The sequence below is a fragment of the Nipponia nippon genome, unplaced genomic scaffold, assembly GCF_047370975.1.
Source record: "Nipponia nippon isolate SJK-2023a ecotype South Korea unplaced genomic scaffold, ASM4737097v1 scaffold_8, whole genome shotgun sequence".
NCBI classification, from domain to species: Eukaryota; Metazoa; Chordata; class Aves; order Pelecaniformes; family Threskiornithidae; genus Nipponia; species Nipponia nippon.
Window position 1 is genome coordinate 47,842,936 of NW_028262402.1, and position 222,853 is coordinate 48,065,788.

General features: G+C 41.7%; 3 protein-coding genes and 1 long non-coding RNA gene across 17 annotated transcripts in view; 1 reads left to right on the forward strand and 3 right to left on the reverse strand.

The window, feature by feature from the left end:
* KANK1 (KN motif and ankyrin repeat domains 1) overlaps window positions 1-63,367 on the reverse strand; it is a 132,248-nt gene extending 68,881 nt beyond the window's left edge. The window contains exons 1-2 of one of the 3 annotated variants that reach the window (XM_087742153.1): window positions 63,260-63,367; window positions 30,258-30,391 (exon numbers count right to left, since the gene is read on the reverse strand). The gene's annotated coding sequence lies outside the window, so the exon portion shown is untranslated. Of the gene's footprint in view, window positions 1-30,257; window positions 30,392-39,267; window positions 39,334-59,124; window positions 59,144-63,259 lie in introns of those variants that run through there. The other 2 variants (XM_087742154.1, XM_087742152.1) reach the window with 2 other exon arrangements.
* Window positions 63,368-75,793: 12,426 nt separating this feature from the next.
* DOCK8 (dedicator of cytokinesis 8) lies at window positions 75,794-170,238 on the reverse strand. 5 transcript variants are annotated; one of them, XM_087741483.1, is made up of 48 exons: window positions 169,954-170,237; window positions 150,842-150,944; window positions 146,449-146,624; window positions 143,327-143,398; window positions 139,732-139,855; window positions 139,300-139,512; window positions 138,674-138,759; window positions 138,054-138,120; window positions 137,652-137,801; window positions 136,939-137,019; window positions 135,251-135,410; window positions 134,516-134,655; window positions 134,190-134,283; window positions 132,871-133,033; window positions 123,762-123,879; window positions 122,004-122,074; window positions 121,171-121,309; window positions 119,592-119,693; window positions 118,740-118,835; window positions 117,403-117,637; window positions 116,288-116,452; window positions 114,371-114,546; window positions 112,498-112,593; window positions 111,079-111,174; window positions 110,127-110,276; window positions 107,448-107,561; window positions 106,255-106,410; window positions 103,336-103,475; window positions 102,572-102,741; window positions 100,799-100,944; window positions 99,891-100,073; window positions 99,072-99,207; window positions 98,378-98,465; window positions 95,665-95,761; window positions 94,254-94,388; window positions 92,241-92,393; window positions 90,990-91,148; window positions 90,099-90,199; window positions 89,453-89,645; window positions 84,655-84,798; window positions 83,656-83,787; window positions 82,746-82,880; window positions 82,145-82,234; window positions 81,477-81,713; window positions 80,704-80,847; window positions 79,570-79,676; window positions 78,562-78,729; window positions 75,794-77,907 (listed from the first exon to the last, which is right to left on the reverse strand). In XM_087741483.1, exons 1-48 carry the CDS (start codon window positions 170,004-170,006, stop codon window positions 77,844-77,846), a joined length of 6,318 nt encoding a protein of 2,105 aa, XP_087597609.1. In that variant the 5' UTR covers window positions 170,007-170,237; the 3' UTR covers window positions 75,794-77,843. The 5 variants fall into 5 exon arrangements, with proteins under 5 accessions (XP_087597609.1, XP_087597610.1, XP_087597612.1 ...); XM_087741484.1 differs by having other exon boundaries at window positions 150,842-150,967; XM_087741486.1 differs by lacking the exon at window positions 150,842-150,944.
* A 698-nt stretch (window positions 170,239-170,936) lies between these two features.
* LOC148050609 (uncharacterized) lies at window positions 170,937-178,425 on the reverse strand. Its single transcript, XR_015700991.1, has 4 exons — window positions 178,207-178,425; window positions 177,986-178,107; window positions 171,274-171,398; window positions 170,937-171,190 (listed from the first exon to the last, which is right to left on the reverse strand). It is a non-coding gene; the product is annotated as an uncharacterized LOC148050609 (long non-coding RNA).
* A 70-nt stretch (window positions 178,426-178,495) lies between these two features.
* On the forward strand, window positions 178,496-207,810 carry ZNG1A (Zn regulated GTPase metalloprotein activator 1A). Of its 8 annotated transcripts, XM_087741375.1 has the most exons (16): window positions 178,496-178,626; window positions 178,780-178,935; window positions 180,145-180,231; window positions 181,127-181,223; window positions 182,445-182,536; window positions 185,969-186,028; window positions 187,101-187,138; window positions 190,423-190,469; window positions 191,244-191,330; window positions 192,042-192,086; window positions 196,064-196,120; window positions 197,458-197,509; window positions 204,440-204,508; window positions 204,608-204,673; window positions 206,441-206,570; window positions 207,279-207,810. In XM_087741375.1, the coding sequence occupies exons 2-16, from the start codon at window positions 178,824-178,826 to the stop codon at window positions 207,350-207,352; spliced, it is 1,113 nt and encodes a 370-aa protein (XP_087597501.1). In that variant the 5' UTR covers window positions 178,496-178,626; window positions 178,780-178,823; the 3' UTR covers window positions 207,353-207,810. The 8 variants fall into 8 exon arrangements, 5 of the variants coding, with proteins under 5 accessions (XP_087597501.1, XP_087597505.1, XP_087597502.1 ...); XR_015700924.1 differs by lacking the exon at window positions 207,279-207,810 and adding an exon at window positions 205,484-205,705 and having other exon boundaries at window positions 178,511-178,935; window positions 206,441-206,571; XR_015700925.1 differs by lacking the exon at window positions 207,279-207,810 and adding an exon at window positions 205,484-205,705 and having other exon boundaries at window positions 178,511-178,935; window positions 206,425-206,560.
* Window positions 207,811-222,853: the final 15,043 nt, after the last annotated feature.

The following is a 222,853-nucleotide window of genomic DNA, read 5'->3' on the forward strand; positions in this document are numbered from 1 at the left end:
CAGCAGCTTTAAGAAATTCCACTTTGTTTTATTGACTTGCAGCAATGAACAGTGGCAGAAGGAACGTGACTGCTGGGAGAACATTTGGTTCTCAACAGCACACAGGCTGCTGAGGCAAGGTGGCACAGAACTGCAGAAATCGCTTCCTATACTCTCTAGACCTGTGAAGACAGCAGCCAGCCCCTCCCAGAAGCTGCAAGATTAGTGGGTATTTACATTGCTGCAATAATAAAACAGCGTTCAAAAACAATGAAGATAATACACTTTAAAAAAAAAAATCTCTAGGGATCACAGCTACTCTATGCATATGAATATTATCTGTAAATACAAATTTCATCTTATTAAAAAGTGTTGATAAATACTGCAAGTTAATGTTGACTTATGATGGAAAGAGTCAGCTACTGTCTAAAAACCTAATTAATTTCTCCCTGTGAATAACTTTGAAGGCCTTAGTTATATTAAAAATAAATATTGCAGACTGAGTTTTGTAGTTAATTAGAAATTATACGTTAATCAGTTTGCCTGTTTCTGAAGGAAGGACAAAATAAAATCAGAGAGACAACAAGCAGCACAAAGGACACTCCTTCAGAAACATTATTAGTTTCATCCATTCATCCTGCAGAGTGAAATACCGTAGAAAAACATGTTCCACGAGCCACTGTGCTCATCCGTGTTATCACGCGCTATGAGGACGACAGATGCTGGAGCTCCTTCGTCTGCAGCACTGAGAAGCGCTTGTTTCACCAATGCAAACTGCTGCACTGCTGAGTACTGACTAGAGCTCATCTTAACAAAATCTGGTCAAGGCTACCGAACGCCATCCTCTCTCCAAAAACAGGACAGACTCACTCTCCACAATGCACTTGCAATTCTATGTGGTATCACTGAGTGGTAGCTGTACCGTTTGTCTATGTATAAACGAGCTTTGAAAAACCTGACTGCAATGAAAAATAGCATCTCAGAGTAAGATTTCGTAATAATACCCAAACAGAGTATTTCAGAACAAAACAAGATAGTTCCCACAAGAACAAAAGTTGCGTCCCGTGCACACAATGGTGATCACATTCTCTACAAAAATTAGCTTTTTTTTTTTTTTAAACAAACTTTCTTAATTCCAGAAAGCAACCTCATTAAAAAGCTTATGGTATCATCCTCTTCAGTGTCCAAACACTGGTTAACGGCAATAAAAATTCACTTTTAACATTCAAACCACAACACTTAAAACCCATTTGTAGGGCACTGTGAAGGAATTTCCTTTTTCAGCTTCTGGTGTCAAGGCAGGTGGCTTTTGATCACCATCAGGTGGAACCTACACAATTTATTCCCAAATTTGCCAGAATCTATCAGTGGGCATAGCAATGCGTACCTCTACAGAGCAGCCATTAAGGGGAGCTGGGGGGGAACAGACGTCAGACTTCTCAATATCCCTTAGGGCCAGCTGTGTTTTGCACCAGCTCCTAGTTACAGCATGGGTGGAAATTTGCATTAGTTGGAAGTAGGAGGAATAAATAACAGGAATAAAAGATAAACAAATCTCCCAGTGAATGCGTTTGAATTATTTCCTGCCAACTCTCTCACACCAACCTCTAATCCTAGATGAGATTATTCATTAATTGTATTGATTTATTGTCTTTTTTCTGTATGTCCTAATCAGTCCTATTCTTGACCTTACGAGATCTGCTGATTAAATGAAGGTTATTTAAGCATATTACAAAATCAAAGTGTATCCCATTGACCTGTGGCAGACTTGGGCTAGTTTTAACAAACTTCCTTCACAAAATTTCTGAGTCTCTATATGGGAGTTAGCAGGCAAATACCTCTGCTCTTGGCAAGACTATAGCTCCTGCCCCTACACCACAGGTGCTGCAGTAGACTGCCTCATATTCCCAGCCAACGCAATTCGAAGTAAAACAGGGAGATCTGTTGCAAGCTAAGAGGCATGCTGTTTTTGCCAGGAATATTTTCTACATGAATCTGGAGACTCCTCAGCTAATGAGGGGCAGATTTAAAGGAATTATGAGGACCCTGTTTGATTTTCAAAAGGCAGGAATCCACTAGAGCAGTTGCAGCCTATACAGAAAGTGATCGTAGAGAGTTAGGCTAGTAACATGCTAGGTATGCACCTTTACACTCCTAAAAGCCTCTGAATTTTGACCCAAGTACCTGCAAGATCTGTAAGCCTCCCCTGGCTTTAGGGTGGAGAGTTTCACAGGAGATGGTAAAGGGACATTGCAAGTTGCCATCACCAAGACCAGCCCCACTTCCAGCCTTCCCAGCTGGCCGCTCCCATGCAGCTTGCTGGTGGCCTGCACTGCTACTAGTTTGCACTACCTTGCCTTTGCTCCTGCAAGATCGTAAGATCCCACAGCAGGCCCATTCAAAGAGTGAAAACAGCAGAAAAAAACCCCACAAAGACACACTACTAATTTAGTAATTGAGTAATTTAGTTCCCCAACCAGCCTGCAGCACTGGGACCTGACGAAGGCAGCATGCACAGTGCTGCTCGCTCCGCATACGCCCCCAAACCGAAGCCTGGGCTGCCTTGTCCTGCCCTCCTCCCCTCCAGCCCAGCCATTTCTTTTAGCTTAAGCCAGCGGGTACTGGGAGCTGATAAACTAAAAGCTAACAGCAAGCGCCGAGGTATTATTCCCACCTATTTCACAGAATGTCGTGGGGAATATTAACAATAGGTAAGTACAGGATGCACAAACACCCAACTTTCCCAGGCATTACTGGTAAAAATGTGCAAGCAGTGACCTATGCCAACTGATAAGCAGCTGTTTCAGGAAATTCACAGCAGAGGCGAGCCCAGGTTCAGAGCAGTTGCTGCGCACACACTCTGCTGAGATCAGAGCTCTCACATGAATAGCGTGGCTGACCTCACATGGGTCCATTTCTCGGCGTGTAACCCACTCTGAAAATATTTTAACCGCCCAAAAATTCACTGATTGATTGAACTCCATTAAGCGAGGCCAAAACTTTCAGACAAAATTTCTCTCAGCTGGAGAAGCCCGCAAAGTTGTAAACCCTGACTTTGCTACTCACTTCCTGAGCTTGGTCAGCCCCTCTGGGCAAAGCATTCACAGTGATGACCAACCCGTCCAGCTGCAGGTGCCTCTGATATTTTGCAAGGTGTGACCATTTTCCACTGAGCAGTCTGAGTCTCAGTACTTACAAAAATAAGAGGATACACACACACACACACACATATATGTATATATTCTCTGATCAGCCTGGAAAATAGTTTTTCAGCACAATTTCAACTACTGAGGGCAAAACTGGCTAAGGCAGTGTAAAGACTGGCAGTAATACCAATTTTATTTACTGCAAAAGAGTGAATAATCAACAGATAGGTTAAAGGACCACAACTCTCATTTCCAGCATTGTAGCTACTGCTTCAGGAAACTATGCTCCTCTCAGTTCAAAATAATTCAACCAGTATCAAATCAAGACAATTTCCTAAAAATCTGTGCTGAGATTCTGGGCAGAATTTTCTTTGGAATAACGCAGTCTTTTGCTACAGAGGCTTCACTTCTGCAGGAGACAGCATATCAGTGAGACACAGCTGCACAAATCAAGCTTCCTTTTGCCCCTGGTCAAAGCACTGGTCCTCCTCTCTTACTCACAGAAATACACTTGACTTTGAGCACACTCAGCCCAGTGGTTACAGCATAACGTAAACCAGTTATTACCCAATTTTCTGTAACTTTTATATTATAGCATGTATGTATTTCCATTTATCTTTGGTAGACCACAACCTTTTCATTGGCACTGCTAGCGCTCTTTAAGGTCATCTGTCACTCTAAATTGGGAGGAGGGGTTGAGGTTTCTGTTTGTTTGTTTAGTACCGCAGTGTGAAACAAATAGCAATGATTCTTAATGAGCACCCCTAGGGAACCAGTTTTCCAAAAATATTCCCCTATAATGGTTACAGTACAAATAATGTACTGGTGGAGGAGAACATGAAGAAATAGAGCAGAAAGGGGGGAGGGAGGGATTCCCCCCCCCCCCCCTTTTTTAAAAAAACTTAAAAAGGGGAGGAGAAAAAGTGAAACATACTAGCTTTGGCACCTTTTTCCAATACAAGACAGGCAAAGAATACAGAAGGTTAGTATGAGGTGAAAACTGAAGCATCCTTTCTCCCCCCCGTTTTTTTTTTTTTTTTTAAACTTGGACATACTGTGTGGTTTATGGACAAACCCAACTGCACTTTCTTTACCCAGAATATCTTTCCTAACTTTTTCTGTGAAACCTGTCACTGCTTATTCCCTTCAGAAGGACAGCTGGACACTTAAATAAATGTACACGAATCTGACCACATAATATATTGTGCCTCTAACCTTGTTATCTGTCTCAGAACAAGATGGTAAGGTTAGAGATTGTTTTGCTCCATATTTAATTAAGCAAAATTCTAGCCATTTAAAAGAAAACGTAGTCTCTTCTCATGATGACCCCTGAATGAACTGTACCTTTGACTAAACCACAACCGCAATTAGTTTAACAGTTTAGCAAAAAGACATTTTGTAACTGGGTGGAAGCCCAATTTTATTAATAGCATGAAGGACAGCAGCTTTCAGAATGGCTGTGAATTGTGGCAGAGACACATTTAAGGGGGGAGCTAAAGCAGGGGGCTGAGTAACCAGGCAGGTACCAGCAGTACCATGGACCAGTATCAACTCTCTGTCCAGCAGCCTGCAGAATTGCCTGACATGTTAGCTGAGGCTGCAATCACAAGCTGTCCTTAGATGTGACATGCTCCTTCAGCAAGAGCCTAATCTTTGCCTATGTTTTCAGTTATCTCCTACTTACAACAAGAGGGCCTTTTTCCAACCACAAAGATTCCCTGGAGTAGCAAGATAAAAGTTTCACGTTCAAGTGGTAATTGTTTTACATAGTCCTCTAGCTTTGCTACTCAGTCAAAGCAGAGCCATTGCATAAAAAGTTTCTTCGTAAAGTCTGTGCTTCTAATTTGCCTGCCGTGTCTTCCCACAGCTATATTTTAAATCACTGCCTATGAGGACAGAGCTGCCAGCATTTTGTAAATTTTCGTTCAAGGCACTGAAATCCAGACCATTTCACAGCAGTGCCCTTTTAAATCGCTTAGAGAATGCACATAAATGTCATCCAATTTGTTCTCTTCACTTGAAAGAAATGTAGTTTTTATCTGCATTTGCATATCTAATCCAGCCTGTATCACACTGCAATTTCTGCCTGATTAAGAAACTTAATATTAAGAAACATAATAAAAAATAGGCAAAGAGCAATAGAGAAATAACTACTCATTCCAATAGCATACATTTTGATAAACACTCAGTTGTATTTAAATGAATGAATAATCCAGTGTGTTAACCAGCAGACATCTGAACAAGACAAACAAAGAGTATGGACCCTGCAAATAGGGAAATTAAGCTTGTTTAGTTAAGCATTCTGACCATTTTATTTCTACTTAACTGGCCTTAAGTATTAAAACATTTTTGCATTAAATACATTGCCCAGGTCAAGAACTTCAATTAAATAATTTTGTTTTTCCCAAACCTGCTTGCTTTCTTCTCAGTATTGTTACAAAAACAAGGTTCATTTTTTTGAAAGCTTTTTTTATATAGATATTTATAACATTAAACGTATTAATTAGCTTTTGCTTAATAGATGTAAGGTCTGGTAGTCTGCAAGCCAAGGTTTATTCCTTCTGTTGATTGTCTGCCTTTTTTTTTTTAATTTTATATTTTATACTTTTATTTCATGCAGCTAGCACAAGTCATGGAAAGTTGCTGTCGTTTCAGTATAAGAGCATCTAGATACTGGCTGCCTCTTTGCAATTAAAAATTTCATAATTCTCTCTCCTACCAACGTAATTAATTGACGTTAAAACCTTCCTTATAATCAGTCTCAAATCACTAATTTATTTGTGTTACGTATGAGAGCTAAAGGACATACCACAAAATACCTGGTGAAAATACACTTTTGCATATCTAAGACAAGTTAAGTTTTCCACAGAGGTGCCTGCACGCTGCTACTTCTACTCAAGCCACTTCTTGTGCATAATTAGAAACAGTTTCTTACGCGTGATAGCAACTTTTATTCCCCTCTAACTCAAGATAAAAATGCAAGTGGATTTGTCATTGATTATCTTAGGTTCCTTTCCAGAAGAACCTCTTCTCTCCCTTGGTAGGCAGGTCTTGCACAAACTCCACCATCTCACAGACAGACATGCTTTGGCATGAATGGCTCAGAACATGGACCTTTACTTTTTCCAGTGTCTAACAGGTTCACGACCATCTACTCAGAAGGGAACTTCAGATACCATGTCACAATTCAGGTCTGCCCTTCAATTTCTTTAAATGTAATGCAGCACTACTGAATTTCAATAAAAGACTGCCAGTGTTCACCAGGATTTTACTCTCATGTTGATGCTCAAGTCCAGGACAAGCATCTTGTTATTTAACTAAGTTTATCTCTTGTGCTTAATATTTTTATATATAGAAGGATGCCATATTTTTCTTAACTACGGCTTAATTTTGATAGGTCCTTCAAGATACCTGCACTTGATACACCTATTTATCCACCGCTAACCCTTGGCCAGGAATGTGTAATCATAGCCAATAATTTTAGCATACTTCTCAATATTTAGCAATTGTCCCTATTCCTTCAGCACAGTCCTGCTCAGGGGTTACGTATGCAGGACAGCAGCAATGTATCCTTAAAAGTCAGTAGATAAACACTCAGCCCTGAAGGACTTTAGCTCTTCTGAGATGTAAGAGGAGGAAATGAAAAGGAGAAAAATGCAATAATTTGCAACATTGAGAATGGGCACCTCCTACCAAAGCTTTTCAGACCTGGAATATCCATTCCTCCTCAGCATGGATGTGTGGCAGACAAGCAGTGAAAGGTGCTTTTGTCATCACTACAGAGTGCTTTTTATGCTGAATACTGTTTACCATCATTCCTATGATTTTTGCAAATAAAACAAGTTTCCCATAGACTATCCACACTGCCATCTAGTGCAAAGAGTTGCTTTTAAAAAAAAAATGAAACTGGAAGTTTTAAGGGAGAAGGTCACCAGTGTGTTTCTCCCATACATAGCAGCAAAAGGAGATAAGAATTGCAAAACCCTCCTCTCCTTTCTTTTCAATGGCCAACACAGATATCTCCTACTGTTGTAACTGCAGACCACAACACCCAACGACGTGAGATGAGGGTTGGGAAGAAAGACTTGTTCACAGACAGAAATGAAAGTTTATTATTAAATCAGGTATCGGGAATAGAAGAGGGTTTTCTGTTCCCTTTTTAATAAGCACACCAATTATACAGAAACCAGGGTGTGTCTGGGAACCTAATGAAATGCATCCAGCAAGTGTCAGCCCACAGGGAAAACACACAGCCTCACCCCATGAGGGTGGCAGATGTTACGACAAAATTATTATTTGCGTGTTACACTAATCATTACACTACGTCTGAAGCCAAAGCACCGCTGGCTGTGGTTGCTGGCAGAAGTAAACCTCACAGGACAAGGCTTACGCAGCTGCTACATGGAAAAACTCAATACCAGGGCTTGGCTGTGGCTGCCTCCCACAGCGGTTTGTGAGCCACCACCACCAAGCGGACAGGGGGACAGGAATAAGCAGCCAAGGCAGTGAGCGGGACCGCGGGCTGGTTTCTGCCCCAGCTTCCTGCCAAGGACAAGGCAGAGCCGAGAGACGCAGCGCTGCTTTCTCAGCACCCCGCTCCCTGGCAGCGGGGTCACTGCAGGATGCTGAGGGGTCCACAGCAGCTATTTGGTCAGCAGGATGAGTAAGGAAATCATATTGCCAATTAGGTATCGAGTCTGTCTGTTTCAGTCATCACTGTCTAGTAGCCAAAAAAGTGCATCTTTTTAGTATGAGCTGTTTCCTAACCAAGGGATTGTCATGCCTCGAACATTTAGCACCCACATACACAGTTAAGCATGGAGGCCTGCCTCTCTCCAGAGGAGGGAGAGATGCAGCTCCTCCCAAGAGCAAGAGTCAAAACTTCGAGTAAATCCTGTAACTTACCCACTGCAGGAGTCTGCCTGCTTCCCCCACCAGCTCATAAAGCGAAAATAATGAAACCCATCTCTTTGATTAACTGCCCAAGTTACATGATGTTACCATGAGGTTTGCATTTCACCTGGGGGAGAGTGGTGCCTCTTCAGGACCCCTGAAGGCATCCAGTTTTTAGCATTTTGAGTTTTTCTAGATGAAAAACAGGAATGTTTGCACACAAAGCGTAACGCCCTCCTGCAGTATGGCATCTGAAAAAGACACCCATAACAGTGGGGGAAAAAAAAAAAAAAATATCCTTAAATCAGCAGACTGCTCACTGTCATTTTTGTTATTTATTATGCCCTGGATTAGTCACCAAAAATTATACCAGAAGATATGGTGTCCAAATAAGCCAATAAGTCTCTCGGGCAGGACACTCACACAGTTACTTTGCTCAGCACCCCTGTGAGAGGAACGAGAGTGGTTTTCCTGCTAGGACAAGAACAGCTCTCCTTAGAGCCAGTCTTGTGCATGCATTTCCTTTCCACCTTGGGGCTAGAGACCTTGAGAGCAGCAATCCAGTGATGCTTGATCTCTCAACAGCATCCCAGAAGAGAATGGAAAGCTCTTTGGTTTTGTTATAAAGAAACAAGGTCCACCAATTTACAAAAAAAAACAAAAAAAACCCAACAACAAAAAAAACAAAGACAGGTGTGGAGTCTAAAGCTTTTTAAAAGAACAAATACTTTGCTACTGGCAGAGTCTAAAGGAAGCTCTGCATTTTGATCAATTGCTAGAGGTTTTCTATGTTGTGTCCTAAAAATCCTTGGAGAGGATCCCATGGAGCCCATGTACATTTGTACACCATGGAAAGTGGTTGATTTCTGTGCCACTTAGCTCACCCGCACTGCTAAACAGCCCTGAGAGGCGAGATCAGCCATCAGTGGACATGCCCCAGTCTGGCACCTTTCTTTCAAGTGGAATTACAAAGCTTTTTTCTTGGTAATAGGAAAGAGTTTGCTTCAGTGGAATGGATGGCACTGCAAAGAAAAGTAAACTAGTCCACAGCACAGACAGCTGCCTGGTAAATTCAGTCACCTTTGTGACCAGCAGACCAAGCCTTGCTGCTTGTGGACAAGGCAGCAGTCACTTCTATCTACCCTTCCTGCTGTCCTTCAGCAACAGAAAAGCTTTGTCTAAAACTGAATATATCCATTACATACAGTTAAGCCTTTATCTAAAAAATCAAAAAACCTCACCTTTCCCAACTCAGCAAAAACTAAGCAGGGCGGGGCTAATGGTCCAGTCTGGAAGACACCACAGTAACATGACAGCAGTAGCCTCCCGAAAGCAGTCACTACCCGTTGTGCCAGCTGTCATCTATTACAGCCTCTCTCAAAGTCACAGTGGTCAGCTGGTACTATGAACTTAGGAGGCATTACCTTTACCTGCACCTCCACTCTGCTGTACCTGGGTCCAGGCTAGCCACAGCCCATCAGTGGCCACCTGGTCACAACCCAGAGGGACAGTACTTGGGCCATTTAGTACCAAGGAGACTCCTCAGTGACATTTTACCCTGCCAACAAGCCCTACTGAAAAGTTGATGAGCCATAAAGCTGGTGGGGAGGGCAACAGCCTTTCGGTCTGGGAGGGAGGAGGACTTGGCAACTCCTTGGCCAGCTCACCCCATTGGCAATTCAGGTCTCACCATCTGGAAGCAGAGCTGATGAGTAGTGACACTGATGATATCATGGCAATTAAGAGACTAAACCTAAGCAGCAAGGAAGGAGAGGAATTTCACTGGCAGAGAGTTATGTTTCCTCCTCTCTCACACTAAAACCATGACTACCAAACGCTCTGAAAAAAAGAAGCAAGTCTTTGTTAAATATGTAAAACCCCTCATCTCTGCTGATGTATGCACAAACAGAACAGGATCTCCTTGATTCCTGCTCTCCTCCTTGTTCAGGGCTAGAAATACTCAAAAGACTTCAAAATGGAAGACAAAAGAAATACATTTAAAAGTTCCATGATCTTATTTTTACCAGTTTAACAACAACCCTCTAGCAACAGCAAGGAAAACCAGTTAATTTTCCCACTATTCAGCTATCAACACAAGAAATTCTATACAATCAATACCAACACCCCCCCTCCTTTTTCAGTATTTTTTTAAAATTTGTATTTCAGTAATTTTTTTAATTATGATTTGGGGTTTTCTACTGGTATATCTGTCTGAGAAAAAAATTGAAACTTTCATTGATAAAAAGGTATATTAAATGTGTGGCTTGAAAACTATGAGCAGGCAACAAATGTTTCCCGAGTTTGCAAAAACTAGGGGATGTCAGGCAGGATAAAAAGAGAAAGTAAAAATGAGGTGCATTCACACAACCTAAGTAACCCGTGAAACTGCTTGCCACAGGATGCTGACTCTGCTAAAAGCCTACAGGTATTTAAAAACCCTGGATAGAAGAAAAATACAACGTATTTGTCCACCAAAGGGCTACTGAAACAAAGAAAGAAACTACCTGTGGCTTGAGAAAGCTCTGGACCACAACTTATTGGAGGCTGGTGGTATATTCAGGGGATGCATTATGTTACATTCCCTGGGCACTTTTCTCTGGTCACTGCCAGAGAACAGACTGAACCTGGTGGACCTTGACCTGATCCAGTACAGCCACACCTGCATAAATAAAACAGAATGAAGTGACACAGGGAAAGCACCACTTCAGATAAGTTCTTCCACTAGTAGCAGCATTAACAGAAGTGGTTTGAAGTGACTGTGTTATTTTTAAGTATTCAACCTCATCTTTTTTATAGACAAATCCATGCTAAACTCTGCAACTCTAGAAAGAGCCTAAGGATAGTGTAGCAAGCTTGCACTTCTCTTAAAGCTTTCCAGACAGCTGGCTTTCTGGTTTTCTTTTTTTAAAATCAACACTTAGCATTTCCAAGTGATTTGGAACGACATTTCAAAGGAGATACAAGGCCTGTATCCTATCTCCACAGACACATGCCAAAACTTATCCAGAATTGCTAACTAAATTTCAAAGGCATGGAAATATTTGACTAGCTCTCCATCAGGTTGTGCGAGAGTGCCCACAGACAGAACTTGTTTGTGAGGGTGTTGTTCATCTACAAATAGGGCATTTTGCTAAGGAACGCCTAATGTAAGCTACACATTTCTTGAGAGAAGCCTAGCAAATCTAGGGATTATCACCAACTAGGAAATAAAGGTCCTTTTCACACCCACAGCATGTTGTGCTGAAAATTTGTTCTTCTCGGAGAGAAGGTTCTGCTCACTGTTCTAATTAGCATGATTTATTTATATACACACCATGTTATGAAAAACAGTGCTTGCAAAGGAGGCCATCCTGTTGAACAGAGAGAGAACATCCTTCGGGGCATACTCATGCAGATTTACAGAGATATTACCTGATAGCTTAGTCCTAAAGCAGCCTGGCTCTTGAGAAAAACAGAGGTGCTTGCTGCCAAACTGCTGTGGCAGCTCACCCTCACGACTGTTACAGAGACTCCTGGGAACCTCTGGAGGTTGCTTTGTTTATTCTTGGCTTTTCTTCCTCACTTTAAGTTGTATATCTTGATTATTACTCCATGCAGCACCTTCTTCTCTGTTGAGCTACCTACTGCACGCACCAGGACTTTTGCCAAGGGAAGGGCAAAGCCCTGAAGGAAAGCCAAGCCTCTGGAGCTGTTTTCTGCCCAGGATATTCTAACATTTAAAAAGCAAAGACTTTAATGTATTTCTTAAAAGACTCTTCATGCAGGTTTACCAGGAGTAACGCATGAGTCCCAAACTGCATCACCTTCCATCCACTGAAACCCCTGTGGCCCCACAGCAAAAGCTGGCTCTGACCAGTGGAGGCTGTCATGCACAGCCCTCCCGGGAGACTTGTCACAAGCCCTTTGGGGACACAGGACTTCTCCCCGTTTCCCACGGGGGCTCCAGAGGCAGCCGTTCAGCTGCCCGCAGTTCAACTCTGCGGGTAGAGGGGCATCAGGCAGCAGACTGATGCGCAGTGGGGGATTCTCACCCCAACATCAGTTGTGTCATTGTCACAAATGCCATGGGCATTGCCATCTGGGTTCCAGTAACTGCACTTATGGTACAAGCTTATGAAACTCAACTACTCACCTTTCTGCCCAGCTTGGCCCTTGTGGTTTCTGTACTAGGAGACGGGGAGACTAGCAGGAGACTTTGATTAATGAGTCACATCCAAATCCTTTGACTACTTCTCTTGCATATGATATTGAAACCAATGCAGAATGATTTGTACAGTATTAACACTGTGCAATACTAACACCTCTTTTTTTTTTTTTTTTTTTTTTACAATTCAGTGCTGACTAGATTAAGAACAATCCTATTTCCACATAAGTCAAAATTCTGGCAGTCTTGCAGGGCATCTGATGGCTAATAGATCAGTTCATGCACAGTATCTTTCTTGGGGGCTGTACTTCTTCCCTAGAGTTGTTCAGCACATTTTGGGAACGCTGACGAGGGATGCTCCACCCTGTAAAAGAGACACTGCTGGGAGGTGTGGGAAACACCAGGGCAACAGAAGGGAGGGTGTGTGGAGCACCCCTGGGGTAACACTGCGTTGAGAGGATGCTGCTGAGCGCCAGCGGCATAGGCTGTGCCCCACTGCCGCCAAAGGAGGCCAGGTGGCCTACGGAGGGACCAGGAACTGCTGCATTCATAAAGACACAGCACCTAACAGAAAGTACTGCACAGTGGTAAGAAAACCCCACGCTTCCTCTTGTTGGGTATCCAGACTTACTCTGCAGGCAAGCACTGAAGGGGACTTAAGGATGACACGGCATTCAAAGTGCCTACCAGCAAATGGCTGTCGTGCTCGCTCAAGGCACGTCTTTGTCCGGAGCTCTGAAGGCACCAGGAATTAGGAGGGGTATTGAAGGGGCATGACGGCACCAGCTCTGCTACAGAGCAGCTGTGCCAGAGAGGGCTTTGTGTAACTCCAGGGATGACTGCAGCAGCAGGCTGGGATCCAGCCCCCTCGGGTGATCCTCGGCTGAGGGGAAGTACCACAGCGTACCTCTGACTTCCTTCTAGTTCCAGGCCGTAAGCCCCAGTGGTCCATAAATGAGTGCCAAGGTCCACCCGCTCCCCTCTTCCCGCTAGCAACAAGATTTTTGGCAGTGTTGATATGGACAGCTCAGAAGCCCTGGGAACCGTCCCACTATATATCATTGCCTTTAATGCTTTCAGCATGAAGTGAACCACACTTCTGAAACCTTACAGCCAAGTTTTGAAACTTGTGACTATTTTGGAAGCAAGTTGTGCTTTTATGCATAAATACCAGGAGCCAATAGAAAGACCGACAGAATTAATCAAGAAGCCAATATACACGCTTGGAGACACTGCTTGGATGCAACTTTTAACCTTCTCATTACTCAAAACTTGGACACACAAATATATGCAAAGCCTAATACCAAAAAAAAAAAGTACAAGGAGATTTCTCTGATACCTGTCATTGCTGTCGTCTAAAACATAGAACAGCACTGCCAAGATAATTCTCTTCATTAAGGACAACGTCTGCAGTAAACACAGAAGAAACCATGAGTTTCAACTCACCCAAGAACATTAAAGCCGCCAAACTGTTTTTCCTGTTTAGACAGAGTTCAGATGAATTTTCCCATTATCACTGTGTGCCTGAGGACTTCTGTTTCCTTCATACATTATATGCATCTGGTGACAGGCTTGTAACAAAGATTTATGAAAACGCTCTCAAGCATGAAGTATAACACTGTTGAGATTAACACTAAATTCTCATAACAAAAGAACATCCCACCAGTGGAACAGTTGTCGATTACTAACCTGCAACGACTGAAGCTGTACAGCAAACTATTATTATACTTCCATGTATCCTATGTAGAGTATCAAATAAGGACAGAGTACACAGGCTGCCTTTCAGAAATTAAACCATTTTGGCAGTGCTACACAGAACGTGCATGTGTATGTACTGTCACAGAAGACACGCGGGGAATCACGTATACCAGATCCGATATAAAATTTTTATGTTTGCTGAAATAGAAACATCAGTTAAGTTTATCTGCATACTGTCTCTTGGTAAGGCACCAAACCCCACAATAAATAACACTGTTCCTTGTAGTTTGTCTCTACTTCGCCACTGATACATGATCAGGATCTCAGGTTCTCTAAAGTTTATGCCCTCCCTTGCAGAAACCCAAGCCAGCAGCCCTACTTTCCTTCAGAAAGACATTTGATACAAACAGCCGAAAAGGAAAAAAGTCCCCGTTTCCTCTGAGAATTCTTCCTTCACTAAGTGCGGCGTGCGCACAGGCATGTGAGTTGCTAGGAAAACCATCATCTCTGCTCCCTGGACAGAGCAGGAGAGCAGAGCAGACAGCAAGGAGTCCCCTTGCAGACAGCCAGCAGCAGTCCTTACACCATGAGTCCTGTAACATGCCTCAGCTGATCTCACCACCAGCTGCTGAAAGGAGAGGTCTTTCCAACCCCACCACTCTGCCCAGATCTGCCTGCTCCCTGGGTGCCTCACTGTAAGCTGATCAGACAGATGAACAGCTAGAAAACGTCGGGTTTTTTATCCTGTAGTGCTGGTTTTATTCCCAGTTAGTCCCCTGACCCAGCTCACACGCAGGCAGATAGACGGGCTGGTGTGTTGACACACTGGGAGGTCAGCGTGCTGCACTCTCTGGGGAGGGTTTCATCCAAATTAAATCCCAGAGGCACAAACAGGGTGCCCCCTCTTCGGCGGTGAGATCTCCCACCTGCTCTTCCTTGTGCCGGCTCTCAAGATGACAACAAGGAACCAGCAGGGAACTTGTACCCTTACCCCCTCCACCGTCCCCCAGAAAAGTTTGTTTGTCCTGCTTGCAAAGCACAGTCCAGGCAAGTCAATGCTTCCAAGGCTTCTCCTCGGGCTCCCACAGATATCCAGTCTGTGGAGGCATCTGTAAGACCTAGAAGGCAAGCCTGTGGCTGTGTCATATTGCTGCAGCCCCAGGGAGCTGGGGACTATCACACACAGCCTTGATCTTATTCCCCTCGTCCGCACATCTTCAGAGCAGCACCTGTGGCAGTAGCCACAGTGTTGTGGCAGGCAGTTTCAGCAGTGTTTGCTTTGCATGGAGGACAGCATCTTGAAATCAGCCTAACCATCATGGACAAACCACGTAACTGTGCATGCGGTAATTATTAGTATTTGAATTGTAATCATTATTCTCCAGGATTAATTGCCCAAGGAACGGAAAGGGACAGATTAGTCCACTTAATGGTTGCTCCAGTATGTCTCCATGTTCAAAGGCGTGAATAGCACCTGCTGCTTGGAACAGGGCTTCCTCATTTCTGTACCAGATTTTAATTTAAAGAGCAAACAAGAAAGCACCTTGAATTTTGCAGCAGCCTTGCTCCACTTAGGAAGGAGTCATAACCCCCATCAGTCCTTTTGTTACCTTTTCAGCTTCTTATGAAAAGGACATTTTTCGTAATGAAACAGCATAATAATTTTCAGTGCCTTGTAACGGACGGTAATGCTATCTCTAATCATCTTACCTCACTTGTAGAGCCTGCAACAGATAACGGTTTATAAAAAACAGAAGCAGAGATAGGTAGTATTTGCAGAGCTGTTCAGGATACCAAAAGCTGCCAGTTTGAGGAAGTCTGAATTTATGTCCTCTTGAATTGTTCCAACTGTGTGACAGGACACAAACATAGCTAATACCTTTTGAAGTTAGCCTGCATGTAGTTTAAAATGTATGTACCATAACCGAGAGCCACCTAATGGACACTGCCTGCTACATACATCTGCCCCAAGTGCAAGTCCTAGCCTCGAAATAATAATCTTCCTTATACAGTAGACATAGGATAACCCCCCTGCTCCTGCAGATCTGTCATGGGGTTCATGACTTTGGGAACTGTGATCTCAAAATCTCCTGAATTCCACAACAATATACCACGTTGGAAAATAGACTCACAGAGATTAAGTGACAAAAGCATACCAATAGCTTGCCGGCAAAAAGTTGATTTTCTTTCTAAACATGCACATTTTTATATGCACAGAGTGTTAGAGTCAAAGAACAAAATAATCTCTTGCTTCCCAAGAGAAGAGGGAAAGCAATCAAGCTTAGGGTATATTAATAGCTATTAATGCCCCAGACAAACACCTGAAAAACCTCTGCAGGGATTCTAACTTTTCCTGATCACACAGGAGGAAAACATGTCACAGGTGTCCAAGATTAACTGTAGTCAGATGAAAACAGCTTTTACTGGTCACAACAAATGAACAAAAGAATGAACCCATGATCTTGGACAAGCCTGAAGGTGTTCTCTCTAAGAGGCTATGTTTATGGACTGAAGCACGAACAACTACTGCCTCCTAAAATGAAATGAATAATTTCACATTTCACTTTCCACTGACTAAGAATTAAACTGACTTTTGCAACTGCACACTGAAACCCAGCATGCAGCATTTTCCTGAATTCCTCTGTGTGAAGAACAAAACAGTGAATGTCAAAACAGAAAACAATTAAGATAAATTACCATTGCCATGCAGTTCTGTCCTATTCCTTACCCAGGTTCTCCCTCTGAGTCTTACTCAATTGATTCATTTCACTAACACAGTAGAAATCTTTCTTTCGTCAGGTTAGTTTTCTGCTGAGCAGCATATTGAATTAGTATTGCTTGCTTTCCAAACCAGACATTTCTCCTGCCCTCCTCGTCTCTCCAGGGCACAACTGTCCAGCCTTGACCCAGACTGGGAAACTTCTCCAGCTGAAGAACCTGCTGAACGAGAGCCTGCTGTATGCAGAATTCACACACACACCTGCCTTCTCTGTTTTCCCTAAAGAAGAGTTTTTTCTAGTATTCCCCTCTTCCTGCAACCCCCCCATGCCCAAGATCTGCTTCTTCCAAAAACATGGTGCAATACAAACACACGTTTCCTGCACTAAAATCCTGCACTTAACAGCAATACCTACTCTGTCCAAAAACACGACTCTAAACATATGCAAAATATTTACAGGGAAAGCAAGGCCATTCTAGTTTTTAAATCCAGTGCTAAAGAAAGCCATATGTTTTATAACCTCGGTAACTGTGAGGTTGTCAGTAGGGTGGGATATACAACTGTTAGGCCTCATTAGGAAGTTTGAGAACACAACACAGCCTTGCAAGGCCATCTGCTAAGGTCCTACTGTCACCCGAGGCCACTCACCCCCCTCCCCACTGAGAGGCTCATAGCCGAGGCTGACCGCCAAGATCAGTGCTGCCCCGTCTTTGCGGCACGCGTGGCTGACGATGCTCAGTCAACACTCGGCACGAAGCTGTGGGGGGACAACGCCACACATGACCACGGTAGCAAAAATTTTACTAAATGCTGATGTCAGGTGATGGCTTAAAATCTGCATCTATTGCTTTCCTGCATCTGTTTTGTGACATGGTGTACTAAGAAAGATAGGGTACTAATACAGCTCTCTGAATGACAGCTCCTTTAACTTACTTGTTAATCCATTTTACAGCTACCGCTTCGCACTGCTGTACAGGGAACTTTGGCAAAATATCATGCTGCAGCGATATTAATAAAATAGAATTATTGAATCAGAAGGCCTTTCCAAAGCACTCAGCAGAGAAAATACAAGGAAGACTGAGAGATTATAGAATATACAGAGAAAACAGAAGAAAAATTTACGGAACATAGAAAAATCTTTTACTTCCCCCTTTTGTTTTTTTTAAACCTAAATTCTCTCATGAGGAGGCAGGAACTATCTGCAGCAAAACAACAAATAAAATCTGCTGCAAAGTTCTGGTGTTCTCAATGAAGCTTTTTGCCCTTCCAAAGTTATTCATTCCTCTAGTCCAACCAATTGTATTATTGAGGTTTACAAACACAAAAACAGCTGTAGGCTGTACAGATTAACTGAGTATCAACACATTCCCTACTATAGGCTATTTTTAACCACATCATTACTACCAAGAAACTCATAACTTACATTTGGGATTTACAAACTAGTGACAAACTGAATAGGAATAGCTTTCATAATTTTAAACACTTTTTTTCTTTTTTTTTTCAGTTCCTCCCTGGCCTGATCAGAGACAGCCATTCATTGTCTGAGGAGGTATCTTCCCCGCTGCTCGTAACTCACACGAAGACATGGTCATCTCCATTTTGCTATGCTATACTTTGTTGTGGTTTTTGTTGTTGTTTTGTTTTTTTTTAATTTATGGTGAACTGCATACCTCCCCAGTAAAAAATAAATCTGTTTCTCCCCCTTTGTCTGAGAATCGTTCCACAGAGCAAAGAGCAGGGAAAAACCCCATTAAATGAACATTTAGAGAAATGTGGGGAAGCCACCCCCCAGGGACAGACTGATACTGCACCACTAGGAGCTACTTTTGACTTTGTTTTTCCCAAAAAATTACTGGAATGGGAGATTAAGGGACTATGACCTCGGTCATGTTTCTCGGGATTAAAATGCTACATAGATTTTTATCTTTCAGATCCTTAATCTCTTTTTTTTCAGCCTCTTTACAAGCTAGTTGCTGCTGAGATATTCAGTGTATTCAATCTTCTATTTCAAGTACTGTAAGGAAAAAAATAAAAAACGATCCTCAAGCTTCCCAGAGGACTGGTTTTCCTCTGTGATCCATATGCCATCACAAGGCTTACACTGCATCAAAAAAGTCTTCACAGGTGGAACAGTATTGTGGCTTGCTGTCTTCTCTGAAGTCCTGTTATCTCCTATATATCCTTCCTTCATACCTGTCTTCTCTTTTTACAGGCTCTCACGTTGCCTTTTTATGTGGTCCTGCCTGTTTATGCATTAGTCTTACATAAAGGGCACATGCATTTGGAGATGAAGATTCAGAGTGTAGAGTTCTCTGGATAACAACTGCTGTCGTCACTCGTATCTGACTTAAATGAATTATCTGTACCATCACACTCAGAGAGACTTCAGAAGTGCTCTACCCAAGAATAGAAGATGTTGTAGTACTATATTAGGCAACCCTTAATCACCTACACAAGAGGAAGCATGAAAGTCAACCTCTGAAGCTCTTCACAACTGAAATAATGCTTATGATATTCCTTTCAAAATCTGGGCTTTAGAGCTTTTGTTGCTCAATATACTAGCAATCTCAAAATTAAAAAAAAAAACAATTACCCATCTCTAAAGCACATGCACAAATCTTTACATAATTAAATACACTTTACGTGTTCAAAAAATGCTGTGCAGGCAGGTTAGCACCATGGCTAATGCTGGGCTAGTGTGAGTTAAGCAGATACTCTTCTTCTGAGGGGCCAAACCTGATACAGAAGAGGTGCTCAAGGCTGCAGAGTGAAACAGCAGAAGAAAGCTCCTTTTCCTCTCTCAATTCCTTTACACCACAGTTCATTGCCCATGCACATCGCCAAGTTTGCCTGTGTTTGTAAGACTCCTTTGCCTTCAAAATTCCTTGAATTTCTGAGCACTTTTTTTCCTAGGTATCTGAAGAGAAAACCTATTTCCAACACAGCAAACAATTACTCAGTGACCACTGATAGATCATAAATTGTTTCAGATACCTAGCAAAGGACACAATGCCTCAGCAAGCCCACCTTCTTTTTAACATAAAGAAAAATTGCTTGTGCTGTCCAAAAGGAGATTTCAGTTTTAAATAAATTACTAATTCTTATTTGTATAAATTTTCAATTAAAAGCCAAGCCCAGTTAACCCATCTCAGCCAAGCTACACTATCATGCATTTAAACCTATGCTTACCTGCTTATCATAGAATACCAGGTTGGAAGGGACCTCGAGGATCATCTGGTCCAACCTTTGCTTAGTCTGATCTCAGCCATGACTAAACGGAATTTTACAGGCACCTTAAAATGCACAGCCAAAAGTCAAATAAATATAGAGACATAAAATAATGAGATGCATATTTCTGCTGCAAAGTTACACTAAACAAGCCAAACTCCTCCCTGAATAGAAACCCCATCAATTACTGACTTTGAAAGGCAGTCTCCTGGCATCTCTGTTTCTCTTTAAAACATCAAGAATCCTGCTGAAGTACACCTTTTTTTTTTCTCCTTTTAAAGCAGAGGGAAGTTGATACTTAATTTTATACTACAGAATTTGGAGCAAAACTAAGAGAGCAGTTAATTTGAAGTGATGTGACAGAGAAAAAAGTTTGGGATGGTAGCATTACTCACAAATGAGGGGTAACCAGGCAGAAAACACTTCCCTTCTTTCCTACAATTTTTAATTTGGCCAGAGAAATGGCAATAATTCATTTTTTGCTGAAGACAGATTGAAAATGAGATGTCTTTCCACTCTTCTGAATTTGGCATGGGAACTCTTTTACCCTTTGGAAATCATGGACACGTTCTAGCAACTCTGAAAATGTATTTTCCACCAACCCTTTTAAAGTTATTCTGAAGTTTAAAAATTGGTTCATAAAAATAAAAAATGCAATGTTACCTGTTTACCTCGCAGAGAATTAACTTTGAGGTTTTTGAGGAAAATTTCAAGGACACTAGCTATTAGCCTTTCATCAGAGTCAATGACAAACGTTCCTTTTACACCCCGAGGACTGACAGCTACATTCAGCTATAACAACTCCTAAATGCCTGTGCCTAGATCTGCCTCGCACACCCATGACATTGTTAGCACCTGAACCTTCACGCTGATCTTTGGGAAGCAACAGTGTTCATCTTTCTCTTGCATCCTTCTTTATCAGGGAAGATAACTTATCATTGCTGATGCATCTCTACTGAGGCAGCTGCAGTCCCTCATCAGCTGCCGCTGTGTGGAAGTAAAGCAGCAAAAGATGTAAAAACACTTGAGGCCAAGGCAAAGAAAGCAGAGAAAGCTGGAACAAAACCTGCTGAAGTCACTCGTGATTTTACTCCAAAGTAAACCACAGGCTCCATCTCAATGTGGTGACTCCTTAAAAGCAGTATTTACCTCAAAACTATTGAGGGGAAATATTCCTTGGGTATAAGACATGTTAAGCCCTATCATTCATGATGTCCCCTTAAAATGGAGTTCTCCAGCCTATTCTGTATTTTTTAACCTCACCTGCCAGCACCGCCTTTCCTACTGGCGCACTACAGAAAGCTTTCAGGAATATGATTTGTCTAGCACAAAATAAATAAAGCAATACAAACAAAACAATATAAACAAAAGTCTGCATTTTTATAGCACAGTATTCCAGGTGCACAAGAATATCCTGGGTTAAACTAGAAGGAGGAACCTTGAAGAACAGCTTAGGATCATGCTGGATCCAAACCTTATTTACTCCATTTTCCATTTCAAAGCAAACTTCAGCACTAAAAAACAGATGATGCTTCAGATACTTAAAGTTTGCAGTGAGGCAACACATAACTGCTTATTCAATTCTTTTGTAATTAGTCGGAGGCGCAATCATTTTCCCAAACAACATAGCTCAGTTTCTACCTACCCAGCAATTCTTCTGCCATTTCTAACCATGTTTGTTTATACTGCATACAGCTTAGCCATGTTTGCATTGACGCACACTGGGAAAATCTGTGCAGCCATCCCTGAGCACCTCATTAAGAGCAGCATGAAAGGGAGGAGGAACGGGGGAAGAGGAGGAGAACAGGAAAGCACCCTGAGGCTACATGTGCTATACATAGCAGATGGGTATCATGCCTTGGCACACCACATTTCACGGAAACTGCATGAGAGTTGCCAGCCAAAATGGCTGTTGGGAGAAAAAGGGTTAAAAAGTGCTCTGCACTCTGCAAAAAAGGACTCACCAACTTCATTGTGGAAAGATAATCCGTAGAGGCCTCTAGAAGGACAAAACATGATTTGTTATCATGGTTACAGACACTAGGCAAGGACATAGCTCTACTTAAAGCAAGTTTTCCAGAAAATTCATTACTTTTACAGCTGAAAGTTAGTTTGTACTAGGTATCTACTGAATCCATTAGACGATCTCATTAAGAATCAGTTTCTGCCACTGCAGAACCCCTCGGAGCAAATAACAGTATTGTTACGGTAGTTCGCTAAAATCAGCATGTAACTCATTATCCTCCCTATCTATTTCAAATTAGTGGTGGGCAATATAGCGTAACAACAAAAAGGAGAAGAAAAGAGATTTTTGTCCACGTGATGTCCTTGTGATGCACAGGGTGAGTATGTCCTGCAATCTAGCCGGCAGAACCAGTGTTGGTACTGCAGACAGGCTGAACTACGTTCTGCAATAAGCGCTAATCCCACCCAAATCTTTGCCTGGCTGTGTGGCAACAGGCTGCCACGCTGCAGATTTCAACAGTGAGGTAATCAGAGCACAAGGCATCTGCGTTATAACCAAGACAGGTTTTGTAGCAGTGATCAAACCTGGAAGAGGCTGCTGAACTTTGTCCCACCCAAACAACTTTTATACATCTTTTTGTACCAAGAGAAGAGAGAACAGAAAGAACAGGAGTTTTCTTTGCCTTATAATAGGGCATGCTGCAACTTGTCAGAGACAAAGCACTTGGCATTACACCTGGGTGGGGATGGATGCAACCGCACACATTTTACCCTCCTGCCCTATGCTTTCAGAAAGAGAATATTTTAGGCAGTACCTTTCAAAAATAATCGAAGGATGCCCCCCCCCAATTCCTACCCTAGAAGAAAAAAAAAAAAAAAACATCATATTTTAACACAGTAGAAAAGGAACTGGAAATACCACCTTAAAATTGGTTCTTTAAAAATGAAAGGTTGTCAGATAACTTTTGTTCACAAGCCAAGCCCACCTGCCTCACTGCTCCCCTACCACTTTGCATTTATACTGACTGCTAGGAAAAGTCTCTCGTGTTTTCCCTTGGGAAAATGAAATTATTTATTTATTTTTAAATCAGCTACTTTCCGGTCCTTTTGCATCATGGCATTCCTGCAACACCCGAGCTCTATATGATTACAACTAAACATTAATTTTGTTCCATTTCTTTTCCTCATATTTTTAAAAGCCATACTTATATGGGATAGGAAAAAGATTTTGCTGCAGGTGTCCCTGCATTTTGAGTATGGCCTGCAGAGATCAGTCATGTGAAGCTGATTTCTTACCACCTCATCCATCCCACTCTCAAGGCCTCCTCCACAATTGCTTTCCCAAGGGTAAAGAATTTGGGATGGTAGCAAGCAACATTCAGGTCACTTGCACAGTAGATTTTTAATCTAGGTAACTTTCTGAAAGTCACTTGACCTTTTGGGACTACGGCATGTTTTGTTAGCATGAAGAAATTAAGAAATGTCAAATTCGTTAAAGCTCTTTTGTGTTTGCTGGACTACTTCTGATTGACTTCTGGGGGGTAAATGAAGAGGTCGGAGTAACTTCATCCATGCACTGCCTGTGGAGAGTGCACAGATGCAGAGAAGGAGAATCCATCCCCACTGTACTTTGCGATGTTTCCTTATCTTACAGTTTCTCATTACAGCAGCCACTAACAACGTCAGTGAGAGATGCTCTTTTAAACAAAGATCAGGAACAAGGAATTTTCAAAATTGTATTTCTCTACCGAAGTATACTTGTTTCAGAAAAAATTAGACACACACACTCATACTCCAAAACTGTCTGAATAGAAGAAGGTTGTAACAAAGCCAGAATTGTAGTAATATGGCTGAAGTCTGCCCTTCTGTATGAAAACACAAACAGCTGCACACTTGTTCCAAAAACAAAATCACAGGAACGTCAATGTCTAATTGTTTGTATTTTCTGTAAGATAAAATTAAATGTATCCTCTTCAACCAGCACAGAATTTTTAGTTGCCTGTATTACATCTGAATTGGATAAACATTTCAGCTACTGGGAAATTTGCCACTTTGATCAACCAAGTGAATTATCACAGACCTATCAGATGGCCTATAGAAAACCTTCTGTTCCCCTTCCACAACAGCTTTCCATGCATCAAGCGAGCCACAAAATTCATGATGTTGAATATCAAAATAGTCTTCAAGATGTTGAAGCTTTCCTTTAAATCCTCACAGCGCCAAGACCCCTTTAAGATAAATGATTTTATATTAGCAGTGAAGGAGTTAGAGATTTACAAAGTCAGTAAGAATTCATAACTTTCGCATTTTAATCATTCATAGCCACTGTATTTGATTTACCCCACAATTTCCATCAGAAAATGAAAAAGTTTTGAAGAATGAGTTATTTTCAATGTAAATCTCCAGCAAGCCTCTGTCAATCATGTTAGTCCTTTCCGCGTTAGTTTTTCCTGCCTCCTGATTGAAACTACACAACCAGGTTAATTACTTCATTACTTACTTTAAAAGACTGTAAATATATGGAAAGTTAAACTAATACACAGCAATTCTCCATGGAATAGAAGAAACCATTATAAACATCAGTATAGCTCATGAAGATCAACTATATACTTTTCACTACCCTAACACTTTTACAAAGGAAAAAAAAATCTGTAGAGGTCTGGAACGCTCCTACCAAAGGATATGTATGCATACACATAAAAGAGGGAAATAAACAATTCCATGCTCAAATACAATATTTGCTTTCCACAAATTGTATATTCTCTCTGCCTCTAATAGAATAACAACCTGTGGGAAGCTACCATTCCAGAAATTATAGCTTAAAAAGAAGTTTCAGTGTTGGACGTTTGTTGGGAAGACTAAGCCTTTGATAGTTTTGCTGGCAAGTTTTATTTTTTTACTTATTTATTAATTTCCAGTGTTGAGCAACTCATTGTACCTTTGTTCAACTACAGGGAAAGAACCGTTTAGTTTACAGCACAGTTTTATATGCAAATTATATTCAGTAGACTCTCTACTCATCATAAGTGTCAACAGGAGAAAAAAGTATGACAGATTTAAGACTGTTGAGATTTTTTCATAAGCTTTGAAGGAACACTGAAATTACAAAGCACACCTAACTCACTGTAAAGCATTTTCTCTAAGTATATGCTAAATCATGTATATTAAAGGATTTTTTTTTTAAACGTAGTATGACACTTTATGCTCCATTTTCCATTTCTAAATATTTGTGACAACTAAAAGAGTCCTGTCTTCTGCATACAGTCAAACTTACTGTTTGCTTAGCTCTTCCAGAAACGAAGCTTGTTTCTACTCTGTGGAAACATTTCCATTAGATTTAGTAGCACTGGAGAAAAAGCAAGTTTTCTCCCCCACACAAATCAAAATTCAGGAGGAAATTCAGAGTTCAAAATGAAGAGCTATTTTACTGCCAATAGGGGAAAAAAAGTCTTAACAAATCAAGCAGCTGTTGCACTAACAACATCAAATAAAGAAATTGTAGAGCTTATTCTACCCTTTATCAATAATGCATGGCTGCGCACAGACAATTTATAGCTGTTTTCCATCACTGTGTATTGTGTAGTACTAAATTAAGTCTACAAAATTCAAGGACAGTCCACCCACACAGCTACTGTAAGCCAGCCAGGCCACTTTGAATAAACATTTTAAAGGCATAAAGTGAGTTTTATTAGCATGCTGAGCCACAGTTCCTAGTGGACAAAGCATCTCCTTTGAAAAAGTAGAAGTACATTTAGCAGAAGGAGAGATGAGTTACTCTTGTGCCTTACATGTAGAGAAATAGCAAAAAGGAAAAAAAATATATATATACATGCAACAACTCAAAACCCCAGATTTAAGATTAAAACATGAAGCAAGATAATTTATTTTTCTACACTAGAAATTGATTGTCAGTCTCAGAAAATCCTGAGAGGTGCTGAACAGGTCAGGTTCTGGCACCAAAAGAGCTAAAAACCAAAGATGGTTTTGACAGGTTTTGTTTATATTTAGATAGCTCCAAAGATTAACAGACTTATTTTTTAATCCTTCACAAGTCGTATAAATCAGAAAAGCACACATAAGGCTTTCATCAAGATAAAGAACTAGTTATCATACTGAAATCTCCTCAGCAACATTTACAGCACCAGTAAATATGTGAGAGGTGGGGTCCCTTCCACAGGCCAAATTAACGAAGAGGTGGTATGGCACAAGTTGGTCGCTTTCGGTCAGTCCACCTCTTCCTACCACAGCAGTCCCAGCACTTGAATGCCTGGAACACAAGAAAGCATCAAGGAACTTGGAGCACACAAGCTGGCCACCAGCAGCAAAAGGATGCAGATGCCAGGTCTGTGCATCCAACAGTTTTATCCAGGCTCTGCTCTGGCAGTGGCCAACGTGCCACCTGGGTCCTCCACCTGGGTCCTCGCTAGCTGGGTCCTCACTAGCTGGATTTCAGGTGTGGAGTCAGGTGTAACCAGCCACAACATGGATGGCACCACCACCAGGAGGTGGGTTTGGGTCACACTGCAGACTTCTATTGCTGTTCCTTTTACAGTTGCGCTGCCCAGCTTCCCTCTAAAAAAAATATTGGCAAGTATGGGATTTGTGACGGCCTTTTTATAACCAGAGCACCACTTAATGCGGGACCCTCCAGGTCTCTCTGGTAACTGGCACAGACAAGATGACATCCCTGCCTGGAAAAAACTACTTTCATACAATGTGGGAAGGTGGAGGATGTAGCACAGCATGGCTGGGCAGCTTGATAGCTTTGTGGCATATTTAAGCACAACCACAGCTAAGAGCAGGAAGGATGCAAGAGACAGGACTTAAGTCACATCTGCTCTAAGTTGGTCAAGTGGAAATATCTGGCCAAATAAAAAAAATGTGACTGCGTTTATCATGCAGGTGTGGAGAGGAAAAAAACCCACTTGGTATTTGGTATTGGTGGTATTTGGATTTGCAGACACCTTCCATTTTCTAGTTAAGGTGTATACTACTGTATACCAAAGTTTAACTTCACTTAGAACAGGCATGCTTTGTCAAAAATCAGATCCCCTTTGCAGATGCAAGTATCTCATAGACCTCTGAAGCCAACTAATCAGTGTGTAACACTCTGATTTAACTGCTCCAGCAAACCCTGAAAATTCAGAAAGTGAAGAGCCAGACTTGACTAAATCTTCTCACTACATTGCTGTGCCAGAGCAACCAACCCCCAGCCTTTGGTGAAGCTGCTTCGCCCCTGTGAAAGCAGAACCTGTCTGCTCTGTCCTACAGGCAGAAACTATCCCAGATGCAGTTGTACTGAGATCTAGTCATGTTTTCTGTAAAATCTTTTTTAAGATTTTCAAGATAAGCAGAAGCCTAAAAAAACCTATAGCTTAAGGAAAGCAACTGCTGGGTATTTGTATTTTAACCTGTCAGAAGTGCAAGGTTTTATTCAGAGGGTTGGTTGGGGTTTTTTTGCATTTAATAGGTTGAGTTTCTGCTGTGAAAAGTGAAAATGCTGTTTTGAAGTCTGATGATACTGCAGTAAACCCCTTGGCTAAATCAACGCTGCAGGACACAGCTTTGAGAAACCCCAGACAATCCCACTGACGCAACTGTGGCTTTATAAATGGAAATTAATTTTAATAAGTCCGTTGCTCATCTCACATTGCCGAAGTCTGTTATCCAATTAGAAGCTCACTGCTTTCATGACCTGCACAGGGATCACATTTGGTGAAGTTCAGAAGCACACCAAATGCTCTTGGGCCCTCTCCATGGAGCATGTCACTCCAGTGGGATGCTGGCTTTGTAACTCACAGGCAAAAAGCACTGAGGTGGTCACGTTAGTATTTCGAAGTTAGCAGTTATCTGTACAAATGCAAAATGTCTTGAGCACAATGAAATGCTATTGTGTTACATGCAATCATGGGCACACATGATCTTCAAACACTGTATTTTACGAAGAAAAATTGAGCCCACTTCTCCAAAGACTTGCTAAATTAGTAGCCCTAGTGTACCGACATTTAATTTGTAGTACCTCTATATAGTGATGGCTATTGACATTAATGCCTGTACTTTCCTGTCCTCTGTAACACCAAGTTACAGCCCAGCACTACTCTAATATACAGCGGGACAGTTTGCCATGGCACTTGGTGTAAGGATATGCAAAGAAGATATGTATGTGTATATATGTATATATGTATGTATATAACATGAAGAGTACTTAAATTCAGAGCATCTGAGAAGCCCATCTCTTCATCTTGCTCCTCTCCGTAGCCACAGCCTTGTGATGAGCGCTGACATAGGAGCTGCCTTTACTGTCCATTTCTTAGCAACTGTACATGGTGCTCCCATGCTTTCTGAGGAGCCACCAGACAGTCAGCAATCATCACTACTTTGGCTCCCTGACAGCAGTCTGTTCTGCGTTGTCCAGCCTTTCTGCAATTGTACTCTTCCTCTCTGTCCGCATGCGTTTCCTTACAGCCTCCTCCCCTCTTCACCCACCCCGTACCTTGCACAGCCACCCATGCACCCCGCCAGACATCCAGGCCGTGACTACACTAGTTTACTGACACCTGCCGCAGTGCACCGGGCAGTCCAGGTCTGTTGACCTGCAAGGGCAATCTGAGAGTCCCTCTATGCATATATCCACATTTCCTTCACTTAGAAGCCCATGCATGGCTGAGGGTGCACGCTTCTATAGCCAGGACATGGCTGTGGCACACAGCCACACAGGAACTGGGACAAGCCTAGTCACAGTGATAAGTTTCCTTAAGCATTTCTCCTCCCTGCCAGCTACAGCCCTGCCTTGGGGCCCAGAAGCAGCTGTGGCTGCTTTCCCCCAACTCCTGTACAAAGCACTTCTCTGTCACCAGAAAAGACAAAATTCACCTACAAATGCTTTTCCTGGTGAAAAGAAGGAGCTCTAGAAGAGCGAAAGCCCTGGTATGCCCAAGTGAAGAACAGCATCCTGCAAGGAGGGACAGGCACCACTCCACGAGCAGGAGCCCAGGGCCGATTTGAAATGTGCTGGCATGAGGTCTGCAGTGGAAAGTGCAGGCAGGCTTCCCGGTCATGGCAGCTTGCCACAGGTGCATTGCAGCACCCTCTGCCCCCTCTCTGAACTGAGTTTTGCGCAAGAGAGCCAAAGGGAGAGTCAGTGGAGTCTGGGTGCATGCATGTGCACACACACACGCACACACCCCATCTAAATGGCAAGTTCAGAGAGTAATGAAGGAAGGCAGGCAATCTGCTCTTCCACACTTACTGAGTTTTGCAGTTTGGGAAAGACAGCTGGTGCCCCTGCATCTTTGGGATCACTAGATTCAGTAGCCCTCTACCTGTCCCAACAGCTGTCGGTAATTCAAGGCCACGTCTGTAAGCACAAGATTTACTCCGCACTCAAAAGCCAAACAAGATGTCCCCCACCACTTAGTTTCACTCTGATTAAAGCAGTAAAAGCAGCACAAGACAAGTTAATCTGCAGTGAGCTATCCTAAGTAGTCAGAATGACCAAGAGACTAAATCTTTGCTCTTCAAGAGATGAGTTCAGTTTTAGGTGTGTCTTAGCTCTCATCCAAACCTGCAGCACACATAACAAGGTGGGCAGTGACAGCCACCAAAAGTAAATAAAAATAGCAGTCAGCTGCCACTTCAAATAGCAGCTGTCAAACCTGAGGGAATCCAGGAGTCAGCAACAAAGAGAGCATTTACATGGGGATTACCCATGTGGATTTCTTTTATTACAGATTTAATTCAGGCCCTCCCTTTGGTGTTGCTCTTAACCTGATTTGTGTCTTTGTACAGCAACATTTCTATACAGCCCTGCCCGGCTGCGGTGCTTACACCGAGTCCCTGGTCACCGAAATGACTCTGCAGGAAGAGAAGGCCATGGTGTGCACCGAGCATTGCACAAATGTACCCTCTGTTGGCCTGGTCTGTGGCTGGTGTACTGCGCTGCTGAGAAAAAGCAGCAGCAGCACTACAGTGCAGCAGACAATCCAGCTAGGAATCCAAAAGATGGGTACAAAATATAGGTAATTAATTAATTAATGAAAACGACAGCAGTCATCTCTAGTCAAAGCAGAATGGTCACTCTTCCAGCTACAGTTGCATTTAGCTTCTTACCTATATTTTTCCTGGTGAAGAATTTGTCTCAGCCTGACATCCCACAGGGACTGAAGACTAAACCTTTTTACTAGTAAAACATGAATAATACGCAGATGAAGGATTAAGGCATTCTAATGGAAAGGTATACAAGCACTTAAAAGTGTAGAATTGGTGATTTAGAAAAAAAAAAACAAGTTGTTTCTTCATTGCATCAATTTTTACCTTATTGAAGTCAGTGAATTGAGTCATAGCTAACAAATACTGATAGTCGGGTCCAGTCTAAGAGTTCATGTTAGTATGGTTTATTACAGAGCCAGAGGGGGGGGCTGAGACAATCTGTGGGACCACATCTATTCTCTTCCCTCTGCCCCCTGCAAAAGAAGTCACATCTTACCTTAAAACATTGCAACAGAAGTGCCAGTCCTCTACTTCCCTTTAGGCCTTCTTAAACATCAGAAATAATGCAGAGGATTCAGCTAGTTCAATGCTTCAGCATTTGACAGCGCATTCAGGTTCCTGAGAGTCATCCTACAAGAAGAGAAATGAAAAGCGCCAATTAGTCATTGTACATGTTGGGCAACATATGACCTGTTTAAAACAGCTGATGCCTGGTAAAGCCATGGTGCTAAACAATAATGAAATTACCAACAATCACAAATAGGAAAGGCTAAGTTATTTCTTGCTTCCGCGGTGAAATGCAGAAGCAATATTTTGGTTACAGCACCCTGGAAAGAAAGCACGTCTTGCAATAGATATGTCACCCTGCACTGCCTTCCTAGTTGAAATTGTCTGTTCAAACAACAGTCCATGTGAATGCACAGAACCAAAGCTCCAGGCATGTCAGGATACACCAGCCATGCCAGTTACAGAAACACAACAGTAAGCGTTTAAGAAAGGTAACCTGGTACTAGTTTGAACTGGGAAATGCAGTAGAAGCCCACGAGCTAAGCAGTAGCACTGTATAAGCCAGGATGTTGGTGTACATGAAAGACACATAGAAGTATTTTACAGACTGCAGTAAGAGGAGAGAGATCTACAGACTTGTTTGTCTCATTTCCCTCAACAGACTTTTTAAAAAATTCTGATCTTGCGAGGACTCACATATGCTAAACCCTTACTGACTAAAGACACTCCAACTGCAGCTAAGTTCATGCCTGCACCACTACAGCACATAAGACAGGTCTCTTCCTCCACAGCAATTCAGCTAAGATATTCTGTTACCAAGGTTTAGGCACTCGTTTTTCAGTTCCAACTCACTTGGCATGTCTAATCCCCCAAAAGAGCAAGCTTCCCAAAGCCACAGGCACACACATAGAGAGACACCGTTCTTCGCACCAAGACATCCCACCTCACAATCACTCACAGGTACAGTCCAAGTCAGCTACACCCTGAGGCTGTACTGATGTTGAATCATTGCACAACAACGCTGCTGGGACATTAGACAGCTAGGGAGGGATGGGACGGCAGAACGATTTATCTATATCTATCTATCTCTTACTCAAGAGAGTTTTGAAGATTATTTTCAGGGAAAAGACACTTCTTATCATCCAGGTTTTAATTAAGTACTTCCCTAAAGCTTTGGCATGAAAACACGCAGCAATCATTGTCCCAGTCTGTAAAACTAGAGAGTTGTGGGCTTAATGGAGTACAAGGGAATCATTCCAAGTAAGAATTAAAGCGTTTTTCTTAAAAATTAATAAATAAACTGGCACTGAAAGCATGTCTCAGACCAGTATACCTACATATATATATTGTTCTAATCCTACACTGTTTACAAATCCCTAAAACAGCCTCCTAAGGGTTAATTGTCTTGTAAACTAAAATAACAAGTAGCATTTGAAGGGAAAGGACAAGGGGCTGTCTGTGGGAGTAGCAGAGGGGGGATTAAGCAGGAGACCTTACTCACTTGAAAGATAAACCATAAATGTAACATCTGTTACAAGACCTGATATCCAAAAGTCCCAAGCTTAGGTGAGCTTTAAAATAGTACTGAGTACTCTTAGGTTACCCCACAGTAATGGGAGTCAATTTCTTCTCCCCTCTAACACTTCTCCAATACATTTTGTTGTACTTTCAGCTATTCATGTAAAATATGAACTTGTTTACATTGCATGTTAGCTGTTCATGATACCCCAAAAATGCTTTTCTTGCATTTCAATGGGAGTGCATTCCAAGATGATTACAAGTATCCCCGTTTACATAATATTAAAAACTGTAATGCATTAGGAAACTTGAGATGATAGAAAACAAATTATATCCTTGGAGCTATATATTCACAGATAAGAAGTAGTACCACATCCATCATATTTCTATATAACCTCCTGCTCTACACTTCTGTATAAAGCGTTACAGCAGTTTTCTGTAAAAATTCTGAATATTTCAAGACTTCAGCCTTTATCTTCCAAGTTGTTCAGTCGATAGTTACATATCCTGGACCACTGTTCGAGGACATAACAAAACTGACTTTCAAACCCCTACTACCATACCCAGCATGCCATGTCCTCATGACATGGCGTGAAGATCATTCAGGTATTTCTCATGGGTTAATTTTGCTCCAACAGATTTCACCTTTGCACGTTGTCCCACAGCTAGCATAAACTCTACACCAGGTACTCTGTGTAATTCAGCTGAAGGGAGTGTTTATGCCCACACCTGATCCAGATCAGTTTGGAAGCACAGTAACTGTGCAACACCGAAGGCCAGGACTAGGACGCAGCTTGAGCTCCAAGATGAACTAGTGACAACTTTGTGGGAGTTGCTCGTCTTTCTCAAAGAGGACTGAACAAAAGTCAGAAATCCTTTGGGAGCTAAAATTTATCGCATACCTTACCCTTTTCCACACCAGATGGAAAGAATGCTTCAGTTTTGCTTTTTACCCCAAACAAATCACAGTATACAAGCATACACAATCATCTGACTCCTACACATCCAAGCCCAACCAAAACAAAAAACATTATGTTGCACGCCCATTTTTTTCCCTTAAGGTGAGAACAAACCACACCTAACAGGTATTAACAAAAACACCAAACATTAGAAAATATTATGATACAATGGGGATTTAAAAAAATATATGTAACACTAAGCAAAATTTGAATCTGTATAAAATGGATTTACGTATCTCATACCAAAAAGTAATTATTCTTCTAAACTGTCTCACAAATGGCAATCTAAATTGATTCCCAGGCAGAAAACTGACTTGGTGATTAGCAGAGTGCTAAGTATAAGCAAAGAAAAGCAGAAATGAAAACAAATACAGTAAAACAGTTAAGCAGAGATATTACATATACAAAGGGAGCACATTTGCTGATAAAGTTGTCATTTTTACAGGAAGCTTTAACCTTGATAACATTTTATGTTTAAACAAAGCTTGCTATGCAACAGCTATTTCTTAAATTTCCAAAGACATGGTTTCACCAATTTTTCACGGAAAGTCTACATACTTCACAGCGTACTCTAGCTTGACAAGCTCTCCACAGGCGGGTGACACACGTATTCCATCTTCTCCTCTTTTCCATTTTAATATTGTTCAACACCTCCTCCCACACACTCCTCCAACACATGCACCTCCCTCCAGCAGCCAGATTCACTTATCTAAACAGGAATTTATGCTGGCCTGAAAAAACACCAGCCCCTTCAACTGCAAGGACATGCCTGGATAACTTATTGAGATATGCCTCAGATGTCGTGTCAAACATTTCAAAGTCAGTTAAAGATGCACTGCATAGCACCAGAAGGGTAGTTACATTCTTGCTTGGGAAGGAGACATTATTTTAAAATAAATTGGAATTTGAAGGCAACATTTCCAGTGGTAAATACACTATTTCTTGGTGAATATGTTCTAAATTTTTGGATAGAAAGCCTTTAAGTAGTCAAAAGCAATATTCAATCTTGGTACACCTCACTGGCATAAGTTCTTGTAATTGCTAAAGGAAATAACTAAGGCTATGTCTGCATGGCACAAAGCACCATGCTAATTAACCCTGCAGAGACACTAATTAATCTGGGCAGGGTGCCACAGTAACACGACTACTCTGCTACTTCGGGAATCTCCCCATGCCGATGTATCGTGCCATTTGGTCACACACACACAGAGCAGTCTCTTTCACATGAAAGAAGTCTTACACCAAAGATGAACCCCCCATGGAGGGGTGCTTCCTCTCGGAAGCTGTCATACAACTCTTTTATTTAAGCCTGTGACCTACAGCAGACAATACCGAGCTGTACATTGCACTAATTCTTAACAAACAGTCAAATAATCAACCAGTATGACCGAGGATTGTAGGCTGCTAGGAAGAGGAACGTGAGAGGGTGTATGTATGGACAGTCGTCTTGGTCCCACCCAGCAGAGATGGTCCAGGAGAGCATCCCAGAGGACCTATGTGTAGTGATAATGGTGATTGCCTGCCAATCACCTGCAGCAATTCACCCCACAACATCTTAATTTCTCAGCTGGTCTCAAAGCAGAGCAAGGAGAGACCCTGTAGTGCTAGTGTAAATGTTCGCCAGTTAGTAGGTTCTAAATAGCAGATAATGCTGTGGTTGTTAGCACATTAAAAAAAGTTAAATTGTTGCCAAAGCAACTTTCCTTTCAACATTCAGGTGATAAAACAAGTCTTGGGCTAAAGCCAGAACACCTTATCTGCTGTACCTGATGCCACCTCTTGGTACAGAGACCAGCTCTTCACGTACTGCAAATGGACTTTGAGCTTCTTGTGACTTGTTAAAACACGTGCCATAGGGAATAATGTACTCAGCAGTAGCTTGAAGTGCCTGTCCAAATAGGAACTGTTTTTTGAGCAGCCAGAGAGCAAGAGGGAAGGGGAACGTCTGACATGCGATACAACCTGCAGCAGAACGTAGCCTCGTAGCCTGCCCAACAACACAGGATGGGAAGACACAGAAGGGTCATTCGCTGTGGCACAAACAAGCCAAAGTCAGGGAAAAGTGTTCTACTGCCAAGCAGAACAGGCAATTTCAGAGTCTGAACAGCCCCTGTCCAGTCCCCTCTTTTTCCTCCCCAGCAATCCACATCTAAAAATGAGGCATTTTCAAGACAATCCTGTTCGCATGGCCTCTCTCAAGAAATGCAGACCTTCTGCAAAGCACAGCCCCATGAATTTATGCATGAGTTAGCAAGGGGACTCACATTGCTGGTAAATAGGATACAGCAGCTCAGCTAGAACCTGGCGGGCAAGGCTGGCTTCTCACGTTTCAGTCCCTTTGCAGAGGTCAGAGCGCGAGAAAGGGCAGGTTCACCTTGGTCCAGAGTTTGCACTACAGCGGTCAGAAACCAGTGACTGGTTTCAACAAGTAGGCTGTTCATTGCGGCAAAAGCACAGAGACAACTGTTACTCTAGTATGAAGTGCGCTGCACTGAGACTGGGAGAAACCACATGAAATAAGCAGCATCAAAACCCTCTTGAGGCTTTTCAAGACTTCAGCCTTTATCAAAAGCCTTGAAGCATCAAAACCATGCTCCCAGAGTGGACAGGTACTCAAATATGTCTGCCAGGTCCAGCACGGATGAATACAAATCCTACACCACTATAAAAAGCATAATCGTTAATTTATGAGAAATTAAATTGCATTTGATAAGTAGGTGTTAAAGCAGCAGTTCTCACACTTAGACCCAAAGTACATCAGATCATGAAAAATGGAAAGGTGTCATAAAATACACATTTGCTACCTGATCGCTTAAAAAACCAGCAACACTTTTTTCACAGGCACGTGGTGCACATATAAGTTAGAGACTGACTAATAAAAGGCTGTCTCCTTCAAAACATTTAGGTTTGGGGTTTTTTTTGACCCAAAGGCTGAGTGTTTGTGAATTGGACACAGTAAAAGTGACAATCTAGGTAAACACTTCAGTCTCCAACCAACAAAAACTGGCCAAGATTGTGACAAAACAGTAAAACCCAGCAAGCCATACAAACAGATGTGCTGAATCTTAACACTTTTAGCTGTCAGGTCAGGTGAGACTGACTCACCATTCCCTGTGCCCTCAGAGGCCAGATATATGTCCCACTCTGTCCTCCAGCACCCTCCCTATACAAACTGTGGAGTTTGCCATGGGCTTTCTGAGTGGAGATCTTTGCTTGGCAGGACAAACAGTGCTGTGACACAACCACCACTGCAATGGAGATCTTCACCTGACAGACAGCAGTCGAAGCTTTAACCACGCATGGGCAAACTCCTGAAAAGAACCGGCACGAATACCCACTCTGATGACTGACACCGCTGCCAGAGATAAAGATTCACTTGCAGTGCCAGAGCTCACCCAGTGCTGCCTATTATCCCATCCACAGGGAAGTCACTGCTCATGGACTTCATCAACCCTATATAGGGACTCATGTCAGAGAGTAAGAGGAGGGGAAGTCCTTAGCACACCCAAGTTTTGTTTATAGGGATTTTTTACTCTTCTTTTTCACATGTCCCCTTTTGCAGCCAGATCTAATTCTTTGTTCTCTGTCTGCAAGGCTAAGTTACCAAAACTCAGCCCAGATTTAAAAACATAATGTAATTCCTAGGGCTCTAAAGCAGGATGGGCTTTACAAGGCCAGTTTAGCTGAGATATTTGACGTTATGCAACGAATGGAGGGAGAAGGGGGTGTCACAACTGAAGCACTGGTGTGAAGTTACTTAAAAGTGGTTCAAGCAAGAAGGAAAACTGGGAAGACCCTCAGCTACAGATCATCTTCATTTAATCTTTCTCAATACTCAGTTATATCCTGTAATACTTCCTTTATCCACTTATATCCTTTGCTTGTTTATACTATCATATCATGAAACACCTCTCACAAGCAACAACACATGTGATAAATCTGTGCTTGCTTCCTTAAGGAGAGCAGAGATTAGGAAAGGGCATGAAGGTCATCCTTTTGTCTTGCAATGAAAAGGAACTGGGAAGGTGGAGAATGAAACTGAAAGGGACCATAAAACACTATCTTGCTTGCCTGGTTCCTAGGTCAGATGGCCTCTCAACTGCCTGTGGGACACAGGTGCATAGACACAGACTGCTCCTGATGAGAGCCACCTGCTTACTCCTCTGGTCCCATCCAAGCTGGGCAAGCAGAAGAAGGGAGGGAAAGGGGCCTGCCAGCTTTTAAAAGGAAGAAGACACTTCATCAAGCAATCTTCACCTTCAAAATTAAGTTAAAGATACGGAACTGATTGCCATTATCTCCAGAAACAGCAGCTCAGAAACACTACTAACCTTGATGGGCCCCAAAAATTCTTAACTGCTGGATTTCAAGTGACAAAAGCAAACCTCTGTAAAAACTCTGCTCTTTCTTTGTGCTATTTCCCCATCCTCATAGAAAATGAAAACATTCCCCACCTGCCAAGCATCACTACGTATCTTCATGAGTGTAACACAGCTGTAGATAACAACAACAAAATAGGCAGTTGATATGCTCTAGAACCACGCCAAGAACCTGCATCTTAGGGAATCCATATCCATCTCCGTATCTAGGCTGAAGCTCCCATTACTTTGGGACACATGCCGAGGCTTCAAGTTGGAAGGAAAAAGACAACAGGACTCACGTGCTCCTCTGGCACCAAGGCAAAGGTCACTTGGCTTTGCAGTGCAGGCTTTCTATATGCATGGTGCCTAGGTGCCTTTGGGATTTTCAAACAGATCTTACCACCATCTCCCTAGTGATATTCCAGAGCTTATATTCCTAAGGCATAGGATTTTTGGAAGGACTTCTGTAGACCAGCCTCCAAAATCCAGCAGCGTTTGTGAATGACCCTCAACACCCACCACATGCTCCTGTAATAGCTCTGAGAAATTTCTGGTACTGAACCAAGATGAGAATAAGCCGCTATCATATTTTCAGCCTAAAGCTTTGAAAATGCAATGAATTGATGAATCCTAAGCTGCACAGTGCTATTGGGTAGTATGTTCCTCACTACAGCAGGCTATAACAAGAGGAATACTCAGAAGTGTAAACATAGTCACATATAAGTGAGGGCTACTGTCATAGCAATGCTGTTTCCCTTGTGCAAAAGGGAAAAAAAGAAAAAAGTATGACAGCTGTCTCATCAGATGTTCTGAATCTATATCTTGAAAAACAAAAGCTAAAAATAAAGTCATTCTGAATTCACCTCCTGTGAAGCAAACTAATCCAGAATAACCCCTGTATGTCCTTAAACCTTCAAGAGTACCATGTTCTAGACACGGTGATTCATTTTGGACAAGGAGTGGTGGACAAAAATGAGCATTTCCAGGGATTCAGTGACCAGGAAAATAAAGCAAACAAGCATGCGGCCTCCAAAGGGAAGGACAGATTATTCTCCAGAGTCCCACCACTAGCTCTTAAGAGAACAGCTTTCCCCAATTTCATTTCAAGCCCTATCACACTAACACATTTGTCTGTGTCCCTCAGAAATGAAGCAGCAGAGTAGCTGGTCCTAGCCTAAGCGAGAAAGATTAGCAAGGGGAGGACAAGCATGAGACATATGGTGCTGGTCAGGATGATCTTCTCTATTGAAATTGTTATCACAGCTAGCATATTTAGCAAGGTCACAGACTAGAAATTCCACAAAAGAAGGCATACACAAATGGCAATATTCCTGTCCCTTCGGCCAAAAGATAGGCAGGGAGACTGTCATTACAATAATAGTAACATACACACACACGCATACACACGAGTGTTTGTGTATATGTATATATATACACACGCACTATATACATATACACACGAAACACTGGATTTTCAGGCTCCCACTCACAGACATTAAGGTTGTAATCTAACAACATAATCTCTCAAACTAGACTGGGGGAAACATATGTGAACAGGGTGATCTTCAACATATGTTTCCCTCGAACCGCCAAAATAATAATATAAAATTGCAGAAATCCCCTCTACGCACACAGTCCATAAAACATCAAGGTCACAGAGAAAAGCGACCTCAACCGATTCTGCCTGAAAAGTTGCAGACTCTCATTTGCAAGCGCAGCCAGCAGAAGGCGGGGGAGGGAGAGGACAGAGTGGAAAAGCAGATGAAAAAGCCAGCACAAGCTTTGCAACACTGCTTTATCACCTCAGAGCGAAGGCTCAGCCTGCTTGCGGGTACTCAGGGTCACTGCGGATGAAAAATCGCCAACTTAATTGTCGTCCCGCCATGGCTTCTACCTAGCAGATTTTGATTTGTGCAGGACTATCCGCGTTGTTGCAGCAGTTTGCCCACCAGAAAGAGATACCGACGGAGGGATTTCTCACGCACACATATACACACACTCTTCTACTTCCTCGACATTAAAGTACTGACATTCAAAAACAAATCACCACTTCAAGCCACAAGTACTCTCCCATTTAGATATATAACCTGCTCGGTGACACAAACCAGATCAGATTTCACTATTTCATGAAAAAGCCAAAAAAAAAAAAGACTGAACTTACAGGGCTGTTAGTCCACCGTTTCTCTCTAGCACACGTACATCATTGAACTGCAATGCCTGAAACAGTAACTTGACCTCTCTGGGAAGGTGGGCGGTATTATACAAGCTGAAACATTAGAAACATGCATAATTATGCTGGGTATTTGCCACACATTCTTTCATCCGTGAACAAATATGAATGGAAAAGTCACACTGACACTCCAGGCTTAGATTATGTGCAAACCGTCAATTAAGAAAATTTTTCACAAGGCCCTGAGCGAACAAAATTTTTTAGGGCAAGAGACATTTTCTTTGGACTTAAACTGTGCATATCTTACAAAGATACAACGACAGTGCTGCCAGCTCAAAGCCCAGACAACACTGGGCTATACCAGGGGTTTTCAGCTTTCTTCCCCACCACTGACAACATAGTGTCACTTTGTTCTCCCCCGACCCCACGCACCCATTCATGCAGCACTTCTGAGGATGCCTGCCAGGGCACCAGCCGCATCCCGTCACTCATCATCCACCAGTTCCCACATGGTGATGCCTCTCACACACCTGTGCGGTGCCTGCCTGCTCCTCAGCACAACCACGTGCCTCCATCACCCCAAGGAGCTTTAGCATAAGCAGTCCATCCATAGGGCTGGTGAGCTTGAAAACAGCCCTGGAAGGACAAACGGGGCAGATGATTGAAAAGAAGAGGCCATGCTTCCTCCTAGCTCAACCGGCAACCCCAGCTCACATCACAGCTGCTTACGCTTACGGCAATATCCCCTTCGCACCAAGCATACAGAGCGTTCTCTGTATGTAGCCGTTCACCTTTTGAGTTTTGGGTGGCAGAACCAGAAGACAATGAAACACCGCAAGCCAATATTCACAGCTGGAGCCTAGCGGAATACACACCACTTTCAAAACTTTTAAGGCTAGAATACAACACAAAATGCAATTTTTTCGTAACAAGGAGCAAATGTGGTTCCCAAAGACAGAAGAACTGTGTACACATCCCTAACTACAGTCTTCTCCTGTTACATTAAGTTCTCCTATTCCTCAAACTCAAGACCTAGCCACACTCCTGACCAAGTGAGATGCAGCAACATCTATAGTTGCTCACTGTGATCCTAGTTGCCCCTCAACTTATTTTGATACCAACATCCACATGTTACTGTTCTGGGCAACTAACTTGCTTGTCCCCTTTCCAAAATGAAACACTTCCAGCGTTATTGATCCAGCCCATTTCATTCCTGGTGCTTGCCACAAATACATGTGGAACACACAGTATTTATTTCAGCTAATTCCCCATGCACTAGGGACAATGCATGCATCTGGAACACTGATCCAGCAGAGATACATGAAAAATTCTAGAATAGTTCTCCTGGTTTGTACTTCAAGTGGCCCAACTCCCTCCATCTCTTCCCCTTCATTATATATTTTCAAAACCTTTGAATATTGTGGCAATGCATATAGTGAAGTACCTCTCGATACACGTAAGTCAGATTTCGCAGTTTCCGAGTTCTGTGTTTCTCCTTTATGCCAGATAACCATATATGTCAGGGAACCTGAGTTGCCATGATGACCATAGAAAAAAAGTAAAAAGAGCAAACTTTTTCCACATATATCTGAAATCTCAAGATATGAAAATTGGTCAGTGTCAAGTTATTAAGACAATATAATCAGAACTTGCTGGAGATTTTTTTTTTTGTTAGTTTAAACCTGCTTTTACAAATAGTGGTTTATTCAGAGATTAAATCTTGCACACTCTTAGACTTCTGAAAACTGTGGGCATCATTTTGAAGTTCCTCTCCCTCTTCCATATAACCTAAAAATCAATTAAAAGATGACAGAGCAACCCTCTTAAGCCTTACCTAAAGTATCTATTCGGAATATCTGGGCTATGTGATGAAAATACTTTAAGTCAAACAAGAGTGGTTTGTGGTGAAAAGAGAGGAAAATTGATGTGCATTTCAGCACAGAAACTGCTACAGAGCAAAGATCTGAGTTTGCATCAAACCCTGCTTGGAATCATTTAATTGTCACTATGTAAGAGCAGGAATTTCTCAAGTCTTTTCCAGTATTTGCTTTTCCAGTAAACACAAGAGAAGGGAAAAGTCAACACTATAGTTTTAAGATTTCAATTTAGAAGTGGTTTGATAACAACCTTCCCCAAGTCATTATCCTGGGAAAGAGTTTAGAGCACAGAGTTAATTAGGGCTTGTCAGCTAAGCTCTTTCTCCTGCTTTGTTCAGAAAACCTAGACAAATAGCTTATCCCTGGATAGACCTGGGGGCCTTTCACAAATATTTTGTATTCCACTGCAAGCTTAGGCACATCACATAAACATCTGGAGTACCCACTAGCAATGCGAACACCTCCCCCTCTGCCCTACAGTGACTGTCTTCATGACACTTTCATCAACAGTGACATAAAGAAAACAATATTATAGAGGGCTTCCATCCAAAAAAATGCTGTAATCTATAGCTTGTCTATAGATACACGAGGGTTTGGGGGAAGAGGGAGGTGGGGAAATTCAGGTGCATACACAAGTTTTCCAATCCTCCTTATCAGTGCTTAACTTCTGAGAGAAAGGAACAAAGTGCCTTGTATCATTAATAACAAGAGACTGTTTCCAGAAGGATTGGAGACTAGACTGCTCTGGGCAGAAAACAGCAGTGAGAATCAGGTATGTTGATCTTTTCCCTGGAGGTGCAGTCCAGTTTGGAAGTGCACTGAGCACCCAGTACCTCGGACAATGCCAAGCCATCCTGGTGTACTCTGGACACCACCGCAGACCAAGAGCATAAAGAAAACCACAGATACTGTATGAAACACGGGCATCTACAAAAGCTGCCAGCTGTGTTGACCATGCCAGGGCCCATAATTAATAAACCAGTTGCTCACAATGCAGCAGATACTTTCATACCACATTTCACAGCATGGCTGGATTGGAGCCAAGGAGCTACTTGCTGTGTGAGCCAAGTTGTAAGGAGGGAAAGGCTCACAGCTCTCTCTGGGATGCTTTTCCCAAAGTCCTAAAACAGCCATGTCAGCACCTTCAGCTTAGACTGCAAAGAATCCTGCAGAATTGCAACTATGAAGCCTAACCAGTGGGCAATTTTTTAATGTATTTGTTTATTTTTCGAACCTGTAGAGAAGCTGTACCTTACTGTACATTTCAGCAACCGCATAATAGGTGCAGCTTAGTCACCCCAAAACATTCCCTTCACAAAACCAGGAAGACAAAGGCTTCCTCTTCACTGCTACTCCACAGGAGGGCACTGAAAGTGTCTGGTGAGACAAAGGCAGCAGAAGACAACCAGTGCGATAAACTATCATTGACATTTTATTCCAATGAGTAATAATTACGTGGTTTAAAAATAGACAAAATCCATGCATATGTTAAACATGAAAGAAACTGTCCTGAAGAGCTAGATGCTCTGAGATCATGTTTCAAAGCCATGCAGTATCATTCTGTTAATCTTTTGGGAAAACCAGCATGGGTATTCCGCTTCAGTGTGATTACCGCAGGAATTCCAGCCTCTCCATTGTGACCTTCCACAGAAACCTCAGGGGTCAAGAGTAGCAGCTTGTATGTGTCCTGCTACAGTGCTAATATATCTGTACTATCAACAAAAGCCTTCTGCAACAACAGGACCAACAAGTTTCAGGGGAGAAAGGGAGAGTCTATATATACACTCTAAGACTGCCCCAAAACAGTTTCTACACAACTGTAAGTGAAAATTTTTTCTTTTCAAGGTAGTTGCAGAAATTTCATTTTTGCAAGTTTACAGATTTACTTCCATGTTTTAATCTCAAAAAATACCCATACCCTATCAAAACAGTAACAAATAAAAAACTGCTTTCTTAGAGCAATGGTTAATGAACAAAATGAAGCTGAGAGAAAGGCTACTTCTTGCTCCGACAGTGAAGTGCTAGGCAGAGAGGGGGGGGGTTTGGGGGAAAGGTGTTGGGGTTTTTTCCCCTTGAGCCACATGACAGTAAATCCTTGGTGGAACCTGAGGCGCACAAGCAAACCTGAAGCCTGCAGTGACAATGCTGGTTCTTGCTGTTTGTGCCAAAGAGGCCGTGGCCTCCTCCCACAGCGCCTCTCTCTCAGCAGGGTGACCGGCAGGGACTGCTCCAGGGGAAGGGAGATGCCTGGGCAGGCGAGGAGGTGACGGACACTGCCCTGCTCTGCAAAGGCCCTGGGCTCCATGAGAACAGCCAGTGAAAATTTAAACTGAACCCCACTCAGCATGCTTGGCATCAATAGCCTCAGGATGGCCAGGATCAATCCATGAAAAGAGATCATCAGACGAGTTTTTTCTCCTCATTCTTACCCTTTGCAATCTGAGAAGAATGAAAGAGGACACCAGCTAGCAAGAAGTCTGCTAATTAATTCCTCCTCACCCAGGCACTGCAATGCTTATAGCTGCAAAGTGCCTGCTTATCTAGGAACAAGCACTTGATAGCATTTTAAGAAGAGGCTTGATTCATTCTGGAAAATGCCATTAAAACATCTCAAGATCAGTTTGTAACATTTTCCCTATCAGCAGTGAGAAAAGATGAAAGAAAAGCAGCATCACTCTTGCCTACATTATTTTAAGCCTGGTTAATTTTCAGAGCACCAACCTATGTTGCGCAGCAATTTTGATGAGAGGTCAGCATGCCACAGGCATAGATGCTTTCAAAAGGATGACTTTACATGAGGAAGAGTCCTCGCATCATCTCTTAGGTGAACAAGTTTCCCCAAAATAAACTATCTCTGATAAGTTGCAACAGGGTAGAAATGTCTTGGCTCTAAGGGCAGGACCAGAATGCAGAGTGCAGGTGACATGCCAGTTTAAGACACAGGGAGCTAAAGCACTTTAAAGCTAAGGGAGCAGGACCCTGTTGTCTTAGATGCTCAATTAACCTGGATCAAAGGCTAGAAAAAGCTATTTAGAAATAGCACTAAGACAAGAGATGAGTCAGACAGAAGGAATAATGGAAAAACACTAATGGACCCCACAAAGAGATTTCAGCATACTCAAGCTTTCTGCGACCAGCAATAGTCTGTTTGCCTAGCAAGGCTGCTCAGCTAGTACTATCACAATACAAACAAGAGGAGAAGTCCCAACATCAAGAGTTAAACTCCTGGCTGTCAGTAGGCAGATACAGCCGTAAGTCAAGTATCATCTGAAACACCTGCAGCTCAGCTCTAGCCTTTTGGAGTGCCAAAGGGACATCACAATCATTAAAACTTTGAAGAACAAATCCACCTACAGGCACAAAAGCTCAATAATCCAAACAACTTTCATCCTTCTCACTCTATTTATGACTGTGATGTCCCTCATTTTAGCTAGGACACAAAGCATGGAGTTATTTAAATTAGTATTTTGTTTTTTTGATGAGGCAGGACAAGCTATAAACTTGTGCAACACCCAAAGTACCTCTAATCTTATCAATCACCCTTTTCTAGTTACGTTTAAATGCTCCCAACACTATTTCTCTTCACTACCTGCCTCTACCCAGGGCAAAATGGGAGCACCAAGACCACCTCTTCACACTGCATGGGTACAAGTGAGCAACAGGCCAACGGGACAAACACAGACAACGGAAAGGATTTTTTTTACTGTGTTATCACCTCCTGGGCACACAGAGTGCATGCTGAATGCACAGCAGATGTGCGGCCTAGCCAGCTGTGTTTTCTCACATCAGTTTCCCATTCCTTTGTCCCCATCCTGAAACTGCTTTTCTTTCTACCTACCCAGCAATCTCAGCCACATATCTTCCCCTGAAAAAAAGGATTATAGTTTCTGGCCTTACCACAGCACACAAATTTCATTGAAATCTGAGAAGCAAGAATGTTTTACTTGGTTTGAATCTGAAGACACCTGCAGTTCAATCTCAGGTGTGCAATTCAGAGCCAACAGCAAAAGAATGGAAATGTCAAGGACCAGATACTTTCTTAAACATACCAGATTTTGCTCTGGGCAAACAATGGGAATACTGTTTGTTTTGGTTTTTTTTTCTTTTTAAATCAGAAATCCTCCACTGTAGGATACACTACTGTAGGTTAATCAGTTCCCATGTACAAGCTCCTCTCTGACGAACTGACTGGCTTCAAGCCCTTCTTTGGGCAGGTAACCTAGAAGAGGTCAGCCAGAGGACCCTGCCGGTGCAGACAGGCTGGATCAGGAATGCTGGTGGCCAGAACCCAGACTGGGTAAGCAGGAATTACACAGCTATCCTCTGGGTGATTACTGAGCATTTCACACCACTGCTATCAGATCTGAAGAATGGGACAGAGAACAAAATGCATAGGGACACATTTCCTACTAAACCCTGTAACTCCTTCTCAAAAGCAATAAAACGTCCTTTTTCAAGTGTAAAAGCCAGGGCGAGTCCTTCCCTACTCGGAATAACCACACTTGTGCACATTCCTTCCTTTTATACTGTGTACATCTCTACTTGGCATCGAAAGCTGTTTCAGGATGATTCAGTTTGTTACTGATTAACAGCTCAATTCAAGTCTTTTCTGTGTGCCTCAATCCAACTCTGCTCCTATCAGTCAGGCATCCTGACACTATCCACTCCTTACGACTTTGCCCTCAGGTGTACCATACAAATACCAACTCAATAGCCCAGAGTTCACCATGTACCAGCAATCTTCTTCCCCACTCTCCAGAGCACAAACCCCACCTGCTTGCAACTAGGCAGTCCTGGAGCACAAGCCTTTCACATCCCCAAAGGCTCTGCAGGCGGCAGAGCAGGCCTGTGGTCTTGTTGCCATCCCAGATTTCCGTGCATGAAGAGACTAAGCTGCGAGTCAAGAAGAGGTGTCCTCTCAAGGGAAGGTTCTGCCCACTCAGGCACCTGCAGATACCTGATAAATACCGGCAGATGGTAGAGAGCTGGACCACCATGCAGCACATGACCCATCCGCTTCTGGAGAGCGGGGCCTGGCCCTCCTGCCCAGAAAGGGTGTGTGTGCATGTACGGGGATGGGAATTACTTCAGGGTGACTAACAAACACGGTGCTTCAAACAGAGAACAGGGGAAAAACTTCAGTTTTGGGTGTATTTCACCCAAATGAAGTATTTTTTAAAGAAAAAAAAATCACCCTTTTCCTACATATTGAAGACAAGGTGTCAGACCTTCATAAATACTGGGACTGCTGTCTTGAATAGTCATCCAGAGCTATGTCCTGGCATGGACAAAAGGCAGCATCCCCCAGCAAGCTTTGCTCAAACAGCTGCTGAAAGGTGATGTTATCCAGCCAGCACCTCACTGCCTTCCACCCTGACCCCCTGCCACCACCACACCTTCCTCCCAGGCACCAACACAACCTCATTCAGCTTCGTTTGCTCACAGTGCACAGCCTCCAACCACCTCCATCTGTGCCTGCAGCTCACGCTTCTCCCACCAGCACTGCTGCCTGCACGGGCACGTACACACCTGCCCCTACAGCAACACCCCACCTGCCTGCCAGCGAAAGAGAGAATCCCAAGCACAGGATCTCGCCCCTTCTCTCACTTTCTTCCACAGCGTGGTATTTCCAATAAAATATTTACAAACACACACACAAGCTGTGCATGCTGCAAAGTCCTGCCCAAGGGTCTTACCCTACCACATATTTGCATTGTGCAATGAGTGCTCCTAAGCCCTGCCATTGGCACAAGCGTGCCAGAGAGCCATGCAGGGGTGAAGTCATATCTTCACAGCCTCACAAAGCCTCCAAAGGCTGAGGCAGTGCCAAGTGCCATGCAACTGTCTTTCAGAAACAGAGGCAGAAGAGGAGGCAAAGAGACAAGTCACTGCCAACACTGGAAGCTTGTTTCCTGGTTTAAGAGTGGTATCAGGAGATAAGCTAGAAGACCTTCTCCTGCCCATCTGCATGCAACTACTGGCACACCTGGTCTTATTTCCAAACCTGATCCCTAACAGTCAATGCAGGGTGCTCTATGAATTTAACTGTGCCAACCCCAATATGATGGTTGGACAGTTAATTAACAGTTGGACTTGATGATCTTAAAGGTCTTTTCCAACCTAAACGATTCTAGGATTTGGGTGATAGCCAGAAATCACTCCTGTGTCAGGAACACTGGTAGTCCCTATAAAGATCAGACAATATTTACATCTGCGTCAAACCCATGGTTTGGCAAAAAAAGTTAATTCACCCAAGAGCGCTTTGATCCTCTGACAAATCATTTCCTGATTCAAGTTGAAACAGCACAAAGGACTTTGGACACCAACCAGCTGTCGCCCTTGTGTTGTGAGCTGGCACTAAATCCCACACAGCCGGAGAGGAAAGATTTAGGTGGTGGGAGGGGAGCAAATGGTCCATTTGCATTCACAGCATGTGAGAAGTTCCTTCTGGAGAAGCGATGCCTTCGCTTGCTACCTATCTGATGCAAGCTGACAGAACAGGGATCCATCAAAACTCACGAACAGGAAAGCAGCTGCAGGACACTTTGACAGCACCAAAGTACAGCAAAACCTGTTGGATGTACTACAACCAGGGGGGGTGAGAGGAGATGGTTTTTCTTTGCTTTGCTCTCCAAAGGATGCTTAGGCACTGACAGATCTCCAAATGCAATGACCCCCTTGTGACCTTTGGGCCTGAGCTGAGTGAGAGAGAGAAACAAGTGAGCTTAACAAAGATCTGAGACAGCAGCTGGGAAAAGCGAAGGCAGAGCTGAGGTTTAATAGCCATCTCCTTTTGTCCTGTTTAAAAATAAAGCATTCACACACTTACTTGCAACCGAAAAAAAAAAAAAAACCCAAAACCCGACAACCCACAAAAAACCTGATGCTAGCAGACTGCTTTCAACAGCCTCCCTCAGATATTCTCTCAGTACAGATATATTCATATTTTCCTGTGTTTCTATTAGCAAATACAGCACTTGGCAATTAAAAAGAAATGCAGCTTGGGGGGAAGCTGATTAGAAGCATAACTTGCTACATAGTTCTGGTATGATGAACTCTTAATTAAAAAAACATTATTAATTCAAGGTGTTGAAAGAAACAGTCCACAGAACTAAGTAGTTTCTTCCAGTCTCCATTCTCATTTTAACTGATGTGTTTTATTACCAGGCTTTGAGAAACTGATTCTACAATCTTGTTAAATGAACAAGCCATAATACACAAGCCAAAGAGAAGTGACTGACTAACCTCTGAGATGCTCTTTATGTTTATTGTCTTATTTTTACTGCCGGCGGCATAAAACCGAACTCCTGAAACATCTCCCTGTGACAGGCTTGTTACTCTTCTATTATTTCTCATTAAAACAAGTTTTAGTGGCCAGGCAACACTCAGATGTGCTGCTTCACCTGCCACCTGCCTACTTCCAACTGGATCAGCATCTTCCAACTTAGCAGCACAAAGGGATCAACTTGATAGAACTGATGCCTGGCTTTGAACTGCCTAAGCTAGATCCAGAGCTGACATTACTCCAAGTCTCTCATGGGGCTCTGTTGTGATGCAAATAATGTACAATCCCCAGACGCAAAAAAAGTAATTAAATTGGGATTAGGTGTTATAAGTAACTGGCAACTTGAAGGAAAAATCAGGGTTAAAAGGAACACTAAAGAAAGATGTACAAATCAGAAAGTAGGAAATAGCTGTTTACAGTTACGCTTCAGCAAACATAAGGGAACACAGGTACAAGGACAGTACAGCTCTGCAGCAGGCAGCCTCCACCACAGGCTCAGCCTGCTTTCCTTTTCCCAGCGCACGGCGTGCACCCACATCACCCTTCTCCCCCCATAAGCCTGACGGACTTTGCCATCCAGCCCTGCCTGTGGGCTGAGAGCACCGATAGCATTTTAACTTTGCAGCCTCCTGCTAAGCCTGCCAGCCACATTGGTCGGCAGACAAGGCTAACGACAGCAACAAGCCAGCTCTGTGTGCAACCTGGAGCCAAGGCCAAGCCATCTCCAGCCAAGCTCCCAGCAGCTCCCCAGCTGCTGACCAAACAGGGAACTGAGCAAACCAGGCAAGAGCAGAGGAAACTCTCACATGCTATTAGGTCAGGAGTTAAAATATCTCCATGACCCACAACTTCCATCATGAACAAGACTGATGAATGCCAGAGACACACGGAAGAGAAAATCATCTACAAAAAAAACCGTCCAGTGTCTCATGCAATTTCCGTCACTCCAGATAGCCAGCAAGGTGAAAGTAAGAAGGGTCTCTCCCCTTCAGACAAATTAAACCATGACTTAAAATGAAGTTTTCAAAAAACAATCAAGGAAATGGATGGAGATAGTGGAGACTTCCTAGATCAGGGAGAAGCTCAGCATCTCAGTGTAGCAAGACAAATATCCCTTTTTCATGAGAAGAAAGATAATTAGGAGCCTTCTTTGCCTGTAACTCCATCTTCAGCTTCAACATCAGCACTGACCATCGTTCACCTCATCCGACTTCAGTCCCGATCGGGACATCCAAGATGAATTATAAGGCAGTCATGAAGCACAACAGCATTTTTCCTGCAGTAACAAAAACATAATTCGTACAGGAATGTACAACACAAGTTGTGGCTATTCTTCCCCCAGAATGTAAGCAGCCCTGTAACAACCAGCTCTCAATTAACAGGTTAACAGTGAAAGGGAATCAAAAGGTCAGTTAAAAAAAAACATGCATAAATAAGGCTAGAAGAGTGTTCACAGCTAAGAAAATACCAGATTCCTGCAGACAGCTTAAGAGAGCAGCCAGCAGAGCAAGCACATCGTTTGTGCCGCAGGCTCAGCTGGTCACAGCCCCTGGTGAGAGGGGAGGGCAGCGAGGGGGCTGGTACACAGCCCATGCTACCCAGCTACAACAACCTGGACCAGAGACTAGTCACAAAAGTACCTGTGGCACCTCAAAGCATTTGCGTGTTGTGACCCCTGGCCACTATGTGGTTTATCCCAGGTTGGATTCTATTCTATTTCTGAGAAGATGACAAAAATGCAAGTTCTCGGACACACAGAGATAAGACAAGATTCAGGCCAATGTTCCTTGCCAGAAAAAGTTTCCTCTCTGCAAACTGCCATGAAGTAGCATGTGTATCTTTTATTAGATACACATAAATTTTCTTTGCAATGCTGAAGCTTGAGCTTGGTACCAAGAATAGCCCAGTATGTCTTCATTTTTCCATTTCCAAAGTAGAACATCTTGTAAGACTGCAGCAGCCTGAAAAGTCGTGGTAGTTGCCCACTGCTGCTGTGTTACAGTGTGAGGCAGCTATGTCTTTCCCCGCCCCCCCCCCCCCCACTTGCAATGAGGAGAAAAGGAATTGCACAGCTGGCTCATCACTTCTGCTCCTGCAATAACCCCTTGAGACAAAGTTCAAAACTAACAGAAATTTGATGACAGGCTGAAAATGCAAAGGGAAAGACAGATTTTCAAGAACAAGTTTTACTTGTCAGATTAGGCAAAGGAGCCTGAATTCTGTCAGGGACAGCTCTTTCACTTCTCCCTTGTATTTCTTCCATTTACTTCTTGTTAGCCCCTTTTCTGTATCGTCTTAGAGAGTCTGAATAAACAGAGCAAGCATTCAGGGGCAGGGTGAAAGAGAAGGAGCAGGAATGACTTGATGGGCAGCAAACAAAGCGTGTGCTAGATGGAAAAGTTACGGGAAATAAAAGGAGTCCGGAGAGCCGAGACAGAGGAATAGCAAAAGCATGAAAACAGCTGAGATGTGAGATGCTTCACAGACACATCTGGGCAAACTTTCAAGGCCGTGAGGTAAAACTACCAGAAGCCAGGAGTTACATCGTGCTTCTTCGTACTGCAGTAAAAACTACCCTGAACATCTCCCAGGAGGGACCCACAGCAGCTCACAACTTCCACTCCAGCAACGTGTTCAGAGCTGGGAGAAGCTAGTTGTGTTAGATATCCAGGCCTCCCCTAATCCCTCTTAATCAATAGGCGGCTGGTAATCAATGTGGCTTAAGTGGTCAAGATGAGGCGATGGGCACAGATGGGACGATGAACTCACAAGCTTTGTCAGGAGAGTGGTTGGCTGGCATGGACCAGTTAGAGCTGTCCGTTGAGCACATTTAACCTCCAGTATCCAAACCAGTATTTCTAGCAGGGATATTTTAAGAAGCCTCATATCTCCACAGCACAGTCAGAAGCTTCCTGATAACTCTCCAGAATTGTTCTCCTAGTTCTCCAAAACCAGCAGGAAATTTATTTAAATTTTTCTCAGGACACTGTGCTGAAACCCACATCTACATGAGCTATTCAGGCATCCTGCTGTGGGCAGGTACTCTTGCTGAGAGGCAGGCTAAGCAGGTGGTGAGAAGTACCATTTCAGCTATCTAACTTTAATTTACCTCCACATGCAAGTCAAAACCATCTCAGCTAAGACCAATCTCTTTCTAGCAAAAGCTAGGATCCTATACTGCAGTTACATCCTCACCTGCAAGCCACCATTGCTTTAATTAGATTCAGTCAAATCCAGGTCTTTGCAGTCTAGACATGGTTTAGCAAGTGCTTTTATGTGAGTAATTCATTGCAAGAGAACACAATTCTTAAAGGAATTAGAAAGATAACTCATCACATGTGAAGTTTTATGTGGAGCTTACCTCAGTCTTGGCAAAGAAAACCTTCTTGGATTTTAACAGGGCAAAGTCAGCCTACCCTAAGTATTCAAGTATCAGTCCAAGTGAAGATTTTACTTGAGGAAGGAAGGAAAAGAAAATGTTCCTCTTTGAGCCTAAAGCTTTTCCAAAGTTTAGCCAGCCACAAAAGGCTTTCTGTTCACAGCAAGAGCATTAACATCACAATTTCACAACACAGCACAGAAACACGAATCTTGAGGTTAGACAGAATACAGACTTCCATCCCTTACTCTGGCCCCTTCTGTAGCCTCTGTACTACTCTGGGTTTTACGCAAAGGTATGAAGTTTTATACAAAGGAGACAGAAGAGGCACACAGAGTGTACCTACTGCTTCCGACCTACAGTACAGATACACTGGTCACATTTTCAAGGACCTCCCATGCTCACACACCCATTTACAGAAACTTAAGGCAGGAATATCAGGGCAGCTTTGTGGCTTGACAACTTCTGCGTTGAAATCAAAGTGATGAGATGCTCCAGAGCTCCACCAAAGTCAATTTGACTAAGCTTTAATATATATACAAAATGGCTGTCAGATGACAGAAAATCTTAAGTGCCAGCACTATGGTGCTCCTAGCTGTGCATAAAGACATTATTTTACTGCTATGTTTGATTTGCAAAGAATATCTGGCAGAGTGTTAGCAAGACATGGAGAATATCAACCCAGTGTTTCTGAAGACTGGATCGGCAGGGGAAAAGGCCTTACATACCCAGCCAGTTCTTCTCCAGGGCAACACCAGTATCACAGGCCAGCCAGTCCTTCTCCTTGTAATGAGACTCTCAGCACTGGTACAAGAATGGCCATAACTGGACATTGCAGTAATACAGCATTAACCAGTTCAATTAACAGTTGTACTTGAATGCACCAGTAAGCATAAAGCAACTCATAAATCGTCTCATTTTTACTCAAACAGTTGAAGAGATCTTATTTTCTGCAACTTACTAAGGAGACAACCCCGGCTCACTTTTGTGATGCAAATTAGCAAGTTGCTCGGAGGAAGAGGGGAAAAAAGGTCTTTTAACTGAAATGACAATGAAACTTCCTCCCTACACAATAGCCACAGACACCAGCACCCATTGAGACTCCTCCGGGACTCCACCATTCTCCTTCAGACCATGCACAGCCAAACCTCTGGCCTCTTCACTGCACACTCTCCTCCCTGCTACACGCCCCTGTCGCCTCACTCACCTGCAGTCACCAAAAAGGCCTGGAACCACCCAGAACCGGCACCAGATGTGTCACACTGCGCTCGAAACTGAGGGATGTAAACCACTGCCCTTCCATGAAGATGTAGCTATGAGGAAACTCCTTTACCAAGCAGTAACAGCCTGCAAAGCAAAACACCGTCCCAAATGAAATGCCGCTGAGGAATGTGAGCTATGTGGGCAGGGGGGCTCTGATGGATATTGAGGGAGGACAGGAGCAGGCAGGCTACTTTCACAACCGACAGTGGTTTCCCAGCCAGAGCAGAGGACCAGCCTGGCCGCCCTCCCTCGCCCCACACCTGTGCAGGCACAGGCATGCCCGCACAGGTAGAGCCAGGGGACGTGAGCGATGCGGACCTGGGGCTGGGGGTCCTTCGCTGCCTGGCAGAGAGGGATGGGAGCGGGTACCCGGGAAATAACAACACCAAAAGGCAGCTGGGGTTGCTGCAGAGTCGCAGGACTCCCTTTAAGGGGGGGGTCTGTGGAGGGGCCGCAAGGCGTGACTGTGGGCTGCAAACCAGCAAAGGGTCCCTTCTTGTCCCACTCGGCCCGCGCTTGTGGAAACAAAACTGTACGTGCAACTTTGCAATAAACCTGCCTGTCATTGATTTCTACCAGTTGAAACAAACTGCAGGTCCCCCCGTTTTTGGCTAGTTGCTGACATGAAAAACATACCAGCATTAAGAGTAATAAACACATGCACTTAACACTTCCTGAGCCAGAGATCTGATACTCAGCTGTACAAGCACAAGCCGTTTCTCCCCCAGGCTAACAGAGGATGGAATTGCTACGGATAAAACAGACCTGAAACCCTCCCAAGCCTCCTTCAGCCAAAACCAACAATTCCTTACAGCGTGAAGAACATATTCAGTCATCTGCTATTTTTAAGGTTCTTGAAGAACTCCGTTTTATTTCTACCATATTTTCTTGCTCCACAGGTCTCGGTCCAACCAGAGAGTCAGTGAACGAGCACCAGCCGTCTGGCTGGGCTGCAGCCGGGCAGGAGGGGCTCCGGCCAGGGGCCAGCGGCTCCCGCCAGCGCCGGGTGCTGCCAGAGCGAGCACCGAGCGCACCGCCGCAGCGCGCCTGTCGCGCAACTCGTGACAGTCCTCATGTCTGCGCCGGCACAAAGACGGGCTTGTGTTCCTTGAATTTCCCCATCTGAGAGGCTCCCGGCCGCCGCTAGTCTCTTCGTTGACGTGACCGATCTCGCACATTGCTTAAAAACAGGACAGCGGTCACAAGCAGCAGCAGTAATGGGGTGAGAAGCCGCAAGAAAAACGCAAAAGAGATAAAGATCAAGTGATCAATCACAGATGGGATCAGGATCCAGACTAAGGCGACCCCCACTCCACACACAGGCACACATCAGAGCCCTTGTCTACTCCAAAAAAACAGGAGTAAAAAAGCCCACAACACTGCAAGAACAAAGTAAGAAGCATGCTTGAAGTTTGTCAGCCCGGTTAAACGATGCTGACAAGATACATAAACTGCAGCCAATCATGCCTACATCATTTTAAGCACCTCCTGGTTTCAGAGAGATTTAATCCCAGGGTCTTCTTGCAGGTGATTTTATCTCATCTGGGAAAGTTACTGACTTGTCGTGCACAGAAAAGAATCCGAGCAGACTGCTGGTAAAGTACACACGTGGAGAAAATGGTCAGTGACGCCAGAATAAGGCTAGCATTCGTCTGAGGAAAGAAAACTTGTCAAGGTCTTACCATGAGGAAAAAAAAAAAAAGGCAAGTTAAAAATTTAAGAACGAGTTCAACACCACATGTCAGGAAGGAATGGAACCTAAACTAAAAACCTCTTCTTCTGTTGCTTTTTCTAAGTCTTAAGATTAGCCTGGGATAAAGACTGTTGTTTTAAAAGCAAAGTTGTTTATTGAAAAATATGGAGCGTGGTTTCTAAAAAGTACCATGAAGCAGCTTAATTCTAATCCCACTCATGTAAATCCACACTGAACACCTGAAAAGAGCCAGATGACTTTTAATGCCTTTAAAAAAGAAATAAAAAAACCTGACTCCCCTGCTCAAGAACCCTAACATTTTACAGTTTATTCATTGGTTTGGTTTTTTGTTGTTGTTGTTTTTTGTTTTTTTTAAAATACCAAAACTGGCTTTTCAGCAAAACTGCCTGAGAGCTAAAACCATGAGAAATTATAGTAAAAATGGAGACCTTCTGCTTTTTGGTTTGTTTGCAGAAAACTGGAGATTATGAACAGAGTTTAGAGCAACTTCAAAACTTACATTTCTATTAACATCTTTATTGTTAAGTGGTTTCAAAACCAAGTGACAACTGCTCTTCACTCAGCAAGCCATTTCTGGTTGCCAGTCTCTACAAAGACAAGGTGTTACTGCCACATGTTACTGCCAAATGGACAGAAAGCTGGAGAACACAGAGCAGGTTTAAGAGAGCAAGAGAAGGGCTCTGAAAAGCACAGGAGCTATAGGAATTCTAATTCGATATAGCTGTCCCACCTTGGTATAGCTGCATGATATTCCGGAACATCCATATGCAGTTTTGACAACTGTCCTCCACTTTGTTAGGATTTCTCCAGCCATTCTGCATCCATCTTCTACTTCTGCTCTCCCGTGCACTTACACCACACCGAACAAAAAAGCTAAGCCTCGCCTGCCAAATTACTTCTGCTTCCTGTCCCCGTTTGCCCCAGAAACCCAATTACAAAGTTAACTCATGCTAATGGAGCCTGAAGGGATGTGCACTCACACTCAGATACACGACAGGTCACAATGAATGAACCGCCTGATTTTCACCCTGGTTTGGTATCTGAAATGTAAACAATGCACATGGAAGTTATCTATTGCAGAATTGCAGATAAATCTTGGTCTATCTGTGGGTAATTGGAGTGAAAAGTCAGATTCCAATAGATGACTCATTATCCATTAAAGCACTCTGTTAAAAAAAAAAACCAAAAAACACCACACTACAGTAGGATTGACCCCAGTATCAGTTTCTACGCTGAAGAAAGATTCAGCTAAACTAAACATCTTCTCTCAGCAGATATTTTGCTGTGTCTGTTGAGGTACATCCACTCAGAAAAAAAGCAAGGCTTTGCTCTAGTTCACCCCTCCAAAAGCTGGACTGCAGTGGGAAGCAGATTACGTGTTAATATATCGATCTACTAACACTGCAAGGATACTGGAGAGGAGGAGTTGAAACAGTACAACCTGTCTACTAGCAGCTGGGTTAATAACAAAGCACTGGTGAGAAAAAACCCAAAGGCTTAAATTACCTTTGCCAAGCTGCAAAACAGAGAAGACCCATCAGCACTTTTGTTCGAATTTCTCTTCTGCCGGAAACGTGGAAATCGGAGACAAACTCTGCAATATTGTTTCATTTAATAATTATGCATGGGTCATGTCCCCATACTTTTGTCTCATAATCAACATCTTAACTGTCCTTTGTTACTTTTTATACTCTTAATTTTAAAACACTCAAAACCCAAAAATAGAGGGAAAAGCTCTCTAGTATGAATCCAAAGATTCCCACCCACCCCCCAATCACTGCACTTCTTGGCAAATTCTCTCTGGAGAAATACTGAAGAGCCACATAAAACACTCATGTGTCTTTCTTTCTCTGTCCAAACCAGATTAGCCTGGAGTAACTCTTAGAGATCCTCTGCATCACCATATGCTGAGACAGGGATGAAAGGAGCAACATTTGCAGAGAGTTCACTATTGTCTGAGGTCCTTGGGGGTTTTTTGACACAGCTGTTCCAAAACAGCTCAGGAATGAGCCCCATCCTTTTCTCATTTAACAGCTCATGAACTGAATGAAAACACTGTGAGGAAGCCTCACCATGCACAGCCATGTTTATGCACCTAAACAAACACATTCAACCTCTGACATTGTCTCACTCCAGGGGAGACTCCCAGCCGTTAAACTGGGAAAACAGTTGCAGTTAAAAAAAAGGGAGAGAGTCAGAAAAACCCTGGGGAAATCATTGTTTTAAACTAAACTCTTCATCTTTGAAAGGAAGAAGTTGCAGGCCGGTGGCATGCATGAATATGAAATGCAAGGCCAGGAGCTTTCCCAGTCCCACCCACAGCACAGGATGCTTCTGATCATCCTCTGCCAAGACGGTCCTAATGGACCAAATTTTAGAACAAGTCACATTGGTTTCCAACAGTTCACAGGCTCAGGAGGGAATCATAGTACCATGATTTCATGCCTATGAATTTCTGACACAACCCTGTACTGCCGCTGAAAGGCTTCCCACCCTCTCCTGCTATGCTGGCCCAGCGCGTGGGATGCTGTGCACACAGGGAATAGCCTGGGGGGGTATTTTAGCAGGTTTGTTTCCAGCCAGATCAGTGCTCCAATCTGTTTCGTCCCGCAGCCACATAAATATTAGCACCATCACAAAGAAGCTGGCAGCAAAAGCGTAAGAGGAGGGCTCGCTGTTCTCAGCCAGGCACAGATTTACTGCCTACCTGCAGCCCCTCTAAGGCCCCCGTGGCATGGGCAGCTGCAGTCAATGGGAAAGAGCCAGGAGGTGCAGAGATTCATACAGGTGCCAAATAAAACAGAAACAGTTCTGACGCCACTTTAGAAATTAATGGTGCCACATCATCTGGGTCAATCTGGGCAGCATCCTCCCCCTTAACAACGACACTGCAGAACTGGGAAGGGATCAGAAGTATGTAGAAATCATAAAAAAAGGCTTCAAAAAAAACACTTCAGTTTTAATAAACTAAGCAAATATTATTTGGAAGGGGCTCAGGAATTATGTAAAATAACGAAAGGCGCATAAAAGCTAAATCCATTTTTCTCCTTATCTCAAGAACGAGGGATGATCAAGCTATGTAATTAGGAGGCTGAAATGTCTGCGCACACACACTACAGAAGTCATTATCACTGCACAGCAACCATGAAGGCTACCAGCTCAGTGGGATCAAGAGAAGGATTGGACACTTGTGTGGGTAACAGCCCTATCTGGAGCTACACTTAGGAATACTAATTAAAGTCTTCAGGGAAAAAAAAAAAAAAAGTCCAGGGACTTACGGCTTAAAAGTCAATGTCCACTAATTACAGATCCATACAAGACATAAGGTAAGGGACAGATTAGCCCTCATCAGCCTTAAGTGTATGGATACTGCACATTTCTCAGAGTCTCTGGTACAAAACCTCTCAGCACAAAGCACCTTAGCAGGGCTGGTATCTCATCCTATAACCAACGTTTTGACTGCTCTCCCCTCCTCAGAAGACAACAGCGCCAGCACAATCCACTCCTGCCAGGGAGCTACTGCTTCATGTGACTGCACTGGTCACCCTTTGGGCAGAGAAGATGGTAGACCAGTAAGAAAACCCCAGGTGCTTGGGATGAGGCATGGGTACGTTTGTGCAACGAAGAACAGTAATGCCAGCCCTTCAGCTCTGCAAAAGCAGCTTCTCTATTTCCTCAGCACCTCCCACCAACAGCTCAGGGCACCTACAGCCAGGAACGGCATCCTCTACTTCAGAGCATTGGCATATGATGAAGCAGGTTTAGGAGATCACCAAGCCAGGACAGACCAGTGATCCCTCCTGGGAAGTGTGGTGCTATGAACATTTGCCCAAGAGACCCAACGAGGTGTCCCCACTGCCCTCCTGGACATCAGCCACCACCAACGAAGGCAGAGTTGCCTATAGCTCATGGCACACACAGCTGCAGAGAAGATGGAGAAAACCCCCACGTTTTGCATGTAAAAGACTCTTCTCTCACTGCCATTTCTTCCTCCCGGGCTCTGCGTGCCATGCAGCAACACCCCAGTGCTTCAGGCCAGCAGAGACACCTCCCTCTGTGCAAGGAACGGCATGGAGGCCCCATCCCTGAGCCCGGAAACAGACTGGGACACCCCCACTGCCCAACACCCTCCCACCATCACCTTCACCAGAACATTTTCTAGAGATGCCTCATTTCAGGGAAACACAATTACAAGCTCCAACCCATCAGGGCAGATACTCAGGTCTGGTTGTTGCTCCTGTGTGCAACAGGGAACCTGTACACTGAACAAGTATGTGAACAGCAGTTGGGCTTATAAAAAGGCCAGACTGACTTTGACAGATTTGCTTACCCACAATTAAGTTCCAACTGTTCTTGTCAGACTCCTCCATCTTCAGTCTACTCACATCTCTAAAGAATTAAAGGGACATTCAAAACATGCATTCATGACTCATGTTTAATTGTCAGCTGTCCTTCCCCAGTACAGCTCTAATTAGAAATCAGAAACACATTTTTGAGCACAGAAAGACACAAAAAATTGGCATTAACTGCCAAGGGAAGCCTGTGGGAGCATTTTAAGTCTAACAGGATGCCTTCTTCTAAGTTGTGCTTTAGCCAAACTAGTCATTGGGCTTAATACAAAGGTAAGAGCCCAAGGCCTGTGACAGCCTGGAAGCGAGATCAGACGCTCTTGCCATCTAACCTGAATGACAGAAGTCTTTTCATTACTAGCAGAGCTCAGAAAGCATTTTCAGTATTCACTACAGCACCTTAAAAGTAATTTCCTCTTTTCCTCATCACAGACAAGTACGTCTTTAATGCTGAGGAAGTGACTATCGCCATATACATCTTTCTGCTATTTTGCAGAGTTTGCCTGGGAACCTTTGGCAAAGTAAAAATAAAAATATAGCCTAAACCAGTATTCAGATTTAACAAGTCTCAACACTGCTGTCATGATTGCAGACACAGTTTCCCAAAGTAGAATACATGGGCAGTATTTAGAGTTAGAGAATGAGCTAGACATTAGAGCATAATTCACAGTACAACACTGCTAGAAGTGATCTGCATAAAATATATAAACTGCAAGAAAAAAAAAATCAATTATGCTGGTTGTTCATTCTTGATGTGTATTATTACTTCCCTTCAGGTCCCAGTCTTTTGATAGCTGGGAACAACCATATAATTTGAATGTTATTTCCCCTCGATATGTAGCGTCTATAATGGGAGCAAGAGAGAACTGTGGAGTGTCAGAGAGTTGACATGCCTAAGTGGCTTCCCCAGTTTCTCCATGAGATGCCTAAATGCCTTTTTACAGCACTGCCAATTATTCAACCACACAGATACTATTAAGATACTTAAAATGAATCATTTCCCACTAGAACCAAACACATTATAAGTTTGATCATAAATCTGAATCTCTAGTCAAGACAAACATATTTCAGTGCTTACATAAGGTTTATAAAAAGATATTGTGACTTTTATATATTTTTATGTAGCTTGAACAAAAAACTTCTCAAGTAAATCCTGTAAAAAAAATTACAGCTGGTATTTCAAGCCATCCGTAAACTACATTTACAGATTAGGTGGAATCAAAACTTTCTGCAAGTTGTTCATTGCTACTTCATGTTGTAATTCCATATGAACTTCTCATCATCATTATAACACGATAACCTAGTTATTAACTTAACACTTGTCATCTTGCCACAACCCACAAAAATTTAGATAAAATTCATACCCATGCATGTATATACACACCAGCTTTCAAGCCACTTCGCAAGTTCTGTGTTTCTTTCCTTTCTAAAGCACACAGGCAAATTCAGATGGATCTCGAACAGTCCAAGCAGTGACACCTGAAACTTCTCTTATGGCCCATTAGTCAATTCCATTAGCTAAATGACTAGGGAAAAAACCTCCTCCTCCCTGACTTACCACTACAGTAGGTGCTGACACCACAAGAAAATCTGCAACTGTCCTCAATTAACAACTAATGCTTTAGTAACTAAAAGCACGATCAGCTGCCCGTTTCTGACAGCTCTTTGCAGTGGCCTTGCATCATTTGCAAAAGAGACTCTTCATTTAGATGTTTTCATCTCACTTTCAGCATCTATTATTTAGACATACAGGGCACTGCAGAAACTGAGACCGCAAGCTCTACCAGAGGCTTACAAGCCTGAGAAAACTGCCAGAGTGGGAAAAGGCAAACAGATACTGAGGGGGAGAGACTGAACAGACTCATCTCATACAAAAGTCATTTATGGTATGAGAAATACATCCTTTGCCAGTTCTCTGAATGAGGCAGGATTTTCAGAGACCTGCTAAACCGCCACCTAAAACCAATCCACATTCAGTTTTCAATCTAAGGATCGACTTTTATTCTCAGTTTCTGCAAGTGCAATTTTAAAGTAAAGCCTAATCTCAAAAGAAAGCAGGTGTGTACAAATTTAAAAACTAAGGCACTGGGGACTCCTGTATAGACTGGAGTGCTACTGAAGTCGTCACCAAATTACCCAGAGTGGTAATCAGTAATTTATTTGATGAAGGTATCATGTTTGCCAATAGAGAATCATCCACCTCAGTTGATGAATTTCCATCTAGTTAGAGCTCTGGCAATAAAAGGGGAAAAAACCTCACTGTGACATCAGACAAACGAAACACACAGAGTTCAGCATAACATCAAATCACACCAAGCACATAGTTGACAAAGTCACAGATTTTGAGGCGCACAAGAGCCTCTATCCACCTACACTTCTGCCCAAGCCGCTCTCTGGCAGCTGGAGTTGTACTGCTGCTGGGGGCTCCTGCCCCCGCCTTGGCGTGACTGACCCTGCTGTCCCCACACCCAGCGCTGTGCGGGATGCTCACGCAAGGAGCTCCTGCACCCCGGACCCCCCACGCCTGGTGGGCCAGAGCTGCAGCCTCTCTCGCTCAAAGTGGATGGAGGAAGGACCAGGGCTTCCCTGCCATAGGACACCACCTCATCTTCTGTTGGGGAGGCAGTTTTGGGGTAAGATCCCATTTTACCTAGTCACTAGTATGAGGCAGGTGTTCCCAGGCAGAAGAGAGACAAGACTTCAAGGATACCACTTGCAACATGGATTGAGGGCAGCCCCACTGCTGCCCTGCTGGCACCCGCTCCCTTTGGAAAACTGACTCCAGACCTGAAGACCCAAGCAGCCCTCCCAAGGGCTTGAAACCCTACCTGAACAAAAATGTCACGGCTCTCTTTGCACACCTTGGGCACTTAATAAATTAGTTCGGCCTTTCTAAAACTCACATTGACCCAATCAGCCTCCTCTCACTTATCTCATATTTTCCTTTTCACAACATGTACCCACACAACCTTTAATCAGATCCAGTCACCCTGCCAGAAAGGGTGAAATAAAAGGGTAAGATACATCCGATATCTTTAATCAGCAAATTGTCATGGTCACCTTTCTTGGCTAGCCAATATGCCAGGTTGTCAACTAAGCTACAGAACTGCCAGATGGGCTCCGCCACTAATTAAATGTTTGAGAGCTTTGATTTAACAAAAAGCACATTATCCTTGATCTTAATGTCAGTACAAGAAAGTTAAGCTTAGCTTGGTCTTATGTGAAACCCAGGGCTAAAGGAGTCACAAGAAAGTCACTGTCATTACTGAGGCTTGTAATTATGCCTGAATCAGTTTTCACACATAACTGTGTTTCAAGCTATAGAGCCTCACAATGTTCTTTGTTTCAGAAATAATAAGATGGTTTTCAAACACTTCAGGATGTCTTTAAGAGTTTTTTGAGATCCGTGAAGAGCAGCCAAAGTTAAGGCATATTCATAAGCATCAAAGCCCAAGACCTACTCCTGCCCCTCCCCCCCCCCCAAAAAAAAAAGAAATTCTCTATTGTCTTTTTAAAGTGCCAGCTCACAAGTTAGACTGTACCCAAGACAGGCCACTTCAACAAAGCACCGCTGAACACAGCTCCCGCCGCGGCTGCGACCCCCTCCCCACACGCCGGTGCCCGGTCTCAGCGCCGCTCTCCGCCCCGTCCGGCCGCACTTCCATCCCCCGACGATCACGAAGGAGGCAGCCAGCGCTCACGGTCGGGGGGAACTGCCCAAACCTGCGGTGGGCGTACGGCAGCTGCCCCGAGGAGCCCACCGGCCAGACGGGCACGCCGTGAAGGGGCGGGCTACGATGTACCTTTGCTGACCCGAAGTAGAGACGGGATGCAGCGATGCACAGAATGCGCCCCTCCCTGCCCCCCAAGCGAAATCACGGATTTTCACTCAAACCGGGGAGCGGGTACCGGTACCAACAACTCTCCGCCACACCCTCGCATACCGGTCCGCCGGGACGGCCGCATCCCTCCCGGCGGGGCAGGGCGCTGCAGACCGCCCGCTCCCCGCCCCGGACGGACCCAGAGGCTCCCCCGGGGCGGCTGCTCTCCCCGGCGAGAGGGGCAGCGCCGCCGCCGCCGTCCCCCGCCCGCCCCATCCCCATCCTCGTCGCTCACCTCCGGGCCCCGGCGGGGCCCCGCCGCGGCCGCCGGCGGGGGGGGGTGGGGAGGTGGCGGTGGGGCGCTGGGGAGCCCCGCAAAACTCCAGCCCCCCCGCCAGCCCGCACCGCCGGGAGCCCGCAAACTCCTCTCGCAGCCGCTTTGTACCCGCCGGCGGCCCGCACTGCGGCTGCGCGCTGCCCAAAATCAACAAGGCGCGCTTCCAGCCCCCCGCCGGCACCCTCGGTCCTCCCGCCCCCCCCCACCCAGCAGGGCCGTCCCTCCGCTCAGGGCCATCCCTCCACACCCCCAGCAGCGCAAATCCTCCACCACGGCCCCCGAGAGCAAACCCTGTGCCCCGCGACAGCGCAAACCCCGCAGCCCCCGACCGTGCTCCCCGCGGCAGCGCAAACCCTCCCGCACCCGCGGCAGCGCAGCCCCCAGCCCCTCCGCACCTCAGGGCATCCCCCCGTTCAACCGTCCTGCCCCGCCGCGGCGGGGGGTGCTGTGGGGAGGGTTTGGGGGGCGCACGGCGCGGCGTGGGCGGCCGCGGCGCGTTTTCCCCACGCAGCTCCGGCGATGCGCTGGAGGGCGAGGGCCGGCGGCGGCTGCCGAAATGAATTCCCTCGCCGCCATCCAACAGCCCGGGCCAGCGGCCACCGGGACGCGGGAGCTCCCTGCCAGGGAGAGCAGGGCTACCGTCGGGGCTGCGACTGGAAGTACAGCATCCTTGGGAAAACCTGTCTGGGGCTAACCTAGATGAAGTCTTCCCTGTCGTCAGGCTGGAGAGAGTGATTGGAAGCCCGCGAAAAGAGCATTGGTCTCGGCAGGGTTCGGGTCAGATGCGATACCTAGTCAAGGCTGGCGCTGCCCCGTGCCAAGGGAGTGGGATTCCCCACGGGGGGCTGTCATGCGAAATGTTTTTTTCGGTGTCAGAGCCTCGGCAGGACGCGCCCACCCGCTGCCCGCTGTTCTGCTGCGCGGGGCTGGACCCGGGCCTTGGCCAAGGCCTTCAAAGGAGAGCAAAGTGTGCATCAGCTCCCTCTGCATTGCTTTGTAAATCTCAGCTGAGAAGCAATGTTTTTAAACTTGTGCCTTGACCTTTACTGGCCAGAACAGGCTGTCTCTAAAGCCTTTTCAGTTGTGAAAGGATACAGTGATACCTCTTTCGTGACCCTTGATTTTTTTGCTTAACAGTTTGAATATTAGGTATGGGTTGAGGCATGGTTTCTTTCACTCCTCCCACTCTTATCTCAGATGCTATCCCCATTGCCCCGGGGCTCCCAGATCCCCAGGAGCAAATGCCTCAGAGGCTTTGTGGTGGTGCCGGGAAGGGTTTCAGGGCTGGGAGTCGGACGGTTGCTCCCAAACACAGGGAGGTCAGCAAAGGGAATCCACAGGCCAGCAGTAAGCAAGATGCAGGGGACTCAGCAAAGGCAGGAGTGTGACAACACCTGGTGTTCTTTTCCAAATGCGGAGGTGGGACCCTGCAAGGTGATTATTGTGAGTTACTTCACAGCACAAAAGGATGCAACTGAGGTGCATCTCTCCTTGCTTTTTCCTGTTTTCCCTGTAGTGTGCTGTCAAATGCTGGCACCTCCTGACCCTCCCTTCTCATTTCCTTCTTTCTGTGTCGTTCATCTGCTTTTCTTCTGCCTTTCCCTGAGCAATTCTCCTGAAACTCTGCGTATTTCCACTTTTTTTTTTTTGCAGACATGATACCTGAAGCTCATGAATGGAGACCAGCAAAGATTGTCACAATGAATATTGATTCCAGAATAGAGCAAAGAGGATATTAGGGAAATTTGAAAATCTCTCTGTCTGTTTTTCCCAGTGGACCACACTCAAGTGATGGTAGACAGCAAATGGTAGGGTTTTCTTGTTCTATAAAAAGCTAGCAGGCTCGGTGATATTTCTGTCTAAATCATTTCCAGTATTTCTTCTGAAATCTCTGAAGCCATTAAAACGTTTTAGAGATTAAATAACATCAAGTATTTTTGTAAGTAAAGCTACTATGACGTTGATATAAACCATCTCTCAAAACACTAAGCTTTTGTTAAAAAAAAAAGCTTTTATACATTTTAATTCAAGAGCACATATTTTTAGAAATATTTGCCATCCAAATCTGCGACCAGACCCTGCAGCTCTTTAAGACGCTAATAATTATTAATCCTGACTGTGCTAACTTTCCATCCACAGGCTATTTTTTATGGCTGAGGTACCAACCCTAGAAAAAATGGGGGACTGATGAAAGAAATAGTTGAGACAGCAGTGAGCACCACTTACGTTATTTATATTAACAACCAAAAAGAAAGTGTACTCAGGCCAGCAAACAACTCCTTAGCATCAGCTTATTCATCCGAGTAGTTGGGTCAGGACCATGTTGTACCAGAAACTGTACAAACACGGATTGAAAGCACTCCAGACTACGGCAATGAACAGAGCAAGCAGATAGGGCTCTTGCCACTTCTCCCACTTAATCCTTTCTTTCAGGAGTTGCCAGCTCTTGACAGTTTAAACAAATGAAATTAAATAAAGAGGTCAATTGTTGCGTTACCTGCGTAAGAGTGACAGGAAAAGACTTTCAGCGTGGTCATGCAGTGGATGGGGCTTTTTTCTTTGATGGTGTAATTAAAACCACCAGGTCTTTGTTCACCCTTCAGCTCCTTGGGCCTTGTCTGGCACTGCAAAGAGCTTGCGAAGTGCACTAACCCGGAGCCTGGGGATCTGCCAAATGGGGCAGAGGGGGGATATAAGGGAACAGAAAGTGAGGGGGGCCAGTAAGCACCTGCCGCTCTGCTCTGTCCACCCTGGCCTCCCGGGCACACACACATGGGGGAGGCTGGGAGAGGGGTCATAGACCCTCCACAGACTCCCTGTAAAGCACCAAAGAGAGCGACTGGCTTCAGTCTAAACTGACCCAGGCAAAGCCTCAAGGAGAGAGGGGGATGAGGTTGTCAGTGTGTTCCTACCCCTCAACAGGTGGGAGCGGTGAGGAGCGCGGTGCTGCCGCTGGCTGGGGCGCTGTTGCTGGCCATGTCACCCTCGGAGACGCCTGCGCAGCCCCCACCGTCCACCCAGGGCTGTGGGAGTGAGTGAGTTTGCCTTGCTTAGACCAAGTACCAGCGAGAAGCACAGAACAGGGAATAGGTGCTTTTGCAGGGCTTTTCCAGCTCCCTGGGGTGTTTTTCATTTGGGACCTGCGCTGGCAGGTAGGAAGGCTGGACATACCATTAACATTTAGCAAAAGAACCCACTCACCCACCTTCAAAAAAACCCAAACCCACCTATTTCCTTCAAAAAGCCAGATGCCCCATGTCTGTGACTAGGTGATCCTAAGCGGCATGTCCAGAAGTAAGTAAAGGTAGTACTTGAAGAGAGAGAACACATTGTATTTTTCCATGATTTGGACCTAGTCCAGCTTAGTATTGTGTATGCCTTGGCAGAGTTTTCTGTGAGATTTTAGGTTGCACACAGTACAGATAAAGCCTATGCACACATAGCGCATGAGTTAAAAAGGACTTAAGAGAAATCATCCCGCCCAATGTCATTTTTGCTGCATTGAGCAGGAGCTCAGGCAGAATGAGTTCCTGTGGACTCTCAGGCCGCATCCCTCTGGGTTTTAACACTCACCATGCCTGAAACCTGTTTTGTCTTGAACATCCCGCACAGCTCACTCGGGAGCCATGGGGCTGCTAGAGCACGAGGGTCACATCAGCAGCCTCGGAGGCTGGAAGTCCACCTGAGTGCAGGTGGTCTGGGGGCTAAACTTAGAGGCAGATTGCACCGACCCTACTCCCAGCTGTGGCCCGTACCCTGTTTGGAAGTGTGGAAAGGCGGGGGGGATCAGACATCCCCTCTGCTGGTGTATTTGGCAGCAGTTCTTTGGTTAGCTGCAGCCATAGTGGAGCACAAGAGGCCACGCATATCTTAGATGAGTTGCCTGAAGTCTTCCTCTAACTGGGATGGGCATCTACGGCTCCACAGCAAGCAGCTCCTCAGCAGGACAGTGGGTGGAAAAGGCTGAGGCTAACTCACTTTTTGAGCAATGCCCCCCTCTCCTGCCTTCCCCCAGCACACCCAGCATCTGAGTTGCTGCCAGTCCCGCAAGGCTGACAGCTCCAGGGGAGCCCCTGAGGCCACAGCAAGCTTCACCTGATTTGTTGGGATAGTGGAAACAGCTCTACCCTGTAAACAAAACAATCCTATTAAAATTTTATAAACAGAATAATTCTGGTTTTGCCAAAACAAAACATTGGAATGTTCTTTCCACAGGAAATGGCAATGCTTTCCTGTGCCTTGTTTTGTCCATTCTAGAAATACTACTTACCTTGAAAAAAATTCCATATTTGTACCGAAAAGAAGCTTTGGCTTGCAGGAAGTGGTGTTCACAGCACCTGGCTAAGCCTGACCAGAGCACTGTGACCCCCCCGCCCGCCCCCAATTCCTCCCTGCCTTTGTGGGGTCTCACACAGAGAGGGGCTGCGAGGGGGCAGGGCTGCGCTGCTGGGAGCTGCTCCCGTCAGGGGCCTGGGGTGCACTTCTGCCTGTGAAGGACACTTTGAAATGCTGATCACTGCCAAGCAGCTGCAGTTGCCAAAACTGAGTAGCAACTTAAGGAATTAAGTAAAACCTGATTTTAAAAGCACTGGACCTTTGCTGCCCTGAATATTCTGCAAACCGTTGTGAAAAGCAAGGGTAACGCATTGCACTGGTGTGAATGACCCCATGCAGTGGGCATGGCAGCTGAGAGTCAGATTAATCCTCTCCGCTGGCAAGCCTGTAAAAGCCCAGCTTTTTCTCTCTGTGCATCTACTGTTCTGACTTGCTTTTAGGGAAGCAGCGGTTTCAGTAGGTATACACACTGTCACTCTTCTCTCAGCATAGCATATCCCTAGCAAATCACACTGCGTGTCTTCTTTCTGAGCAACATCTGCAAAGGAGAGATGTTACACAAACAAAAGAAGGCAGAGCGTCTTTTCTGCCCTGGTTCAGGAGGACTCACATCAGTGGCAGCCTGGAAATAGTACCACATACTTGCCTGTCAGTCCAAAGTGAAATGAAATGACGCAGCGTGCGGCTGAGCTTCCATCATCTAAGTTTTCAGTGCTGGAGGGTACTGTTGCTGTTCACCACGCATTGTCTTGGATCTCACCATTAGGCCTAGGGATATTTGAGGCACAACAGCGTTCTTGATTTGTGCATGAATACACAGGAATGCAACTCCAGAAATCATTTACTAGATGAAATGTAGCACTTGCCTTTCCCCTTATCTTTAAAGGAGCAGTGTCAAAATACTATACTTTCCAAGGTTTGACCAGCTCTAATAAGACAGAGGAAAAATTTTCCTAACCTTGCCTTCTGGGGTTTACCTGCCTTTTAGCACTGAAATATTGTAAAGAATGCTTGGTTCTCCAGAGCTCCCAGACCTTTATTTTACCTCTGAGCTGGGTGAAGAGGCCACTGCAGTTTAAGTTGAAACAACAGCATCATGCAGTTGTATTACCAAGCTTAGTCTCTGCAAAAAGTTTTACTTGGACTTGACGTCTGTCATGAGTTGTCTGAGAGACTGCTGTAATAATTTCCTTAATGGGTATGTGCATACAGCAGCTGAGGTCTAGAACTACATTGGGGAATCATGCTAAAACCTAAAATTACCACCAAAGATCTATTTGGACACCTGTGCTGGGGGACATGAGCAGGTCCACATGCCAGCTCATGACAAGAAGATTTGGCTTGGATGAGTTCAAGCAACAACTATAGGAAGAAAGCAGGAGATAAAAAGTTTTGGCAATTTCTTGCTGGAACAAGGAATTTGTTAAATGAACTCCCAAAGTTAGGATCAGTTGGCATGATCCTAAATTTGTGCATGTTCACCCCAGGGAATGGCAGAACCAGGAAATTAATGACCCCAGTGTTCCTTTCCCTGATGCGTGGCTCCTTGGGGGAGTTCCTCCCTCATCGCAGATTTTGGCTCCACAGCAGGGAATAGATAGGACCTGAGGGACACTTTGAAGGACCCCTGCATTTTACATATGAGATATTTGGGATTTTATTTCTGTCTTTGTACACTGCAACTTCTGAAATTAAAATGTGCTCTGTGCCAGAATTGGGCTAGCAAGGACCACTCCTATGCACAGACAGATTTATTTACTTTGTATAAATGATGATTTGATTTCTGTCATGATGATTTGATTTCATCAAATGAATTAGTCAATTGTCCACTTAGAATGTAAGTTTCTCAACTTTCATCCTAGTTTCAAATTCACAAGTGGATATTAACTTAGAGGCATGGTACCTTTTTTTAAAAAATGTGATTAGGATATGGAATGCCTTGACTGTAAAACTGCAAGCAAAAAAACTTGATGTACTTGAGCATTTTGTTGAAAAGGGTGATCAAGCTATCTTCTCCTGTTTTTCTCACTTGCTGACTGACTTAACAAATAAGGGCCCATGTAATGGTTATTTAGTGACAACTCTGAACAATAAATGTCTCATCTTGACCAGTGAACAAGCTGAAGAAGAGAACAGGTTCTTCGTTCCTGTTTCGCAGACAGCAGTGCGAGGCTGCTTTGGCAGAGACACGGGAAAGTTTTAGCTGTTCTTGAAATGCATGCCTTGCTGATTAATCTGTGATTTATAGCACTGGAGGTGGGTGTAGATCCTCTCTCATAACTCATGGAGATTCTTTATCCTGCAGCATCTGATATTGGCTGCTGCACGGGCAGGCAACTGGACGAACTGAACGGCATGCCCAGTCTAATAATGCTGTATTTACGTTTCAACAGACTGTGGCCTACCAGTGGAAATGTTCAGCCTTCAAATGTACCTCCTGACAACATGACCTGGCACAGACAGCAAGTACGGATTCTTCCATAAACTAAGCTGACCTATCGCTTTATTTTTGCTAGCCAGAGGCTTCATCTAGGATCTGGCAGTTGTTGTATAGGCACAGGTACCCTTGCACTGTTTCAGACCATCCTAGAACATATGAAGAGTCACTGTTTTTAATGCATGGTGTACAACTCTCCTCTGTGGATCCAGAGAGTGCACTTTGGTATTTTACTGATGCAGAGTGCTGCTGAGCATTCAAAAAAATGCATTAATCCCCAAAGCATTTCTTGGGTTTGGGCAGTTTTCCACCCTCCTTCCAGCAGTGGCGTGGCGTTGAGCAGCTCCCATGGTGGCACATTCCTGCGTGTCCCAGCTCTTCTGTACAGTGCCCTCAGTGCTCTCCTGCAGCCGTGCCTGCAGAGCTGTGAGCCACACCGACACCTTCGTGGCCGCTCCCTCCTACACAGGACTGTCCTACTCAACCCACGCGTAGGTTCACAGTAGTCGGGTATGGGGATCTTGGGCAGGGGGTGAGTTACAGCAGCATCACGGAGAGGAGAGACAGGGACTGTTTGAAAGAGAACTGCTGAAGTTAAACAGAGGATTAAACAAGCTCCAGTTTTGCAACCACGAATACCACGTGTTAAATGCTTTTCCTTACCAGGCTGTGGGAATGATCAGCAGGGAAGCAGGGCTTAGCTGGCCTTTCTAGGAAGATTGTCTCCATCCGTGAAACACTCTGAGTGCCAGGAGGGCAGCTGGTGCAACAGGGTCAGTTCCCCGGTGATGGTGCATGGCTTGTGAGCAGGATCCCAGCAATTGCGAAGCCACTGGTGTGTGCATTTGGGTGCATTCTCCATCGGTGAGTAATACAGAAGATTAACAGTGAACCAAAATTAACAGAAATAACATGACATTCTGCCTTTGCCCTCTGTTTCCTCAAACTATGCCTGTCTATGACTGTATTTCCAAGCTGAATAATTTCCGTCCACAGCATCCCTTTTGTGCGTAGACCATGGAACCAGTGGTCACTCTTGGCACCCATTACTGCAGGAGGTGCGTGTGGCCATGTCGCTGCTCCCAGCCGGCCTGGATCCCACATTGGAAGTAACAATCCTGATGCTTAGTCTGCCTCCTTCAAAGGAGCAATGGGAAAGCACAGTGTGCCTTTTGTTTGTTACTTTTGCAGTGCCCCAGTTCTTGATGGAAGCTAGGAAAGTCTAAGCAGTCAGCATTAAAAAACAAAAAAAACCACCCACAAAATCCACAAAATCCCCCCAAAACCTAAGAAGATTTTTATGAGAAATATTAGAGTTTTCCCTATTTTATTATTATTATTTTTTAATCTTTTGTGAGTACGTTTTGCCTGACAGCTTCCATTAAAGCACAGCAGCCCTCAGTTTGGTGCTGAGTGCCCCACATGGTCTAGAAAGTGAGATGCATTCAGCACTTTAACCTGCCCTTAATTCCATTTCCATGGTACTACTCCCTTTGTTCCCTGCAGTGTGTTGGGTTTTTAATCTTTTGCTCTCTGATTGCTTATTTATTTCTCTATGTATTTCTTTCACTCAGCTGCAGCCTTTGTCCTAGGCTGCAGCAGGCCTTGGGGACAACTGGGTTTCTCTACAACCTGAGCTGAGCAATCCTTTCTGCACAGTCACAGAGGATGGGTTTTATTTTCTTTAACCTGCCACGGATTATGAGTTTTGTTCTTCCTAATTTAATCAATGGTTGAAGTCTGTTACATGAGCCAACTTCTTTGAAATCTTTTAGACTCTGTTGATTTAATATTATTCTCTCAATGTTAAAGGCCGGCAGCATGAAGTTACAGTGAAAACGAGATCCTTCCAGGCTGCTGAGAAACCTCCAACCCCTGAGGCAAGCACTATCAGGTTAGCTTTTGTAAAGTTGTTCTTGCTGGCAGCTCCTTCCCTTCCCTTCCCTTCCCTTCCCTTCCCTTCCCTTCCCTTCCCTTCCCTTCCCTTCCCTTCCCTTCCCTTCCCTTCCCTTCCCTTCCCTTCCCTTCCCTTCCCTTCCCTTCCCTTCCCTTCCCTTCCCTTCCCTTCCCTTCCCTTCCCTTCCCTTCCCTTCCCTTCCCTTCCCTTCCCTTCCCTTCCCTTCCCTTCCCTTCCCTTCCCTTCCCTTCCCTTCCCTTCCCTTCCCTTCCCTTCCCTTCCCTTCCCTTCCCTTCCCTTCCCTTCCCTTCCCTTCCCTTCCCTTCCCTTCCCTTCCCTTCCCTTCCCTTCCCTTCCCTTCCCTTCCCTTCCCTTCCCTTCCCTTCCCTTCCCTTCCCTTCCCTTCCCTTCTTTTCCCATTTGAAAAATACCACCCCAAGGGTTTCGGTTTGAGCCCAGGATTTTACACCTTAACTCAAGAAGGAACACACTCCTTTGGGAACACTTCCAACCTTTCTTTGATACCTGAGAAGGGATTGTTCATTTCTCTTGAAGTTGAGCTGCAAACAAAGGAAAAGATATGGTTTTGTGCCTACTTCCTTTCTTCACTGTTTATTAAGTACAGAAACACTTGTTTGCTTGAGGTTTTGAGATAGCTTTCAGGCCTCTCAAGTTCTAGATGTATCAGCAATGCTAAGCTTGCTTTTTCTGTTTTTTTCAGAGAGCTCTCCTTGGGGAACAGAAATTGGTACAGATGTTTACATTTGGGAAAGTTGGAAATGTGTGGTAGGAAATCTTCCCTTCCAGTTATTTTACAGGTGCTTGTTAAATAGCGCCAGACATAGTCCTCCTGCCATCCTGCTGAAATACCTTGTCCCTTTGGTTATTAGAGTTTAACTTTCTTTGTCATTTGGATTTCACCAGTCCTAGCAGTCATCTAATACATGTTTAGAAATACTCTATGAATAGAGGCAGATAGGGAAAAAACTTATTCCTGTAAAAATAAATACTTCTAAAAGAAGCATTAGATCCACAGATGGACAGAAATAGAAAATCAATTTTATAGCATAGGAAAAAAGTGTATAATGATTTAGAGCATTTACATTTGCATTTAGGTATCTTTTAATTCTGTACATGTGGTATTTAAACAACTACACACCAATTTTTCCTCTCACAATTTTTCCATTGAGAAGGTATATAGCTTATAAGTAGTGCATCTGTATAGTAACTGGGACTAAATGCATGCTTAGCTCTGGATACCACAGCATATGCTGTGTAAATTCAAGGGGAAAAAAACCCAAAACCAAAAAACAGTAGAATTCAACTTTGCATTTTTTTTCCTAAAGGGAAAATTTTGTTTTGACGGGTGCAAAGCAGCAGATTGCTTACAACAGCCAAGTAGAACAAAATGTTACAACTTTCAAGGCTGTCTAAACTAACCCTGGAAAAAATACTATTGAGGGTCTTTGGGTTTTTAGTTTGTTTTTATCAGCTGAGAATTTAATTTTATGTTTTCAGGATTGTTTACTGAGCAATATTGAGTGACTACATTGTTTGCAGAAAACTTCATCAAGGTTAGTTTTTTAATTCTTGAACACTTGGAAAACAGTCAGTTTTTGAAAAAAAATGCTTCATTTAAGCCAATCCCTCACTGAGCATATAAGGAGTCACAGAAACATATTCGATTCACTATGATGTCAAGCACTCAGTCAATGCCAGATTTTACTGTTGCCTTCCCAAACACTAATTGAGCTCTACTGTGAGTGTGCATTGCCTTTATTCATGTAATCAAAAAGGACTTTTTCCACAGGGGCCCCTTCTCCTTTCAGTGCACTGATTAGACCAGAGCATTACCCAACCTGAGATGACTTATCAAGACCTGTTGATTGCTTTTTAATCACTCTGTTTAACCAGTTTAAAAGATGGTTCAACCATAGTCAACTGAGCTACTCCCCAAATTGCCCCACTCCCAATTTCAGCCCTAAGGGGAGCAGCCTGTGAACACTCCTTGTACCTGTTCCTGTCCACCAGAAGGCAGCAACACTGTAGTGCAGTAAAACACAGTAAAACACTGTTACCATGTGCTTCATTTTTGTAACAAGCATTGCTTTGAGAGATCATAACACCTTAAAGACCCTAGCTGGCTTTTTGTCAGGCTGTCTGCTAAGCTTTAATTCTCCTTTCTGTAATATTTGACATGATCGTACTTCAAACAGAAAAGAAGGAAAAACAAAAAAAGGAATTAAAATGTTTACTTTCATTTTTCCAAGTCCTCACATCGATAGTGTCCTGGTTTCAGCTGGGATAGAGTAAATTTTCTTCCTAGTAGCTGGTATAGCGCTGTGCTTTGGATTTAGTATGAGAATAATGTTGATAACACACTGATGTTTTAGTTGTTGCTAAGCAGTGCTTACATTAGGCAAGGACTTTTCAGGTTCCCATGCTCTGCCAGGTGCACAAGAAGCTGGGAGGGGGCACAGCTGACCCCGACTGGCCAAAGGGCTACTCCATACCACATGGCGTCATGTTCAGTATATAAACTGGGGGCAGTTGGCTGGGGGGCAGCGATTGCTGCTCAGGGCATCTCCCTTTTACCCTTCCGATTCTCTCCCCCATCCCACTGCTGGGGGCAGTAAGCGAGCGGCTGCGTGGTGCTTAGTTGCTGGCTGGGGTTAAACCACGACAGGTGGGAAACCTAGCAAGGAAGGATTCAGCTTCCAGAGAGAGGTCGTGGGACTCAGACCTGTCAGTTGTAAGTGACAATGCTGCATTTCTCTTCAGCCGGCACAGGCATGGCTACAGCTACTCACAGTCATGCCTGTTCAGTCCATCACCTGCTGAAGCCTGGAACATGTGATTTTTTTCACGCAGTATGAAAGGTGTGCTCCCTTTCCGGCTGCTGTTCTGCAAACTAGGAAATCTAGTGTTAGAGCGGCCCATGTAGGATCAGTAGTGCTGACCAAAAGCACCCACCTTGACTGTCCAAATGTGCTCAAAACATGCTGACAGGTTAATTTGTACTTCTGGGCACGATTGTTGGTCTTCCCACAGCCAGCATGGACTCCTTACATATGCATGTTGTCTGCATGCTCACAGACGTGCGAGTGTGTGCTCCCACCTGATCTTTGGATCAGCTGTGCTGCGCTGGGCGATGGGCCTGTGTGCAGGCTTGACGTGGCTGGTCACAGCCTGCCGCTGTGCGGTGCAGCGGGACGATGCACGGCTGGGGTAGCGAACAGAGAGATGCTTGTACTGAGCTAAAGAATTCCAGCCCCCAAACCAGCACCATGCTCCTTAAAGCTGGTGCTCGCTGATGGTAAGTGCAAGGAGTAAGTGAGCGATGGTGAATTCCCAGCCGAGACAACTGTGGGAATCTCTGGACCAGAACGGGTGTAGTTCGGTGCCTCACTTGCTGGTTCCCCCGTGACAGTCTCAATAATCTAGCCCTGGACTTAAGTAGTGTGGACACATGCAGCTCTCCCTCATCTTGAATCACCCAGATGGTGTGTCATTCAAGGATCGGGCATGTTTCTGCTCTACATCTACACACTGGAGGAAGAAAGGAGGGCGCTACTGTCACTGAGCTTCCTGCTGCCATTTTTCACGGACGCTGAATGAAAAAAGAAGGTAGGAAGCAAGTTGTTGTCTGTTGCTCCTGCAATGGACACAATTTATCCTAAAGACAGACTGACACCTCCCCTGCCCAAATCTTTGTATTTCTGCTGAATGATGCTTCTACAAGGAAAGGTTGTTCCTACTGTAATTTTCTTTCCAGCTGGATTGTATTGAGGTATAAAGTACAACACAAAGGCACTTCTCAACATGCTGTGAAACAGTCACTTTATTTTTATCTATGAAATTTATTTTATTTATTTATGAAAGAAATGTAAAAACCATGTTTCATTTGTAGAAGGAACAACATGAGCTATAAACTGAGGGCAAGACTGGCCAACTGGTTGAGGGGTGCTCAGCTTGTAAATGTGAGTGAAGAGTCCTTCAGTATTCATATTATCCTGAGTATTGGTTCAGTTCAAGGACCAGACAGCATGAAACACTTCATTACTTTTACGTAGTATATTGTTCACCTGTAGGGTTTTTTTATTTACCTGAGGTTTCTGTTATTTAGGCTGTAAAGAACTGAGCTTTTTATACCATTTGCTTATGTACTTTCGATGTGTTCACTTCAAAATCACAGAGTTCTTATTCCTTATTACTGCATTTAACAATACTGTGAATGAGGAGGGAAATGCTTTCTTACACTCCAAGTGCTGTGTAAGTACAGGGTTTATTTCATGTATTTCCACATTTCGTCTTGTTTGATCATCCCTGTGAATCTTCTACATAGCACATTCAAAATCTGACTCACTCAGATGTCAACAAAGTGCTGGGAAAATTCCTGTTATCAAATGGTAAGGCGGCAGATGACCATAAAAAGCCAAAATGTTTCCACTAAAAGCAGTAGCCTCAATCTCCCTTACACTTTGGGAGCAGAGGCTTTGCATTTAGAAACACGTGGCATCAGCTCTGAGAAGGTTCACTGTAATTTTCTAAAATTAAGTACAAAGGAAAAACTTAATTCCACCGTTTCATTTAATTTTAACATTAAATTCTGTGTGTGGGCAAATGGGATTAGTTACCTTAATCAGCATTAAACTATAATTTCCAAAACCCTGAAAAGGTGGAGGGAAGGAAGTAATATCAGGGGACACTTTCATGGATCTTTGTTTCAAAATACAGACATTACATGCTAAGCATGGTCATAATACAAATTGTGGCTCTGCCACTGCCTGACTAAATGAGTTCCAAAGTCCTAATCTCTCTCTCTCTCCCTCAACATCCTCATCTGCAAAACTGTAATAATATTTCCTTACTTCAGAGAAATGCGGTAAAGATTATTTAGTAAAATGTTTGCTCAGAGTTCAGAAAATACTAAGCATTAGCATTATATTATATTATAAATTATGTGCTAATTTCTCTTAAGCTGCAGTAAAGCCTGAGTGAAGTGCTTTGTACGATATCCTCACTGTGCACTTCTGTAGTTAATTTTGGATAAGGTTATTTACATAAGGGCACTGTATTGTAAAAGAATCACTCATAGCTTAGCATCTTCTTTTTAAACTATTACTTGTTAGCTCTGCTAGCATGACACTGATTATTAAGAAATCCAACTGCATGTCAAGTAGTAGTCCCTATACTTACAAAAACATATAGATTATCTCTAAGAATTATTTATTGCTGCTTTTTGCTTTCCAAACTTTGGTTGAGAAAACTTGTGCAGAACTCTCCCTGCAGTTAAGGACCATGCTAGAAACCGGTGACAGAAACGGAATGAGGAAATTATTATTTCCTACAATTCTAGCTCAGCAAACACTGAGCAGGGGACCATGTCACTCCTCATTAAGACAGAATGTGCTCCATTGCCACAAGCACATGGATAAATGCTGTCTTGGAAAAGGACCATAAATAGACATGATTTGTCAGCGTCCCTTAGACACGTTATTTGGATTCACATAACACCTCAACCAAACCACACAGAGTTCTGTGTCTGTTAGCTAGTGGTGACTGACCTCATGCCACTGACCTCATGCCACTCACCACTCTAATGGTCCACCCCTCTTTATTAAGCGGTTATTTTACAATATATGCAAAAGCATCTAAAAAGCAACCCCCTCCTTCCCAAGCCCTCATGAGATGTGGCTGATTAGCAGTCATCCCCAGTTTTCATTCAGTCATCTTGTGTAAATGCTTTTCTGCATGCTGTCCAGAAAGCACACATGCTGCCTTGTGAGAGATTTCTGATTTCATAGATGTTGAATACCCCATCACTTCTAGCTTGCAGCATGAAGCTCTTCCTTGGCCAAAGCAGCTAGTCCTCAGGTGCTTTGTGAAGAAGTCTGGGCATCATATTTCCTAAAACTGTGGTTACGAAAAGATTCCCTGCAATGAAATGGATCCATAAATAAAGCTGGCAAATGAAAAAGAATCCAAGAAATACCTGCCTTGTGAAAAGGAGCAGCTGACAAATCATCAGCTGAAACATGTTATGTGTTGGCAGGTCAGAGGCATATTCCTTCTTCTGCTCCCACCCCACACTGGACACAGTGGCTTTGTGTGGAAGCGTATATTCATAAGTAAAGGACATAAGTTAAGACTCTTCTGCCTCAGTCATGGGACTAAGCCGGATTATGTTGTCTGGGACTGAAAGGATCACTCTCACTTCATGCTGACTAAGATCACCTGGTGCTTTGTGTTCAAAACAAACATATACCTGTTCTATCTCCTTCCTGGCTTCACATGTTGAAGAAATGGCAAGATGTTTCCAATATCTTTTCATTAGGGTGAGGGGGAAGTCTTCTTTAACAGTGCATTAAGATGACATAAATCCCCCACCCCAGGAATAAGAAGCAGCTTGAGAAACGCAGTTAATACTACATTCAGCTCCAGCGGAAGTCATCAGACTTCTTTAATCAAGTATGAAGTTGGCAGTGTATATTATAGCCTGGTTTTAGCTGCCAGTAGAACTGCCTTTCTTCCTCGCACAAATGGCATCTTTTTATATAGCTACGACAGATTGCCCTGCCCTAACTGTACCTTGTGCTATGGACTTTCACTACAGGTTTGTACAGCTCTGGGATCTTCCTCTCAATCATGGGCCTAAGGTTCTCCTTCAGCTTCCCGTAGTTCTTTCTGAGCTCTTGCTGATATTCCCGCTGGTCAGCAGTAATAAGGCGCTTGTTTTTCTCCACTGCTTCACCACACCTAGGCAAAAGGAAAGAAAAAAAGGCATGACGTGTACCACCTATTTCTGTTAAACTCATTAACTTTGTGTTAGGTAATCTGAATGGCCAAGCATCCAGCTCCTCTGGGCTAGGCATTCCTCTGATAACTTGTGAAGTCCAAAATGATAATGAACTAATAAGAAACCTCTTTCTTTTCCAAGTACACAAATTGAGGTGATATTTTTAAGACAGTAGAAATGCATGAGCTAATAAAAAAGCAAATTTAATGACTGCAGAATACTGAGCTACCTGCCTACTTACTGTAAAGAGATGCAGTGACAACAGCAGAGAGTAGACGCTGTATGTTCTGCATAAGGCTCATTTTTATTTAACTCAAATTTATCCCTCAGCAATTACACTTTGTTTGGACTAAAGAGATGAGTATCTTGTTAAGTGAATATGCTTGTAAAGATTTTTTTAGTGTCTACCACTACCAACGTGTCTGCTGACAGATAGGGTCAAATGTTTTCTTATGAAAACCTTCCTACATAAAAATGCCATTTTATTAAAAACAAAATCAAGGCAATAGTCTGAAATGCTTGATTTCTGTGAAATGTCAAAAGATCAAACAAATGGAAGACCTTAAATTGTACATACTTAGTTTGAAGTGTTAAAATTTGCTCCCATTTGGGATGCAAAGCCTACCAAAGCATTGACCATGAAGTGGAGAAACGAAGTCTGGACCAAGTGTCTAAAGCGTGAGATGCCAGGGTTCATGATGCTAACTTGCATAATTAATTACACAGTAATATTAGCGTTGCATTATTGCGATTATTTGCTTTATTGATGCAATTCAGCATTTCAAGTTTGTTTTACTGACCTCATTATAAACTCTTTGAAGCACAACCTCAGCTTGTTGTGATGTCGATAAAGTTTGGGGTCTGCTGGAATTTCAGCCAGGAACACTTGCGCTACCTCTAGCGGTCCCTTATAGGAATAACATAGGAAAACGTCAAACACACCTGCTTAAACTGAAAACAGACCACATGTTTGATTAAGCTGTTTGTTATTTCATGAGCGGAATTATGAAAGAAAAGAAAACTATGCATAGACACCACAACAGGATGGTTCTTTGCTCCTTTTTCCCCCCCAGTTTTTCCTTCGGCAAGCAGAGTTTTTGCCCATCATATTTCATTCCCTCCTGTTTTTATTTTTCCTCCAGCCCCACAAAAAAGGGAACAGATGAATTCTCCTCAGCAGAGAAGAGCTGGGATAGCTCTACTACCAAACCTGGTTACATGAGAGAAACACAGCTTCCACGTGTGGCATTCCAAAACCCCAAAGGAGTTAAATAAGCCCAGCGCAGAAAAGGACCACTCTTTCCAAAGCTTACAACAATGTGTTACTTCAGACTAGAGGCTTTCATTGATGAAGAGTATTTAGGCATTCAGCAAAGAAACCAAGCTGTGTGAAATTGTGGATAATGCCAAGTTTTCTCTCAGTTATGTCTGCATTCTTTCATTTTAATTTTTTTTAACTGCCTTTTTTTGTTAGCAGACATATTTATGTTATAATTATTGCATCTCAACTTTCCTTTAGGGCACTCAGGTCTTGACTTAATGTATTTTCTGTGAAGCTCTGAGTTTGTGGTGGTCCCACAGCAGAATTGTTATTATTAATCCCATTCCCTAAGGATATACCTGGAGTGGACAAAATGGCTGAGACGGCTAGTGTGCTAGAAATGGAAAATCCTTGGATGCATTCACAAGGCTTCTTGAGTTTCTGCACCTACAACCAAGACAGCACTTCCACAAGCACTTTCACCAAAAGCACACCTAATGAACAGTATACAATGACTAAATATCAAGGGATGAAGTTTAAATGCACATTGTGACTAAATGTGTCTGATTAGATGTACTCTACTTCCAGTGCAAGAGATGAGAGCGACTGAAAAAGAAAGCACAATGAGAGAAGTATGCAGAAACTCTTCATCTCGCTTATTTGGATCCCTTACCTGATTTACAGTGGCTCCAACTGAGCCCTGCAAAACCATCTGGAGCATTTTGGCATCTGGTGGTTCTTGGTTGGTGGCTGCAGTTAGTTCCTGTGTTTTTTTCCGCATATCTTCAATTGCAACTTCAATTGGGGTTAAAATAAACTAATTGTAAGGGAAGAAAAGATGCCTCATTACCTGAATCATGCATGCAGTTGACATGTTCTAAATCTGGCAATACCACTGTCATTCTATCATGCAGTAGTTGTGAAACCCAGGAAGACTGTTCAATCTAAATGTCATCTTGGTAGATGCTGCATCTGATCCAAAGCTCTTTGACATCTTATCTTTTGCAAGAATAGGATGTGGATCTGACTCCTTGTTTGCATAAATTCATTATTATTCTAAGGTACTGACTTCATATCTGAAATGGTTTTGCACTTTCTACCTTCATAAAGCTTCCCTGTCTCTAAACCAGCTCTGAGCCTACTTTAGTTCTTTGACTGTACTTATCAACTAGAAGTACAGCCATAAACAGAGCTCCACACATCCTCCTACACAGCATTACAACCAGGAGGTCAAAAGAAGAATATACACTCACTATCCTCTCTTCTCCATAGTAAATACCCATCTTGCCTTTGTCTACCCATTCTATGCCATTCCTATTTATGAGAGTAATATGTCTGAGAAATTCAGCCTTCTTTTTTTCTGGCAAGCATGGAATCTCAAAATCTTCCCACCCAGAGACTCCTTCAGCACCTGAGAAATTAGATCTATCCTCAAAACCCAATTACCTCTTCTTTTTGGATTACATTAATTCTAGTTTTGATGTAGGGGAAAGCATGCATTGTGGTTAGGATGGTGTTCCTCTTGTATTGCTCGCTAAGCTCTCCTCTGGGGCGCCCATCCATGGTGAAAGGCGTAGTGTACATGAAGCGACAGAGGTTGAAGTTCTTCTCAAAATAGGTTACCCTGTCTTTCATCTCATACTCATCAAAATACGGCTCCACAAAAGTAATTTGTATGTATGCCTGAGAAAAGAGGGAAGAACCATTAGAGTACTTTACAACCGAAGAAGTGTAAAAGGCCTATGTGAAATATTTCATTGTTCACATTGGCTAAGCATGGTCTGGAAGAGCACAGAGCTGCAAATCGTTCAGGGCTCCTTCTCTTCTTCAGAGCTGACAAAACTTGCATCTGGGGATGGCATAGCTTAACCCTGGGGATCAGAGCCAGAGCAGGGACCAGAGATCAGAACTTCTAATTTCCACAGTCTGTGACAAGCTACCAAACTAAGCCTTCCACAGAAGCTTTAAGGATATCCCTGGGCACAGAGTTACAGCCAAGTTGGGTTTTTTTTTTTGGTGCCTTAATGTTCGAGCATAAAAGTTTCAAGGGGATCCCCCTCTTCCTTTCTCTTCTGTGAAAAAGCACTCGACACTCTCAGTAGTACTTGCTCTACCTTATTGGGATCCAGCTTTCTTTTGTCTACAGGAGCAGAGTCCTTAATCACTTCCACAGCATCCTCTCCAAAACACTGGCCATAAAATCCCTGGAAAGGAAATAGAATTATCACGCAGTGTTTTTAGTCCTTAATACAATGAGAGTGATCTGTATGCCTCTCGGAGAAAGGAATGACCATGACAACTTCTGGGCTCTGTCCAGTCAGTATACTGCTTCATGAACCACTGCTGGCCAGGGTAAGGCATCTTCCGACAAAGATCAGTGTGAGCTGCTCACAGAAAAGCAAAACTCGAGGTAAAGCGATCAGAAGGGAATATTGCAGTTCCATGAAAAAGCTGAAAAGATACCAAAGCAAGTATCTGACATGGTCAAATCAAGCCATTCAATATATTACAGGCCTGTCCATAAGAGACATGGCCTCAAAAGAATGGATCACTTTCATCATTATGCTGTAAAAAGAGCTACAATGGAAAGGATATACACAAATGAAATCACCTATGGTACAAATCAGTTTGTTACTGATTTTTATGTAGCAATAATACTATTAGAACTGTGTGGGTTCATTAGAAAGTATAAAATAACATTGGAGATCATATTACCTCTAATCTGTGAGAAATCTCAGGAAGTTTGGTAATTGCAGGCTCCTTATAAACAAATTCCTGTTCATCCAAGTCCCCAAATTTGGATCCATAGAAACCAACACGGAAGTAAGTTCCAAACATACGCTTTTGACCCTAATTGGTAAAAAGAAAGAGGAAATTTATAATTACTTATTTTTTTATATCAACGTTGTAGTATTTGGATGCCTTTTTTCCCAGCTGATGTATAAGAAAACCCACTAATCCTACATTTCGCCTATTTCAGAGCCAGTTCTATGTATCATCATGGATTAGAAGCACATATTCATGAAGGAAAGCATACAAATTAAGGGATATTTGACTGAAATCTAACTTAAAATTTAGGCTAATCATGAATTGACTTTTGCAAAACAAAATAACATTATTCTTTAATTCCACTGGATACACATTAATAAAATTAAAATTTTGCAACGAAGATTAATAAGAATTTGAAACTGACTAGACTCAGAAATAAGATTCTTCTGGAGAAGAAGAAGGAAAGGGGTAGTATGAGTGCTGAGAACTTAGCAAGGCTTTTGTATTTTTTCTGTTTTATAACTGAAAACACTAGTTAATTGACAATAACATTATTTTTCTTAAGTAGATGTGGCCAGGTGAAATCATGCACCTTCTTATTCTAAGTTTGACCTGTTCAGCTATTTTTCTGTAACTCTAACCCACTTTTATATTCATCTCTGCTTTTTCCTGCAGAGAGGATAGAGCCTCTTTTCACTGTAGACTGCCCTTTGTAGGTAGGCCAAAGCAGATGGAAGCTTTTGTTAGAAAAAGGAAATTGATATATTTCACATGAACAGTTTTATTATCACTAGTCTTAAACAAACAGTGCAACCCAGCAATGTGTCTTGCTAGCAGTGCCTTGCCTCATGAGTACCTTATTAATAATGCTGTCAAAGGCCTTCTGTAGCTTGCTGTGTGTCAAGGTGAGCTTCCTGAAGTCTCGATGTGCTTCCAGTATGGGGATGACAATTTTGTACACCTCATTCACAGTTTCATACAATCCCCCCTTGGAAGGAAAAGAAAGAAAAAGGAAAAAAAAAAACAGAAGAAAAGAAATGAGTCCTCATGCACTCTGAAAAGATACCAGATCTCCATTAATGGCCTAGCTGAAAAGGGGATTGATGGGACTTGTCTTTTAATCTGCTGTGTTGCTTGTTTTAGCTTTCTAAAACCTGGTAATTGTAAATGGGTAGTTCTGAGCTGCAAACAACAAACTGGATCTAATTTCAATCTCTGATCTGTTGGGGTGTCAAGCCCAAATTTCTGTGTAAAGCACCTGGTTTCTACTTAGGGGCTAGAAGAGTTAGAAACGCAGGTGAGCAGAAGGAAATGGATTTGTTTAGCACGTATGGTTCAGGGCAACCAGAGCTGCATCTGGACAAAAGGAACCCAAATGCTATCTTCAGAGATGCTAAATCATATACCCTCTTTAGCACTACAGCAATATGATGAGCTACTGGAGTACTAACATCATGACTCTTTACACGGTAAGTGTAGATTATGAGGCTGGTGGCTTTCTAAAATCTATAGTTTAAGCAACATCTTTTTCTTAAATGTACTACCCCATGAAAACACGAACCAAAAGGCTTGATTCATGCCTGGGACAATCACTTTCTGCTGATGCTGCCTGTAGTCTGCACAGTAGAGGTGGATATATGGCTAAGCCAGGCTACCTGAGAAGCCTAGCTTAGCCAACCTGGCTGAGGCAGGGCTGTGCCAGCCATAATATGTGTCTCTGCTTTGTGCTGTTTGCAGATCTGTGGAGCCTGGTTTAGCAGTAAGACTTTGTTTCTTCATGTGCAGGAAAGCAAGCTATGGATATCTGGCCCAGGTAGCTCCACTCCATCTCCCAGTGATTTTGGCCCTCACTCACCGTGCCAAAGAGCTCTGCTGCTTGTTCCAGCAGCCCTACCAGGCCACTTTCTGAGAAATACCTCCCAGAACATATACCATCTTCATCTGGAGACAAAACATCATCTGAAACAGCAGATTCCTCCAGCACATTGGATGAAATGTTCTAAAATACATCAGAGCAGAGAAATGAGAAACCTAGATCAACAGTCTATCATAAAGATCGAGGAAGAAACAGTTTCAACATATTTATATGATGGGAAGAAGAATGAGATTATACAAGTGCAGCCAGGGGATACACAGTTAAATTCCATTTAGAAGTGAATGTAAGATCACAAATCTCTGCAGATGGCTACAAGGATCCTAAACTTTCTTTCTCGCCTCAGGTTTAAAAGGCAGACTCCTGTAGGTTGCTAACTGGCCTCCCTCTGGTGGCTGGATTTCCATGAAGCTGCAATGAGCTCAAATCTCCCGTGCTGCAGGGGTCACACCCAATGTGCCTTCCCACTGCTGGTGCCTGGGGGTGGGAAATTCCAAGCTGCACCCCAGACCTCCTGCCACCTGCTTGAAGAAGCTGAACTTTCAAGTTGTTGATTTGACTTTTGCAAGCAGAGGAGAAGTAGGACATAGACAATATTGCTCTGAAAACTGCAATAATTGAATGCTGCTTCTCGTTTCAGCCTCTGCCGTATTGCACCTTGATCCTGCAGAATTTACTCAGTTTCGTGTTAAAGTTAGTGATCTTATTGTGTGTTTAAATAAAACTAGATAAAGTACAGTGTCAGTCACTCTTTGAGATTCTAGACCATGAAATAACATGTCTACAGTTCTTCAGGATCCCTTTGAATAAATGACACTGGGTAGAGTCAACATTAAAAATTTTATAATACATCGAAATACATGTAAACGAACATTAAAATATGTGTATATACAGTATGGAACCAGCATATGTAACTTTCAACAGCAGCAGAAATGCTAAGCTTCAATTTGCTAGTAATTAAAAGGAGTTAAGTTAGTGTCATAGTGTCTCACTTCAGCAAAAACCGGCAACGACAATCTGTCTGAGTGCAGGATAGATGCCAGCTGGCTAGCTAGCCGAGTCCTTAAAGACATCTTTATAAAATGGCAGAGGCACTGAGGGCTGTTACTACTGATCAGATTTCAGCATTGGCACCACACATCACTAGCAACATGGGACTTTCCCCCTCAGGTTTTGTGGATGTATTTATTTCTCCATGGGTGAAATTTGCTCCAACCATGCTGCCATCACAGTGCCTAGTCTGCATATCACATAAGTTCCACTGGAAGGGTGAGCATGAAGCTCAGGACAGCATTTGCAGGAGTTAAGAATATGTCTGAATTTCAGCCAGAGGGAAAACTGACGCACGTTTTAGCACACCCATGCCACTTTTTACCTACCAGTCTCATTGAAGATAGTGACTTCAACCAGAGTTAGCCTCCCTGGCACATACTTAGGGCAACTCATACAACCCATGCTGCAGCTCAGTTTCTGGTTTTCCCTTTCTGTTAACAGTAGCCATTAAAGACTTTTCACAGAATGGCATGTGGCTTTTGGTGGCTTTTTTTTTTTCTTTGTAGCAAAGGGAAAAGAGTCCAGAGGAGTGATTTATTTTTGAAAGTAACCAAGAAAGTCACAGACACCAATTATCTCTTCTTCGCCTTTAATCCTGTAATAACTGTCAGGTATGTATTTCCAAGTTTTACAGTTCACGCACTCTAGTAGGAGAGAGCCTTCATGACATATTCCTGGTGCTTGCATGATCTTTTGCAAAGTGGACATGCGTCACCCACCTTTTGCCTTCATCTACCTTTGCTATTGAATAATTTTATATGTCCCTCATATAATAAAGTCAATACACAAGTTACCATGTATATCACCAGCAATTATTTTGGACCTCACAAGCCTAGTTTTCTTCAAGGAAAAGAAACACTTGTGTAAACTCAAGTGGATTTACTGTGATCCCCAGCCCTTATCACCATGTTAGATGTGGCTAGGGTAGCCTGCAACCTAAATCCCCAAAACAGCACAGTTGAATTAGGCTACTGCTGAGCCCAGGCTCATTAGCCCTGTGCCTCAGCAGGTAGACAAACACACTAAGTCCTCGTCTGTGGTAATATAAAGTGGCTTTAAAGTCAGTCCATATGCAATTCATACTCTCTCTACGTCTGCCTTATCACTTGCAAAGGGGATTTAGCGTAAACACAACTTAAGTTCGAAGAGAATGTCACTGAAAATGATCCTGTTCTGATTTCAAGGGATAGTTTTGATTGCACAGAGGAAAGCGTACCCAGTTTTGTCTGGCACAGTGTAAGGAAAAGTGTTACTCTACTGACAATCAGTTTTCTGGACACTGACAGAGTCACTACAGAAGACCTAGTTTAACTGATTTAATCCTTTGCTGCCTCATTTTACTCATTTGTAAAAAGGAGATAACACTTTGCTCATCCAGAATAATCTTTTTTTATACACACTATTATCTCCCTCAATTCCACAACTAAATGTATATCATCAATATTAGTTAATTTCATATGTGGGCTAAATGAAGAAATGGACACAGAGTGAGATCTGGAACGCCAGGTAAAGCTGAGACAGTCTTGAGTAGTGTTTCTTTTAACAAGGTCATCTGAACAAGATCTTCACAGGTGCTACAAAACACAAACCTGTGTGTAAATCCTCTTGAAAGGCTTCGTAAAAATGCAAAATTATTAATAGCTAATAATAAAAATTAAAATTAAAACAATTAATTATTGTTATTAAGCAAACTGAAACTCAAAATTATGCTGTCAGATAAAGAGTTGTGCAATTTGGTTTCTGGTCATTAAGGCATTTCATTACCTCTCTCCTATGAAGCAACTGTTACTTTGGCAAACATGTATTTACACAGTCTCTCTTTGATGGGAGAGATTGATTTGTGGCTTTTAAACTTCTAAGGTTTTGCTTGCCTAGTGCCTTGTAGAATAGACTTCAGTTCTCTAAAATAACTGGAAACATACCCATTCATGGCAATCTGCATAAACTGGGAGTGATGGAAGGAGGAATTACATTAGGGTCAAGTGTGTGAGATTACAAGCATTCAAGGCAGCCTGGGAGCAGGAGGACATTGGGAAGCCTATATCTAAATGGTGATAGTATGTAACAAGCAGGGAGAAAAGAAGAAAATAGAAGTAATGAATGGAAGTTAGAAGTTAGCAAGTATACAAAACTGATAAGGGATGCAAAATGGCAGAAGTATAAATCCATGGTCAGTTTAGCCAGTAAAAAGAGCATATACAGCTATCTTAAGAGTAAAGGAATTTAAGAATAACACTAGTCCATCACCTGATTGCTAAGGTGGAATTACTAATGCCCAACATACTAAGCTCAATGCAAAATGCTAAGTGGTTCAATCATGTTCACATTTACTCTTCTGAAGGGAAAAAAACGCCAGGTGGTATGGTTATATCAAGGGATACTGAATGTACCAACTACTAGTGTTAGCCATTTCAAAATCATCTGGACCATAAAATGTGCTCCTCAACAGTTTAAAAGAGCTACGCAAAAGGGTATTCAGGCAGTGACTACTGAGTTGTCATATGTTTTAGAAAACTGGGGAAGTTCCAAAGGAGGAAATATGCTTTGGGGACCACATTTTTTTAAAAGTAAACAAGATGAGCAGGTAGTGGTAGGCTTATCAGTCTGCATCCAGGACAAAGTGGTGGAAATACTGATACAAAATTTTACTAAGGAAAAAATTAAAGGTATTGTAATTAATCTGAATCAACACCAGACTACAGAAACGTGATACTTCGAAATATATTACAATCTCATAAAGGCAGTAACACCCAAACAGTAGATGTCTATACAACATCTGAGTTGATTTTGTAAAATATTTCCACTAATTAGTTGGAATGATTCATAACCATTGCAGCAAACACTCTGTAAATGAACAATGGTCTTCACTGGTCTTAAAGAATAGTGATAAAGGAGGAATCATCAACACATGGGAATATTTTAAGGGTTCAGCTGTTTCTATTTTTAATACTGTGTGAAAAAAAGCAGTAAAATCACTGAATTTGCACATGAATTCAGTTCAGGTAAGGGTAACCAAAACTGCATAATCTGATAAACTACGTATATATATCTGCATTTCAAAATGTCTAACTCTACCAAGAAACAGTTATGCTTTCATCTATGTGATGTAGAAAAGAAGGGCGAAAAACAAAACCCAAGAAAACTCTCTGGAAAAGATCAATGTATCACTGCGTAAAGAGCTCAACAAAACCAAAAGAATCAGTGGAGTCTTTGGAGAGATAAATTGAGAGATACTTCCCAGGCTTAAAGAATTTATGGGACATTTTTACTTGACTTTGATGTGCCTGCCTCTAGACTATGGTGATTGTGTCATTCATCAGTCAAAAGGGTTCTGGCTAGTAACTGGAGGACAGTCAAAGTATTGGAGAACATGCCTAAAAGAACAGAGTAGCTCCAATTACCTAGATTATGAGAAGGAAGTTTGAAAGATGCATCTGTCACAGTTCTAAGTAACAGCCCTAGGAAAAGGCATGTGATAATAGAGCGAACAAGAGATTATAGTATCCAACTGCTGGAAATAGAAGCTAGAGACAGCCAGATACTAAAGTACCAGTTTTCATCAGTAAGAATAAATCATCAGAACAACCTACCAAGAGTGGTGATGGATACTCTGCCATTGTAACTTTTCCTCCCCACACTTCTACTCTGCTTAACACAAGGAGGAATACACACACCTGAACAGGCTATCCCAGCCTCATGCTGTCAGAGCTTGGGAGTCTCTTCTTACCTGAAAGCTGACACTGCCCACTGGGAGGTAGTTTCGATCTTCAAGCATGCTGAGGTACTCTGCCACCAACGCTGCAGCATGAACCAGACACATAGCTGCTTCTGTGTAGCACTTCCTCTTGGTGTGCTTCTCTGCCATGTTCTGCAGCCAAGTCAGCCTCAAGTCAGGTGATGTCTGGTATCCTTTGGCAATTCTAACAACACAGGGCAGAAAGGAGGTGTGAACGATCACTTCTCAAATAACAGAAAGAACCTTTATAATTCTCCACCTGGGCTGAATGGAAGGAGACATCTCCGTCTTTATTCTGTATAATTCACTAAGTACAGGGCAAAAGAAATGGTTAGGCAGGCATAGGCAGGACACACAGTGGCTATGAGAAGAATAAAACTGCTGAACCCAAGACTCTTCAGTGTTCACCAGTCCCTGACTCCTATCTTTGCCCAAGTCTATGCCCATCTCCCAGTGGCTCCACTGCAACATGCTCAGTCCCACAGCTTGGGCCCCCTGCGACAGATCAGCTGTGCTAAAGTGGGAATGTACACAAACAGAACAGCTGGAGGGTTTGTCCGCAGCTTGTCCCTAAAACACAGTTCCTGTGCTCACCTCACTGCAGAACTTCCTCAGTAGCAGTTCTAAATGGATTCACCTGTACATGAGATCCATGAGCATCTCCGGATCTTCCTGAAATTCCCTCATTTTCACTGTATCTGACAGGATGCTGTTCAGATTACACAGCAGCTCCTCTACCTGCAGTAATACAAAGATCAACATGCATTTCTCAAGAGTTTATTTTTTCCCTTCTAGAAAAGTAACAGCGTCTTCACCAAATGATGTTACTCTCTTTTAGTTCCTCTTACCCAAGGAAATGTCAGGATGCTGAATTACTACAAGGTATGTTTTTCCAACTATTCAATGCAGCGAAGACTGCTGACATAGCCAAACGTATACACATATTTTAATTAATCAAAATGAGCTGGAATCCTTTGATCTGTTTATTTCTGAATGAAAAAAAAATCAAACCTATGTGCTAATGTTCAGCTTTAGTTAATCTGTGATCTGATAACAAAGCAGATGTTTTTGTAAGTCTTCAGCACAAGCTGAGTTTCTGTAAGAATTTTAGCAAAGTGTCTGACAGTTGTCTGAAATGTTTTCATTATTACTGCTGCCACCTTATGAATTGAAAAAGGGAGAGAAATTTCCATGATGCTACTTCTCTGAAAACATAATGAATCAAATTCCATCTTGGGAAACTCTTACAGAGTGCAGTTCCTGCTAGGGTCTAGAAGAAAGTTGTACACAAAGCTAAGAGATGATTCTCCTGTAATGTGATTTCAGTGGAACTTTCTTAAGAGTTTATTCTATGGAATTATGTCCTCCACTTCTTCGCCACTTACTGTTGTGTTAGAAATAAACTCATGCAATAACCCCTGCATCCTTATTTTCATTGCTTTGGAAGACCAAGATCTAGGACTTGCTCCAAGCACGTTCCTATGTGAAAGCTTCTGATAAAATCCACAGATGTCATAAAAGATTTGACCTGAATGGGAAATGGAGTTGCCTGCATATCCGCATCTTCCTCTGCATAGGCTAGGATGGTTCGTAAGGATCGTCGAAGGAATTCCTCATTAAAATCGGGTGATTTGCCAACCAGAGAGGCTAGTGACATGGTCACCTGCATCTTCACTCTTGCAAAATTCTTTCAGAAGAAAAAACAAAAACATGAGAGAATAATGACTGCACTGCACCATGCATATCAATTCACATATCTCTGTCTATTTTATAAACCAAACACACTTTCTCCTGTCCACACTGAGTGCGTTAAACTCACCGCTCACATGAGTGGCCTCTGGTGCATCAAAGCCAGTCCTGTTTTACCTGGTTAAGCCAAAGTTCCCTAATTCTGACATGTCTGTATTTTGGGGCAAGAATGTACCTTGGAATACATATGCTTGCTTGAGACAAGGGGAAGTCAGAAGCACCTCTTTCCCCCTCTGCACAGGCTGGTGGGTGTGTCGATCAGGCCACCCACAAAGGAGAAGAAGAGGAAGCAGGACTGGGAAAACATTCTGGAAAAAAGTCTGGGAAGCAAAATGCCTCTGAGGGCTTCATGTGGTGATGTACTATGCCTTGCTGATCGTGGTGTCCGAGAGGCACATTTTCCTCCTGCAAAGCCATCACTTTTTACATATTCAAGGCTTCTAAAGTAATAACTGGAGAAGAAAATGCTGTGCAAGATCAGATGCTGTCCAAAATGCTAATGCATATCCTTTCGTGCTAGGACATTGTGAACCTATATGCATAACATATGTATTTTGCTCCATATGTGTGGTGAGAAACAGAGCCTAGTCCTGAGACCAAGGGGCCAGTGAAGAATTCCCATTAATACAAGCATACAGTAGTTCTACTGAGGTTGTAATTGCATTAGAATAGAACTAGTCTAAGTAGTTCTGACACAGGAGTGAAAAAAAAAAAACCAACCATGACAAAATGAAGAGTATTGCTTATGCATTGTCCTTGTTATCAGAGGCCTAATTCTGTTCCATTTGAAGATGCATTTACAGATGTTGCAGTAAAAGTAATATTTTCCTAAACAAAATAATGAACAATAACTAAAACTACTTCCCCTCTACACTTCTAGCACTTCTTCTGGCTCAAATGTGCAAAACAGCATTACATATAACTATTTATCTGCAGGATGCGTTCCATTTGCTATCACAACTTCCATTTCAGTTTCAATTGATCACAAAAAAAGGTGGCACAAAACATACTGCTGCTGGCAAAATCTTACACTGGTAGAACTGAAGCTGTATCTCATGAGGAGATAAAGAGTGGCACAGGCTTGAGTCCGTGTAATATCTATGCTGCTGCTGCAGTGATGGAGAACTCTTTGACATAGGTCAGCACACTGTTCGACCTCCTCTTCAAAAAGGAAATCTCCAAACTAAGAGAAATAGAGAAGAAAACATTCATTACTCTCCTTTCTGGCCATTAAAACATCATTTAGCTTAGTGCACAAAAATCACAGGATTCAGATAAACACTGAAGTTTGCAAAAACTACATTTTATACTTTTTTTTAAGTTGGACTTCTGATTCCTGTGACACAATAGGTTCCATTTTCAAGCTTTTCTACAGAGAAGAAGGATTTGAAAATAGTCTTTGTGTTTAGAAAAAGAGCAGCAGAAAGAGAGAGAATAAAAAAATTTCTCAGAGTCCCATGTCTCCAGGAGCTTTTCAAAACATCAAATATTGCAAAATTCTTAGAAGCATGAAGAGTTGCTATTTTCAGAATATATAATTGTTGATGAAACATGCAAATACTTCCTTAAGCATAAAGAGCAATTACTAGTTTTTTGCATCAACGCCCTACCCTTCCCCAGCCCTCCAGCATGTTCTTCCTCCCACAGTGTGCCACAAAAATGCCATTGCCCAGCTTTCATGCCAGACCCTCCTTTACAGTGTCTCCAGAATGCACCTAGCAGAAAATAAACCCAGCGGACCGGATGTCTGTCCTAAGAAACTCTCACCGTAGACAGCACAGATGCACCAGTACCGTATGTGCATACATAGGACTGATAAAGGTGTGAGAGCAGAACACAGGATATTATTTCTCATTTGCAGGCCCATTTCCCAGTTCTGAACCTTTCCTCACTCCATTATCTCACTGTTTTATGTCTAATTTATATTACAAGCCTGCTGGCACAGGGTTCTATTATTTTTATTTGTAAAATACCATCTATATACCTACAGTGTAATAGAAATAATTGGAATGATTGCTTCATAAAATACAGAACTGAGTCAGCTTAACTAGAAGATCTATTTCAAGGAGAATAACGATTGCTTCACAAAATTCATTATTGTAATTGGAAGTTAGCTTTCAAAGATAAAGCACAATGAAAATATAATTATGAGTTTCATAACTACTCAGATATTCACCCTGTAATTAGGCTTTGTCAGCCAATCTGCATTTAACAGCAGACAGGTATTAATTGGACAGGAGTATCCTGTTTGTTATTTGCATTTTAGAATAGTTTAGGGGAAAAAAAAAAAATCATGGATTTTTCCTTTGTGGAACTGCTTTTCTTTGTAGGAGAATAAATCTTAAACAGATTTTAGAGAGTTGTCATGAAGAACCTAACCCATTATGACCCATATTAGAAAAATATTGGGTCAAATTCTGTCCTCATATACATTTTGAAATTTTTTTTTTATATTGGTGACACAGAAATGAAAGAAAGATTAGGATTTGGCTTAGTTTTGAGGCAGAATGAAGATGAAATCTGTCAACATCTTAGAATATATTTAGAATTTTGGATCCTGTCTTAGAAGTAGAAACCTAGAATGATCCCCCAGTCATCTCTGATGAGTTAACTTTGATTTCCCTGCTGCCCAACTGGTTGGAAACTAGTCCTGATGATATAATAATTTAAATTTGAATTTATGGAATCTGTGTAAACCCTGGCATTCAGATTCCTAATTAAAATCAGAATGTATTTGAAATATAATGGGTGGAGTTTTTTACCTTTTTATTAGTAAATCTTCTATATTTAAGAGTAGACTGCTAAAACCACAAGATTATTCAGGTTCAATTATTTCATCTTGTGTGGTCAATGAAATAACATTACAACAGCTGTAGAAGTCCCTTAACATCTCTATAGATAGACATTTCTATTTACATATGCAAAACATATTTAACAAATGCCAAAGGAAAAGTGGTAAGCAAACGCACACAGCTCTGCTCTAGAAACGTTGCTCTAGTAACTTGATCGGAAGCATGAAAACAGAAGAATGTCAAGAGCATACCTTCGCAATGAGCGCTCTGAGTGTAGCAAAGCAATGAGTCAGGTAAGTGGTGCTCTGATCACAGCCAAGAGAATTTACCAGGACCTTCAAAACTCCTCCCAAAAGATTGTCTCTGCACTCTGCTGCAAAGCTTGCCTACACATGGAGGAGAAAAAAAACAATAACTGCATGAGGTAATTCAGCAATGAACTGGCACATAGGAACTGAAGTTCTGCTCTCCTGTCCATGAGACACATCCAGGAGTCTAGAGATCGCAGTTTTTTCATTTAACATCTGCTTCAGAGGAATTTCAAAACACTTTTGTAGTGATCAGGAAGACAGAGGGGAAAATGTCCCCAACATTTCTCAATATCTGCAGACCCTCCAATGCATTTTTAAGCTCAACCAGCTTCTGCAGTGACTCTTGAAGCTCTGTTCACCTTCTATCCAATCTTTCATGTACCTTGGATCAGGAAGTAATCCTGTGGTGTGCAAGCACCATCCTTCCCCTGGCCTCCTCATGCTCTGATTTCTTGGGCGTATAGGCTAAATAGGCACACTGGTATGCACTGATCAAACCCACAACCCAAATAGTGGGGTGACTAGGTGGTATGAGTGCTGTCATGCAAAAATCATTTGCAGTACTACAAGATCTAGTAGCTAAATGCTTTTCGACTAACAGGTTTTCAAGAATGAAGTTTTCTCCTCGCTATCTATGAATATGCATGTTGCTCCAACAGTAGTATTCCCATACCCATGAATTTGGAGTGTCTTTCCTAAACCAGGAGACCATGTTTAAGCAGAGTCAACTATCATGGTTCCACTGCTGTCAAAGGACCTGTGAAATTTTACTGCATCTGACTCCTGGAAGTTAAGTAAGTTCTGTACACTACATTGCTTTAGGGGGGCATAACTCTTTTTCGAAGGACTGCATGCAGGTGGAAGATACTTTCCTGCACTGAGCACTCAGTGGGAGTCAAGATTAAATCCTTTTGTCTCACAGGATCATACATGCCAGTACGACCAAAGGCCACCCAGCAGTCTAGTTCCAAATTACTAATACCTTCAGATACATAAATGAAGATTTTTCTTCCCTCATCCTCTCCAGACTCCCAGATCATAGTAAGACAGTGGAAATAGCTTTCAACAACATCTACTGAAAACAAGGTGGTAGATTTCCCTTTCATTCACTGTAGTGCAATGCCCTACAGTAGAAGGGGCTTGTGGCAGCAGCATAAGGCAGGCAGCAATTTCATCTTTGGATTCATTCTTCTTCATCTTTTTTTTTCCCTTCAAGATAATACAAGTTTACAGAAGATCTTTAATTAAAACATTTTGCATGGCCTAAGAAACAAAACGAGAAATGAATCTTGCTTTCACTGGCTTCTGAGGGAGCAGGGATTGGTACCAAGCCAGCTCTGCCATTTCCCACCTGGATGATGTTCTCTTGCATATCAAGAATGATCAGGTTAGCTTCAGTTGCCAGGTTTCCACTGATCAGAGCTTCTTGATCTAGCTCAGCTTTTGTCCTGCAAAAAGGAGTTCTAATTAAAGCATGCAGAGAGTACCCCAAGAGTTAGATGGCCTGCTGTTTAAACAAAGCCAAAATACAAACAATACCATTCTGAATGATCCCATAAGAGCAAACAATGAAAACAGTGTTCAGAGGTGTTTCTTAAGAACTACGGAGTCAAATGAGGAGAGCTGATATTGTAGAACAGAAGTCTCGAAGGGGACACTTGAAAACTAGTTCTTCGGATAGTTCAAATAAATGCTTCTGCTTTCTTAATAGCAATCTGTGTAATGGCTACTTCGCCCTCAATATCATGTTCAATTGTTCAATAAGCTATGCAGTAATTTCTGAAAGCATTGCCTGTAGCAGGACACCAAAACCCAAAATGGAATAAAAGGCAACTGATGTAACACTTCCAGAAAAAAAGTAAAAATAGCAGGCTTGGGCAAAGGGGAAATTGCTTCAACACCATAGCAGCAGTGTTTAATGTAGGCAATTTAGTGTTGATTCTTGAGACCGTTGACAACGTAAGACAGCAGGTCCCACAGCTGCGGAGTCAATACAGCAGTGCCCCAGGCCACTTAAGAGAAGACTGAAAAATTTATAAAAGACAGAAGGTGGTGGTAAGGCAATGCATGATACCTTCTTAGTTGAGACTTAAGGACAAGGTCTGGAACGCAGCTCCTCTGCAGTTGAATGCTTTAAGCACAGGCACAGCTCATAACAAAGGTGTATTTTCAGAGATCTCTTCCATGCCAGGAACACAAAGGGAAGGCTTTGTTCTTTTTCCTAAACTGCTCAGAAAAGGGCTGTTGCATGGCCAGAAGTTGCTCTCTAGAGCTTGAGATTAGAGCTGCTCTGGTTTGGGCCAAAGTTCCTAACGTGCATTTCTGTGGGTGGAACAACACCCTTACAATCACACTTCTGAGTGACTTCAAAATCTGTGGCTTTTCTGCTATGTCCACTTACCTTTTCTGCCCAGTGGAGTCTTACCCAAAAAGAAAACCAGAAAAGTAAAGAGCCATCCTTTTGGGCACAACCAGATAATTCTGAGAAGGGCTAGGAAAGGAAGTCAGGGCAGTTGTATGGTTATTAATTACAACGACTCAAAGCAATGAAGAACAGAAGGGCCTGCCAAAAGGCTGGTGCTATAATCAAGCCAGGGATGGCTAAATATGAGTAAGTACTGAACAAATTAAGCAAGCAGCATAGCTGTTTGAACCATTTCCAGCAACCACTCAGCCTTGCACATTAACCATGCTGACTGGATCTCTCTGACACCACACTTAGCTTATAACCGCAACTACAATCCCAAAGCATGCTGGACTCAAGGAGAAGCAGGCTGAGTGAGGCTGAGTGGCGACTTGTGCAAACCTGCTGAGCCACATACTACCTGCCAACACTGTACTTATGGGACATATACACTAAAAGGATCCACGAAGGATAGGAGCAAAGATCTTGCATACGACAGTGATGAACACTGGGTCAAACAGAAAGGCCTGGACAGCATGCAGAGTTTCACTTATGTGACAGAAATTTTATTTTAAGTGGTTTAAGTGGACTACTGCAAAGAGATATTGTAGAGCGGCTGCTTGAGGACTGTTTATTCTGATTTCAATGAAACTGGTTGGAAGAAAGCAAGCTACTTTCAGGGCCAAATAAGTATCCACACAGGATCTGTACCTCTTCCAATCTAGCACAGAAGGTGGAAGGAATTTTTTTAAAGTTTGGATAAATTCCAAATTAACAACCTTGTATTCAAAAATGTATGTGATAATCATGGGTGAATGCTAGGCTACAACAACATAGGTGCCGCATAGCACAAGCCAGTGTTCTCAGTTCAAATTCACACATGTTGAAGGATATCATGGGAGCTCACAGCAGCTGGGCTGGTGAGAGGCCACAGTCTATCTGACACACAGTGGCCCATTTAGATAGTCAAAATTCAAGCAAGTATTTATGGACAAATGACACATCTCCTTTAGGGAAAAGCAACACGTTCCATGCTAACAAAAACTTAGCACATACCATATGAAAATGCTGTTAGTAACATAAATCATTCCCAAAAATACAGTTTTCCATAAACCTAGACACTGACTTGTCTACTACCATTATACTGCTGATAAGGTGAAATGTACTGAGACATCATAACTGCAACAATAAAAATATTCACAACAGAATAATCTTCCCCTACTCCTGTTAATAACTCTTCTCAATTTTAACATAGCATGTCAAACCCAGCTCAACCGATTTAATGTGGCAAAACTTATACCACAGTACTGTATACAATAAGGAGCCACAGCAACACCAAAATAAATGTCACAGCAAGCCTCTGTGGAGTATTTGATACAACTTGTATCAATAACTAGTGTTTACCACGCTGCTAATCAGAAGGAAAAGATGTGTTGATAACTAGTTAAACTTTTCAGTCAAGTGATCTCTTTGTTGTGTCATAGCAACAACTGGATACTTCTGCTGCACAAACATTTTCTATTTCTTTCTCTTTGACCGAAGAGGAAAAGGATTGAAACTGCTGATTTTGTAATAAAACATCGTAGGAGAAAGAAAAAACCGTAAAATCCCAAACATGTTGGTTCTAATAAAAGCAATATATATTTATTAAATGACTTACTTATCTTGTCTCTCATTTGCCTGCCGCCAGTGAGTCTGCTCCTTTCTCCAGCGCAGGTTTTCATTTAGCCCTGCTGATCTGTCATTCCCTAGAAGTGCAATATATGTCAGTGAGATTAAAGCAAAAGGGGACACCTGAAGTCTGATAGCTCGCTGAAAGAAGATACATGGCTGTGACAGTCTGTCAGAACTAAAACCATTCAACTTCACAGCCTCAGGGCTCCAGTAAAAGGACAGGACCCCATCGTTTTTTTCATCTAGGATTTTTAGAACATTAGCTTGCTTACGGATGTCTTCAAAGACCACAAATTATTCCATTTACTAAATGAAATAACCTTTTTTGCTATGAACAATTTGTTCTTACTGATGTTCTTACTATCTTACTGATAGTTTGACACCACTTCTTGGCTCTTGATTAGACACTAACACAATTTCTCAGAGTGTCTTAAAACTTCTTAGTTGGCCTCATATTCTTCACCCGAGAAGACCTCAGTCTTAGCTACACCTTGGATAGTTGAAAGCTAATGATATTTTTATCCACAGCAAAACCAAGAAAGGTCTGCATGGAAAAGGACTGTGGGTGAAAAATATAAGGATGAAAATGGGGAGTATTCATAAAACACAACAAACTCATTTATGTCTACAACCTCTTGAGATCCTCTCAAAAGGCATGGGGGGAGAGGGGTATGCAGTACCAGCTGGTATTCTGCAGCGCTTCATCATTTCTCCTCTGGCTCCTTCACCTCTCAGTAAAGCCTCTTCTAATCGGGCCTTAACGTCTCGTGACTTCTGGAGTGCTTGGGTGCTAACTTTATCTGAGCTTTGTTTGCCCTGAAAGTAAAGTCAAAGCAATCAACACCAATGCCTCCATCTTTGGACACGAGTCCAGATTACATCTCCAGAACCAGAAACAACAGGAGAGACCTGTTGACAGAGAGGGGGCAGAAAGCAATGAATATGACTGACTAACATATAAAGGCTAATTAAATGTTGCAGATGAGGAAATAGGTAGTATATGTACTGCTAATAAACACAAATATGTAACTCAGTGCTACAGAGAGAGAAATTAAGGTTCAGAGAGAATGTTATTTGACCTGTTTCAGACAGACCCTATCAAAGAGGGGAGTCCTGATGTCCAGTCCCAGCTCTCAACTAAAGGATCATCTACCACAACCTTGCTTTGAAATGGGAAGAGTACAAGAAGAACAGCTCCAGTACTTACAGGAGCTGTCAATATATTGTCCACCAAAAACAGCCCTCAAATCCCCAGGAAAAGGAAAATAATAAAACAATTTAAGCCAACTTCATAGGACTTCCTCAAAGGTTTTGGCTGCCTTTTGCTTAAAGGCTAGTGTCAGTTATTTTATCTGAATTAATTTGTCTATTTGTACCATACATTAGACAAGACCTAATTTAACAATTGTCAATAACAGATTTTCCCCAGGCAGCTGGAAGGTAAGGAAAAAAAAATTAAACCAAAACAGGACAACAAAATGAGGCCATGTTTTACTTACCTTGTACTCAAAGCATGAGACACAAATGAAGAGGAGGTCTAAAATCCTGTTCAACTGCATGGATGGAAGGTCTGCAATCCATTTCTGTATTAGATTCTGATCAGCATTTTTCATGATCCAGAGGAAACAGATCAAAAGGTTGCGAGTAGTATCAGGACCTAACGTGGCACTCTGTCTGTAGGGCTAGGAGCAGATAAAGTAAATGTCAGTTGAAAGAAGAAAAAGAAGAGGGAGGTCATTCACGTGAAATAAGGTTATTTAAATTCCAGTGAAATCAAATATCAGGACTGGACTTCAGTAAGTTTAACCTCTTCCAGGTTATACTGATTGTATTTTTTTAATGTATGTGTGTGTTAGTGGTAGGACCAGTTGCATGCATGTGAAAGACAGAAAAAAGCACAAGAGCATTGTTTGCTAGATGTTTGTATTTTAATTTCCTTAGAATAATGTAGAAAAAAGATCTATAACTGTTTGGTCTCCTGTTGCCACGCAGTTGTGTCAGCCAAATTGTATAGAAGATAAGAACAACCATGAAGAAAGAGATAGAGAGAGAAAAAGAAGGATCTTAAGGCCTAGATCCATGGATTCAGGTGAGATTGGGACTGGGAAGCAGAGGTGGAGTCGCAGTGGCATTTTCTGATCTGGAAATGAGTCTAGGTTGGGTGTGGAAATGGAAATAGGCATGTGGGAGAAAAAGTGGAACTACTTATGGTAAAGGAGTAATTAAGTGACTACAAGAGAAAAGGAGGAGATGACAAGAGGAATATGAGGAATTCTTTGGGGCTGGAGGAAACAAGAATGCAGTTTCTCATGACTGTAGTTATTAGTCACAAGAAAGGACAAAAGGAGAAACCAAACAAAGAGGAAAACAGATACAGGAAAGGATACTGGCAGAGCACTGGACATACCAGGGACACCAGAGACATTCCAGAGCTCCTGAGGTTGAACTGATTCCCTGCAATGGCAAGGGCCACGTTTTGATTGATTGCACCTGCAGACTCTTGTTCTTCTTCTGGGTTTCCTGTGCGTCCCTTTCCACTGCGGCCATCTGAAACTAGATGTGAAATATCCCATTGGAACTTCAGGATCAATCCAGTTGTTGCTGCTCACATGTCACAGTCTTCCATCGGGCTGTAACCTAACAAAGCAATTGGCACCTCCATCCCTGAGACTGTTGGTCTGGCTGATGTACCAAGCAGTGAAAGGGCGTAGCATTAGCCAGACACATTGCAGCCATCTGTAAAGGCTGCCAAATTGTTCAAATAAACACAGGGAAAGGAGATGTGTCCAATAAGCTTCAGGTGTTCAGACAAGCTAAATTAAAAGCAAAGGCAGCAGCAAACACGAGGTTGTCTCTAAAGTTCAGAGCTTAGCCAGCACTTCATAAGACTTGGAACCATCCAGTTCCAGTCCGTTTCAGGTAAGAGGATTATTGTGAAAACCATACATGGGTTTGGTGATATTCAACAAAGTATGTAAGTCTGCTAACAGCTGACAGAGCCAGTACGGCCTGCTTGCAAAAGAACAAATTTAATTTCAAGCATCTAGCTGCTTCTCTTCCCTGCTAGTTCTTGACATCACTTTCAGCAAACAAAGCTATTTATACATAAGTTTTGTAAAAATCTCCTCTGATTCTGAGTGTCCATTTTGTGTCCTGCAAGTCCTGTTTTTCAGAGAAGCTGAGTGACCAGCCAGTCCCAGTGTGTTCAGAATGAGATCAACAGCCTCTTGTGACAGATACTCATACAGACACTGTAAAACCTAGCCATACTGGTACACCTGGGCTTCCTCATAACGTCTCCTTTTCGTCTGTGGTATAACGATAATACTTAAATTAGAAGAATGGGGTGAGATCTGATTAGCCAACATACAATAAATGCTTTCATCCTATTAGACTGAAAGTGTTAAATAATACTTTCATAGTATTAATTTTTCATCCAGACATCTAAATGCAAAACAGAAACAGTGACAAAAATATATTCTTCAAAGATTATACCTTTTTTTCTTTATAGCTTTTATTTTATTTATGGAAGTGAAATGTGGTTTTCCAACTAGCAGAGATCTACTATCTTAGAAAAAAATGTGAAATAGCTACTTTCAGCAGTATCGTGTGAACACACATGTAGCAAAATGCAAGGAAACAGCTTAGACACTGTTTTAAAAGGCTTGATAATGTAGAGCAAAGTTATAGTTATAACAGATGATAAAAATACATTTCCTGTGTGATGATTACATTTGCCTGAGAATAATTCTGGTACCATGTTAAAAGTATTAAAGAGCAATAGAAAAAGATAGAAAGAATACAATCTAATTTCTTTAATTGTGATGTAACATGATGTCAGTATCACTCTTCTTTTCTTCCCTACTATCTCTTAAACCTATCTATATCTCAATATTTCTCACAGATCTTGCAGGCTTTATTTGCAGGATCATAGTTCTTACACTAAGAGATAGGCAGGAGTACTTACAGATACATCTCTGGTCTATCATTTGCTCATGAAGTGAGGACACTGAAGTTTTTCCTGTCCTTAAAAATCCAGTTTACTTCTAAGTAAAGCAATATTCAACCTTACTAGACTGTGCGGAATTTCCGCACTTAGCGCGATCTCTTTTATGTTTGATAGATTGTTTAGACAAGTCACTCTAAGAAGCTGAAAAATACAAAGGGAAAAAGGTCTTACTTGTAAAATCATGGAGCTGTGGCAGTGAATCCAAAATGATACCAACCAAAGGGAGGTAGAGAGCTGCAATTTTAATCTTCACCTCTTTTTTGGAGCAACGTGGGTCTAGGTCATGGGAACTCAGCAGACTAAGGATAGCACTGACAGCTTTTCTTTGCACCTTGCTAATCCTGTTAACACAAAATACATCCATGAGCTCCATTAATGGGTCATGCACGAATTATTTATGAATCAAAGATTTAAGAAACAGTCGAGCTGAAAGAAACAAATTAATACACCAATATTCATTAGATAATCTCGTCCATTCTGAGCAGAGACTCACGTTCCCTGAAAAAGGTAGCTATCTTACATCTCCAAGCCACTTCACCACAATCAAAGAGCACCCAAGTCTTTCAAAGTTCTAATGAAAATTCAATATGGTGAAGAGAGGTGCTTAAAGAAAGGCATCAGATTCTGGCCAAAGTTTAGCTAAACTCTTAAGCTCAGAAAAAGGCAGAGGTGTTTTAGAGAGAAGAGCAACTGAAATTTTAAGTTGTGTTCTCAATTCATGTATTTAGCCAACACTACTGCAACAAATAGTACATTTTTATTCACTGGGACTAACATACTGCAGACAGAACAATGACTGGGTTATTGCTATGTTATAGAGTGACTCATTGAAAAGAGTGGGGGAAATAGGACTGTCCTGGAATCAAACTATGACCTTGCCAAGAGTAATAGAGTCATTCGATTGCATTCTAAAATCTGCAAATTGGGATACTCACCCCTCACCGTCTGTGTCCAGTGCTGCTGCCAATTCAGTGAAAAGTAAGCCGGTCAGAAAGTGCTGCTGACGGTATTCAGCTGAGAGGTCAAACATACCAGCGATTTTCTGGTCCTGGAAACTAGAGCAGGAGCTAGAGTTCTGCAGAAGTATATTGGAAATGTTAAAGAATGGTCACTGAAATCCAAGCTTCTTAAAAAGATTGTAGTCACAGTCCATGTAGCTAATGGAAAATCTCTACCAGAGGAAAAGCACAGACTTTGAAAGAAGGTTGGACATTTGGAGGAAAACATCTGAGTGTGAAATAAAAAGCACCTAGTTTCAAATGAGTTGCTTGCTAGGATGCAATCTCATCCTTTCCATTCTGTGCAAACAACTCATTTGACATTTTTTGAGATGTAAAATTCCTACCCTGTATTCATTAGTTTGGACAGGACACAAAGTCAGAGTTCTCCATGTTTACCACTCTTTACATTGCTCTTACTGTTGCAGAGCAGCCATTGGGCCTTGTACAGCAAGAGGCTGCCCCTACATTAAGAGGGACCTTCGTGTCAGAAGCTCTGCACTGTGCCTTCTTCAGCATCCATGCTGTCTAGCAGGGAAGTAAGGTCAGGAAAGACATGTGAAGAGTGTTTCCGTTCACCCTGGAAATCCTTCGCTGAGCTTGCTGGCAGCTGGCATAATTTAGAGCAGCCTTCAAACTGCTGTAACTTATGGCTATGACTGATATATAACCAGCCCAGGAATGGAAAGTTGCTGCTATATATGTGTTGTGAACTTCTTAGCTTCTCCAATCATAGGTCTGTGCCACAGGTCACCTGGAATGTTTTTGTCCCCTGATCAGGTAAGCATAAGTCTTAGACTCTACTCCCCAGTGCAGCTACTGCAGTTTACGAGTCCAAATTGTGCTTTTAATTTATATTCTTCAATATTCTCTCCCAATATTTCTGTCAGTCACCTGGGAATAGTCCCAGAAAACAAACACATGAAGTAGCAGTATACCACACTGTGGTAGCTGTCTCCCAGCATATTGGGTCAAATGAAACTCATGTCTCTGAGCAGCCCCATATTTTGGATCCATGTACTTAAGCCCACTCCCATTTCAACCTCAAGCAGACAGGCATTGGCTATACTAGGTTTGTGTGGAATAATGTTAAAGTGTAGAGCACCCAGTTAAGTGAATTTGGCTTCTCTCCAAGAATTCCAAAAGATTTATTCACAAGGCCACATTTCTTACTGAAAATCTAACTCTAGCTGGGCAGCACTCCTGCAGACAGACCAAAATTACTACAAGAGTGCTCAGCTAATGCATTAAATCATCCAAGGGCCACAAAAGCCTTGTTGATTTGCACAAGTTGCACTTCATACGTTACTCCTAAAGGAGAAAAAGAGTTGGTGATGTTGAAGGAAAGAAGGATTAAAACTGGTGTCTGCCCAGCTCTGACTTGCTAGAACTAGTTGCAAGAGCTATGCTGACTTCTTTTTTTTCCCCATAAGCAGAAGAGTCCCATTTCTAGTTCTTTGGCATCCAGGATTAGCATTAAGTAAAACTATTGGGAAATTCTGACTCTAAGACCTTCATGCTTTGCTTTTAAGACCAGGAAAAACTTCAAAAAAATATTATTTACTATTATTGACCTGGCAGAACCCTTAAGGTATGAGATGTAGCACCTCTTAGCATCCAACCAATTCTTTGGCAATGACACTTGAAAAAGAAACAGTAAATTTGAACTGCTCTCTTACTCAGAGTGTTTTTGTACCTTCCACCATTCTTAGCTTCAGTTCCATTCCCCTGCATCCAAGAGCTGTGGTAATTACGAAGCATTGCACTGAAATGCTTCATCCCAGTCCTGACCTCTGCAAGACCACTGAGGTGGAAAACAGGCAGGCTATCACCCGTTGTGAAGGGGTCTGCCCCATGGCAAAAGCAAGATACCAGCTAAGTAGAATGTAGAGGGGAAGAGCACAAGACTGGCAAAACAGTGTGTCGCGTGCCAGGCAACAATTTCTTTCTTGAATGTGTTTGTCAACTCCATGGCTAGGATGGTGGATGGGAGGTCCTGACATTCGAGAAGTCTAGAGCTGTGTCAGTATCAGGTCAAGTCTGGAAATATGTGCATGTACTTGGAATGACAACCTGGGAGAAATGAGAAGTGATGAGGAGGGGCATTCACAAAAATTGTGTGGAGATGTCTACTCAGGACACCTGAGTGTTTCCACACAGAAAAATCATAAAGTTCAAATAAAAGGGAAAACACTGTCCAGAAAACACAGAGAAATCATTGGGAAAGTCATAGCATCATCTGTACCACTGGGGCAGGGAGGAATCCAGAACAAAGAATGCTGCTATTTGAAAAGGAAAGCACGATAATCCTGCCCTGAACAACACTAAGGCTTAACAGAAATCCATGATTCCAGGATGTTGAAAATTGCAGTGTTTTAGTCACTAACATAGCAGTAGCATCTACATCCACTTGGAGAACAAGAAGTTCATCTAGAAGGCAAACACACAGGAAGTTTGCTGCACACTACTGCATGCCATAATTCTCCAAAACAAATACTGAAATACATATTTGTGGTTGTGTATGTATGGGATATAGTTGCGCCTGTAAATTAGCCTTCAGAGCCATGTTCCTTTTGGACCTTGTATGTCTACCTTAACAGCCATTTTCTGTTTGCATGTTTCTAGAGGGGCACATACCCGTGTCATGTTAAGTTTTAACTTGTGTACATGTAGTTTTGCAGTAGTACTCCCTTAGCCTTTATTCTTCTGCCCCTTTTATTTCAAGAGAGAAGTTGTTCTCCCTGATCCAACAGTGGCTAATTCTAACCTAAGTATCTGAATACAGAGCAACATAAGTCTTTCTCTACATGTGTGCTTCATGTGACATTCATGCAATATCCTCTAATGGATGACTACCTGGGAGGATAAGGAGGGGGAGGGGGATGCTGGAGCAGACGCGGAGGTCATGAAGAAGAGGTTCAGATTGAGGTAATGCTCATGGCTGCAGAGAATTCTCAGGAACTCCAGCCTCATGGAAATCAGGGTGGAGAGTGAATTCAGCTTGTTTGAGAGCTAGAAAAGCAAATTAAAAAAAGTGTCATGTGATGGGCATGCACTATTTAAAATAACATGCGCTGAAATATCCTGCTTCCTGAAACAGAAACAGACAAATAGCCCAGCATGCATTAAAATGAGCACTGGCTCCCTGCACCTAACTAGTTTCCATCCATTAGCTGCTCTTTTTTTGGCAGTGGTGGTGTCTCCCTCCCCTCTCCCCGGCTAACTTACCAACTTCCCAAGAGACAATAAATTGTTTGGTTTTTTTTTTCTCCCAAAAGAAAAACATACAATATTTTTTCCCTTCTTCATACCACAAAGATTAAAATCAAACAAAACTCTGCTGAGTCTGTGGCAAACTCATAAAAGGTCCTGCTACGCAACACAGAGCATCAGTGGTCTTGTTATTTCCCTTCATATCAACAATGACATCAGTGGAGTATTGCACATACTATAGGAAACTGGGGTGGTAGCCACCTTATGTTCTCCTATCTACCATCAGCTGACACAGGGCCTTCCTTTGGCAGAAAAACTACACCAGGTGTATCAGGTCACAAAACAGAAGGAAAACTTTCCTTTTCAAATACAACAAATAATTTAATAACAAAATCCTGCATCATCATTTATTTTTAATTTTGGCAGGCTTGTAAAGCAAGAAGACAGAGATGGATCATTTTGACTGAACCCCCCAAATCTAAATACTGTCCATCACAGCAGTGTACTGGAAGAGTCAGGGACCAAAAGCTGCTCTGTATTGTGGGCAGACCCTGCTGCTAAGGGATGTAAAAAACTAAGGGAAGAAAAGTAGCTCCATGGATGCTCTGCAGCAGTGCAAGGTACAACATTTCTAAAAGAGTCCTAACCTCCAATCAATTTTTTTTTCTGCAGACCACAAATCAAAAGAGGTTTAAAGTCTCTGTGTATGCAATAGGAAATAGGAAATTTACCTGGCCCTTTAACACAACTAAAAGGATCTTGATGGATAAATGAATCAAACAGAACACCGGACTGGCCATAAGCCAAATGCAATCCCAATCACGCATGGTGCCTACCTGATTACAGTAATGTTTGATGAGATTAAACACAAATCCTCGGTCCATTAAAGAAAGAAGATCATACAAGAAAAACGCCAGGCTGATATTAATTTTTTCTGCTTGCTCACTTTCCTTTAAAAAAAAGGAAAAAAAAGAATTTCAGTTATGATGTATAAAACTTATATAAGGGTGGAAGACTTTTTAGAATCATTAAAAAATAGGGTAGGGGACAGCTCCCAGAACCACCTCATGGAACATATTGGACAAGATTGTTTCAGTTCTCCAGTTTATGTGATCTTGTTAAAATTATGCAGAATCACTCCTGTAAATTATTTCAGCTGTTGTAGCTTTCACAGATGAATATCACAGGACGAATGAACAAGTTTATCTATGCAAACCTTTGGGCTGACAACAATGAAATGGAATTTGAGACCTCTTCTGAATTCCCTATGGGCTGAAATCCTGCATATGCCTTTTATTTTCATTGAACCTTTAACATTACAGAGTTCTGGTTTAGGTACTTAAAACATAAAATATTGTTTTAAAATATTAATAAAAATCTGCACTGGCTCTGCTGATGGAATGCCAAGTATTCTGTTTAGAAAATTTAAGTGTAAAACTGATAGTAAAAAAATACTGGTAAGATAAATGTGTGGGTTTTACCATTTAGCAGCTAAGTTCTTGCATGCTTAGAATTGGCCTGATTATCAGAGATATGCATCCTGCAAGTAAAAATCACAAAGAAAGAACTTCACGTGCCCTCTAAAATAAAGCTACAGTTACTTCAAACATACCAATTTAAATCATAAAATCTCAGTGGTGTACGTAGTTCACCAAGAGGAATTTGTGGTGGTGCCTGAGGGATCTGCACACATTTAATGCTCAGAGCCCTCAGGTAGGTTCACTCAAGACTGACAGACAAGATGACTGAGAAAAATGTTGTCCCTACTCATGTCTCTGACTAGTGAGAACAGCTGTGCAGCACCTCAGGGTGGTTACAATTTGATTTTTAATTTTTCAACCTTTTTGTTGCTGTTCAGGAATATAGATATATATATTTCGTACGATCTGGAATTTACAGAGCAAAACATTTTTCTCCTGTGAAGAAAAAATTAGTTTTCCACTGCCTTACTGGGTAGGCTAAAATATGCCAGACATATCACTGTAGAATCCCAGGGCAATCTGACATGCTCAACCATGTATTGAAACACAGATTATTACTGCTCGGGTTTAAAAATCAGAGACACATTACCTACTGCTGCTCTGTACAACTAACCAATGGCCCTAATTCTGCAAACACCGCAGTGGGATTTTCACACATAATCAGGTTCTATACACTCACTCTATCAAAATCAAATTGAATTAACAGCCCATAAAACCCTGTGTATTTCTTGTGAGGAAGCTATAAAATACTAATCTCTTGGCAAAACCTACAGTTCTGTTAAAATATTTTTAATGTAACAAATTTTTATTACACAATGTATTTTTTAAAAAAAGGTCACTGACACCTTAAGTAAACATTTCTGTGGAAATGATTTCTCTGCATGTGGCTATCACAGAAGCACACCAAAGGATCAAGCAAAGGGTAAAGCTTCAGGAACAACTTCTTGGTGGACAGTGACAATCACTTCTGCCATTCTCTGCTCTCAGTTGTCTGGTCTTGGCCCTTTCCCAGTTTCTCCTCCTCAGCAGAACAGTGGGGCACACATGGAGAAGTGGATTGGGAAACTGAGCTGGTTGAAAAGTGGCCCAGCAGGCCAGCTCTCCAGCCTGGTCTGCCCTGTGGCAGAGCACACTGCTGGGCTAGCACAGTGCATTTGACAGCTCTGGGCATGAGACAAGTCACTTCCAACATCTGAAAAAACAATAGTCACCCAGTGCCTATCTGCGGTCTTAACTTTGTCTGTGAGCCAGTGCGGAGTGACATCAATGATGTAAGCTGACAGTATTAATGTTAAAATATAAATTACATTTTGTGATCCTTTCAACTTTATAATCCATTACATCAGTGCAACTTGTTAAAATATATCAGGAGAAAGAATTTCATGGGATTTAGGGCTCTAAATCCAGTGCCTTTTTAAGGAGATCTGGGGTTAGATCACTCATGGCTGGATTTCGCAAGCCTCAGGAGGAATACTGCCTTCATATTGCACAGCCCATTGCTGTCAGAGAAGTCAAATGTGAAATAAAACACTATGCGGTAGAAAGGAGGGTAACAGGAAAGGGGGATAAAAGGAATAGGTGATAGGTTGATGGTTGGACTCAATGATCTTAAGGGTCTTTTCCAACCTTGACGATTCTATGATTCTATGATTCTATGATTCTATGATTCTATGAATAAGCCCTGCTTGGGCTGCAGTTTGATGTCCTGGCTAACCTGGCATAAAGCAGCACTGCAACTGAAAATCGGTGTCCAACCTTTCCTGTCAATGGGAAAGGGGATTCCCTCTCTGCACCCTGCAGCCACACCGAGAAGCAGGCTGGGGAGCTGAGCTGAATAAAAACAAACTGTCGGCCAGGGGAGCACTGGGCTGCTCCTTGCACAGCCACAACTCCCGCTTAAGGTCCATGTGAGAATACCACCTCAGTTTTGGCCTAATTCTAGTGACACTGCTGAAGGTGAAATGGGGTTTAATACAGCTCAGTGTAACACAAGGTGAGTAGCAATGATCCATGGTGCTGATTTCATGCATTTACCTTTGGTGGTTTGACTAAAAGTGCAGCAATCTCTGAAGTAACCACGCTAACTATAGTGGTAATATCATCTTTGAAGCGATCGGAGAACCGGCTTCTTCGTGGGTTGTCTTGCTTCTCTAGGTTGTGAACATACTGAGCCATACTCTTTATCTGCAAAGCAGAAAACAAAATATTTTAAAAAATGCCCAAACCAGAGGTAAAACTACTGCTTTAAGTTAGCCCATGGAAGTAAGATTCCCTGCTTGTTTTTCCCTGAATGTAATCACTCTCATCTTCTCAGAGGTGCTGTGATAAATCCTACATGTACTGGCAATGACAACAGAGAGCCTAAGACTCAAACACAGACAGACACTGATTCCTGTTCATGTTCACGCAGTTGGCTACTCTCAGCACCTGAAATCAGAATCACCCTCCCCAGTCCCTTGCATCTGCAGCTCTGAAATACTGCTGTTTGCAACTTCTGTCCTTCATGATGACAGACAGGGAGTGACACTTCTGGAATGAATTCTTATTTCTTGACCTGCTGTTGGGTTGCTTATATGCTGCCAGTGGAAATCAGTATGTTTTTTCCACTGACATCCATCACCTCAGGGTTCTGTGAAACTGTGAGTTTGGGGAGCCTTGTCACTGCCCCCATGTTGTTAACAAAGTGAAAAAGACAGGAACAGTATTCACAGAAAAGCAAGGGCTCAGTTTGATGTCTGTCTTTCAGCATTCTGCAAGCTGTGGACCACTGTGCATGTAGTTCATGCAGGGCTGCCATCACAGGCTGTCAGCTGGGAACAGGGGCGAATATTGAGAATTCTTCAGTTGTACTTCCATTATTTGGGACCTTCCCTTTTCACACTGGGGCTGAGTAACTGAAGAGATCGCCACCCAACTAAATCTGTGCCTGGAGTAGCTGCTACATTTCACCAGTAACTTACTATAAAATACCACTGTCAAATCTTACCAGGAGCTCAAAGAAGAACCAGGCATACTTGAAGACAGATTCTCTCACCATACCCGTGCTGACCACCATCTGCAGTGCCAGCTCCTCGTGGAAATGCTAGATAATAAACACAGAGTGTTTGGAAATGGATTTTCAATCAACACACCTTCCAGTTTCAACATCCCCCCTCTTCCCTGTGGGAAACTCCCCCATATTTGAGAGTCAGCAGCTGGATGGGGATGTGTGGACATCCCTGTAGGATGAGAAGGCAATTTTGACCAAAACAACATATAAGGAACGTTGATGGCAAACAGACTTTGGGACCCATTTTTCTGACGATCCAGAACCCTGGATAATTAAACTGGGAAATGCCTTTGGTGTATCCTCAGGCCATTGGCTGTGTGCATGACAGGGAGCAATCACATTCCCCAGTCCACGCTAAGCATTTCCATTTAGCACATCCATGTTTTTTGAGAGAAGGTAGAAGTAAGATTGTTTCTGTGGTGGGAGAGAAGGACACAGCAATAACCACAGCAGAGCTTGTACAGAGGTTTGTAGCTGGAGACAATACTCTTTGCAGTGAGATCTGACCATAAGACACCCAGTCCCCATGATCAAAACTTTTAGGAAACTCAAATCTAGACTAAAAATTTATTGCAATGTCTATTTTCCAATCCTGACACAAACAATAAAGCTAATGAGATTCCTAAGCATATTTACATTGAATAAGACATATTAATCCATCCAATATTCAGATCGGCTACAAACCGCTATGCTTTTTGGCAGAAATCAAACCAATAAACAGGAGTAAGAAAGGAGAGTTTCTTAACTGTAGCTCAGATTCTGAACTGCTCATTGCAGGGTTTTTCTCCTGCTTCTTCATCCAAAGCCACTGGTGCTGCTGAATGCCAAAACCAAGATACAGCTCTGGAAAAATTGTCTATGTGATATGGTATCTTCTCTGTTTTTAAAAAGGTATTTTGAAATACATACTCAAGATAGAAAGGAATTTCTTGGTTCTAAAAGCTACAAAAACAGGAAAAGAAAAACATTCTTTACAGAAGAAAGAGATGGCAAACATTTCTGAATGCAGTTTACTGTAACATGTAAAGGCAGGCATCCAAGGGCAAACAGCAGTGGAAAAAGGCAGATGCTCTAACACCTTGAGAAAGAGAGCAAAAGAGAGGATCCAGGCAGGCTGCTACTTGTCTAAATATGTCCTGGAAAAAGAATCTAAAGACTCTGGAGCAGAAGCAGAAAAGTTTGGGTAATATTTACCCACTGATTCAATATTCCATCACAAACTCCTTGTTTGATAAAACTGGTTGTTATTTTGTTCTCTCTCTCCTCTCTTCTCATTTAGAAGTGCTAATTACCAGCACTGCCTCAGGAGGCTCCAGGCTCTGTTAACGTGCGCCCTCACGCTTAGTGGTAGGCTACCTTTTTATTGGATGGTCTTGGGCTTGCACTAACACTTGGCATGTCATTTGTTCCTTCGACGTAGAAAGACATCCGACTGGAACTGTGATCCATAGGCTGGAGGGCATAGCCAGAAGAAAAACATAACAGTAAGTTAATACATAAATTAAGCTAATTACAGAGAGGAAATCAGCAGCGGTGATTTTTTTGGAAGGCATGCACGGATGTTCACGTGAACAGCTCTTCTCTCTCCTTCTCCCCACCCCCCGTCCCAGTGGAGGCCAAAGACCACCTGAATGCAGCAGCCGCAGCAGCGTGCAAACGCCAACACTGCCATCACCTGCCCCATTTCAGCACTGCAGCTGCATTTTGGAAGCGCTACGATTCACCCTTTGAAGGGTAACTGTCCTTTAAGTTCATCTGGTGGCTCTACATCCGAAATTAACTAGCATCTGGGAGTCTTCCTTCCATTGAAAGTAATGCCAATTTAAAAGGCAGTGAAATGGCAGTAGGCGATTGTAAATTGCTACTTTTATCAATGTGATGAAGCTGTAATATCAAACATTAGTTTTGTATCAATTTGGAAAAAAACCCGCCTTGAGTGCTGTTTTTTTAGGACACAGTACGTTAGAGTAAAATTCATAAAGCTATTAAGTTCAACTCTACATTATTAAAAATTGCTATGGATGAATACGTATGCCCATATAAACAAATCAAATAGATTGGCAAAGCCTGTGCATCTTACTAGTTCTGGTTTAATTTGCTGAAGACAAGCACCCATTCACTTTAACTGGAGAGGCACATGATCATTCAACAGAGAAAACACTTCAAAATGTTTCTGAAAATAACCTGCTTGAGCAGCAGTATTTTACATATGTAACACTCAAAGAAAAGGGTGGGGGGGATACAGTTCAGAGCTTAGCGGACATGCTGCTGCAGTGCTCTGCCAGGGCTGCAGCTAGGAGCAGGCTCCTTGCACAGGGGAAAAATCCGGCTTTTGTCAGAGGCACAGCTTCCCAGCTCCTGCTGAATGGGGAACTCCAGATTTTGCTTTCCCCAGAGAACCGAGCACAGACGTCCTCGTAAAGCTCTGAGATGAGCCTGGGATGCTGTAGACCAGCAAGCACCAGGTGCCAATGAGGGAAGCAGAATCCTGCTTCTCAGCTGTCATTGTCTTTTCTGTCCTGCAAGCTGTTGGTGGCATATGTAGATGTGGATGAGAAAGACAGAGGAACTTTGTGTTTCACTCTGTGGTGGAATTAAGGATTTGGAAAGACCCAGTTACAAAATACGCACATGGCATCTGTACTATAGCAGATAGAAAATCATGGGGCTGCTGTCATATAAATTGCCTACTTTTTTTTTAACACGAAACTATTTAGCACTAAACAGGCTCTGTGATTTAAAAAAAAAAAGAAAAAGAGTTAAAAGGAGCAAGAATAAATTATCAGTGCATTTTAGGAAAACTGTTTCCCTTCTGAGGACTCTTTCACACCTTTCAGAAAGTGAATCTGTTCCCAGTGTAATCAATAGTAGTCTTTTCTAACACTGACTGGGCATCATGGGCCAGCCCACATCACCAGACATGAACAAAACCTAAATGTCAGGAAGAACAGGAGAGTGAGGCACGTCAAAAAAGCAAACCCCTCTGTGGAGTGTCTAAGCCTCAAACAGGAGACAGAGTTCTTACCTCTTGCTCTCTTCACTGATAAGATACATCAGAATTTAGCAATGAGATTTAACATGTCCCTATGCCAAAACAGATAAACAGCAAATGCTTCTGGTGATACATACAGCGCATTTACAAGAAGCAAATCCAACCCTCAAAGAACGAATCTAGATTATCAGGTTTTGGTCCATACAATTCTCCAGACATTTGACTTCATTATCTTACCTTGGATGACATGATGTTTTTGACCTCCTCGTCTGTAGCAGTTTGTGTAACAGTGATGTCAGGATTGCTGCAGCTTATCACTCGGCTCTGCAGGAGTTTACTCCCAACAGCCATTGCAGAAGTGCGTCCAAATGTGTAGTAACGAGACTCTGTCAAAATGGCACTGCTGCCTGCACCTGCCCATAGGGAGATGTTTGAACTAAGACTAAAGGCCATATATATGACACAAACATGAGATTCAAGCCAGCTTTTCTCAGTGCTGTTATAGCATCAGCATTTTGAATAGCATAAAGCTCCTGAAAATCTCACCACCAACTGCTTTGTTAACAAATTACATAGGCATTGAATAATAAAGTGCAGATGTTTTCTGAGTCAACAGCTCCCAGGGTGACTGCACAAGCAGTAACAAAAGATTAACAGGGCTACGTGAGCAGCAGCACTATTAAAATAGCTCTTTCTTCTTCCCATCAGCTCTTCTTAATTTGCTGTAGATTAAGACAAGTTTTACAGGCCTAAACACAAAATACCACCTTCAACACACAACATTTAACACCACGTTCAAAGTATCCAAGGATGCAGGGAGCACTGCCAGCAGGAATTTCACTAAATGATTACCTAGTTTTCAGCTTCCCCATGGACCTTATTTTTCCAGGATAAAGAATTTCCAAGTGTAGGCAAGCTCAGAGATTTTAGCACATCCTAACATCAGTCTAAACGTCCCTCAAGGTACATTGAAATGAATATTTGAAAGAGAAAAGGGCCTACCTATCTTTAGCACCCACAGCACAGCTGCTTGGTGGCAAGTCAGTTAATACATGGCAATTGAGCAAATGAATCCTACAGACTTTAGGACAATGGACTGCAGCAGAATAACAGAACGGTTGAGGTTGGAAGGGACCTCTAGAGGTCATCTGGTCCAACCCCTCTGCTCAAGCACGGTCACCTACAGCCAGTTGCCCAGGACCATGTCCAGACAGCTTTCTAATATCTCCAAGGTGAGAGACTCCACCACCTCTCTGGGGAACCTGTGCAGTCAGTGCTCGGTCACCCTCAAAGGAAAAAATGTTTCCTGATGTTCAGAGGGAACCTCCTGTTTTTTGATTTGTGCCCATTGCCTCTGGTCCTGTCACTAGGCACCACTGGAAACAGCCTGGCTCTGACTTCTTTACACCCTCCCTTCAGGTCTTTGTATACATTGAAGATCCTCCCTGAGCCTTCTCCAGGCTGAACAGTCCCAGCTCTCTGAGCCTTTCCTCATTGGAGAGATGCTCCAGTCCCTTCATCACCTTCGTTGCCCTTGGCTGGTCTCTCTCCAGTATGTCCATGTCTCTCTTGTACTGAGAAGCCCAGAAGTGGACACAGTACTCCAGGTGTGGCCTCACCAGTGCTGAGTAGAGGAGAAGGATCACCTCCCTCAACTTGCTGGCCAACATACACAATTTTATCCTCTGATGACATCCCTAATGCAATGGAGAAACTGGCAGAACTTGGCCCTATGCCACTTGGCAGCAAGTTAGTTTGGCCTCTTATGGCCATTTTAGTTTCTGGAGGAAATTTCTCTAAAGAAAGTCTCACTTTAGGAGATGTCTCTCACTTTCATCTTCACGGAGCTACAGTGTTGCATATAGATGTGGAGTCCTCTCACCTCAACCCTGCATCTTAAATGAATGACTGAGAGATAGAGATTATGGGGGGTAAGTCCATGTTGCTCTTTGCAGTGCTGACATCCCTGACCTTCCTCTAAGAAAAATGATCTCTCTGAACAGTGCTGTGCTTAAACGGTATGCAGTCTGGGTCTGAGAAGTTGTGTTTGCTATTTTACAGGCCAGTTCCCCAAGTCCTTCTCTCAGAAGCACCACACTGAATAACATGTATCAAGAAAAAAGAATACTTTTGTGACCCTTGCACCAATATTACCTTGTTTGACTACTTCTCTTTGAGGGTCTGGCAGACGAAATACATAGTAGACATAAGATGCTAGGAGGCAATTCCTCCCATGCTGGTCTTTGCTCAGGTCTTTGCTGTTGTGGAGACTGTTCACTATTGCAACCACAGATTCAAAGGCAAACTGTGAGAAGTTGGCTGTGAAACAAGGGCAAGAATTAGTCTCAGCACTGAAGGGTATAATATAATTAGGTGAGGGCATTCTTTGTACCAACAGCAACTAATCTTACATGCTTTAATTCAGTCCTTAACAAATTCAGAGCTCTAGACAGCAATTGTTATATGCAACCAGACCCAAGGTCTACATAGGCCAATAACCACTCTTCAGTAGACCCACTGACTTTCAACCCGATCACTGCTACTCCATCACTTTGTGCTACATAAAAGCAGACTGTAACTTTTAATTACCATTTCTAGCAGCCTTCATGCATTTCCTATAAAATACCTACTTGAAGAACACTAAGACTCATTATTCTCCAGCTGACAGACAAATACAAGCTAGCAGTCTTTTCCATTAATATTATAGTGGATGACAAGTGTTGAGTACCAAAATGAGATAGGAAATAAACTACACCACTGTCTCCAAGTATGCCTTCCCTCCAGAGTTAAGTTATGTGATGGGCAACCGGCAGCCTCAGTAACAGAAAAATCTGTGTGCATTACTATATCTTCTCTGGTTTTGTGCTCACCCAATTCTGTCTAAAGATATTTGGGCAGGGGATATGGTGCAGTCAGCAATGTCAGCTGTAGGACAAGTGATTTTGCTGTTTTTTTCCTTGCAAAACAACAGAATTCCAAACAAAGTTAAACCACAACCCACTTTTCTTTCCAGGTAGGTAAACTACTACAGTTTAATGTACCTCCCAACCAGAGTCTGAGAATCTTACATGTAGGGGGAAAAGGAGAGAAGGCAGGAACTCAGTTAAACCTCATTAATTTGTGCAGTGAAACTGTGTCTTGAGAAGCACAACTCCTTCTGAAGTGGACTACCCCAAATACTAAATCTGAGCCTGGATATCTAGCAATCCTTTCCCCCACATCTCTAGGTTGCTTGCACCACCACTCCAAGGCCATGCACCAGTAAATACCTGTCTGGCCAGCTATGACCATGGGCTGTACCGCCAGCTGGAAAAGTTTATCTAGTACCAAATGTAAAAACAAGACAAGGGGTTCAAGGCGTGAAGAATTCAAACAGATAATGCTGAGTTTCAATTCATGTTCCAGTGTAGCCTCTGTAATCTTCTGGTCCATCAGTCGAATGGGGAATGTCACTTGACTTTCCAGAGAATGGCACAGAGTGAAGAACTTTTCCAGGTGATTGTCCTTCAAATACAGTAGACTCACAGTTAACAAAGTTGGTATAGTTCAGGCTGCTGCTAGCTAAGCAAAGCCCCATTGTCCCACCTGATGGGACAAGAGCAAATATTTTCACCCTTCTGGCTTGCATTGGTGGCCAGCCCTAGAGATCAATTTGTAAAGCAGCTGTCACAGCCTTTTGTTTGTTCCTTTTCATCTGGCTCAAATTCAGACTCTGGCTAGATCAGATTAAAAGCAGAAAACTTAAAGCCCCCACTAAAGTGATTGCTTCATTTCCCGAAAAAACTGTTTCCTCTCTCTGATAAAACTCTGTCACATCATAGGTCTATAGCCCCTCTGCCACCCACACCTAAGTTCCAGCTACACACAAGTTATGTGCTTTATGAGTACGCCCTACTTGTATTTAAAAAGCATGCTGCAAAGGGTGATGGACCTGCTTCAGACACAGGACCTCCAGTTTTTAGGACATAGCTACCGGGGTTAACTGGAATGGGATGATGGGTAGGAGACACTGTAAAAGAGCAGAAACAAAATAAAGCTCCTCTGCCTCAAACCAGTATCCCAATAAGATGGGCAAAGCTCCAATTTCCTATCACATTTAAATGACCAGAACTGTAGAGTTCTCAGTCAGCCTGAAGCTTGTGTCCCCACACCACATGGCATTGATGGCTGAGCTGCCTGAAGCATTCTGGCAATTAAACCTGTCCCTATAGATGGGGAGGTGCTATGTCTCTCCAGGTGTAGACACATTGTCTGAACTAGTCTTGCAGAACAGAAGATGCAGACTACAGAAACTGGCACCGTGCCCTGCCGGTGTCTTTCAAACACAGCCTAAGCAGACCTTTGCTGAGCTGAAAGGACACCAGGCTCCCTGTTGCTCGATGTGACTTGCTGCTGAGAGTGCTCATTTGTTCACTTATACCAATAGATTTCATGTCACCAAAGGATTTCATTTACTGAGGGTATCAGGTTATTTCCATAGCTGTTAGTTGTTTTTACACCTGTGGGGGCTTAAACATCTCCATTTCATAAACCTCCTTAGTCAGCCTGGACATCTGAATTCTCTTTGAAATGAAACTACAGCTGTGTGTTGCTTCTGATGCATTACCTGAGTGTGAACAGATGAAACAGCTTGTACTTCAACACTGAAAACACCCTTGTGTCCTTCAACCCACTTAATAGGTGGTGTCTGAGATGGAACTTTCTGTGACGGAAAGGAAATATGGGAATCATCATCTTGCTTTTAACAATCAAACAGAAAGCCTGTTTACACGGGGGTCTATAGGGTAATCACACTATTCACTTCATTTTAGATATCTGAATTCAGTGCCATACAGAGGACAATAGCTAGGCATCTGCCTGTTCTCATAGACTAGATGGAGAGAAGTTGATGCATTGAACAGGAAAATTTGGAGCACTTTAGCTGGATGCCTAGTGCAGAGAGTGCAAATATACATCTTCTGATGGGATAGTTTTAAGGTTAGAAGTACCCAGTTAAAGCACTGCCGAAGGCACTCCATGGTGATGTGGTGCAGTTTTAGCCCTCTGGACAGTTTTCTACTTGCCATATTTACTCAGAGGGAATAGTTTTCTGCTCCAGTAGCAGCACCTGATTCCATTTCTCCTCCCTCTCCCACACAGCCACAAAAAAATGAGCAAATCATCCCATGGAAGAAAGCAAATTATTGACTTGACACCCTCCAAACAAATGCATCCCTGATTAGACAATTTACAAGGATTTTCTTGGATAACTAACTTTAAAAAACACAATATAACAATATAAAATAAGAATAATAACACCAGTGACAATAACAACAACAACATTTTTCTCCAGAGCTTTCCTTTTAAAGTACAAAAAGGAGGCATTGTCTGCAAGCAGACAGAAACGTTAGTTTGTAAAACACTTATGCTGTTCTTCTACATTAGGAAAACATTTTCTTTTCATAATTTTCTTTGTTACCTCAGGAGAGTGAATTGAATAGTGGAAAGGCAGCTTATCCAATGCAACAGGAAGACAATAATGTCCAGTTTGAAGGCGATCATTTAATAGAATCGGCAGCCACTGAAACAAATGAAGAGAAAACACAGCAATATTCATGACTATATATGATTAGGGCAATTTATCTAATTTTTTATGTACAGTCAACAAAACAACAAATGAGATATTGACTCAAACTTCTCTGCTTGAACCCATTCAACAGTAATTTCTTTGCATTTTAAATTCACTGATAGCTACTGTAGAAAAATGTACAAGACTGCTTTACAAACCATCCCTTTTGAAGAAAACAAACACAGAGCTTTTCATGTGTGACATATATTTTTCTAATAAATCCTACCAGAAGAATTTAGTAGAGTCCATGTTTTTCTTTTAAAAAATCAAGTATCTTGAATAGACTGATCCTTTGCTTTGAAGCAAATCAACAGAGTCAAAGTTTTGCTAAGGATAAATTGAATATCTTGGTTGTGGTCATCATGAGGATTAAGACCAGAATGACTCATCGTAACTCTGTCTTGATATTCGGGCACACTTAATTTTTCTCCTATTCAAGTCTGAAAGAGGCTGTGCATTTCAGTATCACAGGGCAGAAACATTTTGTATTTAGGTGAACAGAAGCTTGAACAGAAGTCCTTACCTATGTCAAGTCTTGCTCCTGAACTACAAACTAATTTACTTCTTACCAATGCCATTGATATTGGTGGGACAATATCTGTCCATAAATGAAAACCATTTGAAAGGATTCTCAGTACTGGGATCAAAAACAATTACAAACTTCATAGTAGGAACACATGGAAAGCACTTGTCTGGCCCCACAGCTCAATTGCTGACCATAGCACTAAGACATTTTCAAATCTGAAGTATTATCATCATCTATGCTTTCCTCTTATTTTAAAATCTCTCCAGTTAAAAATATCGATTGATAAAGAAAAAGGTCAAAGAGACTATGCTGCAATATGTATTTCTTAAGCTAAAACATGCTAATCTCAACATGAAGATAATGAATCCAAAAGAATTACATTTTACCTTCTAGATTCTTTCTGGTTTTTAATTTTGATGCAGGTAAAAGACAATTTAGAACATAAAAGATATGTGCTATAAAACCTAATTGAAAATATTATATTAGTTGTTACCTCATGTATGAGCATATTAGATAGCAGTAAATAATTGTAATTGTGTATGGTTTAGGGGTTTTTTTGCAAGAAATAGAATCAAACAGAATTACGCCATATGCTATAAAGCAGTGCTGTTGCAAATATTTAGGTGCATACTTAATTTCAGTTGCATCAGGTGAGTTCACCAACTTCAAAGACACTTAACAATGTAAAATTATAGGATGAGGATGTAACATAGCACAGGTTCCATCTGGTTTCTGTGAATTAACATTAAGACCTTCTACTGGTTTTGATGTATTACCATAACCAGAAAGGGAATATATGACAAAATTCTTGACAAGCAGAGTCTGTTTGCATGGGATGTAGATGCATATATGTACACACACACACACACACACACACACACTTATATATCACATGGAACTTACTGAATACCCAAGGAGGGTTTCCACAGATGCTCCTTGCTTTGGTTGGCAGCTGATGTGATAGAACGTGAACAATAGATGGTGTTTCTCTGTGAGTTTTGCTGGCAGCTTAATTTTCACTTCTTCATAAAAGTCAGGGGACCTGTTTAAAAAAAATGCCAAGCACATTTCCAATGCAAATATGAGACTGAGCAGAAGGCAAATTTGCCAGTAGGCTTTTAGACGCTATAGTTATAAAAACTGTATAAATCCTGAAAACAGCCTCAGAGCCGAGTTAAACAAAGTACATATATATACAGCTATATTTGTGAAGTATATACAGCTATATTTATGAACTATCTACAGCTTTGAATCAGGAAGAGCAAAGACAATATCAGCTGGAATGTTTCAGCTTTCACCCATCTCTATACTTTCAAAAACATTCAGTCTTAATTTTGGGTTCCAGCATATTTATTGTGTAAATCCTAAATCCCAAGTCCACATTCATGAGAACAGGAATGTCACTTCAGCTCTTTTGGATCCGTGAATTCATTGAAGTGAATGCTCTTACAAAGTTGTGCTGCTGGTTGCTGCTCCTGCTCCTTAATCTTCAGATTAGGAATATTCTCAAATAACCTCTGAAAAGCTCCATACAAGAAAAGCAATGGTCACTTACGCAGTGGTCACTTGTACAAATGCATGTAGCAATCCAAATTAGATATGACAAATCCAGATGAAATGTAAATGTTTAACATGGATTAGTGCCAGCATTCCTTGATGAACTATGTAGGCTAAGAATTACGTAAAGAGGTCATGATTAATACTTCTCAAGTCATATAAATAGTAGTAATACTTACTTATTATGATATGTGATAGCTGTGTATATTTCTTGCACAAATTCTGGACCTGAAGATCTCCCAAAAATTACCTACATTAAGAAGAAAAGAAAGTAACAGCAGTCAGGTCTAAAGCATTTAATCGTCATCATCTTGTATAAATTTTAAGACAGTATCTGAAGGCTGAAAATGACTCTTCAATTTTAACTTAGTACGTTGACACAAATGTCTTATTACCAGGCATCTTCCTCACACATCATTCAGGGTAAAACACCAGGAAAATGGACCAGAGAGCATTTCTGGAGCCACTGACTGCCTCACATCACATTCTCCAGTCATGCACTAGACAGTTCAGAATTGCAGGAATAAAGTTATGGTAAGCCTCACACATTGTCACATTGCCTTTAACTAAATGCTAAAAAGTTAAGTTAAAATTATTTTTAGAAGTTTGTTTTTCAGTTGTAGCCTGGTCATTTAGGGTGAGATCCATCCCACCTTACCTCAGAGGTCCAAAGTTCCTTTAAAATCAATGAAAAGAAATAGGCATTTTTGGTGCTTGATTTGTTTCCCTCATTTCAGACAGAGTCTCATGGTAAGGCTCTGGAATCCAGTAACTTTAAAGGGAGCCCTGAGAGATGAGCTTAGGCAGGGATATCTGTACAGCACAAGTCCATAAGTATCGAGAAGAAGCTCTCTCACAGTGGAGTGGGATGCCAGATGAGCTCTGTCTGTCCTGAGCATTTGTCAAAATCTAATTGTAATATGGGCAGAGTTTAAGGAAACCAAAAATGCAGTATTGTGTAAAAGATGGCGTTACATTCACATGGCACAGTTTCAGCTCTGGAAGAAATGTGGCTTAGGAAAACTCTGTGCTGATGCTCTGATTTCAATTCCAGAGCTCGTGTGGAGTAAGGCTGCAAAGTATGCACTCTGCAGTGTCAGCATGCTGATAAAGGCTGGTCAGGTGTCAGTCCTTGCTCCAACGTATTGTAAAGTTCCTCAAAGCAGTATTTCCACTCCTTTTTTCCCCCTCGAATGCATAAAATCACAAAAGATTTTATCCCAATGTCATTCTCAAATAGCCAATTACACTGTCTGCAAATTTCCCAAAAAATTCAGGCTGAAGCAGGCGTCTGGGTTAGAACACTTCAAACTGAACATCTGAAGCTTGGTAAAGCTGAAAGGACGATCTTATAATGAGAAATGCTGAACAACCTGAACATAGACAGTGCTGCCTGCTGTGCTAGTTGTGCACGCATATGCCCTAATACACAGCGTATTTCAAACACAGAAAACTTGACCTACACTCCATGATTGTGCGCCCATTCAGATTCAGGCAATGAAGATCCCAAATTCTACCTTCCAGTGTTACACCTGAGTATTTGTGTACACATAACGCATATGGAGGAGTTACACTGGAAGATAGACTACATCATTCTTAAAAGGTCTCTGAAGCTCTGGAATTCTACCACTAGAGTGTCCAATACAGCACTGATTTAATATGATGTCACTCTTTTGAAAATAAGGTAGGAGAACTTAGATAAGAGGGAGTAATATGCTTCTGTTCCACTCGAGTGACAAGTCTTTCCTGTTGTGGGTAAGGACAACAGCCCTGCTTTCTGATGAGAATGATAAGCTCCACAAGCTCTCTGATGTTAGGCTTCCTAAGGCCCCACTAGAAACTGTGGTGATGGGAAGTAAACAATGAGCTCTCTCTTCAGAGGTTCCTCAGGAATGCATGTAAGCAAAAGTCTGCTAAGAAATCTCAGCATTTATTACCGGCAATGCACAGGACGGGTCTTCACCACACATAAACTGGATCTTGATGGTAATGTTTCTTGCAGAAGCCGGTCGGTTAGCAAAATTCAGCCTCTGAGGGTAAACATAAAGGAGATTTCTGGAAGAAAGAAAAGGAAGAATAAAATGGGTAAATGGCAAGTGTTTGCATTTCAAAATTATAGAACCACAGAATCATAAAATCATTTAGGTTGGAAAGGACCTTTAAGGCCATCAAGTCCAGCCGTCAACCTAGCACTGCCAAGTCCACCACTAAACCATGTCCTTAAGCACCACATGTGCACCTCTTTTAAATACCTCCAGGGACGGAGACTCAACCACTTCCCTGGGCACCCTGTTCCAGTGCCTGACTACCCTGCCAGTGAAGAAGTTTTTCCTAATATCCAACCTAAACTTCCCTTGGCACAGCTTGAGGCCATTTCCTCTCATCCTATCGCTTGTTACTTGGGAAAAAGGACCGACCCCCATCTCGCTACAACCTCCTTTCAGGTAGCTGTAGAGAGCAATAAGGTCTCCCCTCAGCCTGCTTTTCCCCAGGCTAAACAACCCCAGCTCCCTCAGCCGCTCCTCATAAGTCTTGTTCTCTAGACCCTTCACCAACTTCGTTGACCTTCTCTGGACACGCTCCAGCACCTCCATGTCCTGCTTGTAGTGAGGGGCCCAAAACTGAGCACAGGACTCGAGGTGCGGCCTCACCAGTGCCGAGTACAGGGGCACTATCACCTCCCCGGTCCTGCTGGCCACACTATTCCTGATACAAGCCGGGATGCCATTGGCCGCCTTGGCCACCTGGGCACACTGCTGGCTCATATTCAGTTGGCTGTTGACCAACACCCCCAGGTCCTTTTCTGCACAAATGAAGTGCACAAACTAGCATTTTGATGATTCCTCTCCCTGTCCTTCAATTCCACCTAGACAGCGAAAGCTTTGCCTGAACCCCATTTCAAAAGTTCACAAGGAAAAAGTAATTTCTTGCTGTGACACATGGAACATCCTATATTTAAGGTTTCTCATACAGTAGGCTATGTCTCTGAGAAGGCAGTCTTCCTATCTCTCTTTTTTTTTTGGAAATATGTAATTCCCAGTTACAAATGAATTAATATCTTTGCTTGAATATTCTTTGCAGGAATCTCTCAAGAAAACAGGTCCTTTCTCAGCTATGAAGAATCAGATTCTGGAAGGGGTAAGGAATCACTCAGAGGTGATGACAACAAGTAAACCAGCAAATAAAACCTACAACTGCAGTTCATACATTCCTAGCTTATAGCAACAAAATGGCATACATTTCTAGATTATGCAAATCAAAAAGCAGTATCAATGAACCTGAGTACATATAAACAAGAAATTTTGAACTATAATTGTAGAAACTGACATTTTTTAGTAATAAATATGAATAATGCTTTAAAATACAGCATACTTTGCTGTTTACTAGCTTCTGTACACAGACAGATCACTAAACTTAAAAAGCACCTTTAATTTCTGCAGGGAATTTGGCAGCATAGATGATCTTCCAAGTTCAAAACCCAACAATTCTGGTAGAAGGGTCAAAATGCTAATAGAAAGCTTTTTCTCCAGTGAAGTCTATGTTAAATCTGAGATTTCAGCTAGACCTGGATTACACATGTTCTGGCATCACGATTATGCCTATTTAATGTCTCATTTTCCCAGTCTGGTACAGCATTCTCACTGTTTGTCCTCTGAAGCATGCTGGCTTCCAATGAGAAACAATGAGAACTACTCATGGGCTTTCATGCTTTCTTTTTGCCTGTGATAATCAGAAGCTACCCACAAAATTGCCCTGTCCTTATCACAGATATCTTCTCAGCACTGTTGTCAGCTGAAAATGTTGTCATTAAGTCAGACAGCCCATCTTCCATTTGTTGTATCCCAAGACCTGGAAAACTGTCGTTGATTTTCCTTATTGCCATGTGCCACAATATGACAATACTTCTCAACAACACAGTCCAAGCTAGTTTGCTAACCAATGTACACTACATGGGCCATGGCATGCCTTAGCAAACAAACTAGCAGGTAACTTGCCTTTCCCTTTGTTCAGAATAGTACTTCTGCCTGCCACACTAACGCACTTTCTTCCTTACCTTCTTAAATGCAATTTCTCCTCTGACAAATTCTCTCCAAGATGATATTAGGAAAAGCTAAGTGAAAGAGAGAAATATATTGGTAACCTCCACTGAATTATGCTTGGGGTAATGACATATTAAATGAAGGATATTATCAATATTACATCTGCCAGAGGTGAAGAAATACATGTAGGGGAGGCTGCATAATCCAGTCATTGCTTCATTAATCTGCAGCCCAGGAGAAGATGTCACAAATCCATATAATGTCCCTGAGCACTGGATTTTACATTTAGATGTGACTTGAGATGAAAGATATGTAAAATCACAGAGAGCTCTCTGCTGACTACACAACCAAGGAAGCATTATTCCAGCAAGTACTGTACTGAAGAGCTAAAGCTTGTGCCATTTATGCTCAAGCAGTTTTAGGGATCTTGCTTACATGTGTATTAAACCCATCAGTACCGAGGAAGAACAGAGGCAAATGCTGACTCTGGATATGCTGCAGAGATGAAAGTGATGACTGATTTTTTAAAGTAGGAAGGTGGGAGATGATCAAAAGAGGTTCCTTCACACAGGCATGAATTGTAGACCCATTGCTGACCACTGTGTAAGTGCTACTGCCTGCCAGCTTCCTCACCCTCTAAAAGCCTGAGAGGAAGCAATGACAAGGCGCATTTCCACATGGCAGTTAGCAGGGGTGTCAGGGCAGCACATACTGCTGTCTTTTAAATAATAGGACAGCTAGCATGCCCATAAGGATGTTGTGAGCTCCAGGAGACATTGTGTCTCCCTTGAGGCTCTGCACTGAACAGAAATATTCGAACAGCATGCCACAGCAATTACTTTTAGTCAGTGTGATTAAACTTCTCCCCTCACTCCCCCTACAGAAAGTGCAGGGCTCTACCTCCAGATATAGTCAGACGTGCTTACAAAAAGCAAAAGAGCTATTCAGGAGTCAGTATGGGTCTACAAAAGCCATGGCAGAGCACCCAACTTCATTGAGACCAGAGTCCCACAGGACAGCAGAGTCCTGGGTGAAGCACAGAATCAGACAGCTTCCCTGGGTCAGAGACTGACTCAGCAGAGGGACAGTAAGGGCTATTTCGGAATCGGTTACTTGCTGGGAATGCTAATGGTCCACCTAGCCTGACACAGGACACCATGCAGCAATTCTCATTCGAATTTGCTGACCTTCCTACAGTTTCATGGGAACTAGCAGTGGTGATGTGATCACTTTCCATGGCCAAAGCAATGTAGACCTATCTTCTGCCAAAAATAAAATCTATGCAGAATTTCAAGTCTGTGACCCTTCTCATTGAATATTCCCATTATGGGTTGTCCATATGTGTGACATAATAAAATCCTTCTCCTTGCTAAATTACACAACGTATGAGGTGTCAACAAGTGCATCTCAAACTTCTAATGAATATCAGGCATGTTCACTGATGACTGTGACAAGAACGCCACACATACCAAAAGCCAATATATGTGCAAACAGTCACTACTGATTGATACAAACCACAAATGTTCTATAGGTGAACAGTGATGGATGGGTTAACATTGCCATTTAATACTTATGGTACTGGAAACAAAAACTGACAGACCCATTAGTTATAATTTTCAATCTTTGTTGATTCCTCTACACTTTTGTTGCGGTGGGTGGGGCATCTTCGGAAAAAATAGTTGAAAATTACAATGCAAATCACAAACCCTTTACCAAATATGGAAACCTGTTCTACTCAGCCACTGACTAGAACAAATGGCACAATGACAGAACTTCACCATGTCATGTTCAAGAGGATGTATATGTGTCATATATTCTGTATCTTAGTACGGATAATTTGGATAATAGTTTGAATGATTTTTCTCATGTTACTAAAATTAGGAATCATCTAAAGAGTCAGTGGTCAGATCCTTATTAAATTTAGGCTTAGAGTGATTGTCACTTTATTCTGTCCATTAGCATTTGTGTGAAAACCTTAATAAATTTTCTATTAAAGTTTTAGTCAACACAAAAAATATGTTGCTAGAAGAACTGAGTGGAAGGCTGACTCAAAACATCAGATTTCTGCAGATTCAAATCACAAAATTATGACAAGAAAATACATATTTTTCAATAAGAACAATGGCATAAAAATCCATCATCAGATTTGTTTGGAAGGCAAAAAACAGTATTTATCAGTATATGATAGATTTTAAATAGTATCAAAGTGCTCAGAAGAATGTGAAAGCAGATATTATACTAATGATTTTCATACAGAGAGCTAGCAGTGATTCAAGACACCAAACTGTCAAGATTTTTTTTAAATGCTGTTGTTGCATTTTGAATTATACTTGCTTAAAAGTCTGCTGAAAATAGAGTTTTTAAGAATCTCATTTATGATGTCAAATTACAATTAACTAAAATATTTTGAAGAACCCCAAAAAAACCTCTAATTAAACCACTTGCATTTGATTATTTTTTTAAAGAATAATGGCACATTTCTTTAAAGGCTTTGCTTTCATCTGGAAGTTTAGACAAACCTATATTTTATTCAGAGTCTCCACTCAGTGACTACACAGAGATCACCATGCCATGGTGGCATGTTTTTCTCTCTGCCTGTATTACATAATTAATGAAGTTTCTCATGAGGAGTCAGGTGTAATACCTCATCTGAAAACACTGTGCCAAACAGGGTGCCTATGGGAGAGGGGCATGCACTCCCAGAATCCTGTGTGTGGAGTTTTTGTTTTTATTGCTTCTGCTTTGTTATGCACTATTTGACAAAGCCATTTTTATCAGAGTGAAAAGCAAAGAAAAATTAGGACAACTTCCAGGAAACTGCTTACTGTTGAGACAGTATAGTAGATGCCCAGGAAAAATTACAGAGCTTGGAAAAGAGCAGGCAGCGGTTTGCATTGGGATGAAATCATGTGTACTGAGGAGCAGAATATATCAGGACACACTCACATCTCTGTCTGAAACTGTAGTAGCTAGCTTAAGCTGTTTCCTTCACCTGTGCACAACAGTGCAATACTAATCTCCACTTTGCTTACTCCGAAAAAGAAGTTAGAAGTGCTAGCATCTCTGACTGGCACAAAACTAGAGCAATGGCCCTGTAGAAGACGCACAGGGCTACCATGCTCTCTCCAGATCCCACGGGCAGAGAGGCAGAAAGGAGCAGATAATGCTGTGACAGCAGTTACAGGAATAACAGATCATTATACACCAATAGCCTTTCCTTGCTCAAAACTAGTCAAGGATGGGGTAGAATGATTACCACCAAAGCAGAAGGCCTCCAGCTCACACTGCAGACTAGAGCAAGTCTGAGCACAGTGCCAAGTGGTTTGCAATTAAATGAAACGAAACAGCAAAGGACAGGTCCTGTCTGTCCCGTCCCCCCCCCCCCCCCAAAAATCCTGTAAGCATTATGCAGTTCCCCTATCAAAGCAGGACTTCCTGTGCCTGGTTAAGCTGAGTTACTGCTGAAGCGATGGGACAAATCCCTCTTCCCCAGCACCAACATTTCACAGTGGCAGTAAGCAGCATCATTTTCATTTATATTTCATGAGAAAATAAAATGAAAAACAAACTTTACATTATATGATTTTTCCTATTAAGAATAGAAGAGTATTGAAAGAAATAAATCTTGGAATGTTTTGACATTTTCAGGGAACTATTTTTATTAAAGAAATGTAGGTACACAACTAAAAGAAGAGCTCAATTTCACAGTGCACAAAGAAAGTGGGCTGGCTGATCTCTCTGGCATAAATCAGAAATAGCATCATTTAAAATAATGGCATTACACCAGTATAAAAACTAGCAAGAGCTAAGTTCAAAGGCTATAACAGAAGACTCAGCTTCTCCTATCACAAAGAAAAAAGCTATTATTTAAAAAAAAAAAGATACTTTTTTCCTTTGAAATATCTTACGTTGGCCAAAAAAAAAAAAAAGGAAGTAAACAAAATCTTTGCATTTCTTTTAAACATTCAGGAAAAAAACTGAAGCTAGATGTTTCATTAGTATTTGTCTGGACATGTGTAGAGGTATTATTATGCCAGTAAGAGCCTACCAGAGTGTATTTTTATAAGTTTTCATTTATTTGTTATTCAAGTACATTTCTATATGTAACCCTCTCCTGCATTCATGGTAATGTTAATAGAAAACAGGTAATTATTTTATCCATTTTTCATTCTTTTAATACCTAAATCTATAGCACTGGTAAAAAAAAAAAAAATTGGTTTGCAGACTTACAATCAAAAACTAGGAAACATTAAATCACCTGTAACACACTAGCAGGCCATGACACTCAGTTACGACTAAATGCTGGCACATTGCTTAATTAAGACAGGATGGTTCTACTTTTCAGATTAGAGGAAAGGGAATAAAATAACATGAAACACTTAATATCTGGCTCTATTCATATTCAGAGTTGCTTTGCATAGGTTAGTTTAATCTCAGGCTCAAAACAGTATTCACCACACAGAGAACTAAGCAAGGAGAATTGCATGACAGTTAAAATAAGCAAATACATTGGCCTACATTCCCTAGTTACACTTTTGCTCACCAACCAGAGCACTGGCATGATTGTGTGGCAAAAGCATCTCAGATGTGGCCAGGTGATTCTGGCTTGTGGGAAAAGGAGGTGCTTTCAATGGCACTGTGCAAACACAAGTGTTACTCCCTGGATGGACCCCGCCAAGTTCCAGACTCTGCTGTTTCATGTTTGCAAAGTTGGCTTGTCTGACTTTCTGGGAAGCTATTGGCGGAGTTTGTTAACAGTTTCGGTTGGCAACTCCCCTTTGTTGTTCCAAACATGTTTGTTGTCACAAGGCAGCTGAAACATGACCTAGCATTTCTGCATTTATTTCACCATTTCCCCACTGTATCTAACTAACTGTCTAGGGTTTAATTTGGGTATTAACTGATTGAGTTTCCAGTTTACAGTATAACACTACTTGTGGCATGTCAATTGTGTCACCACCGTTGATTCACTAATTAACATAAAGATTAATGAAGGCAAATATTCTTTAAAGATGTTCCCTTCATTATTACAAGTTAGGCTGGAGAGATGCTACTTTGTTTTGTTACCATGACTTTTACTTAGGGTGAAAATCAAAACAGAGCCCAAAAAGCCTGAAGAGATTAAGCATGCTGGGTGTGAACTCTTGCACAAAGAGCATAACTGTTGAGCTACAGCAAGCGTTTCTTCTAATGTGGGTGTATGTATTCAACACAGACACCCTAGCAACTGAAGGATAGTGTGGAGACACCCAAACTTGCTTCAGGAGATGCACAAATTAATTTTCAGCATGGTGGCTTTGATATTCATCATGTCTGGCTGTAGAAGTTTACCATGGTGAAAACTGAAGCGAGAATATTCTCTGCAGACTCAACTCTCTTTCTAGCTCAGCAACACAGCCATTGCTAATGCTTTTCATTTTCAAAAGCAGACCTTTAGACACTACCAGGCTGCACACTGCAGTTGACACATGCTACTCCTAATTGGGGCAAGACAACAAATAGGTGAGTTAAAACTCTGTCTAATTTTTTCATTTAAAAAAAAAAAAGGCGTCATTATGCAAGTTCATTTATATTTGCACTTTCAGTTGTATGAAAACTACTTCCCCTATAGAAATATCTGCATAAAACCCCCAGAAACTTGGGGAGGCAAGGGAAGGACGTTCACTTCTATCTTTGATACACAGTACCATAACACTCCACATTTTAGTATTCTGGTGCTGAGAGTGAAAAGAATCTGCCCTGAGGAGTTTGAATATCACAGATTCATGGCACAGCCCAGGAATAACTCCAAAACTTCTAATGAGGCTCTATCCAAACTGGCTTACTTACTGATTTCCCTGCTGACGCCACATTGCAAGTTGTTATTGTAAGATAAGATACCACTTCCTCTTTTTACTTTCCTTAAAAGCTGAGACCCAAACCTAGTCATCAGCAACAGCCTCATTGGCTCTCCAGCTTCCTGTAAAGGTGTGGAGCATCTCTCCAGGATACATGAGTCTGCAGCCTTGCATTTCTCAGTTGCACTGAACCACAAGTCTTGCCCTTCCCTTCTCCCCTCCTGGGTGGGGTCAGGTGAATGGGTGAGAGAGCTTTACATTTACATAAAGCTTTACATTCCTTTATTTGCTTCTTCATTCTGTGATTCCTTACTGATAGTCACATCTTTGCCACCAAGTAATTCAGTACCTGGCTACTGTTTCAGGGATCAGAAAAGTGCCTTAGAATAGCGTCATCTAGTGTTGCAAGAAGCATTCTGCTTTACTTCCATGCCTTCACTGACACAACGGTCACATGAAATCTAGTATTTCTGTATCTATAATACTGCGATACACCCGTTCTTAATTATCATTAGTTAGCTGTTACCAGTATCACTGCTCACTAGCACTACTATGCTGCACAAACATGTTGAAGCACATTCTTTTGATATTAATTTCTTCTTGGAGACTCAGATGTGCCAGACCACTAAGAAATTACGGGAATTGCTGAGTTGCATGCTACTGAACACTGTGATCTCCTTGAAACAACCAGAACAGAGCAGATTTAAGAAAAGAAATGACATAGCCTAGAGTCCTTGTTCATGGTGAAAAAGTATGCAGAGCAACACACTACTTCCTCAGATGCTCAGATGACTCAAATTAACAGTAGACACCACCCAGCACATTTACCAAAACTGTTAAACACAATAATAAGATCTACTGGGAAAAAAACACGTAAGAGGAAAGATATATATATGCCAAGTCAATGAGAGTTGTTAGGGGTTTTTTTGGGGCATTTTAGAAAAATTTTCAAAGGACAACATAATTAGATTAGTAAATACACTATAGAACATCCTGCAGGTGTTTTATCTTGTAATGGCTAGCAAGATTAAATCATCAGCCTAACGCATGGTCGTTAAAATTTTTAAAAAATAGTTCTGGTTTCTATTTCTGAAAAAAAAAAATATCTAAATTATAACTATTTTTGAAAACGGATCTTAAAAATTTAAAAAATATGTGTTATTTCTTACCTATAAATCGTATGGGGAACATACACTTCTCTAATGGGGAATTCCAAAATCTCTTTGTGAGGACGATTACGGTTTTCTGGAAATGGCTTCACTGGTTGTAATTCTGGTGTCAGACAATAACCAAGGTTTTCTGGAGCTGGGGAAATCTCCAGTTTAAGTGTTCCTTTAAAAAAAATCACGAAATCTCAGCAAAAATACAAAAAATAACCAATGTATAATAAAAAAAATGAAAACAATATGTGAGGTTACATAGCAACAGTGCAGAAATACGAACTGGATCTTTGGCTTGAAGGCTGCATGAGAATGAAAGCACAGGGGTAGAAAGATACACAGGAAGTAACGTACACACATCCCTACACAGCAGGCCAGTATATAGCTCTTTATGTCTACCCCGTACAACTTAAAGAAACAGGAAAGAAAGAAGGAATGCTATATAGTGGGTTGATGTTCTAGTATCTTTCACACACAAATAATATAAAATTTGTCTGGGAGACAAATAAAGGATAAAAGGGCTGCTGTCTAATACAGTTCTCTCTCATTCCCCCCACTCAGATTCTGCTCTGATTAATCATTGCCAAAGTAGACACAAGCCACCAGGAAAGCCAGGCTTGCTGTGGTGAGCAGCTACGCAGTTAATACTGATAACATTTACGCCAGTATAACCAGACTTTCAATTTAAACTCTCTATTGTGATAAGTGAGAACCGTTTGGGGAACTCAGACTTGTCATTTCTGGCAATCAGCTAAAAAGGCAAGACAGCTTTGTGCTCAGTTCATGTTTTTTAAGGTTCCTCTACAACCCAGAAGAGCTTGAGCTGTAAGTTATGTAAAAAGAAAATATAAACTGGTCAGGTTTTTGACAATAGCCAAACACTATCTCTGCTTCTCTGATTTGTTAGCTAACACTGACTCAAATACCCAAATAAGATGAAATGTGTACACATTTTCATCTCCCTCTGTAAAATATGACCCATTTAAAAACTTTGCACAGAAATAGCAAGAATCTTAGAAATCTGCTTTAAAGCACTGTCTTCAAACAGTATGAATAATAACAAAAGACATCCAGTAGATACACTGTGAATTAGGGAGGAAAGCAAATAATTTTAGAATATCAAGCTAAATATAAATCTCCATACTCATACAGAAAAAACCCTCAAAAACATCTGTGCTAAGGCAGACACTGGGAACCCAGGAAGCTCCACAATAGCACATACTATAGACTTAAAACCCAAGTTAATTATATTTTAGGGTTGGAATTTACAGAACAATTTAGGGGAGAAAAGTACATACATCCCTATCCAACCAAAATGAATTATGTACCTGGTAAAGTCTTAATTCTTCTCTGCAAGGAAGATGATCTTTTGAAATCAGCTAAAAATTTGAACAGATCTTCATCACTGAGCCTGTCTCCTTCCTACCAGGAGAGAGACAAAAATCAGTACCTTTATAACAATACTCCATAACACTCAGAAAAGCTTCTGAGTGAACCGTGGCCTTGAGGCATGCAAAGCAAGTGGGTTACTGCCTACTTGACAGCAGTTACCCTCTGTCCCCACACAAACATCACTGCTAACTTTTCCCAACACAGTTCACACGACATAGATGAAAAATGTCTTAGGCAATCAGAAATAAAGAGTGTCCAGTACCTGTTTAAAGAAGGTGTTAAGGGTCAGAGAGATTGTTTTGAAGTTTGATACTGGATAGCTGTCCTCCGAGCTGAGACTTCTCTCAGAAAGTCTTCTTGCCTGTAGCAGTGTTGCCCTCTTGTCATTAATGAATCCTTTCCCTTCAAAGGGAAATGAAATGAAACATCAACTTGCTTTGTGTTGCTTCAGTACTAGGGCTATCAGAATACACTAGAAATCCACAACTTCCCAGCAACATCAGAGGATAGAGAGAGTACCTAAAACATTCCACTACTTCTATTTCAGACTATGTGAAATACTGGAATGCCAGGACACACCTAATGAAGTGACATTGCTTCTGCTGCAGAGCACAAGCTTATTCAAATTTTTAATTCATGGCTTATAAAGCACATTGGTCAGTGTTGTTCACCAATGGTCCTGTATACTGTAGAACCTAAGATGATACGTATTTTGATTGCCCTGTATTGCAAATGAACTCCATATGGTAAAGGGAGTTTTACTTCTACAAAGACATTGTTCAATGAAAATTGGTCCTAAAACATCGAACAATATTTAGCAGAGATGAAACAGTAAGCATATTAAGTTTTAAGTGTTTGTAGCACTGAAAAGGAAGGCAGAGAAGATGTGACTTGGAATCTGTTGTTCATTCTTGATACCAGAGTGAATGACATTGTTTCCTGTGCACAGTCCTACTGAAGAGTCACTTTGCATTAGTTGGAAATGTTAGACAACTACCGTTTAAACCTTCGGCCTCAGGTATTTCTCGTTCAAGCGTTGAAAGGTTGAAGAAATTAGTTAGGCTTATGGGAATCCATGCGAATGGCATTCTGTATTTCCCCAACCGCTGACAAAAGGATTCAGCTTGGGCTTTCAGTTTTTCAATCTTTTCTTTTGTCTAAGACAAAGAAAATAATGACTGTTTAAAAAGCTATCAGTTATTTTAATGCTACTATAGATAAAAAAATGGAAATTACATATTTACGGTTCAGTAAATAATTTACATTCTTGATTCTCGTGTTTTCTTGCTACATCACTCCCAGGATCATCGCTGGTTTGATTTGTACATTTCTCATTTCTTTTCAATGAGTTCATTTTCATTATAGAAAAGAAGAATGCAGACCTATTTGTAGTGACCCTCAAGCCCAGCATAAACAATCACCATGAAATGTTAGCAGGATCTACTTCCTTCATCAGATACAGAAACAATAGTCTGCTGAAAGCAATATTCTAAAGGTGAGAGATGTGTGGAAGCCCAGCAAACATTGTCAGTCTGCTCCAGGGAGGTAAATGACCATGAGTTCCCTGAACAGAGCTCATGTTATATATGGATGACAGCACTGAACTGGCCATGTACATACTACAACTGGTTGTTTGCCCATCCAAATCAACAACATGTCTCTGAGGTACAAATAATTCTGCTAACTCCACATTGCATTGTCATCTCCTTTGCTCACCCCTATCTGCTTTGTGACTCAAGACCTTGTCAGCATTGATTTCCAACGGGGTCAGTAATGAAAGTGCACCTTGCTTTCTCATGACTTAGAATCACAGAACCATAATCATTAAGGTTGGAAAAGACCCTCATGATCATCGAGTCCAACCGTTAACCTAGCATTGCCAAATCCACCACTAAACCATGTCCTTAAGCACCACATGTGCACCTCTTTTAAATACCTCCAGGGATGGAGACTCAACCACTTCCCTGGGCACCCTGTTCCAGTGCCTGACTACCCTGCCAGTGAAGAAGTTTTTCCTAATATCCAACCTAAACTTCCCTTGGCACAGCTTGAGGCCATTTCCTCTCATCCTATCGCTTGTTACTTGGGAAAAAGGACCGACCCCCATCTCGCTACAACCTCCTTTCAGGTAGCTGTAGAGAGCAATAAGGTCTCCCCTCAGCCTGCTTTTCCCCAGGCTAAACAACCCCAGCTCCCTCAGCCGCTCTTCATAAGACTTGTGCTCCAGACCCTTCACCAACTTCGTTGACCTTCTCTGGACACGCTCCAGCACCTCCATGTCCTGCTTGTAGTGAGGGGCCCAAAACTGAACACAGGACTCGAGGTGCGGCCTCACCAGTGCCAAGTACAGGGGCACTATCACCTCCCCGGTCCTTCTGGCCACACTATTCCTGATACAAGCCGGGATGCCATTGGCCGCCTTGGCCACCTGGCCACACTGCTGGCTCATGTTCAGGTGGCTGTCAACCAACACTCCCAGGTCCTTTTCTGCCACGGAGCTCTCCAGCCACTCCTCTCTACTTCTTTCTGTTGGTCACAGACACCAGATTGCTTGCACCATGGATGCACCAACTGGCTTCCTCCCCAGTATTCTTGGGATTCTATTTCAAAGGGTCTGCTCTTTCTCTTTTTCTTCCTTGTGCATGCATTTTTTTATCTAAACACTCTTTATAGTTATTTACTTACCTTGCCAGCCTCACTTTCTTTAAGAACCATGTAGGGTTCTGCACAGTCTCCAATTTCTCCTTGCTGAAGCACTTTTTCTATCTACAAAAAGCAGTAAAATAAGACAGTCACAAAGAAAAAATACCACCCAAATAGTAACATGTTGCTTCTCTAGCAATATGAAAGAGTCTGCCTAAATGCACAATATCAAATTCTTAAAACTGTCTTTATGGAGTAACCGATACTTAAACCTCCTCCTAGTTTTCCATCTGGTTTGTTAGAAAGCAGAAAATACATATGTGACAACACTGTCAATCAGGTACTACTGCATTTTCACTGAAATCAGGAAAATTAACATATTCCAAATGAAGTGGTTCAGGCTAACTCAGTTTCAGAATTAAATAAACAAAATGATGCAAAGTGCGCTAAACCAAAACCAAAAAACCTCCACAGACTGTAATTAAAATTTCAAAATATGGCTTTCACTTCACTTTAAATTTCCCTTAGGCAGAGGTAGGAAATTATAAATACTTAGTAGAACTAGAACACAGGGTATTAATGTAACTTCTTAGCTAGGGAGTGAGGTATACCAGTGGACACCTGTACATGTACTATTAAAAACTATCAGAATTCATCTCAGCTACAGGAAACTCATGTTTGTCAGCTCCAGGAACTCAGACAACAGGCACAGCCGGGAACAGGAAGAATGGTGTTGAAGTAGCACTGTAACATACCTTTATTACTAGGTATATATCCGATGAGGGATAAGTGACAGAAAATACTGCCGATCTTGCCTGAGTAGACAAGTCAATGGAGGGTGTGTGAGAACGCAAGAATCCTCTTAATGAATCAGGGTTGAGGTCACAATGAAAATTTTCTGAGATCTTGAAAAGAAAAAGAATGAAAATGTATTGCAAAGCAAAAATGCATCATATTTTATTTTAACATAAGTCAAATGTAGTAACTAGAACTACAAAATAAACAATTGAAAGCATGTGACTTTCACTGAATAAAAAGAATCCTGGATCAGACTGCATATGCGAAAAAGTTGCATGTTTTTTGTAAGTTTTCCTGAATTATTACTGCAGAGATAAAAACCCAAGTCAACTGAACAAAAACACTGTATGCACACTTACCTTTTTTCTTTCTTTTATATCATAGAGAGCTATGCATGCAAACAAAGGTTCGATCTCTATATCAAACCTGTTAAGGAAAGACACACAGGACACTGATTAATACTGCACTCGTATGAGTCTGTATAATAAAAAAATGAAAGAGCTGTATTTTGACTGGTACTCCCATTAGAAAATAAGGAGAAATACTTAGTTCCAGACCTCAGCTCTCTCAAAGCCTGGAGGATTTTTTTATTAGTACATTTTATTAGATGATTTCAAGAGGAAAAGAAAGGAAGTAAACTGCACTTTTCTAAATTTGTCAGAAAGGTGGTCTCAGATATCAGTTATCTGAGAAAACGATCATACCTTTCTTGAATTTTTTTTCTGTTTATCAAGTCCAGTAGCATGTATGGAGACCAACCTAATTTGTTGGAAATATATAATCTGGGCTCATTCCCAACTCCTTTTCACCCTGACAAGTTGAAGACTTCTATAATGATGGATAGGAATAGTCCTGTGCTACACTAAGAAAGAACAAGCAAGCACGTAAACACTTGCTGAACAGGACACCGGCAGCAGTCGGCAGCTGTATGCTGGTACGAACTGAGAAATGGTGAGCAAGGCTTGTGAAGGATACTTACTTCAGAGTCTGCAGCTTCACCAAAATTCTGTTGCCCAAATGTTCCTTTGGGCAATCCGGCACCGGCCGTATCTCCACTGCATCTTCCTATCATTAAACAATTATTCTAGTCATACTCAATTAAAACAACTGTAGATTTACATACGTACATAACACCTTTACGTGATGTTAACTGGGCCAGTGCTACAGACTAGCACCTTCCCCAACTCAGCAGGCATTTCATCTCTTCAGAGATGAAAGCCAATATATATTTCTGAATATTTACACTTTTGACCCCCATCTGGCATTTACACTAAATATTTACACTTCTGGCCCCCAAGCAAGTGTTACGGCAAAGGGTAACACCCTGACACGACCAGCGTATCACCAGCACAGGGCTTGGCCCGCACCCAGCGGGGTGTAACGAAGCCGCAGGCAACACCGCGAGTGCAAGTACAACCCCCTGAATGCACGTTCAAGATAGCTGACAGGAGCCCACAGTGACGTGCTTTCAGCGTGGTATTATCCAAGGGAGACACATATCCAGCCCACAAACCCTGTTTTTCGACCGCGGTGCAGCTTTAACCTTCAACATGCTGGGACAGCCAGCTCGGGAAGGCTTGTGGGCCAGTCAGCCTCTGAGCTCACCTCATCCACGGCGGGGTAGAGGGCAAGGAGCTCGGCGTGCCTGTTGGTGCGCCGTGCCTCCTCGTTCTGCCTCTCGAACTCCTCGGCGCTGACGTGCCGCAGCAGGTTTTCCAGGCGGGGGTCCGGCTGCAGGCTGCGCAGGTCGAAGTCGGAGGAGGCGAGGGTCGTCCTCGAGGCCTCCTCGGGGAGAGCGTGGACATGTCGGGGCCCCGCCTGTTGGAAAGCAACAAAATGGCGAGCTGCGGCTTGGACGCTGGGGTGTCATGGAACATCTCGTGCTTGTCTGGCAGAGAGGGCCGCAACGCCACCTCTGCCAAGATGCCTAATGGCAAGCACAGCTCTCCGCTTGATGCCATTACAGAGATTCTAGGATGCTTCCCTTGAGGAAAGCTGCTATATTTGATCTCTTTTCCCAAAGTGAAGAAAACGTACCTGAAAGTTTGCATCGCCAGAATCCAATGTTTCTGATTCAAATGTTTGTTTTTGAAGCGTCTTGTGAAAATCTTTTCGCGATCCCTTGTTTTTCAGGCTACAAGTATCTGAATTCCCTTGGTTCCTTTCACAGAGAAGCCCGAGCAAGTCGGGACAGCACAAGAAGGAGTTAAGGGAAAATAGAACAGAAAAGACAAATTTTAAAAAATATTAAGCAACTGGAAACATTATTGTGCAAAAGAGCAGCGTAACACAGCTTTTATGCAAAAATGTGACAGTTCACAACGTTCAATTGTTTTATCACACCACTGCAACTTTATCCTGTATATCAAGCACAGTTTTAAAAGGAAGAAAATTCGTTCAGATCGCTTTTGCATAGATTGTGAGCCTGAGACAGCAGCAAAACCTGACCTAGGTACAAATTCAGCTCTGAGCTGCTCATCAGACGCAGTGGTCATTTCAGTGACCTTCAGAACGTGGATCAGGATCGCTTATCTCCTGGCCCGCTCTTTGCTCCTGCAATTATACATCAAGGAGCTGACTGCTCTCATCCTGGACCCAGCTGGTATCCCAAGTTAATCACATACAACAATCTATACCTTTCAAACAGTGCTGGTTTTTGAAGAGGGCTATTGCTATGGCACAACGTAATCCTCTCTGCTGGCAACTTCCAAAAATTTTGCAGCAAGGTATCAATTTCAAGTTATATTTTTGTGGCAGATGGAAAAAAACAGCAGGTACCCTGAAGAAAGATACCAGACACATCCAGAGCTCTATTTCTTCCACTTTAGTATGCAATTTGTTAAATCCTTTTTGCAGTCAGCCTCGTTAGTTACAGTATTCTGCTTCATTCACTTTCCTTTCCATAACACTCCCAAGCAATGTCTAAACACCTGAGTACTTTCATAAAGATGCCATGATAAGCAATTATTGATCAGGGAGACACCTTTTTATTACATTTTGGGAGTAACTGAATTATATGCTCTGATGTGTTTTAGTTTTAATTGTTTGCATTTCAATCGTTTACCAGTTCACTGCAAATGAAAACGGAAGTCATAAAAGAGACAATCCCAGCTCTCCTTGGATATGACCTTGTTTTGGAACCATCTTAATCATCCAGAATGAAAGACAGAAATTCTGCACGCGTTTACTTTAAGACATTTCAGCATCCAAAACAGGTTTTGTTGATTATTTTTTCACTGCCTCTGGTGGCAAACAAATGATTAATAGAGAGATTTATGTACCTCAGATCATGCTTTCCCTGTGGTGTACAAGCTACACTAAAGATGTCTTTCCCCTAAAGTATTCCTGGAAAATTTATTTATATTGTTCATTTTGAAAAGCATGGTAGCAATTAAAACTCAGGAAGAGGCAAACCCCTGCTTTTAGCACATGTGTCAATTTAATGGCCACACACTGAATTAAGAAAACGGGTCGAGGAAAAGGAACAAAGGACAACTGAAAGGGGAAACTGACAGGCACAGGAACGAGCGCCTCATTCAGCCTCTGGCAAAAACACATGGACTCCTCAGCTGTGTCCAGCCCCTCTGTCACATACCCCTCCACCCCGGGACACAAGGACCACCTCTGCTCGTGCCACCCACTGAAGACTCTTCAATCTCCTGTTCTGAACCTTCATATCCATGAATGGATGAAAGTCACTTACACACTCCTCTCATCCATAGCTCACCAGACCATGCGTTCAGCAACCTCTCCTATGAATCTTTGTCTCACAAGTAGGCAACCACAGTTTTTCCAGCCTTTCTCAAAACAGTGCAAAGCTTTCTACAACTACTTTTTCTTCCTTCTCTCTTGATGTCTTTTCTTCCTCTCATATCTGCTTTGAGAATAGTGTCAAAACATAACATGAGACTCCCAATAACAATCTGTCACTGGTTGATGTGATACTGCAGCATCTTTTACACTTTGTTCTTTGCAATTTTTTGCAAAAAATTTTTTGCTTGCTTTGTTAGCCACAGCCGTCAGAGCCCAGGTCTCTGGCAAGGCCCTTCATCACGCTTACCGTGGACTCAACTGATCAATAAAGTTTTTGAATGCAAATTTGCCTTACCTGAATGAATGAAATAGTAAAACACACAACAAATGTTTTCACGCATGTGTATTTCTACAGCTCCATTCACATTTCTACAAGCACACGTAAGTGCAAAAATAACTATGTTCTGTTTTTCACCTCACTTACTTTACCGCTTACTCCCTACTCGTGTGCACAGACAAAGCTGCAGGCTGGCTCCTTACAGCGCACTCAGAACAACACTGCGTGAAAGAGCTAGCACCCGTGCTCTGAGTGGTGCAGGTGGAGAGCCTGCAAAACCCACTAGCTTATTTTTAATGACTCACTGTGGAACAGTTCTGAGAACTCAATCGATTTCATCAGCACCCCCGGAGGAAGTCTGTTAATAACCCTCAGCGGCTGCTCCGTCCCTGCACAAGCTGCACAATTAAAGAACGCAATTCCTTTACAATCACCAGGAGTCAAACCATTGTGCTGATGTACCTCGGGTCAGAAAAACAGAAAGTAGCAAGGGCAGGCGAAGGGGCACAACAAAATGGCAGCAAATGTGCCGGCACTCTACCATCAGCTGCTCCTACTGCTTCTCAAGAACAGGGCATGAGTGCAGGAGGGGATGAACAGGAAGCAGCACAGAAAAACAGAGCTCCAAAAACCTCTTTCTGAAGAACGTGAGGGGGTGATGGGGAAGGAGGTGAGATCCACGGTCACAGCGTGTCGCTGAGGGTCTGGGGACAGACACCCCCGCACAGAAAGCACTGAGTGAGAGTTCTCTTCACATTTGATACACAAAGTGGAATGAAATGAAATGAAATGAAATTAAATGAAATGAAATTAAATTAAATTAAATTAAATGATAAAATAAAATAAAATAAAATAAAATAAAATAAAATAAAATAAAATAAAATAAACAAACCAAACCAAAACAAAATAAAATAAAATAACCAAAACAAAACAAAATAAAGGAAATTAAGTCACTTATAATGACTACAGGTCCAATTCTGTGTGTTGAATTACACTGACTGCAAATGCAAAAATCACTTACTGATGTAAAATAGTAAAGCTGGATGTTACACTAATAATCCCATGAATACAATCAATAACTGCTGGGAGAGCCCATAATCCTCATTTTTTTGCGACAAGCACTTAATTTGGTTTTAAGACACCATTAGAAATCAGATCATGTTGAATTTTCAGGGCATGGCGGGGAAAATGAAGAGCATACAAATGTAATCTTTATCCCTGTTATCGTTCCTTATAGTGTGATCAAATAGTAGTAGTATTCCTGATTTAGATAAATCATCATTACAGACAGTTGATCTGAACTTCTTCCCAGTTAGTTCCCAGAGCACCTGATAATTAAGAAGCAGATGCAACAATATTTAGCTATAGCCCACCAGCTCAAACAAAACAATATAGTTATATATAGTACAGAAAAGTCAGTTCTTGTCTTCAGTCATTGATTTGAATCATTATTCTTCAGGATTATTTATAACAGCATGCATCTCCTCTCTGACAAATAAGATGCAAGGTATTTTCTATTTTATTTACTCGTATGTAGCTTACTTTCGATTCACAATCAGCCACTCCCGGATATACGTCTGAACACAGTCTCTGACATGTAAGTCCAGTTCAACCCTGGGGAAAAAGCAACATATTGTAAATATTTTAGTATCTAGGTCATACCTTAAGAACAAAGAAATTTATCTAAACATGTTGTTCAGATAAAGGCCTCTCTATTAGTCCTCTCCTGTATATTTATCTTACTGCTAAACTATTGTTCGAGGTTTAAAGAATTCTGTGTACGGCATGAATTCCCTGATGCAGGTTTTTGTTACTGTGTTTATAAATTAACAAACATACATTTAACAGAGGTAACCATTTGTCACACTATGCATTTCATTACTATAAGACTGATGTTGCTGTAAAACACAGCAAAATAAAAGAAATTATACCAGGTAGCTATCTTTGTGATTTTCAAAACTTGATAACAGGTCTCAGCATACAGAGATATTTTTCCAGAGGCCTCAGGACCTGGACTCTTGCAAATACATGGTCTCTCGTATGTTTTTGGTGTAACTTTCTCTTTCTCATAGAAATGAAGAGAATTCTAAAAAGGGACCCTAAGCTTTTAATCAGATAGCATAATAAAATTTTAAGATCTAAGAATATGTTATAATTTAATTTTACAATTTCCAGATAAGTCTCATTTAATGTAGGGGATTGTCAGTGCTGCCTGATAGACTGGATACTGATTGGAACTGAAATATTTTAAGCTAAAGTTGATGTCCAAGAATCTGCTGTCATGATGTTGTAGCATAATTCCCCTATTCCTATTCTAAAAAATGTTAGTGACCCATGCCAAAATCACTTGTTAATGACCTGGGATCCAAGTGAGTAAAAGAGTAGCATACACATGCAATGCAGGAATGGGTGAAAGGTATGATAGTTTTTACCACTTTCCACCCAGAACTCTCATCAGGTTTCCAACCAATTAACAAGACTGGGCAACAACTGATTTGGGTTCATGCGTGCACCACAGAACAGAGCCTTGGCCGATACCGGACTGCCGTGTGGCCCTGCCACCAGCGGACTCACACGGCACAGGGTCCCTTCCTGCATCTGGTTCAGGTGGGACGTATGTTTGCAAGCAGGCAGCATGTTAACCCCGTTTGGTCGGTGGTATCTGTTTCCTGCTCTCCATGCAGGAAGACACCACAGACTGCATCGCCTGCAGGCGAATCTTTGGTGCATGCCCCTCCTGTACTCTCATCTTGCCTCACACACCCTGGCACCCTTGATCAGGATTTTCTGTGAAAGCACTAATATCGATAACGGTGGTGTGAATGGCTAAACGGGAAGCTGCTGTGTAAAAAAACCTGCTGGAAGCATATTTGTTGGTATCGACTATTTGAGATTTTCCACAGACTCCTCACAAAACCCTTGATGTCACTGTGGTGCAAATTAGCCCTAAAACTTATTGTACAGCGTGAGTCTACACGTTCTTCTACTGGAAAAACAAACAGATAACTGCTGTTTTAAACAGCAGGCGTGCTGAGAAGTAACCTTGGAAATAGGGGAGAAATGGTCATCTTATCTTTTAAGTCTCATTTCAAAGTTGGATAATTTTTTACTATTTTTGTCCATCATTTAAATAAATGGGAACTTCAAGCACCAAAATATTCACTGTCTCCCACATGTATTCTCTCTCCCCCGTCCACAGGAAAACAAGAATTCGTGATAAAGATTGTAACATTTTCCACAAGTAACTTTGAGTGAAAATCACCTTTTGTGCAAATGTTACAAAATCCCCTAGGAGCTGTACGATTCAAAGAGGTCTCAGGTGACCTAGCATAGCACCTCGCCTCTACCCTCTACTCCCCTGAACTTCCTGAGAGATGCATTGGACCAAGAAAGAACTTGCAGGCTGAGACTTTACTTAGGGAGAGGGGTCTTCAGCTAGTCCACAGGTGGCAAAAATCATATAAACTGTGGTTCCTGCTTAGCCTCTTCGCATTTGGTATGTTGGGCAGAAAACACTGAACAAATAACACTGTTGCATGGGGCTCTAGTTTATACAGCTGGCCGGTATAAATTAGAGCAGGCTGTTACAACTTTTGCAGGAACAGAGGGGGATGCAGGTCTACTCTGTGAGCCAGGACACCATGAGCTAAGCCTATTTGTGTTCAAGTTCAGTGTTCAGGTTCAGCACAGCAGAGAATATAGACTGTGCTCTTCATTTCCTGAATATACTGGAAGGAGCCAGCCCCCCATCCCAAACACGTTGCACAGTTAGCCATCTTTGCAGACATAGCAGCTTGGGGCTAAGCCAGTGCTGGCTTCACATTTATCCGGCTATTATCACCTGCAAAACTCAATAGGCCTTTATGGTTCTACTTGAAGGTACCATTTACAGCGAAACAATCCTTTAAGAGCATTTTGTATAGAATGCATAGGACTCTCCTAAACCACATCAGAAAACTCTCCAATGCATCCCTTTTTCTCATTCTGAAAAATTCTGTTGCCCATAGTTTGCCTGTTTATCAAACCAGCTTAAATATGTCCAGGATGGCCCAGCACCAGTATCAACACATGCTGCCTATTTTAATTTAAAAGCTGTTGAAAATAGTGGAATTATTTCATTAATGTTAGCCTGAAACCAAAACTGACTCCTACACTAGAAATTAACACTTTTTTCCCTGCAAACCTTCTGAAGTATGAACTATTTCCCCCCATTTAAGCAAGAAAGGTACTGAGAAAGAGATGATTAGTGATCTGATCAATGCCATATAACACGTAGCTGGCAAAAAAAAAAAAAAAACACCAACAAAGGAAAAAAAGAAAAAAACCCTCAATCCTATGTTTACTACCTGATCAGAATCAACTTCCACCTCTGGGATTACAGCTACAAAGCTATTTTTCATACCACCCTCCTGCCTTTCTTTACTCTTCTTCCTGGTCTATGCCTACCTCACTTCTGCCGCTACCAGCTAACTCAGGAAGTCGTGTAAGCGCTTGCATAATTTTAAGTGTGCAAACAGGCCTAACAGAATCAACGGCAAAATTGAAATGTTTAAAGTTCAGCCAGTGCATAATGGCTGGCTGGATGGCAGTGAGGTGTCTGGATCAACATCTTCAAAACTATTTTTAAACCTGCAGCATTTCAGAGGGAGAGCAAGTCTCCTTACCCGTCTTCTGGCATAGAGGGCTGCAAAGTCCTGCACTCTTTGGGTGTAAAGACGATGTCCAAGTCATCTTCAGGAAAGTCACCAAGTTCTTGTGCTAGTTCCGAGTCCAAGTTGTTCAGCCGCGTCATTACAAAGCCTTCAAAATCTACAGGGTCTACCACGTCATAAAAGGAAGGCTAATGGAAGAAATAAAGAGGTCTTTATTTGAGCAACAGAAGGTTTTTCTTAATAGTGTAATTTAGGCTTATTTATTTAATTCCTGACGTCCCCCTATTTATTAAACATCAGAAAGACTTCTAACCTTATATAAAATGCCACTGCATTTAATGCAGGGAAGAGATGCTAATGAAACATTCAGCTGAAAAAAGGAAGGGAACAAAGAGAGAAAAGTTCTAAAACCCAAAGAAGAAATGGAAAATACTACACCTAAATCCAAATTTGCACCTATTTTCTCTGTTGAGCTTTCCTAGATGCTGATAGGAGGGTTGACTCAGGTACAGCCTGGATGCTCTCAAATGTGTTCTGCTGGATTCCCATGAATTAATCAGAGTTATGAAAAAGGCAGCAGTGGGTAGAAACAACGGAGGACAAGGGCAGGTGACCAAAATGATAGTGACAGGCAGTCCCAGCTGGCAGAGAGCTGCCAATGGACTCTACAGCACCTGTGACGAAAGGCACAAGCAATTAAAAGGCCAAAGCAGTAAGTCTCAGAAATTATACTGAGCCAACTATAAGCACCACGGCTGCCATCACGAAGATGCCACTCATTTGAAATGAGTGCCACTCAGTGCTGTGCCTGAAAGATACTGACAATTAGAAATGCTGTCTGCTTTCAATTCCAAACAAAGTTGAGGGCAAGATATACCCTAAATCAGAATATATTATTATTTTCCATCTGTGAATGTTATTGGTTTGCATATTATTGGAGTTCTAATTTTATTGGATTTTTCAAGGGTTAGTACAGTAACTACACAAAAGATTATGTGGAACTACTAAAGTTATTATTGCAAACCTTAGATATCCACCATTTCTACAGCACATGGCACTGCACCTTGATAGAGAGCAGTTGTAGCTGATTTCATTTAATCAACCATTCTTACACAGATTGTCTGATCACAACAAAGTTCTGATCAAGTACAAGCTCTGCCGCTCATACACGCTATGAAGCTGTCCGGCTCTTTTTATCTGCTTAGTCTCAAAAACAGAGGCAGAAAATCTTGTTTGGTATCGTACCTAGAAAGGTTGCACATATACATAAATGTGATTTCATAAAAGTATATGCTATTCTATGTATATAGATAAAACTGAGAATTATTTTACTTGCTGTATAGCCAACAAAAATAGCCTGTATATGTTTAGAAAATAAAACATCTGTCCAGTTGAGTACAGAGACCAGCATCTCATATTATTAATTTTCTTGACAAGTAACAAATAGATCTAAAAGCTACAGCTTTAGAAAACCTATAGTTTATGTTCTGTGAGTTCCAGAAAGGCCGAGGACACCTCAGCGCAGTAAGAGCACAGGAAAATAGTTAGAGCATTAGAATAATAGCACTGGAATAACTTATTTACTAGGAGGAAGAATTCTAGCAAAAAAAAAAGGCTATCAAATCATCCTTGTCTGTAAAGGGATTGCATTGCACTGATTAGCCCAAATACCTTTCACAAGACTGCCTTCTGAAGCTGCCAGCAATAAACAGTCTGAACATAGATCAGATAATCTACCTCTATAGTGCTCTTGATGGGGTGTGGGGAAAATAAGGCACTCAATATCCCTGACATCAACACTGCCTTTATATTCAATATTACCGTGGCTACCGTCTCCTCCAACATGCGTTCTGGAGCTATCCTCCTTATACTCCAGTGTTCTCCGCAAATAAAATCTGTGGGGCAAAATCATGAAGGCTTTACCCATTATTACTGACTCCTACTCGTGCAAGGCTCTCATGGAAGCTGACAGAATTTTTGCCTGAGCATGAAGCGACCTCTGCACAGAACAATGTTACACCCACAACATCCGGAATTTTAGCTCAATAGGACAATGAGGAATCCCACAATTTATGAAACGTGCAAAGGTGCTCAACAGTGGCAAAGCTCTGGGTAACTCTGAACTAAAATGGCTCACATATCATATGCCGCATCAGTCACTGTAGATAGGAAAATGAGTTAAAGCTGATTAGTGGTAAATACGAGTTTTGAAGCCTTTTTATTGTTCTGGAAATGTAAGTGAGGAAGTTACTCAGCTAATAAAAATCCATAAACATCTTGCAGAAAGTGAGGCATATTTAGAAGAAATGTGCTAAAAAAATCTAGGAGAAGCAAAACAATTTAACCTTTTGAAAAAAAAAATAGATGTGGTAAATACTCCTGCAAATGATGTACTAGAGACCTTTGAACACGACCAACCACCCCCCCCCACCCCAGGTTCCCCTTTTATAGGAAAACTGCATTGGTCTCTGCATAAATAAAGTCTCTGAGCTCACCCCTCTGCCTGTACATATACGGGATCGATTGAATTCTCTGAAAACACCTTTGGGAAATTCTCTCTCTTTCTTTGCTCTTGTTATCCAAAGGGAAAACCTAAAACTGACAGTAAGTCCAGCAAATCATGAGGCAGCCAGCTGAAGAAATACACTGTGCTGTTAATAAATCTTTAGGTTAAGCACTATCTCTGGTTTGTATCTAGTGTATTGCTGAGCATACTGGATCAACGGTTATGAGTAACCAGTGATCTTTATTAGCTATTAATTTTTTATTAATTAATTTTTTATTAATTGTCAGCATAATATCCTTGAAGTTCACTACCCACTGCCAGTGGGTAAAACATTACATGTTAGTGTATATATATATGAAGATTTACTAAAAAAAAAATAATTCACAAAAGATTAAACTAAAACACAGCTTAAAGTATACAAAAGCATATTACATCTTTTCAGTTGCTGAAGATGTAAAGTTTTCCAGGCAAAATATTTTTGCTTAATACAATCTGATTTTTGATTAAGCATTGCACTTCCTTTCAGAAATCACACTTTTCCAGTCAAATCCATTGCATTTCATTATGTCTTCTAACTTTTTCTAGTCGCAGTGTTAAAAATAATCTTTAATCACAAGAAATATGTGTTTTTGACTATCGTATGTTAGACACAAATGTAAAAAAGATGGTGAAAAAGGTAAATGCAGATGGAGGGTAATGGTCTCCCTAATGATTGGCGTAAATTATCAAGGGAAACAGAGATGCTGTTTCAACTAAGAATCCAAAACTCCTTTTCACACATCATACAAGTGTGCACAACAATTATTCTACAGAAAATGCCACAAAGTATTACTGCAAACGTACCTTTTTAAGGATGATGGATTAGAGGCATGTAGATTGTGACAGCACACAAAATGGCAGCTACGGCGTAATACTCAGTAAATGAAATGTTATCAAGTTTCTCAAGAGCAAAAGCAGTTGGCTGCATGTAGAAGAAGGGACCTAGCCTCCCCAGGCTGAATAACCGCAAGGAACAAGCTAAAAACACCACAGCATTTCAGATTAAGGAAGTGAGTAGTGGCGGGAGGCCCTGACACACAGGAAGTAACTGCTTACATCTAGTGTTTTACATTTTCACAGTCACTGGTGCACAAAGGCTTTTCCCGCTTCTACTTATTGGGTCTTACAAAAATATGAAAAAATTAAAAGCGTAGGAAGAAGGAGAATACCAAAATCTTAGTCAGTTTTATTTATGGCATAGTATGTTTGCAGAATACCCATCCTCCTGAATGGCAATTAAAAAGATCTGGCATTTTTTCCCTTTGTCGTAAGGGCAGTGTCATATGGTCTGACTTCTTCAGAGGGGGATTACACGTGGAGGGCTGAGGATGATTCGGAGACACGTAACAGTTGACTCAATTACATCTATGCCAAACAGGGCATACTTCGGCATTTCCTTAACATGGTTACTCTACAGCGCTGAAAAACAGGTCAGTGTGCTGTCTCTGCTGCTAGCTCTGGAAACTGTGCATTAAGCCAAGCTAGCTGAGCCTCCACCTTTCTTCTTTTCTCTTTATTCACTGACCTCCTTTTGCAAATCATCTGTGATCACCACACAATGCATTTACTTCATGGAGTTGCATGTTTCCAGCAAGGAAAGGATGTAATATTCTCCAACACTTACTAATTAACTTTGATTTATAGTAGTATGCAGAAAAACTGCCTATTTCTGCCTCCAAGGACCATTCTCAGTTTTTTCAAATGCATAATTTCCTCATCTCACCCAGGAGTATTTTTTAACAACTTCAGACAGAAGCCAGTGGAAAGCAAGACAACTTAAGAAGATCACTTAATTTACCATAAAAACATTAAGCAAAGTGGATGCCAAACCTGTGTAAAGAAGATAAACCCAGAACTTACCAGATGAAGAGTAGAAAAGCCAGGGGTACTTAAGCTTCGTTGACAGAACTGCGCAAAGCCTGGTTGGAGAGTAAATTGCTTTCTTATTTCTGCAGATGAGTGCCTTTAATTAAGCAAAGAAAAATCCTTAATAATTACAGTTAGAATCGTAGAATCATAGAATCATTAAGGTTGGAAAAGACCCTTAAGATCATCAAGTCCAACCATTAACCTATCACTGCCAAGTCCACCACTAAACCATGTCCCTAAGCACCACATCTACCCGTCTTTTAAATACCTCCTCCATTATCCCCACACAAATTCCAAATGCCAGACTTTAGCTAATTTAGTCTCCTGTACCTGTATTTAGAAATGTATTTTGATGATGTTCTAGACCCCTCTTGTTTTGTAGTTGATGCAAACCTCAAAAAACATTTGCAGTCCTATATGATTGAGATTCTGACACTCTTCCAACAGATTTCTATCATTATATTGCAGTCCTCAAAACTGGGAAAGGCTATGCAAGGAAGAATAACCTTGCCCTTGAGCGAAGTGTGACTGCAACCTGCACAGCAATATTTGCAGACTCATTTCTACAAAGCAAAGATACGGGATAATAGAGCAGAGAAAGAAAAATGAACATCACAGAGGCAAATATTTTAATGAACTAGTAATTGACCAAGGGATAAAAACAAGACAGGACCAGTCACTGAACAGTGTAAGCCCAGACTTACGTTAATAATGCAGTCTGCTGAGAAAAGCACAAGACAAACCAAAGCATGAACTTAAAAATCAGCCTGTACAGTATCAGCTGAACATTGAGGAAAAGACTTCTTAAGTGCTAATTAACTGATTTCAGCGGGAGCAGAAAGAAGCCAGTACTGAATTTTTTAGAAATCCCAGAGTGACAGTAAAGTTGCAAGTACCCAATCTGAAAATTCGGTAATCAGAGTAACTTGGTCATTTTTCATGGAAACAAATCAATTAATATTTAAAATGATTTAAGAATAATCAGCCATGAAATGGTAACAAAACATCTACAATATATTTCACCATGAACATTCAGGACAAGATTTTTAAAAGACCAAGATGCACTTAAGCAGATTCCAAGTAAAAAAAAACCCTTGCAGCCCAGCAGGGCAGCCAACTGGGAGACAGGAAAATACAGAGGTTAAGAGGAGTATGAGACTCTCTTCCAACTTCAGCAAGCATTAATAGGTATCTTAGAATTACCAGATGCCATGGGACAGTTTCCCTGTTTGGTCTGCACCTTCTCTCCTCTGTGGCCTCTTGATTTCTATGACTACTATATCTATTCTGTGACACTTAATCTCATACTACCGCTTTTCTTAAGAAGTGTGACAAACACCTAAACTCCACTCAATGCCATTCTGCTTGTATTAAGAGACAGGCATTTCACAGAAGTTATTAAAGGTATTAGAGGTATTAGGCCTGATTTCTGAAGTGAAAGATGCATAAATAAGAGTAGCTGCTCGCAGGTCAAAAGGCCACACCAGATGTGAGTGGGACATTGCTCCAATCTGAAGGCAACGGCAATTGCAGACAGAGCAAAGCCAGAGTTATAGAGAAAGAAAAGAGATCCATTTGGAAGAGAAATTCCTACTCCTCAGTGGTATTCCAAAAATTAGACAGGATGAAATGGAATTTTCTTAAAGGTTATTCAGTAATTATACAAGCAAGAAGCCTCATAGGAGTAAGGAAGTCTGTGCATTCCTTAGATTATTTTTGCCCTATTTTAAAAAGAAAAGCTGCTTGTATATCAAGTTTATTGTCACTTGTCTTCCCACTGCAAATAATCTCTGATCATGAATGTACGTAGCAAGGTATAACACAAAACTCAAATTATTCAAAATTATTATTTTCCTTCAAACTGAGTCAGCTTCTACCCTATGCAGAAGTATCTGTTACTGATATAAATAATAGAGGTAGCAGCAGATGTTCGCTGAATGTATGTAAAAAACTGTGCTACAGTGTATGGCAGAAGTTGCTGCTGTAAACAATGATATAAGACATCTCTGAATTACACCAGATATGGGGTCATCAGACTCTTTGAAGAGGAAATGGTATGAATTTTCATCTACAAAAGAGGAAGCATGCATGTGGATGAAGGGCCAAATTTGCTCTCTGGTAAAAGCCTGTGCAACCCCAGCTAACCGAGAGGACACACATTTCTCAAGAGCACCAACATTAGTTCCAGAGTCTCCCCAATATTCAAAGAGAGAACCTGCAAAATAAATCAGTCCAATGGAAGATGAATTCTGTAATCTATAAAGGTGAATTTCAAATAGTTTGAGTAGTTCAATTGATTGAGTTCATGCTTTTCATATCACTGAAGGAAGAAAGGGAGAAGAAATACAGTAAGAATACCAGAAGACAGCAAAGTTGGTTTGAAGCAACTCAGAAATGATTGGCGGGCTCTACTAGGAACAGGTGAAGGAAAGATACAACTGCTAAAAGATGCTAAACCACAAGCACAAGTTAGCTCCCCCAACATGGAGAAAAGGTGGGTGTTGCAGTCAGAGATCAGCACAGAAAGTTTTGAAAACCTGAGAACCAAGATGGAAACAGAGGTCCCTCTAGACGGCTCTTCGATAATGCCAGAATGGCTGTGGTCTGTGAGATGCCTGTTTTCTGATCAAACAGCTACCTCAGACACCGACTGGGTATCCGCAGGAAGATGGTGGTCCACGTTAACCTAGCACATGTGGTATCCCATCTGTTATGGAGGCTGCAGTCCATCTGTGTCGCGGCCATACTTTTACCCTCCCTGCCTGTACAGCACCCCTGTCTGATTCCGAGGAGAGCTCTACAGTCACCCTTAGCAGCAAGGATGGTCTAGCTATGCGCTAAAAAACAATAAGGAAAGAAGGCAAGTGATTAAGGATGAACGCAAAGCAGTCACTGAAAAATCTAAGCAAAAAGCGCAACTAGATCTCTAGAAAGGAGGACTCAAATAATCATGAACCAGCCAGCTGGTCTCTGACACTCAAAAAGGTGGTAGAGCAACTTACTGGACAATCAACTTATAAGTGGCTGGAACATCAGGTCCCAAACTGTGGTCTTCAGCGGAAGCAAGGGGACCATGAAATCATACTTAACATTAAAATGTACATCACCTTAGTAATGCCTGTTTATTAATAGTCTGATGTATGGTGGGCAACTAGAAACTGTGGACTGTAGTAAGCTATGGTCCAAAAAGTTTGGCAATTATTGGTATATTATTGGCAATTATTAGGTAATGATGAACAGCTAATATGGATTTAGCAAAGGGCAGTCACGTAAAACCAATCTAATACTTTTCTGGGGTAGTTTAACTGGCTTCAGTATGGCTCTTGATAGTGTCCGTCATGACATTCCTACAAGCAAAATAAAGAGATAGTGGCTAGATGGAATCATCACAGCTGTTTCCAAAATGGGTTAAAAAAACATATTGAAGGTATAGTCATCAATAGTTCAAGAGAAGATTGTGAAGAGTTTCGAACAATGTACTGCTGTAAGTGAGAAGCAAGTTAATTTTTTCTCAGTCTAGTTCCAGTCCATATTTTATTTTACAACACTGATGACGGTACAGGTAACATAGTAATAAAATTTGTGGATCACATCAGACTGGAAGGAGTTGTGAGTGCTCTGAAAGGCAGGACTAGCACTCGAAATGATCTTGTATTTTAGAAACAGTCTAAAATCAGCAGTTAGATTAAATAAAAATAAATGTAAACTCCTAAACTTAGGAAGAAAAAAAATCAAATGCAGAAATACAAAAAGGGAAATGAACTGTCTGAAGAAATAGCCATGCCCCAGAAAAGGCTCTGAGAGAGTATACTGGGACACTTACTAACAAAGTACCATAAGTGAGGAAAAAGAGAAGTTATTTCTGTTTATGTAAGCCAATGAGACAGTGCTTAGGCTGATGTACGCATGTAGAACACCACTGAGTAAGATGCAATCAAATTTAAAAGGTTTCAAAAGAGAGCAGTCAGAATGCTAAAAATTTTGGGAAGGATGACCCATGAGGAAAGACTGAAAAAAACAGATGTTTTACAAAAGAGGTGACTGAGGGGAGACGGCAGCTGTCCTCGACTATGTAAAAGGTAGCAATCCATAAAGAAAACAGTGAGGATTTCATGTCCATAAAGGGAAGAAGAAGAAGTAATCTGCTTAAATTGAAGCAAGAAAAATTCAATAAGCTATTAGGAAAAATGTTCCCACTGCAACGGCACACTGGGAGTGGCCTTCTGGTGATGCCACAGTGCCAAGAGCACACTGGCGATGTAGATCATGTCTCTGAACTACCTGGAGAACAGCATCTGGGAAACTGCAAGCCTTTCAGAGACCAGCAATGGGACTCAGCAGTGTTAATAGCTCTACAGACCTCCCATGTTGGCACCTGTCCCTTTGTTTAGGCTAAAGAGGAAACACTAGATGAAAAGGGTGTAGATTTGGGGGTGTTTTTTTCCACAAAAGTCACTGCTGAATTCACAGTTAGTCAGCATTCACATGGCATGTTGTGAGACAGTAAAACCTGTGGAAAGATGGGAGATGATGGCAGCCTAAGGCTCTTCTGGACTTATTAGATCCTTGGCTGCTCCATGGTGTTGGAGCAAAATAATGTCAATTGGAATTCATTGCTCCACCCTGTGCTGCCTTGGCCCTACCTGAACGATGATGCCGTACTCCTTTGGTGTAAATCTCGAAAAAGCTGGAACTCACCAGACTTCCTGATCCACCCAGATGGGACTGGAGGGTAGCAAAAAAAAAAACAACAAAAAAAACAAACGACAAAAACTGGTGCTGCTTAATCAGAATTTCACCAGTGTCTGTCCCACTGACAGATGCAATCCTCCAGCAATTCTGAATTGCTAAGAAAATGTTGAGACATAGTCTGTATTTCACAAATACTCTCCAATGCAAAGTGTACAGTTTGCATAATATATTAAAACAACAGTGTAACTGAAGTAACAGACTACACCTGGGGGTTCTTAAAAGTAAATTTAACTTGTAGGTCAAATTCTGGGACATTTCTCAGGGCAGAGCTTGTTGCAGGATTGGGAACTTGGAGATCTGGCTTATTGGTTGGGCCTAGATGAGATATGAGGAAAGGAAGATAAAATAGCCATTTATTTTCTCTCTCTAACATATGTTAGATCTGTGGCTGAACACTGCTGGGTTCTATAATTAAAATTATATGAATGCTCATAATGCATAAAGCTGGTTCTGTAGTTTCACTGTCAATTCTGCTCAACAATATAGTTCTTTGAAATATGTAGTTTAAAAGCAGGCACAATGGGTGTCTTGCTAGTAAGTAGATAATATGAAAACTTAAACACAGAACAGCAATTTAGAGATAAAAGAAAACAGAAAGAGAACAGCTTTAAAGATCATCTGTTAACTGGAAATCAGAAACTTCATAAGAAAAAAACTGATTTTAAAAGTATGCTTCACATGCTTACTGGATCAAGTTATCTGAAGTTACCTACTATTAGAAGTTACCTACTAGAGGAAGGCAGGAAAAGTAATCCTTAACAGCCTTACAATCCCTTCCAGCAGACTCTGAGGAACAGTGAGTTGTCTTCTGCAAGAGCTGCATACACAATCAGACATCAAGGAAAGATGAAAAAATGAAATAAAAAGAGACTATAAGAAATATCCCCAAGGACGGAGAAACATTTACATTTAAATGTATACAGATGGCGGAATCATAAAGTAAAACAGTGAAAACTTTTGCTTAAAAGGTAAAATATTCAGTCTTGGCTACCCCAAGGAGTAATCCCTTTCATCTGACACTGACAGAAAATTCTCAACTAGCTTTTGTTCTTTTTCTGAGCCTAACGTGAAACTTCTTCACTAGTTGCAACCAAAAACGAGCAACAGAAAACTCTGGAAGAGAAAAAGGTAATGACTACCTCCCCCTCTCCTCCCCTCTCACACACAAACACACACAAAGTTTTGGGCAACAATCCAGATCTTTAACTAGCAAATATGGGAATCTTGCTTAGAAGCCTTTTCTTACTGCCAGTGGAAATGCCTGTTTTTCTTCTAAGTTTCTAATTAGTCCTTAAGGCACCAGAGCTCTGCTTTGTTAGTCACTGTTTACAGCAGTGGTAGATCTGAACTAGTTGCTATTTCCTTGACGGCTCAGGTAGGCTACAAACCCTCTGGCACACCGCTGCTTTGGGGTCTACCACATTAAGACTCTGTATCAGCTAAGGCAATAAAGCTCCTATTTGAGATGATTGACATTTAACCACAGTCTTCTCAAAGGAGGTGGTGCAGGAACAAAGAAAGAAGTCTATGAGAGGAAATCGTTGACTTCATTATGCCAGCAGCTTGTTACAAAGTAAAATGGGCAAGAGGTCAATTTTTATTTTTGTCCCAGGTCACGTATGCCATTCGTTCAGTGAAGATTTTTAACTGCTGCTCAGTTTTGCTGTTTCTCCCTCAGGAAGAGACATAAGCACACATAAAAATTAATTTTCTAATCCTGGCAGTGGAGGAAAAGGACAACCATACTTTCAAGCCATGCAAAGAAACAAAGCTTAGGATTTGGCCCTGATGAACCATGCTTTTATGTGCTTTTTAATCACAGTGCTCTACAGATAGTACAGAAAAGCTATGATATAATATTTGAGAAGACATTGTGCATGCAGTGTTGACTGGCTGGCTCTTGCAATGAAAGTGGTTTTAGGTGTACTGTTTCATATGATAGTTCAGTGGTACCTCCTGGAAAGCAGAGACTATAAATCCATCTTATCTATCATCCTATTATAGACTTAAACTGATCATGATAGTTTATATATGCAATACAAAGTTTCTAATGAATATTTCACATGATGCTAATTAATGATGCTAACGGAAGATAAATTTGTGTGAGAACAACAGAATTCTTTTGTTGTCCCCATTAGCTTAAAATCTGTCAGCATACAGCCATAGATACACAAATCTTTCATACTGAAGGGATTAATCTCAATTTATCTAAGCATAATTTTCTGTGGTTGGGTCAGAGCACTCTCTGCTTCAAGTACTAAAGCTCACATTGGTGCCTCATTAAATGTTCATTTCAACTGAGATGCCTGAAGAAAAGCTTTCTTTCAGAAAAGCTTCCTAATCAATGTGCCCCTGAAGGCTCCAGAAGACTCTACAAGTCTATATTCCAGGGCAAAACTTTGTAGTTAGGGCCTACCTCTTTTTTTTTTTTCCCCTGGCTTGTTCCTTGCTAAATTGTTTAAATGTCTTCCCAAATCTTAGATCCTCTACAAAAACAATGACAAGGGCAATTTCAAAAGCATTAGTGATCATACATGCCATCTTCCTTTTATACTGTGACTTGAAGTGTAATAGAACAATACCAGTTTGTGCTTTTAGATTTTCGTTTTGTCTGCACTATCGTACCAGTTCACAACAGGGTGATTATGAAATAAATGCAAGGATTTATCGTCCAGCTCACATGTATTATCTGAGCTTCACAAGGACTTCACTAAGAAAATGCTACCATAATGCTGATAATTTTGTAAAACCCGCACCAAGTTTAATAGTTTATGTGCTTTATTTTCACTTTCTTCCTAATAAACAATTATTAATAATAAGTGAAAAAAAAGGTCAGACATTAAGAATAATAATAAAGACCATATAAACGTTATTCTAGGGAATTTTTTCTTTTTGCTCCTACAGAGTTGTTTTTATTTTTATCAAGGTCACAGTTGGTGTTTTTATCAACAAGGAAAAAAGTGTGTATTTTGTCTCTTTCATGACTGACAACTTCAAAGAAATTCACAATATATTCACAGATGGGTCTTTAATACTGTGAGTAGTTCAAAAGCCAGGGGAGGAGATAGTGCAAATGGCACAGAACTGGAAAAGTAATTTGTGTTAATATTTTGGCCCTTCGTTTCCTAAGAACACAGATTTGTGGAGCTTCAGTGTGACCCTTGTGACAGGTAAATCATGAGTTGGGTTTTTTCCAGTTACTTCTTAGAGTAATATTTTTTCTTTAGAGCTGTGAGTTTAACTAGAAAAAGTAGGATTTTTTATTAGGGCAGCATACCTGAAAAAAATTGGCCCAATTTCAAGTACATGAAGAGATCCTGCCATTTTTAGGACAGGGAATTTTGATTCAATTTCAGTGGGAGCCAGAGCAGTAGCTAAGACACACTTGAAAGCTGGATCTTCCACTCACACTTTTAAAAATAAGAATGCCCACAGAATTTCGCATATGTTTACAACTATGTTGACAAAAAGAATATATTTTTGTATCTGCTAGCTATCACTACAGGTACAAATGCCATAGAAATTATATTACACACCCTCACAAACATATTTGGATGATGCAAGACATTTTACATCATAAGTTACAAACTGAATTTCACTTTGCCATTCACCTGGAAAATGTCAAGCTTGGGGAAAGGTTAAATTTTACTCTAACAATATTCTAAACATGAGGTTTTGTTATTATAATGATTGTAAAGCTCAGATCGTGTGACAACTGAAATAAAAGATACTCTTACTTAATCCAGTTTGCTTGACTTTAGGGGAAAAGGCTAATACCGAGTCCAGGTGTTCTGCCTCCTTTATGAAGCGTCTCCAGATCATTTATTACTGAAGCCCAAGAAACGGTGTGATTCATCACGTGCAAGTATTATTCTACAAATGTCACGAGGGAAAATATTGTGAACTTTTTATATGAACTTGGCTCAAAAGCTGATCTAGGCCTGGACCTATTTTTCTGTAACTGCATTCATGATGGTAAGCATTTAGTGTAAGTAAGTATGTTATCAGGTAAGCATTTTTCACAGGCTATCCTTTTTCCTACTGCTACTAACAACAGTATAGTCTGGTGTGTGTTTTTCAAATCAAATTTAAAAAAAAAAAAAATCGAGTCAGAATAGAAAAAAGGACAACTATGCTGAACTATGCTCATGAACTGTATTTTTAATGACCATAAAACCTAAAAGTGGTAGAGGGTATAAAATACAACATTAAATATTTCTTCCTTGCTGGTTTTCACTTCATGTCTGAAAATGAAAACTGTTTGGAAAGATAAATAGGCATGTTCATAAGCGAGACCTCATGGACATAAAGATGTTTCTCATTTGTAACTACATTTTTCTTGGGTAATCTTAGGATTTCCTGTACTTATAAAAAAAGAACCTCATCATAAATTGCAGCCTAGACTTCACAATGCACATAGATGTCTGAAGTCTAAGAGAGACATAAGATCTTAAAACAGGATTTTAAAATGCAGCTTATCTGCTCAGAGCCTAAAGTCCATTTCCTGCTCACCAGCCACCTTCCAGGGACAAAGCAAAACCCTCAGTACTCTAATCATGTAGCAGGGATTATTATGTCTGATTCCAGTGATTGCATAGATATGTAAATACAGTATAATACCAGTCTTCAACAACTGCAATAGAAAATAGATGGTTATATTTTAAACACTATTTGAGTACACAGTCAGATGAAAAGACTAGCTTCCTGCTAACAACAGCTGTCAATAACATCTGTCTCAACAGTAAACAATATGCTGCTTGCATGACCACCTGTTCTCTAAAGGCTTTGTTTCTATAGCTGCCTACTTGCTGATAAAGAGCACACTTGTATTATGGAGCCTATCTTTCCTGCACTTGTAATTTTTCATAGAGAGTTGGCTGGATGGGCCTGTGTTTGCCATCAACCCCCTACTTAAGTGGCTGCTATCACCTTGATTGTATAGCAGGCAGACTACTCCAGAAAAGGTAATCATAAAGTTCGGGGTAAACAATACAAACCCAAAGTAAATCACCGTGAATAACCAAAGGCATGAGTATCCTCTGGAAAGTAGTTAAGAGGGCATTTTCTTACTCTTTCTTTTCTACTTCCTAAAAGTTAGATGTATTTTACGCACAAAATGTTGTAATCTTTCACAAAGTGTACCGGAAGAAAGGTCTGTGCATTTAGTCTTTGTGACGGACAATAGGATGTCAAATCTAGTAAGAGTGTCCTAAATAATCTTGTCTTTGAAAAATGAGCAGATACTTACAGGAATCTATATTAGCACTATGAATTAATACCCTATGACATAATCTTGATATATAATATTGCTTTCTTCCTCAGCTTACTCCTGTAACTGATTTACAATTGACCTCTGCTAGAGGAGGAAGCAATGTTCACACAGTTCCCCATCAGAATTAGAAACATCTTAAGGACACACATATAGTTTTGCACAGACAAACATGGCTTTGCACATTGTTTGCCTTTCTTTTTATTAATTTTGTACTTGTATAAAACATGACAGGCTTGTAATCTAAGCCTAGTCCATAATAAATATTATAGCAGTGTTCCTCCTTTCATGCAGTTGCCTCTCTTAGGACCTCCAGCTACGTTCTAGCCCATATGGTCTACAGCACACCTTACTCCCAGATATAAATCAACAGGCTGTGTGGATGCAGACAGGCTTTGACATAGTTGGACTTAAATGTAACAGTTATCAATGCCAGAATGTGAGATGCAAATCAGCTAATATTGGTTTGAATTATACATAGGGATCAGCCAAACTGTATACTGCTTAAATTTGTCATTTGCTCAAGTGTGGTTGTAAAACATGTTTAGAAGTGCTACACTGACATAGATTTAGTCTAATTTGCCTGCTCACTGGCAACACCCTAGCAAAGGCAAATGAATTCTCTTTAGAGCTGATGAAAAGATAACCTCACAGGCATTAGGAAGTTCCCTCAATTATCTTTAGACCTGTTTACAATAGATAGGATCCATCCCTAGCCTGCTTTAATATTCTTGACTTTGTGGTAGATTTAGAAGGTCGTTATTCCTGCAGGTTATATCTCTCCCCTGGAGTGGAGAAGTACCTGTAAAAATGTCCCAAAAGAAGAGAGGCAGGTTAATGTACCTAACAAAACAGCCATCCGAGGCATTTAACAGCTGTTTAGTCGTTCACGTGCAGTGAGCAGTCATAACTGATACAACAGGGATGAAACCATGGTCTCAACTCCTCCTTATCCTTTCTGCTCACTTAGATTGCCTTGAATCCAAACAGTGGTGGGATGGGAGGTAAAGCATCTATGTGCAGAGGCTGCAGTGGGGACTAGCCTTTTGGAGTAGTGTATGAAGGAGCAGAGGTCCCTGTCTTCTCTCCCTCCTCTGCACCTGCTTTAGAACCATGTACAATCTATTTCTTATGCGGAATGCAAATCCAGAAGGCACCAAGACAATGATGCCATAAAAAGGTAGGAGAAATCAGCTTGCAGTAAGTCAGGAAGACAGGAGTGACTTTTTCTGGGAAGAAGTAACACTTAGGAGATTGGGTCCTTCACATGTCTAAAGGAAACATGTCTAAAGCTGGTGAAGTATGAGCTGGATGAGCAGACAATGAGTTGGACTGAAAACTGGCTCAATTGCAAGGCCCAGAGGGTGGTGATCAGTGGCATGAAGTCTAGTTGGAGGCCATTAACTAGCAGTATACCCCAGGGTTCAATACTGGGTCCAATCCTGTTTAACATCTTCATTAATGGTCTGGATGATGGGGCAGAGTGTACTTCAACAAGTTTGCTGATAACACACGCAACTGGGAGGAGTGGCTGATGCATGAGAGCATCACGCTGCCCTTCAGAGAGACCTCAACGGGCTGGAGAAATGGGTTAACAGGAAACTGATGAAGCTCAACAAGTGCAAAGCCCTGCACCTGGAACATTCCCATGCACCAATATATTCTGGGCGTCACCCAGCTGGAAAGCAGCTTTGCAGAAAAGGACCCAGAGGTCCTAGAGGACCATGACCACACTGGTCCTGGGAGACCGTGACTTCATCCAAGTTGAACATGAGCCAGCAATGTGCCCTGGTGGCAGAGAAGGCTAATGTTATCCTGGGGTGCGCTAGGCAGAGTATTGCCAGCAGGCTGAAGGAGATGATCCTTCCCCTCTGCTCAGCACTGGTGAGATATGCCTGGGTTCTGCGTCCAAGCCTGGGCTCCCCAGTACAAGAAAGACATGGACATATTGGAGAAAGATCAGCCAAAGGCAACGAAAGTGATGTAAGGACTGAAGCATCACTCCTATAAGGAAAGGCTGAGAGAGCTGGGACTGTTCAGGCCGGAGAAGGGAAGGCTCAGGGGGAATCTTATCAATGTATATAAATATCTGAAAGGAGAGCTAGGCTCTTTTCAGTGGTGCCCAGTGACAGGACCACAGGCAATGGGCACAAGATGAAACACAGAAGGTTCCACCTGAAACACTTTTTTACTACAAGGGTGACTGAGCCCTGGCACACGTTGCCCAGAGAGGTTGTGAAGTCTGCCTCCTTGGAGGTCTTCAAAAGCCATCTGGATGTGGTCCTGGGCAGCCAGCTCTAAGTGGCCCTGCTTGAGCAGAGGGGTTGGACAAGATGACCTCCAGAGGTCCCTTCCAACTTCAACCATTCTGTGATTCTGTGAAAGAAACAAGCAGATACTTTGGGCAGTTTACATTCTATCCCTGTAAACCAGAAATGGGAGGTACACGCTCTGGCAATTGGGAAAAAACTCATGTTGAACTCCGCTGAAAAACTGGAAAAAATTGAATATAAAAGTTAATGAAAGGTGAAAGAAGTGTAATGATATTCCTGAAAGACAACCACCCCACTATTTCCTATAGCCAAATTAAAATTCTCTCAAACAAAACCAGTATGCAGGAACAAGACTAGTCATCCTTACCTCAGTGCCCGCTAAGATCATGGAACAGATTCTCCTCGAAGTTCTGTTGAAGCATACGGAGTACAGGGAGGTGAGTAAAGACAGCCAACATGACTTCTCCCAGGGCCAATCGTGCCTGACTAATCTAGTGGCCTTCTACAATGGAGTGACTGCATCAGTGGACAAGGGAGGAGCAACTGATGTTATCTACCTGGACTTCTGTATGGTCTCCTACAACTTTCTTACCTCTAAATTGGAGAGCCATGGATTTGATGGATGGACTGTTAGTTGGATAAGGAACTATCTGGATGGCCACATCTAAAGAGTTACAGTGAACAATGTCCAAATGGAAACCAGTAACAAGTGGTGTTCCTCAAGGGCAAGTACAGGGATGTATCTATTTAATATCTTCATTAATGACAGAGATGGTGGGACTGAGTGCACCCTCAGCAAGTTTGCAGACAACATCAAGCTGAGTGGTGCAGTTGATTCACTTGAGGGAAGGGATGCCATCCAGAGGCACCCTGACAGGCTTGAGGGGTGGGCCCATGTGAACCTCATGAAGTTCAACAAGGTGAAGTGCAAGGTCCTGCAGTACAGACTGGGGGATGAATGGATTGAGAGCAGCCCTCCAGGGAAGGACTTGGGGATACTGGTGGATGAAAAATTGGACATGAGCCAGCAATGTGCACTCACAGCCCAGAAAGCCAATGGTATCCCGGGCTGCATCAAAAGAAGCATGGCCAGCAGGTCGAGGGAGGTGATTCTGCCCCTCTACTCTGCTCTAGTGAGACTGCACCTGGAGTACTGTGTTCAGCTCTGGAGCCCTCAGCACAGGAAGGACATGGACCTGTTGCAGTTGGTCCAGAGGAGGGCCACAAAGATGATCAGAGGGCTGGAGCACCTCTCCTATGAGGACAGGCTGAGAGAGTTGGGGTTGTTCAGCCTGGAGAAGAGAAGGGTGCAAGGAGAATTCTTGTGGCCTTTCAACACTTAAAGTGGGGTTATAAGACAGAGAGAGACTTTTTAGTACGGCCTGTAGCAACAGGACAAGGGGCAATGGTTTTAAACTAAAAGAGGGTAGATTCAGACTAGATATAAGGAAGAATTTTTTTACAATGAGGGTGGTGAGGCACTGGAACAGGTTGCCCAGAGAAGCTGTGGATGCCCCATGATTGGAAGTCTTCAAGGTCAGGTTGCACGGGGCTCTGAGCAACCTGATCTAGTGACAGGTGTCTCTCCCCACGGCAGGGGGGTTGGACTGCGTGATCATTGAAGGTCCCTTCCAACCCAAACCTTTCTATGGTTCTAAGATACAAACCTGATCTTTATACTCCCTGCACAGGCAACTCCAAGTAGTTTGCTCCAAAGGATTAAAAAAATCAGTTTCTCATTTGTTTTTATGGAAGTCTAAGAAAACTGGCCATTTACTATAAACTGTTACTAACAGATTGTTATACATAACATATGAAACTTATATATACACCCTATTTTTTTATCTTTAATCTGTTATTAGTGTTTAATATTCTCTGTACCAAAGACAAAACCACTACTATTTCACACATGTAGTATGTAAGAAGGAGTCTTTTCCCATAGTAATTACAAACTGGAATTTTTAAAACTCTCTTAAAAGCCATAGTGCGCTGTATATTTATGGTACAGATTTTAGATTTGATTGTTTGAAAAAACGGTCTTGAATATAAACCTGCAAAGGCTTATTAACTTGAGTTATCCTCCCTTAGGTAGATTCCCAGGGTGCCACACATTAGAGTAAAGCAGGATTCGACCCATTCATCAAGTGTGCTCTCCTTTGTGACTCGCTTTCTTGAATTAGGTTGACTCAGTAAAAACAAACACAGGATTTTTAATACTACCACTGTCCTGACGTTACATATTATAAGGCTATGGCTCAATGGTCACACTTGATAAGAAGGATATATCTACAAGCAGCTTTTAAACGTTGATAAAGTATGAATGTGCATTTTAGGTATGCAGCAAACACATGGCAGATGCCTTTGCTATTAGCAGGCTGGTAATTTTATGAACGTTTTTATGATATATTACTTTAAGTAAGAAACTGACTATGAGAATTTACCATACCTTTTTAAAAAATGCACTAGATCTTTACATTTACTACATAAATCTATTGTACACACAAAGGACTGAGGTTGTCCCTGCAGCTTATTTAATATATTTAAAGTTTAAAAAGAAAAAATAATTAAAATAAATAGCTTTGCCTATACAATGGAGTCTGGACAATGCTCTTAAGTAATTAGCATTTTATTATATCCATATAACAAGGATTTTATTGAAATTCAATCAAAAGACGCTGGCCTCAGCCCCATAAAGGCGTTGCACTGAACAGAAATCTGCTATCAGAGTACGTAGGAAATAGCTTGTTCTGCCACTGAAACCATTTTGCACTGTACCTGACCCCTCTGCAACAGCCCCTGCCATTTAGGGTAATTTCTTGTGAACCTTCAGGACCGAGACTTTGTACAATATAAGATTTAAGCTGACCTTTTCATTTCAGGCAGAAATAATTTAAATGTATTATCATCATTAATGTAAAGTAGAATTCATGGTATAATTTGAGAAATAAGTAGGGGTTAGACTTCTATCACAGGCTTTTAAAAATTTGAAATCTTTAGCTAAATGTTTGCTCTAATATTGGTAGTGTGGGTTGTTTGTTTTTTCAAATATAAATCTATGCATGTAAACTCATCCTTAAGTACACTTCTTAAAACTAGTACAGGAAAAGAAAATTTTGTTTGGCAACTGGAAATTGCAGGGACAAGGAAATGAAATTATAGAAGTAAATGCTAAAAATTTGTGTTACAACACTTGTAAAATGCAGACATAGGTTGTCTATAGAGACAGTTGACGCGTAAGTTTATTGGGAGTGTTTTTAATTGCATGAGTCACATGACTGAAAGTTAAGTGATATGTTAGGGAGCCATATTGCTGCTCTTGGTAGTTCTCTGTTTTGTAATTTATGTATTGAAATATTTTGAATATATAGCACTGGTGCCCAGTGTGCCTAAAGCACAATTTTGTTCACTTGAAGTCAAAACAAGTAACTACTACTGCAAGATCTATGTGGAAGATAAAACAGTAAACTACACTAGCTAAATAAAAGTAATAAAAATAGAAAATCTCTTCCGTGAATGCTGTGTTTATCCTAACACACTGCTGAGACAAAGTGATTAAAATTCAGCTTTTATGGTCTCTCAAATGTACACTGCTCAGCTGGTACATGTTAGAGCCCACACTTTTAGCAATGACGAGCTGTTTTTTCTCAGCAGTTTACAAAATTATTTTTCAGCTTTCTTGGTTCCTGGGTATAAATACTGTGACTGGAAAGTAGACACATTTACAACATGCAATCCAGAGACCTTCTAGTTACTATCCAGGACTCAACAAGGATGATCTACTTTGTCATGTCCCATGCTGGCTTCCAACCACCACAGGCACCTAACACACTCAGAGAGCGCCAGAAAGGTCTCTCAGTGTTGCACATTAATGAGAGTTTTCTGTCCCTTCCTCTGTCCAACGCAGGAGGCCGTTGGGAAAGACAGATACAACTTACTTTTAAGTGATACTTTAGGCTTCATTTCAAAGAACCTATAAAGCTGGACAGAAATTTAATTTCTCATGTAATTTAAAAAAAAAAAAAAATTTTGCAGATGATGTTTTCTGAGGTCCTGCTCAGTTTTCAGCAGCTTATCTCTGGGTAATACACAGGTAAGTAGCAGGAATGCTGCCTGACATGAGGGACACTAAAGGCTTGCTCCTTCACTTCTACATATGAGATGAACATCATTATACATAAAAGTGATCCCATTAAAACAGAAGGAACTACTCACATACATGCATTAAAAACACATGTGCAAGTCTTTGCAGGATTAAAAAAGGCAGGAAGCAACAGGTTGGGGCAACAGACACCAGATGGGTGGAAGGAAGAATAAGGTGAAAGGAAGAGATGGTTATGTGGGCAGGTTGCATACGCAACTTACAAGTCTGGAGGCATGTGAACACCCGATTTAAAAGTTTGACCTTGTTTTGAACAAATGCAATGCTTGTCATGTAACAGCTGTTCCTGAAGCATCTGCAGCTCCAGTGCTCATGATCGATAACTCACACTAACTTTAAATCATGACGAGACCGCTAACACAACATTTTGGATTACGTCATTGCTAATTTTTTACAGAACAGTGTTTAGCATAGTTCATAAGGTGGTCAGATATCCATCATGCTTCACCAAACACACCAGGGTACAGCTCACGTAACTAGCAGGGAGGCAGCTGGTGTCATTGTACTGAGGAACCAGTACAGAGCCTAAAATGCTGCCAGTCCTCATAAAAACAGTACACAGCTTAGTCAAGTCACCGGCAAGAGAAAGGGCGAGAAAGAGAAGAGCTTGCATGCCAATTTGTAGTGAATGGAGAGTAATTATACAGGCAATGTAATAACTCCTGCAAATGATGCCTTGCCAGTAACATCCAACTTTCACTCAGAGTTGCATTTTGCAGAAGTAAGCAAGCTCAGGAACTCTGAAGAAAGAGGAACGAAAATTTGTAGCTGTAAATTAGCCTTTTGTGTACAGGCAAGAAAGCTAACACACTGACCTATTATTCCTCTCATTTTGAAAATTCCTTTAAAAAACCCAAAACGCCACATTAAAAATGCTTCCTATGAAGATATATTGCTCTGCTGTCAGCAGAACAAACTGCACTCGGGTCATGTAAAAATGACCTGCTCCTTTTGAAGAAAGGGAAACATGGTGTTCTCCTAGCAAATAGATGTTGTTTCTACCACACTGTGTAAAAGAGAATATTCTTACTTGTAAAATAAACATGCAAATTGTTAAATCGGAATCATATTCAGAACATGATGAATAACATATTTGAACATTTAATTTGCTAAAAAAAATACTGAATAGTTCACTATTGAATCGAAAGAAAAAGAAATTACAAAAAAATATAACAATGGTTTCACTTCACAACGGTTCTTACTAGCAAAACCTTTGTGAGACTTTGTGAAATGAAGCCAGATTAACTGTTACGATGCCACTACTTTGTAAGGCTTTAGTCATACAGATGAACAGTGACCATCACCACAGCTGGGAAAAGCTGCCAGAAGGCTGACCCTAAAAATAGTAAGAAAGAAAATAACCCAAACCCTCTAAATATCAGCCAGTTACACTCTTTATTCAAGCAAGTCTCCAAACGATCAGGAATCGTGGCAGGATCCTGTAGTGAACTGCTCATCTGATGGCTTCTCAATATGACATCTCACTCTTGTGATCTTGAGATTCCACGATAAATTTAAAATTAATTCCCAAAGGATTCAGAAAGGTACACTGATGCATATTCTGCCATGGGAAAGGCACATCACAGCGGAGCTAATTTTATCCTCTGCGACTGCAAACCCCATGTCTTCCAATAAATTGCTGAGGAGGCGGAGTTTCTCGGCATACTTTTCTCTCTGGCACAGACTTATCCTCAGTTTGTATTACCATTGTGCTATTTGTTCTTTTTTGTGTCAGCAAACTCAGTTACCTTGCACTTACATCAACACCCTGGAAACACAGTTTTTGGCTCAGATGACAAGACTCTTGAAAACCTAACAATATGTAAATAATTGTCTTGGTTTCTTACTGCCACCACAGAGCACAGACCAGCTGAGAGTCAGCACTTCCCTCGGAAAAGACACCACAGTCTAGTAGACAGCAACTTCAGTCGCAAGAGTACGGTGTTCCAACAGCTGAACTCTTAATTTACTTGGTTTAGGGAAGGAAGGGGGGAGGTAGATTTATTTTCAGTCATCAGGATTTTTTCTTTTCATAGATGAAAGGGCGAAAAGAAAAACAAAAATCCCAGGGAGGTGTGCCATTGCGGCACTGATGCCCCACATCAACCCCGCATGTCCCAGGAGCGCTAACTGCGACACCAGGTCACTTCGCCGCTCGGTGCGGAGGAGGAACCCCAACCCCCCGCCAGCGAGCAGCCCCTCCAGCCGGCTCGGGGCTTGCTCGGACAGGACAGACGGGGACCAAACCCCGGGGGGCCACCGGACGTTCCCTCCCTGCCAGGGGACAGGAACCCGTCGCCGCCTTCGCCTGCGGAGGCTTCGTCGAGTCGCACGGCGAGTCGCAGGAGGGCAGCCCGGCGCTGCACCTCCCCGGGGCCAGGCGAGGGCCGGCGGGGCCCGCCGAGGGCGGCCGCTTGCCGGCGGCGGGAGCAGCCGGGCGGAGGAGGGAGGGCTGCCCGCCCGAGGGCCGGCCGCCGGCGGCGGCGGGTCAGCTCGGCTGCCGGGAGCTGGCGGCTGGCTCCACGCCCCGGGGGTCTCCCAGGGAGGAGCCGTCCCGCCCCCCGCTCCCGCAGCCCGGCCGGCTGCCTCGGCCGGCTCTGGGGCTCAGCCAGGCGAGGAATGGCTGCGAGGTACGAGGGAAGCCCCTTACCTGTTGATCTTCAGGGCGAACGCCCTCCTGTCTGCGGCGGGCAGAGTCGCCATGCGGAAGAGCGGCCGCGGCTGGCGGCTGCCGACGAGGACCGACGCCGGCTGTACGCACGAAGGGCGGCTTTATTTTATTAATTTATTTTTCTTAATTGCGTGCTGCGGGCTAAAACCCGACGGTCTTCTGACAGCTCTGGGTGGCGACTTCCGCATTTCACCTTCCTCACCGAAATCGTCCGGAGTGGGAGGGATCTGCCCCGGTGCACAGCTGGCTTCTCCCCCCACCGCCGCCCCCCCCCGCCACCCCGGGCCCGCCGCCCCGCTCCCCGTGGCTGTCGCGGGCTGCCCGCCGCGGCCGGGGCGCACCCGGGCGCGGGGAGGGGACGGGAATTTCACCTCCCTCTTTAACGCAGGCGACACCCGAACCGCCCGTGGGTACCCGGCGGGAGGCAGCGGGGAAGGCAGGCGTTTGGGCAAGGGCGATGAGGAGGGGGGGCACCTTGCGCCCCTGAGGGCGCGGCGCGGCGGAATCCCTGCGCACCCCCCGACCCCCCTGCTTGTGGAAGCCGCGGGGCGAGCGCTGCTCTGCGGGGCGGGCGAGGGGGCAGCGGCCACTGCTGGCCTCCGCCGGGCGCCAGCGCGGCCTCCGCCGGGCAGAGGGAAGAGCCGGGGTCCTTCCCCGGCCGCGCTGGCTCAGGGACGGAGCTGTTGGGGCGGGTGGAGGCAGAGGGGTGTAAGGGGTGAAGAGATGCCTGCTCGTTACCTAGGATGATATTTCGCCAACCCACACGTGAACCCAGGATGTTATGTTCCTCTTACCCCTAAACTGCGTAAGGAAAACTTGCACGTACCAACACCAGACACCAGCTCCCCTTGGCACAAAGCCGGCCCCGCTGCTGTTCTCTTCACCTGCACTTGTAGCTCGACTTTTTTAAAAGGCCGTTTTTACTAAGTATCTTGTCATTGTGTTACAAAGTGGTGTTTCCTGACTGGTATTTTTCTCTCAGCCTTGGTGCAGACTTCACTGATTCTGCAGATAAAACAGAACTCAGGCTTCATTTGAAAGGGGAAACAGAAGCCAAACACGGTTCCTACAGGTGAATTCTGGGGTAGCAGAGGCCATTCAGTTTCAGGTTGTGCTATTTTTATTAAATCCATGCCTTGGTGGCAACAACATTAGGATTCACCCGTTGAAAGGCAGTCATAGCTTCTCTCTCCATTCCCAGTGAGCTGCAGGGTACCTAGAGGAAAATAGTGTGATTCGAGGCAAGGAATGGAAGACTGTCAAATAGCGAAGGCCTAAAATTGTGCTAGCAATGATTACCTCTTACTCTGCAGGATTCACCATTCTCTAGAGCACTGTTAAGTATGGCTGGTCCCAAATATGAATGTTAAGCGCTACGGTCTTTGAAGAGCACTGGCTGTGTGCCATTAGGGAAGTGCAGATGGCTGAAGAGGTGAAAGATTTAACAAAAAACAGAAGTAAACAGAGTTGAAAATGGAAAGAAATATGGATATGTTTTGGGGGAAAAAACCCACAAGGATTTACAGCAGAATAAGACCTCAGATACGAGTCTGAAAACCTCAGAAAAAAAATATTAAAATCTACTATTAATACAATGGTATTGATAACAAACATTTGCTTTAGGAAGAAAAAATTAGACACTTTATTGCATGGAACTTACCCACCACACCCATCCTTTCTTTACGCTGCCAGGATAAAGCGAAGGCCACTTACCTACACGTAATTTGAACTTAAATATCACCTAGTTACAGATCACTGATACGTAGCTACAATCTGGCATGCATGTTGGTGACAAGAAAACTCCGGAGTGTCAGAGATACTGGCTGTGGCAAGACACTGCTCCACAGCAGCTTTCTTCTAGTCTGCACTTGCGCATGTCTGTTGAAAGATGGTTGCTGCCTTCACACCTCTCTTCAGTGCACAGACTGGCTGCAGTTTTAGTAGATGTGTTACTACTCTACAAAAACTCAAAGCGTGCAGCCTGCCTTCTGTCAGCAGTGGAAAGAAACAAGAAAAAATGTAACCTTTTTTCAATTTTAGTAGACCCATGTAATTTAAATGGACACATCCATTTTTGAGAGCCTAATCTGGGATACCCAAAGTTTAATTTTTTTCCTGGATCAATGGTATGCATTTCTTACCTACTCTCCTTGGAGTTCAGGGCCTCAGCACCGTTGAAAGCTAAGCATCCAAAATCCAGGTGAAATGCTTATTTTAACATCTTGGCCTTTCTAGTATACCTACTCTCTTTGCTCTTACAGGAAATTGGTGGAGAGAGGAGCTGCTTCTCTCCTATTTGCTTTTCAGAATTTTAGCTTAGAGATTAATATAAACCATGCTGTCTTTAAAATGCCATGAAATAACCATGAAATAAACACCAGTTTGTCAGTTTTCTATGCTGTCTAGGGCAGAATGGGCAAGAAATGCTTCTTATGTACTCCTTCCACATGTCGAGATGGGCTCTCTCTGTTCCACCTCATTCTGTCTCCTGTATAAAAGACGGGAAGCATGGTGCTTGAGGACATGGTTTAGTGGTGACTTGGCAGTGCTAGGTTAAGGGTTGGACTCGATGATCTTAAGGGTCTTTTCCAACTTTAACGATTCTATGATTCTAAATAGGAGGAAAAAACGTTATGCAGTTCTCCACTAGTACAGTAGGTCCTTCCTATCACATGAAATTGTTTTCTGGTAGCTTAACTGTGCATATAACCTGTCACTAGAAGAGCTGCTCATCCACAGTAGGAAGTCAAGTCTTTTATCTTTCTCAAAATACTGCTTTTGAAAACCATAGCCATCCTTTTCATTTGTTTAATTTCAAAAGCTTCCATGAAGTGCTATGCCTCTGTTTCTAGCAACTTACAAGCTAAGGAGGAGAAAAGTAAGCAATGAAAAAAAGGCAGGTAGCTCCATTAACCATTCTGTACATTGTCTGGTTGTAGAGATGGTAAGACAGTTTTGGTATTAGATAGGTTTCAAACCCATCTTTCTGTTCACGGCAGGTCCCACAAAAGGAATTGGACATTCTTCCTTTACGGAAGTCTGTGGTTAGTTGGGTTTAGGGTGTTGTTTTTTGTTTGTTTGTTTAAGAGAGGAAGATGTTTCTTCTTCTGGCTGTATCTCCAGAACTACTAACTACTCAGGAAGAAACCACTACCTCATTTTTTATTGAAGCTATGACAAAGAGTCCATCTTAACAGCTCATGTGGCGTGAAGTAGGACCTTCCTTGATTGCCAAATCTGGCCACACAGCTCGAGCTTGCAGCAATGCAGATAACATCTCAACTTGCACAAATATACCCACTTATGAATGATACAACTATTTATTTTAGAGTTGCGTACATTCTTGGTAAGCACAGACAAAAGGATTACTCAAAAATATTTTGTCACATGCAGGAAAAAATGCCCGAGGAGACACACAAAAGTAAGGTTTCCAAAACTGCTAGTATATTCAGCCTGTACAGACCAAATACTTAGATCATTGTAAGTTTTCATCTTTTTGGATGAACTGAATTATCAGCAGCCTACTTCAGCATTTGAGCATCAAAACTCATCAAATACTCCTTTTCATCTATTATGTCAGCAATTCCATTGCCTTTTTGGGGGAAAAAAGAAAAAAAAAAAAAGGAAAAAAAAAAGAATTTTATCAAGAAAGTTCACATGGTTTTAACTCATTGGAGTACTACCAGATGAGATGTTGGTAAATTGATTTTTTTAAACTATCTTATCCAATTAAGTATTGTCAACAGTACTGCTCCAGCTTATTGTTAAACACTATTGTTTGAATTCCTGCAACAAGCAAACCTGCTATATACAAGGTCATGGAGTCTAATCACGCCTTTAGAACAAGAAGTAGAACATGATATTTCCAGTCAGGAGATTAAAAAAATGGGATCAAACCAGGTCCCAGTGAAGGCAGCACGAAATTGAAAGTGAAGAAAACAATGCAACTCAGAACAGACCATGGTTTTCCAAACCTAGCTTGCTTGGATGGCAGCAGCTGTTGGTGGATCTTGTACACAATACAGCAGAAAGCATGCTTATAGTCCCCGTTTCCTCACCCCCATCCTCCTGTCACACACACATGCATCCCAAACAGTGGTCCGAGTCATCACTGCATCACTTCAGCCCTAGAATAAGGGATAAAGCCGCGCTTCCCTCTCGTTCCACTTGGGCTTCAAATGCTCTCACCGTGCTTTGGTCTTCCTCCTGCAACCTGACCTGGAGGTGGCGGGCCCACGGTCGGTTGATGTGCCCGGGCAGGCTGAGGAGCTGCAGGCCCAGCCCCGCCACGTGCTTCGGGGCAGAACGGCTGCTGCTGCCTGTTGTTTTGAAGCAGCGTGCAAGCTGGGGTTGGGGAAACGCTGAAAGTGACAATAATCGGCACGTCTATATGCCATCTACCTTTTTTTTTTTTTTTCTGTTAAGACACACATTTCCTAACGTCTTTTCTCTTAGAAGAGTAAATTAGCAGTCACTTCTTCACCATCAGTGGTATCCCTCCAACGAGTATTGCCTGATAGAGTATTACGGCATCGTGCCCATCATTAAACACAACTTTGTGGTCCAGGATAGTCATGGATGACAAAGCCCTGCTGAAGCTTTCGTTGTCACCTGCTTATTTATTGAGGATGTACCTTTGATGCTTGACCAGCAACTGAGCTAAGCCCATGGGAGTTTTCTCAGTATCTTTTATAACGGTGAGTTTGCATCCTTGGCAAAATACACCAGCAGTATCTAACTTCAGCAATGAATAACTGTTGTCCAATTACCTTGTAAGAGTATCTGGAGGTTCACACCAAAAGCAGAACTGTGATGATCTCAGTGCTTGCCAGCAACACACAATGCCCGTTAATGTTTGCTTATATTCCACCTTCCTACAACACCACTGGCTAGAAGAGTATAATGTAGCCAGTGCAGCTAGACACTCTCCTTAAAGGAAGCTGACATGCCGTCAAGTTCCGTGCTCTTGCTGGCATGGATCTCGACTGTATCCGATAAAATCTAAGTGATTTTTTCAAGACTGTTTTAAACAAAAAATGTTATATGAAATTTAGTAGGCTAAATCTCAGAAAAATAAGTGTAATTTCCCATTACTTCTACTGATGTATTAAATAGATTGGCAATGAAATACTGAACCTTCCTTAAAAAAAAAAAAAAAAAAAGAAAATCACTCCTAGGTTTAAGTTTCATTTCTGTGTTGGTGAAACAGGAGAAAGGGAACTTAGATCACTTTGCAGCCTTCTGTTTTTTCATAAAACACTTGACTCAAAAAAAAAACCAAACCCAAACACTATGTGAAAACATATCTTCTTTTTCCATTTGTCTGTGCAAATTCTTCTGGAGAAATAAAAATGTTGCTGGCCAGATCCTCAACAGAGAGTTTCTCCAAGAGAAGCATTTCTTTGCTGACCTTCGCAGTAAACAGAACTTAAGCAGAGACAACACTGATAAAATTTTCCCTTACTGTCACCATCTTCTTACATACAATTAGGCAACTTGCTAGATGATGTATGTTGATATTTAAATCCTGACTATAAGCCATACCTTTATTCTAATGTTCTCAGTTTCACTACATTTCACATCATAACAGCATATTGAATACCTAAGTCAAAAAAAGCAGCAGTGTTAAAAAGCAGGTGCACTGACTGGAGTAACGTTGGTGTTTCCAAAAGATCTTCCTTCTCTTACACGACGTGTGAACAATCTACATTCTTCAAAGAAAAATGAAGTCCAGTTGCCAAGAGAAGCTATCCATCCAAGTACAGATGAGAAAATAGAGATAGTTAAATACAGAAATAGTTAAACACAGATAACAGGCAAGAAAGAAGTAAATGTACCCAGGGGAGTATGCAAATCATACTAAAGCTATGCGTCTGCTTACCAGCTTATATTTTGAGATATATGTGGGCCTGCTCAACAGCTACTGAGCTGATCACAAAACTGAACTTAAGTTCTGTTTCTACATTGTTTTGCAGGTTAACTATAATTCAAAAAATCGGGCATCATTGTATGAATTTGCAGCAAATCCTTTCTCTGTGATGCTAAACTACATTGTACTATACAGATTAGTAGTACCTTAAAGGAACCTCCTTCTCCAGCGGTCATGGTGCTTTAAGACTGTTGTATTCCACATAGTATTGAAACACCAATGATTTTCTTTTCCTCTTGTTTAATCAGGTCATGCTCCCCTTGCTACTGAATCAGGAATCAGTAAGCTGCAGTGCTCTTCAGTGCGCCCTCTTCCTTATTTTCGTGGGTCTTACAGTCTTCTTCCCCAATTCTCTTCAAAGAATAACAGCGTTAAACGCTTTCGTCCATCATCCAAATCAGCCCAAAGCAAACGGCTTTGCTTGCACTGAGATCTTCAGTATTTGGGAAGGGACTAGCTTATTTCAATTGCAGCCACCTCAAGTAGTAATTAAATATGACTTCCTGGTACCCATCAACACTTCACTGCTTTCTGATCTCGTATGTCTGGTCTACAAATATCTTAGAAGAAAACACCCCAACTGTGCCACTCAGATTTAGGTTTGTTATGCTCATTTTAGCTGCCACCACAATAAAATATGCAGCTTTTGCATCTATCTTTACGAAGTAGGCTTTATTACACAATTCAGCAGAAATGCACAGACAGTTAATACTTACAGCAAAATTATAATGTTTGAATATAAACTTTAAAGAAACCAAAAGGAAACCCAGAAACCACAGTATTTATTTTAGGTAATTTTGTTTAAAAGAAAAATAATGAGCAGGGTTCATGTGAACTGATGAAAAGCAGAACAGCTTACAGAACCAGGCCACTGGTTTCATCACCTTTTTCTTCCCCAATACCAGATGTCTCACTGACATGTAAATGAAATTCAGTATTACAAATAGCCTCATTTTTGAAAGACAACTTATAGCCTTTTATATGTTCTGTGATGCCAAGCTGCTAGTTCCCAACTCCCTTCTGATCTTTTCTTCCTTTACCCCACAGCTTTCTTGCAGTTAAAATCTTAAATTTTTTCTTAATCAATCCCTTAGTAACAGAACTATGTAAAGCTGAGCAGTCTCAGGACAGCAAAAACATAGACCATTGGTCAGGGTTCTAACAAATACAGCTTTGAAAAACTGATCAGGTTTTTCCTTTAAAACAGGATGCGTCACACAAGGGGATAACCCAAGTGGTTGAAACAAGAACACAAAAAGATGCAGTTACCACGTATTGGTCCTAAAACTCTACAAATCAACAGACTATATAATCATACCCTATAATGAATGGATGAGATTCACTGCTTTCCACAGTTAAGGAAACAGAACTCCACAACTGATACCTGTCAGCTGCCCTTATTTACTAAAGATACCTAAGCCTGTCACCTTGCTAAACTCAAAAATTTCACACTTGTGCCGCTGCTGACATTGCATACAGCTGGCAGAAGATTTATAGTGTAGGACAACTGAATTATTTTAACTACAACCACAGCAAAAACCCGCATCTCTCACAAATCAAGATTTTAATAATTTGCTTTTTGAACTCATTATCTGGACAATCACGTAGCTATAGGTATTTCTGTTGGAATAAATATGGTTGTATCTCCAAGGACAAGCTGAATTAATGGATTATGTAAGTTATTTGATAGGTTTTTTTAGACCGGACTTTTACATGCTTGTTAAAATCAGAATGGCCAAAGTAAAAGCAAACTATTTAGAGTGGAATATCATCAAACATCATCAGTATTAAAGGAATGTTTTAACTTACACAAGAAGATTCAAGGATAAATACTAAGTATATTTACCGCCATACAAGCCAACAAACACACAAACAAGATGAAGCCCAACATAGTTTATGGGTCTGTACTCAACCCTGTGTTACTGGACCTTATACTGAGAGCAGAGAACCACACCTGGGTTTTGAGGAGTATGCATACGTAAGCATGCATCAGCGAATCTCTTCTCCATGCCTCCCCCAACACTATTACATTTACACCTTTTGATGTGAAGACATGGAAGACGTATTACCGATTTGCATTACCTACGATTACGACAGGTAATACGATTGTATTACCTACGGTCCACAAAAAGCTGGGGAGTTCACCACACGGTTAAAATCAACCATCGATACGTCGTATACACGTACATACCTCCTCACGGTATCTAATGGAAAACAGAGAAAGGTAATCTTCAATTTGTAGCTTAATTTTATTTGATTATAAATAAAAGACAGCACATCCACCCCGCACAAGGTTTGCTGACCAGACCGGGTCGTCTCCAGCGCTCCCGGCGGGTCAGGACCGACATTTCTCTTCCCGAGACCGGGCTGAGGAGAAGCAGCGGACGGGAGGACCTGGCGCCCTCCAGCCGCGTCTGACGGGCGCCGCGCCGCCGCTGTCGCCCACCTCAGGCCGCCCAGCCGCCGGCCGCGAACGGACGGGTAACGGCCAGCCCCGCCGCCGCCCCGCCAGCACCTCAGGGCGGAACGGCCGCACGCGCGGCCACGCCCCCCCGCCTGCCCTCCAGGCTGCGCCTGCGCGGCAGGGCCCGGCCGGGGGCCGCCGTCGGGGTGCGGGCGCATGCGCCCAGGGGAGGCGCGGCGCGGCGCGGCGGGCGGGGGGTACCCTGGCCCGCGTCAGCGGGGCTGCGTGACGCGGGCTGCGTGACGCCAGGCGGACACAGGTGAGCGGGGGCTGGCCCCCGGCCGCAGGGGCTCGGGGAAGCGGGCGGCGGTTGGAGGGGGAGGGCGGGAGCGCGGCGCCTTGCGCCCTCCCCGGCTGTCGCCGCCGCCGCCGCCGCCCCCCCGCCTGCCCCGTGCCTCTCCCTCTTCCCCAGCCGGGGCTGGCGAGGCGCGCCGAGCTGTGGGGGCCCGCGCTCTCATGGAGGACGAAGACTGCCCGGACCTGGTGCCGATAGACGCCGGCGGCGCGGAGGAGGCCGAGTCCAGCCCCAGCAGGAAGATCCCGGTGACGATCATCACGGGGTACTTGGGTGAGGAGCGGCCTGCCCCGCTTCCCTGCCCGCGGCGCGCCGCGCTTCCCGGCGCTGGGAGGAGCTGGCCGGCAGCCCCGCCGGCCTCGGTTTGTGGCGCCGGGAAGCCCCTGAGGGAGAGGCTGGGCTGCGACGGGGCTGTGGGCTGCGGGGCGGCCCGCACATCGCCAGACCTGTCCCGGCAGGTCCGACCGCAGCCCCCGTGCCCAGGGGCTGGCCGAGTCGGCGGGACCCTGATGGCCCAGCAGAAAGGAGCCCTTAGCGCTGCGCCGTCAGCGCGCCACCGCCTCTTCAGCGCAAGGCCCTCATGCCGCTCCTAGAACTGCGGTTCCAGTTAGGTTTGCGGAACGGTTTTGAACAGCTGTACAAGCTCCTGTTGTTGCTTTTGCCAGCCTGATTTCAGGGTCCGATTCCTTCTGGTCATGTTTGACAAATCGCTTTTTGCCACTTTAATGTGAGAACAGTGTAATGTATTTGCCTCAGTTAAACGCAAACTGAATTGCAGTCTTACAAATTTGAGGTTTGGCTTCCCTCTCTTAAACCAACAGTTATTGGGAGCTTCAAATATAGTTATATAAGGTGAACATCAGGTTAAATTTAGGATTGCCAACACTGTTCTAAAAGTTGTAGCTTTGTACTGCATCATACTCTCTCAAAAAACCTCAAGGGCAGGGAAAGAAGGTTGCTTTATGAAATTCCTCTGTTGTGATCTTGGGCATGGGATGAAACTGTTAGTAATGTGGTATTACAGAAGTTGTGAACACCTTGCTTAACAGTGCCCCGTCTAATGGAAGTTAGTAGCACATCAGTGATTACTGATGACAAAAGAGCTGGTCAGAAGAAGCATTGGAAGGGAGAAGAATAAGTGCACCTTTGGTTAAGAGAAACATAAAAATGAGTTTTCTAGGAAAAGACTGGCCAGCTGGTAGGGGACTTGTAAGTTTATCAAGCAGTGACACTTCGTGAATGGAAAACTATGGGTCTTTTAAAGCTGAGATTTAATGTGCTGATAGTTCCATAGCATCAAATATCTCTACAAATTAATTTTTACAGTGTGATAATAGAATGCAGGATACAAGAATGAAAACTTGTGTTTCAGAAGAGATCACATTTGTCTCAAGTGTGCATGTGCACAACAGTGTTTGCTTTTTATTTGAAAATTTAAGCTTTTTTTGTAACCTTTTAACAGAAATATGGTCTGTCTTGTAGGAGCTGGGAAAACAACTCTTCTAAATTACATACTGACAGAACAGCATAATAAAAGAATAGCAGTTATTCTGAATGAGTTTGGAGAAGGTACGTGAACCTGCAGAAACATTTTTTTAGCTGTAAAATCAGAAATACATAAAATTTCTGGAAATCAAGAACATTGTAGTTTTAAATCTATTACTGAAATTATTGACATACCTCATAGTATTCAGAAGGGCAAAAAGTCTTTTGGCTAGTGTTCATAAGATAATGCTACGCATTAGTCTGTTCTGTACATAAATTCAGTCCCTCAGAGTCAAGTAAATGGATATATCACCCTGTTGGAAGTGCTATATCTCCATTTGTCCTATTCAGTTTCAAGCAAATGGAAATAACAATAACGTGTTGGTAGATAATATTTTCTTTTCTTTCCTTTCCCCTTAGCCACTTACAGATCACAAATTATCCTAGACCAAGAAAATGGGGAGATGTGTGCTTTGTGTCTGTGGTTCTCTGAACTCTTTGCTGTCCTTCTCAGGATTTTTAACTGTTATGGATATAATTTCGTATCTGTACCATAGTCAGCGTTGCTTACAGTTTGCACTGTGTTGGCGGTGTTTTTTCTGTTTCTTTGTTTTCATCAACAGAGATGCATGCCACTTTTCTGGTCATGGAGCCTAAAATAAAATGTATAGCCAGAGCCTTTATTTGATATGGAGGTAGAGGCTGACATGCCTTTCTTTTAGCAAAGTTTGTGGCAGTTATGCTGTACTTTCATCTTCTGGGTTTTGGTCTTTGTAGAACCAACTTGACTTTGGCTTTTAAATTTCTCATAAAATGGAAAATATGAATTTCTAAAGAACATATCAGAAAGATGGTCTCAGAAGAAAAAAATATAATCCAAGAGTAAAAATGTATACCAACTTGAATCTTTCATATCTCTTTTGTAGGCATTGTCATGCAAGTTTGTAAATTAAAATTATAGTACTACTTACATTTCCAGGAAGTGCCTTGGAGAAGTCCCTGGCAATCAGTCAAGGGGGAGAACTCTATGAAGAATGGCTGGAGCTCAGAAATGGCTGCCTGTGCTGTTCAGTAAAGTAAGGAAGGACTATTGTACAAGTTCTTACAGTGGGTCTTGGGGAAATTGAGGAAAGGAGAAGACATCCAGGATTTAATTCCTAAAACTGATGGCAGTATTGATTGAGACTTCATTTGTCAGATAAAGCAAGAATTGGAATTTGGGACATGGAAATTTATTTCTTTTTGTTGCCTTACTGGAATTGGACTCAGTGTCTTTCAGAAAAATAATCTAAGTACCAACTTATACACCATTGGGGTGTAGTAGGGTGGGGAGCTCTCCCTCTTCTGTTAGTGTTGTATGCTTTTATACAGAGAGCTAAAGATTCAGGGAGGCTGGAACTTGGACTCAAGTTTCCTAATTTCCACATTAAATACTTGCTCTGTGTTTCTTCCTCTGTATGTTGGTGAATACTTGAATGTTGTATACCTCAGAAGGGGTGGAGGGAGAACCTTTTGGTGACCTAATGAAACACAGTATTCCAAATGGTAAGCTGATGGTCACATTAAAAAGCAGGAGTGTATTTGTTTCTTTGACATGTTTTTACCCTGTTTATTTGAATGCTGGATTGTTTGTGCTAAGTTTATAATAAAGAGGATGGCCTGTTTGTCCTGAGGATTTGGAAGAACTGGTCCTATGCCTTAAACTGGGATAGTAAGTGGAAAACAGAAAACCCGATTGCATTGTGTTCTACTGGGATGTAAGGAATGCTGCCATTGCTGCTATGTTCTATATACATTGATTTCTAATGTAAAATGCCATACATTTCTGCTTCAGGCTGACTTCATCAGCTGAGATTTAAGTAAATGGCACATCTTATTTTTGCTGTAGGTGAGGTGCAAAGGCAGGAGAACATGGCTCCGTTCCCCTCCCCCTGCCTCCACACACCCCCTTTCTTTTTGTAATCTTTTTGCCAAACCAAATAGTTAAATATTTATACAGCCCTCCTGTCCTTTACAGGGTTTTCAGTGTTTGAAAACAAATCTTTATTTAAATCCCCTTTATTATGCCTATCAGGAGTAGGCAAATACTATTTTCAGACTAAAATGAAGCAGAAAACCACAGTTTGCCTAATATTAGAGCAGCAGATTGATGACTGAATTTTCACTGTAGACTGTAAATTCTGACTCAGGCCTTTTCTTTGATGGTACTGACACTGTGTTCTGCGTCAGAAGATACATGCTTACACATGTTTTAGCTTGTTTTCTCTGTTCTCAGGTTTAATTATTTCTTCTTACAGGGACAATGGTGTGAAGGCTATTGAGAACCTGATGCAAAGGAGAGGAAAATTTGACTATATATTGTTAGAAACAACTGGTTTGGCAGATCCAGGTAGTTCACATTATGGTTTTCATAACCATGATAATTATTCTGTTTTTATGAAGTGCTTATTTGCACACCAGTCAGTTCACTATGCGAAATGTAATATAAAGTGGTGAGTTGTAAGGCACATGCTTTGATTGCTGTGTAGACTAAAACTGAGTTGGATAAGGTGCAGAAGCAGGGTTGTGGGTGGCGTTGCTGTGTTGGGTGTTTTGGTTTGGTTTGGTTTTTTGAACTTGCTCTGAATTGACTCTAAAGCTTAACAAAAATCCGGTTAAAATATATTTCTATCAAGAGAAGACCCTGGGCTTGGAGAAGAGACGCAGACTCTGAAACTGGTAGTTTTCAGTAGGCTTTTGCTGTTCTACGTTGCTCCTTCTAAAGAAGAAATTATTAGCATCTGATATATTGTTACATTGGTTGTGATAGGCCTTATATTTTGTGAGTCATAAAATACACTGCAAAACAGATTAATACATTCTTCTGTTAGGTACAGAGCAATAATAGATCTTAGAAATTCCTTGTGTGCTCTTTAGTGATATTTATTATAAAAAGGTGTTTAAACTTGAGGTCATGTTAGTAATAGCTATCTAAAACAGTTTTCTCTGAACCATCTCAATTAAAAATGTGTTGTTGATCGAGAGTGATGGAAATTCTTATGAGGAATTCAGTTGTTTCCCATTTAGGAGACTGACACTTTCTAGCTCAAAGCTAAATAGTTGTCATGGTAAAGTAATTTTCTTCGAAAGAAAGGACATTGATTTGGCCTCTGTTACACACAAATTCTATTTGAGTCAAATTGGAAAACTATTAAGCTTTTTGGAAAAAAAAATCAATAGGTACCAGAAAACCATTAGATGTTGTGGCCCTTGCTATATCTTGCATGAGTAAGCACTGTGAACAACTGGCAGGTATTTGGTGTTGATACAGAGTGATGTTTGGAGGACTGCATCTTGTCACTTCAGGTGGACAGTCTTAGGTGTTAGAATGAGTTTGGTTACTGATTTTTCTTTTTTTCTGATTGGCTTAATACTCTTGGACAGCCTGCTGGTAACTAAGGATCTGATAATTGAAAAAACAAAAGGACTGTCATTGCTGTCAGCTCCTTCTGTCCTTCATATTGTGGCACTTATATATGTTAAATTGGTTTGTTCCATAACAAATTATGATTTTTTTTTTAAATAAATATACAGCACATCCTACGGTTGCTAGAATCTGTTTTACAGGGCCATTGTAGCAGGAAACAGGAGTAGCATATTCCTAGGCCGTGTGTAGTACACAGATAGCAGGTCACAGATTTCAAGCCCCTGATAGAATGTGATCCCCGTTGTCCAAATACTTATGGATTCTTTTTGCTCAAGACTTTTCAGTTTAGTATGTTCCATTTCACATTCTGAAGAAATACAAATGACTATACAAAAAAGAGAGAGAGCTACGTGTTTCAGTATTCCAGGACCTCCTCATCTGGATGGAAATGCAGTGGGTGATGAGGCCTAGCATGTAAAAGAGACTAGAATCATACAATCACAGAATAATTCTGTTTGGAAGGGACGTTAGGAGGTCTTTGGTGCAACCTCCTGCCCAAAACAGGGTCAGCTGTAAGACAAGACCAGGTTGTTTTGGCCTATCAAGTTATATATCGCTGTCCTCTGAGGATAAACATGACACAGCCTCTCCAAGCAACCTGTTCTGTGCCTGCCTTTTCATGGTGAAAAAATATTTTTCTGATATATGTGGTCTGAACCTCTCTTACTTCAATTTACTACACTTGTCTCTCATCCTTCTGCCACAGCCTGACTCAGTCTGCTGGGTGACTCACCTGTAGGTACCAGGGAGGCTGCTGGTAGGTTCCCGAGAAGCTGTCCCTTCTCCAGGCTGAACGAACCTGGTTCCCTCGCCTCTCCTCACAGGGCCTGTGCTCCAGCCTCAGCTGTCTTGGTGATCCTATGCTGAACTCACTCCTGCATGGGGAATCTCCATGCTGGAAGTGCTAGCCAGATGTGGGCTTGAAAGTGCTAAATGGAGGAGAGTAATGTCCCTTGGCCATGCATTTGTTCCAGCAGCCTGGATGCTTTTGGCCTTCTCTGATCCCAGGGTACGCTGCTTGCCTGGCTTGCTGCCTACCAGGACCCCCAGGGACTTCTCTGTAGACCTGCTCCCCAGCCATTCTGTCCCTAGCCTGTATCATTGCCAGGTGCTTTTTTTTCTTAGGTGTATTACTCAACCATTTTCGTTGCTGAATTTCATCAGGTTCTCATTGGCCATTCCTTCCTGCCTGGCCAGGTTGCTCTGAAACATACCTCTGCCCTTAGGTGTATCAACTATTCCTTTCCAAATTCGGTGTTCTCTGCAAACTTGACAGGCATGTTTTCCATCCCCTCCTGAGTTCCTGGTAGAGATGTTGAACAGGACAGGTCTTAGGGTAGACCCCTGCAGTACCCTGCTTGCTACCGACTTCCAGGTAGGGTATGACCTGTTAACTGCAACCTTTAGAGCTTAACTATCCAACTGGTTTTACTTAGTTGTCTTTCCATTCAGACTGGCAATGTTCAAACTTGGTTCCTAGAATATCTTCAAAGACAGTGTTGAAAAATTTGCTAGAGGTGATGTAAATGGCATGCAGTGCTCTCTCCCCTTGCCCATAGATGCAACAATTTTTTCACAGAAGGCCAGGTATGGCCTTCACAGATTGATCAGTCATGGTTTACCCTTGTAAACTTCCCTTCCAGTACGGTATCTGTTTGCAAATTGGAGCTGCGTTAGCTATTTCTTAACTCGATCTATCTTAAAATTGCCTAGAGCCAGAAGCTTTACTGTGCAGACCTGAAATAATTAAAGAAAACATTCTTTTCTATATCTGGTTATTCTTGACTTTCTTCATCCTGTTGATTTATGATGTAAGAAACTGCATAGGAGAGTTTATAGAAGCCAGTGAAGAAGTGAAGATCCCTAGGAGAGAGCTGATTTCTCACAGATGTGCCAATTCCATTTTTCTTTAACTGTTTTATCTCGTTTTTAATCTCCTTTTTGTGTGTGTGCGCGCGCGCGTGTGCACGCGCCATGACCTAGAAACGGTGGCTGCAAGGTGAGGAGAGGGAGTACAGATTTTTTAGAAATGAGGGAGCCTTGGAGTATAGTAAGGACAGATAATTGATATTACTGAGTAAAGGTAATTTAGACAACTTACATGCATCTGGAATTGTGAGATTTGTAAAGCTTTTCGTAGCCATATCTGTTGATGTGCACACAAGTATAATGCTTTGGTAGCTGTTGTTAGATCAAATGTGTGGTTGGGTATTTGAGCTCTGTGATGCTTTCTGAGTTTGGAAGAGCAGAGTTTCAAGTACAGCACTACAAATAGAGTTTTTCTGTTAAATGTTTGAATATTGATAGTTTACTGGAAAATGTCAATTTTGCAACTAAATGTACTGCACTTCTTAGGAGCTGTCGCCTCCATGTTCTGGGTTGATTCTGAGCTGGGAAGTGACATCTATCTTGATGGTAAGAAGTGCAAGCTTGTTTTCCAATGTATTGGCATTCCATATCTGGATTTAGTGTAATGTATCCTTATCATTTAGGGCAAGGTTTCAAAAATGTTTGAAATACATGATCTTGGTTCTCACATCCCCAAATTTGACCACAGACATCCACTTGCTTATTCTGATGCTTGTTTATCTACTTGGTGAGCTCTTGCAGTTTGCTAAATCCAACAAAAGTTGTGTAATGTTTTGCTGAGGGATCAGACATGGAGAGCTCTTGATTGTGGTATAACGGGGGAAAAAAGCCCTCATTAGTTAGCTGTTATAAAACATTATTTAGGAGTAATATTACAGGTCTCTTTTTTTTTTTTTCCAATGCAGTGTTTCCTAAATTGTTTCCTTTTTTCTGAACTCTTAACTTGTCAACATCTGGGCTTCTGCCTTTTTTTTTCCTGCCTTCTTTGCCTGTTGTACTCGTTAGCTCTAGTATTTGCTGTGTTCCATTAAAAATCTGAGTTTACTGTAATACAAATCATCACCATATGTAGTTAAAGAGCATGTTGAATGTTGATTTTTTTTTTTTTAAAATGTAGGAAAAAGCGTTACTTTTTGGGTTAAAAAGAATATCCTACTAACACTTTGGTCAGTCTGTAAAATACCCATCTAGCCAAGGAAACATTCAGTTGAATAGGAAACAGCTTCCTAAGTTTCTGCCACAGAATTGCAGATTCCTGGTCACTTACAATCAGAATAACTGTGTACCTCAGTCAGTCCCCTTAATTTGTTTCGATAACCTGTAAAAGCATACCTCTGCGAGTTTGCTGTTGCAGAAGAAGGAGGAGAGGTATCCCCCTTGTGAGAATTTCTCTCACCTGGTTTGGTAGACATCTTTTTACCGCAGATATGAGTAACAAATAAGAAACTAATTAGGTGACAAGTCTTTTGTTCAGATACCCTGAAAACATTGAAAGTATTATAAGCAGGTGTAAATGTGATGATACTGTTGCTTCAGGAATTTTACAGGAAGTTTACAAGTTGTTAAATCGTTGGCTGCTTTTAGCACATTTCTATTTTGTTTTAATTTTCTCTTTTAGGTATTGTATCTGTTGTTGATGCAAAGTATGGATTGCAGGTAAGTTACTGGATTCGTTACATGGTTTAAAACCACAACGTTAGAACAGCTATTGCAATAATTTTCATTCGGTTCAATTATATTTTTACAATTGCTCTAACTCTACAATGGATGAGGATGTATTTCAGTTGCTGTGGTACGTTAGTACTATATTTTGAATGGGAACAAGGAAGTACTGATATTCATAGGAATTCAGATTCTTACCAACACAGCAGCCTGTTTACTAAGACTTGGCAGGTTGCTAGATACTTGATTCCTTCTAGTTCTATCACTTCACTCAGGAATCTTAGTTGTATTCCAAACAGGCATTTGGATTACTGTAAAGCAGTGGAGAAATTTGTCTTACGGAATGTCATTGGTCCGTGTTACCTGAAAGGAGAGGAGTAAGAACAGGCCTCTGATACCAGTGTGGTAACAAGTGAGTTAGGGCTCAAATCGGGAAAGGTGCTGATCTAATGGCAGCTGTGGTAAGGAGAGAGGAGAGCCAGGTGTCTAGGTACCATTTCAGATTAAAAGATTACTTCATTACCTGGAAGCACAAAAAAAGAGCAGGTATTGGAGTAATCTATATAAAGTGCAATGTAAGAACAGACCTATAGAACAGTCAGGTTGGATAACAGCAGAAATTGTGATTAAATCAAATAGTTCAACTTTTTTTGTAATAGCTAGTCATAAAAATAATTATTTGCAACGTAATAATTTAGGAAGTGACTACTTTGATTAGGTGTTGATTTTACAGGATTCAAAATAAAAGTGACCATAAGAAAAGAGTATAAAAATCCCATCATGCTGTGAAAGTATTTTTAGTATCTCTGTACTTTACAATGGTTCCAAAAAGCTGAGAAAACTGAAGAATAATGGTTAAAAAATAAGGAAGTGATCCCTCCTTTTAAAGATTTGATTTTGTTTGGACTGTTTGGGTTTTTTGTTTCAGTTGAGCTGATCTAGCAGCTGATTTACCGAAAGGGGGCAGTCCTGTCCTGTTGTCCATTTGTGTTGCACCAGGATGGAACTAGTCTAACCTCATAGCAAGCCAGTTCGGCGAGTTAAGCGGTTGTGTTTTGCACACTTTTGCAGAGGAGTTGGGAGAAGAACGAGAGGAAGGGGCTGAGAGCTGGTTTGCCCTTTTAAGCAGGAACCGACTTTTAAATCAGCTCAAGTATCACAAGAAACCACAGCATGTCTTGTGTCAGCCCCCTTTTCAGCTGGGAGCCCTCAAACTAATTCAGATGTGTTTTATTACTTGCAAAAATGTTGTTCTGTTTATCTTTCTCTTCATGCAATGCTGATTTATTGGCTTGAATCAAATATAATTGTGTTGCACACAGCAGCACTGAATTATTATTGTTTAAAAAATAAAATGTTTCATATTTAAACTTTCAAGTAATATGTCAGAAGCAACACAAAAATGTTTTGAAACATTCAGCTTTTCTATCCATTATTATCTTTGACAGCTCACTGAAAACTCTTACGTTATTAATCAGTAAGCCTGTACAACACTGACATCCACTCAGAATAACAGAAACTTCAGACTTTCTCAGTTATATGCCAAGTAAATAACTTTGGCTTTGTATAAAGGACTTGCTAACTTGCGCAATTCCTCTGGTTGCAAAGCTTGACCTCAACAGCTGCTTGTGATTCAAAGAATTCTGAAAGCTATACAGGTAATGACATTGAGATAATAGGCAGCAATTTAAGGGTGTCATGCTTCAAAGAATGCAACCCATCACAAGAAAAGCTGACAAATAGCACCCCGTGATCAGTCAGCCAAATTGAAACTGAAGTGGTAATTGATATCATGGGTTATCACTCTAATGGATTTGTCACCCAGCAATCTGAAATAATAATTTTTTTAATCACGGACAAACAGTTGTACAACTTGAAGTGACAGTTCTCTACTTTCAGTACTTGACATCTACACTGCTGGCATTGTCCTTTTCAGGGCAACAAATCTCACAACATTTAATTCAGTAGAATCAATACACAGAGGATGACAAAGAAAAGGTCAGAGGAGAGGTTCCCTCCCAGTCATCCTGTTGTTATGCTCTGCTTAGGTTGTGCACAATCAAGAAATAGGTTTTTTTTCTTCTTTTTTTTTCTAAGGCGACAGACTGACAGTATGCAATAATCTAGTTTTGTTTTTCAAGTCAAATAATACAAGATGCCTGGTTTTTAGTTTACATATTTCCCATGACGATTAATTCCACTTTCCTTTGGTACCCTTCTGTCTTTAAAACCAAATTTTAAAATAATATTCCTGGTACATTTAGAGCTGATGAAGGAGTGCACAGGACTCTTTAATCTCCCCAGAGATGTCAGGCATAAGAGGTGAGCTCTTATGAATATTACAGCACCGATTTAAAGTCTTGCTGCCTCCAGGTGTCTGTGATGCTTCTGTCCTGGAGACTGCTGCCTCCATGGCAGAGTGGGCAGAAGATAACTTGTAGCTGAACCTTTGCTGCTTCAGTGTAAAGTCTGTTGCTCTGCCAAATTATTGATGGAAGTGAGGCTTTATGTTGCTAAACTTCATGCTGCTGCTTGAGATGCAGGCACTTTTTTTCCCTTTCACTAATTCTTCTGTGAGGACATTAGCTTGGGCAAACAGGTGGAGCACAAAGCTGCAGATGGTTAAGATACTAAACTCCTGCAGCATGACCTGAAGCTTCTGCTTTAGTCAGTGCTGATGGACTTTTCAGCCCAGTTACAGCTTGAATAGGCCACGAGCACTGATGTTGGGCAGACTTGCCAAGGAGTGGTGGTTTATTCATACAAACCCAGAAAAAGTTATGAATTTTTACTATAAAAGTAAAGTTTGTCAAATCTTTGAGAGAAAAGGAGTATGCAGTTATATATATGAAATCCCCTACTGCAAGCCTAACTCATCTTTAACAGTTGGTCATTAGAAAAATGACTGTACTCTGATTTTTTCAGATGCGTTTTTCCATGGTTACTATATGTCACGGCCATTTCTTTTACTTCATCGTGAATCTGAAAAGTCATTAAAAGTAAATACTATAATACAGTTTTCCAACTCTTTAGCATTCTAGTAATAAAATTCATTAAAAGAGAAGTGTTTTCATAAAAGAAACAATAAGCTTCTGAAATGGTGAATGTATAAATGTACTTTGTCACCATCATTTTATAGAAAAATTCTAGATGCCATCTTCCTTAACACGTTGTTGAAAAATATACCTTAGCAGAATTGGGTTTGACTTCATTTAACTGCAAATGAATTTAAATGTCATTTGAATATGCTTAATCCAATTGTTTTAATTTTTGTTTAGCACTTGACAGAGGAAAAGCCAGAAGGCCTTGTCAATGAAGCATCTCGGTATGGGTATATGTATTAATTTTATATATAACAGTTAGGATCTGTGCTGTGTAGAAGTTCATTAGAAATGGCTTGTTTTTCTTTTATAAGGCTTTTCTCTCCTCCTTTGCTTTTAAACCAAGGTAGATTGGTATAATGAGGTAAAAAATAGAAAAGTGACTTCATGTTCCGTTTGGTCTTTTTGCCAAGATCTGACTCCCCTGATAGATATTTTAAGAGGGATGGGGTTTTACATAAATGAAGGAAAACCACCTGTGTTGGGGAGAAGAAAGAATTGCATGCTAGAATCTACCAGACGCTTGAAGTAGAACTGGAGATAGAGGAATATTTTTTGCTAGATCTGGAGCCACAATGATTAAGGGTAATTGTAACAGTAGAAGTCTTCATAAAGCAAAGAGACTTCAAGTATGACTTTGTGAAGAGTACATGCAAGAGAAATAGGGGGCTTGTGAAGTTCATAAATTACGAAGCATTGCAGGTTAGATGACTTCTTTTAAAAAAAAAAAAGGTACAACAAAAAAACAAAAACCAAAACAACCAAAAATTAGCAAGCCTTTGTAGCTTGGTAGATGACTCTTATGGCACAGAAGAGCACCTCAGGAAGACAGTAGTGCTGTAGTCACATTCCATGATGTTCTAGTTTGATTAATGGTTGCCTTTCTGTACTAACAATGCTCATACTGTTTTTTTTGGTGCAATGGGAGAGATGGTGTTTCTGCCTTACAGAAAAAGTATTTGTTCATGTTGTCTCTTTTTTTTTCCCTTAATGCATAGGCAGGTTGCATTAGCTGATCTTATAATCATCAATAAAACAGATTTGGTTTCAGAGGAAGAACTGGATAAAGTCAGAGCATCTGTCAGGTATGAAACTTTTGGCATAACTGTAACACTGTACTGGCTCAAAGGTTATTTTTATTTAAACATAGTACTTTTTTCATGCTGGTAATACAGAAATTGGATCTCATGATTACACTGACATAAATCATTAGCTCGGCAGGTAAAAGAGACTACCCCTTCCTAAAGGCATTTCAATACCTTCATGTGCTTACACAAGCTTAGCAGTTTGCCTGTCTAGGTGAGATTTGATGTTACCAACTAAGGGCAGGTGACCAACTAATGGTCTTGGGCGTAGAAGAACCAACCGTCTGAATCAAATTAATAATCAAAGGCTTGTCCCATCTTTTTCTATCAGTACCGTGATAACCAAAACAAAACATTGAAATTTTGAAATTCTTTACAACTCTATTAGTGGTTTGAATTTTAAAAGTAAAAAGGCTTAGCTAGACCCAGCAGAGTGTATCATGAGGAGTCTTGCACAGGAAAACGCTCTTCTTACTGGTAGTATTTTGTTGTCAGAACTTGTGAAGTTCCCCAGCCCTTACTTAGGGTACGAAAAAGTCATAAAAATGAAGTCTTGTTGGGATGTCTGTTGCTTTGTTCAACAAGTTGGTAACAGAGTTGAGGTTATTGTTGTGGTGCTGTTTCTCATGCTGCTTTCCATGGTTAAGTTGTTCAAGCAATGTATTACAGTTGCATTTTCATCTAACTTCTGATTTCTCTATTTTATTTTAGGTCAATAAATGGACTTGTTAAAATTCTAGAGACACAAAGATCAAGGTACTAAATGGCCACTATTACTAGGTACCAGATCCTGCTTCTTTTGTGACAGATTTAAGTATGCTATTCGATCAGTTTGGTTAAAGGAAAATATTGAATTAGGAATATTTAACTCACTATTTATTTTATTAATAATCATTTAGATAAAGGAATTTTTTTAAAGAAGTAAAAATGTATTTTTCTTTGTTACTGTTCACATCCTACACTCTAGTGTATAACTAGTTTAAAAAAAATCACTATTAAGATGTTGCTTAGTTTACAGAGCTTATCACTAGTGGGTTTTATTGGACTTTGCAATGTCACCATAAATATTTTTATTTACATGAGAAGTGGATTTTACAAAAGCTTGGGCATTAGTTTTTCCAAAACCTGCATTTTGTTCTAAGTTTAATAGGAATATGGCTTTTAATTATTAAAGTTGCATTTTGGTCGTGTTGCCATTTATGGAGTACTAGCATTTGGAAAGGTCCTGAAAAATGCTAATATAGATGTAGTTTGATTGGCTTCAGCATATTCCAAAAATGTACCAGATTTTTAAGGGACTGTTATAGGTAGAAATTCCAAGTTTCTTGTAACTCATTAACCAGATCTTGTAACTAAAGAGCAATTGTAAGGCTAAGTTGTATCTGAGCTAATCATTGATCATGTGCACTATAATGGTTTTTTTCTCTTGTGTCAGCTGAAAGATTTTTCTCACTTGTGATGGCTGCTGCAGATAACTTGTTACTACAAAATCACTTTGAAAGCAGTGCAAGGGAGTTTATAAGAAGGAAAAGTAATTGCATTGGTTTTGCTATTTTTTCATTAAAATTCTGACTCGGATTTCTTCCTCAATAAGAAATTAAATGGAAATGATATTCCCAGGGACGTTAGGAGAGCAGTGTATGTTTCAGACTGTTAGGACGTATTTGTGTGCTATTACATTTATTATTTGACTATATTGTGATAAATGTTCCTATAATACAGGTTCCTGTTTTAAGCAATTTTTGAAGGGAAAATAAGATTATATCTACCAATAAAGCGTACTTGGCTTTTTAAAGTTATTGCCAAATGTAGTTGGACAATGTAGAGAAAAATATTTGCTGTTGTTCACTGATCAGGTAGGATCAACAAGTGACTGTAGAATATGTATTTTATTTGGTAACCCAGGGTTTTGAAGGTGGGTGCTTGTCTGACTTTAATCTAAAGATCAGCTCAGTTTATATTTCCAAAAATGTTAATCTTGTTAACATTTCTATTGACTTCAACTTATTTGAAACTCTGTCTGCAGTCTGATCACTGGAGGTTTTATGCCCTGCTGTTGAACAGTTACACTATGAGAAGCATTCTCTTTCGTGACTATCATGTTAGTTTATAAGGATTATTCTCATAGTGTTTTCATTACTTTGTTCAAGGAGGAAGGTGAAATGCTTAAGTAACTTTGACAACTTCACTCTCCTTTCTTGTTAACTTGCAAACTCTGTTGAAGAATGCTTAGAACAAGAATAAACAATATTATAGAGGGGATCATAAATTCTGTTATTGAGAGGTGGTTCATATTGGTTCATTTATTGCTTTTCTAGTGATCCTCAGTAAATAATTTCTCTTAAGTCAGCATGTGTCTCTATTATATAAAAAGTTATTTTCTTCAATGGATCTATTGTCATTTAGGGACTTAACTTCAAAACAGCAAGTGTGGATAAACTTGTGAACAATTCTAATAATCAAGCTTTTAATGTTCACCAGCTTTTTTGATATGGTAAGAGTTTTAATGTGTAAATAGTCACTCTAGAGTCTGCAGCAAGATTTTAGACTTTTGTTAATTTGTCCTATTCTCTAAATACAGTATTATTAAGTTAGTGATTAATAAAGTTGAGTTGTGTTAGAATAATGCTACTAGCGTTTTTCTCTGTCTGTAGATGGAGATGAGAATGTTCTGGTGACTCCAGGTTAAATTTAATAGATAAATCATAGATAATTACTTATAGCTAATTATCTAATTACATAGATAATTACTTATAGCTAATTTTACAGTATCCAAATTTGGCTATCTTTTATTTTTGAGACCTCTGTATTATTTACAGTTTTCATGACCTCTATACAGTGAGAAATGTATTCATCTAATGTATGTACTTTGAGTGCAGCATGAAAGATTGAAGGACAAAAGAAGAACAAATACTGCAAAGTGATGGAATTGCAGAGATACAATTGTAGCTTCTCCATTTCCTCCTGTTTAGTAACTTTTTGGGAATGTAATACTAATTTTTAAAATTCTGGAACTTATATTATGAGGAATGGGGAATTTTACCTTTGCCACAGAATGGGGAAGAAAATCATGAAGGATGATCAGGGCTTAGGAAAACACTTACTTGAAAAAGATTTGCAACAGATTGCTCCAGCTGAAATCAAAGAAGTTGCAACATGATGATTTTACTGAGGACAAATAGTGGTTTTGAGAAAGCAGATCAGGAGTTCTTTGTTCTTTAGTTGCAAGGCAGAGTACAGAAATGGTGAGTAAAATGCTTTGGAGGGGTAAAAGAAGCAAACTCCATTGATAAACCACTCATAAACTGCATATGCATGGGTCTGACTGCCCTAGGAAATCAGTGCAAGCTTGACACCAAGATTTTTGTAACGTGAAAAAAAAGAAAGGTTTCTGTAAGGATGATGATGGTATCCAGCATGGCTAACAATTTTGAAAAGGATATTAAACTTCATGCCGTGAATCTTAAATCAGTATCTGTCCATGTCCATTAGGAAGAGATTCGATATGTGAAATGTAGTATCCACATCTGTACCATTCTCTGGTGTCTGATGCCAGCCAGCATTAAATTTTGGATATTAGATTAAGTGGACCTCAGATGCAGTCCTCAATGACAACTCCTGTGTTACTAGTAAATATTCTTTAGTGAATGACACATACTGTCTCTCCCATGATTAAATATTCCAAAAGTGAAATAAGCACAGAATTAATTTATTAACAAGTTATTTGAGAACATGTCTTCTTTAATTAGGGGGTTTTGTCCCTGAAAGACCTGCATGTGAAAGGGACCAATATAGCACTTTCTTGAGTGTTTCTGTATGATTTTTCAGAACACCGCTGAGAACAAACAACTAGCACTGAGTCGGTCGTGAATTTTAGAGAGGCTTTATTTATGTGTTTTACATTATAAACCTTTCATCTTAGAAACTGCTTTGTAAAGCCACTGTTGGGTGTAAAAGTTTAATAATGCCAGCTACACTCCAGAGGTCTCTTTTTTGTTGGTTTTTTTGTTTGTTTGGTTTAAACCTCTCATGTGTTCCTTGTATTTAGCCACATATCATTAACTGCATTTAGAAAGCTGTCAGTTGCTATTAGTAGTGACACCTGTAGTCTACATTGCTTTTATAAAAAAAGCTTCTTATGCAAGTTTATAGGTAGCTGTTCTTACAAGTAAATACGATCAGTATTGTCTGTTCCGTATTACATTTTTCATTTGTCTAAGTTTCAGCTGTTAGAGCTGAAATTCTTTATAGTAGCACTTGCCTCATAGTGTATTTCAGTTTTGTTTGCTAACAGTGTGTCAGCAGAAGCTACATATATTCCAGGGCTTTGCGTGTTGAGAGGAGGGTCTATATTAGTAAATATTAAGGGTGCAGAATAATTGCTGGAAAAACTTCAGGGTTCCTTTTCCCATTTATGGAAAATCAGTTATTATTCAGGCATCGAGTATGAGGGATTTTATCATCTTTCTTGGAAATACCTTGTATTTTACTGTATTTTTTAAAACTACATTTTTGTGCTTACGTATTACTATGTAAATAAAAACTGCATTTCCTTATAAGAGACAATACCAACCACCAACATCCAAAAATAAGGCTAAGGATTGATGGCATTAGAATGATAGACAACAAAACAAACAGAAGCTTCAGAGAACCATTTTAAAAATAATTATTTAAGTATACACAATATTTAAATATGGCAAAAATACAAAGCTTTCTTTCTTCCCCCTGTTTAGAGTTGATCTCTCCAATGTCTTGGACCTGCATGCTTTTGACAGTTTGTCTGGAATAAGGTATGGTGATAATTTCACTGTCTCTTATTAGAAATAATGTCCATTGTACAAGTACATGCATGAAATAGACACACTCAAAACTGTGGCTCAAATTTGCATCTGAGTTTCTGTTAGAAAGTCTAGTTTAGTCACTTATTTAAAATTCTTACTTTGTAACTGGTAATCTCAGACTGAGAATTCTGTCCACTTTGTTGTGTGCAACAAAAGGTTTTTGACTTTGTAAAATGAAATGAGCCAGAGCGTGCATGGTTGGTTGGCTTTTTTTCCCAAAATACAAGTTTTACTTTAATAGTAGTACCAGAGCAAATTTGTACACTCTTTTCTGGTTTTCTTAAAACTTAAAGCATTTCAAAATTTTTCTCACTTCACATCATGATGAACTGGAGGCCTCCTTAGTTTTCACAGAAAACAGTGAGGGGCTGAGGTTCCACAACAAATGAAGCCACTGTAAATTCTGGTTACTGTGTTCCATGTTTTTTTTTTTTTTTTTTTTTTTTCTTAATGCCAAATACGAGTTTGGCATGGTAGATGGGTGGAAAAGTAAAATGGGAGGCAAAGGGAGAAGGGCTTTCTATCCACTTTGTGTGCTGGAATTGTTCGGCGAAGAGAGCAAGGAGTACTGGAGCAATCATAAAGGAAAGGAGGGAATATGCAACTGGGGGAAGTATCAGCTTAATTTTTCTTCCTGGGCGCACACTGCTCACTTCAGGTAAAGGAACGTAGCCACTTTCTTATTCACAGAAGGGAGAAATTGCAGAAGATGCAGGCTGGTAACCTCTAGTAGATGAGATGCGCTCATGAGATTTCTCAATGAACTGGTGCAGTTATCCAAAGGATAGCCTGCTTTTCCTGACTCTTGGCTGACCTTTCTTTTTGCTGGCACTGGCTTTTGTCTGATCTGTGAAGCAACAGCTTTGTACGTTTTTTTTCTTCTTACTTTTCAAATCATCCTTCTACAGATTCTAGTGATTTTCCCTTCTTGCTTTATGATGTAGTTTGCCTTTTGTTCCTACACAAAGGAATATCAAGGGTGTTGTACTTCTTGAAGTATAAATACTTAAAATCCCAAAGATACTGCACATTGTTATTATAGTTGTGTTTATATTTTAAAAACTTAGTGTTCTAACACAAATCATTAACTAGATCAAACCAATATAATTAAACATCTCTATTTTGAGATTAAAACTGAATTAACAGTTGAAGCTTATTCTGAGTATACAGTCTATCTTTGATATTTTAGTTTCGCTTTTCAATACTGAAGAGTTTATTTAAATTTTGAAATAATGACATTTTGTCCATCCTACACAAATGTGACATACAACTTTACTTATTTTCAGTTTGCAGAAAAAGCTTGAGCATGTAAAGGCAACACATGCACATCTAGATAAGGTAATTACCAAAACTACTGCTTTAATCTTTTTGTAACAACAAGGTTGTCCAGGGTAATTGCAAGCATTGCATGCTAATCATGTTACCTTTTCAGAAGGTTTCATTTAGGAAGCAATGTGTTTTAAGATCTTTGGAAGATTACATTGAATACATATAGGAATATGCTTTGTTGTAAATAGATTCTAAATGGATATAGTAAGTCTTACTTTCAAAAATAACTTATAGGCTTCCAGTGCTCCAGACAGTCACGTCATTCATTAATTCACATGGAGTGTGTTACTGAAACAGATAAATAGCACTACTCATTTTAATATTTGCAAAATGAAGTCCTAAATTGGTAGCCAGTTTTTATCCTGTATGTTTTCTGTCTAGATGTTGTCTGTGTAGGTAGATATCAGGGAGATGTTATTCATGACTTTGCATTCTTTAAAGCTGTAATAAAACTTGATTAAGTAGTTAAGCATGTGTAGATTTCCATTCTATGAGCGCTTCCTATTGTTTTCACAAGAAATAGTAACAATTTAACTTGTAACAGTGAGGAAGATTCTGCCCTACCAATCCTGTAAACACATGTATGCTAAAAAAAAGAAAACCCAACAGTTCTGTTGATGTTATTTTCATATGTAAAATTAAACTCTAAAATGTATTCCTGTCCACTAGCCCCCACCCCTGGTACTCAACCCAATGTGTGTTTATATCAGGGCAGGACCTTTTCTATCCCTGTATGAAATACAATGATGCTAGCATAATGCAACTGCAAATAGCATTTCTGCCTTTGTGGCTTTTATTTGAGCAAATACAGTATTTTTTGTGATCAGCATTTCTAATTTCAAAGACAAATTTAAGGAAAAAGGGTCTGGTCTACCATCCCTACAGAATATAAACGGTTCTATGCTAATTGCTACTTTTAAGCACCTCTCCTGAAGTACAGGTTTTACTAGAAAGGCTTCCTTTTAATTTTCTTTTTTTTGTTTGTTTGTTTTCCAAATGTTATAATCACACTGTGTTTTTCTGCTTAGAGACTTCTCAAAAGCAGAACAGTCTTAAATCAAGGAATTACTGAATTTATTGCCAGGCAACAAAAACTTATAATTATTGATTTGAATACTGAAAAAAGAAACGCAAACCAATGACACAAACACTTACATGAACACCTCTCCTCTCTCCCTCTCTTCCCCATCTTTCCCTTTTTTTTTCAGTGGTTTACACTTAGTCCGTCCATGTTCTCCCAGCAAGGCCACACATAGCATAGGAAGTTGGGGGTGTTTGTGTAATGATTTTCTGTTCCTCATCACTGCTCTGTTACCGCGGTCCCTGTGGAGTGCCCCTGCTCTGTGGCTAAACAACAAGCTGCACTCTCTCGGGGGTGCACGTACCCCCTTTGGCATGGCATGGCATGCCTCCTCCAAAGAGTCTTCTGTCCCAAGTGGCTGGAGGTGCCTGTCTCTCTAGCAGGGTGCCATGCATTTCTCTGCTTGAAGATGTGTGGGATGTTGTTTTTTTTTACTGTTGTATAGTTTCTTTTCCACTTTCCAAGTCCCAGTTTGTAGGGTGGGAGCATGGAGATTTTTGATCCCCTCCTGACACTTTCACAACTGCAGTTTTGTCATGCTTTGCCATGAGGCTGATCTCACACTTGCCTCTGGCATGTTCCCCCCAGTATGATACTCTAGGTCATTCCTTGATCAATAGGATGTCGCACTAGGTTATCAGGTGATACCAGAGGGGCAATAATGGCTGTGCCTAGCTGTCAGAGCTTTTGGTCTGTGGCCTCAGCCTTTTCGGGGTCCCTTACCCCTTGCCTGTAAACACAGCAGGAGTCAAAGTGATCACAGTTGATTGCCCCTTCTTCTCAGTCCCTCCACAGGGGTCTTGTTTGTGGGATGAGAAGGACTGAGCTCAGCATACACCTCCATCAGTAAATCCCAGAGTTTCCAACTTTTCAAAGTGCCCTTCTCCAGCTTCCCAGCACCACCACAGACACTGCAGAAGCAACTTTTGTGGGCAGCAGCCGTAGGTGTCCTGCGCTGCTTTAATTAATCCAAGTAAAAGGTCGCAGAGTGGTAGCAATCTGGGGAGCAGTGCTCCTATTTCTGCAGCACTGTAACATGGGCTGCCTGATAGGACTCTTAATTTTAAACTGGCTTACTGTTTCCATAGTAGATTGGATAGCTTGTCACACAGGTTTCCCTTTGGCTAGTTCAGTGTTACCCACTGCTAAATTTTGATTTGGGGTTTGTTGTTCTTGCTGAGCACTTGCTGGTGCATCTTTTAGCAGACCAGTAGTCTCAACAGTGACTGTCAGTCTGATGGTGATGAATTCTAAGTGGTCCCGATTTTTCTGAGGCTCCATTTGAAGCATATGAGAAACTCTGTCATACCCCCACAGCAAAGCAGCATGTCTCCCAGTGTTTTACAGGTGGTAGTTCTATCCCTTGCAACTCCCGGGCTAATTTTCTTGGATGCTCCCCTAGGGGACTGTTAAGGCCCCGTGCTATGGGTGCGTGAATTTGAAGCTGGCACCATCCTGTGTCTTCCCAGTCATCTTCCTGTCCCACTAGGGCTTTCACAAGTCCCTACTTTTTCCAACAGTTTATACATTGTCTGCACACATCCATGCACACGTAATGGGTGCACCACTCACATGAGAATATCCAATGACAGATTCCCAGTACCAGAACCAAGGTTCCTTCTGGAGTCCCCAGGTCACTGGAGTAATGCACTCCACTCTGGTGAGACCCCACCTGGAGTACTGTGTCCAGCTCTGGAGTCCTCAGCACAGGAAGAACATGGACCTGTTGCAGTTGGTCCAGAGGAGGGCCACAAAGATGATCAGAGGGCTGGAACACCTCTGTTATGAGGAAGTGCTGAGAGAGTTGGGGTTGTTCAGCCTGGAGAAGAGAAGGCTCTGGGGAGACCTTACTGCAGCCTTTCAGTACTTAAAGGGGGCTTATAAGAAAGACAGAGAGACTTTTTACCAGGGCCTGTAGTTTTGTGTAGTAGCTTTCTGCTCCTTTTGCTTCATCGTGGTTTTGTCACTGCTCTGTTCCTTAGTGTCCCAGCTCCGTGGGTTGCCCACGGGCCCCAGTCCATATAGAGGTCCACCACTCTGTGGATGAGTTGTGGATCACAGTCCTGTCCTGGGTATCCCTAATTGGGTGCAGTTCACCCATGGGCAACAGTCCCCTCAGGGGCCACAAAAAAAGAAAAACGTGTATTTTTATACAGTAGCTTAGAAAAGTGTACTTTCCTTTAGAAAGTTGCTATGATTAAATTTCATTTTCAGGTTAAAATACGATGCATACAATGCCTGTATTTTTTTCTTTCTGAACAGCAGATCTTGACTGTGAAGTTGCTAGTCTTGAAAACAGTAAAAGGCAATTATATTCTCCTTTTGGAACTAAAGATTAAATATAAGATCAGTTTTATGCTCTAGCTATAATTGCAATCAGAATCTTGAGTTCATAGTTTTTTGTTCAATTAAAATTTGTGTTCATCCTAAATATGTTCAGTTATAGTAATAACAGTCTGAATAGATAGCTAAAGTAGAAAAGAAGTTAAATAGAAGCCTTCCTGAATGTTAGCACAGTTATAGCGTGCTTATATTATTAAGGAAATTATTCTTGGTTTTGTAGTGTGGAGCCATTCGGCCAGTAGGAAACGGTGAGAATTCATTGTTACTATCCCTGTTTAGTTCAACACCCACAGTTTTAAGATGGTTGTTGAGACAGATAAGGCATAAATGAGAGCAGAACACTTCTCTTGCAGTAGGCTGCAAGTCCTTGTTGGATGATAAAGTGTGCTTATTATCTTCATGTGGAAGGTCAACAGAAGCAATACTGCACTGTATGTGGAGCACAGTGAGCTTTTGTCTGTCTTGTTTTGAAGCTGCTCAGAGTGTTAGCTCTTGGTTGTTTTGGTGAGTTTACTAAGCCATTAGCTAAACATTTAGATTTGCTGCTTGTTGCTTATATTTAATCTTTAGTTCCAAAAGGAGAATATAATTGCCTTTTGCTGTTTTCAAGACTAGCAGCTTCACAGTCAAGATTTGCTGTTCAGAAAGAAAAATACAGGCCTTGTATGCATCATATTTTAACCTGAAAATTAAATTTAATCATAGCAACTTTCTAGAAGGAAAGTACACTTTTCTAAGCTACTGTATAAAAACACAAGTTTTTCTTTTTTTGTTGCAAGCGGGGGAGAAGACCAGCTTGACTGAACAGGGAACTCCTCATGGAGCTCAAGAGGAAAAAGAAATTGTATGATCTTTGGAAGTAAGGTCAGGCTTCACAGGAGGAGTGCAGAGCTGTGGTTTGTTTGTGCAGGGAGAAGACATGAAAGGCCAAAGCTCAAGTAGAGTTGAAGCTGGCCAGTGTTGTTTCAGATAACAAGAAGCGCTTTCTAAAGTATGTTAATAGCAAGAGGAGATCTAAAGAAAACATTGGACGTGTACTTGTTGGAGATGGTTATTTGACTAACAAGGATGAAGAAAAAGTGGAGGCATTCAAGGTTTTTTTTGCCTCAGTCTTTCATATACTGATAGACCTTGGGCTGCCTGGTCCCCTGAGTCAGAGGACCACAAGTGTGGGAACAGTGACTTTCCATTTGTGGACACTGAAATTGTAAGGAACCAGCTGCGTCAGCTGAATGTTCACAAGTCCACGGGGCCTGATGGGATTCATCCCAGAGTCCTGAAGGAGCTAGCGGATGTTATGGCAGAGCCCCTCTCGATCGTCTACCAAAGGCCTTGGGAGTCTGGGGAGGTCTCTGCTGACTGGAAGCTAGCCAGTGTTATTCCAATTTACAAAAAGGTGTGAGGGAGGTCCCAGGAAACTACAGACCTGTTACTGTAGCCTCAGTTCCTGGAAAAATTATGAAGAAGATTATACTGGGTGCTATTGAAAGGCCTTTATAAAGAATAATGTAATCATCAGGCACAGTCAACATGGATTCACACAGGGAAAGTCCCGTTTAACTGATTTGATATCCTTCTATGATAAGGTCACTGGCCTAGTGGATGAAGGAAAGGCAGTGGATGTAGTTTTTCTGGATTTTAATAAGGTTTTTGTTACTGTCCCTCACAGCATCCTTCTGGACAGGTTGTCCAGCTGTGGGATGAGCAGGTTCACAGTGTGCTGAGTGAAGAATTGTCTGAAGGGCAGAGCTCAAAGGGTTGTAGTGAATGGGGCTGCATCTGGCTGGTGATGGTCACCAGTGGTGTTTGTTCCTCAGGGTTCAATTCTAGGGCCAGTCCTGTTCAATATCAACAGTCTGGATGCAGGAGTTGAATGCACCATTAGCAAGTTTACAGGTGATACCAAATTGGGAGGTGCTGCTGACTCTCTGGTGGGACAAGAGACCTTGCAAAGGGATCTAGATAGATTGGAGCATTGGGCAGTTATCAGTGGCAGGAGATTTAACAAGTCCAAATGTCAGATTCTGCACCTGGGATGGAGTAACACTGGACACAAGTATAAACTGGGAGAGAGGAGTAGCTGGAGAGCAGGCCTGTAGAAAGGGATCTGGGGGCACTGGCTGGCAGCAGGCTCCACATGAGCCCGCAGTGTGCCCTGGCAGCCGAGAGGGCAAACGGCATCCTGGGGTGCATCAAACACAGCACAGCCAGCTGGGCAAGAGAGGTGATCATCCCGCTGTATTCAGTGTTGGCGCGGCCCCACCTGGAACACCGTGTGCAGTTCTGGGCCCCACCATTTCAGAAGGATGTGAAAGTCCTGGAATGCGTCCAGAGGAGGGCAACAAAGCTGGTGACAGGGCTGGGAGGCAAGTCCTGTGAGGAGCAGCTGAGGACTCTGGTCTTGTCTCATTTGAAGAAAAGGAGGCTGCGGGGCGACCTCATTGCTCTCTACAGCTTCCTGAGGAGGGGAAGTGGAGAGGGAGGTGCTGAGCTCTTCTCCCTGGGATGCAGTGATAGGATGCATGGGAATGGTTCAGAGCTGCGCCAGGGGAGGTTTAGACTGGATGTTAGGAAGCATTTCTTTACCAAGAGGGTGGTCAAACCCTGGAACAGGCTTCCTAGAGAGGTGGCCGATGCCCCAACCCTGTCGGTGTTTAAGAGGCATTTGGACAACACCCTTAATAACATGCTTTAACTTCTGGTCAGCCCTGAAGTGGCCAGGCAGTTGGGCTAGATGATCATTGTAGGTCCCTTCCAACTAAAATAGTCCAGTCTAGTCTATTTTATTTCTTAAGTTAGACTAGTCACCTGAAAGCAGTAATCATTTGAAAGAATTTTGGGTTGTACAAAAAGTAATTCTCTGTATGTTCTTCTATGCTATTGAGAGGTTATAGTGACAAAAATAAGTTTTAAGACACATTATTTCCTTTATTTTGTAAAAATAGTTAATTTTAAGCTACACATTCTATTATTATTATTATGGAATAAAACATCACTTCAGACAGCTTTATTTTCGGAATCTATTCCTACATAGTCTATTTATAAAAAGCTTTTCATAACAAGAAAGTGTGGATAGGTGAAAAATACATTGATTAATTTTTGTCTGATAGAACAGTGATGAAGATCAGAAATTGTGACAAAGATCAGTATGCCAAGAAAATAATATTCTTAAACATATTGGAAAGATTGAGCTTACAAGCCTATAAGAATTAAGATTCTTGGGCTTTCTTTGAGAACAAACATCAGCTACAGCAAAGACTTACGTGGTAGAAGCTGATGGCATTAACCTATTCAAAGTATTATGTATGCCCCTTAAATGCACATCCAAACAGAACCAAAAAGTATAGCATGATATAGAAAATTAGAGCAGAATAGAAAAGGACATTTTATTTTAATTTGACATGGGTATATAGTTGCTTTTTTATGAGGCCAAGTTATAAAGAACACTTTTTGAAATTAAGGTAATGAAATGTTATTTCAGTTTGGTAATAATAAGTGTGTCTTTCCATTTGCAGGGTATAGTCACAGTAACATTTGAAGTTCCAGGAAATATAAAAGAAGAAAACTTAAATCTCTTCATTCAGGTAAGTAATATATCGCTGTTAACTGAAAAATCATTGTGGCTTTTTATAGAAAATCATCCCATGCCATTCTGTTTATGAAAACATTTTTCCTTTTCATAGAATCTTCTGTGGGAGAAGAATGTGAAAAATAAGACTGGATGCACCATGGACGTCATAAGACTGAAGGTTAGTCAGAAATGACCAAATCCTTTGTTTTGTGCTTTTCCTCTTTTACACCTAAAAAACTGCAGTGTGCTGTCAGTTACAGACCTATCAAAGGTGCTACTGGATCACTGTAGCAGAGCAGACAAAATGGAGAATAGCAATTTGTCATTGTTCTGCGTAGAGAGAGTTTGTTATCTGCTGGCTGGTGGAACAGCTCAGAAGGAGACAGCTGACAGAGAAGCAAACACTGATCCTACTTGTTTTGAATTGAGAGGGAAGATGTACGGTCCCAAACATCAGTGGCAGAGTTAATAATCAGGACATAGTTAAATCACTTTTTCATTTTTCACCTCCATTGCTTTGAAAGGTTCCATCCATCTCACATAAATGTCTCCTTATCTAGGGATGTAACTATGGATTGCTATCCGTGATTATTATTGTTGGCATAATATGCGGAAGTTGAATTTGGCATAACATAGCAGTGGAATACTAGTTGTGGTCTACACCTAAAACTTTATTTACAGTATTGTCAGACTGTAGTTCTAAAAATGCAATCCATAAGTATTCATCTTCACGGGCACTTCACATGTTTTTCAGGTGCATGGTTTTGAGAGGAGTATAGGTGACAGTTTAGGATATATTTTCATTTTCCTTATACCAAGCAACCAAGTAGATCATCAAAAAATGAGAATCAAGTCTGTCATTTGGTAGGCTATAAGAAATACAAGAAAATACGCTCTGGTTTGTTTTCTGAGAACACTTGTGCATCATGGATAGCGACATAATTATTTTCATTTCATTGGAAGAAGGGTTGTATTCTTGCTCTTTCAGCAACAATGCGAGAATATCCTTGTCTTCCTCTTCCTGACAAATAGAAGAAAATAGCCACTGATGCATCTTAAGCTGTCTGAAAATGGTCCTGCTATGCACAAGTACATTTTTGTTGTATTGAGCATTGGAATCAAAGTAATTCTTCAGGAGATCTGAGGCCTGCGATAAGCTGTGTGCTGGCCCTCAGTCACAGGCAAATACACCAAAGCAAATGAACCCCAGGTAATTATAGAATGGGTTCCAAAGTTTGTTGCTTTTATATTTATGTCTTACCTGTCATAATCCTTTTAGCAGCGGTAGTTACAGAATTCCAACTAATATGTCAAATGCAGACCTTTTTTCATTAAATATTTTTAACTCCTTTTTGTTTTCTTTAGGGAAATATGAGACATGTTTTACAGAATGTGTTCCACTAGAATATTTTATAAAGTTTTACATGAAGTGATGAAAACTCTTTTAATACAACTTTTGGTATGTGGGTTAATGGGCTCACTCTGACAGTAATCCCTTATAATTCTGTTGCTAGTCGTTTTACCTCACAAATGTTTGTTCCTTCTCCAGTATTCGAAGATTCTGTTTCAGAATAGTGAAAATGCTGAGCATGAAAGCTTTATCAGAATAATCTGAAATCAAACATTTTTGCTCATTTTACATCATCTTTGATAGGCAATCAATCTTTCGTAGACACATACATCATACATATATTTGAAGTGGCATAGTAGCAGACGACATTTTATTTTTGTTCAGACATGCTAGATATTGACCAAATGAGGAACAGAAGGCAGAGTATGGCAAAGTCTAATTATCAGTTTTTTAAAAAATAAGGAGATGTGAGAATGGATGTTACGAGAAATGATCATACTACATGGTTGTTTTGACTAACTGGTGCATCGCTGCCAGGAATATTTCATTTTTAAAGGTTTGTTTATATATCCTAACAGTTATTTTTCTGATAAGGGACTGGTATCTATTCAAGGCAAATCTCATCAGGTGATAGTCCAAGGTGTCCATGAGCTCTATGATCTGGAAGAGACTGCAGTAGCCTGGAAAGAAGATGAAAAGAGAACAAATAGGCTGGTCCTAATAGGTAAGAGGAAATTACGTGTCTCCTTCTTTGACTTTAAGAAGCTATTTTTTCAGCTTGCAGTCCTGTGACTTGTCCAAGGAAAAGCAACCAGCCTAAACCAGCCAGAATAATAGCAGCAAGTATGTTCAGCATAACCTTCAGTCAAAGGTTTATCCATGAACACCTCCAGCAGTTTTATATTCCAACTGAGAGGGATTTACACTATCCCTTTTAGAGAAACAAAAAAAAATAAAATACTAAGCATTCATAAATTATGTTGGCATATTTAATGTTATTTTTAAAATCCATAATTATAAATATGGTGATGGGAATGGTTTGAATGTTTGATCAAATATTCAGTAACTGTAAGGAAGGTGATTATAGCCATGAAAATGTATAAAATCTGGGTTTTTTTCTGAAAAGCTTGTAATGTTGAAGTTGTACATTTCTCATTTCCTGTGTGTTACTCTCTGCTTTGCAAAGTGTTTTTATTACCAAAAAACCCCGATTTTTCCTCCTTTCCCTTACTTGTACAGCTTGAAGTCTGTTGTTGCCTGTAAAATCTAAAGTTATCTCGTTACCTGCAGCTTAATTTTAATGTTTTCACTCATTTGTGTAATAAACATTTTCTTTGCTGAGAAGACTTGCAGGTTGCTGCTTGCATGCGTTTTGATAATACACTGTATTAATACTGTAAAATGCAATTAGCTAATTTATTTCTCTTTACAGGCAGGAACTTGGATAAGGAGACCATCAAAGAAGTTTTCATAGCCACTGTGAGAGAGCAACAAGGAAACAGTTGACATCAAACTATGAAAAACATGAAATGTCTGCTTAACCCTGCAAGCTTTTTATGACAGAAAAGACTGAATGACATCCAGTATAGTAGTTCCTTTTTCCTCTTGCAGTTTACACAGCAGTTAAACCCCCAAATCCTCCTAAGAATCCCAGCCGACATACTGTTTAAAGATTAGCCCTTATGGTCTAGAATCAAACACAAAGAATTCTACCATTTTGGATTTGGCTTAAGTTATGTCAGTAACATCATTTACCTGTGCAAAAATGCAGATAGGCAAAAGACTTGTTCATGCTGTACATGAAGTATTACAGTGGGAATATGATAAACATGTTTGAAGCCTAGTGCTGTCTCTAGCTAACTCTCTTACTGCTGGAAATGAAGCAACAGTGATTATTGCCAGTGATGTAATCACAGTGAAAAGTACTTAGTGTTTACTATTAAAATGTCTTCCATCTCCTTCCACTTGTTTTGTGATTTTTTGATATATACATCCATCCTGGGTACTGCTAAAGCTGTTGTATAAATGAATCTAAAAATACGTAGGTAGCAGAGGCTGAAGACCACATGGAATATATACTATCTGCAGAACAGCTGTGTGTCACATGTCACATACCTAACATTTGCTTTAGGATAAAAGGTGCATCAAACTTCAAAAAAAAGAAAAGAAAAGAAAAGAAAGGAAGGAGGCCATTACCTTATCAGCCATTTTAAAAATTCTTTTTGCTTCTACTAAAAGAAATAAGTTTGGAGTTTGTTTCCAAAGAGCTGAGGAAAGAGACATTGTTAACCTTTCCCTGCCAGGAGCTGGTGTCTTATTTGGTTAATGTATGAAGTCGTGTGTCCAATACGATAGAGCTCTTCAGTCTCCTGGTGGATACATTAGCAGACATGACTTCATTCCTCACATCGTAAGTAGTTTTAGATAGCTTGAAGGAGTTCACAGAAATTACCTATTTCTGTAAACTAGTGCAAGGTAAAAAGAAAGAACAATCTACTTAAAATGTTGCTTTCTGTTTAGTGGAGCATTGGTAGCATTTGAGTGAGATGGGTATATTGTTGAGCGACATTGTGATAGTTTCCCTTAGCGTTTGCATATCTTCATTTTGAAAATTAATACGTATTCTCACACTGATAAATGTTTTGGATTGAATAAATGACATTTAGTCCTGCATGAAAATTAGTCAAATGATTGCCGTCAGGGTTATGGACTGAGTTATAAGCATCGTGTAAATGCAAAATTGTGGATAATACATTTTTATTTGTTGCTGCTTATACTTCCATTCTTCATAGAGAAAGCAATCAAATACCTTTTATCTTATAAATGCCTCATGTAATTGAAGAACTCTGTTATCTTTGGAAACATTAATCTCTGAAGTGCCCAACTGATCATTCATTTTCCTTTTGAAAAACATGTTCAGAGATTTAATAAGAAGAGCTTCAACCACGAGTCATAAGGGAACAACCCATGGATGTCTTACACACTTACTGTCATATTTTAGATGCTTATTTTTTATATTTGCTCACCAACCACATACTCCAAAAATCCCATGATGACTGTCACTATACTGGGGTTTTTTTGTTGATGTTAAAGGGGTATCTCTGCAGCTGGGACTCTTCTGTATAGCTCATCTTGCTATGACTCATTCCTCCTCTGCAGGGCTTTCCCCGCACTGCTCGAAGAGGTGGTGTCAGAGAAGCTTTAGTCAGGGTGCACAGCTTTGCCCTTCCTCCCCTTGCGTATTTCCAGGGAGCCCCCGGGACAGAGAGCAGCCCCCAGGCAGGATGAGGATGTGCACCTCTCTGTCCTGGCCGGTTGTGGGGATGCCCGCTCTGCCTTCTCCTCCTCTATTCCGTTCACACATAGTGACACTGGTAACACAGCCAAGGGCCGGCTCTTTATCCTCTTCTCCCAAGACGACTGCTGCTTTCTCTTCTTGGATATTTATTTAACTGGCCTTTTCTGTTCTGTTCTTATACATCCACCCTGGGGTGCTAAGTCTTGTTCTTGTGTCATGCCAAAATAAAAAGAGGAGGAATGGTAAATGACAGCGCTCCAGTAAAGGCTGCCCTTAGTGAACTGATTGCTGGATGCTTTCGGTATTTATGTACTGGCAGTTGTATCAAAGATGCCCTTCCCCAAGGAACTGGAACTGCGTTAAAGTGAGGTTGTGCCGGAGGGAGCAGGTGGGCGCTGCTCAGCCCTGACCTGGGTGGCAGCGGCAGGGACGGTGGGGCGGCCGAGGGATGCTCGGGGTGGGGGGGTGTGAGGAGCGGTCAAAGGCATTAGCATTTCTCCCCGCACAGGCCCCAAGAGGGGCACAGCAGGGAGTGAGCTGCACCTGGTCATGAGGAAATGGCGGCCACCATGGCTGCAGGGCAGCCATCCACGTCTGGGCCCACTTCGGAGCCAAAATAACTCCCCGGATAACGACGCTTCACTCCCCCCCTCCAAGACATGCCACGCACTAGGTACGCACTCGGCGTCGATCTCATCAACGTGCGTTTTCTTCCCTAGCAGAGGCAGAGAAGAAGTTTCTTTCTTAGAGACAAAATGCAACTATTTGATCACCTCTGCTCTCTCACGAGCATCAGGAGTCTACAGAAATCACCTTTCCAAAACTGCATTTTCTCCACTGTATAATACTTTCCACATGTTTTTATAAGCTCCGTTAGACTTGAAAATAAACAATAGAAATTATCTCCCTCCTTGCACTAACCATTGTGCCATTTGTTTATATAACCTGTCGTGTTTAATTTTCAGGAACTACCCAGGGAGATGGATGAGGTTTAATTTTTCTGCTTTATGATGCCCTTTAAAATTTAAGCGGTTCTGAATTTGCTAGATTTTCACTAGATTCTTCCTTTCTAATCCTGAAGTATAACGACATTCCTTGTCTCCCTCCCACCGCACCGGGGTGGGGCAGTGGCAGGGGTTGGTCATCCATGTCCCGTCCCGTCCCCCCTGCGCGGGACGTGGCCGAATGGGAGAGGACGGGTCAGGCTGGGGTCCCAGCTGCCCACTGTCCCCATGAGCCACCCTGCTCCTCCGTCCGCCCGGCGCCCTGCAGACCCCGCAGCGGCGGCATCCGCGCTGCCACCCAGGGCGCTTCCACTGCTACCGGGAGCGCCGGCTGGAGCAGCGGCCATCGTTTCTTCTTCCTCCCTCTCAGACCCACCCGAGCATCATTCTTATTTGTTTGCTACGGCGCTTTGCTCTGCAGCTCCACATTGCATCCCAGTTTGCTATATATGTTTACAAATGTTAGATAACATGCATTTGCTTTCTTTATTTTACTCTTAAACCCAGTTTTATCCACGTCCAGGTCTGCATTCTTTTAACTGACAATCGTTATGGGGTCTCCGGTGCTAGGCCTGGGCCCCATCTCTTATCACCCCGTGCCTGTACTCCTCTACACCACATCCCTGTCTCCACTTCTCAAGGCCACTGATACCGTATCAGGCATGTGTTTCTCCATGCTGCACCATTACATTACAGCCATAAATATCTCATTCTGCACGGAATGGCGGCTTGTTACTGCCAGCTGTGAAATCTATGGTTGTTAACACACAAGGATAAAAAAGTAAAACAAATTAGCAATAGACACCTAGTCAGTTAGAGAAACTGCTGTCATAGGCAACCCAAACAACACCAGGCTGTGGGCAGGTCAAGAAAAGATCAGCCAAAGCAGGCATGACAAACCTCAGCCCTGAGGCTTTGCACACTCGGTAGAAAGCTTATGGCCTGTCACTGGCAGTGGCAGTGCCATACTGCAGGGCGACATGGTTACACTCCCACCCCGACGCCCTGCATAGGGTCCTTCTGTTCTTCCAGCCACGGACACGCAGTGGGCAAACGGAGCAAAGAGGAGGTCCAGGTCCGGTTAGGGCCGGCAGCTTCACGGAGGCATCAGGGCTCCAGCGCAGCTTGGCCTAAGTCCTGCGTCCATGGACATTCATGGAAATTTTGGGAAAAGAACTGAGCTGTAACAGATCAAGCATCAAGCAGACTAGGAAATGTATTGCTTGTTAAGAAATGAGTAAAAGACTTGCCACTTGCATTTACTCATAAATACTGGTCTAACATAAAGACGAATGCTTCCAATCTTCAGACACAGCGGAAAGTCCCAGTGATCTTACTGTCCTTGCTTGGGTAGTCTGAAATAGCTACTAGTTTTCACATGGCACTCTTAACAGGATTTCAATCCCATCTACAAGCACAGTTAGCTTGTTAATGGGTTTGTTTACTACTTTCACTGTACTGTTCTTGTTTGACAGTTCTTTTTAACAGGAATGAGCAGCTAATAATGATTTTTATACTCTTAAAATGACTAAAAGATATTGGTATTTTTATAATTTCATTTTCAGCTAAATGCAACACAAAAGACTATAGTTCTCTGTGTTTTGTATAGAGCAGAAGTTTGTTTTAATTTACAATAGGTTCCTCAGATTCACAGCATTGAATCTTTCCTTACGGAGAAAGTTTTTTAAAAAAACAACACTACAATTAGCTGCTAACAATCTATAACAACATAATGCCGTTGTACCATTGTCACAGGGCGAAGGGACCTGGTTGTTGTACAGCTAAACCCTGCCAGCGGCAGCCGGGCAGGGCAGAGCAGCCTGCAAGGGGAAGGGCTGGCCTCTGGCACCAGCGGGTCTCCTGGCTGGTCCTCCTTCCCCCTGTTCTCTCAGCACATTTTCTTAGGATGCACTGGCATGGTCACTTTGGGGAAAAAAAAAAAAAAAAGCTATCCGGGTGTGAATAGTTACTGTTCCTCTGCTGGAGATGCCTGTCTTCCCTGCAGAACGGCTCCAGCCAGCAGTGCCGAAACCATTCCAGTGCCAGGTCAAACCAGTTAGGTCAGGCTGCCCTGAATATCGGGCTGGTCTCACGCTGCACTGAAGAAGTTCATGTTCAAGAGCATTAACCGATAAGAGCATTAACCTCAACTGATGAGCAGTAATACATGGCTGGAAAAGATAATATTTTCAACCGTGCTGGTTGAAAGGGGTCATCTACATTACAATAGCTTAATTCGCTATAACGGCACAATTCTCTTAGTGGCATTGTTAGCAGGTGCCATTTTTAAAACCAGCTTGTGTTCTGGAGCCTCTCTTCATCGGAAGAGAGCAATAAACAATAAACAGACTTCTTGAAAGGACCATGGGAAAGGCAACTAAAATCCATTCTGTCTGTTGGTGCTAAAATATTCTTTGGAAAACTGTTCAACTTGCTGAAGAAATCAGAATTTCCACCCCTTGAGAAACTGGAGATTGCTGGTTCCTGTTTTTTTCTGCTAGGAACTAAGATGAATTCAGAGCTCTAGAATTAACCTTTAGCTATCAGAATACTCCAAAACCTTGTGCTATTTATATTTATATTTATATTTATATTTATATTTATATTTATATTTATATTTATATTTATATTTATATTTATATTTATATTTATATTTATATTTATATTTATATTTATATTTATATTTATATTATTTATATTATTTATATTTATATTTATATTATTTATATTTATATTTATATTTGTATTTATATTATTTATATTTATATTCATTTGCTTCTCCCTTCTAATGCTATGCTTTGGGGCTTTTTTTGCCTGTACCTTTTGTCAGTTATTTTAATCACCACTGTGAAAGGCTTTTCACAGATTGAAGTGTTCTAAGTCTAGCAGAAGAGCTCACAACCAGAGCTGAAGACCACAGCCAGATCTAGAACATTCACAGCAGTGGAAAGCTGAAGTTTTCTTTCAGATATTTAACTGTTTGAAGCAACCTGGAGTCTCAGCTACCTGAGGTCATAAGTCAAAGTAGGATATCCTTCTAGAATACGCTTTGTTGTTTGTATTCCTTGGTATCACACTCCTGGAGTTATGGGTGAAATACGATAGGCTGTTTTACTGCAACATCCAAGAAAGTCAGATCAGATACCACACAGTTGTGGGTTTTGGCCCTAAGAACTTATGACTTTTCTTTTTTTTTGTATCAGGTTTTTTCCTATCAAGTCAGTAATTTTTGAAATGAATTCACAGTGCTGATTCTATATTTTTTACTATAAATAAATAAAAATAAATCTGAAAGAGAATTGTTGGCATGTTCATGGAGCGTATCAAAGCAGTGTTCTGCATTTTGTCTATGGTTATCTATTCTGTTGCAGCGAAATGATTTTTTTTTTAGACGTGAAATCCATGACTGATTTTATCATGACAAAACATTACTCACAGTAGCCAACTGAGGATAAGCATTGCAAAATTAAAAATCTTTTAGGTCTTTTTGCATGCTTCAAGAGTGTCTGTGGTATGGAGTTTGTCAAAGTGAAGGACTGGTTCTGTTTATCAGGGTAGCCACCAAGTAACCCTCATGGCAGTCCCTGGAGGACTGGCGCTTCGTACCTCCTTGGAAGCTGACTTTCAACTTGTGCTAATTGCCTGGCAGGTTAAGGGAAGTCCAGTGCTAATGTATGCTCGCAGATGAAACGTACCTCCTCCGTGGGTAAGACTTTCCATGTGCTTTGACAAGATACTTGTCAAACTCTTTGTCCAAGTCCAGCAGTTTCCAACCAGCTGTGTATCGAGACTCAAGACCTCCCTCCCAGTCCTTTATGCAGAGCCAAGTTCTGCTTCTTTTGCAACAGCCATGACCGAATAGTCCACCCATCAAATCCATCTCTCTCCAATTTAGGGAGATGGATGTTCTAGGGGATGATGTCCTGCTGTAATGGGAGCACTAGTGATTTCCCATTTACCCCAGCTATCTACCCAAAATTGTCCTTTCAGAGTACCCACTCCCAGAATACTCGTTTTGCCCAATAACAAGAGGCTTACATTCCCCCCGCTGCAGGACTGGTTATAAGCACCTGCTCTCTTCTACCTGGGTGCACTGCGTTTTACATGCCACCTTACCTTTCATACCGACTTCTTTCTCTCCTTGCAGCGCACACAGCGCTCTCCCACGGGGACACCTCCCTCGTCTCACGTGTCACAGGCGAGATGCGTGCCTCACACATACTTCACACTTGCTCCAAGATCTCAGGTTCTAGGTAAGACCAATCCCTAACAAATTCCTGTCCGGGCCTTGTGCTGTCTCCCAAGGTCTGAGTCTTTTACGCATGCAAACCTTTAAGTGAGCTGTTAGGCTTGCGGGTATGTAAGGGATGGCACGTGGCAGGGAAAAGAAAGCACTTCCACATTTTCTGTACTTACTTAAAACGGATTCTCAGACTTTCTAAACAAAAATGTGCAACAGCTTCATTAAGCCCTTAAGTCTTGTAGTTGTGTTACTTTTTCTAGTAAAGCAACTTGTTCCTTCTTCTCCGCAGAAGGAAAGAGACTGTCCCTGTATCTCACTCACCATTAGCTGAGGGGTCAGATAAACCTTTGTCCATTACAAATTAGTGTTCATCATGTGGGAGATGATGGGCACCTGCCTGTGCGAGGTAGTGGCAGTCAAATATTTTCCTGCGAAGACCAGAATGCAGCTGTGCGGCTTGTGACAGGGGATCTCCACTTGTGAGAGCTGTTCCTGGCATCCCAAGTCCTTTGGTAGGGGAAGAGAACGTGCTGCTGTGTCCTGCGAGGCTGAGTGTTTCCCAAGGAGGCACTTCAAGTCCTGAGTCTAATGTGAGCTACCCATTAAAAATTACCCATTAAAAATGTACCTTTAAAAATTATCTGAGTGTCAATATTCATGAGTTCCTTATTTTAGCTGTTGTCAAACTGATCAGTTTACAGGGCTGAGGAATGGATAGCCTCACACATGACAGCAGAATTGGGGCAGGGGCGGGGGACGAGGGGGAGGAAATCTGAGTTTAAAAACTTTAAAAATACTCATTTTTACTTTCAGTTTTATTAGAAAACTACCCTTCAGAAATCCAAGTGTCAGGCAATCTGCTTGTGTTAATTTGCTCTGCTCTCCTAAGAATTAACTTTACTTTCTTAGTTTATAAATTGCCTTATGGGCTGGCTTCCCTCTGGTAGGACCACCTTCTTTTTTTTTGCAGAAGGCAAGTAGGGAAGGTTGCCTCTTTCTGGCTGACTCCTCCTGTTGCCAAAATCGTGCCTACCTTACAATAAGCTCTTCATCTACAGTTTTTTTTTCTTCAAAAAGGCTTTCTTCTACGGATACCTTTTGTGTCAGTTCCTTCCCTAATACAAAGAAAGGCTGGTTAGCTGAAGTAAAGTCCCATTTCCTCTGGGATCTAAACTTTGGCATTATCCATCTAAGGTTGCTTCGTTTTTGAGAAGCTCTGATGCTTTCCTTACTGATACAGTTGCCGTGAACATATTGGGGGTTATCTGAACAAAGGCTGTGTTGGTATGACATTAAAACTGTATTTTCCAGAAGGACCCTGTCATAATCACAGAATTGTAGAACAGTTTGGGATGGAAGGGACCTTTAAAGATCATCTAGTCCGACCCCCCTGCAGTGAGCAGGGACAGCTTCAACTAGATCAGGTTGCTCATAAATAATAGCCTGAATAAACAAAACTTCTTAATCGTAATATTTTTATTTGTTTCTTTGTAAAAAGTCTGCTGCCGTTTCCTGAAAACATCCCTGTGGGATCAGCATCTGCCTTAGAGAAACTGAGGGAAAGTGAGTAAAAATCAAAACTGACACAGTTTCTGGAGTTCCAGTTTGCAAACAAGACCATCAGAAAGCCTAATAGCTCAGAGGACAACTCTTCAAAGCTAGGACTAAAGCAGCATGCTACTTGGGCCAAAACAAAGAATTTACAGCCCAGTAAGTGAATTTACTCAATGAAGAACTCTGCTGTTGTCTCCAGGGGAAACAGCATTTGTTTCCAAATGGGGATTTATCCCATCTCCTCCCTTAACACAGGATTTCTTTGGCTATTTTTGTCTTCTAGTAACTGAGCTGCTCACAGGAAAGGAAATGTCACAGAAAACTAGTATTTGCTGTCATCTAGTGGTAAAATTTATTTTAGCAACTGTTTTGTTTGCTCCGCAACAACGCCGTTTCAGTTTTCTCCTAGGAAATTCTATATCCAGTGTTGGTTTTACGCTCTTTTCCAAGTAGTAAAGGAGAGGATTTATGAAGAATAAAAAGCTCCTATCCTTTTACTGATGGTTCAGTCTAAAATCATAGTGAGATTTTTTTTCCTGCCAAATGCTTTCCTCTTTCTGCTAAAACTAAGAGAATTCTGACTTCATTTTTTTGATGAAGGACTTTGCTAGCACCATTGCAAGACTGAATAGTGATGACAAAGGTGCCTGAGAAGATAAGCTTCCCCCACCACCACCATAGGAAGAGGGATAACTTTAATCAGCTTCTTCAAACACAGTGGAGAGACAGTTATCTTTGTAGTTAATTTTTTCCCCACGGGAATTCTTGGTGCTACAGGATGGGCAGTGATGCATGAAATCTTGCAGTATCATTCACATCTGTAATACACATATACACACAGCAATATATGCCTGGTGTGCCGAGTTACAGCTCCTATTGCTTGGTTTAGCTCTGTAGCTATCAATAAAGCCGCATCAATTTAGACTCTTTGAAGAACTGTCAAATAAGGTACCCCTGCTTTGCATCATCCGAAGGCAGTTGCACTGACGGCTGTTAGATAGCACAGGCTCTGGAGAGGACTGTCCAATCGTGCAGCAGAAAAACAGGAAAACCACGAATTTTAAACCTGGGATGCTGCACTCTGCCCAAGGTTTGGCATGCAGGAAAAGATGCATACAGCAGTGCTGGGAAAGGGTAGGATGGGTCAGAAATGAGGCTATGCCATCATACACCCTTGGTTAAGAGTCAACACTAAGAAAAAGTAATGTGGGGTCCACAAAGACCCACTTCCCAGTTTATGTGAACCTCTTTTTAAATGTCTGTGTTATAACAATGTGTATTATAAAGGAGAAAGTGAAATTGTCATATGTTTTCAAACATGCTTCCAGCCCTTTCCACTTGAATGTGATCTTAGGAAGGCTGAAAGACAAGCTGGTAAACTGTGGACCAAGATCACCCCAGAAGAATTATTTTGTGTTAAGGCAAGGATAGCTTCATCACTGGAGAAAAGGTCCAGAAACGCCAGGAAACCGCCACTTTGGTAGGGTGTTTGCTGGTTAATCACGTAGCTGTGGAGGAGGCTGGAAGGGAAGGGGCATCATTGACATAACCTGATTCAAAGTAAAACAGGCAAAGGCCAACAAGAGCAAGTCAAACCAGCACCCTCGGTAAAAGTGGTAGGTAGAAACAGCCCTCCACTTCTGTGCAAGGGGAGCCTCCTGGAAACAAGAACTTGCAATTCTAGAGTAAAGAAATAAAGCAGCATGTCACTTCTCTGAAAGCACTGTAGTCTAAATAAGACTGACTGGTTCAAGTCAGTTCCACGGCAGATTCATTTCTGCAGCAGTAGCCTCCAAAGACCTCAACCCAGATGTGGACTGCAGGTATAAGTAGACACACGAACTCTGTGTCTCTGGCAATCTTAAGGAAATGCCCTACTGAACACCTGCAATTAATACTTTATTTTACCTAACTTTCTATTGCAACTGCCAAGTACAGCCACACTCCCTTTCCAGAATGCATCAAATTTTTGTTGTGCTTAGCGCTTTCACAGAATCGAAACAAGAAAATCTGAAGTTACCCTGTATTTATCTGAGGCCAGATGAAAGGTCAGGCAAGCTCAGAAGCGGAAGACACACCAAAACCAAAAGGCTAATCCGCCTGACTACAAGTGCCCGAAGACATATATCCAAATGGATATTCCTAATTAAGAACCCTTCCTGGCTTGCAGGTCGTGAGAACCGAGAGCAAACCTCTCAGAGATGAGCCAGAGGATATGGTGCGTGACGGAAGGGAAAAGTAAACCAGACTTTTCCCGTGGACAGACCCCTCGAAGGCCAGACCAGCCGCGCCCACGGAAGGAGGCGCTGCTCGACCACGTTCCACATTGCTGGTGGGCCCTGCGGTCGGGTGGGCGCTCAGCACGGGACTCAGATGCAGATGTCCTGAGGCATCTTGAAATTACACTTTTGATGCATTTTGTCTGATTTGTTTGGTTTTTTTTTTTTTTTTCTGGATCTTAAAGTCAATGGTTCTTTCTGGATTACTTTTATCAATTTAAAGAAGTACTGCTTGCATGTCTATCTGACCCCACTGGTGGCTGAAGAAGCAATCAGAGCCACTTGGACATGAAGAGGTTGTTTAGCAGACACAGTATATTGCTGTAAGAATTTTTTTCTTCTTTTCATCAGCTATAGTCAGAAGACAAAATAAGTTTCCTGGCAAAAACAGTTTGTCAGCTAGAATTTAGATTATGTATGCTGAAAAATTACGTGACCCTTGACATGAAAGAGAGGGGAACTGTTAAAAAGAGAAAAATCCCAAGTGCTTTGTCCAATAATATTCCCCCAAATGGCAGGGCCAGCAACAGCAGGCAGTGAAGAGTGAAGTTAACAATGTCTTTTTCAGTGGGTGCAGAAACAAAGGAAACCTTTAAGCAACCATGCAAAGTGATCAAAACCATGATATTGACACTTATTAAGGAATTGCTGGAATTCTGTCTGAGACCCATTCATAAAATAGGGCTTTCTAAACCCTAGGTCTGAAAGTGCTTTCTAAAAGGCCAGTGAACTTGGTTGGTGAACTGAGGGACTTCCCCAAAACTCAGAAAGAAAAAATCCCCCCCCCCCCCTTTTTTTTTCCACTTTCCAAGGAGCTGTTTTTCCATGCTGCCTTCTTCTTCCATTTTTGTTGTGTTCCTGAAAAGCTTTAGTCTTGAGTCCTTGTCAGAGACACTGTGACTCAGAGCAGGGGTGATGACGGTTTGCTTTTCCTACCTTGATATATTGTTGTAGAAGCCGGTGCATATAAGATAAGGAATCCCTGTAGCAAACCATTATTACGTCGAGTGTGTATCTTCAGATGTGTTTTTTATCAGAAGGGGTGTTGAGGGAACGTTTCCTGCTCTGTGTTTTTAAACTTTGTCTGTAGGCTTTGACATTATGTTAAAAATCTTGGACTTTTAAAATGGATGGACAGTAGCTCTGTACTATAAATTCAGTCTCTTCATCATGTACCCATCTGTTTGTTAGTAGAGCAAGAAAACCAGCATTTTCTCTGTTACCTTTACTACCTAGCATCCCTGGGGCTGGTAGATAGATAGCCAGGATATACTTGAGAATGTGTGTTTCACCTCTGTATTACCACTGCCCAGCTCTTAGGATCAAACCATTGTGCCTGAGCTGAGATTTTCGTTTTATTCAGTAATTCCACCACTGAAAGGATAAACATACACAGAGAACATGCTAGCTTGCAAGGAGTGGACCATGATCTGACAGGATTCTGCAGTGCATAAGTGGGTAATCATGTGGAAGAGGCCATTCAGTTGGCAGTATCTGTAAGGCATATTTTTTCATGGTTATAGAGCATGATGTCATCTGAGCATTACAGCCTGGAGGGCCTAGTCTTGTGTCACTGTCATTGTATGCAGTGGCAGTGCCTATTTCTCACGCCTCTGAACATCAGACCTGAAATCTGCAGGTCTGTTGCAGCAGGACCCGTTTGTAGGTTGTGTTTTATTCTTTGCGTATCATGTGCCAGAATGCCAATCATATGGTTAAAGTTTCCACTCTTAACTTGTGACATATAACTGGTAAATAGCCATAAATGGAAGCGTAAGGCTTCCACAGTGTATATGGAGTAAGCTATTGCTAAATCAGGCCTTGACGACACGTTGCTTACTTGGCAGCACAAACAGCTTCTTAAACAGAATACATCTCCATCACATAGTCTAGCAAGACTGCGGTGACTGCACACTTAATTTTACATATAGTAAGACTAATTAAAACTTAACTTATTTGCAGTTAGAAAGAGTATGAATGCCTTGACAGTGGACAAAACTAAGGGTGTGAAGCATCTTTCCATATTCAGCACTTCCACACAGAGATTGTGCTGGACTCAGAGAACCAGTCACTTCTTGAGCAGGAATTTACTTAGTTAATTACAGAATGTTAATATTTGAGAACATTAGTATTTTAGATGGGTTAAGCATAGTTCCAGATTTTGTGAAGAACTCACATGGGATCCATGTCAGACATCTTTGGGTTTTTGGGACTGCATCTCTGCTACATTCATGCTGGGAATTAACTACATTGAAGCATATTTATGGGGTAGCAGGAGGAAATCGTACTGCAGAGTGTCCTCTCCAACTGCCTTCTCCTCCCACGAGAGAGCAGACCACTAGACTGTGTAGCTCTTTCTTGTCCCTAGCCTTTCCCTTCCCCAACCCCATCATAGCCCTTTCCACCCTTGAATCATGTTACTTCCCAATCTGTACTTAATTAAATGACAGCAACAAACACTGCATGTGCTGGTGTTTCATCATTCTCTCCTGAATATTCTGGTATCAGTTTATTTTTAATTCCCACACAGAAAAAAAAAAAAATCTCACATCTGTATATAAATCCCAACATGAACTCAAGTGAAAAACACAGACTTTCTTCCCAGAAGATGCCCTCCGCAGATGTCCTGCCTCCTAATATTGGTGGCTAGCATGTGCCTAAAGAATTGTATAAATTTTATAGCTTATTTGAATGATTGAATCTAGCAGCTGTTAAACAAGGGTTACGGAACAATACTGGGAAAAACTTGAATCATGTATTACTTACAGCCTTTTTATCAATGCAGCGTTTATTCCACCCTTCGTTTCCCCCTGTGCCAATCCAGACAGGCTGCCTAATGAGAAGCTGTAATTTGTGCAGAAGCATATCCACTATATCCTGGATTTCAGACATCCAGCAAAAGCAATCATACAGCAGCGCCCGTTTTGGTCTACACAGCCATTTAGCAAACCCAGCATGTGGAGTAAGACTTTAACACATCTGTTATTATTTCCCTTAATCTACAAGGAGCGGATAACAGGTGACGGATCTAAGAAAGCTGTGTAAATAAGTAGAATGGTGCTCTCGCTAGTCAGGCGACATACTCAGAGAGGAAGAATTGCATATCCCCTTGCAGGACCGGAGAGAGGGCTTACTTCGACTCCCAGGAATTACATTTTGTTTCCTGCCCTGTGCTGGTGGGTCACATTCCAAGCTGCTGTTAAGGCGATAGGAGAATTAAAGTGTCAGCTGCTTCCCCTGCTCGTTCCAGTCCTGGCAGCAGAGGCTAGACCAGCAACGGGGCTGCTGAACTAACTGTGGCAGGACTGGAGCGGGGACAAAGACAGTTGCTTGGGTCCATGTTCAGATTCTGCTTCTTCCCCACACTGGCAAGATCCATCACACGACGGATCTGCTCTTCATACCCCTGCATAACACCTCGTGGCCTAGCGTTCAGTGCGCTTGCCTGAGCACTTCTATGGCATCACTTGTTGAAAACAAGAACGATGGGATGGGACCGGCCTGTCAGTAACACTGGAAAGTGAAAATTTGCTACTGATTCTAAAGCATCCAAAGCACTAATTTGAGCAGGTATATTGTTAGAGTTTTGAAATGGATATTTATCTTGATTTTCTCTGCTATGCACAAAACTATTTGGTCACCAGGTCAACTGAATTAGAACTAACTGTGTGGCTATAGGGGGCTTCTGTTGCTGTGGGACACATTTCTTTCCTTTGAGACAACACAGACAACAACCCAATGCCCAGCTCAGTGCATGAAAAAATTGGACCTAAAGGGACAAAGAAAGGCACCAGTACAATGCTAGTAAAAAAAAGCTGAGGAAACACAAAAATTAGGGCTCTTCAAGTAATTAACATTGACTCAGTCAATTCCACAAGACAAATGAGTTATGATAAACATCTTAAGGCTCAGGAATTAAAAAGCTTTAAGAATCGAAGTAAGGGTTGAAAATGTTCCTGAACTAGATAGCATATGTCAAACCAAGCTTGCAAAACTGGCAGTCAGAAAGCTAATTGTTTTACTTGGAAATGGAACAAATTTAACACGTATCCTATCACTCCATTAAGTCATTTTTTATCTTAACAACCTTCTACAAACTAACTTACAACACACTATGGTAATACTAAGAATATATTTAGCTGTTGTTTTCCAAGAAGGCATTCCAGGCTTTTAATATCATCCCATATTGATAGTTATTCCTTTGCTAGAGATACATAGCAGCAATCACTTAATGAACTGCAATATTGGCTATTTACAGAGACCGGCACTTTTCAATGAAATCTGCTGAGAGCAGAACTGCTTGTGGGACTTGGAATTGCTATAAAAAAGAATTCGAAGCACATCCCCCTGTGTCAATGTAAGGCTAATCCAGGTACTTGAAAATTGACACATTTATTAAAAAAGTAAACAATTGTTACTTTTCTTCAGCATTTGTACTAGAATGTTCAGGCTCTCTACATCAACTTTTTAATGCTTCACACTGCTACAGTGAAGGCTGGTAGTTTTTTTTTTTTTTAAACAAAACCCGAGCTTCTCATGAACTAGCACGACTTTGGGAACCTGAATTTTGCAAAGTATTACAGGAATCACAGTAAAAGAGGGGTCACATAAACTTTTGCTTGGACTTGT

What these genes read in the sequence shown, in the direction of transcription:
- ZNG1A (XM_087741375.1), top strand. Translation starts at nt 178,824, where the DNA reads ATGGAGGACGAAGACTGCCCGGACCTGGTGCCGATAGACGCCGGCGGC. An exon ending in TGCCTGTGCTGTTCAGTAAA is followed by an intron (nt 181,224 to 182,444) that starts GTAAGGAAGGAC and finishes TTCTTCTTACAG; the next exon opens with GGACAATGGTGTGAAGGCTA. An exon ending in AAGTGACATCTATCTTGATG is followed by an intron (nt 186,029 to 187,100) that starts GTAAGAAGTGCA and finishes TTTCTCTTTTAG; the next exon opens with GTATTGTATCTGTTGTTGAT.
- DOCK8 (XM_087741483.1), bottom strand. Translation starts at nt 170,006, where the DNA reads ATGGCGACTCTGCCCGCCGCAGACAGGAGGGCGTTCGCCCTGAAGATC. An exon ending in ATATATACCTAGTAATAAAG is followed by an intron (nt 137,020 to 137,651) that starts GTATGTTACAGT and finishes TGCTTTTTGTAG; the next exon opens with ATAGAAAAAGTGCTTCAGCA. An exon ending in GAATGTCTCTGGTGTCCCTG is followed by an intron (nt 100,074 to 100,798) that starts GTATGTCCAGTG and finishes ATCTGCTCCTAG; the next exon opens with CCCTACAGACAGAGTGCCAC.